This window comes from Pan troglodytes, chromosome 9, assembly GCF_028858775.2.
Source record: "Pan troglodytes isolate AG18354 chromosome 9, NHGRI_mPanTro3-v2.0_pri, whole genome shotgun sequence".
Lineage (NCBI taxonomy): Eukaryota > Metazoa > Chordata > Mammalia > Primates > Hominidae > Pan > Pan troglodytes.
Genome location: NC_072407.2, coordinates 48,723,853 through 49,010,031, shown reverse-complemented (window position 1 = coordinate 49,010,031; position 286,179 = coordinate 48,723,853). Strand labels below are relative to the sequence as shown.

General features: G+C 50.7%; 2 protein-coding genes, 3 long non-coding RNA genes and 1 pseudogene across 21 annotated transcripts; 5 read left to right on the top strand and 1 right to left on the bottom strand.

The window, feature by feature from the left end:
- Nucleotides 1–22,750: 22,750 nt before the first annotated feature.
- Nucleotides 22,751–23,695, top strand: LOC107967328 (uncharacterized). Its single transcript, XR_001707673.3, has 2 exons — nt 22,751–22,892; nt 23,112–23,695. It is a non-coding gene; the product is annotated as an uncharacterized LOC107967328 (long non-coding RNA).
- Nucleotides 23,696–45,445: 21,750 nt separating this feature from the next.
- On the top strand, nt 45,446–64,295 carry TP53I11 (tumor protein p53 inducible protein 11). Of its 12 annotated transcripts, XM_016920717.4 has the most exons (10): nt 53,747–53,933; nt 55,535–55,609; nt 55,891–56,098; nt 57,422–57,498; nt 58,246–58,405; nt 58,999–59,057; nt 59,258–59,306; nt 59,711–59,807; nt 60,950–61,051; nt 61,595–64,295. In XM_016920717.4, exons 5-10 carry the CDS (start codon nt 58,277–58,279, stop codon nt 61,726–61,728), a joined length of 570 nt encoding a protein of 189 aa, XP_016776206.1. In that variant the 5' UTR covers nt 53,747–53,933; nt 55,535–55,609; nt 55,891–56,098; nt 57,422–57,498; nt 58,246–58,276; the 3' UTR covers nt 61,729–64,295. The 12 variants fall into 12 exon arrangements, with proteins under 12 accessions (XP_016776209.1, XP_009458553.1, XP_009458551.1 ...); XM_063783996.1 differs by lacking the exons at nt 53,747–53,933; nt 55,891–56,098 and adding an exon at nt 45,625–45,809; XM_054662233.2 differs by lacking the exons at nt 53,747–53,933; nt 55,891–56,098 and adding an exon at nt 45,625–45,809 and having other exon boundaries at nt 57,331–57,498.
- On the top strand, nt 62,560–64,295 carry LOC104008486 (uncharacterized; annotated as a pseudogene).
- Nucleotides 64,216–269,863, bottom strand: TSPAN18 (tetraspanin 18). Of its 6 annotated transcripts, XM_016920716.4 has the most exons (12): nt 269,555–269,860; nt 232,081–232,167; nt 178,963–179,127; nt 136,080–136,220; nt 98,737–98,813; nt 90,093–90,165; nt 86,736–86,930; nt 78,633–78,707; nt 77,367–77,465; nt 76,680–76,862; nt 69,907–69,990; nt 64,216–67,513 (listed from the first exon to the last, which is right to left on the bottom strand). In XM_016920716.4, exons 5-12 carry the CDS (start codon nt 98,754–98,756, stop codon nt 67,466–67,468), a joined length of 777 nt encoding a protein of 258 aa, XP_016776205.1. In that variant the 5' UTR covers nt 98,757–98,813; nt 136,080–136,220; nt 178,963–179,127; nt 232,081–232,167; nt 269,555–269,860; the 3' UTR covers nt 64,216–67,465. The 6 variants fall into 6 exon arrangements, with proteins under 6 accessions (XP_016776205.1, XP_009458554.1, XP_001159889.2 ...); XM_009460279.5 differs by lacking the exon at nt 178,963–179,127; XM_001159889.7 differs by lacking the exons at nt 98,737–98,813; nt 178,963–179,127 and having other exon boundaries at nt 269,555–269,863.
- On the top strand, nt 91,942–95,349 carry LOC134807345 (uncharacterized). Its single transcript, XR_010147537.1, has 3 exons — nt 91,942–92,787; nt 92,908–93,211; nt 95,257–95,349. It is a non-coding gene; the product is annotated as an uncharacterized LOC134807345 (long non-coding RNA).
- LOC134807346 (uncharacterized) lies at nt 260,145–277,379 on the top strand. The gene is made up of 3 exons (XR_010147538.1): nt 260,145–260,433; nt 260,549–260,663; nt 277,155–277,379. It is a non-coding gene; the product is annotated as an uncharacterized LOC134807346 (long non-coding RNA).
- Nucleotides 277,380–286,179: the final 8,800 nt, after the last annotated feature.

Genomic DNA, 286,179 nt, shown 5'->3' with positions numbered 1-286,179 from the left:
GGGTTCATGTGATTCTTCTGCCTCAGCCTCCCGAGTAGCTGGGACCACAGCGGCCTGCCACCACGCCTGGCTAATTTTTGTAATTTTAGTAGAGATGGGGTTTCACCCTATTGGCCAGGTTGGTCTCGACCTCCTGACCTCATGATCCACCCACCTCGGCCTCCCAAAGTCCTGCTTGATTACAGGCATGAGCCACCGTGCCCAGCTGGATTTCACCATATTTTACATGCTCATTTGGAGAGAGAATATATATTTCTGTGAAGTGTAAGGATGGGCATAAGCAAAGAAACTTCCTTATGCTACCCTCCTCTTCCCCCGATAAATGAGTCTTTCATTGATCTAAGTGCCTCTCCCTCCATCAGTACCATGATGTCTTAATTAATGCAGTTATATAATTATAAAACTGTATTTTAATAGGAGTCCAAGCCTTAAGCCAAAAGGAAGAAGCCATGGTAGCAAATTTTTGTGAAACCTGGATTCTATGCTTGACTCTGTGTGACCTTGAACAAGTCACTTCAGAATTTTCAGTCTTAACTTTTTTATTAGTAAAGTGAGGATAATAATAATCTTTATGTTGCATAACTGAAAGGAGGATTCCAGGAAATTATAAATAAGAGTACTCTTTGACCTATAAAGTGCTATCAAGGTGTTAGTGTTGGTATTTTTGAAGGGGCTCAATGAACAACTCCTCTCTTCCCTAAATTCTGAACCAATTAAGAAATAAGACAAAACTGTTACTATTATTACTGATAAAACTGATAATCATATTGGAAAATTACCCATCAGATGTAATGTTCACTATTTGGGTAATGGGTACCCTAAAAGCTCAATCCCTACCAATATACAATATACCCATATAACAAATATGTGCATGTACCCCTTGAATCTAAAATAAAATGAAATTTTAAAAAAAACTGATAATAGAACATGCAGCTTATTCTTTTAAGAACACAGGCTTCCTTATGCTGGACTCTGGAATGAGGTGGAGATCCCCAGCTGGGGGCTCTGGGCACTATCCTGCCCTGGGATGGCTTGGGCTAAGTTCTCAGCAACCGAGATAGAGACATGGATCTCTGAGACAGTAATTGGTGATGGCACTGGCAAGGTTTGTTGATGAATTTGATGTGGATGCTGAAGGAAAGGGAGGAAACTCTAGGAAAATATCAATGTTTGCAGCCTAAGGAATTTGGGAGATGATAGTGTCATTTACAAAGAAGGAAAAAATGGGAGTTTGAACTGGTTACTGGTAAGGGAAAAAAATCACAGAGTGATAGCCCACGACTTCTTTGATAGGCCCCAGATGGGCACTGACTCCAATCACATGGATGCTTAGCCCTGGTCAGCGTCGAAGTCCTGTCTCCATGATATCCAGGAACTTGTGCCTACAGTGTCTATGACCAGGGATGAATGTCAGCTAGAGGGTGGGGCCATGGGAGCACCATCAGTGCCCTCTGAAAGGTCAACCGTCACATGGACTCCACTCTGCCCAGGCCCACGTGGCCCTCTGCCCTCAACCTTCTCAATGCTAGGGCACCTCCAGGACTTACACTGCACCCTAGTGGGCCTGGGGACACAAATAGGACACTGGTCTTTCCCTTCCCGAAAAGACAGCCTGGTGGGAGAAGCTCACCCGCCCTGCAGTTACCTCCTCTCCTAAGAGGCTAAGTGGCTCAAACCTGGGCTTCATGACTCCTCATCCAGTGGTCTTCCTACTCCATCTGCCTCCCCTTCAGAACAATCCCTCTCTTCCCAGCACAGCCCATTCTCCAGGGGCTGCCGTCTCTCCCATCGGAGGGGACGGTTGTGATGACAGCCCCAACAGCGACCTGCATGTGGTGCCCACAGTGCTCACAGGACACTGAGCATTTCACTGTGCTCTCTGCTTATTTCCTTGCAAACTGTCCCAAGGTCACCCCAGGGAGCTTTACCCCAGATCACATACAGATTGTGTTTGGGAAAATATTGTTCTCTCCCAGCTGGGAGCCCAGTGCGTGCCAGAAGGCTTAGGGTAGGTGGGGAGGGGAGTGGAAGGGAACTCCCCACTCTGTACTGAACTCAGCCCTGCAGGATAGGGAGTGCATCGTAAGCATGGAAGGACCCAAGGAAAAAATACAGTGCAGGACAGCGGCCCTTCCCCTACAGGATAAAGTTTGGACAGCTCTTGCTTGTCTAATCCTGGCTTCAGCAAGTCTGGCCTGTGAGGATGGCCAGGAGGCTGGTCTTCTGAACTGCGATCAGAAAGAACAACCACAGTGAACCCACAGAACCACCTGGAAGGTGAGCTGAGGGCAGAGGAAATGAATCCAAGTTCAATACGCAGATGTTCTACCTCCCATCTGCTCAGAGCTTGCCCAGCAAGGACTCAAATTGGGAAATGATGCCAAGATTTTATCAACCAATAACTGAAAAAATGCAACTGGCTTTTCCTTGGCCCATAAGCCAACTAACAATTTACTTATTTATTATTGTTTTTAGTGAATAAAATAATCATCTATTGAGAGTTTACCACAGGCACCATGCTAAGTGCCACTTATACTCCGGCTCGTTTAATTCCCTCATCAACTCCAGTACTGTTATAATATCCATTTCGCTGAACAGAACCTAGAGAAGTTACATAGGTTACTTGGGGTCTCACTGCTAGGAGCCGGGGAGGTGAGAATTGAACCAGACCCCTGCAAAACAGGGTTTACACTCTACCGAGCTGAGGCTCCACCATGCCCCACAGGAAGGTCGCATCACTGAATGTCTACGAATAATCCATTGAGTCCTAAGAGCAGGAATTCTCATGCAAAACCCACACAGTTTTAATGACTGTCATTTCATCCTATGTTTTGGTTAGCAAGTTAGGTAAGATCTCTTTATCACTACTTCATTATTATACTTGTCCCAAATTTTCTTCGCTATTCTTAAGCAAGGACTCTTCCAAATAAACTTCATGCTCCCACTGCTATTTTCCCTGGAATTACGTTATATGTATTAATTCTGTTAGGGAGAATTGACGTCTTTACAATTGGGACTTCCTTTCTAGAAACTGAATGTGTCTCTATTTATTCACATATTCTTTCCCCCTCCTGGAATGAAGTGTTAAAGATTTCTCCATATAGCACTTGCAACACTTCTTGTTAAGTATATTTCCTAGAGTTTTTCGGCTTGTTGCTGCTATTATGAGCGAGATCTTTTTTTTAAATAACATCTTGAAATTAAAAATAGTAACTAAATGGGAAAACAATTAATTTTTACCTAGTTCTTCTATCCAGTTATTTTACCAAACTTTCTTACTAGAGCCGCTCATGGTTCCCCAGCAGAGTTAGAATTTTTCAAGGTAGAAAATCGTACCATCAGCAAATTGTTATTATTTTTGCCTGCCTTTTCAATGTTGATCATTCCTATCTGTGTTTTCTCATCCTTGTCACCACCTGGAGTGATGCTTTCATGTGCTGAGGCTGGGCCATGTCATGGTGAGATAATAGCCTGATACTATTGTAGGTATCTTTTGCATTTCATATTTTGCTAAGTGCTTTCTCATTCCCCATCTCATTTGATCTTTGCAATAGTCACTTAATCAATCAAAAACTGTGTGCTGAACGGCATGACACGTGTGTTTCTAGTCCTCAGGCAATGTGCAGACCAGTGTGAACACAGGAAGTAAACAAGTGCACAATTAATTTGACAACCACAAGCGAAAAATACACAGACCAGCAAAAGTGTAAATTACCACCAACCCTATTTTACAGATGAGAAATCAAGGCCCCAGATGGGGAAGTGACACCCACAAGGTCCTGTAACAAGTAGGTGCCAAGGCTGAGATGCAAACCCTTCTTCGCATCTTGAGGCTGGGGACAGCCTCCTGGCTTGCCCCTACCTGTGAACATGCTTCTTCCTGGCCCCAGAGGGCCAGCTGTCTCCCAAAACAGTGCCAGTTTCCTTGGCAGTGCCCATTCCAGCTGGCTGAGGGCCGAGGATAGAGCTCTCTGGCTTTCCTTGACAGCCAGCCAGGGAAGAGAACATTACCATTGGCAGGGCCTCCGTGGAGGCCTGCAGCACAGGCTAAAGACCTTGAACCCCACAGCTGTTGCCACTCAGTAGGCACCGCTTGCCTTTGGGTTTGCTGTGTTGCTGGGTCCCACTTTCCTTGAGAAATAAGCTCTGGCCACAGGATGTGACCTAATTCTGGGTCATGTGGCTTAAGGCCCAGCTGAGAACCAAGGCCAATGCCAGACCTTCTAAAGTGGGAATGAGTATGGCCTTTGGAAATGAGGTCACATTTGTCTGCAGATGCCCAGTGGCTCCCATGGTGGCTTGGAATATGGTGGTTGGGGCTAGAGATTTCTATGGCTCTCACTTTCTATGGCTCTCACAAAACCAATCCTAAAGCTCCCAGCCTTGAGCCCTCTTTGACCTGGTCCAGCCATATTTCCTCCATTAGCAGCCTTTGTGTTCAAGGCCAAATGGTGGTATTCCCTACCATTTGGAGGCTCCCTCCAAGCTTGGTGTCAGGCAGACAGATATTCCAGTTGGGGAAACTGCTGGACCTCTCTGAGCCTCATTTTCTCTGTTTGCAAAATGAGAATGCTAATCCACCTGTCTCAGTGAATCATAGAGTCAGAGGATAAAAGAATCACAGTGGCTGATATTCACATAGTACTTGCTAGATGCCAAGTACTGTTTGAAGGGCTTTACAAACACCTAATCCTCACATCAACCCCATTAGGCTGGTGTTGTTATTTCCCATCTGTGAAGAGGGAACCAAGGTACAGGGAAGTGAAGGAACAGGCACAAGGACCTAATCAGTAGTCGAGATGGGACTGGGACTGTGTGGAGGGCAGCCTGGCTCCAGGTCCCTGCTTTTATTTCTTTTCTTTCTTTCTTTTTTTTTTTTTTTCACTTGAGACAGAGTCTCACTCTGTCATCCAGGCTGGAGTGTAGTGGCATAATCTCCCATCTTGGCTCACTGCAATCTCCACCTCCCGGGTTCAAGGGATTCTCCTGCCTCAGCCTCCCGAGTAGCTGGGATTGCAGGCGCCCACCAACACGCCCGGCTAATTTTTGTATTTTTAGTAGAGACGGGGTTTTGCCTTGTTGGCTAGGCTGATCTTAAACTCCCGACCTCAAGTGATCTGCCCACCTCGACTTCCCAAAGTGTTGGGAGACTTACAGATGTGAGCCACCGTGCCTGTGCCCCTGCTCTTAATCATTGTGTGATAAGTGTGTGTGTGTGTTGTGTGACAGCCATGTGTGTGTGTGTGTGCATTGTGTGCCTGTGTGAGACAGAGAGAGAAAGCTCACAGCACTGTGCCGGGCACCAAGTGGTCCAGTCACTCAGGGGACATCAAGTTTCCATAAATCTTATCTCTGTCCCTCCCTGACTTGGCACCTTCTGCGTTGTTTTATCAATTTTGTGTTCCTAACTTAATCTCCCTACTGCACTGTGCACTCCTATGGTTGGGGCCTGGGTCTCACCTGCATCTGAATCTCCGGTGCCTGACTCTGAGGCCCAGCCATCCCTCCGGCCCTCAGCATTTCCTCTACATCTGTCTTCAGTGCACCCATCTTGCCAGCTTGCACCATGTCTGTGTCTGAGTCCCTCGCTTGTTTGGGGGTGGCTGCTCAGTGCCCCTCCCAGGCTGTCAGCGCTCTTCCTCTGATTGTGAAGTGCTGGCCTCTCCTCTTCCCTCAGGCCTCAGTTCCAGTGTCACCAGCTCAGAGAGGCTTCCCCTGACCATTCTTCCTAAAACAGCACAGACCACCCCCAGTGCCTGACTCCTCGTGGCTCTGTTTTATCCCTTCATAGAACACGTTGCCCTCTGAGATGATCTCATATATTTGTTTCTGCCTCCCACACAGGTATGTAAGCCCCAGAAGTAACGGGTCCTTGTCCATGCGGTGGTTTAGAGTCAGCTTTGTAAGCTGTAGTGGGCTCACAAATTGCCTGGGATTTTGCTAAAATGTGAATTCTAATTGAATTCCAATTGAGTAGGACCAGGGTGGGGCCTGGGAGTCTGCATTTCCGACCAGCACTGGGTGCTGCAGCTCCCCACTCTCTGAGCAGTGAGGCCCCAGCCCTGTGAGTCTCAGCCCTACTGGATCCGAAGCACAGGGGGTGGGCCCCGCAGCTGGGGTTTTAACTGACAAATCCTATGAGACCTCTGATCTAGAGCAGTGTTGAGGGCCTCAACCCCCAGAGCCAGGGCTGCCTCAGTGCCAATCCTGAGGCCACTTCACTCCTCTGTGCCACTGTTTCTCTGGCCGTACAATAATGGGGATGATAACCGCCTTCCCCATGGGATCGCTGTGAGGACTGAGCGAGTTAACACATGCCAGCTGTCTACCGCTGCCCTGGCAATTTGTCCAATGAGCGATTAGGATGCCAGCCAGACGCTGTCAACAGGAGGTGATGGGAGTCAGAACCGAAGGTTGTGCCAGGCTGGGCGTCTTCCTGGCTGACGAGAAGCCATGTTTGCACCGACTCCCATACTCCAGCAAGATGACAGTGTTGACCTCAGCACCAGGCTGCTGCCGAGGCAACTGCAGTCAGCTTCACAGCCTTTGCTGAAGGCTGGGCCTCGCAGGAAAGGAGAGGCCCGGGGTTCCCGGCGATGACCTCTCACCTGGGTCTGCTGCTCCAGGGATGCGGGCTTGAGGGTTACCTGGGAACCAAAGGAGGGCAAGAGCCTGGGTACAGGCACTTCCCCTTCCTGTGTATCATGCTCTTTCCTAGAAGAACTCACTGGGTGCATAGGTCAGCCTGTGAGCTGGGCCTTATCCCATTTTACAGATGAGAAAACCAAGGCTCCGGAGAGCTCCTGGAAGGATCTATCAACAAAGCTACCTGTCCTTGGATGATGGGAGAAGTGAGGAGGGCTGGTCCTGACCTGGAAAGGAAGTTCAAGACCCCTGCCCTAGAGGTCATCATCCTTCATGCATTGATCTGAGGCTGAGGGAGGTCCCCTAAACAAACTCAGGGTCCCAAAGCTGACTGGTCACTTAGCACTGGGCCTCTGACCTGGGGTCCTGACAACTGGTTGCTGATAAGAATCAGTGCCATGCCCAGTCAGGCAGAAGGTGAGCCAGGTACTAACAGGAGGGTGGCAGGAGAGAGGGCTTTACCGGACACATTGCCTCTGACGATCTCATCCCTGCACCTCCCAGTTCAACCGCAGTGCTCAGAACCCATGCTCCACTCTACTCCTTTACCATCTTCTCATCAGAGTCTTAGCAGCCTTCGGGAAGGTCTGTTTGGGAAAAACGAGCCCATGAGGGGAGCCCACTCACAAGCCCACTCCTAGATTGCTTCTCCCCTGGATTTGCACAGGCTGCCCTCACTACCAAGGCTAATAAGCTAATGGCACACAGTGTGCGGGGGGTGGGGAGAGATGGCTACTGTTGATGGAGCCCCTGTGAGAGGCACCAGGCTCAGGGAAATCTGGAAGCATAATCGTAACTCACTGTGGGCAAGTTCTTGCTGTTTACAGGGAGCTCCTCCTCCTGCTTCCATTTAATCCTCACTACCTTCCTATAAGTGAGTACTACCATCTCCATTTTGCAGGTGAGGCTCAGAGAGCTGGAGCATTTGCCTAAGGTCACAAAGCCAGGAAGCAAAGTTGCCTCTGTAGCTTCTGTCCTTTGCTTGAGATCCCTGCTGCTTAGAGAAGTAGAAATGGGTCTCTGTCTTTAAAGTTGTGGCTGGCTGGCTGGGAAGCTGGAATTTGTATCTAGAATCTGCTTCCTTCCTTCTTTTCCCCTTCCTTTCCCTTCCCTTCCCTTCCCTTCCCTTCCCTCCTTCCTTCTTTTTTTCTTCCTTCTTTTCTTATCCGTCGTCCATCCATCCATCCATCCAACAAACATGTGCCAGGCATTCTGCTAAAGAACCCTGAGAAAGGCAGTAAAAAGCAGACATAATCCAGCCTCCGTGGAACTTATGGTCTGTGGAGGGGGCAGAAAGAGACAGCCGTGACTCAAATAATGACACGAATAAATAAAAATGGCCACAGTGACAAGTGCTCTCTCAGTGAAAATGTGTCTGGGACTCAGTGGAGGTCAGAGAGGGCCCCCTTCCCTGCCAAGCTGAAGTCTGAAGGGTGCATGGGACACAACAGGTGAAGAGAATGGGGAGCTATACCCATGAGGGTGTGGCTGTGCGAGATGGGGCCACCCATGCCAGCTCTGGGGTCAGGCTGGGATTCAAATCTTGGGGTTGCTGCTGACCAGTTAGGCAAATTTGATAAGCCCATCAAGCTTATAGCCTCCATTTCCCAAAAACCAGGCTTATAAGAATACCTACTTTATAGGAATGTCATGAAGATTTAATGGGATGAAGTGAGTAAGTCTCAGCGTGGCACCTGGCCCCAGGTAAATACTCTGATCAACATGTGGCCCCTTAGTAAGCGTGGACAATGAATAAACAAACCCATAAAAGCACTTCGCAGGAAGGTCTGACTGTGGTACAAACTGAGGGTGTGTGTGGAAAGTTCTCTTAGATCACCTAGCAGTGGTTCAACCTCGGCTGCATGTAAAGGCGCCCTCCAAGGTTGGAGATCTGGATACACAGAAAAGACCAAGAAGGGCGCTCCAGACTTGGGGAAGAGGCTGAACCCATTTTTGGAGATTGGGGTGGAGTATGGCATTTGAGAAGTGAGGCATGATGAAGACTGAACTGTGTGGGAAGGTGGCTTCCACAGCAGGCGGCTCCGACACAGGGAGCCAGGGGAAGGGGCTCAGGCGGTTTGAGGGCCGTGAGAGGCCTTTGGTCTGGTTGGACTGGAAACAACCCTGCAGGCGGGTGGGTTTGGAAACTCTCTCATCTGCAGGGCTGCCTCGGTGGAAGGAGCAGGATGGCAGGGGTGTCATCTTCCATGCCGATTCCCAGTGATTGGAGCAGCTCCTAGAGTGCTGTGTTGAGAAGACTCAGGCTGCATCTGAGTGTGATTAGCAACGGGAGCCAAGCGTTTGCAGGCCCAGAGAGTAGCACAATTGCCAGGTACTTCCCATCCTGGCTGGGTGGAGTTGGAGAGGACAGCTAGGGTGGGGGGTAGGGATTTGCTATTGGCTAAATATGTTTGTGTCCCCCCAGATTCCAATGTTGAAGCCCTCATCCTTAATGCGATGATATTTGGGGGTGGAACCTTTGGGAGGTGATTAGGTCATGAGGGTAGAGCCTCCAGGAATGGGACTAGTGCTGTTATAAGAAAGACAGAAAAGACAGAGAGAGAGAGAGAGAGAGAGAGAGAGAGAGAGAGAGGAAGAGAGAGATCATCCACCCTGTAAGGAGAGGCAGGAAGCAACAATTTGCAAACCAGGAAGAGGGCCCTCACCCAGATGCCAAATCACTGGCATCTTGATCTTGGCCTTCTGAGCCTCCTGAACTGGGAGCAACAAAAGTCTTGTGTTTAAGCCACTCAGTTGGTAGCATTTTGTTATGGAAACCTGAATTAAGCCAGAATCGCTCTTTACTTTGGTGGTGCTTTTCCTTCAGGAAAGAGGACCTTCCCCACACTGCAGCAATTATAAAGCCAGCCATTTCGATAGCAAAGTAGGGTGAGGACAGCTAATGAAGGTATTGGATATTTCAAAATAGTTAGAAGAGAGGACTTGAAATATTCCCAATACATAGAAGTGATAAACACTCGAGATAATGGATACCCCAAATTCCCTGACTTGATCATTACACACTCTATGCCTGTAACAAAATATCACATGCACCCCATAAATATGTACAAATATTATGTAGCAGTTAAAAAAATGTTAAATGAAAGGAAAATAAATACACCCACCAGAAGAAGAGAGCTAGGTCTGTACTGGATAAGGTACAAGGCAGGAAAAAGTATAATTAGAAAAAATAAAGGGGTTGGCAAAGAGATTCCTAAGATGTCTTCTAGTTCTGACATTTGGTGGCGAGAAATTCCCCTAAATGCCTTTGAAAGGGCATGAGATTCCTGTCACTGGAGGCATTCAAGGAAAAAAAGCTAGCAGAGCAGTGAACTGGACTGCACAGGGCCCATGTCTTAAAAAACAGCTAGGTGAGAGGACCTCTTGGGGTTCACAGTGCAATGATTCTGCAATTCGGCCAGCAGCTGCCCAGGAGGCTGAGAAATGACTTGCTCCTGAAGCAGGTGCAAGGACCGTGAGGGCTGGGTCTGTGCCTCAGAGGCCCAGAGATCAGAAATTAGGACCCAGAGGCATGAGTGTAGGAATTTTTACTGGACATCAAGTTCACCTGCCTGTCCCAGACAGATAACCTGATAACGACCAAAGTGCCTCTCCTGTTTTCCTTGCTGTACACCAGCTTTTACCTTGGAGTTATTTGGGGCCTGGGATGGTCTCCCTGGAGCCTCTCTTTTGAATGAGAGACTTGTAGATGTATGTCTTCTCTATCCTCTACTGTTCTGACAAACACATCCAGGAACAGCCAGTGCCTTCTGACCAGGGACAGAGGGCAGGAAAGGAAGTGCCATGCTTGGGTTCTGATGGGGTCGTGGTGACCTTCTAGGGTGCTTCTGTTCCACTATGCATTGGAGGCCAGGACCACAGGATAGGCATGGCTGCTCAATGCTGTGTGCATGCTTTGAACCACGGGCTCAGCCCTCCAGCCCCAAGTTCTCCCTGCACTGCATGGAGCAGCGGTGAAGCGGCAGCCTGTGTGCATGGATATAGAGCCATTTCAAGACAGATGCCGCTACCTGCAGGAAAAGGCAAGGGGCCATGCAAAGCTGCTGTTCTCCCATTTGCGTTAAATGTAAATTTCAAATACATGTATGTTTTTACACAGATTATCTCTGGAAGGACATTCCAACAAAAATACCTGTGGTGGATACTCCCTGGGAGAGAGACTAAATTTTCATTCCATTACTTTGTGTATCTTTTGAATTTTGTGCCGTATGCACAAATTAACTTTCAAAATTAGATCATTTTTAGAGCTCTACTCTGCAGTCAGACTCTGTGGGTTCACATGAATGGCCTTAGCCTCTCTGTACCTCAGTTTCCTCATCTATAAAAAAATAAAGGTGTGTTAGGAGAATGCATGAGGCTGGGCATGGCAGCTTATGCCTGTAATCCCAGCACTGTGGGAGACTGAGGCGGGCGGATCGCCCAAGGTCAGGAGTTCCAGACCAGCCTGACCAACATGGCAAAACCCCATTTCTACCAAAAATACAAAAATTAGCCGGGCATGGTGGTACCCTCCTGTAATCCTAGCTACTCTGGAGGCTGAAGAAGGAGAATTGCTTGAACGCATGGAAGGGGCCCTCAGTTCTTCCCAAGGAATGGGGAGGGCACCAAGGACAATAAGAGAGGGCGTGCTGCGGACTTGATGGATGGGAGGGCATTTGGCAAGGGGAGGGATGCATGTCAGGCGGAGGGCAAAGCTTGGGCAAAGGCTCAGAGTCAGTAAATGGCTGGCGGGGGAAGGGAAAGCTGGGGAGCACACCCATCCTCACACATACACGAGGCACACTGAGCCTCCATCCTTACCTCACCCAGGGTTCAAGAGACAGCCATCCATTTATACTGAAGCAAATACAAGGACATCAACACGTCAATAGATGAAACAACAAGGAGATGCTCAAAAACCAACGTCATCTTGTCTGCGAAGTTGCCCCGACCAATCTATGTAAAATCACAGCATCCCCCTCCTCCAGTGCCCTACCCTCCGCTTCTTACCATCCTCTGACCCACTCAATAATTTAGTTGGCCAGGCATGGTGGCTCATGCCTTTAATCCCAGCACTTTGGGAGGCTGAGCTGTGAGGATCACTTGAGCCCGCAAGTTCCAGACTAGCCTGAGCAACATAGTGAAACCTCATCACTATAAATAACTTTTCAAAAATTAGCTAGGTGTGGTGGCGCATGCCTGTAGTCCTAGCTATTTGGGAGGCCAAGGAAGGAGAATCACTTGAGCCTGGGAGATTGAGGCTACAGTGAGCTGTGATCAGGCCACTACACTCCAGCCTGGGCAACATAGTCTCCAAACAAAATGTAGTTATTTGTTTATTGTCTGTTTCAGGTCACCAAAATGAACATCTCATGAGGGTTGGAGTTTTGTCCATTTTATTCTCTGATTTATCCCCAGTACCTAGAACTGTGCTAGAGTTTTAGCATCTATGATAGATGCTAAAATAAGAGTGATCACCATTTATTGGGTAATTACCATGTGGTCATCATTCCTCATGTGTACTTTAATTTTCACAATGCCACCCTACAAGATGGGCATTTAAATTCCCATTTTGTGGAAGAGGAAACTGAGGGTTGAGAGTTATCAATTCAAATGCTGTTCCTTGGGTTCAGCTAAACCTTGAAAAGCACCTGGGTGTGTTTTTGAGTTCTCAGAAGCAAGAAGTGAAATGTTCATGCCCCTGAACAGCTGGGCTGCACTCGCCCCACCCAACTTGAGCCTGGGCCTGTGTCCTTTGGGGTTGGGGTGCGGGTGGTTCTCACTTTCATGAGGGCTCCTTCCCTTGCTATCGGCTTCTCCTTTAACGGTGACGAGCAGCAGCCTGCCGGGTTGTGACTCAGGTCCTGGAGCCAGAGGGTTGGATGCCACCTCTTACTATGGACTGTGGGACATAAGTCCCACCTTCCCCACCAGCAACATGGGCGATGAGAGATAAATAAAATAATTGACACCATTTCTGACACATATCAGTAGTTGTATGACTCAGGTCCTGGCAGGAAATACAAAACACATTTGAGGCTTTAACTGAAGATAATTTAATTAAGAAGGTATTTACAGAAGTGCAGCGTATTAATATCCCAGTCCTGCTGTAAAAAAATTACCCCAAATTTAGTGGCTTAAAACAACACAAACTTATTTCCTTACAGTTCTGGAAGTCACAAGTCCAAAATGCTAACATCAAGGTGTCAGCAGGGCTGGTTCCTTCTGGAGGCCCCGGGGAGAATTCATCGCTTGCCTCTCCTGGCTTACCTTGGTTCCTGGCCACATAACTGCCACCTCTGCTTCCATCATCAGATCACCTTGGCCCTCCTGCCTCCCTCTTATGAGGACCCTAATTACATCATCAGCCCCCTACTCCTTGGGTAATTCAGTATAATCTCTCCATCTAAAGATCAGTCAGTTAATCACATCTTTTTAAATCTTTTTTTTTTTTTTTTTGAGATGGAGTCTTGCTCTGCCACCCAGGCTGGAGTGCAGTGGCATGATGTCAGCTCACTGCAACCTCCGCCTCCCAGGTTCAAGCGATTCTCCTGCCTCAGCCTCCCAAGTAGCTGGGATTACAGGCGCCCACCCCCACACCCAGCTAATTTTTGTATTTTTTAGTAGAGCCGAGGTTTTGTCATGTTGGCCAGGCTGGTCTCAAAACTCCTGACCTCAAGTGATCCGCCTGCCTCAGCCTCCCAAAGTTCTGGGATTACAGGTGTGAGCCACTGCACCCGGCTAATTTAATCACATCTGCAAAGTCTCATTTGCTATATAAGGTGGCAGGTTCGCAGATCCCAGGGATTAGGACATGGACAACTTGAGGGCCATGACTGCCTATCACACATGAGAAGGGATGGAGAGGCAGTGGGGGATTAGCATCACTGGGAAACTGTGCCCATCCCTAGGCCTGAAAGGGCAAGGATCCGGGAGGAATAAACACCGGTCTCTCCTTCTGCCAGGGCCTTCCATTGGCTGCAGCCATCAGAGGCCAGAAGGCAGACAGCCCATGGTCCACAGATGCAACTGGGACCTGGAGCAGAGAAAGGAAGGGATGGAGTGGGGAGAGACCGAAAATCAGCAGCACAAGACTTGAGTTGTCTTAGCTCGGACCATTGCTGTGTTGTGGCCTGGGTCTTCTGAAGGGGGTTCAGGGCATGGGGTGGCCTGCCTCTGTCTCGGCCTCCCGCTCCAGGACTAGCAGACCCCTCTCACACCATCCCAGGCGACTGGATGAACAGTCTATTCTCAAGCCAAGCTGCCAGGATTTGGGGCAAAAGAGCTGCTGCGGAAATTCAAAGCAAAACAGCCAGAAGTCTCTTCAAAGGGCACTTCCTTAACAAAGGACTTAGAAGAGGTAGGAAGAAAAAGGCTCTGGACGGCAGGTAGCCAGCTCAGCAGCACCATGACAACCCTGAGAATGGTGAGCTATGTGGGCACTGGCTCTCTGATCTTCCCCAGACCCCCTCGCTGGCCCTTAGACAAACAGGAGGGATGGGGAGCCCAGAACTGAGAATTGAGAGACTGGGGTCCAGTCCTAGCTCTGCCATTGACTCTCTGTGTAACCTTGGGCAAGATATAATCATTCTCTCTGCACCTCAGCTTCCAGGTCGGTGAAATGGGGATAATGTTACAAAGTGACATGGTCAGGTTCTCCAGAAGCAGGGAGTCTTATGCAAGTAATTTATTGTTTGCAGGGGGTGTCTGGGGTGAAACCTATAGGGGTAAAAGAAACAAGAAAGTAAGGGAAGAAGCCAGGCAAAGATGTGGGTCCAGTTGAAGTCTAGTCTCAGCCCCATCCCACAGGGAGCTCTGGAGTAGAGCTGTCCCCTTGAGACAAAGGCAGGGCTGTGTATCCATCCTGGGGGAGGCTGAGGTCCCTGTCCTTTCCCTGCTATGGTTGACTGCATAGTGGCCCACAAAGGCGTCCACATCCTCATCCCCAGAACCTGTGAATATGTTACCTAACATGGTAGAATGGGCCTTTGCAGCTGTGATTCAGCTAAGGGTCTTGAGATGGGGAGGGTATCCTGTGCTATCAGAACAGGCCCAGTGTTATCACAAGGGGAAGGCCAGAAGATCCAGCAGGAGAGGTAATGCTGCAAGTGAAGGCTGGAGGGATGTGAGGAAGGGGCCCCAAGCCAAGGAATGCAGGCAGCTCCTAGAAACTGAAAAAGGCACGGAAACAGATTCTCCCGAGGCCTTCAGAAAGAGCTCACCCCTGCTGCCATCCTGATTTTCGACCTCTGACCTCCAGAACCATTAAGAGAATGCAATCCATGAATACCAGCTTAATCCACTGAGGGGAGTGGTCATTTGTTTCAGCAGCAACAGAAAACCGATACACCTGCCAAGGCTGAGTGGCCACACGATTTGACCCAGGCCCAAGGGTCCTTGTCCCAGCTCTGTGGGTGCCAGCAGTTACTGACCCTGTTTAATGAGCATCTGCTCTGTGTCAGGCACAGGCGACAGCATCTGTGCTGCACCCAAATCCCCTTGGATGCTGCTTACCAACTCTGAGTGCCCCGCCCCACCCCTGGCTTCTGTGTGCTTTGGCGTCTGATGGCCTTCAGGCTGCTGGAGCCACTTTGACCCTGAGTGCAGAGAACTGGAAGCCAGGGTGGGACGCTTGGCCAGTGGCAGAGGGCCTTGCTTTGAGTCTGACCAACACAGAGGCGTGATCTACATTGTGGGCACCCCTCCCCAGCCTCCTGCATGTACCCTGGCTGGGTGCCTCCCTCGCCCTCACCAGCTCCCCCGGGAGCACACCCTTGATGCATCCCTTGTACAGGAATCCTCATCTCAGACTTTACTCCTGGGGTCCGGCCAGAGCAGCACTGTACCCGGGGCCCTTTCTATCTGGTCCTCACAGTTCCGCCCCGAGGCGGGGAGGGTGACCATTCTTATCTGACAGGAAACTGAGGCTCTGATCAGCTCACAGACCGCAAAGGTTAAGCCAGAATTGGAACCCAGACCCTGGAGAGGATGCTTTTCCTTCCTGCATTTGGATTCTGCAGCCTTCCACACAGCCCCTTCCCCTGGACTCCTCCTGCAGCCCCAGGGAACGGGAATCGTCCTGGTCTGCATTTCCTGCAGCAGGAAGTGGCTGGGTGCAGTGACTTGGGCTCTGGAGGAGAAGGGTCTTTTTGGGACCCCGCCCATCTCACCCCCAGGCCTGGGGGGATTACTGGGGCCTGAAATGTGGGTGCTGTAGCTGTGGCTCCCTGAGGGAATGAGGATCCCTGAAAACTCCACAGACTTCATGCTGATTCTTCGATCAAATCTTGGCAAATGACTTATCCCTCCTTTCCCCGCCCCCTGTTTTCTCCTCTGTAACCTGGGGATCATAATCGCCACCTCACACAGCTGTGGCCAGAATGGAGGGAATAACATATGGGAACGTGATTAGCACGGAGCCTGGCACAATGAGAGCGCTCCTTCCCTGCTCAGTTAATCCCTCCGAGCCTCAGTTTCTTCGTCCGTAAAGTAGGGAGAATATCTACCGGGCAGTCATATCTGGAGAAGCTGTAGTTGGCAGGGGTCAGGGGGTCAGGAGTCCTGATCCTGGCTGACCTCTGACTAGCCACTTAACCTCTCTGTGGTCTGTTCCGCCCTCTGATTTGTGAGAGCCACGTGAGTGAGTGCAGTGACGTGCTCAGAACGTGCCCAGCGCCTAGCAAATGCCATTGTTGTCATGTGTGAAGGCCTGGCTATGCGCCCGGCATGCAGCAACGGCTCAGTAAACAATGGCTGTTTATTCGTCAGCATTTCCTGGCCCCTGTAATGAGGAAGCTCACCTCCACCTTCTCACTCAGCCCTATGGCTTCCATTCCCAAACTCCCAGGGCCCTGTGCTCAGGCTGGCTGGCTGCAGTTGCTGTTGTGAGGAGCACGTACCCTCCACGTCCCTCCACCTTTTCATGCCTCCAGCTCTCACCCCAAACATGCCTCTTCCACTCTTCTCTCCCAACTGGGGCCCCCATCCTGTACCTGCTCTTGTTCCGCAGCTGCCATCAGCTACTTGGTGATGACTCACACTAGAGCTGGGCTGATGCCGCGCAGGTGTGTTCTCCTTCCCCGAGCTCCTTAAGGCACCGGCCCCGCCGTCGTTGAGTGATGGCCAACCCCTGGCACCCCACAGGGGCGCTACCTGTCTCCTCTCCCCAAAGAAGAGTCTGACTTGGCAGCCCCTTCCAGGTGGACAACAAGTTCCCCGTGACGTCCCACAAATGACTCTCCTGCTCTCCTGGGGTCCCTTTGTGTAGAAGCAGCCACTCTGTATGTTCGTGTTGGTGCATCCTCACCCAGAGGGGAAAAGCAGCCCGAGTAGCTCAGCCTGATGCCTGTCGGACCGAAAGCAGCAGCCATGGGAGATTTTACCTTTCTTTTTCTGGACCACACAGGCCTGCACTGCAAGGCTCCTTTTGTTTTCTTTCCTAGGGCTCAGGATGGACAAGGTAGCCCAGAGCTGGACCAACTGCCAAGAGGAGTCCCTTCTGCCCTCTGCCCTCTCAACAATAAGACTGGCTCCGCCTCCCTCCCACTGGGCAGTCCCCATTGCTCCAACTGCCTCCTCTGTTGCACCCAGGAACTCATCTGGGCTCCAGCCTGAGGGAGTCAGGCCCATCTCATTCTCCAGGCAGGACTGAAACTGGGCAGGCAAGAATTTGGGTCTGACCCCAGGCTGCCTGCCTTGTTAAATAAGACCAACCTAGAAAACAAACAAAGAGTGAAAACCTCCAAACCCACCTGCTTGGAGCTCAGCCAGTTCAAACAATATTGATGAGTCCTGGCACTGGGCTAGGCCTGAGGCTCAGGGAGGAAGCCACACATTGCCTACCCCTGAGACAATCACAGTCTAGTGGGAAAGACAGACCAGTGGGTTCCAGTACCCAGTGAGGTCCAAGGCACTGCCAAGGATACCAAAGTCCAGGGGACACAGGCCGAGTCCTGCTGAAGATTTTCAAGGCCTCTGCTAAGAGGAGCACACCACACAGCCCATCTCCCTTCCCCTGCATGAACTCCAGCTGACATTTTCTTCTCTAGCTCCTCCTCTGACGGGCAAGCCTTTCTCTTTCTTTCCCTCTCTTCCTCCTTGAAGCAGCTCCCAGCCTCACTTGCTTCAATCTCTCTGCTCGATCTTGCACACCCTACACACACATGCATGCACACTCACACACTTTCTCACACACATACTCACACATACTGTCTCACACACATTCTCTCTCTCACATACACACACACTCACACACACACTCTCTCACATACACACACACTGTCACACACACACATTCTCTCTCACACACACACTTTCTCACACACATTCTCTCTCACATACACACAGTCACACACACACTCTCACACACACATTCTCTCATACCCACAGTCACACACACACATTCTCTCTCTCACATACACACACACTGTCTCTGTCTCACACACACTCACACACACACATTCTCTCTCACATACACACACACTGTCTCTGTCTCACACACTCTCACACACACACATTCTCTCTCTCCCATACACACACACTCTCATACACACACACACACATTCTCTCTCTCTCACATACACACACACTCTCCCCACCCCCAAACATACCCTCTTTCCTCCTCACTCCACATAATATGGAGCGATTTAGTATCACCTTTTCTCACTTAAATGTCCCCTTGGCATGCTCCCCCTACTCTCTGCCATCCCCACTGCCCCCTCTGCCACCATCAGCCTCCTCCCTACAACCAAGAGACTCAGCTAAGTGTTGTCTCTGAAGGGAATTCCGATGACTACAATTTTCTCAATCTCATTTCAAATTTTAAAAAGCCTGGCTTTATTAAGGGCTAAACTGCTCAGTAATTTTTAAGCACCAACATAAGACTTTAAAGACATTTCCTGCTAATGAGATTAAGTGAGATAACGTATGTGGCACGTGGCACACTTCCTGCACACCTGAGATTGCGCTCTGAGGCTATTGCTTCAGACCGAGCCTCAGACGGCCAGAGGGTCTTCTTCACTTTGGAAGGAAAGTTTGCAAAGCCTTGCAGTGTGGTGCGACGCTGGCAGCAATGGAGAGAGTGCCAGGAAGGAGTCCTGCAGAAACCTTCGGGCCAGAGTGTGTAAGGGGTGTGTGGGTGCATATGTGTGTGTGCATGTGTGTGATCTGGAGGTGAGGAAAACGAGATGTGTTGGGAGAGCTCCAACCACACACTGCCTGGCTCATCCCTCCCTTAGGGTCTCACTCAGCTGCTGTCTCTGGCTGCTACCACCATGCTGGCCTCAGGAGGTCACTGTGATCATCACAGTCCCTTCTGCTTTGGGCTGAACCCTTTTCCCCTAGTTCCCTGCAATAGAATGGAGGTTGGTTGTCATTTCCAAGAGAATTTTGCAGGAAGAACATGATGAAAACCTGATTATATTTATACTCACCTTTGCACTATAGTTATTTCTTAAAGCTCAGTTTCCAGCTCCCAGAGATCCCGTGGAAGCGGCAAAGACATCTACAAGCCTCTGATTCTCTACCCTAAGATAACCACAAAGACACAAGTGTCCACCTGGGCATTCGTCTGGGTGCGCTCTACTGACCAAGGGTCAGCCGCGGTGCCTGGGCATTGAGCAGAGAGGGGAAGGGAACCTCCATATCCTGAACACCTTCTGCCCTGTGCTGGACTGCGATAGGAACTTTATATTCCCATCCGCTAACTCACTCATGCCCCATAACAACCTCATGACACATGGTCCAGCAAGGTCAAGCTGCTTGCCTAAGGTCACAGAGTTGGAAATAAGAACCCCATTCATGGAATGTACTATTGATAAATGCAAGGATTTACAAGGGCTCAAGCTCAATCTAGGCAAGAAGCGTGGGGCTTTGGTGGTGACCCAGAGCCTAGCTCTGTGGCAGCTCAGCCCGGCCATGCTTCCTTCTCAGCTGGAGCAGGAATTTTGGATGCTAGGATCCTGGCTAGCCTCAGCCGCTACTCCTTTCTCTCCCTCCTCCACCAGCCACTGAGTCCTTGTGCCCCGACCCAGCCCCAGCCGGGGTCTGTGGGTGGGGCAGCACTCCCTTCTGGTTCTTAGTTGCCATGGACCTTACCCTCTGGCAGGACTCCTGCTGTCCTCTCCTGCAGGGTGGATGGCAAAATGGGACCAGCACAGCTCCTGATACAATGAACCCTGGGCTGTAATCCCAGCCCTGCCATGTATAAGCTGGGTGACCTCAAGTATGTGAACTCATCTCTCTGTGCCTGTTTACTCCCTAACATGCAACTAACAGTAGTACTCTATCCTAAGAGCTGTTGTGAGGCTTTCCTCACCTTTTTAAAAGAAAAGAAAAAAAAAGAAACACTATATAGCATTTACTTCGTGCCAGACATGACTTTAAGCACTTTATCCCTAATTTCTTCCTCATGACAACCTTATAAGGGAGGAATGGTTGCTATCTTATTTTACAGATAAGGACTCCAAGGCACAGAAAGATTAAATAATTTGCTCAAGGTCACACAGCTAGTAAGAGGCAGAGGCAGGATTCAAACCCAGGCAGGCTGGCTCCAGAGTTCAGGTGCTTAACTTCCTACTTTATAGTGAAATGATAGGTGTGAAGCATTTTAGCATAAAACTCAACAAAGAGAAAATGCTTGGTCAATGGTAGCTATAGTTGCCATGTGACCTCGGCAGGCCATTTTACTTTTTTTTTTTTTTTTCAGGCTGAGTCTCCCTCTGTCCTCTGTAGCCCAGGCTGGAGTGCAGTGGCGCGATCTTGGCTCACTGCAACCCCCGCCCCCCGGGTCCCCATTCAAGCAATTCTCCTGCCTCAGCCTCCCAAGTAGCTGGGATTACAAGGCATGTGCCACCATGCCCAGCTAATTTTTGTACTTTTAGTAGAGACGGGGTTTCACCATGTTGGCCAGGCTGGTCTTAAACTCCTGACCTCGTGATCCACCCACCTTGGCCTCCCAAAGTGCTTGGATTACAGGCATGAACCACCGCGCCCGGCAGGTCATTTTACTTCTGTCTCAATTTTTTCATCCCTAAAATGGGACTAGTGATCACTCTGTGCTGGGCTTGGGGTGAGAGTTCATTAGAATAATGGGTGTGAAATGTCCGACACAGATCCTAACACAGAGCAGGGCATAGGCTCTTGGTGGCTCTCCTTTCTAGAGGAGACCTACAGAACGGGGTCGGGACTGGTGGTATCTAGACACATCCACTGAGTCAGCAAAAGCAAGGTGTAAGGACACCACCAGCCTTGAGGGGCCTGGGCAGAGCAACACATGTGTGGTGAGGGCAGCCAGAGATGCAGAGCATGGATGCAGGGCCTCTGACGTGGGAGGTGGCATCTGGGGTCCAGATGCAGGATTGGGAAGAAAGGGGTGAACGCTTACGGGGCCATCTAATCCTCACAATGACCCTGAGAAAACAAGAGTCTCAGAGAGGGGACGTGACTTGCCCAAGGCCACGTCTCTAGAAAGGGGTGGCAATGAGGTTTGCCTCCCAGACGCCTCTGTGGTTCCTGTCTCCCTACACTGCCCATCAGCAGGATGAAGGGCCCAGATATGAGGTCAAGCTGTAGGTTAGGAGTAACTGTTTCTTAAGAAAGTCCAGGCGGGACGCAGTGGCTCACGCCTGTAATCCCAGCACTTTTGGAGGCCGAGGCAGGCAGATCACTTGAGGTCAGGAGTTTGAGACCAGCCTGGCCAACATGGTGAAACCCCATCTCTACTAAAAATACAAAATTAGCATGGTGTGGTGGTGGGCACCTGTAATCCTAGCTACTCGGGAGGCTGAGGCAGGAGAATAGCTCGAACCTGGGAGACAGAGATTGCAGGGAGCCGAGATTGCACCACTGCACTCCAGCCTGGGTGACAAGAGTGAAACTCTGTCTCAAAAAACAAAAAACAAATGAAAAAATTAGCCAGATATGGTGGACACACACCTGTAGTCTTAGCTACTAGGGAGGCTGAGGCAGGAGAATCGCTTGAACCTGGGAGGCGGAGCTTGCAATGAGCTGAGATTGTGCAATTGCACTCCAGCCTGGGCAACAGAGCAAGACTCTGTCTCAAAAAAATAAAAGTCCAGCAAAAGAAAGGCGACAGTCCCTCCTGCAAAAGTGTCCCAACTAGGCAGGTAGTACGGTGGGGCCTGGAGCCGGGGAATGCAGAAGGGCTTGGCTGAGGACAGCAGCAGGCAGGCAGGGGTGAACCGGAGGCACGGGTGGCTGGAGGCTGCCTGGAGTCTGGCTCAGCCCTGGGGAAGGGGGTGGTCAGTGCCTCTCCAGAGCATGGAGGGAGGATCCCCTGCGATCCAGAGAAGGGCATAGGGTGCTTCCCCCCACCTCTGCCAATCCCCCCAGAAGATTTTCCCCATACACAGTAAAAGGAAAGGCTCTCAAAGCAACCCACTGGGGGACTCACAGCAGGGGTGACAAGAGCGCTTTCTAGGGCAGTTGTGTGCTGTCTTCAGAGGCAGGAAGCCACTTCCTGTGGCCTCAATGGTGCCCTGTGAAAAACCAGGCCCTGGCCCAGCAGCCAAGAGGGCCGGGTAGGTTCACCCAGACCCATTGTCCTATGAGCAGATTTGTTTTTTCCAGAGCAACTCTTCACAGCTTCTCCTCTTCCCTTGGTGACAATGACAGCCAGCAATGGCTAGACAGCCTACTCCCAGCCTGGCCTGAGTCCGGTGGCCCCAGCGTGAGATCACCACAGTGAGGTCTGACCTCAGCATCGCCATGGGGATGCTCGGATGCCACGCTGACTGTAAAGCACCTTTTTCCCCCAGGAGAGTGGGAGGGGACCATGGCTGATGCTGACTATGTATGATGTGGCCTGCTCCTGGCTGCTGGGGCTGTTTGTCCCCAAACATATTTTGTCAGATCTCAGCTGAGTGGGGTGGGCCAGGGGGACTCACTCAGGACCTACGGGCTCTGTTGTGTGTCTATGTGTTTGGGGTGTGGCGAGAGGTGTTTATTAGACCTCACGGGGAGCCTCATTTTCTTGTCTCCCTGGGCTCGCCTGGGCTGCTGTTCACTGTGCTCCTAATGGGCCTCGGACTGACATTCACAGCAACCTGGTCTCCATAGCAACCAGCTGTGACATCACAAGGAACCCACGGACCCTGTAGCTGGAGCAGAAGAAGCTTGAATGCCTGTTTGGGGAAGAAAGCCTTTGCTGCCCGTCCTTAGGCCTCTCCTGTGATAGGGGAAGAGGACATAGAAACGCTGAGAGAGCCAGGGCCTCCGCTTCTCTGGAGGTTTGAGCGGGATCTACTCAAAATCCTTCCCTCCCTTTCTTTGTCCCCTTTCTCCTCATCCCTCAAAAAATATGTATCTCAGTTTCCTCAACTGTAAAATGGGAATATTAGAAGCCCCTCTTAATTGAGTATTTATTATGTGCCAGGCACTATTACAAGCATCTTGCATGAATTTTCTCATTTACTTCATAACAACCCTATAAAGTACTTTCTTCTTAGTATTCCCCCTTCTGTAAGTGGAAGGAAAGGAAGCGCAGCAGAAGGATTGGAATCAAGACAGCCTGGCTCCAGAGCCTGTTTTCATAACTACGAGAGAATGCACCAGATTCCTTCTGAACGCCGCCTGCCACGTGCACGGCTACAACTCTATTTCCAGCCATGCTGTGGCAAGCAGTTCCGGGCGGGCTTCAGCTCCCTTTGCACCACCAGCACCTCGCCTCCTGTCAGCATGAGGCAGTTTTCATTTTCTGCCCAGGGGCTTCCGCAGCGCCCCAACACAAGGTTGGCAGAAGCGGGCTCAGCGGGAGGACTTGTGGAGGGAAGTTGCTTCCACTGAGCCAGCCTCAATCTGGGGTGCACAGGCGCCACCAGGTAAATGCTTCTGCCAGGCCGTCATCTGACCCATAAGATCCCTCTGTGCACTGCTTGGAAGGTCCTGGCAGGGCTGAGCCCCAGCCACCCACGGCAGTGACCTAATAATGCACTGTTATCTTGGCTCTTCTGCTTTCTCTTGTTTCCCACTCCTGTTCGTCCCTCATTTCTGGTCCCTAGAATGACTTCCAAAATAAACTCCCTGTACACAAGCCTTGGCATCGGGTTCTACTTTGGGGGGATCTTAAGCTAAGAGAGTCGCAGCCCTGAGAACGCCACTACAGGAGGGCATTCTGGAGCTGGGTCACTTGGTGATGTGCAATGAGGGCCCTGTTGTCGTGGGACGTGTGATGGTGGCCACCCTGGTATTACGGTGATTAAGACTGTCCCTGTGCTGGGCTGGGAAGAGGTACAGGTGTTGGTGGGGTGGGGGATCAGATGAAAGCACTAGCATCTAAACAATCTAGGGGCGATGGGCCTTACAGGGATGGTGAGGCTGGCTGGCGGCTAACTGCTCTGGAAGCCTTAAAGGAAGAAAACAGCAGGCTCAGGTTGATCCACTGTTAACTCAGGCCATGCAGTGAAGAACAAAATCCCCATAGTGCTGTTGTAAGACACTCTCTCCTTCTGCAGCCAAAGGGTATCCTGTACTGAATATCAGGCTCGGCATGGAATTGGGGGCAGGAGGGTCACAGGGTTGTGAAGGAGAAGGAGGGCATAGCTTGGCCAGATCTCAGCCAAAGCCAAGAACCCTGCTGGGCAGAGAGTGGGATGCTGAGACCTCAGGTGGGGATAATTGGGCAGATGATTCTGAGAATCTTGGGGGCCCAGACTCCTCTGGAACTTTGAGCACTGAACCCCCATAACTCAGCAAAGCACTCCTTGGCCAGTTGGGCCAGGCCAAGGCTGGGCTTCCTCTAGGGAAAGCTACCATGTCCCCCCATCCCCACCCCATCTCCTGCTTGGCTCAGTCCCCCACTGAGAAACCCCAGTCAGTAATGGGTATTGTCCAAGCAGAATACGAGGTCCCGCAGCTTAATTCACATCCAGTGAGATTGGGATTAATTCAGTCTTGAGCAGAAATACGACTTGGGCAACTGGAGAGTAGACCTGGGCTTGGGTTCAGCTAGACCTGGGGACTCCTCCCATTCAGGGCCCAGGCAGAATGCCACCGTGTTGATTTCATGACTTGTTGGGATGCTTAAGGAAGTTCATGGATCCAAAATGCAGTATCGGTGACTGAACAGGTATTTACTGTACACCAGGCACTGTTCAATACGAGACAACAGCTGTAAAACAGCTCTTGTCTGTTTTCAAAGCACTCACATGAGGTAGTGAAGATAAAAGCATCTAAACAGACCATGCTACCAGTAGTAAAGCTGCTTTTGAGATGTGACTAAGTGCCTGGCTTTGTGCTGAACTCGCCGATACACGGTATCATAAGATTCTTAAAATGACCCTACAAGGGAGAGATTTTCACCCCCATTTTACCAACGAGAATGGGCAATAGAGCTGGGATTTGAACCCAGCCTTATCTCGCTCTTCCCTCTGCACACAGCCTGCTTATCTTGAGAGAGCGTGACAGCCTCAGCGGAATGGTGTCCAAGACGCAGGGAAGAGAAAGATAGATCTGGCCTGGTGGGACGGTCCAGCAAGGCTTCCCAGAGGGGTGATAAGGCAATGTGTGTATTTCAAAAGCTGAATAAATGTGAACCACGTTGGGTTATGATTAAGCAGCTATAGTGAGGGCTCCATCTGGGGATCAAGTTTTTAGAAATTGTTCCAATCAAAGCAAGCACAAGCTCCAGCCACTGCATAATACTTAAAGGTGGCTCCCCAGGTCACAGAGCCCACTTCTTCCCCCAGAACCTTGAGAGACCACCACTGCTGTGCTCAGCCCTTTCTCTCTCCCAGCCTTTCTGACAAATGAGCCCTGTAGGGTGGGGGGTTTCTCATCAGGGTGTTTTTTTGGACTGGAGGGAGGTAGGGCTGTACTGATTGGACTCTGGAATTTTGGATCAGAGGAAGTCACTCAAGCTGGGTTCAGCAAAAAAGGAGGACTTATTTATGAGGCCCAGGGGTGTCTTCGGCAGGAAGGGCCAGGTCTGAGGAGACTAAAGCATGGACTAAAGCACTTTCCTTCCACTCTGGTCACCTTTACTTGCTATTCCAAGTTAACTCAATTCAACAGATGCTAGGCTTTCACACTGCAGCCAACCTTTAGGTGGGTAAGAGGGCAGGCACCAGGTTCCAGTGCACCTCACTTCCAGCCGCACCCCCAGAACCCAGCATGCTACAGAGCAGTATGGCTACCTCCAGCATCCGTTGAATTGAATTGACTTGGAATAGCAAGTGAAGGTGACCAGAGTGGGAGGAAAGTGCTTAATGTTGCAATTTAAGAAGACGAAGTCCTCCCAGAGGTGTTGCATGTGTGTCTATACATGCGGTTTCTCTCTGGGTAGACCTTTACAAGCCAGTAATGTCGACAAGGGTCACTCTTCCTCATTTCCGGATGAAGAAACCAAATTGCCCAAGCAATTTGGTTTGAAGCAGGTTGCCCAAGGTCACACAGCAAGAGGAGGCTCCGGCTCAGTATTCCTTACTGCACGTTCTGAAATCCCAAGAGAAGGGGGTTTGCATCACACCTAGAGATAGGTTTCTAGGTTCTAAAATAAACCATACAATGTTAAGACACTATTTACAGATAGAAGGAAATGCTTTGGAGCCACAGGGGCCTGGGTTTTGAATTCTGCCTTTGTCATTTCCTAGGTGAACTTGGGCAAGCTATTTATCTTCTCTGTAAGGACAATGTAGCTTCAGAGTATTATTGGGATTGGAGGAGTCAGTCAATGCATTTTACCACTGCAGCGAGTAAACGCTCAATCAATGTATGCTCAATCAATGTTAACTATTGTTTATTACAGTCGTAAGTCACCTAACCTCTGAGCCTTAGTATTCTTGGCTACAAAATTGGGGTAATGATACTTCCTGAACAAAGCTGTTGGGAATGAGATAACATGAGATAAAATGAGATAACATGCCTAAGTCCTATCCTGGCACCTGGCTCCCCACATGTTCACTCCTTCCCCCTGCGATGCTCCCTCCTCTCAAATTTACGCTTCTAGCATAAATGACACGCCGGTCTAAGAAAAGCACCACTTGTGAACTTGAACGCTTATAGGCGTGAGCTGAGGAAGCATACAGCGATTTCCCTCTCCCACCTGGTGAGAGAGCCTCCACGGGCTCTAGGGTAAAATGGTCGAGTGCTGTGTGGGTGTTCTTGGTGCTGGAAGGATCCTGCTCGACTCAGTTCCAGGATTCTCTATGGGGCCTGGAGGTGGATTCTCCAGGGGGCCGGTTAGCTACCGGACAAAGGCAGCCAGACCTGGCTGTCAATCTGGGCGGGACAGGTGGGGCACTTCTACAGGGAGATGCTTTTGGCTGGGTTGACCAGAGGTAGAGCAGAATGTGCTGGGATGCAGGGCACGGACAACTTCTGAAGACTGAGCCAGACTTGAGCCTCCTTCCCTCAGTCTTTTTTAAACAAACCACATTTTTTGTTTGTTTGAGACAGAGTCTTGCTCTGTCACCCAGGCTGGAGTGCAGTGGTGCGATCTCGGCTCACTGGAACCTCCGACTCCTGGGTTCAAGCGATCTTCCTGCCACAGCCTCCTGAGTAGCTGGGATTACAGGTGCCTGCCACCACGCCCAGCTAAATTATTATTATTATTATTATTATTGAGACAGAGTCTTGCTCCGTCACTCAGGCTGGAGTGCTGTGGCACGATCTTGGCTCACTGCAACCTCTGCCTCCCGGGTTCAAGTAATTCTCCTGCCTCAGCCTCCCAAGTAGCTGGGATTACAGCCACGCGCCACCAGGCCCAGCTAATTTTTTTATTTTTATTATTTTTTTATTTTTAGTAGAGATGGGGTTTTGCCCTGTTGGCCAGCCTGGTTTCAAACTCCTGAGCTCAGGCAATTCGCCTGCCTCGGCCTCCAAAAGTGCTGGGATTACAGGTGTCAGCCACTGCGCTGGGCCAATTTTTGTATTTTTAGTAGAGACAGGGTTTCATCATGTTGGCCAAACTGATCTTGAACTCCTGACCTCAGGTGATCCACCCACTGGTCTTGAACTCTTGGTCTCAAGCAGTTCTCCCATTTCAGCCTCCCAAAACGCTGGCACTATAGGAATGAGCCACTATGTCTGGCCATTAAACAAGCCACAAATTAATGAGCACTTATTATGTTCCAGGCACTGTGCCAAGCAGTTTACATGGATTCCAGCCACTACCATCTGCGTAGCCAGCCTTAGGCAAATGCTTAATGTCTCTGAGCCTCAGTCTCCTCACTTGTGAAATGGGCTTCGGGATGGTGTCTACCTCATAGGGCTGTTATGAAAATTAAATGAGCTAATGCATTAGCAGTCATACTAAATGCTAGCTAAATTTTGGTATTATATATAGATATTCATCCATTTAAGCTTCACAACAATCTCCACTTTTTTAAATAAGAAAATAAAAATTTAGAGAGGTTAAATCAATGGTTCCTAGGTGCTGAACTGACCACATGCAAATGCACATGGAGAGCATGTGAGAAACCAGGGTCTCTGCAGAGGATGATTCCCTGAGTGAGCCTGGCACGGGCCCCAGTAATGCAGGTTTGTCATGCCTGCAGCATCCCAGGTGATTTGGAAGTGGGAAGCCCTGCTGAGTTAGGCGATTTGGCAAAGGCCCCCCTGCCGGTAGGGACAGAGGTAGGATTTGAATGTTGAGGCAGGACCCTAAATCACCATTATTTACTACGAAGAGCATGCCCCTGGTGGGCCTGCCCTGACCTGCTCTCTGCCACTCCCTAGGGCTGGAGGATTCTGGCCTGGCTCACTCTCTGAGGAGGAGGGCTGGGTGGAGCTCTCTTGAGCAGGGTCACTCAAGCAACCATTTGCAGGCCACCCTGTCCCCATCATGGGTTCCTTTTCCAAAAGCCACCTGAGCCGAGACAGTGGGTACTCATCAGCCCTTGTGGATTGTGGAATGCCTCACCAATGGTCAGAAGCACGTCTCCCCTGGTGGCTCCCCACAGCCGTCCTCCCAGGGCCCATCTCCACCCTCTGGTGCCACTGGGCATGCGGAGAGCCTCTGGCAAGCTGCAGGAGCTGCCAAAGCATTTGGTTATTTTGCTCATTTTATTAATAAATGTGCATCTATGCCAACCACATGGCGACTGCCGCCTGGGAACAAGAGTCGGAACATGCTCTGGGGAGATTTCTGGCTGGATTTTGGTGACAAAGGAAACAGACAGGGATCTATGGGGAGAAGGGAGTCAGGCAGCTGACAGACATTTGCGGGCTTGCAAGGACCTCTGCAGTTTGTGAAGGCCTTTTTGGGAAAAGAAGAGTTGGGTGGAACTGTATGGAAGGGGCTTGGGGCCCTGACCTTTCAGCCAGAGGGACTGTAAATCGCATGGAGCTTGGACACATAGCTTGGCCTGACTGCAGGCAGCTGGACACATCTTTCTCCCAGGGTCTGTTGGCTCGTGGGTTCCTGGTGAGGGCGGAGCTGATGGCAACAGTGCCGTACCTGCAAAGGACTTTGAAAACCCCAAAGCAAAGAGAAAGACCTTCCACCAGAGGGGCTGCCGGCCCAATGCCACGCTCCATGGAGGGAGTTGGCCATCATATGTGCGGTGCTGGGTCTGGGGGCTGTACACACAAAGCTGGCATTATTGGCACCTTTCCGGGATGCTGTACAGAGAAATACCCAGGAGTGATGTGCCCCATAAGGACAGGTTGGATGAGCGGGCCTTTGTGTAGAAGAAGCCAGCAGGCAAACCTCATAGGGGGCAAGCCCCAGGCCTCCAGGGCTCCAGACCCCTGTGCAGGCACCAGAATGGCCTCCTCCTCCAGCCAGGAAGTGCGTTCTATTCTATTAATGGCCAGCGAATAAATAATCTGAAAGCCTCGCCAGGATCTGCCGTTTACCATTTAAGGGAATGAACTTCTGTTCATTTGTAAAGGGGGAAAAAAAAGCCTTCCCAGATGAAAGTCTGGGCTGAGGGAAGAGTGAGCTAGGCAGACGGCATGGATGCCAGCAGGAAGCCCTTACAGCCAGCAGGCCGGGCCCAGGGGCCCTGGCATCCTGCTGGACAGTCAGTGCCTCCCACAGCAGCCCCGGTCCTGGGCTCCTCAAATCTTAGATCGGGCCTCTCTACTTAGTTTGCTCATGCCCTTCAAGCAGCAAAAAATGTCAATCACACATACTCAATCTAGTAATTCATTTACAAATAATAATCATGCATGACTATACCAACATGAACATTGTCAAACATGCACAAAAACACAAATTTAAAAAATAAAACCAAGATAAAATGATATTTTAAAATTCCTTAATTACTATGGATGATTTCTTTTTTACCACCATTACCTTTACTAACAAAGCAAAAATATACAGTATAGCTAGGTTCATTAGTAATAATAGTGGATATAAATTCTTATTTCAAATTGTCTTCTCATTCATAGTATAAATCTGGGGGCCACCTTCTTGTGGGATCCAACTGGATTGTCACCGTTTTTCCTTCCTCTGTTGGCCAGAGTGGCACCATCAGGAGTGACGTGTCCACGCCACGCCATGCTTTTGATCATCCAACATTTGAGTTAGGTTCAGCATTTTTCACTTTTTTCTTTGTTCCTCCTTTGTCTGGCTTCTTTCTAAGTCATGTATCCATTTGATAAATCTATGAATCTGCATAACTGGTCTCAAATGAATAGAAAAATTCTTCTAAATGCCAACAGCGAGAGTGAGGGCAGAGTGGCTGGCCTTTCTGTGTGGTCCAGCTCCCATTCTTTCCTCTAGTGACATTTCATATAAAGACCTAATATGGACATCAGCGTCAATCTATAAATACTAGTAATGCTGAATTCTTTTCTCTTTTTTGGATGAAATAGAAATAGAAATAAAAATAAAAAAATTAATATTCCTTTCTCCTTAAATAAGTCCCTTAAACACCTCCTGCAGTGCCTGCGTGCCCCCCACTTTGGAGACCCTTGTGTCTCCAGAACTCCTCACTGTCCCTCTCCCTTCCAATCCAATCCAACTGCAAACAGAAACCAGCATTAGCTTAGGAAATTGTGAACCTGACCAAATCACTGCCCTTCACTTGCTCCCCATGGCTCATCATAGGTCTTGGGGAAAAGTAAAACTTCTTACCAGCTCTGGCCCCCGCCACTCCTTCAGCATCACTCATGGCCCCCCATATGACACATGGCAGGTTCCCTCTCTCATCCTTCAGGTCCCAGCTCCAAGGTCACCCTTCAGAGAAGCTTGGATCGGCCCCTCATCTAAAGAATATTACTCTCCCCCCAGTGACTGTCTCAGGGCTTCCTTTATAACTTTTAAAGTGCCCATCACATGTTGTCACTATGTAAATCTGCTCATGGACTCTGACTACTGTCTCCCCAACTAGGCAATGTGCTTGGAGTTCATCAGAGAGGATCCATGTCTGCTGTTTTCATTGCTATATGCCCAGAGACCAGCATGGTCCCGGGATATTGTAGGTGCTCAATAAATGCATGAATAATGAGATGAACGAATCAGGTCTGAGAGGAACTACAAATGTTTCCTTGGACTGGGCTTGTCACAGCTGGAAGCTGCTAGCTATGGGGAAACTCCCACCTCCCTGGCCTCAGCCCTCCCCAGCCTCTCTCCTCATACCAGGGAGCTGGAAGCCCAGCTTCAAGGAACTCAGAGAAAGCCTGAAGTAGTTTTCCAGGAGTGGAAGAGGCTATTGAGAAAGTGGTGTCCACTTTCTGCCTAGAGGGCTGAGAACTTGGAGTGTCAGGAGGGCCAGGCTCATTCCTAAAGACACCCAGCAAGTCAGGGCACGAGCACTGCCCGGAACGCAGGTGAAGGGCAGAGTCAGGGACACTCTTGGCTAAGTGGACTGAGGAATCTTGAGACATGAGTGGTTGTTGCGATTGGTGGATTCTGTCCCTGGGCTGGGCCTCTGAGAGGGCAGGGGCTGAGGCCCAACTTCTCCCCTTTGGCTACCAAACCTTGTGCAAGACCTCCCCATAGCCTGGCCAGGGAGGCACAGAGGCAGCTCAAAGTCTTTTCCCAGGCAAGAGGCCTAGTAAATGTTGGATCAGTGATTCACACCTGGGTCTCTCCCCAAAAGGGGACGCCCTTGCTCTCCCCCTCCCACATTTCCCTCAAAGCTTCTCCCTTGAGGCCCTTTTGGTTCAGGCCCAGCAGCTGTGAGGCCCTTTGCAGAGCTGATCACCCCGCGATTATCTCCAAAGCCGAGGAGCAGGTGTCTGCAGGCGTGGCTCAGCTCCTACCTCTGAAAGAAAAGGAAATCCGACCCTCTTAGAAACCTTGGAGAGAAAGCAGAAAAAATATCCCCTTTCAAGAGAAGAACTAAAAGGGACCCTTGTTTTACCAGATTCCTTGACAGCCTCTCTGGAGTGAAGCTCTTTTTAATATATTTTTAAAGAAAAATGAAGCTCAGGAGAATGGCTGGGGGAAGCAGCGGTGCGGAACATTTCTAATAGTCTTTCCGTTTGACTCTCAGGTACTGATTCTCTATCATGAAGGCATTGGCCTCGACAATCCCAAGTGGACGGTGCAGGGGTCTCGCATTCTGGTTGCTTAGGTTCGGAAGATGGGTTGGAAGACTTCCTGGAGGAGGTGGGAACTTGCATTGAGGTTTGAAGACTCTGCAGCAGCTAAAGTGGGAGAGTATTTCAGGCCAGAGAAAGAGGGTGGTAGAGACACAGAGGTGGGGAGGCCTGGCCAGGCCTCAGGAGAGGGAGGCAGAGTGGAGGGGAGGGAGGAGGGAAAGGAGGACTGTCAGGAGGGAAGCTGGAGGAGGGACAGGAGGAGCCTCAAATAGGGCATCAGGATGTCTAGGTTCCACTCCCAGCTCTGCCACTGACTTGCGGCGTGATGTGGAGCGAGGGATCTGCGCCTTCCCGGGCCTCAGTTTTCCCATCAGAAAAACTGGTGGGAGGCCAGGTGCTGTGGCTCATGCCTGTAATCCCAGGATTTTGGGAGGCCGAGGCAGGCGGATCATCTGAAGTCAGGAGTTTGAGACCAGCTTAGCCAACATGGTGAAACCCCGTCTCTACTAAAATTATAAAAATTAGCCAGGAGTGGTGGTGGGCACCTGTAATCCCAGCTACTCAGGAGGCTGAGGCAGGAGAATCGCTTGAACCCAGGAGGCGGAGGTTGCAGTGAGCCGAGATCACACCACTACCACACTCCAGCCTGGGCGTCAGAATGAGACTCCATCTCAAAAAAAAAAAAAAAAGAAAAGAAAAGAAAAAGAGGTTGGGAGTGAGTGATGCCTAGGCTTTCCTTGGGCCTAAAGCTCTGCTGGCCCCTGCCCTCCCACACCAGGTATCCCCACTTCCCTTCTGGCTCCAGTGGAGGCTGCAGGTGCCAGGCGGCTTCCCAGCCTTCCCCCAGCAGCCTGCTGTGGGGACCTGCTAATCTCCCTTAAACTCACTTCTTCCTGGCTGCTGTCACCAAGGGTGACTTTTGAGGGCTTTCTCACTCAGGAAGAGAGATCTCTGTGACTTAGCCAGCAGGAGGGGGAGGCCTGGCCTCTGTCGCCCCCTCACCCACCAGTGCCAGCGGCCCTCAGGCCATCTGTTCTTCAGGCTGGGGCCCAACAGAGAGGCCATTCAGTACTGGGCGGTCTGTGTCTGCCCCCCTTCCCCAGCCCAGGCCTGAGCAGATGGCCCACCTGAGTCTCCGGAGCCTTGGGGCCCAGCAGGAAGCTGGGGTGGTGGGGTCCACCCTCCTCTTAGAGAAGTTGTCAGAACCAGACTTCAAGTCCTGGCCCTGCCTCACAGGGCCTCTGTCCTGGGTTGCCCTCTCCACCTCCCACTGGCCAGCCAGCCCCAGCCCAGGCCATTCAGAGAGGTACCACGAAGGCTGCACCTGCAGATGCCACCCAGGTCAGTCCCCTGATTTCACACAGGAGGCATCAGCCATTTGCCAGAGGTGGCAGCCCATTGGAGGAACCCGAATCTCTGGCTCCTGGTGAGTTCTGTCTGTGATGAGCATCAGATCACTTGAGTAGGGGAGAGAGGAGTGGCTACAAATGCAGATCTCTCAGCTCAAACCCCATGGATTTGGACCCCGGAGGTCTGGAGAGGGGCCTGTGAATCTGCATTTGTAATAAACTTTACAACTGAGTCCCTGAAGTTCTCCTGGGCACTCCCATCTGGCTGTCTCTGTTCATTTCTAGCCTGAATGACAATTAAAGGTCAGTGACATAGGTGGAGCAATAGTAACTATACCCATTTAATAGGTGAGGAAATCAAGGCCCCAAAATGCATACAGTTTCATAAAGTAAATTTGATGCTGTAAATTCATACCAGAGCTAGGCACGGTACCCAGTACTTCAGGCTCCTTAGTTAATGGCTTTTGGACACCAGTCCCCAGGGGAGATCAGGGATGGCCCTTAAACATGCCCCTCCATTCTGCCCCTGCACAGCTACAATATTTAAAGGCCCTAAGTCCTGAAAAGACTGTGGTGTCTCCCCTCATCCCCAATGAATTCTAAACAAAAATAACACTAAACTGTAACTGTAAGGAAATCCCATGATGACAACAGTACTTTAATAAATTTTTGTAAATAAAATTGTTTAAAAACATTTTTCCTTATCTTATGGGTGGCCCTGCTTCTGTGGTGCCCAATGCAATATCCTGGCTTCCTAGGAGATAGCTCCTTGTTTGCAATGCTCATTCCAGTGTGGAGTCTGGGTGAGGGGCAGGTTGGTCCCTCCCACCCCTGGACATTGTTCCCTCTCCACCTCCTTTAATCCCACCTGGTTTCCTCCCCCTGGAACTGGAATGCACTCACCAGGAGAGCCTAGCATTTCAAAGATGTGCCCTGGCAAGGCAGGCTCTTATTGATGGGGATTTTAAATGTATGCCTCCTGTCTCCTTGACAATCTGGCTTCCATTCCTGTGGGAGCTTCTTCCAGGGAAAGCCCAGGCTCCCTCCCCTCTAGGGAAGGGGCCCCTTTCCAACCCTCCTTAGAGAGGACAGAGACTAGAGGGAAGGGCAGCCCACCCACGGGTGCAGGCCAGAAGCCCCTCTCTCTGCTTAGACCCCTCCATGTTAGATCATGTTGGAGAATAGAGAAGCCAGGAGGGGCTGCAGGGCCAAGAAAGCCCTGCTATGTGTCCCTGAATAAGCCATTGAACCTCTGTGAACTTTACTAAGATATAACAGGACCTATATTCTAATCCTACCTTATAGGATTATTCCAAGAATGAAAGACAATGGTGCACATGCGCATAAGGCATTAGCACAGCGCTGGGCTCACGGTGAGCATTCCACACACTGTACTTACTGTTCCTATGAGCTAGGCTGGTATCATAAGAAAGAGCACTGGAGGCCAGGTGCGGTGGCTGACGCCTGTAATCCCAGCACTTTGGGAGGCTGAGGCGGGCAGATCAGGAGGTCAGGAGTTTGAGACCAGCCTGGCCAACATGGTGAAACCCCGTCTCTACTAAAAATACAAAAATTAGCCGGGTGTGGTGGTGGGCACCTGTAATCCCAGCTACTCGAGAGGCTGAGGCAGGAGAATCACTTGAACCCAGGAGGCAGAGACTGCAGTGAGCTGAGATCATGCCACTGCACTCCAGCCTGGGCAGCAGAGCAAGATTCCGTCTAAAAAAAGAAAGAAAGAAAGAAAGAGCACTAGAGCAGGAGTCAAGGCACCTGCTTTCTAATGTGGGCTCTGCCACTAATTTGGGCTCTGCCACTAATGACTTTGAGCAGTTCCTGAAGCCCTTCAGGCCTCAGTTTCTTCATCTGTAAAATGAGAGCATAGGGCAAGATGAGGTGTCTAGTCTCTTCCAGAGCTGACTTTCCATCACTCCGTCACTTCCCATAGCTCTCATTCACCCATTCATCCTTCCCAGCTCAGTTAAACACCACAATCTCTAGAAACCTTTCCCAGAGACCCTCGAAGCTGTGAGTCTCTCAGCACCTGCCAGGCACCACATTTCTCCCATGGGTCCTGTGGTAGGAAGAATGTGTCCCGTGGTGATTCCCAAGCCAACTGTGTGGACCACCTTAACCTCTGACTCCCAGCCCCAGGGAAAATCAGGAGATTAACAATCAGTTCCTTTGGGCTGATAATATTCCTTCCATTTTACAGATGGAGACACTGAGGTCCTGGATATTTAAAAAAAAAAAAAAAAAAAAAAAAAAAAACCCATATGACACGCTCAGGGAGCCTGGGAGTCCCAGAGCTTCAGTCCGATTTTCTGCAGTGACTCAGGGCTTAGACAATCATTACAGCAGCGATTACTCCTTAAATTGGTTATTTTTCACTGTTGAAGCTGTTATGTGGGCTTTTTTTTTTTTTTTTTTTTCAGTTTGGATTCACCAGGCTGGGGGAGGGAGAGATTGAATGTGAGGCAAAGCAGAAGGAAGAGAAAGAAAAAGGGGAGGCGGGAAAGCCGGGCAGCAGAGAAAGGCCCAGGAGTCTTTGGGATTTCTCACCATGGGGTAGGGGAGGGGGAGGCTGCCCCGGACCCCTGGGGAGGCGGGAGAGAGGGAAGTAGGAGTGGGGGCAGGGAGACGACAGCAGGTGGTGGGGCATAGTTCCGAGGTTAGCTGCAGCCATGGGCAGTTCTAATCAGCTTCTTAGACTCCTGGGATCAGTGCCTGGGCTGAGGGTGCTGTGTGTGAGGTTGGGGGTGGGAGCGTTGAGCCACCTCCACTCTCACAGTCTACCCCCCACCATCTCCCCTCCACCTTTTCTCTTCCCACACTGTTCAGATACCTGCCGTGTGCTTGGCACTGTGCTAGGCACAAAGGCATAGCGGGAAACGAGATACAGCCCTGCCCTCGAGTAGCTCACAGCCAGCCCTGGGAACCTGGAACCCAGCTGTCAAATTCACTACAGGGATTGGAGGGAGCTACTGGGGTCAGCTTGCGGGGGTCTATGGGGACCGAGGGATGTGGCCCAACTTCGGCATGAGGCTTGGGGGATGGGCGAATGGGGGAGAGTGGGTAGGGAAAAGCTGCCAGAGGAAACTTTGTTTGTTTTTTGTTTTTTGAGATGGAGTCTCGCTCTGTCGCTCAGACTGGAGTGCAATGGCAAGATCTTGGCTCACTGCAACCTCTGCCTCCCAGGTTCAAGTGATTCTCTCATCTCTGCCTCTCCAGTAGTTGGGACTACAGGCATGTGCCACCATGCCTGGCTAATTTTTGTATTTTTAGTATAGATGGGGTTTCACCATGTTGGTCAGGCTGGTCCAACTCCTGACCTCAAGTGATCCACCCGCCTTGGCCTCCCAAAGTGCTGGGATTACAGGCATGAGCCACCGCGCCTGGCCCGGAAACATTTTAGCTGAGATAAGAGAAGCATGGTGAAGAGCTGGCAGATGAAGACTGGGGTGTGATGGGTAAGAAAGGTCAAGCCGAAGGAACAGCAGGGACAAAGACAAGGTCCTAACCCGGGACAGAGCCCGGAACAAGAGGGGAGCTAGGAGTAGCAACTGCTCAGATGTCTGTCTCTTGCACTAGATTATGAGCTTCTCTGATTCATAACTGGGGTTGCATTCATCACTCGTTTTGTGGATGTATCTATGTCTGTACGCATGCATTCATTCCTTCATTTGTTTTAGCTGGAATAATTTAAAGCTTATTATGAATCTTGCAGGATGAAGCTGTAGATCTATGATGGCCTGTCCCCTTGGGCTGCCAAGTCCTGCCGCACAGGCTGTGCACTGCACCACTCCATCTGCCATAGGTGTAGCACCCTGCAGCCTTGCTCTACATGGTCATTGATAAGTAGTAATTATTCTCTCCCTCTCTGCATATATAATCCCCATTTTCTGTTGTGTACACTGAGAGAAGGGAGGAGTCCTGCTCGAGTTCTCATGGCCTGGGGGAGACCCACAGGAACTCTCCCTATCTCAGTATCCCCACTGACACCTACTTTCTCAGTAGGCCTAGATAGTTGATCTGAGAGCTTCTGGGTCAGATGCCCTTCCTCACTCCAGGACCATGGAACTGCCAGGCAGAGTGGGCTTCTGTTTACTGCCTTGGGCTGAAAACACATATCAACGATTGGCAAAACACAGGGAAGTTGCAGCTCAACCTGTTAGACTGGCAAATGCATGCTATGCCCTTCTCTTACTGTAAGGATATAAAACAATCACTTATTTATACTCAGGAACCAGAACACTTGGGTCCTCCTGCCTCCCCCTGCTCAGCCCCACCCTGAACAGAGGGGCTCCCAGAATGCCCTGGGGCCTGTGGCAATGGGGGAGAGAATGGAAGGGGAAAAGGAGAGCTGCCCTGGGACCTTTACGGTGGAGGGCAGAAACATTATTAAGTACCTGCTGCATGCTGATCCTTAACTGTTTTTCTTCTAATTATCAAAATAGTCCTGTGAAAGGGAGTCAGAAACCCAGGGGACAGAAGGAGCACGGTTTGAATCCAGGCTGTGTCTCTTATCAGCTGGAGACTTGGGAGAGTTACTTATCTTTTTTTTTTTTTTTTTTTTTTTGAGAGTTACTTATCTATAAAATGGAGATAATAACAGCAACTACCTCCACAGGGCTGGTGTGCAGAGTTCACGAAGCCACCCACTGCAGGTGCTTGGCACAGTGCCCAGCATATAGTAAGTGTTCAGTAAACACTAACTAGCATCATGAGATTCGGGGTTGCTGTGAGCCCTGTTGTACAATGGAGAAACAGAGGCCCAGGGAGGCTACAGAAGTTGCCAGAGGCCACACACTTAGGAGTTGGCATAGCCAGAGGTGAGTGTGTGGAGTTTTGAAGGGAAGGTCTGAAGACTGTCACTAAGCATTAAATCCACCTGAGGCTTCAAACCTTCACTTTAAATTCACCCAGTGCTGTGTGCCCAGCCTTGCACTGAGCGGTGAGATGGAGTGGCTGAGTGAAGAAGATGTGTTAGGCTCCTTGGAGCCACCATCCCAGAGCACGTGGCCTGATGGGGACAGACAGAAGATAGTAGTTCCCATGAAGCAGTGTGGCAGGTGCTGTCACCAGCTGCTCCCAGAGCTGGAAGAGGTAGCCTCCAAGGCTTCCTAGGATGTGTGGGGGGTGTGAGTGGGGGTCGGGGAGGGCTGTGAAGGACTTCTCAGAGATGCCTGGTAGAGGGCTCAGCGTTTGCAAAGGCCAGGAGGGTTGAAGTACCACAGCATCTGGAGAAACTGTGGCAAAAACCGATCCGTGGTGGTTATAAAGACCCCTTGTGGCATCCAAGGGAAAAAAATGTGGGCTTCGAAGCTGACAAATTTGGGGATTCAAAACCCGGGTACATGAAGCCAGCCCTTTCTGGGCTTCAGTTCTCCATTTTAAAAATGGACTGCCTCACAGAGGTTGCCCACAGAAGTCGCGCAAAAAGTTGGTCATTTCTCTCTCTCCCCCATCCCAGGGTGAGAGTGGGGCAAGGATGGGCGGTGGTGAGTGGCGGAGGGGAGGCCCTGGGTCAGCCCTGGGGTCCTCTGGGTCTGCAGATCTGCCTCCGGGGTCAATTCTCCCGGGTGGGCGGAGGTCTGCGCCCTGCCAAACCGGTGTTAACCCGCCCCTTGACCGCTGACCGGTGCGTGGGAGGAGGAGAGCACCAGGTGTAGGGCTGATGACTCTCCAGCAAGTGTTCCCTCCATCCGCCGCCGGCTCGGATCCCCAGAGACCCGGATCGCAGCTTCCCTGCTGGCCGAGCCCCCAGCACCCGCGGCGCGCCCCAGCCCTCTGCTCCTCCTCGGAGCAATTACATAACGATGCCTCCGGTGGGTGGCGGAGAGGCCGCCTTTGTTATTGCGATCCGCCTCGGCAGCGGCCCCGCTGTATTAATAAACCGATCACTCAAAACGCCAGCCTGGGCTTTATGTATGTAGATTTGGGTTGGGGCGCCTCCGAGGGAATTATCCACGCGGCCCGCTCCTCACCCAGGAGGGAAGGAGGTGGAATCCCTTACCTCCCCTCCCCTCTGGTCTTTCACCCTGCCCTTCAGCTCAGAGTCCCTCCCCCACCCACCTTGCTCAGCAGCCCGGTCCCAGGAGGGCAAACAAGAATATTCCAGAATCAAAAAGTGTGGGTTCCAGGCCCATCTTCACTTCCCTGATGGGTGATAGCTGGCAAATGGAAACTCATTAGCCTTACCTGTAAAATGAGCCGAATAATAGCAAAGTGCCCATTTAAATTAGATAATCTAGGAATCTGCTTTGCAAATTCTAAAGCAATGGTTCTCAATCTTTGGCTTGTATCAGAATCACGTGGGGGGCTGTTGGACGACAGATTGTTGCCCCTGCGACTTCCTTTCCCAGAGTTTCAGTTGTCTGAGGTGGAAATGAGAATTTGTGTTTCTAACATTTTCCTGCCCCCAAGTAGGCTTTGAGACTCATATACTCTAAAGAGATTTATAAACTAGAATCTATTTGGCAGATGTTCCTGTCGGTCCACAGGTGACTTACTGTCCCCAAACTGTACGGCTTCACTGGGGTGGGGGTGGTCCAGGAGTGGCAGGCCTTACAAGGGATCAGCAATGCCTGCCCTGGCCAGCGGCAGCACCAGAACCACCTGAGCTCTGGGCCAGACTGCCAGGGTTCCAGTCCCGCCTCCCTGCTTTCTAGGGTGTGATCTTGGGTAAGTTATGTAACTCAGTGGGCCTCCGTTTTGCCATCTGTAAAATGGGACTAGTAATGGTACCAACTTTATGAGATTTGTTAGGATTAATGACATGTAAGATTCTAGACCAGCGTCTGGTACATAGTACGGGCTCAGAATGCTATTTTTTGAAATAATGATAAAGCCCCTGGGGTTTTATCATTGGACAGGAGGCAAGTGAAGTGGTGGCCATTGGCCTAGCTGGCTGCCCAGGGTCCAAGACTATGATCCCACAGCCCAGAGTGGCTGCTCTGGGCACTCACTGTGAAGAGGTCCTGGGGGTCGCCCAAGATGAGGGTCCAAAATCTGCTACTCACTTCCCTGCATAGCAATTCTTTTCTTGGCCAGGGCTCAGCACTCAGAAAATCTGGACCCAGCCTGAGGTGCTTATGTCAGCTATGCTGACAAGGGGTACTCCATACTCCATCTGCCCTGAGTTTTGGAAGCCGTCCCTTCAGTACCAGCCCAGAGCAACAGTGTCCCAGGCCTGGGATACAAGGTCCACAGACATCTCCCCGACTCTCCCAGCTGGTGGAGGGTGGATTTCTTGCAGATGGCCACATGCACACAGCTCACCGCCATTTCCACATGTCCATTCATTCATTGAGTCAATGAACATTCATTGAGAACTGACTGTGAGCTCCGGACTCACATGTACTATCTCACGTAACCCCCCAAGTACCCTATGCATCATCATGATTTTCTTCTTTCCATTTGGCAGATGAACACGCTGAGGCTCAGAGACGCTGAGTTACTTGCCTAAGGCCACAGAACCGGTTAGAAGAGGACTAGGACCTTGAACCTAAATCCAGGATGGTTCTAGTGGCTAAATCCCACTCTCATACTGCCTCCTTGAGCCCTCCCCCACAGGAAGCAGGAAAGGGCTGGCCATGGTCTTCTGGTCCCCTAGCTGTCATACACTTTCTTTGGGGAGATCTGAGCCTCATTTCTTCCACCCCCATCCTGATCAGTTCTCTCTCCCACAGATAAGAAACTGCTTGACATTTCCTGGTCCTGGTGCAGCAACAGAGGTGGTGGGGATGAGTCACTGGAGGGAAGCAGCTGGCAGTTGTGTGGGGTGGGGGAAGGAGGGCTGGTCAGTGCTCACTCTGGAGGGGTGGGGGCAGGAAGCACTGGGGAGGCCTGCCTGGGAGTCCCTGAGCTCCCAGCTGCTCCTTCCAGTCCCCAAAGCTATGTGTAACAGAGTTCTCCTCACCAGGCGGGTTCACAGAGAACGAAGCTCTGGAGGAAATGAGAGGAAACCAGGAAGGGGAACCAGAAGCAGTTGTGAAAGCCCAGCTCTCTGCCTCAGTCCTTGTGTTGTGGGATGGAGGCTCCTTCTCTCTGGGTTTTGTGCCAGCTTCAATGAACCCTGGCTAGACAACTCTCACCCCAGAGCTCCCTGTTCCAGTTGAGAATGCACCAGCACTCCTGAGGCCCTCTCCCTCCGCTCCTCCCAGGCTGCCGCATAATAACACCAGTGGCACTGATTGATAACTGTCGATGTGCCTGCCCCATGTTAAGGGCTTCACGTGCAGCCTCTCTGCTAAACCTCCAATAACTCCCACCAGGTAGGCCCTGTTTTTATCACCATTTTACAGATGAGCAAACGGAGGCCTAGAGAAGTGAAATCACTGGCCCATGGTCCCATAACCAGGACTTGAACCCAGATCTGTCAGGTCCAAAATCCCTGGGCTCAACCACAACAGGTCTCTGACAACATCATGTTCCTCCACACGTGCCCATCAGTGCTGAAACCTTTCCCCTGGCCCCAACCCCAAAGACTAGGCCCAACCCCCGCTCCGCAGGCCTCTCTCCTGCAGTCCCAGGTGATAACAGTAGTCTCACTCCAAGCATCTTTGAAATCCAATTACATCCCCATTCTTCCTCGTCCATAGTGGTTTCTGGCTGCAGACACTGGCAATCCCTGTGCCCACCACACCTTCCTGCAGGGGCACAAACACAGACACACAGGCGCACTCTTAAGTGCTCACTCACACCTGGCCACCAAGGAGGTGTTGCTGCCCCTGCTTGTGGAGGGCGACCAGGGCAGATGGAGCCCCTGCTGCTCCCAGGTTCCTGTGGGAGTCTGGAGGAGTGACCCTCCCACCCCTGCAACAGCCGCTGGCTGCTTCCTGGCTCCATCCCCACCCCCACTCCCATCCCCACCCCCCTGGGCCCTTGAGAGGAACACTTCACCAAGGTAAGAATCACAATAATAATGTCAATAATAGGAATCAGCATTTCCAGTTTGCAAACCTTTTTCATTGAATCACCTCACTTGACTCTCACAAGTTCTATGAGGCAGATATTTTTATATCCGTGCAGGCGAGGGTCGTATAGCTACTTAGGAGCAGAGCCAAGGTCCTAGCCGACTTATCTCACCCTCACCTAGAATAATGATGACTCCTCATTGTTACTGTGCACCAAGCATCTATTCTTGCCTGGCGTTAGGGGCACACTTAATGAATGTCAATGTTACTCCTCACAGCAGCCCAGTGAGGTGAGTTTTTTTTTTATGCCCAGTGTAAAGATCAGGTAACTCAGAAGAGTTGAGGGCAGAATGGCTGCCGAAGGGATGTTTCTGAACTGGACACATCACTTTAGAAAAGTATATAGGGGCCGGGCGCGGTGGCTCACGCCTGTAATCCCAGCACTTTGGGAGGCCGAGGCGGGCGGATCATGAGGTCAGGAGATCGAGACTATCCTGACTAACATGGTGAAACCCCAACTCTACTGAAAATACAAAAAATTAGCCAGGTGTGGTCGTGGGTGCCTGTAGTCCCAGCTACTCGGGAGGCTGAGGCAGGAGAATGGCGTGGACCCGGGAGGCGGAGCTTGCAGTGAGCCGAGATCACGCCACTGCACTCCAGCCTGGGCGACAGAACGAGACTCCATCTCAAAATAAATAAATAAGTAAATAAATAAATGAAAAGTATATAGGGAGGAAGACAATAAAAGCATCTAATGGGTGCTTTCTGGAGAGCGGATGCAGGGGGTTATGGATAGAGCCAGCTGCTTCTCCCCTGGTCCCCCTCCAAGCACTTTGCCTGTTATCTTGAGCGGTTACTGTTGCTGCTGTTGACTATCTGTGCAGTCATCTACAAGGGGGCTGTGAACTCTCCAAGGACAGGGACACTGTCCTGTTCACCCCTGGGGCCCCAGCACATAGCACCTTGCCTGGCATACGGGTGAGGCACTGTCAGGATGGCCTCGTTCACAAAGGATGGGGGGGCAGCCTTGGCCCAGCCTGAGCTCCCAGCCTCCCCAGCTTCCCCGTTGATAAGCTCGGGAGACTGAGAGAATACAGACACCCAGAGGGCAAAGGTTATCCACTCCAAATACCACTTAAGGTGGGAATTCTTCCTCTGCTGTCCTCATCAACCCTGCCCTGGATTCTGCTTGCATGCTGCTGGTGACAGGGCACTCATTCATGACAACTAAGGCAGCCTCTTCCATGTTGGAAAACTTGGAGTGATTGTGACAAAGGCCTCCCACTGATGTATGATCAGGCTGGCTGGGATTACAAGCACAGACCCTGCTGCTAGTCTTTAGGGTTACACCAAGCAGAGCACTGGCAGGTGTCCCCAAGTCTGGGAGGACATTGCACATGAATGACGCTGGGGGCCCTCGCTTCAGCAACCCAGAGCCCTGAGTGCCGGAAAGGCAGAAGAGGGAGTGACAAATGAATTCATCAACCCAGCTTGGCCCAGCTCTGTAAAGGCAGTGAGGTGAGACTGAGTTGTTGCAGAAATTACTATAGAGCCTTGAGTCAGATGGCTCCACCCAACACACCTTAAAAATAATCCTCATCTAGAGTCACATACTTTGATTGATTGATTCATTCATTCATTATTGGCTATCACTGTCTAGGTGTTTGGCTGGGGGCAGTGTCAGTGGCACTGGGGCATCAGAGTTTATCTACCTTAGTAATCAGGACAGTTTATATTCACTGAGCACTTACTATGAACCAAGGACTGTTCTGTTTACTTCCTTGCCAAGGGCACAGACTCTCCTGCCCAATCCCAGCTCTGGTGAGGACAGTGGGAGCCTGCATGGCACAGAGTCCATGCTCAGTAAACATGAGCAGCTCCTATTAACTCTAAATCTCTACAGCAACCATAGCCGGTTCTTACTATTGGTTGCTCTAGGTGACTTACTTTGTCCAAGGCCACACAGGCACTAAAAGGCAGAGCCAGGATTTGAACCTAGGTGATCTGGCTCCAGAGCCTGCTCTATTAACTGTTAAGGAACTGGTGCAGACAGAACCGAGACCTGGAGTCAGAATGCCCACCTAGCTAGATGCCTGGGGCAGCCACTCACCTCTTTCTGTCTTATTTACTTGTGAAATGGAGCATGTCATCAGCCTTGCCTTCCTTTTCCTGCAGCCCCCCACCCCGGTTCCTGGCCCACTGTGACCATCAGATCAGATGAAAGAGATCCAGGCATTTCTCTAAGGAGAGCACAGGGTGGTGGGGGTTGGGGTGGGAGAGAGCACATTATTTTCCCACCATAAGGGGTCGAAGGAGCCCAGAATTTGGGGGTGGGGCCTTGTCTGTAGGAGCCTGGTTCTCTCAGGTTGACACGCCACCAGAGAGCCTCCATGACCCCCAACCCTCATCCTCACCCCAGCCCCCCATAGGATGTGTAGAGACAAAAGGTTTGACAACTGTAGCGCCAACAAGCGTACTAGAGCCCCAGATAAGATCCTAGTCTCCTGACAGCGCAACTGACAGCAGCATCTCTGGATTTTAGGGTGGAGTATGAAGAAGGTGGCCGTAGTGACAGTGGGGTCATGTTATTTGGCCAAGTCACACCAAGCAGGGAGAGAGAAGGGTGGGCCTAGGCTGGAAGCCTGAAGGCTGAGTGAACTCAAACTTTAACGACCATGGCCTGTAAAATGGGACTAAGCACAGCGCCCTTATGGGTTGCTGTGAAAATCAAATGAGTTAATACTTGTAACTCCTTTAGCATATGGTGCCTGGCATCAGAGAGTGCGCAGCAAACGGTGACTATTGTCGTGACTGTGTTATTACACACTTGGGTATCACCGCCAGCCAAAGCAGTCCCTTCCATTTCAGGCACCGGCCTGGGCCCGGGAGACACCGCAAGGCTATTTAAGATGGTGTGGTTTGCCCATCTACGTTGATCGTCCCAAGAAAAGGGCACCGTCTGCAGAACTTGCCAGGAAAGTCATCCTGGGCGGCGCGGGCCACGCCAGGGTCTCCCCGCGCGGCTTCCTCCCCCGGCGCCTTCTCTCGGGCGCGCGTGCGCCCCCTGCAGGCGGCCCCCGGGAGAGCCTCGCGGGGGAGCCGGGAGCCTGGTTTCCCCGCCAACCCCCATCCCGCCCGCCCCGGCGGCCACCCTGGGGGCGAGGCAGCCCGGCGCGTGGGAGGGGACGGCGCGCCATTGGCTTGTGCGCGGAACCGAGAGGAGGGACCAGCGCGGGCCGCCAGACTCGGTAAGCCCCGGCCGCGCAGGGCGCCGCGCGCAGTCCAGCCGGCCCGGCCCTGCCCTGCCCTGCCCTGCCCTGTCCTGCCCTGCCCGGCCCTGCCGTGCACTGCCCGGCCCCGCACGGGCGGCGCGATGTGAGGCGTCCGAGCCCAGAGCCTCCGCCTGGCATCAGCTCCACGCAGCCCAGCGCCGGCACGCGCGAGGCCCGTAAGTTCTGCTCCCCGCCGCCGCTTCCGAGCCGCGGACTTTCCCCTCCCGCCGCCCGCCGCCTGCGCAGCGCAACCCAGCGGGGCTCCTGCAGCCAACGGGACCGCAGAGGGGCGGCCGGGACCCCACGCGCGCTAACCGAGCGCCCCGGGACATCTCGGCACCCGCTGAGCCCGCTGGGACCCCAGGGGGTCGCCTCCCCAGCTCCCCAAGGCGCCGTCCCGCAGCCCCTTCCGTCTCCCCTGCGCGCTCTCCCCTCGCCGCCCCTCCCTCTGACTCGGTTTCCCCTCTCCCCCGGCTCCGCGGTCGCCCTCCTCCTGGACTGCTTATTTCGTCCTCGGCCACTGCCTCTCGGGCTCGAGCTTTCTGCTTCGGAGCAGGAGAGAAACGGAGCGAAAGCAGTTTCTGTCTCCCCGGGGTCTGACTCGGTCCCCCGCGCTCGGTTCTCTGTCCCCTCCCCCTCCCGCCATTGTTCCCGGCAGGAGGAGTGCGCGGCGCAAACTTGCGAGTTCCCCCAGTCTTTGCCCCCGCAGGGCCGCGGACGGAGGTGGTGGCGGAGTTCACGCTGCCCACAAGTCTGGCCCGACCTTCTGGGGTGGGGGCCTGGGGGCAGGGGCCCTGGGCCGGAGAACCCGGGGCCGCCTAACGGCTCGGAGCTCACCGCCGGGGGACACCGGCGCTGAGGCCTGGGTCTCAGAAAGTGGGTGAGTGTCTGGAGCGGGGACATCAGGGACAGATTGCAGGGGGAGGGGCGAGGCTGAGAGAGTCCCCCGTCCCCAGGCTGGAAAGGGGCGGGCAGAAACCCAGGCGGCGCCTTAGCCCAGTTAGGGGGTGGGTAGGGGACGCACAGGTGGAGACGCCCCCCACTCTCCCCAAAGTCGCGCGATCTGCAGGAAGGGTACAGTGTGGGGCCACTGGCCGGGCGCTGGGTGGGTTAGGGCCCCTGCCGTGGGCAGAACACTCGCACCTACCCGGGGGAGGCTGTGTGGAGGAAGGGCCAGAACGCCGCGCCCACCCCGGCGCGCCCCGCTGGGCGGGGCGGGGCGGGGCGCTCGCCTTGGGTCCCCTCGCTCTACCCTCCTTCACCCTGACCCAGTCTCGGGCTTCCGCCTCTTCCTGGAGCCCGGGGGGAGTGGGTTTCTCCGCCGGAGAGATGGAGGCTGGGGCAAGAGCAGCGCGGAGGCCAAGAACCCCCAGGCTCCTCCAAAGCCCAGAGCGGCTGGCCAAGGCCCCCTCACCGCCCCACTACCCCGCACTTCCTGATTGGTTTCTTTCAAACGAACTTCTTGACGGGGCAGGCCTGCGGGGAGAAGTCACCGGGGCTGCCCACCCCAACTATGTGGTCCCTTGGACCTCCACCCCTGACGGCCTGTGGAGAGGGGACCAGGACCTGCGGCCCGCAGATCCCAGGGACGCGGGGGTCGTTTTGTTGCAGAGCCAGGAGGGGGCACTGTCCGCTCCTTAGCCTCAGCCCCAGACTTCAAGAAAGGCGAGAAAAGATTTTTCTTGTTGGGTTGTTAGGAAATAAGACTATTCTCCAGGCTTCTGTTGTCCCATCTGTAAAATGGGTCGTCTTGTTCCTGAGGCCCCCTCTGTCCCCACCATCCCAGGAGGCCCCTGCCATGGCCGCTTCTTTCCCAGTCACATGTCGTCAACTTCCTCTGTGCTTCCAAATTTGGAGTGAAGGGCTAAGGCCGAAAGCCCCTTCATCCATGTCCAGCTGTCATGACCTGCCAGTTCTAGGACTGCGACCTATTTTCTGCACAGCTCTGCCTCCAGGCCCCTTGTGGCTTCTCCAGCTCACACCCAGCCTCCCAAGTTCTTTTGATAGCCCCACCTCTGTGGGAAGAAGGGCCTGCCCCTCTTGGGGTAAGGGGGAGGAGGGGGCTGGATTTAACAGGAATGCCCCATAGTCACACAGTTTGGGGCTGTTCTTTACTTTTGCTTATTGAACAAAATGTTTGTGAGCATTACACCAAAAATGGCTTATGGAGCAAAGTGCCAGGGACAGTTTCAGGCACTGGGGAGACAGCTGTGGACAAAATAAAAATTTTTGTCCTCATGGAGCTGATGCTTAAAAGCAGGGGGCAGGGGGAGGCAATTCCCTAATAAAAACAATAAGCAAATTATATAGTGTACTGAGACGTGAAGGGGAAAAGTTGTGTTGGGGGTATTGAGGCCAGGGACTGGGTTGTCATTTTAAATAGGGTGTCAGGGAGGTCTCCCTGAGGAGGTAACTTTTGAGCTACAGCCTTGAGGGAGATGAGGGAGTGAGCTGTGTAGACAGCTAGAGCACAGCCCATGCAAAGACCCTGAAGCTGGAATGTGACTGCCCTGCAGCTAGGGGGGAGTGAGGGGCTGAGGAAGAGTGAGTGACTGAGAAGGGATGAATTCCTCCCCTTTCACAGGTGAGGGAAGTGAGGCTCAGAGACGGTATATCAGTCACCCCAGGACACACAGGCCAGGAGAGGCAGCTGCAGGGCGGGGTGCCTGATGTTCTGACTCCTGGTCCACGATACCTCCCCGGCACCCTGCGTCTCACTGTTTATCCTGCTACACCGGCTGGACCCCTCCCAGGGCCAGCGCAGCATCGTCGTCCTGCCCCAAAGTGACCCTTGCTCTCTCTCATCCCACTTCCTTCCTATGACCACTCCCTTCTGAGCACCCAACTCTGACCTGGCACATGATCCCTAGAAGGGGACCTGCTCTGAGGCAGATTTGGTCAAGGGGCAACTGAGGCAAGGAAGTAGAGTCTTCTAGTCTAAAAATAATGAGCAGCATTATTATTGAACATTAACTACAAAACAGGCGCTGTTCTGGATTTTTTTGGTGCATCTTCTCACTGGTGAGAAGTTGGTGTCATTATTACACCCCATTTAACAGATGAGGAAACTGAGGCCCAGGGAGGCAGAGTCACTGGCCCAAAGGCATACAGCTCATAAGTGGTAGAGCCAGGATGAAGCACAAGCCTTTTAAGTCATGAGCTAGTCCTTTAACCACTAAGCCAGCACCCCAGGATTGGGGAGACACTCAGTCCTGAACTATGGTTGTGGCCCATCTTATCCTGCAAAAAGGGCAGGGACCCTTCCACCTGCCTCCCCCAACTCACCCAGAAGACAAATCACCATTTGCTTTTGAAGAAACGGGCTCAAAATGTGGAGCATCCCTTCGAGGAAGCTCCTGTCCTTTCCTCTCCCTTCCTCTCCCACCCTCTTCTCCCCTCTAAGTTCCTGAACAGCCACGGGGTGGGGGAGGGGCATGGGGAGAGTGGGGTCAGGTCGGAGAGGGAGGTGCCTGCTGCATTCTCACCAGACCCCTAGCCCCATAGGATCTGGAAGTCAGGCTGTCCTGATGACGACACCAGCTGCCCTTGAGGGCCCTGACATGGTCACTGGGCCAAGGGGCAGGCTGGCCTATTCTCAGAGTGGAAAAGGACAGGAATTCTTCATGTTCTGCCCATGTGAATGACCGTCGAGACAGGAAAAACCTCCCAGTGACTTCTGAGTGGTGATGGAGGCCATCAGAGGGCCTGATCCCCTTGCCTACAGCAGCAGCTTCAGACCCCCGGGGGAGGAGCCCAGGAATGCCTCCTTCTTGCCACCTGCTCTGCCCTGACCTCTCGCCCTCTTCAGCACAGTAGGGAATGTTCATATTTGTCCCTAAAGCTTTGGAAATGTTTCTGATGAAAGGTTGGGCTTCCCTCTGCCTTTCTGGAAATTGGGCCCCTTCAAAAAGAAAGAGTAGGAAGATAGGACCTGTGTGCCAGTCCAGGCTGAGGGGTGGCGGGACTTGGGGGTGAGGCAGCTTGAGCTGGGGCCCAGCAGGGACCTGGAGTGTGGCCGCTGTGAGGCAGGGCTGGGAGGGGCCCTAGAGACCACATTCTCATTTTCTTAGACAAAGAAACTGAGCCCCAAAGACAGGGCCTGGCTTACCAGTGATGGCAGAATCTGCCTGTGACCTCAGCTGTCCTGTCTCCGAGCCCAGTGATTCAGGACACATTGCCACCTTCCAGCTCCAGGACAAACCTTCCACTATCAGATCTCAGGGCACATGTTCCTGGAGGTTCTTGGAAATGGGGCGTGGAACCTTTCTCAACTGCAGAGCTGTGTCATGGAGACGGGGGTTGCCACTGCCATGGGACTCGCATCCTGCGCCTGCCTCTCCCGGCCAGTTCCGCTCTGTCCTCACTCTTTGCAGCAGGCTGGACACTGAGCCCAGTGGTGATGCTGAGATGATGAGGAAGACGGATGCTGCAGCATCGCCCTCCACTGGCTCAGGATCTGCTTGAGAGACAAGACTGACTAAGGCAGCCCCAGCCTTTGGAATAATGATGCTCTCGAGGGATGGCCTGATAGCAAGCCAGCTGGAGCCAGCCAAGGCCCATCCACCGGGTAGCCTCGCCTCGGCTTCCTCCTTAGCTGTGGGCCTCCGATGAAACCTACACCCCAGAGGCTGCTGTGAGGATGTCAGTAGTGCAGCCGCTTTCATAAAGCCTCTTTTGTGTCCCATGACTTCTAGATTAGCTGTCTAGCCCCCAGACAGCCTTGTGACTCAGGGACCACCGCCCCATTTACGGTGGAAGGAAGGGAGGCTCCTTCAAAGAGGAGTTTGTCTGCCCAAAGGCACGAGCCTAGTAGTGCAGAGCCAAGATCTGAACACAAGTCCCTTAGTCCCTAAGCCTCTCCAGTACAGCCATTGACAAGTGGATTCACTGCCTGATGGCCCAGGCAATAGATTCTGGGCTAGGGGATCTCTAGACCCCATCCTGCCCAGGGGCCGACGGCAGCCCTGGGAGGGACCGCAGCTGGAGTGGATGACGCAAGCTCTGGACCTTCTATTCCGTCCCGCCCTCCAGGGAGCAGAGATTCTTTCTCCTGCCTCCCCTTCTCTCTGGCCGGGGACCTGAGGCTCTGGCTCTCACTGCCAGCACCCCGCCCCCCAACTCTGTGTTGCCCTGTCCCAGACCCCATTTCCAGCTATTTTGTACTAAAGCGATAACAGAACAATGGGTCTCCCTGCATCCCTCCCCAAGTCCTGCTGGAGTCGCAGGGCTTTAACCCAAGGGAGGCTGGACCCCAGAGAGGAGTCCAGATGCTGGCGACCACCAGGGACTTTTCCGGGGGAGTTGCCATGGGGAAGATGGGTTAGAGCTCAGTTCACGTCCACCAAACACCCCCCCACCCCCACCACCGCACACATTGCACACACACATCAGCTTCTCTTAGGATGTCCAGTTAAAGAACAGTTACCTTGGCTTGAATTCCAGCTCTGCCACTTACCTCAAGGGACACTCGAATAAGTCACATGAGCCTTCGTTTTCTCATGTGTAAGATGGGGGTGATAATATGGCCATTCTCATAGGGTTGTGGTGGGGATAGCAGGGGATTCATGGTCTTGAAGTACTTGCCCCGCTCCTCCCAGCCCCGGGGTAGGCGGCCCTGGGGGCAGTCTTCCTTATGAGGGGAGGAGGAACAGGTGTGCTGCCTGCCCCTATCACAGAAGCTCTTGTTTGGAAAGGCAGTGGCTCCTTGGCTGAGGTGTGCAGCAGCAGTGACTCCCCCTTGACTCACAGGGAGGCTTGGCCACTGATGGATGTTCTGGGCCCCTTCCTCTTCCCTCCCTCATCTTCCCCACTCCCCCGGCCAGTCAGGTTTCCTAAGCCAGCCCTCACGGGCATAGTCTTCATGCTGGGGACAGCTCGGCAGTCCATCTGTTTCTATAGAAACCAGGCTTCCTGGGAAAGAGACAGGGGGTTGGGGAAGTCCTCCAGGATCTGCATGGGAATGATGCCTCAGTCCCATCTGATCTGGCCAGGGCAGAGCCTGGGCAGCCACCTTATTCATGTTATTAATTGCTGTCCTTTACAGAGTACACACCAGAGGCCAGGCTCCTCAGCTGCACTTTTTCATCATCACACATCACAAACCTGTGGGCTTTGTACAGAAGTAGTAGTCTGGTTTCACAGATGAGGACATAGAGGCTCAGAGAGGTTAAGTAACTTTCCTGAGGTCACAGAGCAATAAAGAGGAGCAGGGATTTGAGCCCAAGTTTTCCCAATCGTTACAAATATGCTTACCACCTCCCTGTCTGTCATCCTCTCCTGACTCTTGTACCCCCAAAAAGCCCCTCTCTTCCTGGCTGGTTTAGTCTTGGGGGCTTTGCTTGTTCCCGCCTCGCCCCTGGGAACTATGTGGAGGTGCTCTTCCCTGGCCTCAGATTCCACAGCAGATGGGGAGGTGGGAGGGACTGCAGGGAGTCAGATCTTGGCTGAAGAGGGCCTCTTAGCTCCTCCCGACTCATTCATTCAATCACAAATGCCTGTTGAACTCCTCCTGTGCCCGGAGTTGTCCCAGGCTCAGAGAACAAGACCCAAAGAAATCCTTGCCCTGGGGCACTCCCCTGCGAGTGATGCCACAGCTTTCTGAGGAGGTGGGGCAATGTCAGAGGCCAGTGTTCTCATCCAGTCCTCTAACCTTCACGGCTGCCCAGACCCCCCACTGCCAGGTCCTCTGCCAAGAGCATTTGCACCCCATCTCCTGGAGTCTTCAGCACCCCATGAGTAAGGCAAGTAAGGCGCTGTGGTGTGATCCCCATTGTATTGAGGGCTGAGACTGCTCGCTCAAGGCCACCTGACCAACAGAGAGTGGCCACTTTTGAATCCAGTTCTGCCTAATTGGAAAGCCCTTTCCTGCCCTATGCCACCAGCTTCCATGTGGCCTGGGGCACAGCCTCCCCTCAGCCCGCCACGTCTAACCTGTGGGCTTCTGAGTGTGCTGGTTGGGCTTAGCCTGACAGCTGCTCATTCCACCTGTGTTGACAAAGTGCCTGCTGTGCACCCCAGCCTCACGGGGAGATACACGGAGGAGCACAGTACAAGCCATACCTTCAGACTGGTTGGTCTTGGGGAGTCAAACTGCCATGAAATGACCAGGAGTAGAGGCTATAAGTGGCCAGTGGCTGTAGACACTGAGACCCGTGAGAGTCCAGAGGAGGATGAGGACCCAGTGCCCTGGGAGGGCCCTGGGAAGAGGGGCTGTGTGCAAAGATAGCCTGGAGGAACAAGGAGCACGGTGGGGGGACAGAGTGTCCCAGGGACCTTCTCACTTGGGTAAAGGGTCAAGCAATGAGAACCACTGTTGAAAGGTTTGCTGGCTGATCGGGAATGTGGGCGAGAGCAGCTGGCAGGGCAGAAGGGAAAGGTTCAGAATCCCAGGCCTGGGCCCTAGGAGCCATGTCCTCCCTTCTTGCCAGACAGGTGATGTGGGTGGAGGGGTGGCTGTCCTTGCTGCCCCTGCCCCCAGCCTCCTGCAGCCTGGCTCCTGGGGGAAACCCCTGGGGGCCCTTCAGAAGGCAGTGGGGCAGAGCAGGAAGCTTCACAGCACTGATGGCAGGCTTTTTCCACTGTGCACGGCTGAGTGGAGAAAGGGAAGTGGAAGGAGGGCCAGACTCCTCCCTGGGCAGGGCACTTCCCCCATGGGCGCCCACGTGCACTCCTTCTTTCTCTCTCCACCAGCACTTCTGCGAGGTGAGCGTTCTCACTACCCCCATTTCACAAGAGGGGAAACTGAGGCTAGGAGACCTGTAGTGACTTGCACAAAGCCATGCAGCTGGCAAGAGGGCAGAACCAAGACTCAAACCCAGGTCCCCTGCCCCCAAAGCCGGGGTTTGGCCATAGTGCATGGTGGAGTCTTCTGTCCTCACTTAGGCCTGAAATAAACACCTGGAGTGGCCCTGAAGGGGAGGAAAGGTCAAGGGGAGACCTCAGGGGTGTGTGCAGCTTGCCTCGCCAGTGGGGCAGGTGAGGGGCTGCTGGGTGGATCTGATCATTGCAGGGCCCAGTCCTGGGGGTGAAGTAGGGGTGGAGCGCAGTTCTCAGAGCAGTTATCTGTGCTGGAAGGTGGGTGTGGGGCCCTCCTCCCTGGAGGTCAAGATTCCATTTTCTCTGTGGGGCCACAAGGGCCCTTTGTGAGTGATGCCCTCCCTGCTAGGGTGGGCTTGGGAGGTGGGCACAGTGGTTCTCACCAGGTCAGATGTCTGATGGCAGTGCCCGTGGATGAAGATTGTCCTACCCATGAGTAATTCTGTCCAGGACACTGTAGTGCCCACTCTTCCCAGCCCCAGCAGGTGGGCACTGACACGTCCCACAGCCGTTGATTTGCAGCAGCTGTTGTTGACTCCGTCCTGGGGTGCAGAGGGGAATGCTCTGTGTGTGTGTGTGTGTGTGTATGGTGTGTGTGTGTGTGGTGTTTGTGTGGTGTGTGTGGTTTGTGTGGTGTGTGTGTATGGTTGTGTGTGGTGTGTTGTGGGGGTGTGTGTGTGTGGTGTCTATGGTGTGTAGTGTGTGGTGTGGGTGTGGTGTGTGGTATGTGGTGTGTGTGATGTGTGTGGTGGGTGTGTGTAGTGTGTGTGTGTTTGGTGTGTGGTAGGTGTGTGGTGGGTGTGTGTGCGTGGTGGGTGTGTGTGGTGTGTGTGTGTTTTGTGTGTGCATTGTGTATGGTGGGTGTGTGTGATGTATGTGTGGTGGGTTTGTGTGGCGTGTGTGTGCACGTATTGTGTGGTGTGTGTAGTTTGTATGGTGTGTGTGTGGTATGTATGTGTGTGGTGTGTGTGGTGTGTATGTGTGTGGTGTGTGGTGGGTGTGTGTTTGGTTGTGTGGTGCGTTTGTGTGGTGTGTGTGCATATGTGTGTGGTGTGTGTGGTGGTTTGTACGGTGTGTGTGTGGTGTGTGTGCGTATGTGTGTGGTGTGTGTGGTGGTTTGTGTCGTGTGTGTGTGGTGTGTGTGTGTCATGAGTATGGTGTGTATATGTGTGGTGTGTGTGTGTGTACTGTGTGTGTGCAGTGTGCATGTGTGTGCGTGTGTTGGTGGAGAGGGGTCAGCAGGCAGAGGAAAGCAATGCATCCAATGCCTGGAAGCTTCTGCCCCTCGGAGGTGGGCCGTGGACACAGCCTGGGCCTGGTGGGCAGTGGCTGAGCGCCAGCCTTGTGCCCGGGGACTGAGATCTGGGGCTTTGCCCAGTGGGGCGGAGAAGTTAAGAAGTGTTAGTTAGATCCATTTCCTACTCCTCCATGGCCTCCATCCCGGTGCCACTGCCACATGGGAGGCCTGGGGAGGGTGGCAGTGTCTGTGTCTGATAATTGCCTGTCTTCACTGGGGACTTGCTGTGGGCCAGGCACTTCCCCATGGCTTCATGGAGATTACATCTTTTGTTCTCACAATGTCTCTATAAGATAGGACACCTTATTTTCCCAACTACCCATGGGAAGACTGAGGCACGCAGAGGTTAAGTGACTGACCTGCCCACGGGCACACAGCCAGGCAGTGATGGATCTGGGATTCAAATCCAGGGAGCGTCCTCAGCAGTTAAGCACTTACCCATTAGGCCTTCTGGCTTGAGCAGTGAGCTGGCTCTTTCTAAAGCACTGTCTGTCCATTATTTTGTTTCTCCTGAGACCAGCTGTAGGGGAAAAGTGAGGTTGGCTGTTTTCGTTTCACAGATGAGGACCCCGGAACTCAGAGAGGAAAAGTAACTTGCTCTAATCAGTGGCTAGCAGATCAGCGCCCCCTCCCCCGGCCAAGGCTGGGAGCTCTTTCAGGATAGGGGGCCTGTCCCACCACCCATGTACCTTGCTCACAGTAGACCTCACTAAGTGCGGTTTCCTCAGGCAAATGTGCAGGTGTTTTGCTGAGTGCTCTGAGCTTTTCTTTTTGCCCCGGGCTCCCTAGGAAGTGGGAATGATGGCTCCATTTCACAGATGAGGAAACCGAGACTCAGAGCACAAGGCCACACAGCAGGAAGAGGTAAGGCAGGACTGAGGGAGGCAGCACATCTGGCCTGGGAGAGGGGTTAACCAGCCAGGAGGAGCTCGTAGAAGGGCTGAAATAAAGACCGACCTTACCGAGTGTTGGTGAGGATGTGGAGGAACTGGAACACTACTGCATTGCCAGGGACACGCAGTGGCATGGCTGCTCTGGGAAACAGTTTGATGCTTTCTCTGAAAGTCCAACAGGGATGTACCACACAGCTCAGCAATTCCACCCCTGGCATTTACATAGAGAAATGAAAACTTACGGTCCCACAGAAACGCGGGTTTGTAGCAGCTCTATTCGTAATCATCAACAACTGGAAACAACCCACATGGCCTTCAGTGACCGAATGGATAAACAAGCTGTTACACGTACCCCAGGGAATACTGCTCTCCAATAAAAAGGAGTGGACTCTTGATACACACAGTGACTTGGAGGAATCTCAAAGGCATTCTGCTCAATGACAGGAGCCAGCCTCAAAAGGTTCTACGCTTTATCATTCCACTTACATGGCATATTTGAAAACACAAAAGCCATAGTGTCAGAGAATAGATCAGTGGTTGCCAGGGTGGAGGAGTGAGGGGAGGGTGTGGCCAGCACCGGGGAGTTTTTGGGGTGATGGAACTGCTCGTTGTCTTGATCTGGAGCTGGTGGCTACAAAAATCTATACGTGTGCTAACATTCAAATAACTGCACAACTGAAGCCCGTCAATTTTGCTGTATGTATTAAAAGATAAAAGGCCATGGGGAGGCTGGAAGAGGAAGGGCGTGGGCCAGGCAACATCCTTGGCTGAGGAACAGGTGAAGGACCCGGTTCTCACCAGTGGCTTAGTGACTTTCAGGGCAGCCTCGCCTGGCCACGGGAGGGACGTGGCTAATTGTAGCTTCTATCTGGGTTCACCAGAAGGCAGTGGCTAGCAGCTGAGGTGTCAGGACGGCGTCCTGGGCCCTCCAGGAGCCGGGTGATGAAAGGTTAGGCCCTGGCTTCCCTGGCAGGGTAGGGTTGGCCTCCTGTCCTGATGGCTGGCACACACCGAAGCATTAACCGGGAGTCTCTTGTGTGCCGGGTGTGGGACTGCCGTCACAGTTACCACCCGCCGCTGTCTCCTTTCACCATGGGGCCTGTGTGTGGGGAGGAGAAAGGCGTATCCACTCCTTTTTGTGGGTGAGGAACTAAAGCCAGGGGGCGTAGGAGGGTAGTTTGGCCTGGAAATGACATCACACTCACTAAAGACCGCCAATAGCAACTTTTGCAGTTTTTTTTCCCAATGCGACATGGTATACTGCCAACCTAGTTGATCCGGTCTACAGCCACATTATTCACAGACCCCACAGTTTGAAACTGTGTTCTGATATTTGTTTGGGTGCTTTATTTTAAGACACCAGGAGGCTCAAAAATGGGAGGTGACCCGGGGACATCCCCGCACTCTGCCTCTGGCAGCCCTGGCTGGGGCAGGAGGGTGAGATTTGCCTGAGGCCACAGGGCACTGAGACAGCAGGGTCCCCTGCTAGAGGGCCTGGTGGCTTCTGACCCTGTCTGTAGATGGGGATGACTTTTCTGCCTTGCCAGAGGGTGGGTGCAAGTGGGAATGAGATTCTGGAAGTGGTCCAAGGTAGGAAGTGGCACGACCGTTATTCACCTTGGTTGGCATTGAAACCCCGGGAGCTTGGTTTCCTCATTTGCAGCGTGGCCATCAATAGCGCCCATCTTGCAGGGCAGCTGTGATTAAAGAAGCCAGGGCCACCCCGGAGCCAGCCTCTGAGGCTTCACCTCACCCCGTTTACACTGCTGTCTCCTCTGCATAGATTTGGCTGACTGAGGACGCGACGGGCACTCAGCTTCTCTCTGCATCTCAGTCGCCCTGCACAGGGGCTGGCACGCAGTAGGTGCTCCCAACCTGGCCCAAGATGTTGCTGGCGGTGGGGGAGTGGGGGGCTGGGGAGGATCATGGGCAGACCTGGGGTGCCAGGAGGGGCTGGTGGGGGGCTGATGGCCGGGAGGGCAAGGCCTGAGCAGGGAACCTAGACCACCTCAGCGTCCCCGTCAACACCCCTGGCAGCCTTCTCTGGCTCTGCTGGGTATGAGGGCACCCCCTCCCCTTCTTCGGTCTTGGCAGGTTTGAAGGGGGGTGGCAGGGAGACGGGAGAGGGGCTCACCGGCTTGCAGGATTGGGCAGAAGTTTGGTGGGGGCCCAGACCCCAGAACTCAGAAGCCCCTGCCCCAGGCTTGGACAGACCCTCCCCTCTTCTAAGCCTCATTTGCCCCATGAATCCAGGCTCTTTTCCTCCCCATCCCCCCAGGAAGCTTGGATGTGGCCGCCATCCAGGCCCAAATGCCCTCTCCTGGGCCCTATGCCTCCAGGGCTGGCTCTAAGGCACCATGCAACCTGTCAGATGGGGTGTGCTGTGTCCACCTACAGCAGACCAGCTCCCAGAGCCTCAGGGGCCTGGAGAGCATTTCCTCAACCCATTTGACAAGGAAGCCAGCTGTACTCCCCCTACTGCCCTGGGCTCGTGGGGAGGCCTCAGCAGGCCTGGTGTGGGGTGTGGCCTTCCGCTAGTCGGGCCCCTTCCCCTAGGGTCTGGAAGCTGGGTAGGAACTGTGGCCTGAGGCCGGTGTCTCCCCTCAGCCCTTCTGCAGAGGCCGGGCTGGAGGAGAAGATGGCGGCCAAGCAGCCCCCGCCTCTGATGAAGAAGCACAGCCAGACGGACCTCGTGAGCCGCCTGAAGACCCGCAAGATCCTCGGCGTGGGCGGGGAGGATGACGACGGGGAGGTGCATCGCTCCAAGGTGGGGCGCAGAGCAGGGGCCTCCGGCACCCGCTGGGGAGGCCAGGCTGACCCACCGTTAGGGGAGAAGGTTAGCCCAGGCCCAGGTAGCCGTAGGAGTTCTAGGACTTAGCTGATTTTCCTAGAAATGTAACAGCAATGCCAGGGGAATAACGAGATCATTAGAATTAAGTGCCTATTACATGCCCGGTTTTCCAGCAGTTGCTTTTTAAATCTTCTTGTTGGCACTAGAAGATGCAGATACTGTAAAATCATTAACCCATTTTATAGATGAGGAAACGAAGGCTCAGAGAGGTTAGGCAACTTGCCCAAGGCCACACCGGTAAGTGGCAGGACCAGGCTTCAAGTCTGCATTTGGCAGAGCCCTGAGCTTTCACACGTCACCATCATATTTTCAGCTTCTTTTAAATCCTAGTGTCAAGGGGAAGCAGGAGAGGGGGTGGCCGCATGTGACCCTCCCCACCTGGGGGACCCTTTGGCCAAGCTGAGGTGCCCAGGCTGGTCCCTGGGTGTGCAGGGCTCTGGGAGGATGAGCGAATGGGGGCGCTGAGAGCTGCCCTCACCCTGGTTGCCTCTGACCCCCTCTGTCCACAGATCAGCCAGGTCTTAGGCAATGAAATCAAGTTTACCATTCGGGAGCCTTTGGGGCTCAGGTGAGCATTTACCTGACTTTTTGGGGGAGGGGAAGGCTTGGGGGGGGCGCAGAATGCATAAGACTTCACCTCATTTGGCCTGGTCCCTGGATTTTATTTTGTCTCATTACCTTCCCCAAACCTGCCATCCCTGGGGATCTGGGCTGGAGAGGGGAGGGTCCCCTGGGGCAGGGCTGTGATCTTCTTTCCACGCCTCCCAGGGTCTGGCAGTTCGTCTCTGCTGTGCTCTTCTCCGGCATTGCCATCATGGTGAGCCCCTACCCCCAGCCCCTGAGATCTGGCCCTGTGTGGCTCCCTCAGCCCTTCTCTGGCTCACCAGAGGTGCCTCCTCCATCCTGGCCCCTCGTGCAGGGGCCCATCTCTCAGGCTCTGGGGCTGCCTCCGAGAACCTGACTCCTACACTGCCACGCCTGTGCCCTCTCCAGGAGCACACTAGATCCCATGGTTTGTGGCCTGACTCCTTGTCCCAGGAACCCTGGAGTTTTCTGTCCTGGCATGGGGGCGGGTGGGGACAATTGGGTCCAGACCCTGGACTGCCCCCAAGGATGCTGATCCTGCTCCTGGGGGGGAAGGAAGACGTCTGTGGGAAGCATCAGCTGTCACCCCCCACCCTCTCCCAAGCGGGACCTCTGAGCCCCTCTCGCTGCCCGCAGGCGCTTGCCTTCCCTGACCAGCTCTATGATGCGGTCTTTGATGGAGCCCAGGTGACCAGCAAGACCCCCATCCGCCTCTACGGCGGTGCCCTCCTCAGTGAGTACTGCTGGGGCGGGCCCTGGGGGAGGCGACAGGCAGCTGGGAGACCCAGCGGGGCTGAGGAGAGCACGGGGGTCCGTGCCCGGGCACCCCTTCCTTTCTTCGGCCAGATGCTGCAGCCCACACCCCAGCCTCTGATGAAGCTCTCTGCTGGGGATGTGCTGCCATCTTGTGGCCATTGGTGGAATACACCCAGTGGGTTGGAACTTGCAGTTGCCACCATCTGCAAGGAGCGCTCATAAGTGTGTGCACTGCCTCTGGGCGTTGTGGTACAGAGATGGAGGAAGCCCAGGCCCAGCCCTCTAGGACTTCACAGCCTAGAGGAGAGGCAGATCAATTCAGTGTCTGCAAAACCCCTCGGGCCCCCCTATTTTATCCCCAGAGCCACTTCTGTTTGAACCACTTCTGTTTCCTCTCTAACCTGAGATGCACACGTTAGGATTTGGAATTACAGTTTTTAAAGCTCAGCATAGGTAATATGCCTCTGTTTCTACGAAATATTCTATGGCTCCCTATTGCCTACAGAATAAAGGCTGGGCTCCTCTGGAGTTAGGGTTGCTGGAATAAAATAAATGCACACCCGGTGGCATGTCTGGTACCAGCAGACACTGGGTGGGCGGGGCCTGCTAGAGGCCAAGTCAGTGGTGGTTCTGCTAAAAAGTATGGTTCATCCCCCTCCCCCAGGGGACTTCCTTAAAGCGAGTCCTTACCGGCCTCAGGTTTTCTGTCTGGGAGTCCATGTAAAAGAAAACCCGATCATAGGACCAGGTAACCCATTAACTCATGAACTCCATCAACACAGCATCCTCCTGACAGAACCGGACATGGGCAGGGGCCAGGGGCTCAGTCCTCCCCCTTTATAAAGAGATCGAGTCTCAATGCAGGGAAGTGACTCGCCCAGTGTCACATAGGGCCTTGGAAGGACAGGAGCAGGCTGAAGCAGCAGCATTGAGTCTGGAGGGGACAGGATTGGGGACAGACAGCTTTGATTTGAGAAATGTGAATAGGGGCGGAGGCGTGGAGTCCAGGACCCCAGCTGTCTTGCAGCGGTGGCCAGAGGAAGCAGGAGCAGGCCTCCTGCCCTGCTGGGAGGGAGTCAGCTGTCCCACCCCCAGCCCCCTTTTCATCCCCCGCCCCAGGCATCTCCCTGATCATGTGGAACGCTCTCTACACGGCTGAGAAGGTCATCATTCGATGGACCCTGCTCACCGAAGCCTGCTATTTCGGGGTCCAGTTCTTGGGTGAGTCCTGAGGTGGGCAGTGAGGGAGGCTGATGGGCCGCTTCGCCCCTGACCTGCCTGCTCTAGCCACCTGGGTGTGTGGGAAGTGATGAAAACCTGTCTGTGGGGGGCTAGGGAGGGGATAGAGGGATAAGGACTCACCTGACTGTGTTTACTTGTATGCCTGCACACCTGTGCACACATGCCTAACACACATGCCTGTAGCTTCCCAAATCCACACACTTGTATCTATGGCCTTGCACACACATGTACCTGCAGCCCCCCCACACCCACTGCCCACTGTACCCAGCACGTATGTAATAACATGCATTCAATTTTGCCCACCTGCTGTGCCCCAGTTCCTGCCACATGGGAGACATCAGAGCAGAAACATCTGTGGGGTTGGCAGGGGCAGGGGGCAGGTCCTGTGCTTCCCACCTGGGAGGATCCTGGGCTCAGAGCGAAGTCAGGGAGACGGCCACACCAGCGCTCCGGGCTAGGGGGGCAGCGCTAGGACACATCCCCTCCTCTGACCCTGTGGCCTTGCTGGCCTCTCTCCCACAGTGGTCACTGCCACGCTAGCTGAGACGGGCCTCATGTCCCTGGGGATCCTGCTGCTCCTGGTCAGCCGCCTCCTTTTTGTCGTCATCAGCATTTACTACTATTACCAAGTCGGCCGAAGACCCAAGAAGGCCTAGTTGCCCACTGGGCCTGGGGCCCTGCCCATGCCTGGGCCAGAGTGGCGCTGGGGCCTCGGCTTCCCTTTGGCTCCTGGAAGGCAGGAGGGTCCCCTGCCCTGCCCCAGTCCTGCCCCAGGGAGGCAGGGGGTGGGGGGCCTTCCTTTCCTCCTGGGCACCCCGTGTGCTGTGATCTCCTGGGCTTTCAGGCTTGACATGCTGGTTTGGGGAGAGACAGGGCCTCTGCTGCCCTGTTCTTCACCCTCACAGTGATACCTCCTTTCCTTGGGTCTCTTGGCCTCCAGACCCCCTCAATAGACACTGACTAAAGTCAAGCTGGAGTCATGAGGGTAGTGGGCTAAGTCGAGGGTCCAGCCTCTTCTGCCAGGAAGCCCTTCTTGCTTTTGAGAGAGGCTGTGACCACCCCCCATCCTTCTCCCTACACTCCCAGCCAACCTAGTGCCCAAGCAGCTAAACTTGGCTTCCTTCTAATCCTGGAAAACCCTGTACCCCTCCTCCTCAATCTGGCCCTCTCCACATGCACACCCTGAAAACACACACAGACACACAACACACACACATACACACCCCTGAACACACACACAGACACACATACACCCATGATGTGAGCAAACACACACACGTGCGGCTTCATAGCCCAGCCAAGGGCATGCAGGCAGGGTGTGCTGTCTGAGATGGCACCTCCCTTTCAGCCATTCTTCAAGAATGGGACACACACAGCTAGAAGTCCTCTCCCAGCTAGAAGTCCTGTCCCCACTCTCCTGGCCTGACAAGATGAGCTCTCCTGGGACCTTGCTCTAGGGCACTCTGCCTCTACCCTAGGACACTGGAATGCCCTGGGAGCCCCCTCCCTGCAACCAGCCTGAGTTCAGAGGCAGCCAGCAGCTGCACCCACAGGCCCCACGGACAAAGGGACACACAGCCCCCAGTGGAGACCATTGTAAGTGGTGGGGCTGGGAGAGGAGGAACAGAAGGAAAGCCATAGCGCTCCCTTGCCCCTTGGCATGTACCCCAAGGCCTGATGGCCACTGGGCTCAGCCTGTCCCCCACTCCTGCCTGCTTCCCGGTGAGCTGCCCCCCACACGTGCAGCCCGGGCTGCCTCCAGGGTCTGGCTGAGTGGGATCAGGTGGCCCTCCAACTCAGCACAGGAAATAAGTAGAAACATTTCAGCAGGCCGCCTCCCCTCATCTCCCCCGCCCTGTCCAGCGCCCTGGCAAAGGCTGACAACTGGCTGTCTTGGGGCTGAACAGCCCCTGCCCTGCCTCTGAGGGCCCACCAGCCTGTGCTGCATACCCACCGCCCAGCTTCTCCCTGAGGGCCCACCAGCCTGTGCTGCATACCCACCGCCCAGCTTCTCCCTGAGGGCCCACCAGCCTGTGCTGTACACCCCGTTAGTCCCTGATCCCAACCCTCTCCCTCCTGCCAGCACACCGACACACACACCGGAAGTGGCGAGCCCAAGCCCTGGGGACAGGTGTAGGGAGAAAAGCAGCCCCAGGCCTCAGACTCGCTTCCCATCCTGGCATAGAGTGGGGGATGGCTGGAGGGTGTCTATAGGTACAGCCCGCTCTGGCTGCTGCCAGGTGGGCCCCTGCCAGGGGTCCTCACCCCTGTCCACCCTGTGCCTGGCTGTCCGTGCACCCAGATACAGCAACATGGCCTGTACCCAGCAGTGGTGGCACCACCATGGTTACAGCGGATGCCCCGAGACTCTGCTTGGTAAACGTGGCAGAGCAGAATGGGAGGCTGGACCCTGAGGAAGGGCCCCTCTCCTGGCATCTGTCTCTTGCTACCTAAGCCTGTGCCTCTCCCTAAAGAGCTGCCTCCCTGCTGCCGAGCCCTGGTCTGGCCATGAGCCACTACTGCCTCCCACAGGCACCACTGCCTCCCACTGCTGCCCACAGGTGGTGCCGCCAATGGGCAGGGCCCTCAGGCCGAAGCCTCAATCCCCCATCTGAGCCAGGCCTAATCCTAATAGTGATGGTTGGGTTGTCCTCCCATAACTGCAGGTGGATTCCACCTGGGGAATGAGGCTGCGTGTCGGGCGTCTGCTGGCCCTGAGACATCCAGTCTTCCACACTCAACTGTGGGATGGGAGGGTGGCGTGGCCTTACCCCATGAGGCTGTCCAGGCTCTGGCACACAGCTGTGCTCCCAAAATACTGGGTGGCTTGGTTAGACCTAATTGTAGTGGAGCCTGCAGGTGAGGGTGAGGGAGGGGGCTGCAGGTCAGGTAAGATCTGGAAGACAGACGTACAGCCTGGAGGGCAGGGGGACTCTAAGGCAAGGAGATTTACAGTTGGGAAGGAGGCAGTGGCAGAGGGGTGAGGGACAGGGGCCCTTAAGTCCAGCGAGGAAAGCTCGGTGTGGGCCCGCTCTCCGCTCCGTCTGGGGTGACCTGGAACGCCTCTTCTCCCAGCCATCAGCAGCCTCTTGTCAAGCTTCTGCCTCGCCCCAGTCTATCCCCAACCCCAAATCAAGACCACCTTTCTTCACGGTCACTATTTATTCTTTGTTCCTTTTTCTTTTTGTAAGAAACATTCACAAAAACCAGTGCAAAACCATCAGTGTGGGCGTCCTGTTTTATATTACAAAACTTCCTCTGGATATATCATATAAAAGGGGGTCTCACAGGAGAGAAACGTGATAAATTAGCTCTGCAATCTACGGCAAGGAACATAGACAGTTTTTAAAATAGACTTTCAACATATGACCCATGGGGGAAGGAGGAGGGGGCTTCTGGGGAGACGGAGGTGCTGGGGCCTCGGCTGGTTTGGGAAATCCTGTCCGGGCCCCTTAAGCATGGATACAGACATAGACAAGGGAGGCTGCGGACAGGCCTGAGCACCAAGGCCAGAAATTAACAGGGACCCTGGGGAGGGGGCCCTCACCCCCAGCCCATAAAGAGATATTCCCTTTCTCTAAGAGGCAGTAGCTTCAGAGCAGGAAAGTGGCTTTCGATACAGGCAGGGTTTGTGATGAGCGGTGTAGTCTTCTTGTTCCTTGCCCTGTTAGTGGGGTCCGAGGAAGTCTCTGTTATGGGCTGTTGTATTTCGGGGTGAAAAGAAACAAAGAGGTATCCCTGCCCACCCCTCCCCCCCAACCCCAGCCACCACCAGAACCTGCTGTGGGTTGTATCTGGACCAAGCCAGCTAAACCCTGTTTCTCCCTGTGCTCTGGAGGGAGGCTCAAGCCTGATTTGGGCTGAGCTTTCTTTGCCTTGCCTCCAAGGAATGGCCTCAGGCAGTCTTGCAAATAGCTAACAGCCTGAGCGAATGCCAACAGGAGCAGAAACTGCCTGTCTTCCCTTTCCAGCCTAACAGGGTGGCCAGTGGCTGGCTGGGGAGCTGAATCAGGGCTGATTGACGGTTCCTTGGCACATTTGTAGAAAGCTGCTGAGGGGCAGTCTTGTATCTGCCCTTGAACCCACCTTAGCCAGATTTCCCTTCATGACCAGCCCTTTCTCTTGGGTCCTCCCTCTGACTTCTGTGGGCCCCAGAAGCCTGGGATGCCCCTGGATTAGAGCCATAAAGCTGTGCAATTTGCCTCAGTCCTGCCCAGCATGGGTTTTTTGTTTTTTGTTTTTGTTTTTGTGTGTCATCCTCAGACCAGCCATTTGCCTCTTCCAAAAAGCTAGGGCTAAGCATGTGGGTGGTTCAAGAGGGGCAGCCCCCAGGCCCCAGGCTGGGCCGCGGTACCAGTGGCAGGTCCCCCTGGGTCTCAGGAGCTTAGCTTCTACGGAGCTCAGGTGTCATTTATGGGGTTGCCAGAGCAAGCTGTTAAAGGGCGAATTTGGTAAGACTGAGCTCAGAGACCTGGTGGGAGGGCAAGGACTGGCGGGCACAGCAGGAGGAGATTAGAGGAGGGTCCACCTGAATCTTTGCAGCAGGCACAGAGCTTCTGGCTGCATCTCAGAAGGGGGCAGACGCACAGGCCAGGGAACACTGGGCTCTAGGCTGTGGCTCCGAGTGTCCCTGGTGACTGGAAAGCCTGAGGGGAGGCTGGAAGCTGATACAGGATGCCGGTGGCTTGTGAGACAGAATGAGCTCTTTCTTCCTGAAGAGGGACAGGGGAGAGAAGAGAGTAGACATCACACTGCTCCTTCCATCCCTGCCCGTGGCAGACATCACTAATCAAACTTACGGTGCCTGGCAGACATCACTCATCAGGATTGCACTGCCGTCTCCCACTGAGCCCAGACCAAACCTCAGATCCCCAGCACAGCCTCCAGCAGCCACCCCTGATCTATCAGGGTAGGAGCATCTTGCAATCCAGTTGCCAACACTCGTCTAGAGTTTGAGAACTGAATACTTGTGGGTGTGCATCTGCGAGTCTCCCTGCCCAAGCCTGGAGGGAATACTAAGAAATGTGCGGACAGTGAAGAGACAGGAAACCTTGTTGCAGCAGAAATGGCCTCGATGCCTTCGGGATTCTTTAGCCTGGAGAGAAGAGGGCTCAGGGGAGTCAATGTGTGACCTCAACACTCCAGGAAGGAGAGTGGGCAAGTGGGATGCCATGGACAGAGCCACAGAAAAACAGAAACCTCTTCTGTGTATTAAGCTGATGCTAAAGTCAGAGCAGTCCAAAGGCAGGAGGCTGCCTTGGGAGGTAGTAAGCTCTCTGTCCCTGGAGGTATGCAAGAGGGTGGAGAAGTCTTGGCAAGGATGTTGAAGAAGATATCCAAGCCTCAGTTCTGGGTGTGGAGAGGGAGACCCAGATGATCTTGGGGATTTCTTCCACTCTTGGAGCTGGGGAGTTGGGGAAGGACAGGGAAGGGGGTGGCATGTGGGAGAGGCGGGCAGTGTGGACAAGGGAATGTGATGTGCACCTCTGTGTGTTCCTGGGGACTCAGAGAGAGGTGTGGGGAGGTAGGAGCGAGGGCGCGGTGGGAAGTCATGGAATGGTGTTTTCTTAGCTGTAGAGCAGGGAGGAGGCAGTTCCTGGCTGACTTGCCCTCTCTTGTCTGGGGGAACCGGGATGCTGAGGCCAGGGGTGCGTGTGGGCAGCAGAGCTAACAGAGTCCTGGATGCAGTGACAGCAGCCTGGAGACAACTCAGCTTCTTTTCAGAACTGTCACGCCTGTGCTGTGTGTCTGTGGATGGTCACTGTCCTCTCTGGGCCTTTGAGATTATTTGGTCCAACAGATGGGGAAAGCAAGGATCCTACCAGCTGGGCCATTCTTGGATGCCGTGTTAGCAGCTCACTCTTGGCCCCGGCCTGAAGGGGGGAACAGTCCATCCTCCAGTGGACCAGGGATTGCGCTGTGGGTTCCGAGTCCTCAAAGACATGGCAGCTGAATCTCCGTGCAGCCCCTGGGCTTTGATGACTTCTCTGAGATTTGCTTTTGCCTCCTTGTTGCCTAAATCCTCACTTTCTTGGCATCAGGTCCTGGTGCAGTGAGGAGAGAGGGCCCAGGGTCTGGCTGGACCAAGGAGGGTGCTGGGCCTGGTGTTCCTTTGGTCTCTAGAGCAGCCTGCATCCTGGGCCAGGTGCTGGGGTCTCTGGAGAACCCACGGCACCTGCCCTGAGTCCAGGCGAGGATACATCAGTCCATATTTTTGTCTTCATTTTGTTTTGTTAAAAAAATAGCTCTATTCCCCTGGCCCTTCTCCTGGCCATCTCTGATGGCCTCATCTTCTCCCCTGGGGCCAAGAGGACAGCGGGGAGGGGCACAGGAGGACATTGGGTGCTGGGCAGTGGTGGGTGGGGCGAGTCTTCAGGCTTCAGGCCATACCCTCTACTGGATGCCCCGGAAGAGGCACATGGCAAAGATCATGGCGAAAAGCTGCAAAAAAAGAAAAAAAGCAGGAACTGGCTTATCAGGCTGGGCCCTTTGTGGGCTGCCTGGCCCACTCCAGGGGAAGGGGTCATCTGCCTCCGGGGCCGAGTGAATGCCTGTCACTCTTAGCACACTCCTCCCCTAAGGATTCCTGACATTCCCCTGGGGCCAGCCCTTCTCACCAGCCCCTACCTGGCTTCCTTTATGTGGTGGAGTCATGGACCAGGAAGACTTTAGAAACGAGTGTTGGGTTCAAATCCAGCTCCCTGACATAGCAGGGGTGTCCTTAGGCAAAGCACTTCCCTACACTGGGCCTGAGTATGTATCCAGAGCTTGCCATGTGCCAGGCACAGTTTTTTTTTTCTTTTTTGAGACAGAGTCTCACTCTGTTGCCCAGGCTGGAGTGCAGTGGCACGATCTCAGCTCACTGCAACCTCTGCCTCCCAGGTTCAAGCAATTCTCCTGCCTCAGCCTCCTGAGTAGCTGGGACTACAGGCATGCGTCACCACGCCCAGCTGATTTTTATATTTTTAGTAGAGACAGGGTTTCACCATGTTGGCCAGGATGGTCTCCATCTCTTGACCTCGTGATCTGCCTGCCTCGGCCTCCCAAAGTGCTAGGATTTACAGGCGTGAGCCACAGCGCCCAGCCAAGGAACAGTTTTAAGTGCTTTATTGGGAGGTATGTAACCTACCTGAGGTCACAGAGCCACCAGCAGGGGAGCTTGGGTTTCAGTCCCAGGCATTGTGACCCCAGAGCCCATGCTTACAACCCCTGCAGGCTCCCCTCCAGCTCACAGGAAGGTGGTGAGATTTAAGTGTAATGCAATTACCTAATGATGTAATGTGCCTCTTATCTAGAAGATGCTCAGTAAAAGGTTACCAGGACTGCTATGAATAGGCAGGCAGCTGCAGCCCTTCCCCGGAGTTATGAGCTCCATCCCTGAACACCTGTCTGAGGGCCTGGGGTGGTGGGGCAGGGAGACCCTAGCTCAGGGACTCTGACCAGATTTGCTGATGTTCTCACGGCCAGAGCTCATTGCAAGTAGCTGAGGGAACAGTCCCCAGACCACAGGTCATGGCCAAATCACCAGGAGGCTCACTGGGGTGGGGAGGGGCTACCGGGACGGGGCCATGTAAAGGTCTCCATATTGAGCAGGATTCTGCCTCCCATGGGGCTGGCCAGCCAGGCTCATGGGCTGGGCTGGGAGTGAGGCAGCAGATCAAGTATATGAATGCTGCTTCCTGAGCCCCAGTAGCATGCTGTCCCCGTCATCTGTAATCCCTCTGTGCCCTGGGAGCAGGGTGATCAGCCCATTTTGCAGATGAAGAAACTGTGACTTAGACATCCTGCATTTGGAGAGAGGCACAGCTGGGAGCCGGACTCTAGGGCCCATGCTCTTCCTTCATGGGACACGTCCCTGAGATTTCCCTGGGCTTGCTGCGGATTTATCTTGTTCATTGTTGCCCGCCATGAGGGGACTTGTTCAACTATAACAGTGCTGGCGAAGAGTAGGGCTCAGTGTGTGCTTGTTGAATACATGAATGAATAATAAATGACCCCTCCCTCTCCGCCATCCGCAGTAGCCTCCACGAAACTGCACTCCATGGCGCTGCAGGCACAGTGGGAAACCAGGCAAGGCGAAGTTCATGGTGCCAGGTGCCCAGGCTGCTGGAGGGGGAAGCTAAGGATCGGGCTGCCTGACTTCCTTCCCCTGCAGGCCGAGGACTGACTGAGGCCCCAGAGTGCCCCTTCCTGGGTTTGGTCAGATGTGGGCAACGCTCTGTCCAGCCCCCAGGAGCAGCAAGTTGGAGATCCCAGAGGATGGAGATCCCAGAGGACAGAAACGGGAGGCGGCCGCTCCTCCCTTTGGCTGAGGCGCCACCTAGTGGTGATTGCAAACGGTCTGCAGGAGCTTACCTTTCAAGGGGACTCTGGGGCCCTCAGATAAAGGAGGCTAAGGCCACCGTTGTGGATGAATAAGGCCCTGTAGGCCCTGAACACCCCACAGAGAAAAGGCCTGATCTCAAACCACGGGCTACAGCCTGTCCTTCAAGGCAGCCGTGCTGATGCCTCTGCAAGCGTGAAATCTCTCTGGACCATGGAGCTGGGGCGGAGGTGGGGATGAGGATGGAAGAGTGAGAGGGAGTGGGGATGACACTCAGGGCCTGCCCATCCCCATTTCTGGGACACTGGCTCCCATGTTTCATCTCCAGAGTTCAAGAATGACTCTCAGGCAGCACAGACACAGCCGGGCTTACCACCCCATAGCACCCACAGTGGGGGCCCCTTGGGTCCCAGGTGAAGGAAATGAAGAGGAAAGGAGGCTGGGGGGATCTGCCTAGGCTCCACGTGAGGCTTCATCCTGGGGAGCGGCAGAAGTGGGGGCCTTTACTTACCTCGATGGCCAATACCCCGATGGCAAGGGCTCCGGCCAAGTAGACGTAGGTCTCGAAGGTGTTGAGGATCACCGTGTAACAGCCCTGGGAGGGAGGGATGAGAGGTCAAGCTATGGCCAGGGTTGAGAGTCCTGGAGTCAGAGTCCAGCATGTGGACTAGGGTTCATGGCAGGTGTCCCCAGAGCTCTCACCCTATCACACGGCTGCTGAGACAGGACAGTGGGGAGGGGGTGCAGGGCAGGAGACCCAGAAACAGCGACTTGGCAGCATGGCACCAAAGACCCTCTTTGCCACCCGGCCCCTAAGGTGGGACAGAGAACTGACAGCGTGCAGGCCATGTCTAATGTTGCTACTACAGTGATTGGAATATTGGGAAATTTCCCATAAATATCTGGACTTCCTGCTGCTCTGGAGAAATCAGAAGAACCAGCAAGGGGAGCTATTCCTTTTCACATCAGCAGCTGCTGCCTTCGGGTGCCAACAGGTGGTCCCTGGGGATCCACAGCACTCCACCCCTCTCCCCTGCACAATTCCCTATTGTTTCACACCCACTCGCTCTACTGTTCCTCGTGACCTGCCTGGCTGCAGAAGGTGTTTTGGTTTTCGGCCACTTCCCCAAGGAAACACAGCCCAGCCTTCAAATCCCTGCTCGCATGCCACCTCCTTCGGGCAGCTTTCTGAACCAGCCCAGTCCACAGGCCCTGGACTTAATTCCCATGATCTTACTGCTTTCTTAAGCAATCCTAGAGATACATAAACTGAGACAGAGACAGAGATCGAGATCAAGATCGAGATAGATAGATAGAGATAGGGAAAAGCAAGCTAGTGCCAAGCCAGGAGCTGCCAGTCCATGGCTGCTGCCCCCTCTGACCCTAAGCACCTCACACCTCTGTCATTTTCATGTTCATAACTCTCCCCTCCCCCATGCTGACCACAGAGACTGATGCATGGTACTTGCTTTGAATGACACGTATTTTCAAAGTGGGAGAACTTTCCTTCCTTTATAGGAGCCTGCATATTCTTTGGGCCCAGGCTGAGAACCTGCAAGGGAACAAATCCCCAGATGGGGGTGGAGAGATCATGCCCAGCCCTTTTTGGGTGACGGTTGCTATTTCTGGGCTCTGTTGAGACCGGGGATTCTTGGGTGCTGACATGCTCACTTCTCTTGTCCATCGTGCAGAAGCCCAGCCCCTTTGGCCAAAAGTAGGACTGAGGCTGCACCCAGGCAGGTGGACAGCAGGGCCTGATCTGGGACTAGTGGCCAGGTGGTGTCCTAGTACCTGCCTGGAGGCTGACCAGGAGCTGGGCAGGGAAGTCCCCCAGAAGCCCTCCCTGGAGCCCCATGGAGCAAACAGGACATACCCAGATAGAAACAGACCCCACCGGCACGACGATCTGGGTCCATGATACTCTCAGGACTGAGTGTGCATGGGAATAATCGGGGAAGTGGTTGGCAATGCAGATGCCAAGACCTCACCCCACAACAGTGGATCAGTGGGTCTGGCGTGGAGCCCAGGTATCAGCATTATAGGACGATACCCAAGGTAATTTCTAGTGACCAGGCTGTGGCCAGGCTTTGAAAGACCTCAAGCCCAGAGATGACAAGGAGAAAAGGTCTTAATTGAACCTTCAGGCCTTGTCTCTGCTGTGGCACTGGGAGCCCAGTTAAGGGCTGTATGACTGGGATGGAGCCCTAAGGGCAACCCAGGGGTTCCTACCCCAGGCCAGGCCAGGCCAGGACATCAGTGTGGCTGGGGGCCGTTCAGGGCTGGCCCTCCATTCAGTGAGGCCCAGGGTCCATCCTGGATCTGCCAGCAGACCCATGTTGGAGCCCCAAATCCTTTGTTAAGCGAGTTTTTTAAAAATTATACTTTAAGTTCTAGGGTACATGTGCACAACGTGCAGGTTTGTTACATATGTATCCATGTGCCATGTTGGTGTGCTGCACCCATTAACTCGTCATTTACATTAGGTATATCTCCTAATGCTATCCCTCCCCCCTCCCATGTGAAGCGATTTTGAAGCATTAGAACCCTAAAATGCAGAACTATAACAGCAGAAAAACTAACCTGCTCTGCGAGCAAGGAAAGAGAGGTGAGTTGTATAGTTTTGGGATCAGCCCTGGCAGGGGATGCCTCGGCCCTCCCATCATCCCCTCAGTGTTCCACATGCCTGCCAGCCACAGGGACATAATCCCACCTCCTGCAGCCCCAACACACACACTGGGTTTGTGAACTCTTCGAGGGGTTTCCCGGACAGGGAACAGCAATGGCCCAGGAGAGTGGTATCTGGCAATGGTCCTTAGGGCCTGGCTGCCTGGGGTCCCAGCCAGCGCTGCCACTGGCTTGCTGTGCGACCTTGGGCTATTTACTTCCTCTCCCTATGCCTCAGTTGCCCCATCTGTACAATGGGGCCATGTAGATTACCTCATGGGATTGCTGTGAGGATAAAATGAGATACTGAAGGTAAGGCACTAGGAAGAGTGTTGGCAAGTAGCAAGCTCTCAATCTCAATGCCTGTTAGGATTACCAAGGATTACCGTCTGTCTCTCTGTGGCGCTCTTAGCATATCCTGAGTGATGGAAAGTGTCTGAGCATAGAGTTGGGTGTCACTGCAATACAATCACACACACACACACACACACACACACACACACACACCCACCCAGAAGGGGACAGGAGAAGCAGCACATCTCTTCCAGAGCATGAAATTGACTTTGACATGCCTCACCCGGGGAAACTGGCAAGAAGCCGGGGACCTTGTCCAGCAGAGGGAAGCTGAGCCCTGCTGTGTGGCACCTGGGCCTTGACAGCTCATCTTCCCCTATCAGGCTTTGGCACCAAAGACCCTTCAGGCCCCTGGACTCAACCAAGCAGCCCAGGTTGCCCAATGGAAGCTTCCCAGGAACAGAGACACCCCTGGGGAGGTTGGGGCATGGACAGGATGCCACCACCCACTCTGAATGAGTGTCTGCTCTCTTGATAACTTTGCTAGGGCCTCGTGGGCTCTATCTCACTTGATCTCATTACAGCCCTCGGGGAGGAGGGGTCTTACCTGCATTTTACCCACAAGAAAAGGGAGGGAGGAGCAGTGGCTAACTTGTTTAAGATCACACACGAGGAAGGGAAGCCGGGATTTACACTGAGGATTCCAAATTCCCGGTCTTTCCTCTGTGCTTAAGGGAAGGGGGGCTGGCATGAGCGGCTGGGTTCTCCCTCCTGTGGGCCAGGCCCTGGCTGTAGCCCAGAGCTTACATCTACACACCTGGAGATTGCTTCACCACCACCCACCATCTCCACCCCGTGACGGTTTCCCCTGTCACCACCCGGTGAGACACATGGCGGGGAGCCTCTCCCCAGCCTGCCACCACAGACTATGAGTCTTCTAACCATGTGGGCTGTTGCTAGTGCCATCCTCCCTCTCTGCTGGGTGGTCACATCCCCCGCCCCCTGCTGCCACCCACAGTCACCACCCACCTAATCTGATGAGGGGCAGCCAGGCCTGGTTGCCACCACAATGGGTCACCCACACGCAATGCTTCCCACACGTACATCTCCAGCACCGACCCCTCCAGCTCCACCCCATACACCCAGCTGCCCACTGGACACCTCTGCTCAGCTGTTCCAAAGGCTTCTTTTTTTCTTTTTTTTGAGATGGAGTCTCACTGTGCCGCCCAGGCTGAAGCGCAGTGGCACGATCTCAGCTCACCGCAACCTCCGCCTCCCGGGTTCAAGTGATTCTCCTGCCTCAGCCTCCCAAGTAGCTGGGATTATAGGCACATGCCACCATGCCAGGCTAATTTTTGTATTTTTAGTAGAGACGGGGTTTCTCCGTGTTGGCTGGGCTGATCTCAAACTCCTGACATCAGGTGATCTGCCCGCCTCGGCCTCCCAAAGTGTTGGGATTACAGGCGTGAGCCACCGCGCCTGGCCTCCAAAGGTTTCTTAGACGCAACATGCCCCAGACTGAATGCAAGATCGTCCCCAAACCAGAAGCCAGTCACTCAGCACCTCCTCCTGCCCCTCCTCCAATGAGGACCCATCACGAAGGCTGGTAGATTTTGCCTCCTCAACATTTCTCAGATCCACACACCTCTCTGTCTTTACCGCCATCACCCTGGTCTTACCTGCTGTCCTTTCTCACTGGCACCAGTATAAAAGCCCCCTGTCTACCCAGGTCCACCACCAATGTGGACCAGGGGGCCACAGAGCAACTAGGATGTCCCTGTGGCCACGCCATGCATCCCTGCACACCTCACCCCCACCCCAACCCCCACAGTGAACTCAACTCTTCCCAGATCCTTGCCATGGGCCTGCCAGCAAAGTCAGAAATGTATCCTAGGGCCGGACATGGTGGTTCATGCCTGTAATCCCAGCACTTTGGGAGGCCAAGAGGGTGGATCATTTGAGGTCGGGAGTTTGAGACCAGCCTGGACAACATGGTGAAATGCCGGTCTCTACCAAAAAATACAAAAATTAGCTGAGTATGGTGGCACGTGCCTGTAGTCCCAGCTACTTGAGAGGTTGAGGTGGGAGAAACACTTGAACCCTGGAGGTGGAGGTTGCAGTGAGCCAGGATTGTGCCATTGCACTCCAGCCTGAGCGACAGAGCGAGACTCAGTCTCAAAAAAAAAAAAAAAAAAAAAAAAAAAAATGCATCCTGGGCTTTAAGCAACGGGGCTTTGGAGGAAAAGACAAATAGAGACAGTTCCACAGCAGCAGGTTTTTAACGGGAAGAAATGCCTAGGAGGGACATGAATGTCTCAGCAAAGAAACCCCAGGAGCCACTCTCAGACCCTCAGGAACAACAGAGTCACTGGAAAGAATGAATGTGGCTGTGCAGGGACCTCTCTGATGAGCTCCGATTTTAAAGACATGCCCAGGAGAGGAAAGGAGACATCCTAACGGAGGATGAGTCCAGAAATGGGAAGCACATCTGATGCGGGGAATGGGGCCCATGGGAAGCCTCCTGAAAACTTACAAGTAGCATTAAAAGGTTCTAAGTTTGGCTGTTGGCAACGGGCATCTCAAACGACAGCTCCTTCACCAAGTTAGAAATTCACTGGTCTTTCACATAAACCCCACGCTATGGTGGCCGCTGTATGCCATGGAACTGTACGTGGCCCGGGCTCCTTCTCTCTGGATGCTCTGCCATCCTAGGGGCCACCTCCCTCTGCCAAGTCCTAGCCAGAGAAAAAAGGAGGGGTGGGCACAGCACTTTCTCTTAAGGATGTGACTCAAGTTGCACAAATCACCTCTGCTCACCTCCCGTTAGCCAGAACTCGGTTACATGGTCTAGCTGCAAGGCAGGCTGGGAAGTGCAGCCTCTAGCTGGTGGTCATGGGGTGTGATAACCATTCCCTTCCCAAGAGAGTAGGGGTGAATGGATCGTGGGGGGCAGCCAGCAGCCTCTGCCAACATATGGAATCTGAGGTCCAGAGAGGGTGTCTTGGCGAAGGCAACGCAGCAGTTACCAGCCCACCCCTGCCTGCCATGGAAGCCTGAAACTCCCCTCCCCGCCCTGCAGCTGCTCCCCACGGCAGGTCTCTCTGCCCCACGTCCACAGTAGCCTCAACTCAGGGCCCTCATTTCTCTATTGAGCCTCTTTCCCCCAATGCAGGAAGGCAGGGTGATGAGGGACAGAGAGAATGTGGCCCTCAGGGCCTCAGGAATCCATGGGGAGGTGCCAGGGCCAGAGGGGCTGAGTTCCTGGGGCAGAGCTGAGGCTGGAAAGGGCCCGCCAGAGCCCCAGGACCCAGGCCTCTGCTCATTGTCACCTCCTCTGGGGCTTTGCAAGTTCTGCCTTGAGCCCCCACCCAAGGCCCATTCTAGCCCCTCATCTGGTTTTATTTCTTCGCAGTAATCATGACCATGTGAAATGATTACTTCTCGTTAGTTTGCTGCTTGTTCATCTTGCGCGTCCTCTAATGAGATCGTGAGCCTCGCAGGAACAGGGGCCTTGTCTCCTGTCCCCTGCTGTGTCTCTTGCATCTGGAACTCTCCATGAGACCCTCGTTAAAGTCCTACTCAAGCAAGGGGGCTGGGGCCCAGGCTTAGATCACCCTCGCCCTCTCCCTCCCTCTCCTCCTGCCTAGCCTGGTCACACGCCCACACTGGCAGAGTGGGGGCTGGTCAGTGGGAAGAAGGGGATTAAGAGCAAGGGCATTGTGAACTCATAAGGGTGTGTGGGCAGGAGGCACACAAAGCCAGGCGCTTGTCTTCCCTAGAAATGGCACGTGCAGGAAGGGAAAGGGTTTCTTCCAAGGCTGCGAGGAAGTCCTCAGGTTGCAAGAGAACCTGAAAAGTCTAGGAGCTTCTCTGACCTTGGAGAGTCAGGTCAAGGAGACCTTGCTCCCTTAGGGCGCCCCACATGGCAAATAAGAGCTTCCTCCAAAATACAGTGCATGGCTAAGAAGGGCCCCCCACTGTGCAATTCTGGTTCTGTCCCCCTCCCTCCCTTTGGACCTGCATTATCAGAAACTCAGGAAACATCGGGAAACTCCTACTCACCCCTTAGCCCCAGCCTGAATGCCCACTCCAGCGGCAGACCATCTGCCACTGTCATCCTTCCCCATTTTGGTTGGATCTCAGGGGCTTGGACAGAGAGCCTCCATCAGCCCCTGCTCAGGTGCAGGCATCCCATATCATGGCCAACACTTCCCTGGGATTCCTCAGGTAGCTTCGGACCCTCTGGGGTGATAGCGCCTCCCACCCAGCTCTGGCCACCCAAATCCCGATAGACCCACTCCCCTGTCTGGAGAACAGGGCCAGTACCTGCTTGTTTAGGAATAGGCTCCTTCCCAGGAGGCACTCCTCCCGGCTCAGCAGGACCCCGTCCCGACTTTGGGGTTCCCTCCGGCAGCAGGCCTCCGGCACCTCTTCACTATCCAGGGTCAGGAGCCGAAACACAGATGCAAACTTAAAGTCTTCAGGCCCGTTGACCCCGCAGCAACCAAACTAGGGGGAGATCCCAGAGAAGGTTCTGGTGGGCAGGAGGAGGACACAGGGGCGGGGACAGAGAAGGACATACAGCCTCTGCAAAGGAGTGGCATCAGAAGACTGGGTGTGGGCGGGCTCCACCTGTCACTACTGTGTGACCATGGGAAAGCCACTCAGCTTCTCTGGGCCTTCAGTGTCCTCATCTCTATAACAGAGGTGGCAGTAACAATTCCTACCTCACCAGGCGCTTAGCCATCCATAAACAGTTGCTGTGGTTATTATCATCATCATAATGACCATTGCTTGGGGACCCAAGACAGGGATAGCAAACAGGTTTCATCCCGAGTAGGGACTGTGATCAAGTGGCATGGCTGCCTGGAATGCTGCGTGGATGGTGATTCCAAGGCCAGGTCTGTGATCAATGGGAGAGTGCCTGGATTGATTACTGATGCCTGGCGTGGGCATGTGAACACTGGGCATCGTGGCTCTGAATGTTCATAGCATCTCTGGGGCGTCACTCACTGTGATCATGACCGAGTTCCAGGTGGCGGAGAAGACGTCTGTGTCGTTATTGCCCTGGTAGTGCTTGGTGAGCTCCTTGGTGAAGAATTCTCGGGTGAGCTGGGGGCAGAGGGAGAAGATGGGCTTAGGCCTGGCAGTTGGGTGCAGCCCCCACCCTCCATCGTCTCTCCATCCACCTGCTTGGGAGTTGGGGGAATGAGAGCTAGGGGCTCTGCATCCTGGTGCCAGGTCCCCTGGGATTCTCCTAAACCACCAACTTGGGGCAGTCTTCTTATCCCCAGTGGAGAAAGGAAGCCCATACACATGCACATCTCGGTGGAGCCGAGGTCAGGGCACGCTGAGGACCTCACTCCACCTGCAGCTCTGCCCAGAGGGAGGGCTTGTCTGGGTGGGGAGTTTGCACCTCACCCCACCCCTTCCACCTGAGCTGTTCCCCAGACAGAGCCAAGCAGATGCCCTGGGTCCCAGGGCCTGAAGAAGCTACAGGACCGGGCAGGAAGTCTTTGTACATCAGTTTCCAGAGGAGTACTCCACAGTTTCTCCTACTCCCAAAATATTCTCCTTCCCTCCTGCTGCAGTCAAAGGCTAGGGCCCTGGGTGGTGCCCAGCAGAGGAGACCATCTGGGCACCATTGTCTGCTCACAGGCTGTGGTGGCCTCCTCCACTGCTCCGTGCTGGCTACCCTCCCCGCCCGCCTCCTCTACCCCAGGGCCATTTTGTGTCTCCTGCCCCATTGCCCCTCCTCCCCTCCCATCTTTCTCCAACCCCCCGCCCCAGTCTCCCTTTGGCTATGGTGCCTGGCTCTGGTCAACTCAGGGGAGGCAGCTGGCACCCCAGCTGCCTGTAGCCTCTGGAACTTGGTGGCTTGTGGGGCCAAGGTACCCAGGAGGATACCAGCCAGGGCCTCCTCCGAGAGCAGTCTGCCCTGTGCTCCTACATTCCAGCCTCTCCGACTATTCTGACTGTCTTGCTATCACTGGGCCGTTACCAGGCAAGGTTTGGAAGGGATGTTTCCAGAATAAGGTATGGGGTTGTACCAGATGCTTTGGGAGCGGAGAAAAGCCCTTGCAGGAACAGGCTTACTGGGGTCTCTCCCTGGTCTGCGGGGCCTTGCCAGGCGGGTGGGGCCATGACTTGGGCTGGAAGTGCCAGATGAGAGGCTGCCCACTCTCTGAGACCCTTCAAGGAGGGGAGGAGCCAGACCTGAATGGCCACCAACCCCTTGCTGATAGCAGGAGGCAGGAAAGCTTGGGGCCTGATACGTACATTTTCCCTGAAGATGAAGGCCAGGATGGCTGCTGAGAGCTCTGCCAGGAAGATGATCAGGATGAACAGGAAGAACTGCAGGGAGAGGAACAGCCTTGTGAGCCCAGAGGGCAGGCAGGGGATGGGGTGGCCACTGGCCAATGCATCCGTCCATCTGTCACACCAGTGACGCAGTATACTCATTTTGTAAGATTAAGGCACTCCACTGCTATCAGACATTTTTCATAACAAACACACCAGTGATTCCTCCTTGGAGTCAACAGGATTGTGATCAAAATATGAAAAGAATAAACAAATATATACCTTCCATGCAAATGGTACCCTTAGAGAGGCCCCTTGTACAGTGTGCAACCTGAACAACCCTACTCAGCCACCCTGGAAGGAGATCGCTGATGAAACCCGTTTGAGCCCACTCTGGGTAAATTTCCTTCTGGGTAGGTTGTACGGGCTGCGAGAATCCTGAGTGCCTTGGGGATCCCCAGCTGGATTTCCCCACCCTGCCAGCCCCAGGGCCACCTCTCCCTGCCCCACTGCCTCTGGTTCCCATGGAAGTGGGGAGGTCACATTGACCTTCAGCCAAAACCCAAGGAATAAGATTGGAGGGAAGGTGGTATGACTACCAAATCTCAAAACCCATGGGCCAGGAGTTTGGTATCTAACACAGTCTTCTGCTCCACTCACTGAATTTGATGTTCCCTGAATGAACCACAGTGCCCCTCATTTCGGGGACCTCACAGGCTCTGTTACCTCTGCCAGGAAGGCACTGCCCTTCCTTGCCCACCAGTTCCTCATTTCTCCAGATCAGGTGAAGCCTCAGCCCCTCTCCTGGTGAGAAGCCTTTCCTGACTTCCCTAAGCAGGGAGAACCCTCCCTCTCCTGGGCTCCCCCGCACCACAGTGCCTAACAGAGGTGCCCGCACGGCCTTAGCACAGGGGCTGTCACTCAGCACGCTGCCTGCTTGGATGCCTGGGTCAGCACAGGTGTTGGTGCAGGACTCTTAGATGGATGAATGAGCCGGGGTGGAGCACTCGCCATGAAGGCCCTGTGATCTGCCACATCACCGGCCCTGGTCATTGTGTGGTTTCCTTTGGGCTGAGAGCTGTCAATAGAAGAAACTGGCTTTGCCTTCATTACTCAGCATAGCTGGTGCCCTTGACAAAGTCCGTTGTCACCCTATCTGGAAACCACCAGCAGAGGACTTTATCTCTGGCACACACAGAGACTGGTTCTTCCATGCCCTCCCAGGCACCCAGGCAGCAGCCAGACCTGCTCTCTGGGGTCCCAGTCATTAGGACTGCCTGCCTGCCTGCCTGCCCCCGATGTGCCAGGCTGGAAGGAGGCAAAGGGTGTTGGGCTTCAAGTCAGGACACCTCAGGGCCCGCCTTGTCTGTCCTCGTGTGTCATGGGACAACCACTCATACAAACCCCTTCCAGCCTCAGTTTTCTTGCCAGAGAAATGGGGATGTGGAGACCCACTTCTGGGGATTCCCCGTGGGGAATCACGAGGCATGTGAAAGCATTTCCCCTGTTGGAAATGAGCCAAGCAGAGCTTGGCATTGGGCTCTCATGTGCAGAAGGGGAGTGAATGTGGGCCACGAGCAGGATCCTCTGTGGCCTCCGAGGCCCGGCTCCTGGTGATGCACTGGCCTCCTCGCAGATGCTCTGTGGGTTGCTGACAATACCTTCAGGTGTCTCTCTCCTGGAATGTGCCTCTTGTGGTCAGAGGAAGATTTCTGTCACTTTATCCCCACCCCAGGGAGACCCCAGTCCAATTCCCTCCCTGATTCTTCAGCATCCACAGCGGCTGCCTTCTAGAGGTCCCGAGGCCTCTCCAAACTGTGTGGGCCAGGGTCCACCTTAGTGAGCGCCTCGGGAGGGGTATAGAATCTGTCCATTCAGCACACGGACATAAAACATCTCCGAGGCCTGGCAAGTGGGTTTTAGTTTTTTAAGTGTCCAAACCTAAAGAGAGCCCCTTGCTTCAGCAAAGCAGCCCAGCCCGTGGCGGGGATGTGTCACTCCTCAATCCTGCGTTTTGCTGGCTGGCTTCTGTCCCCAGCCTCAGATGCACCATGGGCTCCTGAGCCCCTGAGGTCTCACTGGGCTCCAGCTGCTCCGACACAGGCTTCTGCTCTCACAGGGGACCGCCGGGCACCGGACGCTGTTCTCACGGTCTCTTTTTTGTGTAGTTTCCCCTTTTCGAAGTTGAGGAAGCTGAAGCTGGAGAAGGGAAGTGACTACTCCACAGGTGCAGAGCTCTTTGGAGCTTTGCAGAAAGAACACTCCCCTCCTGGCCCAGCTGCCTTTTCAGAGCGCCAGGCTGTGTCTGCTCCCTGATGCAGGGCGAGGCTCAGGGATTGCTCTGTCACTCTCTTCTGAGCCCAGGAGTCTGTCTCCACAGGTCAGCAGGTTGCCTGGCTGAGGTTTGCTGGGTGGCCTGCTGGCACATCTGGATGAGGGACACCAGGCCAGATGCTCCTGTGCTTCCTGAAGAGGGGGCTGACCTCCAGCTGAGGTCAGGGAGCAGAGTTCCCCAACCAGTGCAGAGTATGATGAGGGTGGGGTGGGGGAAGCCTCCTGTGCCCCAGGTCACAATGCCCATGGTCCATTCTGCCACTCCTACAATTCTCATTTCCAGGAGGGTGGGGGGCTCTGGGCTCAGTGGCTGCTGAGTGATATGTTTTCTGCCTCTGCAGCCTCACCTCCCCTGTGACAGTGACGGAGGCCGCTGGCAGGGGTCTTGGCATTTCCATTTGGCTGGTGATGGATGGCCATCCGCTTCCATTACATGGGGCCTCTATGAAGAGCCCCTCCCCACCCTCTGCCCTCTCACTGGAGCCACTGGCAGGTCCCCAGGCTGAAAAGGAGCAGCCTCAGAAATGGTTTCCATCCACGGCAATGAGCTGGAGCTGGCGTGCCCACCAGCCTCGGCCTGGACAGTGATAAATAATGGACGAAGCAGATCACAGGCCTCGTGTACTCTGTGTGCCCGTCACTCTGGGATGTGTGTGTGCCATCCAGGATGACTGTGCATGGCTTCCACGAGGTAATGCAGGTGCGGTGCTTCTCTCAAGACCGGCATGACGTGAGAGCTGCTCAGATGGTTACTTAGAGCCCAGAGGAAGCACATCCTTCCCGAAGACAAGTGCTGGTGTGGGCGGCTCTGGAAAAATAGCAATAGCTACCTGCTGAGTCCTTGCTACCCAGACACTGCGGATCTTACATGGATCATCTCATCAAGCCCTCTCATCTAGTGAGACAGATGCTATTATCAGCAACACCCCCATTTTACTGACAGGGGATTGTGGCTGAGAGGAGCAGTACTCGGCCCAAGCTGGCATAGCTGGTGGGCAGTACCTCTGGGACTTCACCCCAAGAACTCTGATTGCAGAACACAGCCTCTCATCACCATGTTACCCTGGAAGCCACAGGAGCCCCGAGGTCTTATGGTTTCTACATGGCCTGCAAAGCCTCCTGAGGCTCAGCACCAATTCTTCTAGTTTCCCATTTATAGAGTGCTTAGGCATCCCACAAACACAGCCAAGCAAAACATGCATTTCCCACTGGATCATGAATGCAACACTATGGCTGGGAAGGAAGTATGATTATCCTCATTTTGTATATGAGGAATCTAAGGTTTAGAGTGGTTAAGTGACCAGCCCCAGGTCATACAGCCAGGAAATGACAGAGCAGGAGTTAGAGCCCGGGCTTTTCTGACTCCAAAGTCCATGCTCTTAGCCAAACCTCTGCTACCACCTCCTCTCTGTTCCTTGGCTCCGGGGCTGTTTACTGAGCACCTGCTCTGTGCCAGGCACTGTGCTAGGTATTGGCAAATAAATGCATACAAGGCAGACTCGGTCCCCATCTTCATGGAGTTTCCATTGAGCTGAAGCATCAGGAGATGAGATATAAGAATAAACCTGGGAAGCTGTGGACTGGAGGAAGTGGGCCTCCCCAAGCACAAGGCCTGGGCATGACTTGAGTATGTGGGACTGTGAATCCTGTGAACCGAAGTGCAAGGCTGAGGTGCCCATGGCAGTCACAATGCCACCTCTGCCAACTCGCCCTTCTCCAGCATGAAAATGTCCTCCTGCTTAAGACAGTTTACCAGTGTTAAAGTCCTTTGGGGAATTCCCCTGGACCCAGCCATTCCTGGGGCTCCCCTCATCAAGGCCTTTCCCAGGGTTTGCATCCCATTTGCCTAAGGACACATTTGTCAGCCATTCCTGATCCTCTAATTTGCATCACTTTCCTTAGGATGGAAAAATTAGCAAAGGGGAGGAAACTGCTATGTTGTCTAGTTGGGAACATTTCCAGGCTTTTCTAACCCATCTGCTTATAGGCAATGTCTGCTCACAGTTCCCATTTCTAATAAATATTTACCAAATTTACATACTGCATGTACAATTCAGCTCATTTATCTTTTTTGAATATACTCATCTCTTTTTGCTGTTCTTTTTTCCAGTTGAGCTTGCCTTCATTATAAAATATTTTTAAAATTAGAATTTTTAAATAAGTTGGCTTAAAAAAATCCTTGAAATACCCAAAGGTAAGCAAATGAGAAAAAGGGATGCCACAAATTTTCAATAGGAGGCTGAAATTGTCCTATTGCATGTGAGTGCTGTAATACTGATCAACACGAGTATTTGGGAAATGGACCTTTAGATAGATAAATTGATCATTAGGTGGTCTGGTCATTAGACTGATTGTCCCCAGGTCCTGTAGGACTTCAGTCTCAGAGCAGAGGGAAGGGGACAGTCAGCCCCATCTCAAGGCCTCCTTGCTTTGTGAACCTTTGAGCCAGGTTTCCTGGGCTGACTAAAGTCACTCTTTTGGCCCCTCTCAAGACAAGCCTTCTCTCCTTTCTGACAGGCTGAGAAAGCAGTGAAAGGCTTCTAGAAGGATCCCAGAAGCTGCCAGGGGTGAGGCTCCATGCCCTCTTCGGTTGGAACCACCACACAGTTAGGTCCAGGTTCAGCCGGGAAGGGAGAAGTGGTTTTTCTTATTTTTTAGGGCATAAACCTTTTTGAAAACCTTCCAGAAACTTTGGTGCCTTTCTCTGGAAACACTCACAGAACCCCCCCAACCCCCATGCACACAACACACATGCACACACAACACACATGTGCACACACAGGCACATGTCCACATGCACATATATGTGCACCCACGCACGCATGACACCCATGCACATGTAACGCCCATGCACGTGTAACACCCATGCATGCGTAACACCCATGCACATACAACACCCATGCACGTGTACATATGCACAAAGCCATGCACACATGTACACACAAACACACACGATAGAACACAACATACATGCACATACAACACACGTGCACATACACACTGTACCCATACACATGAGTATGCACACAATCCATGTATACACAATACACATACACAGGACCTGACATAACATAACATTTTGCATATAATTTTAGGTAAATTTCGGAGTCCATTCCAGGTTAGGAGCCTGTGGATAGCCCTGGTCTGGGAGCCAGAAGACCTTGATCCAAGCGTCCTTTGCCTCTGACCCACACTGTGACCTCAGACTTGTGTGGGCGGGGCCTTAGAGAGGGGAGGGCAAGCAGGGGAAGTGGAGAGAGAGACAGGGAAACGGGGAGGGAGAGATCAGGACAGGGACAAGGAAAGGGCGTAGGAATAAAAACAGAGATCAAGAGAAAGACAAGGCCAAGTGTGTGGTGCCCGCCTGGAATCCCAACACTCTGAGAGGCTGAGGCGGTGGATCATTTGAGCCCAGGAGTTCAAGACCAGCCCGAGCAACATGGCAAAACCCTATTTCTACAAAAAATACAAAAATTAGCTGGGCGTGACAGTACGTGCCTGTGTTCCCAGCTACTCGGGGGGCTGAGGTGGGAGGATCACTTGAGGCTAGGAGGTTGAGGCTGCAGTGAGCTGAGATCACACTGCTGCACACCAGCTTGGGCCACAGACTGAGACCCTGTCTCGAAAAAAAAAAAAGGACAGAGATGGGGAGGACAGAGGCAGAGAGGAAAGGGAGCTACACAGAGATAGGCAGAAAGAAGGGGGACAAAGGGAGAGAGGCGGGGGTGGGGAGGGGAGGGGAAGGATCTGCCATCGGGCCTTGTCGAAGGGCCCCCAGCCTGGCAGCCAGGATCACCTCTCTCGGGAGGATCGTGGACACATCTCCTACCCCTGGGCCTCAGTCCTGCCTCGCATAGCACGGGAGGGAGGACGTCCTGGGGCGGCTGGCAGGTTTGCAGGCAGCCACTTACTGGAGGAGACTAGAGCCGCTCCAGCCTGCTCCCAGCCAAGAACACCAGCCTGGCTTCCTGTCTTGGCTTCAGAGCCGAGCCCATTAACAATGAATGAGTCCCTGGGGGCCGAGGTGAGGAGGGGGAAAGGGAGGCTGGGTGTGTTCTGGGACCCATATCCCAGCTCCTTTTAAAGTCCCCTCGGGCTCCCCAGCCAAGACTTCTGCGAGCACCGTGACAAGCTGTAGAGAATTGTCCACCAGGGGGCGCTCAAAGTTTTTCTTTGTTTCTCTTCAAATGAAGTCTGCAGTGTTTGCGCTGTTGAAGGACAAATAGGCCCAAGGCTCCCTGTCACTTCATTTCGCAGCTGACTTCACTTCCTTTGGATGGGGAGCATCTCACCGGGACACAAATGGGGCCGTGCAGTGTGCTCTCGTCTGGGGAGGAGGTATGGTGCCAGGTCTCTCCTCCCAGCACTGCTGGTGCTGGCTTATCTACAGAACCTTGCAAGGGAGCCCCCCAGCCAACCAGCCCAGTTCTCCCTGTCATTTAACTCTGCCCACGAATTCGCCCATGAGGAGCATCCGCAAGCTGACCCAGACACACCCACGCTTCTCTAAACAGGGCTGTTTTTAACTTACCCTGTAGCGGGACTGGGCTCAGCCCAGAAGTTCTCCAAGTCCAGGACCTCTTAGAGAAGACCCATCCACCCAGCACAGGAAAGCAGGCGGAGGCCCCAAGCGCCACCACCCATGGGAATCCAGGAGACTCGAGAACGAGAAGGCCCACTGCTTGTCTGGTTTGGCTGTGATCTATAGCTGAGCTGGTCGGCCCCCTCGTTTAACAAGAAGACATGGCTGCTCTGGGAGGTTGGGGAACTAGATGGGAGGCGCACCCTTAGGGGATGGAGCAGGGAGTATGCTCAAACCAGGCCTGCCTGCTGCCCAGCTCATCCGCACGGCTCGGCTGCCTCCCCTGTGCCTGTCTGTGAGGGAAGGGACCATCACTCCTGGTCCCCGACATATCTTCAGCACCCAGTGAACTACATGCGCATGATAGGAGTTCAAGGGCTACTTACTTGATGAATAAGAAACCTTCAGAGGCCATATCATACCGTTTCAGAATTGCATATCTACAAGGGGAAGGCCTCATCCACTAGGCATCTTAGCGATGTTACTAAGGAGTTATATATTAGAGTTTTTAATAGCAAGCAAGTGGAAAAACATCAAGGTCAATGTCAGTGCTCTCAGCTGACCATGCCTTGGAGAAACCTGGTTGTTCAGACCTGGATGCCAAGGCCTCCTCCATCTGGGCCAGCTCACCCACTGCAAAAGCAGGCTCTGGAAGCTGGGGCCACCAAGGCAGATGGAAAAGGCTGGGGACCGCCCCACCCCTGGAGGTGGACCTATGTGGCACAAACCTTATTCTGAGTTTCCTGGCATGCGGACACAGACTAGGTGTTTGTTAAGCCAAGGGTCCTGGATTGACTGCAGGAAAGCAGCAAAGTGAAGTGGGAGAGAGGAAGGGCTGCCCCAGGGAGAAAACAGGTCCCAAAGGCACGGGAAGAGGCAGCCTGAGGCACTGCAGGGGCCCTGACCTAGCGTCTGTATCATCCCCTCTGCTGCCAACTCCATGGGACTCTGGGCAAGTTGCTGAATGTCTCAGGGTTTCAGGACCATTGACTACCAAATGAGTGGGGTCGGACGTGCTCATCTCCATGATCCCTTCTGCTTTGACAGCCCGCCCCAGTTTGGGAAGCACTGGTCTGAATGGAAGCCAGGCAGGGCCTGGAAGTCTGCAGCCAATCCCTGACACCCCTCAGAGCACCCATGGATGGGGTGGGGGCTGGGGTACTCACAAATAGCAGCAGACACTTGTTCTCACGGACGGCCCCGCAGCAGCCCAGGAAGCCGAGCAGAAAGAGCAGGCCCCCCATGGCCAGGAGGATGTAGGCGCCCGTGAGGAGCAGAGGATTGGCAGCCACGATCTCCCGGAAGCCGGTGGGGTCCACCATGACCCAGATGCCGATGGCCAGCAGGCAGGCCCCGCCCAGCTGCTCGGGCCAGTGGAGGAGTTGGGAGGAGAAACAGGCAGAAAGGGAGGTTAGGCACTTCTGACCCACCACTCCCCTGAGCCAGCCCCAGGGTCAGAGGCTTCAAGCACTAGGTGAGCCAGGCAGGAATTCACCTGTGGCGAGAGCCAGTGAGTCCCAGCCGCACCTTGAATTGCTTTTAATTTTTCTAGCTGCCGTGACCTTAAGTGCAACACGCATCCTCTAAATCCAATTTCCGACCCAAGCCCCACCTCGGGCTGTATCATATAAAGGCTATTTGCCAATTTTATCTTCTCTTGAAATGTCAGACCTGTAGGATTAGGAGGACATCTAGTCCAACCCTCTGATTCCATACAGAGGGAACCAACAACTTGCTGAAGGTCACACAGCAAGTTCATGGCAGAGTCAGAGCTTGGTCGCAGGCCCCCTGACTCCAGCCTCAACACCCTAAACAAAGGTCCATGAACATGCTCTGAGTCAGCCCTATGCTGTGTTTGCACCACCCATGCTAGGGGCTGGGAAAACACAGACCAAGTCATCGTCATTGTCTCCCATGGGACTCTCAGTGAGGTTCCAACTTGAGAGTGGGCTCCCCACTCTCAAATCCATAGCTCAAAAGACTTCTTATTTATGTCTCCGTCAACATGGGCTCTCTATGCCTTATTTATCTTTGGAAAGAGGCAGCGTAGTCTAGAGAGAGAGCTGTGCCACTTATTAGTTGTGTGACCCTAGGCAAGTGTCATAATCTGTCTGAGCCTTTTAGCTTCCTTGTGGTCAAAAGAAGACTCAAACACCCTCATCCTAAGGCAGCCCTAAGGAAGAAAGGATAGAAGGCGTTTAGCAGATTTCAATAAATATCTGCTCCATTTTTCTTTTCTTTCTTTCTTTCTTTTTTTTTTTTTGAGACAGAGTCTTGCTCTGCTACCCAGGCTGGAGTGCAGTGGTGGGATCACATCTCACTGCAGCCTTGACCTCCTGGGCCCAAATCATCCTCCTGCCTCAGCCTCCCAAGTAACTGGGACTACAGGCACATGCCACTACACCCGGCTAATTTTTGTATTTTTCTATAGAGACTGAATTTTGCCATGTTGCCCAGGCTGGTCTCAAACTCCTGGGCACAAGTGATCCTCCTGCCTTGGCCTCCCAAAATGTTGGGATTACAGGTGTGAGCCACTGTGCCCAGCCTATTCCATTTTTCTTGGGCACAGATAAGTATTAGAAGCAGATCTGTTGTGGGAAGAACCAAAGTTTGGCACCATGGGATTTGCGGGCTGTAAAGTATTTGAAATCCCTTTGTGTGGTGGGAGGACCGGAGGCCCAAGAGGCCTGTGTGAGGGTTGACAGCTGGGCGACAGGAAAACTGCTGGGCTTTGGCTTGGCTGAGCAGGACTGCAAGCTGAAGAGAGCTGATGGCTTTGGGCAAGGGGCATTTGTAGGCGACCTTAGGGCAGGAGTCCAGTGGAGAGGCCTGAAGGACCCAGCAGGGGAAAGAGAAGGAAAGACCTAACAGGCATGGCCAGCGACAGGGTTTCCATTTTTGCCATCTGCTGTGCAGTGTCTCTCTCCTTTTTTTTTTTTTTTTTCTGAGACGGAGTTTCACTCTGTTGCCCAGGCTGGAGTGCAGTGGCACGATCTCGGCTCACCGCAACCTCTGCCTCGCAGGTACAAACGATTCTCCTGCCTCAGCCTCCCGAGTAGCTGGGATTACAGGCACCCGCTACCATGCATGGCTACTTTTTGTATTTTTAGTAGAGATGGGGTTTCACCATGTTGGCCAGGTTGGTCTCAAACTCCTGACCTCAGGTGATCCACCCGCCTCTGCCTCCCAAAGTCCTGGGATTACAGACGTGAGCCACTGCACCCAGCCTGTGTCTCTCTCGTTGGTCTCCCGCACAACCTCCAGGAAAATCTGTGCCTCCTTATTGCTGTTGGAGATTTGGGGATTCAGCAACTGCATGCTAAGCACTTCAAGGAGGGCCCAGCTCCATTTCGGGTGGGAACACTGGGGCTGGAGGAAGGATGAGCTGGCTCAGGGTCACCCGGCTTGGAAGGTGGTGCCCTTGGGTCTAGAATTCAAGTCTGCAAGGCTTCAGGCTTTTTAGGATTATAAGGCAGGGAAGAGAAGCTAAGACAGTTGCTGAAGTGTATATTTTTTAAAAAGACACAAAGATATAGAGGTAGAGATAGAGAGGGAAAGACAGACACTGAGAGAGACAGACGGTCAGTCCTGGCCAGAAAGAGGACCCCTCTTTCAAGAGCCTGCCCTGAAGGACATGAATGGAGGTTTATTCACCCAGGTCTTGGCTGTACTAAGATCAAAGCCTGAGGCTGGACCAGGAAAGCCTGTGGGGGCCCAAGAATCCAGGGCCACAGCTCTACTCCTGGGAGGGGCCATGAGTCTGAGCAGAGCCTTCAGTGGGTCACCAGCAGGTGGGTGGGCTCAGCATGTGGGTGGGCCGCCAGCAGGTGGGCCGGCCACCTGAATGTCCGGGGCTCTGTCCCTTCATATACAGAATCCGTAGGCTGGATGGAAATGGAGCTAAGCTATTGAGGACTGCCCACATCCAGGGTACTTTGTAAACTAATCTTGCTTAATTTTCAAAAAGCCTGTTGAGGAAGGTCATTAAGAGATGAAGATACTGAGGTTCAGAGAGGTGAAATGTGTCTCAAATCACAAGCTGCTAAGATGCAGCACTGGAATTTGAATGCAGGTCTTCCATTCCCAGAGAGGTTTCTGATTATATCCGGTGGCTACATGGACTCGGCCCCTCCAGGTCTGAAGTCCGTCAACTGCTCAGGGAGATAAGGTTGGGTGGGGCTCCCTCTTGCTGCCCTCTGATCACCCCCATCCCCTCCTTTCCCACTCTCCACGAGGGGTCAGATCCCAAGACAGTGGCCGGACCTAGGTCCCCTCCACCTTTTCGAGAGGGGCTGACCCACCCCAGGGCCTATGTAAAATGTCTCTCCTAAGAAGGTGGGCTCTTCAGAGTGGGGTGGGCACTGCTGGGGGCCCCCTTTCATGAAAGCCTGGCTGGCAGGTACCCCTGCCTCTAGCGCCGGCCCCTGTGCTCGCCCCAGGGACTCAGCCCAGTGTGACTATTTCAAAGCAGCAGCCAGTTCTGCCCACCCAGCAGAGGCCTGGGAAGACCCAGGAATACTTACAAATATGAAGAAATTGAATACAAACATCAGATACTTCATGCAGCTCAGACAGTCGCCTTCCATGGTGCTCCACCTAGAAATACAAGGCCACCTCAGTCTTCCCGATGGGGGACCCCACCCAGGAAGAACCCCAGCCCCTCGCCAGGGGTTCCCCGCAGCCAGCCCCACCCTTGCAAAAGCTGGAAGAAGATGGAGGCCGATGATAGAGATGAGCATGCTGGAGCCAGCCTGCCTGGGTTTCAGCCTTGGCTCTAGCTTTCATTCGCTGTGTGACCTTGGGCAAATTACTCTACCTCTCTGAGTCTTGCTCTCTCCGACTTTAAAGCGGAGATTAGGAACAGAACCTTCCTCCTAGCAGTGTTGTGAAGATGAACTGAAATCCCACAGTAACATGCTTAGCACATCATCGGGCACGTGGTAAGTGCTCAGCAGTCCCGCTTCACGTTGTTGCTCTACTGCAGGTGTGAGCTGGCCATTTCATAGATGAGAAAACCAAGGCCTAGAGCCTGGACCAGAAGCCAGGCCTGACAAACTTCCCACCAACCCACACACCCTCCAGCCACAGAACAGACCAGGGCAGTTGCTTGGTGCCAGCGAGATGGGGTGTTGCAGGGAAAAGGAGAGCAGCCTACCTGGGGATCTAAAACCTGCTTCTGGGGCCAAAGCCTCCCTGAGCCTTGGCTACCTCTACTCTGAGACCTCCAGCATCCCACCTCCCTGGGAGCCCTCCCTGTCTTCACCTAAAAGTATACCCATGGCAGCAAGTCATTAAACACAATTCCATTCAGCCAACATTGATTGAGCGTCCGCTGCTTGCCAGGCACAGCCGGGGCTGCACTGAGATGCAAATGTCCCCCATCCCCCAGGGGAAGCTGACAGCATCTGCTCTCATGAGTCAGACCTCAAGGTGCACAAGACATGTTTACATTCCATATTCGTTATTTTCACATTTTCTTCATAACGGCTCTGAGGAGAGACTCAGGGCAGGGATTAGAGATCCATGAGACAGGTGGGGAAACCGAGACTCAGAATGAAAACGACATGTCCGATGTCCCACAGCTAGTAAGGGGAAGGGCCAGAATTCAAGCCAGTCCTGAGCTGCCGGCACTGCAGGTGCTTCCAGCAGGGGGTTTGTACCTCCATGACAGGACTCAGTGCAAAGTGTTCTGGGAATATGTGTTGGGGTGTGGATGGATGTAGGGGAGATGGTGTCTGATTACTTTCTGCAGCTCCCGCTTCCTCCCACAGGACATGGCTGTACTCTATCTTCTTCTTCCACAAAATAAGGTTGCTAAGTCTGACTCAAAGGGTTTCTGGGAGGCTTATTATTAATATTAATAATAGTAAAATGTGTATCAAAGCATCACATTGGACTCCATAAACATATACAATTATTATTCATCAATTTAAAATGAAGTCAGGAAAACAGTAATAATCGTAGCCACTGTTTGGGGATCCAGCACTGTGCCCAGGGTTTTGCACATATTATCTCGTTTAATCCTTGTAACCACCAAGGAGGTATGTACTCTGATGACCACACATCCTTCCATCAGCCCAGCCCTCAGAAGGGTTAAGGGATTTGTCCAAGGCCACACAGCTTATAGGAAGCACTGACAAGGCCCATGGCACATAATAGGCCTCAGCAACTCTGTCCCCTCCTCGCCCAAAACCACAATCCAACGCTCTCCTCAGCAGCCAGACCAGCACCCTCGTATCATAAGGAACAGATGGAGCAGAGCGGTGCCTGCCTCTCACCTGCTGGGCCACTCCACCCCTCTCCTAATCAGTGATGACAGCACCACTCCAAGCTGCATTTTGGTCTGAGCTAGAGGTGTTTTTGTTTGTTTGTTTGTTTGTTTTTAAGTGCATTTGAATCCATGGAGAGAGGAGCACAGACAGAGCCAGCTGGTGGGGAGTGGACACAGGAAAGGTTCCTGGTCTCAGGGGTGGTGCCTTGCGTCCCTCCTCTCGTTGTTTCCTGCCAAGGTGCCAGATGTCTGTCCACCAGCTGAGCTTGGCCAGGCAGACATGGCTAAGGTGCCTGGAGCCCATGAGGAAGGTCTGACAGGCACATCGGCTTTGGATTCGGCACTGGCCCTGGGGCCGGAGGGCTTTTCTCCCTAAAGGGACACCTCCTCCTTGCTGCTCTACTGGTCCCTATTGCAACTTGGAAAAATGCTGAGCAGGGGAGGCACAGGCGGGGCCACTCAGCATCAAAGTCAGGAGGGGAAGATACTCAGAGCCCACCTGGGACATCCTCCTTCTTATCTTACTAGGAGGGGGAAACTGAGGCACCAAGTTACCTGGTGAGGAATGCAAGGGAAAAAATCATGGGGTGAACCTGACCCAGGGACTCCAGGCTCCAAGCCTTTGTCCTTCCAACAGTGCCCCAAGGGTTTCTCTTAAATTGTGTTGGGGTAATGGGAAATCAGGGTTTTCCTGAGATCATCCACCCAAGTCTCCACCCCTACAAATAATACTATTTATTGAGCATTTACTATGTGCCAGCTCCATCCTGATACTTTACATTTACTAACTCATAACAACCCATGAGATTAATACTCTTATTATCCTTATTTTCCAGAGGTGGAAACTGAGTCAGACAGAGGCGAGGTGACTTGTCTGAGGTCACAGCTAGTGAGTGGTGAAGCCAAGATTGGAACCCAGGCAATCCAGCTTGGAAGGACAAAGGATGGTGTGTGTGTGATGGGGTGGGGGGCGGATTTGTCTTTACTTCAGTGAGCATGGCCTGAATTCAAGACATGCCATCTGCCTTTGGAGGTAAAATCGGATGACATCATCCTCTCTATCACAGGGGTCTCTGAAACATCTCCAGCCTCAGCCCTGCTCCTGGGCTTCTCTCTCATCCAGACATGGCTGCAGACTCTGGGCTGGGACTGGCCTCCCTACCTCCCCTTCAATCCAGTGCTTCCCTGCTGCCAGAAGGAGCTTTCCAGAAAGCACATGTCACCACAGCCCTCTCTTGCCGGAACCCAACCTCTACAGGAGACCAAGCTGCCTCCTACAGACCACAGGACCTCCAAGACTCACCATCGCCACCTCTTGTTATTCCTGCCGTGACTTTCCTATCACCACCATCAAAGGAGAGTCCCCCAGAGGTATGTCCCTGAGGCTTACTTGGTGCCTCTGTTCATGCTGATCCCTTCTGTTTGGATTGCCTTTCCAACTACGCCAGTCCCACTTAATTCCTATTCATCCTTTAAGACTCGTCACAGGCATCACCTCCGCCAGGAAGCCTTCCCTGATTGCCCCCTCCTGCCCCCATCAAGCCAAGCTCAGTGCCTTCCCCTAGTATAATATCCCACGGCTTCTGCTGACATCCACCACTGCCCCCACCAAAATATATACCATAACATCATCAGCCAGTGTTCCTGGTGAATCCCAGAGGAGCAGAGTCGTGGCTGTGCCCTCCTGGGACACAGTAGGGTTGCACATGGTTTGGACTGAGTAAAACCCTCCACATAGGGAGTGTTAATTCAGCAGTGTGAAGGAAGCCTGTTGCTGGGCTAAGGCATGCTTCCAGTCATTCGTATCCTCCTTGCCTCCAACAGCTAGAAAGTGGAGCAACAAGGATTCAAACCCACAGTCGTGTTCTCCTGTGCTCCGTTTCCTCTCTCTGTTGTACCCTCTCCTGGGTGAGGACAGCCCAGGACAGGCCCTCCTAATGCCCCGCTTGCTCACCCTTCTCTCCTCAGGTCTTCCTGAGGCCTGAAAGCCTAGAGCTGCCTGCTTTGGTGCCTGCCTGGGATGGGAGGCACCAGGACAACCTATCCCTTCCTTTTCTCCAGGCCCTGCCCTCCCAGAGGGCAGTGGGCAGGGCTGCCCTCCCAGAGGGCAGTGGGGACCCATAGGGATGGCTGTCCTGTTGTCTGGCCAGCATCTCTTCTGGTTGGTTCATGCCAGTGCATACTGGCTGTTAAGCATCTCAACCATCATCACTGACTGTGGGGCCTTTGGCTCTTCCTTCGTCACCAAGCCCAGGCTCTCTTCCTACAGAACGGTCCCCCAGGATACCATTTCCAGGCCAGCTTGCCAGCCACATCCCTCACATCATCCCTGACTTTCTAGAAGGAACATCTAACCTGCATCCAACCAGCATGATCCTAAGCATGGGCTCTGAAGTCAGACACAACTGGGTTCGAATCCCAGCCCATCACCTTTTCTACCTCTGTGTCTTTGGGCAAGTGACTTAGCCTCTTGGAACTTCAGTTTCTTCACCTATAAAAACATCCAGTGTAAAGGGCTCCCCGCTGTACCTGCACAGAGCAGGATGGACAGCTCTTATCACGTCTACACCTAACTCTGCCTTCATAGGTTACTCATAGGCCTGCTGTTCCCTGTTAGACCATAAACCCAGGACAATGCCTTGCACCCCAGAGCTTTCTATTCTGACCCGTCTCTCCTTTCAGCTCTTGGCCGACTTCAGCTCCATGCATCTTCAGTCACCCTGTGCCCTTTGGAAAGGGAAAAGAGGATAGGAAAGAACATTTATTGAGCACTGACTCATGGCCAGTCACATGCCAACTCCGCAGAACTGACTGCCTTTAATCTCTCAACAAGCCCCTAAAGCAGGACGTACTATGCCCATTTTACAGAAGAGGACACTGAAGCTCAGAGGGGTCAAGTAACCTGGCCAGTATCACACAGCTTGTATGCACAGACTGGGCTTCAAAAACACCACTCACCCAACTCCAGATCCTGTGCTCTACCTGATCCAGGAGCAGATGTTCAAGCAGAGAGTTGGGCACAAGGAGCACTGGCCTAGGAGTCTGGAGCCCAGGCTTCTGCTCTGTAAGTCACTGCTGTGTGACCTTGGGCAAATCACTTTCTGTCTCTGGCCTCAGTGCCTTCTTGTGTCAAATGGCAGAGCAGGAATCTGATGGCCTGACTGTTTCCTCTGCCAGGCCCTGACTTGGATGAATGGTCCTTTGGAGGCAGAACAGCCACAACAGCGAGAGGCTGAGTAGTCCTGTGCAGGAGGCCAGGCTCTGCCATCCCTCCCTCTGCCCACCCAGGCAGAGCTTCTCTCCAGGGTAGGATCCAGCTTCAGCCGGCTCTGGCTCTTTAGCAATTAAGGGGTGTAATAAATATGGCAGCTCATAAATGGACTACCTGTATTTATTGTGTACCACATTCATTGCAGATTACATCTCATGGCCCGGGCTTGCGGAGTGCTGGGCTCCCAGACAAATGCAATCAAAGGAGACATGTCTCCTGGGAAGAGCCTCCCACAACCTCAAAGGTGAGTCAGGTAGGAAAATAGATGATGTGAGCCTGGGGGCCGGTGAAGAATATGGAGGCCCGGGTTCCAGTTTCAGAGCAGGGTGGATGAGTAAAAAGAGGGCTTTGGTGCCCAACAGGGGATTGTGTCCCAGCTCTGCCAAGCTTAGCTGGTGGGGCAAGTTACTAAACTGCATACAACTGAATTCCTTCTCTGTAAAGTCAGGATAAAAACAATGCCTTCCTCGGCCGGGCGCGGTGGCTCACACTTGTAATCCCAGCACTTTGGGAGGCTGAGGCGGGCAGATCACCTGAGGTCAGGAGTTTGAGACCAGCTTGGCCAACATGGCGAAACCCTGTCTCTACTAAAAATAACAAAAATTAGCTGGGGGTGGTGGCAGGAACCTGTAATCCCAGCAACTCGGGAGGCTGAGGCAGGAGAATTGCTTGAACCCAGGAGGAAGAGGTGGCAGTGAGCCGAGATCATGCCATTGCACTCCAGCCTGGGCAACAAGAGTGAAATTCCATCTCAAAAAAAAAAAAAAAAAAAAGCCTTCCTCACGTTGTATGGAAAATACTGAGCACAGGGCTTGGCACATGGTAGCTAATAATAGTAACCACTGGCATACACTGAGTTCTTACTATGTGCCAGGGAACACACACAATTTCATTGAATCCTTGTAAAGCTCTGGGAAGTAGGTAATGTCATTCTATTTTTCAGAGGAGGGAACTGAGGCTCGGAGAGGTGGAATCACTTGTCTAAGGTCACACAGTACAGAAGTGCCTGAGCCAGAATTTGAACCCATGCCTGTCTTAATCTGGGGCCACAACTCCTAATCAGCATTCTCAATGAATGAGAATTCCCTTGCCCCATTCATCCATCCTCCTCCAAAGTGCAGACCTGTCTTCACACCACCTATGCCATTTGATCTCCCATTATTCTCCAGCAGGGACAGCCTCCCAGGCCATCACCCACCGCCAGGCTGAAGCCTAGAGACCAGGGCTTGCCTGCACCATCCCCTATAGAGACCTTCTGAATGTGGAGACACACCTCCATAGCCAATTGGTCAGACTAGAGTGACAGACACATGGGACCTCCAATCACTGCCTGGCTGTTAGCTCCACCCATCCATGGATGACTTCTAGAAGTTAACTTCACGGCACAGTTTCCTAACTTACTTCTAAAGGGAGGAGAACCATGGAGAATCTCTGGAGGGTGGGGCGAGAAGAAAATTGAGACTATGAGGTCCAAGAGCTTTGTTATTGCTCAAAAAAGCGGCACTTAGAAAGGAGATGGTGGGCCTGTCTGCTGTGGGACATGATGCCCTCCCTGGGGCCAGTGGTGGGAGGCCCATCAAAGTCTCCCCATTTCCCTGAGCTAAAGGGTCCCTGAAGGGAGAGTAGCAGTGTGGGTGGGGCCTGTAGGGTCAGGTGGGACCCGGCCTATCACTTTCTTGCCTCATGACTATGGGTGAACTACATAACCTTTCCAGGCCTTTGCTTTCATGCCTGCAAAATGGGGACAGGAATGCTGACTTCCTCTAGAAATTGTGCTGAGCATGAAATGGTATCATAGAGGTACAGTCCCTCATACAGCGCTTGACACATGGTGGCTCCATCCTGGCTCTGGGCTCTGTTCCTCCCTCCTGCCCCGCCACAAGGTGGCTCCTCCCAGCTGCTCTCCTAGACACCAGGCATATCAGCTTCAGCCTCAGGAGAGGGGAGGACTCTGGGGTGGAGGATTTTGAAGCAGGGAGAGTGACTGTGTTCAATGGTGCTCAAACTGGGTTCCTGAGACTAGCAACATCCTAAAGTTATTTTCAATATTTCAAATAACATCTCAGACATCAACCTCTCACCATGGGCTGACTCAAGGGGCAAGTGTCTTGGGTTTTGGAGCAATTAGACTACCCCCAGGTGGGGACCTTGTTTATTGGGTTGTTCAGAATATCTGGCCACCATGTCTGTATGACTTTGCAGAACAAAAACGAACATGCTATTTGGTGCATAAAATTCTTTAAATCCTGGGGCTCAGAGGGATGAAATGCAGGAGTCAGCATCAGAGGCAAGCTTGATTTAGTGGGAATTCCACTCCCTGTTTGTACCCGGAAAGCACTGGAGAGCAGTTTAGGTGCTGTGGTCTCCCTGTCCTTCCATGTGACGTCTGCCTCAGGATCTGCTCTGTGGATCCTGTGGTCTGAAGGTTGATGTGCCTGTCACAGCAACCCTCATCTGGCCATGGGAAGGTCCTGTGCTTACAGATGGGTGTCTAATACAACATGACCCTCAGATGCAGCCAACTGTTTCGTGTAAAACAAAACCAGGTGTTTAAGGATGCTATGGTTTGAATGTGACACACATTCAAAAGTCATATTGAAACTTAATACCAGATGTAACATGATGAAGAGGTGGGGCCTTTAAGAGGTGATCGGATCTCAAGGGTTCTGCCCTCATGACTGGATCAATCCACTCATGGATTAATGGGTTATCACAGGAGTGGGTTGGTCATCCTGAGAGTGGGTCTGTTATAAAAGCCACTTTGGCATGCTCAGCCCCCTCGCCATGTGATGCCCTGCACCGCCTTAGAACTCTGCAAAGAGTCCCCTGGCAGCAAGATGGCCTTCATCAGGTGCAGCTGCTTGACCTTGGACTTCTCAGCCTCCAGAACTGTAAGAAATAAATGCCTTTTCTTTATAAATTATCCAGTCTCAGGCGTTCAGTCATAGCAACAGAAAACACACTAAGACAAAGGATTTCAAGGGAACTTCAGGTAAACTTCTGACACTACTGTTTGTGTAAGTGCTGACTTAGACCCAGCTCTTTTGTAACTTACATCACCAGCATATCAATAAAAGAAGTTCTTAATCGTCAAAGGTTGGGAAGCACGATCTAGCCCAATACCCTCATTTTGGAAATGAGAAAATTGAGGCTGAGAGAGGGAAAAGGAGCTTGGCCAAGTTCCAAAACCAATTAATTAGTCATGGATATGAACTTGGAAGCCCAGCCCAGTGCCCTGTGGATACAGCACATACGCTATGTGCTACTTATTTATTTTGGGAGCATGCATCTGCCTTTATTAGAATGCATGTTTCATAAAGGCATGGACTTGTTTTGTTCACTGGCTTATTTCTAGTGTCTGGAGCAGTGCCTGGCACATAGTGGGTCCTCAATTATATATCTGGATGAATAAATGAATGAATGTATAGTGGGAAAAGAGCAAAAAGAGACAGTGGAGTCAGCAAATCAGAGAAATACACAAAGCCAAGTCAGAAAGAGAGGGAAAGACCGAAGGAGACACAGAGGCAAACAGGCAGATTGGAAAGGATCAGAGTGGAGATGGGACCGTGTCAGGTGATGGGGCAGAGGTACGCTGAGAAGGGAGAGGCAATTGCCAATGTGTCACCTGGGCAGTTCTTCGGACATCAGCAGGACAGACTCTCCCGTCAGCGAGGCTTGTGTATATTTCTTTTATCGGCCCAGCTTGTCCAATAAGAGAAAATATTCAATTACTACAGGAAGTCAATAAAGAGCAGCCCCATGAAAGGAGCTGTTTATGAAAACCCGCCCTCCAGATACACACACTCGGGGCAAGTGTCCTGCTAATCTGGGCCCATTAGAGCTCATGAAAAGCTCTCAGCACCTGAGGCCACTCCAGCGGGGGAGTGGCCTTCTGCCCAGATGGCAGCTCCTGGGTGCCTTTGCAGGTGCTGCCTTGGAAGGCACATCTTTAATAGACTTGCAGATTCTAGCATGGGCTTCATGTATGCTGACACGGCTGCACATGAGGCTGATGGCCTGGGAGGAGATGATGGGTGTGAGTAACCTGCATCCATGGATGCCACCCAGGCATCCACAATACCTCAGCAGAGAGAGTGCCAGCAGGGCCCTGTTCATCAACTTCCTCCCCCAAAACCCAGACTCCCAGGAGAGAGAGATTTGATGCTGGAAAGTGTTTCTTGGCTTTGCATAAGGATTTGTGAGAAGGTTCCTTCAGAGGGCCAGCTCCCAGCAGTGGAAATGAGGGTTCGATTTCAGAAGTCAAAACAGGCCCATATGCAGACTCCTGTTCTATCACTCCTGCGGGGAATTCCACAGCCAGCTCCTGCTCAAACTTTGGGTTAGAGGACAGTCCCAGGAAGACCTGGGACCTGGGGAAGCCTGGGCTGTGGGGGTGTTCCTAGGGAAGGAAGGGAGAGATATCCATGCCTATTCAAAATCCCTCCAAGTACGAGCCTGCCTGGGGTCAGTGAAGGGGTGGTGGGTGAAAGATTCCTCCCCATTTACCCATCCCTCCCTTCCTCCCTCAACCCACCCACTCACCCACCTACCATCCACTCAGTAGACATACACTGAGTTGCTACTATGTGCCAGGGGCTGTGCCAGGGAGTGTGAGGTGCAAATAAGCATGGACACACAAGTGAGTGGTGGTAGTGGTGGTGGTGGTGGTGGTGGTAGCGTGGAGGAGACAAGGAGGCAGATAACAGCAGGGCTGGGGAACCCACAGTGGGGAGGACTAACTCCCCCGGCATAACTCTGGGCAGAGGGGAGAGGAATTGTGGGGAAGGGGATGGTGAAGGCTAGTCTTGGGGGAGTGCAGAGGTAGAGATGGGAAGATGGAAAGGCAGGAGAAGAGGCCTCCCTCCTGAGACATGGCCACAGCCCTGGGAGCTGGCACCCCTATTTGGCCTAAACATACATATGTGACAGGCCCTTCAACTGCCTGCCCCATCTGTGTGCACCAGCTTCAGGTACTCCGTGCACTTGGGGTACAGTGCTGGCATGCGTGAGCCCATGAAATGCTCAGAACAACCCTATGAAGTAGGTATCACACCATCATCCCCACAGTACAATGGGGAAACTGAGTCCAATGGGAAAAGAGAGAGAATTGACTTGTCCAACATCACACTGTTGGTAAGTGATGGGGCTGGAATCCAAACTCAGGGGTCAGAGTCAAAAGTGGCTTTTATAGAAAGCGCTTTCTCTTCCTGTGTGATCACAATGAATCCTCATAATAGCCCACGAGGCAGGCTACCACAGGTTCACTGGGGTCAGTGAAGGGGTGGTGGGTGAAAGATTCCTCCCCATTTACCCATCCCTCCCTTCCTCCCTCAATCCACCCACTCAGCCATCTACGATCCACTGAGTAGATGTACATTGAGTTGCTACTATGTGCCGGGGAAGTGCCAGGGAGTGCAAGGTGCAAATAAGCATGGGCACACAGGTGAGTGGTTTTTACAGAATGAAACTGAGGCTTGGAGATGCCAGTGACAAGGCCGAGCATCCTCGGGAGATTTCAAGCTGTTTCCAGCTTTGTAGTTCAGGGCCTGCACCCCATGCCCAGCCCCAGGGCTCAGGGAAACAAGGACGGGGTGATGGGTTTCCTGCCGCTTCTCTTCTCCTGCTGCATCCCAGTCCTGGTCCCCTGTATCACCATTCCCTGCCTCATCTCCGTCTGGCCACTGAGGCTGAGATGAGAAACATGGATGACATAGGCCAACCCAGAGACAAGGAGGAGATGCTGAACTCTGGGGGAATGTCTGGCGGTTGCCTGCCTCCTCCCCACCAGGGAGCTCCAGCCCCTTTGAATGCTGTACCCTGGCTGGGAATGGGCTCACCCCTTGTGGTGTCCCAACTTCCCTGAACTAACTTCATTTCCCTTTTTTTCTTTGTCCTCTGTGAGCCCCCATCCTATTGACTGGCTCATTTGTCCTGGAAGAGGACAGCCCAGTGACACCTGCCATGCTCACCCCATCACTGATGCTTCTGCAGAGGCTGGGTTGGTTTCTGCCTTGGCCAGCTCCCTGGAGACCTTGGGAAAGTCACCCCCCTCTCCAAGGTGCTAGGTTCTCCTTGGAAAACTGTGATGATGAATTTGGAAGCCACAGGTGGTTGTAAGAATTCACAGTACCATGGGAGCTATTATTATCAGCAGCATCAGATATTGGAAATAAGTGGATGCCCAGCCCACATTCACCAGTTATGAATGGAGCAGGGTATAGGGGAGAACCATGGACACATGGCTTGGGTAGTGTGGATACAAACATCTTTCCCCTAAACAGACCCAAATTCTAACAAATTGCCACAATTTTGTGGTAACCGAGCCTAATAACTACTAGGATTGAGGTTTTACCATGTACCAGACTCCACTATACCTTTCTCCTACCTGTCCTCTTATTTAATCCTTACCTAGGAGGTGGGTATTATTATTATCCCATTTTACAGATGAGGAAACTGAAGCGTGGGCAGGGTAACTAACTCGTCTGAGTTCATTTACCTGGTTAGCAAAACATGGCTATGATTTAGCCCCAAGTCAGCTGGACCCCAAACCAGAGCTCCTGATACGACACCTATCCGTGGGGTGTGGCACCAGAGACAGGAAGCGCCGTGCCCCAGTCTCCGAAGTCTCCAGCCCAGTGCTGCTCTTCCCTGAACCAGGCAGCCAGGCACAGAGGCCCAGGAAGTTGGCTAAACTTCTTCCCTGAGCCAGCTGGAGGCCCTTGGGGATGGCCCAGGCCGGCCATCCCTTGACAGATGGGAGCCCTGAGGCCCAGAAAGGCACAGAGATGGGACCGAGGTCACGCAGTGCCTCGGGGCTTTCCTCGGCAGACCCCTGCCCGGGCCAGACAGCTTTATTAATCTCGCCCCTCCTGTCGCCCAGATGGCGGCTCAGCCCCATCTGCACGGAGCAGGGGCCCAGGAGGGGCTCTCTGATTAAGAAGAACAGCTCAGTTCATAAATCACTCCTTTTACTTTCACTCCCCCCAGCCCCCAGGCATGCTTTCTAGAGAGAAGGAAAGGAGGCGGCTGGACAAGAGAGATGGAGAAGCCCCCAATGGAGGAAGGTTTGGGCTGGTGCAGAGCCGAGAAAGGGCTTGCACGTGCCCTGGCCAGGAGAGGGCGCTGTGGCCAAGGGCAGAGCCTCAGAGGACCCTGTGTTCCCCTGCAACTGCGTTCCCACCAGTGGGGGATCTGCCTGTGCCAGCCATAAGCCTGAGCCAGACGCCTCACCTCCAGAGCCTCGCCTCCGCATCTGGGAGGTGGGGATGTTCAGAGCTAACTTCTAGGATCCTTTCCAGGAGGATGCAAGGGGATGATGAGGGTGAAAGGACTTGACAGGCTGCACACCCCGTTCCCTCCTTCCTGCGCTCCCGGCACCAACAGCGCCAGCCCTGGGCTTGGTCCAAGGCATAGGGACCAAGTGCTGCCCTTCCTCAAGGACTCACTCAAGTCTAGTGAGACTCAATCACCGCAGTCCCTACTTGGAGAGAAGTGTTAATGGCCACATTAACCCAGTGTCCTGGGCTTGCCAGGCAAGATACAGAAACGAAACCCTGACTGCCAGGGTGAGGCTGGGGTAGGGAGAGCCTAGAATCAGGGAGGCCATGTGGGGAGGACTGGGACAGGGTCAGCATTTACTAAGGCCTGATGTTAACGCAAGGCAATGTATTATGGGCGTTCACTTAAAATGATCTCACTTGATCCTCCAAAAAGCTCTACAAAGTAGACGATATTATCATCATTCCCTTTTAGGGATGAGGAAACTAAAGTTTCATGGGGCTAGAAAGGTCCCAGAGCTGGGAAGAGATGGAGCTGGGATTTGTAGCCAGGTTTTGCTGGACTGCAAACCCACATCTTTTCCTTGGTCAGGACGCCGGCCCGAGGCCTAGAAGACTAACAATGATTCTTGCCATCAGGTTCAAGGCTGATGGGGAGGACTTATTTGCTCACTGGCTGTGCCTGCTGGGCCTCATCCCAAGACAGACGGTCTCATAAACAAGCAATTGGCCTGAGATCCTGGCGTGCCTGGTGCTGGCACCAACATGGGGACATGGTCACAGCTGAGCGGGGGATAAAATCTAATTAGGCTCCTGAGGGGCGGGTGCCTTAAGGATTAACCAGGAGCACAGCCTGCTGTGGATGCAATTGGATCCTAAATGACAGCCTCCCCTGCCCCCGCCGGCTCATGGAGCTGTAAATGTCAAGGTGGCACAGAGCATCTGCAGGCTCTGGGAAGGACCCCTCTCTAGTCTGTGAGTTGAGCCAGGATGGGCACCCTGTCCCTGCCACCAGCCCTTTCCTCTGCCCCATGTAGAACACCCACAGGGCCATCAGAGAATCGTCAAAGAAGGAAGCATCTTAGTGAGGGTTGTCTCCAACTCCTCATTTCACACTGCGGGAGCTGAGGCCCAGAGAGGGACGGGCTCTTGCCCAGAGTCACACAGCACAGCTAGAACAAGGACCTCCTGACATGAAGCCCGCTGCTCTTCCCACCAATTGAGGCAGCCTCCCAGGACTTATTACACCTGCACGTAGGTAACTCCTGAAAGTGCTTTATACACTTTATGTCATCAGACCCTCTCAACTACCCTGCGAGGTGAGCAGTCATGTTTTACAGATGAGGAAACTGCGGCTCACTAGCCTGAAGTCACACAGTAGGTTGGAGGACCTGCTGGGACAAAATAAGGTTCCTGGCTCTTCTGCCCTGTTTGTCTTCCAGAGGACTCTGAGCCCCCAATCCCCAGGGTCACCCTCAAACAATCCATGCCTCCCATCCCCCATAGACCGGGGCTGGACTTAAGCCACAGAAGGTGCCAGTCCCAGACACAGGTCGGGGGTCCCTCTGCCTGTCTTAGGCACTAGACATTGCACTGAGACCACCTGTTTGCAAAGGCCTCTGCGGACAAAGCTCTTTGCCCTCTTTCAGGGACTGTTACTTTGCCACTTTGTCAGAAGGCAAGGCAACCTGGGAAACCCACGCAGTTTGAAATTGGGGGGAGCACAGAAGCACGGAGGTCACTCCATTAGGAAGAGTGTTTGGCCTGAGGACACTAGCGTCCACCTCCAACAGCCAAGTGTAGTTGAAGCAGGCCAAGCAACCAAGTCCAGGGGCCTGGGAGGAATGGCGCGGGTCAGAGTGAAGCCACCCTCTCTGCTCAGGATGCCTACCTACACCCTGTCATGTGAGCCCAGCAGAGCCCTCCAGGAAAGGTGCCTGGCAGCCAAACTGGTGATCTGGGGAAAGGCAGGTACCAGGAGGAGAGAAGCAGACATCCAGGTGTGGCAGGGAAACCCCAGTTCTGGGAGATGGTATAAGCACCAGGGGACAGGAAGGAAGGTTGACTCAGCCTGCTGTGGGGAGAGCAGACAGCCCCGCAGCCTCCCACAGCCTTGGGGAAGGGGCTGTAGGCACAAGGGGGCAGGTGGCCTGGCTGCTTCCCTGGGGTTCAGAGATCATCCACTCCGTGGCCTCCCTGAGTAGTCAAAGAACAAGCTTCCTCCAACCAACCACTATTCTTGTGGTAATTCACACCATAACACTCTTGATTCATTCACTCCTGCCTACATTCGTGCTTTTGTTCATTTCCCATTTAGTGAGCATCCTTGGCCTTTGCAGGAGCCTCACTGGCCAGAAAGAATGGAAGGAGTGACCCCTAGACCTGAGGTCTGGGGGATCAGCCAGCAGCAGCCTCTGAAGTTCCTCTGGTGATGGATAGCCCTGCTCTGGCTGCTCCAAAGCGTCCCTGTGTCCTAGTCCCTCAGGAACCCACTATACACACACATGGGCTGACGGCCACAGCAGTCCCACCAATCCTCACCGTGTCCGCTGCCCAGCCTTGCACAAGCCAGAGCTTCTGGCAACACCTGCTCTGGCTCACCTGGACTGAGTCTTGTTTCTTATCCTCCAGGTTGCCTCCCTGAAGGTTTTTGGAAATTTCATGCTAACCAGAGCCTGGGTTTCCACAGCTCTTTCTGTACACCTGGCCTTGAACTAAAGGCATACAGGTCCTTACAAGAATCTAGAGGGTGTGTCCACTCTCCGCTGACCTGTAATTGAACTGGGCTTAGAGATGGTGTGCAACCTACCTCACATTATTCAGTCAGGCTGCAAAAGCCATCTGGCCTGACTCCAAAGCCCAGCACCTAGCCCCTTAGCAAGGATCTCTCCCATCTACCCCCACCCTTCGGCAGTCTCGTGAGGCCTCTGGACCCCACTTAAATATAATACATAAGATTAAAAAGGAAACCAATTATATTGAAATAGAGCTATCAAGAACTTTATCTTGGGGGACAGGGTCTCGCCCTGTTGCCCAGGTTGGAATGCAGTGGCATGATCATGGCTCACTGCAGCCTCCAACTTCTGGACTCAAGGAATCCTCCCACTCCAGCCTCTCAAGTAGCTGGAACTCCAGATGCATGCCACCATGCGCAGCTAATTTTTTCCCTTTTTGTAGAGACAGAGTCTCCCTATGACACCCAGACTGGTCTCGAACTCTGGGGCTCAAGCAATCTCCTGCCTTGGCCTCCCAAAGTGCTGGGATTACAGACGTGAGCCACTGTGCACAACCAAAATACTTTTTTAAAAGCAAATTTGGAGTAGAATAATACAAGTGCTTTTTTAAAATAAACATGCAAAACTCAAGATCTAGTGATGGATCTAATAACTATCATCATTTTAAGAAATTCCCAGCAATTTTTTTTTTTTTTTGAGATGGAGTCTTGCTCTGTCGCCGAGGCTGGAGTGCAGTGGCGTGATCTCGGCTCACTCCTGGGTTCTGCCCGGGCTGGCAAGCTCCGCCTCCTGGGTTCACGCCATTCTCCTGCCTCAGCCTCCCGAGTAGCTGGGATTACAGGTGCCCGCCACCACGCCCGGCTAATTTTTTGTATTTTTAGCAGAGACAGGGTTTCACTGTGTTAGCCAGGATGGTCTCGATCTCCTGACCTCGTGATCCACCTGCCTTGGCCTACCAAAATGCTGGGATTACAGGCGTGAGCCATTGCTCCCGGCCAAGAAATTCCCAGCAATTTTTAGGTAATTTGAAAATATGTACTTAGATCTGTTGATGACAAAGTCACAAGTACTGCTGACAGTACTGTGGTTTGTTGCTTGTGTTCATAATGGAAGAAAATACCCATTTTCAGTGAAACGTTAAAGTGAAGTTATAATATGTTTCTCAAAGTTCACCAATCCCTTGAGTTCTATGGAATACATGGACCCCAGAATGAGAACTTCGTTTGGCCTTGAAGGTAATGGCTCACCTCATCTGTCTTAGCAGTCCAATCTGCCACTCAACAATTCCCATCCTTCCCCCAGATCATCCTTCTCCTTAGCCCCAGCTCTCAGCAGAGGGACAAAAAGTTTGCAGCAGGAGCAAATGGGACCATGTGCACAGGAAAGAGGCTGGGGATCAAAACCCTAAACTCCATGGAAAGAGCCTGTGGGGCAGGACCATCTTCCTGACTAGGGCAGGCCCAGCCATTCTGGGTCACAGGGAGAACAGGGAGCCAGTCAGCATCGGAAAAGCCCCTGGGAGCTTGCTAACCCTCAGACCTCTGGGACCTAGCCCTAAGATTTGGATTCTGCAGGCTCAATGAAGGGCCCAAGAGTCTCTGTTTTTCTCATATCCCTGGGAGGTCTACAAAGTTAGCTTCAGAGACCACAAGATGAGAAGGCCCCTGAGGTTTATCTGGGGTCCAGGGCTCCAAGCAAGCTGAAAATTATGGCCCCCAAATCTGGGGGACATCCAAGTCCCCCAGCAAGCTGAAAATTATGGCCCCCAAATCTGGGGGACATCCAAGTCATCAGCTAATGGCCCATCTGCCAGTCAAACCCACATGGAACCCTTCCAGGTCATTTCCAGCAGCCAGAGCCCAGGTTCTCTGACATCACCCCATGTGGGCTTTGGCTCTTGGCCTCTGCCCCCTCCTCTTCTAGGCAACCCAAACTGGATGGTTGATGCCACCGGCCTCCTGCTGGGGCCAGCCAGCATGTGTCTGGAATGGAGACTTTATTCTCTGGAAACCCTCCTGCCTCCAGAGAGAGCCTGGGGCTGGGGTGTGAGGTGGCCATGGCCTTTTCTGCTTACCCAGAGGTTTGTGGTGGGGAATGGAATGTAGGGAAAGAGGTGCTGTGAGCCCTGCTGGAGCCTATGGCTGGGGTGTGTCAGGGACTCTGAGATGTCCACCTCAGCCCTAAAATCATCTTCAAGGAGAGGGGTTTACATGGGGACCAGGAGGACCTTGCAGGACTGGCCTTATCCTCTTGGGTCCACTTCCTAAGGGGGTGCCCCCAGGACCAAGGGTGGGAGAAACAGGCCATCTGTATTAATCCGTTCTCACATTGCTGTAAAGAAATACCTGAAACTGGGTAATTTATAAAGAAAAGAGGTTTAATTGACTCACAGTTAGGCATGGCTAGGGAGGCCTCAGGCAACTTACAATCATGGCAGAAGGCACCTCTTCCCTGGGTGGCAGGAGAGAGAGGCCAGTGCGAGCACAGGAAAAACTACCATTTATAAAACCATCAGATCCCGTGAGAATTCACTCACTATCATGAGAACAACATGGCGGAAACTGCTCCCATAATCCAATTACTTTCCTCCCTCGACACGTGGCGATTACAATTCAAGATGAGATTTGGGTGGGGACACAGCCAAACTATATCACCATCCTCATGGTTTTCTGGTGCATCCATCCCACCTGGGTCTCAGAGCTGCCTTGGAATGCTGAGCCTGAAAGGAACTTAGAGGTTACCCCAATTCTACAGCTCAGGAGACTGTCCAGAGGGGAGGGGACTGGCCAAGAGGCTCATAGCAAAATCAGAGCTGAATGGTGTAGCCAAGCCTTCCAACCTGGGTACTCCTGGCCACACACCAGGCAACCTCCAAATGCAGCCCAAGCCAAGCCCAGCCCCAGGGAAAGGTGACTCTGGACTCGCTGCTGTTGAACCTTCTCTACCAGATTATAAACCCTTTGGTGATCAGGACTGTTTCTCCCACTTCCTCTGAGTCCCTTCAGAGAATACAGGGGGTACTAGATGGTGCCCCCCAATAAGGATTCAGTCATTATAATAATGTTGTCAGTGTCATAACTGCTCCTGCTTCACGTGTGCCAGGAACCATACTAAGCACTTTCCAACATCACCTGAAAAGTGGGTGAATTATTCCTGAGTTACCCAGGGGTAAACTGAGGCTCAGAGAAGGTGAGTAAGCTTCCCACGTGGCCCAATCGGTGAGAGAAGAACAGGGTCTCAGATGCCAGAAGGCACATGGCTGCTAAAGGCCAGGGCACCTGCCAGCTGATGGGCACTCACAAGGCAGAAGCAAGTGGTGAAGAGGAGGAGTTGGCAGCCCCGAGTCCTGGGTTAGAGTCAAGACCCTGAGAACTCGGGCAAAGCCTGCCCTCTCTCTGACTCAGTTTCTGCCGCTTCTCACAGCCAAGCCTCAGAGTGGGGCAGGAGCTCTCCCTTCCCACATTGCATCCCCACCAGGGCCTGGAGCTCTGAAAAAGACCCTTTGAAAGACAATAATCCATCCCAAAATATGCAGGGCTGTTGCTGGGACAACCTGGCCCACCACACTGCCCAGATTTAAATATTTAATGGCTTCACGGGTATTAAGGGGGCCTGGGAACTAGGAGGGAAAGGGCACAGTTCTGAGCCAGGGGAGCGCTGGGTACTCCTGCCAGCACAGCCTCATTCCCACCCCTACCCCAGCAGAAAAGGGTGCAGGGAGCTTCCAGCTTTCCTTGGTGCATTTAGTGTCAGACAGGATAAAGCAGGTGGTATTTGGAACCCAGGGAGAGGGTGAGACACAGAATTCCACACTGGGGCTATGCAAGGGTCAGGAGAGGGGAAAGGCGGGCCCCAGGGAGAGTTTCCCTTTTGCAGGTGAACACAGGAAACTTACTTTTACCTCCTAAATGCCTACTGTGCAGTGGACACTGTGCTAAGTTCTTACATTATCTCCTTTGAACCCCACTATAGTCTATGAGTCAGGCATATTATTATTCCCAGTTGACAGCTGAGAACACTGGGGTCAGAGAGATGAAGTGACTCCCCCAAGGCTATACCACTGCTGAGGAGCTCCAAAGCCAGTGCTCTTTGAGTACAGTCAGCATGTATGAAGCACTTTTTACAGGCCAGGCACTGTGTTAAGGACGTTGCATGTTCTAATTCACTTGGCCCTTGCAATGTCCCTATCAAGTAGGCATTGCCACCCCCATCTTACAGATGTGGAAACTGAGGCCCTGAGAGGGGAAGTAGGAGCCAAGATCAGAGGTTGGGGCATGGGGCAGGGGCCCTGGATTCAGGCCTCAGCAGTCGATTCCAGAGCTGAGGCTCTTCATCTAGCTCTTATTAGCCGAAATTTAGAAAGTCAGATAATAAAAAATAAAAATCAAATCTAAAATCCTTTTTCACTCTGGTACTTTGTCCAAGTCCTCCCCAGTTGGTTAGGACAGCAAGAGTAAATTCTTCCAACAACTCCATAATGAAGATGAGTCAGCTGGAGTTCTGGCTTCAGCCTCTTGCTCTACACACAGAGACACGTGCAAACAAACCCACACAGACAATATATACCCAGGCACGCAGACAAGCTGTGGATGCAGATCACACACACACACTTACGTGCACATATTGATATGGCCACTGATCACTTTCCTGCGTGAATGAACTAACTATAGTGTCATGAAAAAGACATCCAAAGTCATTTGGCCAATGCCTCTGTGAATATCAAGACTGTTTCTCAACAGCCAAACTGACCTTATTCTTACAGATCTTTAGGAAGGAAGGCAACCCCCACAACCTTATTCCCACGTCTCCTCCTTAAGTGGGGAAGTCCTTCCTGGCATCTAACCCAGATTCCTTCCTCCTTTACATGAATCACAAAACATCTCTTTGCATTGATTCTCTGCTTCACAGCCCCGAAAGCCCTCCGTGTTTATGTTCTTGCTTGATCCCCACAACCGTCCAGCAAAGCCAGCACAGCAGAGATGATTCTATTTCACCAGGAGTGGTGCCCAGAGAAGTTAAGCAGTTTGCCTGAGATGACACAGCCGTGTTGGAGCCGTGCTTGCTTGGGATGAACTAAGTGGCGTGCATTTGATTTTACTGCTGATTTCACAGCTCCTTCAGCTACCCCAAGCTGCCATCAATGTCCCATCAATTTCACTTTGTCTGCTCCTCTCTGCAATGAGCTTTCTCAGCTCTCAGCCTGTGTTCAGTAAAGAGACGTTGCTGGTCTTGTGTCACGTCTCCTCCTGCCTGAATAATGCTCGTGTGCAGCATGAAGGAGAGGTCTCTCAGAACTCAAGGGCCTGAAGCTCCCAGAAGCTTCCAGATCCAGAGGCAACAGGTGTCTTCCGGTCCCAGGGAGGGCAAGTTTCCTGAACCTCGAAGGCAGGCAGACAGTGGAGGCCTCCCTTCCTTCTCACAGCATCCTCCAGCTCCAAGGCAGGCTTCCCCCAACCCCCAGGGCCCAGGAACTGTCATCAGAGCAGAAATCAAGCCCAGTCCCAGGCCTCACCCCACAGGGCATCTGCCCCATTGATATTTGCTTGGTAATAAATACTGGAGACAGAGGGTCTTCTCAGGGCAACTGCAATTGATTCTAGTCACCTGGCCCGAATTAGGGGAGGCCACAACCCCTTCCCATAAGAGGAATGACTACAGGTACTCAGAGCTCAAATTATGGAGGGTGAACAACCGGAAGACAGAGAGACCATGACAGAAGCACCCTGCGTGGCTGAGAAAAGCCTGCGAGGAAATGAATCAAAGAGAGAACCTGGGGCTTGGGCCTGAGTAGATGGACAGGAGGGAGTCAGAGGGTCCTGTTTTCTTTCCTCCCCATAAAAAACATCCCAGCTGCTCCTTGGAGTCATAAAGAAAGATGTGCTGCAGGGGTTGGGGGAGGGAGAGGGCTGGGCTTGGAAAGAGACAGGCAGGGGGCTGAAACAAAGGGAAGCTGAGAAATGCCTCATCCTTCCACAGAGGACCGGTCACCAGCTCCACCAACCCATCAGGCTCTCCAGGCCCGGAAGGACGCTGGCAATCCCACCAGGAAGCCCAGGGATAAGCAAGGAGTCACCCTTTCAGAGCACCAGGACAATATTTCTACTTTTCTTTGGGGGAAAAAAAATAATAGTAACAATCATCATTATCTTCTCCAGGTCTTAGTTCCTCCATCTGTGGAATGGGGACAGAAATCCCCACCTGGCTCACCTCATGGGAGCTGGGCAGGATGGAAGGTAATAAATACCGGAGAAGGGCTTAGGGAAGGGACATCGATGTGATGGGGACAAGAGAGGATGTGCCAAACACTGGTCTAGAACGGTGTTGGTAACTTTTTCCATAAGGGGCCATATAATACCTATTTTAGGATTTGGTGCCATATTGTATCCATCACAGCTACCCAGATCTCCTTTGGGTTGACAAAACAGCCATAGAGAGCACGTGGACAACTGGGCGTGACTCTGGGACAACCCCACTTTAGTTACAAATTAACACTGGGCAGGATCTGGCCCACAGGTTATAGTTTGTGGATCCCTGACTTTAAGAACTATTGAGGGAGTGACTTTGGGCTAATGCAGAGGACTCTCAGTGAATGTTTTTCCCTCTGTTGTGTGGGGACAGAGAATGGAGAGAGAACAGAACTGCCTATCCAGAAAGCTGGGTTCAAGCCCCATGTGGCTGTGCAGCTTCTGGCAAGTCTCTGCACCTCTCTGAGCCTCAGCAGCCTCATCTGGAGCATAGGAATAAAGATGGCACCCACCTCCCAGTGTCGTCATGAGGGTCAAATGAGGCCCTCATGGGTCACAGGCAATGCCCTTAGCAATGAGAAACACTGGGCAAGTGGTGGCTGACTTACCTCTGCAGGGAGAGCTCTGGCCGTGACTCCTGGGAGCGGTGAGGTTTAGCCAAAGCCCTGAGTGGGGAATGTGAGGGGCTGAACCGCACAGGGGGGATCTTTCCAACAGAAGAGGCTAAAGGAACTGGAGGAAGTCGAGCTGATCGCCCATCGAGGCCAGGGGCCTGACGCTGCTGCCCTATTTGGAAACAGCAAGCCCCTCTACCCCCACCGCTGTACCACATGGGAACGGAGCTTTGCTGCATAAGGGTTGCCAGAGGACCAGGCAAGGAAGGCACGTGGAACGGTTGTGCTGAGATCTGTTTGGGCAGCTTCGGTCCGCCTGCCTGCTGTGGACCTTGGCCCCGTCTCTGGGGCCATAATGGATGACAAATGACCCATCCAGAGCATATGATAAGCCAAAGGTGTGCACTTTGATTAGCCTGCTGTGCCTGGGAAGGTCTCTTCCCTGCTCTGCTGAGGCCCAATAGCAATTAGAAGGGGCAGGGAGGCTGGAGGCAGTGTGGGCAGACCTGGGGCAGAGAGGAGGCTGGGCCCCTGGCAGAGATGAGCCAGTCATCTCCTGTGCATCCCTGGGGAAGAGACGATATGGCAGTAATGGTGATGATGGCAATAAGAGTTAATACAGAGTGCTTGCTAAGTGCCAGAAACGGTTGTAAATACCTTGCATCTGTTAACTCATTTAATTTTCACAACAACCTACGAAGTAGGTACAATTATTATGCTTATTTTACAAATGAGGAAACCAAGGCACAGAGATGTGAAGTCACTGGTCCTGAGTCACACAGTGATTAAGCTGGCATCCGAACCTAGGCAGTCTCTCCAGCATCCGGGCTCAGAGGTGTCCAAGTCCCAAAGCTGGTAGGGCAAAGCGTGGAGCAGAATCAGAAACTCCACTAGAAAGAGCGTTGTAGTGGGAGTCAGAGGACCCAGGGTCTGGCCCTTGCTCTGCCACTAGCCAGACTCTGATGTTGAGCAAGTTACTTGCCTGCCTTGGGTTTCTCTGGGCACACATCATGCAGAGTGGCTAAGGGACCCAGAGTGGCCTGGGTGGAGTTGTCTCTGCCACTTACTACCTGTGTGGCCTTGGCCATTCTGAGCCTCAGCACACCCTGTAACCTCACAGGTCATTGTGAATGTTGAATAAGACCACACTGCATGAAACACGGAAAAGAAGCACGCGCTGTTATGACTCATTTGGAAGCCACACCTTTTGCTATCTACCGAGGGCCACTGTGCCCTGGTTTCACAGTTCCCAGTGCCAATGTTGCAGAAACATCTAGGTGCCACTAGCTCCATTTCTGGGAGGAAAGGATTCAGGTACTGTCCTTTTAGAAATGGAAATGGTGGTCTGAATATTTGATGGGCCAGCCTCGTCATTTAAAAATGTACATATAGCCCAATCCGTGGCTTGCAGAGCTAAGAAACGTCACTAAAATGGAAGGATCCAGGTTTTAATGAAACAGAACTCTTGGGAGCAGAGGGAAGGTGGGTCTCATCCTGTAAGAGCACTAGATTTCAGGGGCTGTTGTTCCTGCCTCATGGTGCCCAGTGCCTGAGCTTGGCAGGGGAGGTCGCAGGTACAGTCGGGCACACTCATGCTGCCCTGCTAAACACAGACAGCAATGGTGCCTCCACCCAGGAAAGTGCCCTCTGTGTGTCTGAAGTAGGGGTGCTGAAAGCAGGACTCCGACGGGGCTTCAAGCCAGGCTCAAATCAGGCAAACTGGTACCTTTTCTGCAGTTCTTGAGGATGTAAGAACAAAAGGCAGCGCCCTTGGGTCTGGGGGTCTGGGGGTCTGGGTTTAAGTTCAGGCTTCACGGCCAGCCAGCTAGCTCGGTGTCGCAGCCACACCCCACTCTCTGGCCTTGAGTCCCATGTGCCAGGCTGTCCCTCTGTCTCTCTCCATCTCAGAGTCTTGTCTCTCTGTCTCTGCTCTCTCTTCCCTCTTGGAACACACACATGCATGCACGCACACGCTCTCTCTCTCTCTCTGTGTGTGTGTGTGTGTGTGTCTCTCTCTCTCTCTGACCATTTCCTGGTGAGGTGGAAGTCTACCTGCTAACATCAGCGGCAACACATCCTCTTAAAGCACACCGCACCTGGGAGCCTGGGCATAAATCCCCTAGCCCTGCCCTGGGACTGTGACCCCCAGAGGGAGGTGGCTGCCTTTAATTTAGAGGCTCTGCATGTGTGAACCACTGTACAAAGCCCTGCTTGCCCGAGGTAGCCTCAGGACTGTGGAGACCCGCTGGGAGCAGGGGCCTCAGGGAGCCTCCTCAATGGGAAAAGGAAGAACTGGTAGGTGTTTCATTTCCCCCCAGCTGCCCCTTAATTAAGGAAGAGGAAGTTCCAAGGGGCAGGGACAGGGTTTCCCAGGGACCACATGGATGCTGCGCTTCTAGGGGAATGGGAGGCGGCTTTAGAATGAGGCTGTCCAGGGTCTGATCTGACCCTATCCCTGGGTGCTGTGTGACCTTGGGCAAGTCACTTCATATCTGAGCCCTGGTTAGGTGACTCCAGGACCACCAGGGACCCTAACCACTTGGACAGAGCTGGGTCAGAGAGAGCCTAAGAAGATGGGCCACACTGTGAGAGTTGGGAAGATGATTCTGAATTTAGCCGGAAGTCATTCTTTCACCAATGACCCCTTCCAAGGTATAATTCCAAACAGCAAATGTTATTAGAGAAGAGATTCTATGGGAAACAGGTCCTTTATAGAAGGCATCATATCAGGCTTGCCAAGGTAAATGTTCTGAGAAGAGACAAACCTAAAGTAGAACCTGGATCCTATCTCCTGGGTGCCTGCAACTGGAGACAATGAGGACAGGGTCAAGAACAGTTGGCCCTGGTCTGAATTCACCGACCACCTCCTACCTGTGTGCCCTTGGGCAGGCAGTGCCTCCCTTGCCAGTTGGAAAGGATGAAGCAGGTGGAGCGTGTCTGAACAGTGCCTGGCATACAGCGGGCACTTGCATTGCTGGGCTACAGGTGGCGGAGATGTATTTTCCCATACAGTTCATTGCAGCCTTCCAACAACCTTTTGAGGGACTGATATCCTCAGTTCACAAATAGAAAACTAGGATGAAGACCCTTTTTAGGTCATGTTTCCCTCGGAAATAGGGATGTTGGAGTTCTTTGCTCAACTTCTTGAGTGATGCTCAAAGAAATCCTTCCTTCCCATGACCTGTTCTGGTCATGATATTACAGCTGCCTAGCTGCTCCTGGAGGGAACTGGTGTTCAGGGGCGGCGGCTGAGGTTCGAGGGGGCTGGGGTCTGGGAAGGACCTCCTCCATCAGCTGTGGAACTGGCTCACCAGGACAGGACCTGGCTGGGGACCTAGTTCCAGGAAAACAACCAATAACAAGAGGAGTTTGCACTTCTACAGATCTGCGAGTGCCAGACATGGTTATCCATTCCTGTAGCCCTGGGTGGTCATGCTATTATTGCCCCCATTTCTCAGTAGTGAAGACTGAGGCTCAGAGAGGTTAAGTCACTTGTTCAAGGTCACACACTAGAAAGTGGCAGAGCTGAGATTTGAACACAGGCAGTCAGGCTGCAGAGTCTGGGCTTATAACAACTGCCCAACATTACTGTTCTCCCAGGCAGGACAGCAGGAATCCCACGCCTGCTACAGGAGGACAGACAGCCAGTCCCTCCAGCCTGCAGGCCAGACCCTTTGCCCAGCAGCCCTCTGGAGCCACAAGGTGTCATGTTGCCCACCCCTGCAGTCTGCTGTCCTGCCCAGCATTGAGCGGTGCTGCCCTGGCAGGTGGGCTCTCACGGAGGAATGAGTCACTTTCCCATCATACACAATGTCAGGGCTGGAGGGGGCTCAGAGGTCCTTGAGTCCAACCACTTCATTATACAGAGGTCCTTGAGTCCAACCACTTCATGCACAGATGATCGCTCTGAGGACCTGGCCCTGGCCACATAACATGTTCTGAAGGTCTTTGGCAATATTACACGGTGGCTTGGTCTTAAGATTCATCTCTCAGTGGCCTACTTCTCAGCTGAGCTGTGATCAGGTCGTGTAGTTCAGAGGGGACTATCAGACCAGGCCTCTGTACCCAAGGGCTCACACTGGGTGAATATGCCTCATGTGCCAGGAGACCTTCTGTGTGCTTCACCCGCACTCTCATTTAATCCTAATAACATCACTATCATCCTCATTTTACAGATGAGGAGAGGGAGTCCCAGGGAGGTGACACCCCTTCACCAGGGTTATGCAGCTTGGGAGAGGCTAACAGAGCACAAGGGTCTCTCTATCCACAAGCACAGAACTGGCACAGCTTCCAGCCCTGCGTATGGGACCTGGCACCAAGGCTGCCTGGCTGTCCCACTCTCCAGCATTCCTGCCGTACATCTTGGAGTTCATCGGCGGGGCTACGGCTTGGAAAACCTCACTCAGTGGCCATCCTGGCGCTCTTCTGGCACAGGCACTGTCATAGGTGCCTTTTGGGTTGGTCTTTGACTGTGCAGTTTGTCCAAGATGTGGTAATGGAGGCCCAGGATGGATGACGGGCCAGGATTCCAGAAAGGCAGGCTACTCCTTCCTCCACCATCCAGCCTCCCCACAGCGTCACCTCCTTGGTGCGGTGAGGCTCAGCTGTCTGGGCTGAAACAGCTACTGTCCAGTTGGAGGAGAAAGAGCTGGGAGAGGAGCCATCTCTTGCCTACAGTGGAGGTCGCTGATGGCAGCTGGCGCTCATCCCTTGACCAAAGACAACTTGCCTTGAGTTTCCAGAGGACAATGGGACACGCTTCTTCGTCCCCTTTGCCATCTGGCCTCCAGACACTTATCCTGGGAGGCCACAGACATCCAGCTCTGGCTGAAGGAGTCCTCTACCCCCATGCTGTCATTTACTTACCCCTGCCACAAACTCACAACAGCTTACAAGGCCCTCAGTGACCTGGCCCTGCCTTGTTGGGCTTACCTCCGACCACCCTCCTCACCCTGTTCCAGCCAGCTCCAGCTGCTCTGGCCTTTTCCACCATGGCAAGCACATTCCCGCCTCAGGACCTTGGCACCTGCCAATCCTACTGCCTGGGGCTCTCTTCCCCCAGATATTCCACATGGCTCATTTATTCGATTGATTCAGGTCTCTGCTTGAAGACAGAGACCTTCCCTAAGCCCCTCTCACACAAAACCCCATGCACTCCGTCATTGTCTGTCCCCTCATTGTGGACAGGATCTCCAACAATGTTTTCTTTCTGTTATTCATCTTCTCTCCCCTTCTCTTGAATGTAAGAGGGCAGGGGCTATGGTTCATGGCTGAATCACAGCACCCAGTATACTGAATGCTCAATGGATGTTTAGGGAAAGAAGAAGGAGGAGGGAAGGGAGGGAGAGAGGGAGGGAGGGATAAATCTCCATGTGGGCTTCTTTCACACATTTCTGATTTAATCCTTGCTAAAACTCTGCTGAAAGGTGCAGGACCAGCTACATCATTTCTGGGGAGCAACTATATCATTTGCGGGGCTCAGTAAAAACAAGGGGGTCCCTTGTTCAAAAGTTATTAAGAATTTCAAGATGGCAAGAGCAGAGTATCGAACCAAGTGTGGGGCCCTTTGAAGTTCAGGGCTCTGTGGGATTGCGCAGGTCGCGTGGCTGTGAAGCCAGCCCTGGGGAGGTGCTATTAGCATTTCCATCGTGCTGCTGAGGGATGGGAGGCTCAGAGACGTATAGGGGTTGCCCAACATCACACAATGGGGAAGCTCTCCCTTCTCAGTTCCCGCAATGGCAATGGAAGACAACATGTTACCACCACATTTTTGGAGATTGGGAGACCCAGCCCAGACACAAGAGTGGGAGAGCACATTTGACTATAAATCTCCTGTTTTATTTCACATATTCATGCAATTATTTTGCATTTTACTCCAAAATATACCACATATTTTAAAAATATGATTTGTAAATAAAAAAGTAGTTGTGATCTTCCAAATCTTCAAGAATTAATGTTCTATTAGGATGCACAGGGTGAACCCTGAGACTTTGTATACCCTCTGGTTCAGGAAGAAGTACCCCAGGGCCCCGTGGGTACCCACCACTCAGTTTAAAAAGCACCATCCTATGCAACATTTCCTGGCACAGGCTCAACAGCCCATACTGCATAATAAATGTTAGTTTCACTCCCTGATTCTTTCCTTTCCTCCTGCTTGTTCCAAAGGAAACCTCCCCCGGGCTGGCCCCAGACCCACAGAGCAGGGAGCCTTCCTCAGGCCGGGATGGAGACGCTGGATCTCATTATCTCTACAGCGTCCAGAGGGGAGCCCAGCGTGGCTCGTTCCCTCCTGGGGCGGCGCCCCTCAGCCTGTTAGCGGGAAGAGGAGAGCGTTCTTACACGCCCGGCCAGCCAGGTCCACTGCCGCTCTAATTGGAACACGTAATGGTTTGTTAATACAGTCTAATCTGGGGAGGCCTGGGAAGGAGTCCCCTGGGGTGTCTGGGGTGGAGCTGGGGGAATGGGCGTTTAATGGTATTGTCAGCGGGGCCGGAAGCATGGCTGAAATGCTGTTTGGTTTTTGGTGTTTGCTTTGCCAGATGACGTCTTAATTCAGGATGGAAAGATGCAGTCTATTGTGCTTCTGTGTGTGCGTGTGTCTGTGTGTGTGCACGTGCACACACACAGGAGATACGGTGGTGAGTGGGTATGTGCAACTATGTGCCTGTCCACAGTGCAGGGTATTAGGCCAGGAGCAGTGGGGAGAGGGAGAGAAGAGAGCCAAGCTCTATTACACCTAAAGGTAGAAAGCCGTGGTCTCCTCTTGAGAATGCAAACAAAGACATCTATTTTCCCACGACTAGCTTACCCAGCCCCTATTCACACTAATTAGGAGGCCTGGGAATTTCTCCTAACTTCATAATTACCGTTAACAGACTTCACAGGGGCTGTGGGCGAAGTGGAACAACCCATCCTATTTTCGTAGCCAAGATGATGGTGGCTCAGGTGGTCACCATAACCTGGCTCTTTCTCCCCGTCCCCGCCCTTCCTGGCTTTCTGAGGCCCCAGATGCTTGGACACCCGGGGAGATGATCTAACAAAGGAGCAGAGGCGGGGGGTCCTCATGGGCTGCTTTCACTCCTTTATTTAGTTGAGCGGGTCCTGGCTGAGGCTTCTAGAAAACGTTCTCTGTGTTGGGGATGGGAGAACGGGGCCAGGAGCCCAAGGAATGGACCCTGAGATCCCTGCAGCCTGCACCTCTCCCCTCGAATGACCATGGACAGACCACTCCAGGTCACTCTTCCTGGGCCATACACTGCCCCTGCCCAACCCCACCCAATGTCCATTAGATGAACCACATTTTAAAGGCGGCCCTGGAGAACTGGCAAGATCACAGTAGTGACTTCACAATGTCATCGGGCTCCCGCCCCAGCCCGCCATACCCTGCAGACATCGTAGGAAACCACAGTGAAGCCATTATGGGGACCCCTCGTCTGTTTGGCAGCGGGATGGCCACTTTTGCCAGCTGACAGGCCCAGGGACTTCCAGAAGCGGCAGTGCATGGCCCTTCCCACAGGCTGCATTTGTGCACACAAAGATCCTCCCTCTGGGCCTCCTTTCCTCAGAGGCGGAGAAGTCCCTCCATCCTGGCATCCACTGCAGGCTCTGCAGGGGCCTGGGGGAGGAGGCACCAATGCTCCTGGTGGGCTCTTCCCAGTCCCAGCTCTGTGAAACCCTGTCTGTCTGTCTGGGACTTGTGGCCTGGCTCTGCTTCCAGAAGACAATTCTTTGTTCTTTGCTGCCTGCCCAGAAGCTGAGAGTCTCCATATATCAGGGAGCTTACAAGCCACTTTCTCAATCATGTTAAAAAAAGCTGAAGCAGTACCAAAGAGTAGCTGACTGTTGGTGATTTTTATCTTATTCTTCATACTCAAATGATTTCTATTTTTTACAACAAGGAACATGTATTATTTATGTAATTAAAACAAATCGTTGTAAAAGAGCCACCCACCACTTAAACCCCATACTCTGATGTTACCGTGTCTTTGATGGTGCTACAGCCTGGGCCTGGAATACCTTTTCTTCCTTGGTCAGCCTGGAAAACTCCTTCTCACACTCCAAGGCCCAGCTTGATGTCTCCTCAGCCATGAAGCCTTCCCTGATTTCTCCAGCCTAAGCAGTGGTCCCTTCTGTTTACTTCCAATGCCTTTACTTTGGAGATAAGAAAACAAAGACCAGAGAGGGACAGGGATCTCCTCAGGCCACACAGCAAGGTCACATGTGGCGAAGGTCACTAAAACTCAGAGGAGTGCCTTCTACAGTGTCCAGGCTGGGGACGCTGGCACACACCCTATTTGACACATAACACCCTCCTCCCTGGAGTCAGCCCCTGTCCTCTCAGAGACAGCATTGACCCACCTTTGTTCATCTGGGGAATGAGCCAGGGTGATCTTCTCCCAGTCCCCGGGGCACAGGTCACTGAGGTATGGGATAAGGAACAGAAAACAGAAAAACTTTTGTTCCACAAAAGGGGACTGGGGACAGCAAGCACAGGGGTCCTTCCTCTCCGGAGCTCCAGGCTGTGTCTGAGTGGTACCCCCAGCCCCATGCAGGCCAGGCTAGCTCTTGCCTGGGCCTTTTCCTGACCAGTTGGTTGGAGGCCTGGCTCCCACAGGGCCCACCACCTGGGGTCTGAATCTCAGCTTTGCCACTGAATAGCTCTGTGACTCCAGCCAGGTTGTTTCACATACCCGAGGCCTATTTTACCAGAAAGACTAAGATTTTATAATATCACCTACCATTCATTAAGTACTACTATGGCACCAGGGCACGGATGAGGCGTTTTATATAAATCCTAGCTCATCTTCCTAAGCACGCTTTAGAAAGCTATTATCACTCCCATTTTACAGGCAAAAAACTGAGGCTCACAGGAAATGAAGCCACTTCTCTGAGGTCAAGAGCTAGAAATGACTGAGCTGGGACTTGAGTCTGGATCAATGTGGGGGCAATAAGCTCGACTCCCAAGGTAGTTATAAGGATTTGATGAGATAATTTTGCACAGGGCAAGTGCTCTGCACATAATTACGTGCTGAATGCTGTAACATCTTCTCAATTCCATTTCGTAATGAGAGCAAGCACTGTGAACTGGGTTGTGCAACCAGCTAGGATGAGGGAAGGTTGGTAGGTAAGATTTCCTGGTGACCTGGAGGGAGGTGGCAAATCCCTTGGCAGCCCCTAGCCTCTGAAGCCCCAGGGCCCAGACTTGCTCCCAGCCAGAGAGTATTGTTTGAGGATAAATATTATTTTATGCTCTAGCTTAATCCAAACCAAGCTTATCTTTCCCACCGAAATGCCCACAACCCAGAGAAAGCTAAGCCCTCTGCTGCTTGCCTAATTGCAGGCTTAGAGGTCTGGTTGGGGACACCAGCTCTCTGGAAAAGCCTGGTAAATGGTCTGGTATTTGGCAGTGGCATCAGAGAAGCTGGCTATGAGTTGGGCTGTCTGGTGTTCTAGGCCCACATGGGCTGGGAGGGCCCCACGGGGGAGAATGTACCTCTGCAAGGGGCTGGTCCAAGGCCTCTCACTCTTGCATGGAGCTGCTGCTCCAGCCCTGGGGAAGATGTAACTACGGGGGAGCAGGGGAAGTGGGTCTTGCCCCCTCCGCCCCCCATTTAATGCTGATTCTCACTTGGTTGGAAAAGCAAAATGGGACTGTGGGCTGCGGGACCCCTCCTTCTCTCCGGTTATGTCTGTTTCCCTCCCTCCTCTTCCAGTGGAATTCTCTGAAAAAGGGTTGCTAAAGGGAGGAGCGTGGTCTCAGCAGGCTCCATGCTGTCGAGGGCTGGAAGATCCTCAAATGGATCAGGAGCCAGCCTGGGTGGAACCCAGCCCCAGCCTCTCCTCACAGCTTCCCCACTGGGAACTGCCAGGCCCGGCCAGCCATAGACCTGAGGGACAAAGATGTCCCCCTACCCAGGCACCAAGCATGCAATTAGTTCTCCGGCTGGTTCCCATCTCACCATTTTCCTCTTTCTCCCTGGGGTGTTTTTAGAAGGATACCAGGGAAGAGAGGTGATTAGTGCCAGGCTTTGCAATCAAGATAGACTCGGGCATGAATCCTTGCTCTGTGACTTGGGACAGCTGAGTTGCCTTCTCTGTGCCTCAGTTTGCTTGTCTGTAAAATGGGATTGCTATAGTACTATCTCACAGTGTTAGAGGGAGGGCTAAATGACATCGAGTGCCTGGCACAGGGAGTGATCATTCTGGCTCTTCCAAGGGTAGAAGAGGGAGGTTTTGCCCAGAGGCAAAGGCACAAAGACCATTGACTATTATGGGGCCAGATGGGCCCTCCTCTTGAGACCCACCCTTTTCCCCATGCCCAGGTCACCTGGCTGCCATCTCTGAATCAGGCGGAAGAGGTGGAGGTGAAACTAACATTGGTTACTGTATGTCCCATACCGTGCTAGGCCCATCTCCTTTTTACAGATGAGGAAATTGAAGCTCAGTGGTGTGAAGGAGTTTGCCCAGGAGTGCATGGCTCCATGGTGGAGCAGGAATGTGTCCTCATGCTTTTATACAGGGGTCTTTCCCACCCCACTCAACTCCTGAAGCCCTCTAAGAAACAGATGTAGGGCCATTCCCATGCTGCGGGTGCTGGGTCCAAGGTGGGGACAGGTGAAGCCACCCAGCTGGCCTGGAGAGGCAGAGCTGGAACAAACCTAGCTATGCCAGCCTGGGAGGGCCCAGATCATATAAGCCCCCTGAGGGGCCAATCCTCATGTCTGTAGGTCCAGGAATGCCAGCTCCCTTCGCAGATAACAGCTCCCTCTGGGCTCTGCCCCATGCTCTGCTCAGAGGGCTCTGAGGACCAGTGCCTCTGTATCCAGGCAACAGGCACATCCTAAGTCCTCTTCAAGTCACATGCCTACAAGTCAGGACAGCACTCCCCACAGACCTCCTCGAGGTGGCTCATTTTCAGCTTCCCAGAAGGAAATAAACCCTAAGGAGTGCAGACCCCTCAGCTTCCCCAGGCCTTGGAGGGACTGGGCTTTCAGCCACATCTCCTTAGACTTTCCTCCTTAGACTTAAGCCCTGTAAAATGCATCACTGGGTACAGTCCCTTCCATGCTGCTTTCTTTGTCCCCAGTCAAGGGGTTTGTCTGCTATGAGCTTGCATATTGTTCTTTCTGCAGCCACAAGAATAGGGCCACAGAACCCTGGAGCTGCCATGCAATCTCTGGGGTTGTCACAGAATCCCCAGGGTCCAAAATGTCTGCAACTTCCTAAAGCTGCTGTGGCATTCCTGGGATTATCCAGAATCTCTGGGCTGTCATGGTGTGCCCAGACCACATAGGTCCCTTGAGTGCTGGAAAAAAATCTGGGCCACCATGAAATTCCCTGAACTAACATGGAACCCCCAGGTTGCCACGAAGTGCTGGGCCACCCCAGGGTCTCTAGGCTATGCAGGGCCCCTGTGCTGCCAAGGGACCACTGGAATATCTTAGAATGGAAATTTTTGGCTGAGTCCTCCAACAATCCACAACCACATACTGTCACCTCCAGCCCCTTATCCAAGCATTTCTCCCATCTTCTTCCCGACTTCAGCTGAAACATTCCTACCTCCAGGAAGCCCTCCCTGGTGTCTCTCCAGGCCTGGCTAGGTGCCACAGCCCTAGGTATCCTGGGCTCCATGACAGTTCCCTGGGTCTGCCCTGTCAGAACACTCAGCATGCAGTCCTGCCACTGCCTGGTCATGGATCTATCTCCTCTGAAGCACAGGCACCCTGTGCCCAGGCTGGGCAGGTGGCACTTAATGAATATTACTTAATATTAACTATAATATTATTTAACTGTGTGCTATTAACTTACTAGGCACTTGATGGCTGTGTGACCTTGGGCAAGTTGCTTCACCTCTCTGTGCCTCAGTTCCCTTTTGTATAATAAGGATACTAAGAGTATAGATCTCATAAGGCTGCTGTGAAGCTTCAATAACTTATGTAAAGCGTTAAAGCAGAGTCTGGCATATAGTAAGCACAATATAGATACCTGCTATCATTAAATAACATGTGAACTGTATTCATTAGGCTTTCACAGGGTCTAGACTTGCAGCAAGGATGGAAATGGGATACTCCCATAATGCTCAGTGCTCTGATGATAGCGTACACTAGCACAGCACTGAGCATGTGCCGGGCACTGCACTTGATGTTTTACATGCATTCACTCAGTGAATCCTCGTGGCAACCCTATGAGGTTGGTGCATGCTATGGACTGAATTATGCCTCCATACACCCAAATTCATATGTTGATGCCCTAACCCCCAAAGTGACTTCATTGGAGATAGGACCTTTAGGGAGGTAACTGAAGTTCAGTCAGATCATAAGAATGGGGTCTTAATCTGATAGGATTGGTATCTTTATAAGAAGAGGAAGAGGCTGGGCACAGTGGCTCATGCCTGTAATCCTAGCACTTTGGGAGGTCGAGGCGGGTGGATCACCTGAGGTCAGGAGTTCGAGACCAGCCTGGACCACATGGCGAAACCCTGTCTCTACTAAAAATACAAAAAAAAAATTAGCCAGGCGTGGTGGTGGTGGGTGCCTGTAATCCCAGCTACTCGGGAGGCTGAGGCAGGAGAACCGCTTGAACCCAGGAGGCAGAGGTTGCAGTGAGCCGAGATTGTGTCACTGCACTCCAGCCTGGGTGACACAGCGAGACTCTGTCTCAAAAAAAAAAGAGGAAGAGAAACTACAGAGCTCCCTCTCTTGCTTTGTCTCTGTGCATGGAGAAAAGATTGCATGAGGGCATAGTGAGTGGCTTTTAACCACTACTCTGAACCTGCCTCCAAGTCCAAGGGTATGGGCTGGGCATCCCTGAGGCAGGTGTACAGGCATGAGCAGCATCTATAGCAAGCAATACACATTGGGAAGAATGGATGAAGAACAGGGCACATTTTGGCCAAGACTTTCAAGCTGCTTCTGGGACCCGCCTGCCAGGCCCAGCATCCTGAAGCCTGGTGGTATGAAGAGGGACTGGCTATGTCCTGCTGGTTGTGGCAGAATCAGAACTGCTCCACCATGGAACAGGTTCCCAGGTAAGGTGGTAAGCTCCCTGTCTTTGGAGGTAATCAAGCACTGCTGCTGGACCATCACTTACTGGTGATGTGTGGGGAAGAATAAATAGTACTGTGGATTGAATGTTCATATATTGAAATCCTCATCCCCAATGTGATGGTATTTGGAGGTGTGAGGTAATTAGGTCATGAGGATGGAGCCCTCATGAATAAGATTAGTGCCCTTATAAGAAAAGACAGGAGAGCTTGCTTCCTCTTTCTCTGCCACATGAAGATACAAGGTGAAGATGGCCTTCACCAAGAACCCTACCATGCTAGCACTCTGATCTTAGACTTCCAGCCTCTAGCATCTTGAGAAATAAATATTTGTTGTTTAATCCACCTAGTCTATGGTATTTTGTTATAATAGCCCAAACTGCAAATGACAGACAGCAAGAGTAAATACTCTAGACAGTTCCCTCCAGTCTCAAGCAGTTGTGAAATATTTAAGAGCTGGCAGTTAAGAGTCCCTGGAAACTCTTCCCTACACGCTCTGCCCATTAATTCCTGCTTATCTTTCAAGTCCCAACTCAGACATCACCTCCTCTAGGAAGTCCTCCTTGCTTCCTTCCTCCTCTCCAGTCCCTATGCCACTCCACTCTCGGGTTGGTGATCTGTGTGAGTCTAGTCAGCAAAACTAGAAACGATGAGTAGAAGTCATTAACATAAGACAGAGTGAACCCCAATACAAAGATGAGTAGTCCCCCAGCAGAATGGAGTGTAGTGACATCTTTAACAGCTGAAATGTGGTGCAGGTGTTAAACAATGTGTTTGAAATCAGAGAGACGTGGGGTTTAAATCCAGCCATCCTCTGTGTGACCGTGGGTAAGTGCCTCAACCTTTCTGAGCTACAATTTCCTGAGCTGTAAAATGATTCCATCTCAAAGGATGAAACCAAAGATCAAATGACACCAGCAGGCCTGGCACTCTATGTGATCAGGATCTGAGAATTTCCTGTAGTCTCTGGCAAGTAGTGAGCTGCTGACTAGGTGTATTCAAGCAGATGTCAGAGGGGTCTCAGTGTGGAGATTGGTACCGAGGATTTCTTTCTTGCACTGAAGTAAAAATTGCACTCAGGGGCCTCGATGAGCTCTTCCAACTCTTAAAAAGAAACCACACTTCTGCCTTGGCCTTAGCTGGCTGTGGGGAGACAGGCATATCATTGAGCAGACACTGCTCCACCCACGTCCACACATGATGTATGAGTACATTTACATGAAATGTCCAGAAAAGGCAAATCTATAGATACACAGAGTAGACTGGTGGTGGCCCGGGGCTGCGGTGGGAACAGGGACTGATGGCGAATGTATGCCACATTTCTTTGGGGGATGATGGAAATATTCTAAAATTAGATTGTAGTGATGGCTGCAAAACTTTGTAAATTTACTACAGACTACTGAATAATATCCTTAAAACAGGCAAATGTTAGGGTGTGTAAATTATACCTCTATAAAACTGTTTAAAAAATAAAATAGGAACAAGGGCAAAACAGGATTGCAGAAAGGTATGGTAGGGGGCAAGGCCCATGCCCTGTGGGAAGTGTGGCACTGCGGGCTGAGGCCTGAGGTCACAAGGTCAGAAGTGACTGCCAGTTTCAGGGACCACCTCTCCACCTGAGCTGTTATACTGGTGCTTTCTCGTTATTTCCTGTGGGAGTCGAGGCAATGCTGCCTGCCCACCCACCCCAACCTCATTAAAACCCTGACACAAAGCCTGATAATGTGAGGAGGGTGGGCCTGGGAGGGGACTGTGTGAGGGACGGAGGCCTCCAGAGAGACTGAGCCTCCTAGAAGCCTTTGAACACTGGGCCCATGTGACAGCTCAGGGCATCCTGTGGTCTGAGGCCTCTGAGTTAGGATAAAGTCATGGACGGGGCCTGGCTGTGTCTCTAAGGCACTGTGGTTCCATCAAAGGGAGGTGGGGGCAGCACCAATCACATCCTGGCATCAGCTACGTGCCAGGGAGAAGCTGACATTTATCCTGCTGATACTATTGGACGTGGGACATGTACATTTGCTGAGAAGACTGTCTGGGCCCAGTTTCTATGCACTGTGGAGAGATCCGACTTGTTCCTGGTTGTACAGTTAACTGGTTTTAACCTCTCCACGAGTGAGAAGCGGGTATTTACCAAACCCATTTTAGACTAAAGGAAACCAGAGCTCTAGAAGGTAAGTCACTTGTCTGAGGTCACACAGCAAGAGGCAGGGATAGGATTTCAACCCAAGGCCTTTGCACAGCATGGGAATGACTTTTTTCAAAGCAGTCTGAACACTCTCTTGGTTGGTAGTGAGCTCCCCATCGCTACAGGTATGTAAGCAGAAGCTGAATGAGCACCTCTCAAGGAGTCAAAAACGATCACCTTAAAATCCCTCCCGGCCCAGTCTGCAAGGCCACACATCCTTGCTGATCACTTTCTTCGAGAGTTAAATCTATATACTAAGAGTAAAGCAGAAAAAAGGGCCTAAGCCCTCCTAAGGCAACGCCTAGTGGGCAGAACCTGGCTGGCACCCCCTCAGCCAGAACCACAGCTCCTCCAAGTGCTCACCACAAATCAGCAGTGATTGTGGGTTGGGGCTAATGTGATCCTTAAGTACACACAGACCAGGGCCAGCATCACCTGGCTCCAAGCAACTGCTCTTTAAACTAGCACCAGCAGTGGATGCATTGGAAGCAGGAGCTGCCAAACTCAAAGCACATAGAGTCCCCATCTGGCCCTCCAGCCAGCGGCCTATTTCAGACCTGCCTCACTTTCTGCCCTGGTGTGGGCACTCCACCTTCCCCCTCTCCGGTTCTGCCTGCCCCAAGGACTCAGGACCCTGGTTGTGGTTTGCAAGTTTTCTCCTCCCGGCCAGTGGCTGGACTCACTGTAGGATGAGCTCATTGGAAGCTCCTTTCCAAGCAAGAGCCCTGATCCTGGGAGAGGCGAGTCCCCATTCCCTAAGCTGTGCCCGCCTGGCCCTAGGAAAGCAGCAAGGAAGGCTGGGGTCTCTGAGGAAGGGGCTGGGCTGGAGCTTCCTCTGCTTCCTCCTCTCCATGGGGCTCCCAACGCCAGTCCTGAGGTGGGGAGGCCAGGTGCCCTCCACACCCATACCCACAGCCCAGCTCCCACCTCGGGCCCCGACAGGATCCTCTCCTGGTCTCCTCCCAGCTCCACACTCAGCTCTTGCATGTCCTGGTGCCTCCATTCCAGGCCTAGCACCCAGATGTGCAGATGGTATTTTGTTTTTCTCTATCCCCAAAAAGATAAAGGGGAGCATGCAAAGATGAATTATAGTGCCTGGCAGCAACTGAAGGCTTCCAAGGCACTCAGACAGAGAGTGACGGCAGATGGCCACCTGGGTTCCAGCCTCCAACTGCGTCCCCTGAGGGAAGGATCTAGTAACAGGGCAGGGCTCCTGCATGACCAGGGTATCCACGCTGCACCCGGCCTCCTTTTTCTCCATCTCCCCACAGGCCCAACCCTGCCCTCAGAAGCCAGCCTGTCACCAGCTGGAAGCCTTGCAATGACTGCAACTGAGTCTGTTCACCCTCAACCATTATCCCACCTCCCTGCCATCTTCTCAGGGCATCACCTGTCCTCCTCCTCTGCATAAACCCTTTTATGGCTCCCCAGTGCTCCTGGGGAAAAGCCCAAACTCAGCACAAGCAGCCTATCTCATATCCCTTCCCCTCCTCTACTTCCTCTGCTCACTCCACCCAGTGGCACCATTTGTAGCTCCTTGAATGCTTCTGCTCTGTCATGCCCCAGGGACTTTGCATGTGCTGATCCCTCTGCCGGAATCTACTCTCTCTCAACTCACACACAGACTCCTTTGTCCCCTTTTAAAACATTCATAAACGAGCCGGGTGTGGTGGCTCGTACCTGTAATCCCAGCACTTTGGGAGGCTGAGGAGGGTGGATCACCTGAGGTCAGGAGTTTGAGACCACCCTGGTCAACATGGTGAAACCCCATCTCTACTAAAAATACACAAATTAGCTGGATGTGGTGGTGCATGCCTGTAGTCCCAGCTACTCAGGAGACTGGGGCAGGAGAATTACTTGAACTGGGGAGATGGAGGTTGCAGTGAGCCGAGATCGGGCCACTCCACTCCAGCCTGGGTGACAGAGCGAGACTGTCTGAAAAAAAAAAAAAAAAAAAAAAAAAGATTCATAAACCAAGCCTTCTCCAGTACCTCCCCCTTCCCCAGCGTGCATCACCTGGTCTATGGGCTGATGCATTGCAGTGTATTAGACAGACCACTGCCTGCTGTTGCCCTCAGGGACCCTCAAACTTGAGCTTCCATCAGAATCTCCTGGAGGGCTTGTCAAAACCCAGGGTGCCGGGCCTCACCACTCTCAAGTTTCTGATTCAGTGGGTCTGGGGTGGAGGTCTGAAAATCTGCATATCCAAGTTCCCAGGAGATGCTGGTGATGCTGGTCTGAGGATCATGTTTGAGAACCACTATTTAAACCCTGAGCAACTTGAGGTTGGTCTTTTATTATTTTTTACCTCCAGTCTCTGAAAGAATCTGCTTTAAGGTTGGTGCTCAATCAATACTTGAATGAAAGGTATTGATGCATTTGTTGCAGCCAATGAGAGTGACAGGATTATGTCTTGAGACTTTTTTTCCCCAATTTGTTCACTCTGCAGTGGGCATTCTTCTCTCTTCTTTCCCAGGATGGTGGCGAAGTCTTTGGGTCCTATGCCTTGGGGGTGGCTGGTTTCCCAGGCCAGTCAGAAAATGGCTGGGTCTAGGAAGACAGCTTAGGCTGAAGCCCATGAAGGTGGCTGCGGTGTGAGCCTGCAGAGGAGAGCAGCAGAGGCAGCAGGCTTGAGGGGAGGGGTGGAGAGTGTTTCTGGAGATCAGCCAGATTGGTAGGATCCAAAAGTTACAAGCTCAGGTGCCCTGTTCCCGGAACAGCTCTTCCAAGAGGTGATCAGACTTTAATGGAGTGATCCTGAGATGCCAGGGAATGGTTGGGAGACTGAACACCGAAGCTCATAGCTCAGAGTTGCAACCAAAGACCACAGCTGTGCCCTGGCTAGCACAGAAATAGCTGCTGCCCACCTGGCCTCATTAGACCCTGAGATTGGCAAAGAAGCCTGTCTGTGGGGCCCCTGTGTGGGCTCAAGTCCAGCAGCCTTTCCCAAATGTTTCGGATCACATAAGGCCACCAAGACTCCTATGTGATCCTAGGTGGCAAGAAATCCACTCCCCAACATAATTGGGATTGAATGTCTTTCAAATGCGTGGAGGGAGCTGAAGGCAGATTTAATCAGATTTAGAGAAGTAAAGGCAGACGGCACACCTTGTACCTGCTGCAAGTCCATTTAGCACCGATGATGTGCTGGGCCCCATGCCAGTCCTGCTGGAACCTAATGCCAATTGTGTTCACTTGGACCTGGGCCTCTGCCCAAGTATGGCAGCAGAGGGCACAGCTGGGAGTGCAGACTGTCAGAAGGTGAGCAGGAACAATCGATTGTGCTGCCGGGGGGGTCACAGAAGCTGGAGCTGGACTGAGCCCTGGGGCCCCCAGCAGGTGGCCATCCACATTGTTTGTGAGCCTGACACTCCAAGCCTGGACTGAATGTGGTTCGGCTCAGGCCACTCCCATCCCCAGGACTCTGAGACCCCATAGAGTGCTGGAGACCCCTGTGACTCAGAGCAAACAGTGCTGGGGAAGCCAGGCTGCCTAAGGGACCCGACTGCTCCTGCTCCTGTTCCTGCTCCACTGAGACCCCTTGGCACCAGCCTCAGGACTTTTAGCCTGGATGACAACTGGCTGCAATAGCCACCAGGCTACTGTCCCCTCCTGACTGCATACCTGTCCCCTGTCCTTAAGGAGAGAGAAAAAAGAAGAAAAGTTCTAGTCTTGAAGAACCCCACATTCAAAGAGAATGTTGCTAGGAAAAGGGACTGATGGGGTTGGCAGGTGGAGGGAAGAGGAATTTGCTTTTTAATTTAAATCCTTCCAGATCATTTGAATTTTTAAGAAGCCTATATTGCTTGTGTAATAATAACTTTTCAAAGTAACTTTTTTATCTTACAAATGCAAAGTAGTCTGGAAAAACCCGTGTGGGAGCAAGAAGATGCAACAAATAGCTTAAGGGTGTTCATTAAATACACCATCATCATCCTTTCTTGAGCATTTACCACGTGCCCAGAGCTCTGCAACATGTTTTAACACTCATTATTTAATTTAAAGCTCATCGCAGCCCTATGATGCCATTAGTGCTACCATTTTCTAGATGAGAGTTGAGAATTTGAGAGAGACTCAATAACATGCCCAAGGTCACCCAGCCTCAGAGCTGGCGTTTGCAAGCTCTGTCCTTAAATCAGGGTACACACCAGGCTGCCTCCCTGAAATCAAACTGAGAAACTTGATCAGCTCAAAAGCCATTTGTTTTGAGTCCATTCCACTACTTGAAAATTCCTTATATTCCACGGGAGCCAAAATCAAATTGTCACAGAAAAACAAGCCAAGAGATTGGTATCTCCAACCACCCCGGCTGAGGCTGGGACAACACCGATTCTAGTAAATCCACTGTGATCCTTTCACCCATCCATCCATTCACCAACCTCTGGCTGATGCCCCACATGGCAGGCTCTGCTGGCTGCCAGAGACCAGAGAGGGTGAGATACCCACAAGGAGACCGCCAGGCAAACACAGGGGCAGACTGGACCCCCAGCACCTTCCATGTACAGGCTTGGCGTCCTCCAGAAATAATCAAAACCCTTTGCAGTTCAGGATCCAAAGAAGCATCAAAGGGGGGTGAAAAATGAAATAGGACCTTGCCATTGGCACCCAGGGCAAGCCCATCTTCCCCGTGAAACACTTAGTTTTCCTGATGCTGAACTGGGACTTGGCAATCCACCCCATAAGGTCCATGTGCAACACTGGACCAGTCCATTTTAGTGGATGCTCTGGCATTTCACCCAGGCCTTAGGCCCAAGATGGCAAGGGAAGGTTGAACAAAGCTTCGGGTGCCATGGGAAGCTGGGGTGGGATTTTCCCCAAGGCCTCAGCCTGAAGACCTGAGCTGCCGAGAGCAGGGACCCTGAGCATCCTATCCAATAGGACCCCATGTGCCTCTCAGAGGCCCAGGCACACAGTAAGTGCTCAATGAAGTGTTGGTGAATGAATGAATAAATGTGATTCTGGGTAAGGCAGCCCCAACCCCAACACTTTTTGGAGATGGGAGGGGTGTGACACCCCACCCCATCACCAAGTTTTTTTTTTTTTTTTTTTTTGAGACGGAGTCTCACTCAGTCACCCAGGCTGGAGTGCAGTGGTGCGGTCTTGGCTCACTGCAACCTCCGCCTTCCAGGTTCAAGCAATTCTCCCACCTCAGCCTCCCAAGTAGCTGGGACTACAGGCGAATGCCACCACACCCGGCTAATTTTTGTATTTTTAGTAGAGATGGGGTTTCACTATGTTGGCCAGGCTGCTCTCGAACTCCTGACCTTGAGATCCGCCAGCCTCAGCCTCCCAAAATGCTGGGATTACAGGCATGAACCACCGTGCCCGGCCCCCATCACCAAGTTTTTTGGGACATGGACCAACAGGCACCTATACACTGAAGACTCCCACAGAGTTATATTAATATGATTGAAATATAAATAATAACAACACCAAATAGCATCAGTACTACACTGAATGCTGATCCCTGGCAGGTGCTCTGTTAAGCACTTTCTGTCATTCAAGTATTTCCTTCCATCTTCACACAGTCTTATGAGAAGTGTACTATTACTATCTCTAACTTACATATAAGAATACTGAGGCTGTACTGCTAGCAGAGCTCAGATCCGAACCCAGGTCTGACATGGAATACAATGTTTCAAGCAGAAGGAGCTTGACAAACTATAGGCCAGGAGGCTAAGGACATCAGTAGTGCAGCAGGGACCCAAGTCTCCCAACTTCCAGCCCAGGGTCTGCCACTAGGGCAGCTGCTTGCAATGCTCTAAGTGAAAATGAGCCCTAAGCTCTGTAAAGTATCTCAGGAATGAGAGGATTAAGAACTCTTGGTCTTTGTGCAGCACCATCTCTTTGAAAGGGCCCTCCAAAACTCCCTTTCCCAGGGAAGAAGAGGACAAAAGGAAAAGGGAGGCGCTATTAAACTCCGTACCCAAGCTGTAGTTGAAAGCAGCCTTGAAGACAAGATGGCCCCAGGCCCAGCACGGCCAAGCCTGGAGGCCTGCGGGAAAGAAGGCTGACCGAGTTCATCTGGCTTCCTGCCTGGCACAGTCTTTCAAGCCTCAGGGTCCCACTGTCAGGCCTTTGCTCTCACTGTGTCTTCCTCCCAAATGTCCTTTCTAACGTCCGAACCTGGCCTATATCTAGGCACAGCTCACAGGCCTTGCATCCCCTGATTTTACACCACCACTGTGCAGCAGTAACATCTCCTTCTGGCCTCTGAACCCCCAAGCCTTCCTTTATATTTCAGCTCTGGACCCTCCCATTCTTTACCTTGGATGTCTTGACTTTGATCGTCTCCCTTAAAAATCTGGCCTCTGAGGTGCCTGTTGAGTGCATCTGAATGAATGACGAATGCCTGGGAAGTAGAGCTTGTATGATTCGTTTTATTAACAGGTGCACACTCCAGGAGCAGGTCTGCATACAGATCTCTAACAGCTGCCCTTCCTCCTCCCCAGGGCCATGATAAGTGGCACCTTATACCCTAAGTCCTAAAGGCTGAGAACCAAGTCATTCTGCTATTTCTGCTGCATCAGGCACAGGTGGGGGCTTTACAAAATGGTGTGGAAAGTAACTGACCGACATATCTACCAAGCCAGCCCAGTTATGGTTTAGCACTGTCTGAGACATCAGGCAAGGGGTTGGGGGCAAGACACCCAGAGGAGGGTCCTGCCCTCAGGAGATCTCCCAGAGGAGAGGTCAGGGAACCCTGAGGACAGGGACCTTTGGGCTTTGCTCACCCTCAATCCCCAGCATCTAAAACAGCTCCTGGCGCATGGTAGGCACTCAACAGCCATTGGCTGAATAAATGAATTAACACTCATTGACCCAGAGGTGCTGAGCTCACCATATAAGGCAGGGTGGTGCTGAGCGCTGAGCTGGCTGCATGGTGAGTCAGAGCTTTGGAGCCCACAGGCGAGACACAGAGCGAGAGAGACTGGGGGAGGGCCAGGGGGTTTGTGGTTGACCAAAACCAAGCAAGGGGCAGCTGCCTGGGAGGCAGCATCACAAGCTGTGGTTTTCAGTATTTTTTCTGCAGAGGAATATTTGCTCAAATGAAACCACACATCGCACCCTAAATGTAGGACAGAGCTGCCGCGGTGGAGGGCAGCAGGGCTGCCAGGCTGGCCTGGCCACGTGTACCCTCGTGCCCCCAGAGACGGAGCTTCCACTCAACCAGTGCCCGTCCCCCTCTGCTCCCCTGTCCCTCTAAGGGGCTTCAGATAAGCAAGGCTGTGGTTGGTCTTCTGGGAAGGGGCCCATTTAGCGCAAAAAACCCTAAAGAGGCTCAAGAAACTCCCCCCAGCCATGAAGGAGTGGAGGTCGGGGGAAGAAGGAACAGGCCTTCCCGGCGAGTGGAGGTCTACTCAAGGCAGCCAGGCGCTGGGGTGGCTGAAATAGTGGGGCGGCCATCAGAGAGTGCAGGGACTCTTTATGAGAAAGACCTTCTGGAACAATCTTTTTGGAACGTGAAGTACCACTCTCAGATCCATCAGAGGTATGGGGGCTGTGTGTGTGTGTGTGTGTGTGTGTGTGTGTGTGTGTGTGTGTGAAATTTGGGCTTTCAGATACTAGATTCACTAAAAATGAGGCACTTAGAGAGAGGCCAACCCTGGTACCATAAATCACAGGAAGGATCCCAACTGGGACACATGCGACCACCTGGGTGCTTCATCGCCCCCAACTCCCAACATGACACCAGTAGGGAGAATCTGCTGCTTTGTCTGCCCAGCATTCCTTTCTCCTTTTTCTAAAAATAATGCTTGGATTTTCCCTTGCAAGTCCATCCCCTCTCATGCATTCAGGCTGACTTCCCCAACCCACGACACCTACCGACCTCACCACACCACCCCCAACCACCGACCCCCCGCCCAGCACCGACCACCCCCACCCCAGCACCGACCAGTCCCCACAGCACCGACCACCTCCCTCAGCACCACCCGCACCCCACCAACCCCCGCACCGACTGCTCCCCGACCAACTGACCCAGTCTGGCCAATCAGCATATCTTATCCTCCAGGTTTCAGTGATTGGGCAGAGGTGTCATGTGACCCAAGACCATCTAATAAGCCTTGACTTTGGGATTTTTGTTGGACCGCCTGGGAAAAAGAAGCTCTCCTTCCATTGGATTTGAAATGAGCAAGGCGTCAGTCTGGAGCTGCAGGTGCCTGCCCTGCGGCCACATGGAGAGTGGCTGCCGAGGACTGAAGCTCACAAGGAGGGAGGCAGAGGACACGGATGTGGTGAGATATGGTCCTAACAGCATCATTTGAGCCCTGGATTCAGCCCTGCCTGCCTTGAAACCAATAAATAGGCCCCAAATATATTATTTGGAATATATATATTTGGAATATATATTATTAGAAACCAATATATTAGAAACCAATTTTAAAAAGCTAATAAATGGCCTGTCTTGCTTAATCCAGTTTGAGTGTTGGCTCCCAAATGATGCAGCATCTGACCTCAGTTCAGCCTTTGCCCTCTCACCACCCACTGCAGCCAACCTTTACTTCTGACCCACCACTGGTTCTTGCTTACCTGGGCAACAGTTCCACCCTTCCCCAGTTGAGCTTGAGGGGCATGGGCCAGCAACCTGGTGGGCTAGCCTGCACCTCAGCCTTCTCAGCTGTCTGGCCCCTCCGAGGGTTATCTTCTTGGCTAATCTAGTGAGACCCCAGCAACCTTGGCTCAGATCCACTCACACTATCTGCACCCCTTACTATCCTGCCCACGGACCTTTGGTGTGATGGGAGAGACAGACACTAATGCATGAAAGAGAATGACAGGTGCCCTGCTGATGGTTACCCTTAGCAACAACAACAGCAACAACAAAAGTAGCAGAAATCCCCTTGCTGAACAAGCCTAACCTCTGTTACCTGGAGAGCCAGCGCTGAGATGTCTGCAAAAGGATTATGCTCGCGTCTCCAGAAATCAAATTCAAGGGGTTCCAGTTGCTTTGATGGTAGTGTTAGAAGCTCAGCTCACCTGAAGCTTGAGGGTGTCCAGGAGATGCTCACCTGTGAGAGGGAAGCAGAAGCAGCCGTGATTACCCGCCTGAGCTGCGGTCTCTTCTTTCTGTTTGAAAGGCTCTCCTGGCCCTGCAGGAGGCCAAGTGATGGAACCAAGACTGCAGGAGCCTGCAGGTGAGCATCAGGATTGGGGACTCAACATCTAGATCTGACTGAAGTAGCCTGGAAATAATTCTAAGACACAAAGGTATGCATGTGCCTGTGTTTGCATATGCTGAGTAAAAATACATAAGCGTCATAACCCCTGCATCTAGCACAGTGCCCCTTGCAGAAGGGAGAGGAGGTTCAGCAAATGTTTCATGATTTGCTTTGATGTAAAACATAATTTGTGTGTCTGAGTGCAAGGCAACTCCATGAGTCCAAGCAGATTGGAGAGAAGTTTCTTCCTCGTGTGAAAATGCATTCCTGGGATGCTCCATGCCGCCAGACCAATAGCCTCTTTTTACCAATAAGGAGACTGATACCCAGAGAGGGGCACTGACTTGCTCAAAGTCACACAGCAAGTTGGTGGCAGAGCAAGGCCTAAACTCTGGGTCTCTCCTGACTCATGCTGAGGCCTCTCTCCAGGGCCATACCCTCTTCTGTAGCTGTCAGACTGGAGCAGCCCCAGGAGCATAGCAGGAGCCTGTTGCATGCTGTGGTGGCGGACGGGGGAGGATGCTCACCACCTCTACCCAGTCTTGGGCCTCAGCAGACAAATGCTTCTTGGTTCTGCTCAAGCCCAGACAAAGAACATGAGGTTGCCCACAGTGGCCAAGAGCACGGGCTTTGGAGGCAGGTGGACCTTGGCCACAAGCTGGCGCAACCTCTTTCCAGAAGAGGCAAGTCAGGTGTCCTCTCAGAGCTTCAGACTCTTCATTTGTAAAATGGGAATAATAATAGCATCTTTTCCTGAGGATTGCCGGGAATTAAAATGACTTTCGTAAGTCTGTGAAGCCCACAGAGGAGCATTTGGCATCTAGAAATTGCTCAATAAATGTTAAGGAGGTGACGCAGAGGATAGTGCATGAGCATGTCAGGGGACCTGGAACACCAGACTTGGGGTTGCCTTGTGTTCTGGCAAGACTTTAGACAAACAGCATCTCTAAATTCTGCCAGACATTCGTCCCCTCTGCACCCACCTTCGCCCCCTTCTCTGCGTCTCAGAGACCTGCGTGAGCCCCCAGACCAGCAAGCCTGCCCCTCTTTCTAGGCTGGGAACCTCCCATTTGCCTAAGGATCTCCTTACCCCCCATCACCAAGCACAGCCCACATTTCACCAGCCAGCAAAATGCAAATGTCATTAGCGCTCTGCAAGCTGGTGAGCACGAATGTCACACCAGACGGTGTGAACTGGGGAGCAGGGGGAGGGTGCATTCCCCAGGAGGGGTGGCATTCCCAGCATTTTCCAAAAGGGCATGATAAAGAAATAAATAAACAGCTGCAGGAAAGAGGTGACAACAGAGATTGTTTCAATAGCAGCATACACAGCCATGCCATCCTTGCGGGCTCACCAGGGTCACCCATGGTTCCTGCTTCAGCCAACCCTGTCCCAGTCCCCACTCTTGGCCTCTCCTCCCCAGCATCTCCCACTCCTCTCTGTACCCCACCATCACACACAAGCTCATCTGGGGACCCCCTTGGCCTCCATCTATCTCCCCCAACTTCCATGCTCCCTCAAACTGGCTGAGAGAACCAGATCACCCACCTAACTAACAGATCCATGGATGGGGGAGTCTTCACTCTGAGAAGGAGGTGACAGCTGTGGACCCACAGGCAGGAGTCCTGGGTTCCAATCCCAACACCACACTAACTTGCTGTGAACACTCAGGCACACCCTCACCTGCGTGGGGCCTCAGTTTCTCCATCTGTGAAAGGGGATCACGGACCCTCTGTCAGTCTCTGCCATCTCTCAGGCCAGCTTTGAAGCCTGTGCTTGTAATAACTCAAAGGGAGAGGAGCTTCTCCTCCTGTAATTCCCCTGATAACACCCGCGAGCATGTGAAGGCTTCCTGGAGGAGGGGGCAGACATGGGTGTGTGGAGATGGTAGCAGGGTGCTGTGGACAATGGGCCCAGGGTGAGCATAGGCGTGGAGATACCCAGATGTGGGAGTGGGGGGCAGGCATTTGAGACCACAGGCTAAGACTGCCTGTGGGAGCTGAGTAGAAATGAGATAGAAAGGTCCCATGGTCAGTGCTTTACGTATGTCCACCCATTTCATTCTAACAGTGCTATCATCCCCGTTTTATTGATGAGAAACTGAAGACTGGAGAAGCTAGGTAACTTTCAGACACACGGCTGTGAAATAGACTGGATTTGAACCCCTATTTGCTTTATGAGCGGAAGCTCTCGATCACTGTGGGATGCTGCCACCTAGACTGTTTAAAATAGAGTGTGAACTAGAGACATTCAGGAGGGCGTGTGTCACCCATGTGTGCACATGACTGTTGGCAGCATGTGGGGGTGGCCATGCATCTGTGTGTATCGCGGGGAGGGATTCAGTGTGTGAATATGTGTCGTTGTAAATGCACGTGTGTGTCATCCTCAGATAAAGCTCCTTTCCCAAGTCCAGGCCCAGAAGTGCCAGTTGGGGAGGATATGGCTGAGTGGTGGATGGGGCTGGGAGTGGACAGTCACAAGGCCCTGGTCATCCCACAGCAGCTCAGGAAGCCCAGCTCTGAGGGCTGTGAGCCAGGCCTGGCCCACGTCACCTGTCTTCTGATCCCACACTCCTTGAGGCCAGATCCCTCTCGTGGAGGCCTGGCCTGGCATTTTCCCTGGTTCTGTCTCCTTCACTCTCTAGCTAGCTGCTCCAACCAGGAGAATACATCCTGTAGATCAAGTCTGGTGTAAACACAAGGCTGCTGCCAGCAGGTAGGGAAGCCAGTGAGCATTGGCATCCACGGGGGAGGCGGGGAGAGCACAGCTGTGGCACAGCCCGACTTGCATTCTACCCCTGGCTCCACTGCTAGACACTGGCTCTGTGGTTGACACAGCCAACCCACCTCTCTGAGCCTTGGTGAAAGCTCACAGAGCAGCTGAGATGCCTGTCGTAGGTCAAGTTCATGCAAACTGTAAAGTGCAGTGACCACCAACAGAGTGGTAGTTCTAATCCCAGTGATCAAGATAACCCAGGAAACAGCAGAGAGTTCCCCAGGGAGACTTGACTGAGGATTCAGCAGATTCCTTTACCTAAGTCCCTCTTTCCCCACCTCTGGGCCTCAGTTTCCTCATCTACAAAATCCTCAGGCTCAAAAACAAAGTGTTGTGCAGCCCCTGGGTATCTCGTTTTCTTCACCATTATCCACGATGAACATCACAGCTGGAATTAATTTGCCAGAAACCAGAAGGCCATTCACGCAGCAGTAAACCAAGTAAATGGCACCCAGGACAGGTAAGTTTTATGGAAGAAGAGAGGAAAACAGTTTTGTTTGAGTCACTGATCAAGAAGAAATGTGACAATTCTAGGAAGACAGAGGGAAGTGTGTAGGGAGGGAGGGAGGGAGGGAGGGAGGAAGAGCTGTTGAAAGCAGGTAGAACTTGGACAAGTATTTCCCGAAATTTGCGTGGGGCTGGTCTTGAATTCAACAGAGAAGACAGGGAGTTCTGTTTCCTGGAGACCATGAGGAACATGAACATTCACTCATTTGGAAAGCATTAATTGAACACTTGCTATATACCTGGGATTCCAGGGGCACCAAGGATGAGAGAGGCACAGATTACACCTTCAAAGGTGCTGTTCACTGTTATGGGCAACAGAAGATGATGCCTATGGCTCTGTAGTTCCAGGTGGCTAAGGAGGGGTTCATCATATCATTATGAATTCAGAGGAGTGAGAGGCCTCCAGGGAAGGCTTCCTGGAGGAAGGGGAAGATTGGAATGTATGAAGATGAGGAAGGCACTACAGGCAGAGAGACCAGGGCAAACAAAGGCACAGGGTACCTACATGTGGGCGGGTATTCAAGACCATGAGCCAAGACCATGAGCCAAGCCCGCCTGTTGGGGCAGAGTGGGAAGTGAGACAGAAACGGAAGGCAAGGGGTGGATGGTTAAGGTCCTTGAACGCCAGACCAAGGATGATGAAATTTATCCACAGGCAATGGGGAGCCACTGAAGATCAGAGGGCAGAAATGTGCTTCCAGGAGATTAAAAGCAGCAAGAAGGCTGGGCACGGTGGCTCATGCCTGTAATCCCAGTACTTTAGGAGGCTGAGGCGGGTAGATCATGAGGTTAGGAGATCAAGACCATCCTGGCTAACATGGTGAAACCCCATCTCTATTAAAAATACAAAAAATTAGCCAGGCGTGGTGGTACACACTTGGTAGTCCCAGCTACTCGGGAGGCTGAGGCAGAAGAATCACTTGAACCTGGGAGACGGAGGTTGCAGTGAGCCGAGATCACACCACTGCACTCCAGCCTGGGTGACAGAATGAGACTCTGTCTCAACAACGACAAAAAATTAAAATAAATAAATAAAAGCAGCAAGAAGCCCAGGCAATGGAAACAGAAAATGAGAGGATGGAAGGAGGATGGGCAGGGCATGGTGGGGGGTGGGGTGGATGGGGATAAGGAGATGTCGGGGGAAGGTGGGTGGGTGGTGTGGGGGGATACTGAGTCTGACAGGCTGAGGGTAGGAAGACAGATGTGGGAGGGAAACTGTTGGCTGATTTAGATACTGTGAGGGTTAATTTGAGGTGTCAGCTTGACTCATACAGACTTGTGTTTGCATCCCAGCTCTGCCACTGTCACCAACTGTGTGGCCTCAGGCAAGTCATTTAACCTCTCTGGGCCTCAGTTCCCTCCCCTATAAAGTGGAAAAAAAAAAATAAAGCCATTTCAGGAACGTGAGATTCAACCACCTTATATATCAGAACCACTTTGAATATAGTAAGTGATTGTCGAATGCTTGCTTTTTAAAATGTATTACTTTTATTAACTAGTGATACCTTTCCCCTATTACAAATAAAGACACTGAAGCTCAAGGTCAAATAACAGGCTAGAGTTGGCTGTGCTAGGCCTCAAATCACAGGAGAAGCAAGTTATGAGCAAATAAACCTGAGATGACTCAGAAAAGAGTCTTGATTTTAAAATATTGTTAAAGAAAAAGGGTATTTTATGACTTTTGCACAGTGTGCTTATTAAACCCAAGCTATAAATGTGAACTAATAAGTAAAATGAGTTAAGTTAATGAAAAAAAAAAACCTTCAGGATGAATCCATATTATCTAATGGCAGTCCATAAACATAAACATAAAATTTTAAAATACAACAATGAATTGCAATGCCCAGCAGTTCAAGGAATCTGCAATTTCTCTGTCTGAAAAATAAAAGCTATTGATTTTAGCTGGGTTCTCATTGCTCATGAGTGAGTCTTTGGGAAGTCATAAAGGAAGGAATTATTTCCAATTGTTTACTCACTAAGGATCATATGTATTGAATTTAAATTGTCTCCGATTCCTAATTAGTACAAACCAAATTAGAATCTGAGTACAGCAGCACTGGAAAGGCCCTTGGAGGCCTCCAAGCTCAGTTTTTCTTTGTTTTATAGACCAGGAAGCAGAGAGACAGAGAAGGGGAGTGACTTGCTCAAGATCACACAGCAAGGGTAGGATCCAGGTGAGAAACAGGGCTCCTGCACACAGGTCAGCATCCTGCTTTGGTCCCCACAGTGTCCAGGATCAGGTTATTAAATCCAGTCCTAATGGGTGTGCTGTGCTGGTACCGGGGCCTCAGCCCAAGTGGTTCCTACAATAAGTAAGAACTTTCTCCCAGCTGCTGGGGAAAGGAATCTGCCCAAGAAAGGACACTCAAAGCCGAACACAGTCTAAGAGGGTGCAGGAGGGGACTGGTGGCAAAGTTTGCAGTGAGTTCTAAGACATGACAGCACATTGCCACGTATGGAGCACTTGAGCCCCGTGCCAACCCGGCTTGGCCTGGCAGCCCTGCCAGACAGGAGACACCTGGGCCTCATGTTCTGTTCTGAGAGGGACTGCAGGGTGGCACAGCCCCAGTCCTAGGTCAGTTCCTCCCGGTGTTCCAGGTGAGGCTGGGGAACAAAGTGCTCATTGTATGGTGGGGGAGGGAGAGGTCTCTAACTCAGCCAGGCTCTGTCAAACACACCCACATCACACGCACACAACCCCCCCCCCCACCCCCTGCCCCAATGAGCAGAGACCAAGGAGCTCTGCATGTGGCACAGGCATGTGTGTATGTGTATAAATGTTCAGCCTCAGGCTGCACACGATTATCAAGCAGATGTTTAATTACTACCTGAGTGTAATTAATCAACACGATTAATACACAACCCATACCACATAATTACTTTGCAATTACACCAAAACGAAATATTTTATTGCCGAGGGTTTGCTAATTACCCGGCCTTGCCAAAGGACAGGTATAATGGGCAGCAATTTTTCTTCCTTCCTTTCCTTCCTTTCCTCCCTCCCCTGCCCTCTCATTAATCTTCTGGGCTGATGTCCCCACCACACAGAACTGGGAGGCCCAGAGGGCTGCGGCCTCCTCCCCGAGGTGCTGCTTCTGCACTCCGGTCAGTTTCCAAGTGAAGCCCTGGTCCTCTCCTCTCAGTGCTTCCTCTTGGAAATGCATGTCCACTCCAGAAATAAAGACAGGCTCCTGCAGGCCTGTGGATGGAGAGGTGCATGGGGCGGGGGTTACCAGCAGAAGCTCTGCAGGCAGCTGCCTGGAGTGGAATCCTGGCTCTACCAGTTATTGGCTGGGTAATCTCTGTCAAGGTAACTGTGCCTCAGTTTCCCCAAGTGTAAGATGGAGACGATGGCAGTTATCACCTGAGGGGATTCTTGTGAGTATTTAATACAGCAAAAGCCATAAAGCACAGTGCCTGACACAGAGGAAGGCCTATATAGCAATTACTGTTATTATTGTCCCAGAAATGGCCCCTCCAGGAATGCTTCCAGTCATTCAGTCTCCCAGACTTATGGGCCTTCGAATTCCACTCTCTCTCCCTTCCCAAAACAACTCAGTCCCATCTACCTGGAAACATCTCCTCAATGAGGCCCCTCCCTTCTCCCCACCCACTCCATGGACTCTACGTCCCTAACCCAAGCTTTCATCCCCTCTCACCCAGTCCCCAGCTATAACCTCCACAGTCTCTCTGCTGCCCCTCCATTCCATCCTCCACCAGGCAGGAAGACAGATCTTCAGGAATGAAGCTTGGACCATGTCCCTCTCCTGCTCAAAAACCTTCTATAGCTCACCATTGCCTCTTCACCAAGGTCTAACTTCCCCACCTGCTGTTTTAGGCCCTGGAAGACTACCAATGCCCAAGTCCCTCCTTCATTTCTTAGGGCGTTAGTATAGCACGAACATTTGAGCTTTTGATGAAACAGTGAGCAATTGATCACATGAATGGACGTTTTGGTAGATATTAGATGCATCTGTGCCTTCCAAGTTGGAATGGCCCGGAGCATTTTTATAAGCTTGCATATTTCCCAAGAGTCTCCTGGGAGGTGAGGTTTATCTGTCACAGTTCATTTGCAGACCATCTTGGTTCCTTTCCCCTTCCCCTGACAAACATCCTCCCTGCATTTAGGAACAATTGATCCTTTTGGGCATAGTAACCCCCATGTCTGGCTGAGCAAAGAGACTATATAAGGACCCTCAGATGCAGGGCCAGTGGATGGTCCACTTGAGAGGCAAGAATCAGGGACAGGACAATAGACTCCAGCACAGGTGGCACACACTGGAGAGAGAGCCAAGGGGGGCACACACATGTGCATGTATGCATGGTATGTACATGTTTGCACAAAGAAGGCCCCTGAGGCCACTCCTGAGTGTGAATTAACTCTTTCAGAAGCCAACATATCAAGTAGCAACATGAGTCATTCATTCAGTCACTCAATAAACATAAGAGGCTGAGTTCTGGAGTCAGAGTGCTGGTGTTGGAGTCCTGTCTCTACTTCTGACCAGCTGTGTGACTTGGGGAAAATGCCTTAACTTCTCTGGGCCTAAATTCTTATTTGTAAAATGGGGATAATCAGAGTTCCTACTGATAGTGTTGTTACTACGTGTAACATTGCACATGTAACATTGCCATTGCCTCTTCACCAAGGCCTCTTTAATCAGGGCCTGGCACAAAAGAAGGGCCAATGTTAGCTATTTTGTTGTTATTATAAACAAGAAGAATAAACCCTGGGAACACAGAAACTTGGTGCCTAGAGCTGAACATGGCATACAGTACTCGACCAATGGGTGGTGAAATCCCTGCAGAGACATTACAATAGAAGGCAGTACGTGATATTCATCATTCATTCATTCAGCCAGCAAACACTCATTAAGTGCCTACTGTATAACTCACTATGTCAGGCATTGGGGGAGGGCACAGAAATTCTGGCACTGTCTCTGCAGTGAGGCTGAGTTAGCGACGTGTTCCCAAATAGCTGAAAAGACAGAGGCTGGGGAATGTTCTGAACCACTGTTGTATTCCCAGGGTCTGGAATGGTATGTCATACCTGGGCACTGAATGAATGGATAACAGCGCTGTTGAAGATGGAGAAAGTAGCACCTGGATGGGTGGCTTAGCTGCAATGGGTGTTGGAGATGAGGAAGAAAGGTGCTCTAAGCAGAGGACACAGCCAAGGCAACAGCGCAGGGCCTCCATTTGCACGGCAGGTGTAGAAAGCAGCAGGCGGGCTGTGCTTTGGCAGACGTATGAGAAGAGAGAGGAGGGAGGTAGACAGGGACCCAGCCATTGGGGGGGGGGTGACAAGAGTACCTGGGCTAACGGGGACCCAGAGGAACTTCATGGCAGGGGCAACAGGGACCACTCTAGGTCCTGGGTTTTGTTTTTCCCCCTTGTCTGATGTTCAAACCTTGATCTTTGGAACTCTGAAGTCCACTCTCCAGAAGCTGATGGAGACATTTCCAGGGAGCATTGATCTATTTCTGTCTCCACGGATTTGTATAAAACCCCCTGTTCAGCCAGAGGCCAGACTACAAAGAAAGTACACAGGCCTTAGAGGGCAACCTCTGGGTGGTCAGGGGATGCCGGGCTAGCCCCGCTAGGAAGTGGGAAGTGTGACATCCAGGGAGCTGTAGGAAGGAGCAGGTGACACCAGAAGCAGCTTCCACTAAGAGCCGGCCAGTCCCCAGAGATTCCCCGCTGGCCCACTGCTCAGGCTGTGTGTGATGAACGTGACCAAGGAGAGGAGCTTCCCTCTTCTCTCCACGCACTCACATCCCCACACACACGTGCAGCATGGCCAAGTCTGGGGTTGGATTAAAGCAGAAAGGTCAACAGGTTAATAACGCTGACCAAGAGGGAGGAAACCCTTGTTCTAGCCACAGCCCTGGGATGGTGTTGCTGTGTGTCCTGGAGCAGATCAAGTGCCCTCTCTGGGCTTCTACATTCTCCTTTCTGTAAGGAGACAGAGGTATTCCACCATCTTCAACCCTGGAGTGGAAGGCAGAGGGCTAAGTGCCCACAGATGGGTAAAGGTGAGGTGAGGAGGAATCTAGGGAGCCTGAGCCAGGGGAGTGAAATGACCTGTACCTAGGATAAGGCCAGCTGGCACTGACTGGGACAAGCGTCAGGGTCTCCTGCACCCCACTTCCTGGGTGAGTGAGGCTGAATTTGAACCCTGGTCTCATCACTTACTATGTGACCTTAGATACCTTATGTGAACCTGAACCTCTGCCTTCTCATCTGTAAGATGGAGATATGTCTCATGTGCAGAGTTCAATGAGAAGATGCAAGGAGAAGACCCATTGCTATTATCTGGGGCAGAGTAAGGCTCAGTAAGTGGAAACTATTATTATTATTACAATGATCATTCCATCCACATTGAAGGGTTTTTCTGGAAAAACCCAAGCCAGGCAGCTTATGCACCCCTCTGTGCCATCCTCCGGCCAGCAGGGACCTTGGGAAGTGCCTGGCCTTCACCCTTGTCCTCACTGGGATCATGCGAGTCCCTCCCAAACCCTGGCAGCCTCACCCTAAAGGAGAACTTTCCTGACCACACCCCAACCACACAAGGACACGGAATTGTCATCGGTTCTCTTGGCAAATGGTGGCAGGAGGGGTTCTAACCCCACCTGAAATGTGTCCTTTTTTCTAAGCAGAATGTATCTACATATCACTCGATATGTAGGAATAACAATAGGAATAAATCAGCCATGTCGGGGACAAACACCCCTGGTGAAATTCCAGGACTTGGCGGGCCCTGGGGAGCAGGAGCGGCTTCAGCTGTGTTTCTCATTTCTGGAGGAAGGGAGCCGAGAACAATGGCCTTCTTCTCTGTTGGTCCTGGGGACAGGGGTTATTAGAGGTCATGTAGTCCATCTCTCACCCTTAAGGGAAGGCACTTGCTTGGGCCAGGCCAGTCAGGAGAGACCCTATCCTGGGACGGTCTCCCTATTTATGGGGAAAGCAACAAGTCGGATGCCCCCCACCCAACTGATGCTCATGGCCTACTGTGTGCTTGGCCAATGAGCTGTGGCATCTGATGTGTCCTCAAGCAAACCCTGTGGGCCCTATGTGGGAGGGGTCATTAAGCTGAGACCCAGGGAGGTCACTGATTCTGTGAAGTGGCAGAAGGGGCATCGCACCAAAGTCTGCCAGGTGCCATGGCCTGTGCTTTCCTCATCATCCTAGACTGAGGGCTTTCAGGGTGTGCAGGTGCTTTGGGTGCTGGGCCCTGGTCCCCTTTCCTGGACGGGACACCCATCCCAACTGCAGCAGTGCCACGGGCTGCAACCTTCTCCAGGGGAACTGCTGTTGGCTGTGAAGCCACCTTGCTCAGAGATCCCTGGGAGGCCACACCCCCATCTGCACCCCCAGGCCTAGCCCATAGCCACTGACAGGCTGACATGGGGCTATAACAGTCCAGCCCCCTTGCCTCTGTTGGGGGCAATGTCTGAGAGGCCATTCATGCCCCAGAGACCAGGCTGAGGCTAGCCTGCTCTTAAACCTCACCCTTGCTTAGCTACTTCTTCTGCCTTCTCCTGCTTCCCTTGCTGGTTTGCAGAGCTCTCCTGAGAATCCTCCTTCACTAGTTCACCTGGATAACCATCCTCGCTCAGGTCCTGCTTTTAGGGACCCCCACCTAAAACACAGGGAGCTCACAAAGGAGACAGACACAGTCCCTCCTGGCACGGGACTCAACGCCCAACAGGAGTCAAACCTGAGACAGGAATCAACAAAGATCACTTTGACTGTCACCACTGCCCCCCTGCCCCCTGCTGCCACCCGTAGCCTCTAACGTAAGAGCTTACCACAAGCAGGTGCTGTACAATGCACTTTCCCTCCTGATCTCAAAACCAACAACCCAGCTAAGAGATGTGTTCTCCCATTTTAAAGATGAAGAAACGGAGGCTCAGAGAGAGAATTTGCCCAAGGTCACTTGCAACGCCTACATGGCTGCACTTGGACTTGAACTCAGTTCTGCCTGACTGCTGGGCCCCAGCACCTGCCTCCTGATCACCAAAGGGACCTGAGTACAGCTGAAGAGACAGGGCCAGCGGGGGTGGGGGGAGCCCCACGGTTAGAGTCCTCCCCTAGGCAAAGCTCACTGCTGTCTTCCTTTGTCACCTTGTGCCACTCATGGGCCATGTGGCCTCAAGAGAACCACAGACTCCAGGAGGCAGCTCCGAAGAAAGAGGGGGAATGGGGGTACCCCAATGATTGCTTCCCTGGGTGCCGCTGGCCTCTTCCCACATCATGAGTCTGGGGCTCTCTCTTTCTCTCAATTGAGTCCTGTTGACACTGGCTCCCTTCCCCCGCCCCCTCCTCACTCCCAATTCCTGTTATGTTGCAGACTTTGCAGCTCAGCCAGGCGAGTAACAGGCAGAGAATGGGAATTTTACCTGTTAATTTGGTTTCTGAGCCCCTGCTGCTTGCCAAGCCTGAACAGCTCTGAAGAGAAGGAAAGAAGTAGAGAGACAGCAAACAGCAAATGCAGCATCAGTGGTCGCTAAGGGCGCACTCCTTGGGGGAAGGCAGCTCAGTGGAGCCAGCAGAGCCAGCCTCCCTGGCTCCAAGAGCAGGAAGGGGCCTGGTTCCTAGGGTACCAGCCATCTGCTCACTTTGCCCCATCTTTGGTGCGCAAAGGACTGAACGCCTCGAAGAGCCAAATGGATCAGGGCAGGGGCAAGGTCAGCCAGGCACAGGAGACCCCTGCCCCTCATCCTCCTTTCCCACAACCTGTCAGCCTTCCCTAACACAGCCTCTTCAAAAGGTACTTTGAGGCTGGGTGTGGTGGCTCATCTCTGTAATCCCAGCACTTTGGGAAGCCGAGATGGGCAAATCACCTGAGGTCAGGAGTTCAAGACTAGCCTGGCCAACATGGTGAAACCCCTATCTCTACTAAAAATACAGAAAAATTAGCCAGCCACGGTGGCATGTACCTGTAGTCCGGGCTACTTGGGAGGCTGAGGCAGGAGAATTGCTTGAACCCAGGAGGCAGAGGTTGCAGTGAGCTGAGATCACGCCATTGCACTCCAGCCTGGGCAACACAGTGAAACTCCATTGGGAAAAAAAAAAAAAGCAACAAAAGGTACTTTGAGCCCTCACTATCCTGGGCACTTCATTTAATCTTCAAACCCCTTCCCATCCTCCCTTCATTATGAGACAGCTATTGTTATTATCTCCATTCTGCAGGTGTAGAAGTTCAAAGTGATACTCTGTTCTCAAAAAGTTCAACCTAGAGGTACCATACAACCCAGCAACCATTCCCAGGTCTACACTCAAGAGGACTGAAGTCAGGGACTCAAACAAATACTGGTACACAAATGTTTATAGCAGCATTATTTATAGTATCCAAAAGGCCCATCAAGAGATGAATGGATAAGCAGATGAATGTGGTATATCCATGCCATGGAATAGTATTCAGCCATCAAAAGTAATGAAGTTCTGATAAGTGCTACAACGTGGATGAACCTCCCAAACATTATGCAAAGTGAATCGCACACTTTAAGATGGCTAATTTTATGTTATGTAAATTTTGCCTCAATTTTCTTAAAGAAGAGGTGATGTAACTCACAGGAGGTCAATGAGCTCATAAGTGAGGGAACCAGATTCACACTTGTGGCTTTCTGAGCCCAGGGCCTGTACCCTTGCCCACTGTCCTGTGCTTGTCCACCTCCAGGCCTTTGCCTCTGCTTGCTGCCCCCACCAGGAAAGCCCTTCCTTCCCATTTCCATTGTCAAAATCCTTCCCATCCTTCTAGAGCCTTGGTTAAAAGCCACTCCATCCCTGAAGCCTTCCTGTATTTCCTGGAAGTTCTCTTTGGCTTGGAGCTGCACAGCCCTGGGTCTCTCCCTCTCCCACAGCAAGCGGCTCCTCTGCTTCCTGCTGAAGTTAGTGCTTCGCGAAGCTTCCTACCAGCCTGAGGGAATACCGCAGGCGCAGGGCCCTTCCGAGAGTTAAACACTATGAATGCCCCTGGAGTTCTCCGCTCTGTGCATGGCATACAGTAGGCATTCAATAGATGATGGTTTTTAATAGGCTGGGTTCATTCCTGAAGAGCGGGGACCTGCCACTCCCAGGCACAAGTCCTGTGTTCAGCAGGATTCCTCAAATGGCTGCAAAGTAGAAGGTGGAGAAGAACTTCCCTGACAAAGGGGCACCTTCCTACCTGGAGAGAGCCTGTATTTCCCCTGGGCAAGAAACCTATCTTAGTTCACTGTTTATGTTATAATAAATGCAACTCCACTTCCTCTCAGCTAGGGTTGGCCCCAGCACAGGTGCATACGGACATACATAGACACACACACACACACACACACACACACACACACACACACACACACACAGCCTCTTGGAAGAGCCCAGCCCAGAGCAGACTGTTTCTGTTAAATATTCGGGGCTCCTTAGACTTGACGTTTGTCAAGTGTTCTGATCCCTGAGGTGTCCCCATGACCAGGTTTCACAGGTCAGGGGAAATCAGAAGCTCTGGCCTCAGGGGAGACAGGCCCCTGCCAAGCACTCTCCCCCATCACTGCACAGGCCTGCGCCCAACACTCCACAAGAAGGTACAGCCATGTTCATTAAACAGATATTCATTAAACATCAGAGATGTATGTTGAGGCAGTGGGAATGGAGTGTGAGCAGGAAGATCTCTTGGCTACAAGCCGGAATGCTAGAGTCACACAAAGCTGGTCTGGTTCGGATTCTGCCACTTCCTGGCTCTGTGAAATGCTGGACAAGTCATTTTACCCCTCTGAGCCTCAATGTCCTCACTATAAGATGGGAATAATGAGACCCACCGCTCACAGGGCTGTTGCATAGAAGAAAAGAGATGCCACCTGCAAAGTACTTGGCACAGTGCCTGGCACACAGTAAAGAAAGGTTCCATCAGCATGGCCATTATTGTCATTTTTATTCTTCCCATCTTACAGATGCAATAACAGTGGCCCAGGAGGGGAAGCAGGAGTCTGGGAGAGTCATAAGGTCCCCAAGCTGATGCTTTGCTCTCCACTGAAAGTCCATTTTTCCCTGCTGCCTTGGGAAATGCCGTAGGTCTGGCATTGGCGATGGCTCACCCTACCAGGTGGAAATAGCACAGGTGGTGCCTACCCACCCACTTCCATGTCAACTGTGTGCCCTGGAGAGTGTCAAGGAGACAGCACAGAGGGCAGACAGAACACAGGTCTGGGATCTGGGATCAGGCAACAGGCTCACCCATTTCTAGGCCAGGTAGCCTTGGATAAGTCCCAGCTTCAGGCTTCTGTCCATGCAGTTCTCTTGGTCTGGAATGTCATTCCTCTCTTTGCCCACCTGATGAACTCCTATTCATCCTTCAAGACCCAGTTCACATGTTGCCTCCTACGTGAAGGCTCCCATCTATCCCACGGCAAAGTGGCCACTATTGTGCTGTGCTCCCATTGTGTTTTCTTCATCTCTACAAGCTCCGTGAGGGCAGGGAGTGCTTCTGGTGTATTCCCTGCAGGGACCTCATCAACAAGCCTGGTATATACACACCATGTCAAAACTCAGTGAGGTACTCATGTGCCAGGTACTGTGCTAAGCACTTTGCATGCAGTATCACCTTTCATCGATGCAACAGCTCTATAAGTTGTAGGTCTCATTAAATCCATCTTGCAGATGAGGACACTGAGGCTCAGAGGGGCAAATCATGAATAAGCCTCTATGATTTCACCCCATATTGAATGTTGACTTGTATGTCTTACTCATTCGACTTTGAATGCCCAAATGCAGGACTAAATTCCACTGTGTCCCCCTGCTCTGGGTGAGTCTTCAGTAAAAGTCTATGGGACATTACCTCTCTAATAACTGTTGCCTGCCTACCTCACTGGCTTAAACTAATGATGGAATAAGACAGTCATCAGGGAAGCACTTCATAAACTAAAAGAATTACATACATCTAAAGTATTGGCATTAAGGATAATTCCAAACACCACATTCCAATCCTTTTGATACCCCTTTGGAGCCTCCTTTGAATCTGCAATGGTGATGATGACTCCTGCCTCAATGAGTGGTGATGAGCACCAGGCAAGGTGAGGTAGACGGACCAGGCCTGGTGCAAATGAAGTTCTCAATAAACATTCATTTTCTTTCTTCTCAAATGATTCCTGGGCACCGTAAGAAAGTAAGAAAGCAAAACACAGACTGGGAAAAGTATTTGCAACACTTATCTACAAGAAAAGACTTATATCCGAAATATATAAAGAACTCCTACAAATCCATAAGAAAAAAAGAGAAAACAACACAGTTTAAAATTGTGCCAAAGACTTAGGCACTTTCCAAAAGAAGCAATCCAAATAGCTGATAAGCATATAGAAAGGTGCTCAGCATCTTACTACCAGGGAAATGCAAATTAAAAGGCACAATGAGGTATCACTACAGACCCACCAGTTAGCTAAAACTGGGCAGATGATGCCAAGTGTGGATGAGGAGGTAGGGCAACTAGAACTGTTCCACACTGCTAGCAGGACTGTCCTATGACATGCCCACTTTATTTGACAGCATCTATTAAAGCTAAACACAAGACACAGCATTTCAACTCCCAGTTATACACCCAAGAGAAATGCCTGCCTAGACCCACTAAAAGACATGGACTAGATTATTAGTTGCATCTTTAATCATAAGCACCAAAAAAAAAGGAAACGATCCAATGTCCATCCACAGAAAAAATGATAAGTTGTCATATATTCCTGTTGCGGGAAGTCAGGGACCCCAAACAGAGGGACCGGCTGAAGCCATGACAGAAGAATGTGGATTATGAAGATTTTATGGACATTTATTAGTTCCCCAAATTAATACTTTTGTAATTTCTTATGCCTGTCTTTACTGCAATCTCTAAACATAAATTGTAAAGATTTCATGGACACTTATCACTTCCCCAATCAATACCCTTGTGATTTCCTATGCCTGTCTTTGCTTTAATCTCTTAATCCTGTCAGCTGAGAAGGATGTATAACGTCTCAGGACCCTGTAATAATTGCGTTAACTATATAAATTCTACAGCATGTGTGTTTGAGCAATATGAAACGTGGGCACCCTGAAAAAAGAACAGGATAACAGCAATTGTTCAGGGAATAAGAGAGATAACCTTAAACTCTGACTGCTGGTGAGCTGGGCAGAACAGAGCCATATTTCTCTTCTTTCAAAAGCAAATGGGAGAAATATCGCTGAATTCTTTTTCTCAGCATGGAACGTCCCTGAGAAAGAGAATGCGCACCTAGGGGTAGGTCTCTGAACTGGCCCCCCCTGGCGTGTACCTGTCTCTTATGGTGGAGATTGCAGAGGTGAAATAAACTCCAGTCTCCCATAGAGCTCCCAGGCTTATTAGGAAGAGGGAATTCCTGCCTAATAAATTTTGGTCAGACCGGTTGATCTCAAAACCCTGTCTTCTGATAAGATGGTATCAATGACAATGGTGCCCGAAACTTCATTAGCAATTTTAATTTCGCCTCGTTCCTGTGGTCCTGTGATCTCGCCCTGCCTCCACTTGCCTTGTGATATTCTATTACCCTGTTAAGTACTTGATGTCTGTGACCCACACCTATTCGTATACTCCCTTCCCTTTTGAAACTCCCTAATAAAAACTTGCTGGTTTTTGTGGCTTGTGGGGCATCACGGATCCCACCAACATGTGATGTCTCCCCCGGATGCCCAGCTTTAAAATTTCCCTCTTTTGTACTCTGTCCCTTTATTTCTCAAGCCAGCCGATGCTTAGGAAAATAGAAAAGAACCTAAGTGATTATTGGGGCAGGTCCCCCCATATATTCCTACAATGGAATATTACATAGAAATACAGAAGAACAAACTACTGCTATATGCTATATTAGATATATATGGAAGGATCATAAAATCATGTTGAGCTAAAGAAGGCAGAGTCAGAGGAATGCACACTGTATGATTCCATTTATATAAAGTTCAAGAATAGGCACAATTGCTTGAAGGCGACAGAAGCCAGAATGGTAGTCACCTGGTTGGGGGAAGGGTGGGGGAAGTGGGAGGGAAAAGGGAAGCACTGATTGGGATGGGGCATAGGAGAGCCTTCTGGGCTGGAGGGATGGGAACATTCTATACTTTAATCTGGATGATGGTAACTTGGTGCATAAAAATTCTTGAGCTGCACACTGAAGATTTATACATTTTACTGTTTATATGTGATTCCTAAATGGAATTTTAGGATGATGGATTGAATCATGCCATTGCTAAGGCCTACCAGCTCTATCATTTTATAATTCTCAGAGCCTGGAGAATGACTCTCAGGTTCTAATGCTGGAATTCAAGGACTTCATGCTCAGTTTCTTCTTTCTCTTCCCTTTCACTGCCCCTGGCTTGCCTAGGAGGCCCTCTCTCGCTTATTATCCCTCCCTGACTTCATGGAAGTCAATCAGCCATTCTTGGCCTCATCATCCCATCTGCACAAAGTGGGTCATGCTGCCTGGACTCTGCTCCAAAAGAGAAATACACGGTCATGCATAGAAAATGCTCTGTGCATCACAGAGCAAAAATGTTAAATGCATTCCCAGAATTGCTAGCAGATGTATCTTTACATGGGGTCAAACACGTTCAGGCAGAATTGCAGTTACTACAGTGAGCGTGTGGCTTAAAAATCCAAATTGGTCCATGTGTGTTTCTTTGGCATGAAGGGACCTAATAGTGGCCATGAAGCAAAAGTCATGGGCAAGGGGCAGCCACGGTTGGACCTGAGGAGGCCTGCTTGCTGGCATGGTTCCTCATCCTTGAAGGAGACTGAGGCTGTGCCCACCTTGGGGCTTCTGCCAGCCTCTCAAAGGAAGGACCACTAGAGCTGGAGTCTGAGGATCTGGGTTCAAGGGCTGCTTTTGCCCTGATGTGTTATGTGATGCTAACAACCTGTTTCCCACCTCTGGGGCTCAGTTTCCCCACTGCACAATGAAAAGGTGGGCTAGATCAGATTTAGAGATCCTTCCAATCATAACTGTTGATGAGCTTACAGACGGCTCACCTCTTAAAATTTAAATCATAGCATGTCCCTTCCTGTTTAAAGCCTTATCTATGACTTCATATTAGACTTAGAAGAAAAGACTAAACTTATCATTTGGACCTGATGGTGGGGTCACTGCCAACCTCTGCTGGAACCACTGCCCCATCTCTCACTGGGCCCCAGCCATATTGCTCTTCTCTCTACCCATGAACAACCCAAATCTATTCCTGTCCCAGGGCCTTTGCACATACTTCCCTCTCAGATGGAAACCTCCTCTTCCTAGCTCTGCGTGGTCAGCTTCACCTGCTTTAGGGCACCAGCCCAAGGGTCCCCTCCATAAAGGCCTTTCCTGACTACTGTAAGTAAGGCAGCCTTTCTTATTTTAAAAAAATATTTTCCCACCTTCATACTACTTATTACAACATGCAGTCTTTTTTTTTTTTTAGATGGAATTTCGTGCTCTTGCCCAGGCTGGAGTGCAGTGGTGCAATCTCAGCTCACTGCAGTCTCTGTCTCCTGGGTTCAAGTGATTTTCCCGCCTCAGCCTCCCGATAGCTTGGATTACAGGCACCCATCACCACTCTCGGCTAATTTTGTATTTTTAATAGAGACGGGGGTTTCACCATGTTGGCCAGGCTGGTCTTGAACTCCTGACCTCAAGTGATCCACCTGCCTCAGCTTCCCAAAGTGCTGGGATTAAAGGCATGAGCCACCACGCCTGGCCACATGCAGTCATTTGATGAATTCCTGGCTACCTTGTTTTCTGTCCACCTCCTATGCTGGAGTATTAAGCTCCATGTAGGCAGCCACTGTGTCTGTCACCACCAAACCCTCCGGCACATACGCAGTAGACACTCAATAAATCTTTGTGTATCTTTAATCCTGCCAGGCAATACTCCAGGGCTCCTGCTGCCCTGGGGGGTGCTGATGCAAGAGTTCCCCAAGGGATGAAAATGCTCAAGTATTGAGGTCCCAGCAGGTACTGTGATGATACCAGGCTCTTTGCATCCTTGTGTCATTTAATTCTCACTGCGCCCTTGGAGACAAGGAGGAAACTGAGGCTAAGAATAGTACAGTTGTACCCATGGTCATATAGCAGTAACCAGGAGCCCTGAGCTTGGAGGATGATGGCCCCATGCCACCTGCTGGCTACGGAAAACAGGGATGTGATTCAATCTCTCTAGATGGTGCTTTTCTGTCTGCAAAGTGAGGTTAAGGTTTCCTGCCTGAAATGCAAGCTGTGTCATGATCAAGCAGGATAATGAACGTGGTGTGTTTTGCGCACCATCAAGCAGCATGCCGCTGCGTTTCTGTTGAAACAGAAACAGAGTCTGGGGCTTGCTTTGCCCATGGGAATCTGTGCCTCACCTCTCTGGGAGGCAGCCTGGGGCTGGAATCCTGCTCCATCCCAGCTCTGAGCTGGGCACCCTCAGACACTGATGCTACTTCACTGCTTTGAACTTCAGTTTTCTCATTTCCAAAATGAGAAGAATAATTACCTCACCTTAGGGCTATTAGGAGTATTAAGCAAGATCACTTGCCAAAACAGCTTTATCCTTTACAAAGTGCTGTGAAAATGTTGCTTCCTCTTTTGATGTCTTATGACATCTAGTTATTATATCAACTCTCCCCAATGAGGGAGAGAGGCCAGCGGAAATGGGCAAAGACCCTCAAGGCTGCCTCCCCCACTCCCTGGCTGGTGAAAACAGGCCAGGCACTGTGCCATGCCCTCGCCAAACAGTCTCCTTAAGTGCTCAGCAGTTAGTCATGCATGATCAGCCCCATTTCATAGATTCACAAACTGAGCCCTCAAACAACGTTGCTCAAGGTTCCCTGGCCTCAGGAGTTTTCTCTCCGTGGAGGACTTGGCCGAGGTAGCACATTGGTTTTGCGCAGAGCAAAGCCCAGGTTGACTTAGGATGATGCTCACTCCTGACGTAGCCATGAGTTCTGGGGAGGTCCTTGGCCATGGGTCCCATCACAATCCTGTGAGGGACTGAGGACAGCCATCCACCCTGGGTGTGGCATCTAGGATTATTTCTGCAGAACAAGCCATGTGCTTGGGAGGACTGGGCCCCAGGAGAGCCATCCTGGGGAGCACCAGGGAATCAACAAGTCACACTCACCTCTGCCTCCCTAGGCCTACAGCCACTGGCCTTCCCTGTCCTCTGGTTGCCCCCTGGTCCCTAAATGGCCCCTGAGCTTCTGCCCCACAACACTTACCTCCCTCCCCCCCTTGCATGCTCAGTTCAGTGATGGTGCCTGTCTTAACTCCAGGAAGCAATTAGCCAAGATTAGAGGGGCAGAGAGAAGGCAGGTGGTGGTGGTGTTGGAGCAGTTGGTAGAGGAACCCCTGGGGCAGACAGGGGGAGGGCAGGAGAGACAGAGGTGGGCTAGATAAGAGGGAAAGAATGGCAGAGGAGTTTGCATCCCGAGAAGCTGTTGCAGGTGGGACAGAGGAAGACAGGAGGATATACTTTCTTTCCTTGTGGGAAGGAAAGTGATGAATGCAGAGATCCAAGGAAAAGGGAAAAGAGCCCAAGGGAGAAGCTCATTAGGGAAAAACAGACAGACACAGGCTCATTTATTTGGCCTAATCCCAGGAGTGTCTGAGAAATGGTTTCTCTTTTTGCAGGAGGCAAGGGAAACAGCCTGAGCAGACAGAGGACAGACTGGGGAGCCGGGGGGCCCAGAGTCCAAGCCCCTGACCCCTTCCACTGCATCAAGGTGAAATGAACAGAAACGTATTTGCATGTCCACCAAAATGTTCAGAGAGATGTACAGTCTGAAAACTGTAGGGTAAACAGTCGGGTTGGAAACTCAGGCAGGAGCTGATGCTGTAGGCTTGAGACAGAATTCCTTGTTTTGTGGGAAACCCCCATTTTTGCTCTTCTTGCCTTCCAATGGATTGGATAAGGCCCTCCTACATACCTAAAGTCAACTGACTGTAGATGTTAGCCACATTGACAAAAGACCTCTCTAGCAATACCTAGATGAGGATTTGATTAAATAGCTGGGTACTCTAGGTAGTCAAGTTGACACATAAAATTAAATGATCACACCACCTAAAAGGGTCTCCTTTGGCTGCTGCAATGAATGACCACAAAGTTAGTGGCTAAAAACAACACAAATATATTATCTTCTTAATTATTCTAGAAGTCCTTTTAAATGGTACACAGTGTCTGCAGAGTCACGTTCCTTTTGGAGGCTCCAAGGGAGAACACTTTTCCTTGCCTCTTCTAGATTCTAGAGGTTGCCATCTTCCTTGACTCATGGGTCTTTCCTTCTTCAGAGCCAGCAGCGGCCAGTCCAGTCTTTCACAGGTGGCGTCACTCCCACACTCCTCTTCTGAAGTCAAACTTCCCTTTGCCGCTTGTAAGGACCCATGTGATTTGATTGGCTGCACCTTGACATTCGAGGACAACCTCCCCACCTCAAAAACATTAACTCAATCACATCTACAAAGTTCCTTTAGCCATGTGATATGGTTTGGCTGTGTCCCCACCCAAATCTCATCTTGAATTTTAGCTCCCATAATTCCCATGTGTCGTGGGAGGGACCGGGTGGGAGATAATTGAATCATGGGGGTGGGTCTTTCCCGTGCTGTTCTCATTATAGTGATTAAGTCTCATGAGATCTGATTTATAAAGGGGAGTTCCTTTCCACAAGCTCTCTTGCCTGCTGCCATGTAAGACATGCCTTGCTTTCCCTTTGCCTTCTGCCATGATTGTGAGGCCTCCCCAGCCATGTGGAACTGTGAGTCAATTAAACTTCTTTCCTCTATAAATTACCCAGTCTCGGGCATATCTTTATTAGCAGCTTGAGAACAGACTAATACGCCATGTAAGAAAATGTGTTTACAAGTTCCAGCGATTAGGACATGGACATCTTTGTAAGGGATGTGGGGACATTATTCTTGTACCCCACCACCCAAATCTCATCAATATTTGGGTGGATACAAGCATATCTCAGTGATATTCAGGTTCAGTTCTAGCTCATCCCAATAAAGCAAATATCACAATAAAATGAGTCACACAAATTTTGTGGTTTCCCACTGAAAGTAAAAGTTATGTGTACACCATACTGTTATGAAGTGTGCAATAGCATTGTTTAAAAAAAATGTAAATACCTTAACTTAAAAATACTTCATTGCTAAAAAATGCTAAATATCGTCTGAGCCTTCAGCAAGTAGTAATCTTTTTGCTGGTGGATGGTCTTGCCTCCATGTTGATGGCTGCTGACTGGTCAGGGCAGTGGTTGCTGAAGGTCATAATGGCTGTGGCAATTTCTGAAAATAAGATGGTGAAGTTTGCCACACCGATCAACTCTGGTTTTCACAAAAGATTTCTCTGTAGCATATCATGCTGTTTGATAGAATTTCACCCACAGTAAAACTCCTTTCAAAATTGGAGTCCATCCTTTCAAACCCTGCCACTGCTTTAGCAACTAAGTTCATGTAATATTCTAAATCCTCTGTTGTTATTTTAACAATGTTTAAAGCAACTTTACCAGGAGTAGTTTCCATCTCTTTGCTTATCCGTAGGAAGTAACTCCTCATCCACTAAGGCTTTATCATGAGATTGCAGCAATTCAGTCACAGCTTCAGCCTCCGTTTCTAATTCTAGGTCCCTTGCCATTTCTACCACATCTGCAGTTACTTCCTCCACTGAAGTGAACTCCCCAAAGTCACTCATAAGGGTTGAGAATCAACTTCTTCCAAACTCCTGTTCATGTTGCTGTTTTGACTTCCTCTCATGAATCATGAATGTTTTTAATGGCATCTGGAATGGTGAATCCTTTCCAGTAAGTTTTCAATTTACTTTGCCCAGATCCATCAGAGGAATCACTATCTATGGCTGCTATAGCCTTACAAAATCTATTTCTTAAATAAGAAGACTTGAAAGTTGAAATGACTTCTTGATCCATGGGCTGCAGAATAGATGTGTCTTAGCAGGCATGAAAACAACATGAATCTCCCTGTACATCTCCATCAGAGCTCTTGGATGACCACGTGCACTGTCAATGAGTAGTCATATTTTGAAAAGGAATCTTTTTTTCTGAGCAGTGGGTCTCAATAATGGGCTTAAAATATTCAGTAAACCATGCTGTAAACAGACGTGCTGTCATCCAGGCTTTGTTCTTCCATTTACAGAGCACAAGCAGAGTGGATTTAGCCTCATTCTTAAGGGCCTTAGAATTTTCAAAATGGTAAATGAGCACTGGCATCAACTTAATGTGACCAATTGCATTAGCCCCTAACAAGAGTGTCAGCCTGTCCTTTGAAGCCTTGAAGCCAGACATTGACTTCTCTCTAGCTATGAAAGTCCTAGATGGTATCTTCTTCCAGTAGAAGGCTGTTTCATCTACATTGAAAATCTGTTGTTTTGTATCGCCGCCACCTGCATCCATGATCTTAGCTAGATCTTCTAGATAACTTGCTGCAGCTTCTCCATCAGCACTTCCTGCCTCACCGTGGGCTTTTATGTTATGGAAACAGCTTCTTTCTTTAAACCTCATGAACCAGACTTGGCTAGCTCCCAGTTTTCTTCTGCAGCTTCCTCACCTCTCTCAGCCTTCACAGAATTGAAGAGAGTTAGGACCTTTCTCTGGATTAGGCTTTGGCTTTACGAGAATTTTGTGGCTGGTTTAATCTTCTATCCAGACCACTAAAACTTTCTCCATATCAGCATCTGTGTGTTCACTGGAGTAGCACTTTTAATTTCCTTCAAGAACTTGGCATTCACAACTTAGTTAACTAGTGCAAGAAGCCTAGCTTTCGGCCTGTCTCATTTTTCAGCATGCCTTCCTTATGAAGTTTAATCATTTCTAGCTTTTGATTTAAAATGAGAGATGTGCGACTCCTCCTTTCACTTGAGCACTTAGAGGCCCTTGTAGGGTTATTCATTGGCCTCATTTCAATATTGTTATGTAGCTGGAAATAGGAAGCCCCAAGGAGAGGGAGAGAGACAGGGGAATGGCCGGTGGGTTCAGCAGTCAGAACACATATAGCATTTATTAATTAAATCCACCGTCATGTAAGGGTGCAGCTTGTGATGTCCCCAAACAATTACAACAGTAACATCAAAGATCAGTGATCACAGATCACAACAACAGACATATTAATAATGAAAAGTTTGAACATTACCAAAATGCAACAGAGATAGGAAGTGAGCACATGCTGTTGGAAAAATGGTGCTGATAGATTTGCTCTATGCACAGTTGCCACAAAGCTTCCATTTGCAAAAATAAACAAAAACACAATAAACTGAAGTGCAATAAAACCAGGTATGCCTGTAACATTTTGCTACCACCGCCCCCTGTCCCCCCGCCCCCCACAGTAAAATACAATGTGTTTGTGAGAAGAGACAAGTTGGGGAGGGGCTTGATCCAAGCTGGGTTGCAGATCGCTGTCTCAGCAAAATCAGGTCTGGTCCAGTAATGCCTCACCCAAGCCTTCCTCCTTCCCTGGGAGCAGTCCAAACCCCCAGGGAAGGCAGGAGAAGGATTCTCAGGAAATACGAAGAAGATCTCAGCTTGAAATTCCAAAGAACTATGTATGACATTAGGAGATCTAAGCCTGTCTGAGAAGGGACTTACTAACTCCAGTCCCTACATGGATATGCTGTGCCTCTGCAGGTTCATGTCCTAACCTTTCTGTGATTCTCATTTGCATGAATTGTCCAGTGACTGACCCAGGACCATGTACTGAACGCTCGCTGTATGCTAGGCTGGGGGCTGCCCATACTGCAGCAGTGCTGTCGGGGACCCTCCCCCCCGGCCCCCTCTTCTGTGTGTTTCTTCCTTAGAGGCCTGCCCAAGCCATTCTCATGGGAGGATGACCTTTGAGCTGCCGGAGCCCCCTGCTCCCATGTGCAGGCAGCCAGAGGTGCCCGGAAGATTCCATCCCTCCCCCACCCTCAGGGTGGCCCTTAGCCAATGTCTGAGGGTGTGGAGGATGAAAGCTCAGTTCTCTCCTCTCGAGTTAACAGAAACTTACAGGTTTCCCTGTGGGATCAGCAAGAGCAGCCCTCTGCAGGGCCTAACCTCGCCCCCTTGCTTTCCTCCCCTTCCCTGTCCTGTTCCCCCAACCCCCTTAGGCTTCTTCTGGGAAATCATCCTTAATATATCTTCTGTTCACAAATGCTTGCCTTGGTGTCTACTTCTAGGGCATCTGACAACCATGCAAATATTATCCCATTTAACAACAGTGCTTTGAGGTGAGTGTTGTGATTATTCTCATTTTTCAGATAAAGACATCGAGGTCAGAGAAGTTTAGCAACATGACCGGGTTACAGCTGAGCAGGATCTGAACCCACATCAGCCTGGTGCTGAGCCTGCCTGCCTAACCCCCTCTCTCTATGACTTCCCCAACTCCCTAGAGAAGCGAGAAAATGGAAGAAAGGGTGCTGGGGAAATGCATTTAGCAAAGGACAATGGTGAAAACTCCTTGTGAGGCCTTGGGTTACATCAAAGTGGAAAAAAAAATAGATTCATCATTTGCCAACTTCACAACCCAGGCACACACAGTGTGCTCTGAAACCCAACCACTCAGTCCTCTCCCTGGGGCTGTTTCTTCCTCCCTAGAAAGAACCCGTGTGGCTCTCTCCTTTTGGAGCCAACAAAAAGCCCCAGCTTAGGCAGGGATTTGTTTTCTAAGCAGAGGAGAGAGGCTCCAGGGGCCGAAAGGAACTGGCAGGTCTTTTTGCCAGAGGTGCCCGAGGTGCAGGCTGGAAAGAAGCTAATAACTCACTGTTCTGTGTCCCAAGCCCCCCACCTCGCCTCCATCTCCCTGAGGGTCCATTTGAAAGGAAAAAAAAAGAATCCTAAAAAGCCCCTTCTTTGCTCCTGGCCTCAGCAATCTCGTGGTTCCTGCCTGGGTTTAAGCCTTGGAAACAAAAGCTGATCGCTGGGACTGCCTGTAGCTGGGCAGAGTGAGCAGCAGTAATTAATTATCTAGGAAGCCGCCATTATAAATTCCTTTTCAAAGGGAAGCCACACCCAAGTGTTATTTACCTGCCCAGCAGGCTCTCTTTGGGCAGGCAGGTTAGGGACAAAGCAGGTTCCTCTACTGGGTGGGGGTGAGCATCTAATTGCAGGTGATTAGATGGGGAGGGTGTCTTTATCCCCAGCAAGTCCCAGATCCCAGAGACCCACCAGGTGACTTTTAAGAAAGAAGAATCAAGGCCCAGGTGGGGTGTCTATCAGACCTGGTGTCTACATACAGGCTGCAGTTGCCGGCATCTTCTCTGCTCGGTGGGGTGACCTGCCTGCTCCTGGGTCCCTCTCCCCTGTCCAGCCATCGTTCTGGGTTAACAGTGATCCATAGTGACATTTAGCCACCGCAGATGGACTCTTTGAGATAAAATTATGTCATTCATCCTTATAAGCCTTTTCTAGCACAGAAGATAAAAATCATTCAAATAACGATTCTAAGCAGGGAAAAGTGCTTATTAATGAAGTCATTTGGTGATAACAGGAAGGAGGAATGAAGCCTGGAAATCCAGGGAGGGCTTCCTGGAGGAGGTGGAAGGTAAAGCTCTTGCAAACAAGGCAACTAGAGTCAAATGAGAAATAATTACCTAAGAGTCACCATTTGCTGCACCATTTGCATAGAGGTAGGGGCTTTGTCTCTGATCATTAAACCAACCCAAGAAGGCAATTTTATTATTCCTCTTTACAGATGAAGGAATGGGGCTCAGAGAGGTTAAGCTACTTGCCCAAGGTTACTAAGCCAATAGGAAGGAAAGCTAGCATTTGAACCCAGGTTCACGTGTCCGTCCAGGATCCTGCCCTGTCCATTGTGTCCAGGACAGCCAGGCACCGAGATAAATGATAAGGGGCAGACCACAGGCTTTGGAGCCCAGAGTGAGGAGACAGTGTTTCTACTGGAGCAGTGAAGGGAGGGCTCCTGGAGGAGGTGTCTTCAAACATGGAAGCTTTAGGCAGGCAGAGAAGGGAAGAAGGGCCTTCCCAGCAGAGGACAGCGTGTGGGCAAAGGCACAGAGAAGGAGTGTAGCCTTATTTGATAGACATCCAGGGAGCATTGTTGGCAAGTAAAGTCCCAAAGATATCCTAGATATTCAGACCAAGCCACTCAAGAAGGAGACCAGCAGTGGAGAGCCACCGAGGTTTCCCTGGATAAGTGAACCTGGATAAGTGAAGTCAGTGGGTGGTGAGGCTGTCGTCTGAACAAGGAGAAGGCTGCAGGCTGTGGCAAAGCTAGGCAGGAGCAGGTGCAGCAAGGATCGAAGAAGGAGGAACAAGGAAGAAGGTCAGCTTCGGAAGCCCGACTACGACAGCTGTTCCCCAGGGTCCCCGGGACAATGAGGGTGCCGCAGAGAAACAGATCCCTCCAGGGCAGTGGCAGTTTGGGAGGAATATGATTGGCTTGTTCCGGGCTTCCGTTCCAGCTGTCAGCATGGGAAGAAGCAGCCCAGAGCTGGAAAAGCTCCTTGGCAGCTGAGGAAGGTGGAATTTGGGGGTCTAGGGTAGAGAATTGGAAACAGAAACTGGGCTGGGGAGGGATGAGAGAAGCACAGGAGAATGAAGGAAAAAGAGGGGGAGTTGAGGATGAAAATGAGGTTTACCCTCCATCAAGTGGAGCACGAACAAGCATCATTTATTCATTAATAGCATGGACTGTGCTAGGCATGGAGCTGGATGCCACAAACATAGGCCTTGGTAAGATGCAGAATGCATACTGATGGAAAGGAGGTGGCTCGGAGGTGGGCTGCCTGGCTTCACATCCCACACACTGCCCACCTAGCACGGGCAGCCACTGGGGTCGAGCGAGGTCGCCTCCTCTGATGAAGTGAGGATAATGACGCCTGGGTCATAGGTAGGGAACTGAAGGTCACTATGACATGAGTCAAGTGCTTGGACAGGTGGCCGCTATTTTCCAGTTAGGGGAGTGATGGTCTCCTTCACTCTCCTTCCCTCTCACCCTCTTTGATCAATGACCTTTTTACTGTTCCTTGAACTCTGAGCTGCTGCATTTCAGGGGCCATGGTGCTGGTTCTCCCTCTGCTTAGAACCTCTTATCCTGGATCTTAGCTCAGCTCCCTCCATTTCATTCAGGTCTCTGCTCAAATATCCCCTCCTCCAAGAAGGCTTCCTGGACCAGCTGTCCCAGACAGCTTCCCACCCCACCAGCCACACCCTGCCTTCTCGGCCTAACTACTGCATGACATCATGTTATGTATTCATCTCTTGACTTGTTACTCCCACTAGAAGCCAAGCTCCATGAAGGCAGAGACCTTGTTCCCTGTTTCCTCAGCATGTAGAATGCCAGTGCATACTGGACACTCAACCTAGATTTGTGAATAAATGAATGAGTAAGTGAGCGAGTAAATGAATGATCCAAATGCTCTGATAACCCAAGCTTCTCCAGTAGGACCTAGGAGTGGTCAAGGGGCCGTGTAAACAAGCACAGTGATGCCCAAGTTTGGATCCTTGGACATGCTTTTTCCAAAGCCAAGTTCTGGGTTCCCCTGGGGCTTGTGAGGGCCTAGGTGAGGGATCTTGAAAGCCAGGGACAAAGAAATGTAACCACACTTGTCAGCTCTAGTGCACTGCAACATCTTGACATCTTTTTTGGGGCCACATCTTTTGTCTGACTCTGTAGCTCTGAGCATACATAACCTCTTCATCGGTTCCTGAGGTAGGAGACAGCCTTTCAAAAGGTCTGAAAAGGTGGAACAGATGGGGGTCCTCAGAGAACCTCTCCTGCTTTTCTGCTCCCTGGACCCTAAACCAGAGTTGAAGAAAGTGGATCATACCTCCATTGGCATAACACAGCACTGGCATAGTGGCATTTTGTTTTGTTTGTTTTGTTGTTGTTGTTTTTGAGACAGAGTCTTGCTGTGTTGCCCAGGCTGGAATGCAGTGGTGTGATCTCAGCTCACTGCAACTTCCACCTCCCAGGTTCAAGCAATTCTCCTGCCTCAGCCTCCCGAGTAGCTGGGATTACAGGCACCTGCCATTGTGCCCGGCCGGCACAGTGGCATTTTTTTTTAAGTGTGAATTAGCTTGGTAATTTTCAACAATTGGAAAACATCTCTTTAAAAAGCTGAGTTTCCAGCTTATTTTTAAATACTTCAGAAGACCTGAAAATACTGGAGCTGGCTGAAAAGTAAGTCTCCATTTAGACAGGGTGTGTGCTGAAGTTTACTGCAGTCCCCACCACTCTCTGGTATCTTCCAGATCCTAAAGCCATAGTTTAAATGACTGAGCCTGAGCTGCTGATTTGCTTGTTTGTTTTTCACTGAATTTGCTTAATTATTTGTGTTAGGTGCCTGGCCCTGTGGGAATTTGAATGATCCCTGCCCTAAGCCCCCTTTGCTTCACTTTCGTCACCTGTAAAGTACAGATGATCTTCCCTCATAGGATCAAAGAAAATAACAAACGTGAATGTGGCCAGACTGTGGCTGGTGCCTAACCAATGCTCAATAAATATTTCCCTTTCCCTTGTCTGCCCAACTAAACTGGCCCAGCCATTCATTCTCCAGTCAGCAAATAAATATCAAGCCATACCTTTATGCCAAGTACCACGCAAGACACTGGGGTGTGATGGTGAGCAAACTGGCATGGCTTCTCCCTGCTATGGCACTTGCAAACTATAATCCAGCAAATAAATCTGTAAGTCCAGTTTGAAATATGTGCCATGAAGGCAATAGATAGAGTGGGATGAGAGAGAAGAGGAAGGTTTCTCCAAGGAGCTATATCTGCATTGAACACTGAAGAATAAGAGGGGCCAGCCAGGTGGAGAGGGCTGGACAAGAGCTCCAAGCAGAGGGAACACCCTGTGTGCCCCTGAGTTAAGAAAGAGATCGCATGGTTCTAGGAACTGAAATGAGGCCTATGTGGATGGTGTGGAGTGGGCTAGGGGAAGGAAGTGACGTAACCTCGTGAGGAGGGCAGGGGAGGATCATGCAGGCCCTTCAGACCACAGAAGGAGCGGGAATTTTATTCTCAGTGCAGTGGGAACCACAGAATGCTGGGAGAGACACAGTTGGTTCATATTGCATGTTTCAAAATGTCTGGGCTATGAAATAATCTTTTTCATACCATATGATACCACTATACACCTATTAAAATCACTGAAATCCAAAATCCTGATAATACCAAATGCTGGCATGGATGTGACTCTTATTCATTGCTGGGGGGAGTGCAAAATGGTGCAGCCACTTTGGAAGAGAGTTTAGCAGCTTCTTATAAAACTAAACATACTCTTATTGTATAATCCAAAAATTGTACTCCTTAATATTTAACTAAATGAGGTGAAAATTTGTATCCACACAAAAAACTGCACACTAATGTTTACAGCAGTATTTTTCATGATTGCCAAAAAATTGGAAGCAACCAAGATGTCCTTCAACAGGTAAATGGGTAAACAAATTGCATTTGTCCAATATAATATTATTCAGGGATAAAAAGAAATGAGCTATCGTACACAAAAAGACATGAGGGAACCTTAAATGCATATTGCTTAGTGAAAAAAGCCTGTCTAAAAAGGCTACATACTGTATAATTCCAATTATATGACATTCTGGAAAGGCAAAACTATGATGAGTGTAAAAAGACTAGTGGTTGTGGGAGGTTCAGGAGAAGGAAGGGAGGGAAGGTTAGATGGAGCACAGAGGATTTGGGGGATAGTGAAACTACTCTGTAGGACACAGTACCGGTAGACACATGTCATTATACAGGTATCAAAACCCATAGAATGTACAATGCAAAGAGGGACCCCTAATGGAAACTATGAACTTTAGTTAATCGCAATGTATTGGTTCAACTGTGACAAATGTATCACAATAATATTAGATGTAAATATCAGGGAAACCATGTGTGTGCCTGGGTAAGGGGAGTCTCTTTGGGAACTTTGTACTTTTCAAATTTTTTGTAAACCTAAATTTTTTCTAAAAATTGTCAATAAATTAAAAAATAAACATTCATTTTTAAAACTGCGTTATAGTAGAGAGATGGGATTGATGAGAGGGGCAAGAGTAGAGGTGGGGAGACCAGTTGTCCAGGCAGGAGATAGTGGTGGCTTCCACAAGGGTCGTGATGGAGAGAAGAGGGTAGATTCAAGAGCTATTTAGGAGGTAGAATGGAAAGGCCCTGGGGATGGGCTGGATATTGAGGGGGCTGGAGTGAAGCAGGGGGAGAGTCAGGGAGGATTCCCTGGTCGTGGCCTCGGGCCATGAGTGGACTGAGACTCCCCATTCACTGCAGCTGGGCTACAGAAGGGGGGAGGGAATGAAGGTCAGGGAAGCTGTTAAGTCAGTAAAGGACCCATGGGACATCCAGACACCAGGGGTCTGGAGTGTAGGAAAGAGGTCTAGCTAGAGATTCAGAAGCCTCCATCATACAATGGCAGATGAAGCCACACAAGTGGGCTCACCTTCATGCATTCAGCTCAGACCACCTTTCCGGGGCCCCTGCCGCAGTGCTTATGGCCTTGTGGACTTACCTGTGGCAATACCAGCCCTGCAAAGGCCCTGAGCACCCCTTCATCCTCCTATAGGTAAGGAAACTGTTCTAGACAAATCAGAATTGCCAAGATCCTCCAGCCAGCTCATGGAAGATCGAGGCTTCCATCTCTCTGCCAGCTTTTTTTGTTGTTGTTGTTTAATTAAAAAACCATTTTTAATGCAGCAATCAGTCAATAAGAGAACTGAACCGGATTTGGGATCAGAATGATGCAGTCCTCTATGAAGATTTCAAAGCTAGATTTTTCACCTCAACCTCCAGCCTTTCACATAGGTAAAGGCCATACGCATCTCCAAACCCTCATTCCCCCAGCCTCTACCTTGTGGCACTCTGCACAGCCACCTGTGCAAGACACCCAATGCTTACACACAGAAGACCCTCAACATAATAATAATGATAACAATAAGGTCCAAAGCCCATGAACTCCCAGGAACAGAGAAGTCTTCCCTGTGGGGAAACATGAGTAAGGTTGAAGCCAAGGCTCAAACCAAACAGCCAGGTGGGAGTCTGCAGCCTGCTTTCCTAAAACTCCTGCGCCCTGGACTCTCCCAGGAGGCCTGTCCCGGCCTGCAGAGGATGAAGGCAGCCAAGTTCTCCTGCTTCAGGACCCAGCCATCCCTGCTTCCCATGTCCCTCTCCTTTCTCTGCCAACATCTTTTGCACAATTCCAGACTGCCCTTTCCTCATGCATCTGTCTCCAAACCCCTCAGCATCCATTCTCGCAAATGCACACTGAGCTTCCCACGTGGAAAGCTATCTTTTGTGGGAACAGGTCTCTTGAGAGGTATTCAAAATCACAAGTGGTTTGGGTTTCCACATTTTGAAAGGGGGATAATTTTAACCTGAGTTCAGGCTAAGGCTTTATTCCAGCCAGGTCCCTGATGACCCCAGGGTGGGATATGTCCCCCTTCAGCATAAGGAAATCACCTACCTGGAGACACCCCCATCTTCCCTACCCACCCTGGCTATGCTGCCTCCCAGACTCCAGGCACTTCCCCAGTCTCCTTGCAGAATCACCTACCCTCCTCCAGGGCCTGGGCCTGGGCTTGGGTAGGGCACACCTGTCTGCACAGACATTCAGGGTCCAAGACTCAGCAGGGGCTGAGGGAGAAAGGGAAGCTATGGCGCAAGGTACCCAAGGCTTGCTGGTCTTGTTCTGTCTGCTGGCTTCCCATGCTGGGATCCCTGTTGTGTGGTAGGTAAGTAACATCAGGGACCTGGAAAAGCAACCCCGGGGCCTAGAGCTCCTGGGACAGGCTCAGAGGACAGATTATAGCAACCAGCCAGAAAACCATCAGGCCCCCGGAAGGGTCATGTGTAAGCAGTGACCTTGGAGGCGGGAAGGAGCGCGGTGGCAGAGTTGGCGGGATCCACCCAAGACTCCAGCCCAGCCCAGAGGGGCCAGACATCCAGTCAGGGCCCTCGTGAGCTAAAAGGCTCTTGGCCACAACAGGAAGGACCCAAGAGTCCAAATGCCTTCACATGTAGAAGACAGAGTCCCTCCTGCCCCCAATCACGTAAGACTATGGTAAGCTGGGCACAGGCGCCAACAGGTCAGGGAGGGCAAAAAGTGTATAAAGGAGAAATGACATTATACAGAAAGAGAGTAAAATCCTGCCCCTACCCCAGGCTCCCCAAGGCACTCCCCACACTACGGCTGACTCAGGCTCTGTGCAGAATCCAAACCCCTGTGTGTGTCTATCCACAAGGGCACACAAACATCCAGAGGCAAGGCCTGCAGCGTAAAGAGCTTTGGCTTTAGAGTCTGACATTTCTGGTTTCAAATCCTGGCTCTACCACCTATTAGCTGTGTGACTTTGGGCAAGTGACTTAAACATGCTGTGCATCAGTTTCTTTATCTCTAAACCCGGTGAGACAAGATGAGCCAGGTAAAACCCTGACAGCAGTGCCTGGCACACAGCAAGCTTAGGTGTTAATATCAGTGGTACCTGCCGGCAATAGACACATAGACGATGATCCAAAAATATCCACCCTTCATGTACAGGCAAATGCAAACTTTTTTCTTTTCTTTTTTGAGACAGAGTTTCTCGCTCTTGTTGCCCAGGCTGGAGTGCAATGGCGCCATCTCGACTCAGTGTAACCTCTGCCTCCTGGGTTCAAGTGATTCTCCTGCCTCAGCCTCCCAAGTAGCTGGGATTACAGGCATGCACCACAACGCCCAGCCTAATTTTTGTATTTTTAGTAGAGACGGGGTTTCTCCATGTTGGTCAGGCTGGTCTTGAACTCCTAATCTCAGGTGATCCGCCCACCTCAGCCTCCCAAAGTGCTGGGATTACAGGCGTAAGCCACCACGTCCGGCCCTTCTTTTAGCCTTGCCTGTTCCTGGAAAGCCTTCCTTTCTGCGATGGCCCCCTCACTTTGTGTATGGTGTAAGAGTGTCGCCCCTATCTCCCACTATCTTTCCTCCAGCCTTGTAAGGTAGATCTTATCCTTGTTTCATTGTAATGATGGGAAATGCAGGCTGAGAGAGGAGAAGCTCCCAGCCTGAGGCCCACAGTCAGAAAGAGGACAGAGTGGGGACCCACACCCTGGTTTTCGAGGCTGCCTTGCCTTGCATGTGCTGCAAGGCCTGTATACAGTAGACAGAGCGAGCATCCAACCCTAAACACACTCATGGAGAAACAAGCCCACCAGGGTCTCTGTTGTGAACTGGGGACGTCTGAGGATCCGTGAAATGGCCTTGTCTAAGAAAACAGGCCCTGGGTGTAAAAAACCCAGCCAACCCCCGCTTCAACATTTCCATCAGGTTCAAATGCTGAGACGGCAACATCCCTGAAACCTGTAAGGAGATAGCTGCATGGCCCCTGACTCCTGTTTCCAGCTGGAGTCTGTCAGGAGACTTCACACAGGAGGGGTCCCGCTGGGATGCATCAAGTCAGGCAAGACCAGCCTTGTTCTAGGAGAGGTTCAGCCTCTGCTGGTGCCTGAGAGCCCACCAGTGGATCGGGGCGCACACTGCAGAAGGTGGCAGGACCCAGGGAGAAGCTTGAGAGCACTGGAGTCAGACTGACCGGGGCTCCCACCCAGGCTGCCCATTTCCTAATAATGTGAACTGAGCCATTTACTCAACCTGGTGGGGCCTCAGTCTTCTCATTTGTGAAATGGGGAAAAAGTCAGCCCTCCCTTCTTGGCTGCGCTGAGGTGATCTGCAAAAGCTCTCACACAGTTTCTGACACATGGAAGGTGCTGGATAAACATCAGGCTCTACCATGTTGCCTTCTACGTGTCCTTCAGTTTGGAGTCAAGAGAAGAGATCAAAAGGGAGCTCTGCCCTCCTTTGATATTCAGGAGTCAGCAGGAGCACTCAGGTCAGAACTCCTCCCCGAGTTCGGGGTGGTGGGGGGTGGTGGGAGAGGGCTCTGACCTAGCACCCTATAAAAGGAAGGTAAAGCTCCAGCACTGGCACAGCTTCATGCCCCTATTGTTGTCTGACCACACTGAACTGGGAGGATGGGTTTAGTGTCTGTCTCTAGGACCAGAGAAGGGTGTAGGGAGGACAAGGATGAGCTGATGTTGATTTTTACATTCTCAGCCCCAAGCGAAGCCTTTGGCTGGTGCCAATCAACATCTGTAGCGTGAGTGAATGAATGAATGAGAGCATCATCCCCGCAGAAGCATCAGACACACAGTCTCTCCTTTCTCCGGCTTCTCCCGAAATTGAACAATTATCTCAACAATAACAGCCACAATTAAAACCCAGCACTGGCCCTGTGAGCCAGGAAGCCCAGTGTGTTTACTCTGAAGGCCTCCGCGGCTGGGATGTGAGGAGCCGGCCTCTGGAATCCCAGGCACAGGCCCGTGGGCCCCTGGCTTTATCTCCCTGCTTTCTCCTTCCTCCCATTGTCCTGTCTGGCTTCCCACAGCCCTAGACAAGGCCCCAGCTTTGTTTGGAGGTCACAGGGTGGCCCTGACTGCCCCAGAGGTATTCGGTTAGGGCAGAACGGCCAATGCCCCTCCTAGGGAAGCATTCCTTTCTGAACTTTCCCAGTGACCCTCCCCTACACAGCTTGGTTTCCTGAAAGACATCAAGGCCACCACATCCCCTATCCCTGCCCCCAGCCCCAGTTGGGGGTGGGTGATCAGAGGCCCCCCAAAGAGGCCAACTGATTAGCTAAGGTAGAGGGCAGGCGAAAAATTAACAAGACAAATGAATAGCCAGGACCAATAAATTAAAATACTACATAGTGACAGCTAGGAGGGGTGTGGGGTGAGGGCAGGGTGCCAATCCATCCTTCCCTAGCAGAGGGGAAATTCAAAAGCACCAGAGGTTTCTGAGGACTGAGCTCAAGAAACAAATGATCCCTCAAAGGCCTGAACTCCAAACCCTCAATGATGGTAGTGAGGCAGGCTTTATGTTGAGGGAAGACCTCGACAGCAGGAGGTGGAGCTGGGGGCGGTCATGACCAAGCCTTGCTTTTTAACCGATTCCCAGCGACTGGCTACAGCGCGGGACTCTAGTACCTCTTTTCAGAGACAGACAAGAAATAAGCTCCATAAATCCTGTTTTTCCGGTATGAGTGGTGCCCAGCTCCGAGAGGGGGGCCTCTTTCATATTCTCTTCCTCCCCTCCTCCAGCTACTTGACTCAAATGAGCTTCTCTGATTGTCTCAGAGGGTGATGGAAAATGCTGATGACAAAAACATGATGATATCAGTTCTATTCATTTTGCCTTAAACCTAAGCCAGGACCTTTACTTTTGATAGCAGCAGGAGACAAATAGGGGCAGGTCCTCGGTGAAACCTCACCTCCAAGCTGAAGACAGTTTAAAGCCTGAAAGCCAAGCTACAAGTCAAATCCATGGACCAGATTGAGAACCTGTCTTCCAGTCTGGCGTGCTTTCCTCTGATTGATCCCCACCCTTAACCTATTCTACACTTACCTACCCTTTCCTAATTGGTTTTCTACACTGTTGTGCCCACCTTTGAGTGGTGTCTTTACTTTAACCTTTTTTGCATACTCCTAAATCAATTGGCATGCACTCGCCATTATGAGTCCATAAAAAGCCCTGGACCCAGCCACACTAGGAGAGAAACCACCCGACTTCGGGGGAGGGAAAGCCCCCCACTGCATCGCCTCTCCACTAGAGCTGTTCCATTGTTCAATAAAATTCTTCTCCACCCATCCTCACCCTTTGAATTGTCAGCATATCCTCATTCTTCTTGGACACAGGACAAGAGTTCCAGAACCACCAAATGTGGGTACAAGCTATAACGCAAGCAGGCCGAGTGGGCAGGGTGCCTCTAGTGGTAGGCCTGGGGCTGAGCAAGGCCTGGGCAGTGGGGGGGCGTTGCCGGCCGTGGAGGTCCCTGATTGGCAAAGTGGCTGAGAAAAATTCTGCGTCACTTTCCAATGTTGTAATGAATGAAGTGATGACCTGGATAGTAACATCAGCAGCTCACATTCACTGGGGGCTGACTATAGGCCAGAAGTGTCTTGCTGATCCTCATTGCAAGTCAGGGAGAATTTGTACAAGGACTCAGAAAGTCTAAGAAACCTGCCCAATGTTACACAGCTGGTGGGAGAATCAACTCAGCTCCGCCTACATGTGAGACCCTCAGTCCCTTTAATTCCCTTAACTTGGTTTAGCAGGACTTATATTATACAATTGGAGAAAGTGAAGCCCAGGTCAATGATTTATGTCATTTGTCCTCAGAAGCAGGGTCCTGGTCTTCATTTGGGGTCTGACATTTTCCCAGAGTTAGCCTGTGTCTCCTCAGCCTTTGGGGAAGGACAGCTGAAGGGGGTTGTAATTCCAGAAGGGTGGCTGTCCTCCAAACACTGGGATGCTCCTTTTAGGGCTGTGGCTGGGAAGGGCTAGCCAGCCAGGAACTACATTTTGCAGCCTCCTTTGCACCTATGTGGTCATGTGACTCAATCTCACCAATGATAGTGGAAGTGACGCCTCACCAATGATAGTGGAAGTGACTTGGGCGTCACTTCCACTATCATTGGTGAGAATGTGATGAGAAAATAAGTGAGCCCTCTTTACTCCTTCCTTCTTCCATAATGACCTTGGAAGCCACATGTTGAAAATGGAAGAAACCTGGGACCCAAAATACTGTGTGGACAGCCACCCACCACTTTCACTGAATTGTTGCTGAGTGAGAAATTAATGTGTATTGTATTAAGCCACTGAGATTCTGGGTTTACCCCTTGCAGCATCTGGCACTGCCTTAACCCATTACTAGCAGTTTTGGTTCTCAGTTATTACCAATCATCTTACCCACAACCATTCTTGAAAGTGTTAAGAAAGACCCCCATATCAAAGTTCATTTAAATTGGGAACTATTTACTGAATGCCTCCTATCCCTGGCCCTGTCTCATCGACACACAGAAGTTCTCTAATGTCCCTATCCCTGTACCCCCACCCCACCTTTCCTGCCTGTCACAGCCAGGCCTCTCGAAGGAATTGGCTATACCTCCTGTTGCCATTTCTCTATCTTCTATTCACATCTCAACTCCTCCAGTCTGGCCTTCACCCCCAGCCATCCTCAGAAGCAGACCCAGCCAAGGTCACCCTTCCTCCACGACAGTCGAGATTGCAGTTCTGATATTCTGGAACCTCAGCTCTTGTACAAATGGCCCCACCTTTCAGGAGCACAGCCAAGCTGACCACACAACCTGTCCACAGACCTGATTCCTCGTGACTCTTTCTACTACCTTGAGGGATCATTTAGTTAGTTTCTGTAAATTTATGCAGAAACCCAGTGTGTGCTAGACAATGTTGTAGTCAGCCATATAGAAGAGGAAGAGGAGGTAAAGAAGAAACCATCCCTGACCTTGAATGGCTTTCAGTCCAAGTAGGGTCAAGTATATCCCCATTCTTCAGATGAGAAAACTCAGGCTCAGAAAAACTAAGTGTCTAAAATAACATAGCTGATGAGTGTCATCTCACCCACTGACCCCACAGAGAAATTATCTGAGAAAAATAATGAAGATGATGTACTTCAAGAGAGGCCAGAACCTTAATATGCACTTAACTAATCATCCCAATATGGGTACAAAGAAACAGAACAATCGCAGGTTCATCTTTTCTTCTTCCTGATTCTACTGTTTGTAATGTTCTAATTAAAAGTCAACCACTCTCAATAATCCCCAGTGAGACCCAAGGAAATGTCTTGGCCCTAATTTTAGCCCCGTGAGAAACAGTCCAATATCCTATTAGATAAAATTATTTGACCTTAAAAAGGACTACATCCCCTCTCTGTGCTTCAGTTTCCCATGTGTACACTGAGGAGTGTAGAGTTAAACTTGATGATCTCTCGGGCTTATTGCAATGTTCGATGTCTGTGATTTTAGCATGTTGCCACTTGTTAATCAGACACTGGCAGCCGCCTCATCTATCTTTCTGCACCCTAAAAGTTAACATTTTATTGAGTGCCTCTCTGGTGTATCACAAGAACCAACTCATTGTATTAGTCCATATGTATTGCTCTGGAGGAATACCTGAGACTGGGTAATTGATTTAAAAAAGAGGTTTACTTGGCTCATTGTTCTACAGGCTGTACAAGCATGGCACAGCATCTGCCTGGCTTCTGGTGAACCCCCAGGAAGATTTTACTCATGGCAGAAGGTGAAGGGGGAGCAGGCATGTCACATGGCAAGAGAGGGAGCAAGAGAGAAGCTATGCTCCTTTAAACACCTGCTCTTGCATGAACTAATAAAGCAATAATTTACTCATTATTGCAGGGAGGGCACTAAACCATTCATGACATAAAGGATCCACCCCCATGAGCCAAACACCTTCCACTCCACCCCACCTCCAACACTGGGGGTCAAATTTCAACACGAGATTGGGGGCGGGGGGACAAATATCCAAACCATATCACTCATGTATCTTTCATGACAACCTAGGAAAGTATCATTTTATGGATGAGGATCCCAAGGCTTAGGAAGTTTAAGGAACTTGCCCAAAAATGCACAGCAAGTGGCCAAAACAGGATTCAATCACAAACAGTCTAGCTCTCAAGTGCCACGTGGCACCTCCCACAGTCTCATCTATTGCAAAAAGCTCTGTCCATAGCTTCTGAGAAGTGGACAGTGCACCATATGACCCTGTCCATTTGCCACAGATGACTGGACCAGGGAGGACACCTGTGCCCAGAGCAGTCCACCCCTTGACCATTAGCAACAGAAGGCATGGCTGGGTGTGGAAGGCCCCACCTAACAGCAGGAGGCATTCAGGTTTGCATAGGGAGGCTCCTAGGGCTCTGGCCAGTTGGCTATGAGAAACTTAACTGAAACCCATGAGAATGTGTGGCGCAGGCACCAGTTGGGTCAAGGTTATCATGAGTGAGTAGAACACGCTAGTGAAAGCACAGAGAGCATGGGCCACCCTGAAGGAGCCTGGCCAGAGATAGAATTCTTCCATTTGCTGGTCGCAGGGGCTCAGAGGTGTCCCAGTTTTGCCCCTTGGATTTCCTTAAGCCCTGACTATACCTTGACAGCAACCCTCCTTGGCCGGTGCTAGTGCAGATGGTTCTCTGTGTCCTTAGTCCCAGGGAGCTTTCAGAAACCAAAACTTTTGAGCAAATCAACTCCCTTTCCCCTTGCCAGACACCTTTGCCTGGATCTGTCTGTACCTTTACAAAACCAACAGAAGGTAATAAGTAATAAGTAAGCCATTGGCTCAGGCTCTGGACTTTTCTGTAATATAGAGATTTTTGCTGTCACAATATTTATTGTAATAGGATTTGACAGAGCACTGGCATGAGAAACAGTATGCATAAAGAAAAAAAAAGGAAAGGAAAGAGGAAAAAAAAAAGCCTTCCAAGCTCAAGAAAATGGAAAAAGCAGAGTGCATAAGAGAGGGGAGAAAAGTCAATTAAATCATGATAATTACTTCCGCTGCCGTGCCCAAGAGCAGCATGAGCGTCTATTAATTAGGAGTTCCATGTTGACTGTGCCGTTTGACTTCAACGAGGCTGCCAGTGTGCACCATAATAACATTCTCCTGGAGAGCAAATGTGTGAAAATATTTTCACCCTGACAATTAGCAGTTTTAAAGAACCCGACACACACGCACATGCGCACAGTCCACCTCCCTTCCCAACATACACACAGAGCAAGTTCCCTGGGCGCCTGCGATTAGCCTGAAATGCAGCCGTTTCTGCTGTCCCCAATATCTATTCCCCAGAAGTCAAGTTTCCCAACTCCAGTCCCTATAATTACCAGCTCCTCTCATTAGCACTCAGCAGCTTGCGTGGGTGCAAATTCCCAGCCAGGGGCACAGAGCAGGAGCCTGGAGGCGGCAGCAATCCCTGGCCAAAGGCAAGATGGGGCCAAACCACTCCAGAGAAGAGCCCGCCTGAAGGCAGCCTTGACAGAAGGGGGCTCAGAGCAGCCTGACTCCTTCCCCAGATCCAGCTCCACATCCGCACACCAGGCGCGTCCGTGGCTTAGATTCCAGGGAATGTTCTAAACAATCCATGAAACTGGGACCTGGGGAGACAGGCAAATGGCCAGGCTGTTTACTCAGGAGGGTTCTGTCTGGCCCAACCCTGGACTACCAGGGTTGGGAGGGACGTAAGAGATCACCTAGGCCATTTGGCAAATGGGGAAATAGGTTCAGGGAAGTCAGGCCACGTGCTGTTAGTGGCAGGACCAGAACTCAGGCCTAGGCCCCTTGAGCCCCAGCCAGGACTCCCCCCTTCTATGACAGGCTCATCTAGGACATGTTATATCATATATTATTCTTTCAATATAATAACCATTGCTATGTAGGGCCTGGCACATGAGCGGTCAATACATAACTGTTCACTTCTTCCTCCCTTTCCTTGCAAGGATAACAGTCAGACATTGACTACTGTGTTTCCCAGCCCTGGGGGATTGGAGATGTGGGGATAGGGCAGGCAGGCAGAGGGGAATGGGGGATGCTCTAGCTCTTCCCGGAGTGAAGTGGGCACACAGGAGAGAAGCCAGGAGTCAGGTCTCTGACAAATGCAGGACGCTGGGCCACCTGTTCATCTGCCCTGATCAGCTGGAAACAGAGAACCCAGGCAAGGACACAGGATCGGGCCCCTGCTGATGCTCTCTGGACAGCTGGGGTGCTGAGCCAGGAAATCCTCTGGCCCTCTGGCCCCAGGCTCTCCATTGCTTCAGAGCTGGGGACAGAGGAAGGTGAGGGTCAGGGCCCTGGGAGGGCTGCGTCCTGGAGGATGTATAGAAATAGCATCCCCTGCCCAGGGAGGGCTGCACGGGCAGGGCCGTGGAGGGAAATGGGCTTTCCTGCCATTCACCGTCAGTTCTGCACCAGCCAAGTTAAACAACAGGGACTTGCCCACATCACCCACCTAGCCATTTGCAAAATTGGGATATCCTGACTTGCAGGCCAGTGCTCCCTGCTCTCCTAACTTAACACAGGCTTAAAGGCTAATGGGAACAGATATTAGCAATCAACATGGAAAAAATCAGAACTCTGCAGATCCCTACCCCAGCCCCATTTCCTGGATAGGTGATCTCAGCTACAGGCCTCTCCTCTCCAGCCTCAGACCTTCCATTTACAAAGCAGGAATAATTTCAGTTCCCACTGAGGACTGTTGTCCAGCTGGATGAAATGAAACCACACTGGCAGAAGTGCCTGGACCACAGTGGTCAGGTGACCTGGGTGACTTCAGCTCCTGGAGCCTCATTTCCTGTCTGTGAAGTAGATGGGTTGGATACCATGTATTGTATCAAAGCCCTTCTGCACTTCGGTGGCATGTTGAATTAGGGTTCCCAAGTCTTCCCTCCCCATAAAACAATGAGTCACCCACATTCTTGCTATAGCCTCACATGGGTGGAGTGACTGTCCACCCCTTGAATTTGGCCCTGTCCACATGACTTACTTTGACCAATGGGATGTCAGAGCAGAGGCATGACTGTGCCCAAGGCTGGGAGGGTCTTCTTGGCCTCTGGTCAATTGCTGTGAGAAGAAAATCTCAGTAGCCACTGCCCCTTCAGCCTAAGTCGCAGCATAAACACACGTAGAGCTGACCACAGGGTCCAGGCAGCTGCTGGCCCAAGGAGGAAGAGAGACACAGAGAGCAGACATCAATACAACCTGCAGCCAAGCCTGGAGCCGAAAGCCTAGGGCCAGGCCAGCCCAGCCATGTGGCAGCTAGCCTACAGCCCTTGAGCTGAGAGTAAACGTTGGTTTCAGCCACTGAGCTTTGGAATCTTTTGTTATGTGGCATTACTTTGGTGATAACCAATATAAATCCCATTTTACTCTGAGAAAGAGGTTGAGTGACTTGCTCAAGCTCACAGTGAGGGCAGGCAGCAAAGCCAGAGCTGGAACCCAGGATGGCCCACCGTGCATGCCATCAGCTGCCTCTTCCGTGTGCTGATCTTGTGGTGTTCACAAGGGCATCCCCAAAGGGAAGCTAAGCAGGCCCCCAACCCTGCTCCTCGCCTCCAGCCTCACACTTCCCTGAGAGGAAGCCTTCATTCAAGTGGCCCCACCTCGCTAGCTCCAGTAGCTCACTGCACATGTGGCACCAAAGCCCAATTGGCCACAGGATTCCCTGACCGGAAAGTTGCCTCACCAGGGCCTGGCACTCTCCTGTACTGCTCTTCCTTGGCAGGGACAGAACAGAAGTGCAATGGAGGAAGAGGAGAGGCAGACAGCAGCTTGGAAAAGAAAGCTGCCAGGCTCCTCCTGCTCAGGAGGCACCATGGCCCACCTCCTTCCTGCACCCAGACAGCAGCAGCTTGGGAGCAGGTTCCCACAGGAAGTCTACACTCACTTGCATTTGGAGGCAGAACTCACTGGAGTCAGGCAGGCTCGGGGAAAGCAGGAGGACACGGGAGAAGCTACCAGTCAGCACCAGCTTCTCATCAACTCATTCCCCAAGCAATTCTCAGGGTGCAGTCTCTGAACACGTGTGGGCCCTCACCTGCCTTCAATCCCCATGTATGGAGAGAGGAGTTAAGATCCTCTCCCAGGGTTGCTGGGAGGACTGCATGGGTTATGAGCACCAGGGTCTGGTGTCAACACAGAGGCAGCATCACACATCAGCTGCTATTATTCTCTGATGTTCATCTGTGCCAGAGCACACATAGCACTCGATTCTGATGAACCAGAGGGGAAAAGACACAGATGCTGAAGCTGGTACAAGCACATGCATATCCAATGCAGTCTCTGGACAATTTCAGTTGCGGGTGACCCAGGAATGGCAAATGTGTGGCACACATGCAACTGCCTCCTGGTTCTCACCCATGGCAGACATCACTAATCGATTACAGTACTCTTTGCTGATCCACCTGGAAGGGAGCTCCGTGCACCTTTTCAGTCCAGTGCCTTGGCAGCTGCTATCATCGGTCTACGTTGGCGCTAACAATAAAAGTGATTTATCATCCCTTCTCCAGTCCAGCAGTCTTGTTCACAGACAAGAAACTAAGGCCCAGAGTGGGCAATAAACTTGCCCCAGGTCACACAGGAAGGCACGATAAGAGCTCAGGTTTTTATATTCTGGCGCTTTCCCCACTGCATTTGTGCTGCACACGGACACTGATTTTGTTTTCTGGATATATTGGGGAGAAGGCTCCGTGAGACTCCATCATCTGCTCTGCTCCCTCTGCCCAGCCACCCAGCCTCCTCTTGTGCCCTCATTGCCTTTACTGGTCTCTCGGCCCGGCACACTTCTCCTGATGACACATGGCTGGTGGGCTGTCAAGCTTGCTCTCAACTGCCCGCTCCTCCAAGAGAAGCTGCCCCTGCCCAGTGAGCTGAAGTCTCCCGCACCCTCCCTACTCCTCCATCATGCTCCATGAGCTCCTTTTATTTTGTGGGCACTCACCATGGCCTGAGTTTATCTAAGGCATGTATGTATTTATCATTATCACCATGGTATCCCTGGGGCCATTCTAGAACAATCCCCAGCACAGGGTAGGTGCTCAATACATAATTGTTGAGCAAGTAACCAAATCCCATCAGCCCTCAACTCCCCAGACCCCCCTTCACACACCACACACTCCAGGGACAAAAGAACACACCTCGGCTGGGCAGACCTCCAGACCACACACCCTAACCCTGAGGCTGCCCCCATCCGGCCCACAGTCCAGCCACCCCTGAGGAAGGGCTGATCAGCAGCAGAGCTGAAGAAGTCAGCCTTTGGCCTCTCCATTCTTAGTCATCTTCTGGGCGTGCACATGGGCTCATTTTGGTCCCTTGTTTCGACACAAGATGGATTGAGAAATGAGGAGAGAAATGCATCCAGCCCATGGATCACTCTAGTCTGTGCCTGGATCCATATGTCAAGGTAGAAGGCAGGTCCCAGTGGGGCCTGGAAGCCCCCAGGAGTGCCTGCCCTACATTACAGGTGGGAGCCTAGCTGCCTGCCTGCTGAGCCCTTCCTAGGCCCACAGTGAAGCCTCTGACTGGCTTCACCATCTGCCACTCTAATCTTCCCACTGCCATGCTCCCACGCCAAGCACCTTTCTATCTTGCCGTTTCCTCTGCCTGGAATGCTCTTCTGCCAGCTCTCTGCATAGTGAGATTCTTCTCATGGTTCAGGTCTTCTTTGCACAATATTCTCCCATCAGAGGGACACACCCAAGCAGCCCCCATTGTCACCCTTCCATCTTATCATATTTCATCATCTTTGCGTCACTTTTTACTCTCTGAAATTATCTTATGTACTTGCTTTCTTTAGTTTTAGCAGCCTGCTCTATCAGACTTTAAACCCAGTAGGCAGTACCTTGTAGGCCCTGTTCATAGCTTGTACTCCTGGTTGGCTGGTCTATTGTAGTGGCCACGCCATTTACCATTGATGAATGAATGGGTGGGTGGGTGGATGGATGGATGGATGGATGGATTCTACCACCAACTCCCTCTGGGACCCTCCTAGATGGTGTTTCTCTCTGAAGCCCCAGTATTAACTCAGGCTTGGTGCATAGCATGGCACAGACACAAAGTGTTGCTGAGTGAGTGCACTGTATTATTTTCAGGATCTCAGTTTTCACATCTGCAAAATGAGGCACTGGGACTAGTCAATGCTTTTCAAACCATGTGGCTGGAAACCTTCTGGAAGGGGTTCACACATCCTGCTCTGCTGCTGTGATTTTCAAATAAGCAAGTGAGAAAACTCAAGACAAGACAGTGAGTTTTCATGGAGCCACGTGTCTTCATTGTAAAGCCCAGTCCTTCCTATCTGGGGGATGGGAAGAGGGGCAAATATTCTTTCTTCCAAGAAATAATGGTGATAAGGGATGATTGTTATCTTAAAAAAAAAAATCCTTATTCTGCAACAGGAAGAGATTGGCAACCAGATGCAGATGTCAGTCCTGACTTTTTTAAAAAAATTATTGGTAAAGGAAATGAAGTCTGGGAACCTCCATTCTGGTTCTCTGCAGAGATGCCACAAACAATGAGGCATTTTCCACCAAACAATGAAGAATTAAACTGCCTGAGGACTCCTTTCTTGCTTTTGTCTGTTTTCTATTTGGGCTTTCCTTTGAAAAAGTGGCTTTGCTGCTTTATAAAGTTTGACGATCCCTGAAGGATCTATCTCCAAGGCCCCGTTCCCAGGATCTCTGCACCCTTGATTTTTATTTTTACATCTTGGCCCCTGCATTATGCAGGCTTTTCTCCAGGTCTGGGCATAGTTGGATCCCAAGGGTGCAGAGGACCCAGGAGGGCTCTGCCCTGCTCAGCCCTCTGTGATAGTCTGCCCTCTGGTCTATGCACTTCTTCCTGGGCCTCTCCAGGCAAGGTTTTGTGCATCTTGCAAAATAACAGCCTCTGAAATGTATTTTTGTCATGCATGCAGCTGGGACCCTGGCATTGATAGTGGTTGTACAATTCCCGTTTCTAACCTCATTCAGAGAGTCCAAGTGTCTTATTCAAGGTCACACAGCAAGGAGGGGCACAAAGCCAGTTCATAGAGGTCTTACTCCCAGCAGCGCCTGCTGAGCGGAAATTTCAAGAGCCCTTTGGCAGCCACTCCTGGACATGAGAAAGGGTAAGACTGTCTCCAATTCACTCACACTGTGCTCATAACCACCGTGTGCTGAGCACTTGAACTGTGCCAGGCACTTTATATACATCATTTTAACCCCACAAATGCAAGAAGTATCATGATTCCCACTTTCCCCCTCTGGAAACCAAGACTCAGAGAGGTTCCCTGACTTGCCGTGATCACACAGTGAAAACTAAGCCAGGATTTGGCCCATATCCACTCAAAGCACACCCTCTCCTTTGTGTCTGTCCTCATGCCGTGGCCTGTGGCTTCCTGCGCACAGGGCATGCAGATGGTCTTCCCCTGCTCAGGGTCATCTCTCCAGAAGCAGCCTGACCGGGTGCCTGGCCTGCAGGAGACAGAAGCGCCAGGCCGCTGAGGCCAGGAATGGACTGACAGTACTGGGAGAAATCAAGGCAGCCCATTCCCTGGGAGAGTGAGGAAGCTGGGCACAGAGAGACGGCCAGTAGGCTGCTGCAAGGTGAGGGTTATGGGTGGCCCCAGAAAGAGCAGGCCTGGTGTCGGGGAGCCACACACAGACACAGGGCTTTGCTCCCTCATTCAACACATGAAGCATTAATTTTTCTCAGGGCAAATAAGCAATAGTGCTCTGTGTGTTTATGTGTGTGTGTGTGTGTGTGTGTGTGTGTGTGTGTGTGTGTGTATACACTGGTCTGTCTTAACATTCCTAGGAACCCTAGGGACCCCAATGGTGCCAAAGCAGCATCACAGCCTGAGGGCAGCCCGTGGCACCCCCTCTCCCTCCCTCAGATACCCGCTTTGGCTAAGAATCCTGCAGCCTCTCTTTGAGCCCAGTAAAGCTATTTCATGAACCTGGTCTGTGCCTTAATGATCCCTGGCACCCTTTGGCGGTGGGGTCAGTGGATGGGCAATAGGAATGTTAGCCCCACCTTTTCCACTATTCATTCTCTAGGAACCAGATTAGGGAGTCTGTGAAGATGGGCCCCCATCAGAGTTTGCGCCACCTCCCCTGGGTTCCAGCAGCACGTGGTGCCCCCTCTATGAGTCTGTTTATGCGTCATCCCCACTGGACTGCCCTCCATGACAGCAGAGGATTCTTTTAGTTTAACTGCAACATCAGTTACACATCAGACACAAGAAGGTCCTACATCGTACACACAGCAGGAAGGAAGGAGGGAAAGGGCATAGTAACGACAATCACAGATCTGAGCCCTAATACGCACCAAGCACCTCGCTGAGCACATTACAAGCTAGCACTCATGTCATCACTCCTGTAACCCTATCAGGGAACTGAGGCCCAGAGAGGCTAAGTCATTTGCCCAAGGTCACACAGCCAGGAAGTGGCCAGGCTGGGTTTGGAACCCAGGCCTGCAGATCTACAAAGTGCATGCTCTTTGCCTTGGTTAGACCTGCCTGGCTGTACAGGACGGAGGATGCCCCCAGCTTGCAGGCCCACCTGGCAGAGACCTGGGAGGTAAGCGTGTTTGATTACTCATTGAGAGTGATGAAAGAAGGAAACCACAGGGCCTGTTTCCACCGAAGTCGACCACTAGCAACATATGGCATTGCCAGCCCTGCCCACTCACAGGGCTAACTGGGACAGCTGTCATCCCGGGGAATGAGCTGACCCTTCTGTTCTCCCCCTGGGGGTTCCTAATTTTACCAATAGCAGCCATCTTCATTAAGGAACTTGTCAGCACATCAAAATAGTGTTGTGATTAACTCCTTGAACAAATATTTGCAGAGCCCTGACTTTACACTCAGGGCTAAATGTTCTTTAAAAAGCATAAAACATAGGCCGGGTGCAGTGGCTCATGCCTGTAATCTCAGCACCTTGGGAGGCCAAGGCAGGTGGATCACCTGAGGTCAGGAGTTCGTGACCAACCTGGCCAACATGGTGAAACCCTATCTCTATCAAAAATACAAAAAAATTAGCCAGGTGTGGTGGCGGGCGCCTGTAATCCCAGCTTCTTGGGAGGCTGAGGCAGGAGAATCACTTGAACCCAGGAAGTGGAGGTTGCAGTGAGCCGAGATTGTGCCATTGCACTCCAGCCTGGGCAACAAGAGCGAGACTCCATCTCAAAAAAAAAACAAACAAACAAACAAAAAACAAAAAACCTAAAATGTGGTACATGTCATCAAGGAGTTTATCACTAGGAGACTAATTGTGCTTACATTTCTGATTCCCTTTCCAAGGCTAATTGTAGAGTGTGCCTTTCCCTCCCTCTCTCTTCTCACGTCCAGTGAATGGTGCTGAGTATCTAATGAAGGCAGTTAAAAACAAAACGAAACAAAACAAAACATCAGATTATGTGAATAAACATCAACAGAGGTGCAATCTCCCAGTTGGACAACAACTAGTGGAAAAACTGTGGCTACAGTATGAGAAGGCACAGGCAGGGGTGTGTGTGTGTGTGTGTGTGTGTGTGTGTGTGTTAAAACTCCAGTTATTGACTAGGGATATAAAAGAGTTTCAACTGTGTTTGTAGAAAAGGAAGCCTGCTATTGTTTGGGGATGAGACGGATATCAGCCAATTCTTTAATTAGAAATGCCTACTGGTTACATCATATTACGAAATGACAGTGTAACATGCTTCTGCCTGTTCTTTTAAAATATGAGGAAATCACTATATACTCAAAAGAATTGAAAACAGGTTGGGCATGGTGGCTCACACCTGTAATCCTAGCACTTTGAGAGGCCACGGCGGGCAGATCACTTGAGCCCAGGAGTTCGAGACTAGCCTGGGCAACATGGCAAAACCCCCTTCCTGCAAAAAAATAACAAAAAATTAGCTTGGTGTGGTGGCATGTGCCTGCAGTCCCAGCTACTTGGGAGGCTGAGGTGGGAGGATGGCTCCAGCCCAGGAGGAGGTTACAGTGAGCCATAAGCTGAGATCGAGTCACAGCACTCCAGCTTGGGTGACACAGTGAGACCCTGTCTCAAAAAAAAAGAAAAAAAGAAAAAAAATTGAAAACAGGTGCTCAAACATAGCAGTGCTGTTCACAACAGCCAAAAGATAGAAATAAATATTCATTAACAGATGAATGAGTAAGCAAATTATGGTATATACATACTATGGAATATTATTCAGCCACAAAAGGGAATGGAGTTCTGATACCCACTGCAACAGAAATGAACCATGAAAGCATGCTAAGAAGCCAGACACAAAAGGCCACATAGTGTATGACTCCATTTATATGAACTACCCAGAAGAGGTAAATCCATAGAGAAGGAAGAGGAATTGGTGGTTGCGAAGGGCTGAGGAAAGAGGAGGGTGGGGAGAAACTGCTTGATGGATAAGGGGTGATGGAAATGTTTTGGAACTTGACGGAGGTGGTGGCTACAGGACACTATGAATGAGCTGAATGCCACTGAATTGCACACTTTAAAATGCTTAATTGTATGTTATGTGCATTTCACCTCAATAAATGGTTTTTGGAAAAAGAAAAAAGATGCAAGAAAAGCCTGAGTTTTCTCAATGATATGAAGGCAAAAGGGTGATACGGGATGAAGGCACTGGTTTTTGAGCCAGAGCTCCAGGTCCGCTCTTGCTCCATCACTTCCTAACCCTATGACCTATGGTAATCATTTTTGTGCCGTTTCCTCCTCCATCAAATGGGGCCTTGCAGGGCTGCGTGAGGACCCAGTGGGTGCTAGATAAGAAAGTAATTTTGACAATATAAGATGCATTAAGCTAACATTTACTGAGCACCTATGGCCCAATCGCTGTGCTGAACACATTTCACTGTGCATCTCACTTATTCCCCATAACAAACCCATTTTACAGAAGTGGAACCTGAGGTTTAAAGAAAATCAGTGGTAGAGCCAGATCAGAAGCGCATGCTGCTCTCAGCCATGGTGCCAGCCTGCCTTGCCCATGGCATACTCACTACCATCATTCAGAAGAGCTATCACACCTCTTGAGATACACACTCCAAGCACCCACCCCCTCAAGATTCAGCAATGCACCTCAGCTCTGTACTAATGTTCAGCATCAAGCGAGAAGCTGGGTTATTCGGGCCCATGTCCTGACAGCCAGACGCATCTATGGACCTGTGGCTCTCTGCTTCTCAAATGGCTCCTTCCCAATTCCTGGGGAGCCACTGATGTGAATTTCCCTGAAAGTGAATTTCAGATTTGCATCCTTTCGTGACAAGAACCTGATTGCATAGTCTCCATGTGCCAGGTGCCATGCCGGGTCCTGGGGATGCAGAATGAAGAAGCTTGTGCCCCAGCTTCAGAGACCTCTCGGTGGAGATAAATGGGAAAATATATGAGTGCTCCCCAGTGTTAGAAACTCAGCAATGGACATCTGCACAGTGCATGATGGGTGTGTGTAAAGGAACTCCTGGGGAACTCAGAATGGCACAGTGTTAAGAAGGCAGACTCTGGTTCTATTCCTGCTTCCACCACAGATGGGCTGTGTGGCCGTGGGAAGTCACCTAACCTCTCTGTGCCTCAGTTGTAAAACAGTGTTCATTGTACCTGCATCAGTGAACAGTGTGTGAAGATTAATAATTTAGGACATGAGAAGTGTTTAGAACAAGGTCTGTCCCATGGTAGTTGCTATAGAATCAGTGTTAGCTCTTACGATTACCATGATTTCTGAGGGGGTGTAAGCCTGGAAAGGAGTCAAGGCACAAAGTTCAAGGATGACACCTGAGAACCGCAATAGACCCAAGTGCCAAACTAACACAGGCCTGTTTTCAAGCAAAGAGTCCATGTGGAAATGCAAATCTTATACGAATATGGATAATCAGCAGTTATCACAAACCACGGTGAGGGAGACGGAACCGAGATCTGTCCACAAACCCAGATTCGTTGGGAAGTGAGAATATCAATTTCCAAGAAACGTTAAATTATATCGTTTTCTCCACACAGCTGCCAGGCCCCAGAGAGTAACTTCATGTTCAAATTGCTTTCTGATCTCCTGAGATTCCATCTCCCTGTTCCACGTCCTCACCTCCCTCCCCCAAGGTCTCTGGAGGATGTATTTGTACATGTCACTCACTCCTACGCTGCAGAGAAAAGTGAGAGCCACAGATCAGGTGATGATCCCGTGTTCCCGCTCTAGAAACACGGGGGAAATGAGCAGAGCCTATGGATGCCTTTACCTAGGGAATCCATACGCATAAATAGGCTGTTCTTTACACAGGCATAGGATTTTCTGGTCAATTTCCTGTCTCTCCCTCCTGTACTAGGTCTGTCCATCATCACAGCTGTGGTCTGAATCCAGGTTCAGAAACACCCACCCTCAAGATGCTGAAGGAAGATGGTAGAGGTTTCCAATCCTCGCACCACCTCTTCTAGCTGTGTGACCTTGGTCAAGTTACTTCACCTCTCTGAGCCTGAGTGCCTTCATCTGTAAAATGGGAATAATATCACTTTCCTGGGGGAAGTTGTTGCAGAAACAATGAATATTCATGTGAAGCTCCTGGCACATAATAGGGGTTTATACAAAAAAAATCAAACCAAAGCTTCCCAAATTACTAAAACAATATCTGCTCCTGGCCCTATTTCAGTCTTGGATCTTCAAGTGCTACCTCCTGAGACTGCACCCCAGGGTCCCACATTCTAGGGGAGATCCCCAGCTCAGAGCCTCGGAACTCAGCCACCCCCAAACGGTCCTCTACTTTGAGTAACCCTTGGGCAGCTGGGGTGTGCGTCTGTCTTCCTGTCCCACTGGAGGCCACATGCAGCCCATATCAGCTCTCCTTCTGAGCCCAGTGCTCCACAGGGACGTTCAGCTGGGCCACAGAGGTTTTCTTTACAGATGAGGAAACTGATGTCCAAAGGCATTAGGTGACTTGTCTGAGGGCTACCAGGCCAGCAGGCAGCGGAGGAGAGATTCAAACCCAGGTACCAATGCCAAAGTCTCTAATCCACTCAACCAGTGATTCCCAAACTTGAGTTCCCCCCAGGAATTTTGCAATACCCACACCCACTGAATACCACCTTCGTTCACTCATTTTACCTTCTCTGTATCCCACCTGTGCTATTCTTTTTTTTTTTTCTTTTCTTTTCTTTTTTGAGATGGAGTTTCACTCTTGTGCCTATGCTGGAGTGCAGTGGTGCGATCTCGGCTCACTGTAACCTCCGCCTCCCGGATTCAAGCAATTCTCCTGCCTCAGCCTCCCAAGTAGCTGGGACTACAGGCGCGCACCACCACACCTGGCTAATTTTGTATTTTTAGTAGAGACAGGGTTTCACCATGTCAGTCAGGCTGGTCTCGAACTCCTGACCTCAAGTGATCTACTCACCTTGGGCTCCCAAAGTGCTGAGATTATAGGCATGAGCCATGGTGCCCGGCCTCTTTCCTTCTTTTTTTTTTTTTTTAATAGACAGGGTCTCACTACTTAGCCAGGCTGGGTGCCAATTCCTGGCCTCAAGTGATCCTCCCACTTCGGTCTCCCAAGTAGCTGGGATTACAAGTGTGAGTGACTGTCCCTGGCTTGTACTGTCCTTTATTGAATCTGTTTCTTTCAAATGACTTAAACCCAACTCATTTTTTAAACTTTGTCTTAAGCAGCACTGTTCAGGAAACCATGGGTTTTATGTGCTAAATATACTTCATCAAATACTCACTCGGATAACTATATAACCATTGAAATAAAAAGCGTTCCAGTTCATCTGAGTGCCACCTAAAATTGTCTGACATACCACATGCCTCTTATTGCTAATACACTTCCTCCCTGCTCTGGAGGTGTTGAAGGAACCAGCTCGAAAAGTTATGTTTGATTTAGATCTGCCAAAGACTTCCCAGATTATTCAACCAACGTTCCAACAATTGTTGGAGAGAGTCTCTGGAATCAGAAAATGTTCTTTCAGCCCCAAGATGAGTTAGACAGATTTTTATAGTGGAACAAGTAAAACTGAAAAAAGGGCTTTCACAATTTCCTTTAAACATCCAAGCAAGTTTGAGGTTGTATCATACAAACACTACAGGTGTTGTCCTTAAGCAGTTATATTTCTGGGGCAAAGTTTGGCTTCTTGGACCTACCCCGCCCATTCTAACAGATCTAGTGCAAGTTGAGCTGAAGTTGGCTTGTTAGGAATGAGGCTGGCAAATCCGGAACAGTGTCGTCCTTATCTGTGTGCTTCTCCAGCACTAGGCACCCAACAGGCACCTAATAATTGTTTAGGAACTACATATGTTTGACTTCATACAGTATAACAATGCTTTAAATATTGGCCAGGCGCGGTGGCTCATGCCTGTAATCCCAGCACCTTGGGAGGCTGAGGCAGGTGGATCTCCTGAGGTCAGGAGTTTGAGAGCGGCCTGGCCAACATGGCAAAACCCTGTCTCTACTAAAAATACAAATATTAGCTGGGTATGGTGGCAGGTGCCTGTAATCCTAACTACTCGGGAGGCTGAGGCATGAGAATCACTTGAACCCGGGAGGCGGAGGTTGCAGTGAGCCAAGATTGCACCACTATACTCCAGCCTGGGGGATAGAGCGAGACTCCAAAAAAAAAAAAAAAAAAGGAAAAAATAGTGTTCCCTCAAAATGTGTGTCCACCCAAAACCACTGCATGCGACCTTATTTGGAAAGAATCTCTGCGGAGGTCATTAATGAGGTTGAGGTCATATTGGATTAGAGTAGGCACTAAATTCAATGACTGTGTCTTTTTAAGAGGAGAGGAGGCAGAGAGAGACAGACACAGAGAGAGGGAAGATGGCCATGTCATGAGAATGATGCGTCTACAAACCACGGAATGCCAAAGATTGCCAGCAACCCACAGAAGCTGGAAGAGGTGAGGAGAGATTCTTCCCTCGAGGCCTCAGAGGGAGCGCGACCCTGCCAGCACCTTGACTTTGAACTTCTAGCCTCCAGAACTGTGAGAGATTACATCTTTTGTTTTGAGCCACCCAGTTTGTGGGTGTTCATTGCAGCAGCCCTAGCAGATTAACACAGAAGGCAAACATGGATGACCAGGGAGACCGTGTGACTGAGCTGAGATCCCACTATTAGTAAAGCTCAGCACAGGACTCGAACTCAATCTCCCTGGCCCAGGGCCCCAATCTCATCTTGAGAGGAACACAGGCTTCCTGGAAACTGGAGCCAGAATATGAGGTTAGGCATCAAGACCCTTCCCACCAAACCTTCCCTGATTTACCAGCATCCAGAGAATGCCTCTGTGGCAGCAGCTTACATATGTATTTACTTCTGCATCACAAAGAGCTGTGAAATGTGGCCAGGAATGCCACCTGTCTTTAGCCACATCCCTCTGTACAGTTCTCCCTGGCTTTCCTGACAGATGCACACAGATGCACGCATCTGCCGCTCCCATTTAGAGCTGCCTTTCTTTCTGCCAAGGAGACTCACCCAGGCATTGATTAGTCTTTATGAAAATGACCAGTCTTTATGAAAAGCGATAACCAGCTCTGTTTCTGCTGGGCAGCGTCCAGTGCCGGCTGCTCCCGCCCATGGTTGGGAGGACCCCCTCCCACTAACAAGGTAGCCAGTCACTCCTGATTCCCCCAACCAAGGGCGGCCACAGCTGCCCTGCTAACAGCCGACCAGGAGAAGATCTATTATTTCTCCACAAACTGACTTCTTCTCTGCATCCTCCCCAAGCCCTCCCCAGGGGGCTGGGCTTCTTGCTTGTCCCACTTAAACAGCCTGTTCTGTTTTTCTAGCTCTACCTCTGTCGGAACTCATTATGGGGTGGGAAGTGGAGAGGTTCTCTTGCTTTCTCCTTCTTCTTCTCTCCCCACCCCCACCCTTCCTCCTCAGAAATGCAATCCAGTTGTTGTTTTAGGCTGGGGTTTGTAAAAGCCTTTGGACTTGAAAGAAAAATTTAGATCCAGACCTTAAAGATAAACACACCCCTGCAAGCACAGCAGCTACCAGAGGGGAGCTCTGAAAACCTCAGCTTGCCAGGAATCCCTCATCGCTGCTTGCGGGACCCCAAATGTTAGTTACAGAGCTTCTGAGGGCCAGGCTCTGTGCTGAACTGAGATGGATAAGGCATCCCTCCTTTCTTCCCTCCTTCCCTCCCTCCTTTCCTTCCTTCAGTCCACAAATATTTGTTGAACTCATCCATTGCCAGGTGCTGACTGTGCTGTATCCTGGGTCCACAGAAGTCAAAAAAGAACTGATGTGGCCTCTGCCTGTGGCCCTCAAGAAACTTACTGGCTGGGCGCGGTGGCTTACGCCTGTAATCCCAGCACTTTGGGAGACTGAGGTGGGCAGATCACAGGGTCAGGAGTTCGAGACCGGCCTGGCCAACATGGTGAAACTAAAAATACAAAAATTAGCTGGGTGTGGTGGCACATGCCTGTCATCCCAGCTACTCTGGAGACTGAGGCAGGAGAATCGCTTGAACCCGGGAGGTGGAGGTTGCAGTGAGCTGAGATCGCACCATTGCATTCCAGCTCTGGGCGACAGAGTGAGACTCTGTCTCTGGGGGAAAAAAAAAGAAAAAGAAAAAAAAGAAATTTACCATCCAGGAGCAGAAAGAGACGAAGCAGCAAAGTAATGATGAACAGCAATGTAGTCTGATAAACAGCACAGGCAGGCTCAGTGAGCTGGTGACATTTCATTCTTATTTTTCAGGTGTAATAAATGCTAGTCAAACTTCCATCCAAGTGCTGAGAGAATACTGCTGGAATGGGGTTTTCATGTTGGAAGGCTGATGGAGTAAGAATCATAACATTTTTGCCCTAAGCTGAGTTTATCATCTCTCTGGCCCCTCTCACTAGCTTTTCCTCTATCCTTTGAGTTCCCACCATTTTTCTTAGTAGCCTCAATAATCTAAGCATCTCAGCTCAAATACACAGAGACTCAGAGCATTTCTGTTCTTGCCCCATCCAATTCATTCCAAAGTCCTATAGAGTTGTCCTGCTACCTCCTGCATCAGCCCCTCGTCTCCACCCCAGTGTCCCCTGCTCCACTCCAGGGCGGCAGCTTCTATTCCTTGGATCCTTGCAGTAGACAACTTGTTCCAGTCTCTCACTTCTTCAATCCCTCCTCTACCCTCTCTCAGAGCCATATCTCCAGACCACTGGCCTGATCCCAAACCTTCAGACTCCTAACGACAGAACAATTAAATCCAAATTCAGCATTCAAGAACTTCTGTACTCTGGCCTCAACCTCCCTCTCTGATTTAATGTTTCCCTACTCCTGTACATGTTCCCAGAATCCCCACCCGAAGGGAGGATACCTTCTTTGCTGAAAAAATACCCCCCCACCCCATGCTTTCCCACATCTAAGCACTGGCAAATGCTGTCCCTCCACCCAAAATGTCATCTTCCCAGCCCCAGTCCTTCAAGGCCACCTCAGTAAATCCTTTCTTGTCTTCTCTGTCGACTTGTCTTCTGAAAAGCCTTATCTGCCTGTGTGAATTTTGCTCCTGCCCTGTTTACATCCACGAACACTCACTTGTGTTGTGGTCTGCATACACTCCCTTTTCTTACTAGGCTGAATTCCTAGAGGACAGAAACTTGGTTTCATAGACCAGTGAATAACTTTTAACACCTAGTAGGGACTGGAATGTGTCAGGCCCTCAATCAATGGGTAGTGAGTGAAAGACTCACTTGTGCCCCGTGCCTCCGCCATGACTCTCTCCAAACATGGGTCCCTCCACTGTCCCCACCATCTTGGAGCTGGTGCACCTGTTTATCAGAGCAGCTCAATGTTAAAATCAGAGCAATACTCTGAACAACAATAATAAAAGGAATGGGTCTGAGCAGACCCCAAGGAAGGCTTCTCTAGTAAAGCCCTTTGTATTATTTTGCTTTCACTATTTCCTCTTCCATTCCAGCATTTTGGGAACCAGTTTGGACAAACTGGACCTTTCATCTAGAGGCCCTGGAGTCCCCACCCACAGTCTTTACCACCTGCAGCCCCAGCCACCTCTCCCCCAGTTCTTGAGCCCACTCTGCCAGAGGCTGTGTGTGTGTGTGTGTGTGTGTGTGTGTGCAGTGCTTCCCAGCCCCCCACTCCCATCTGCTCCATCCAGTGGGGGCTGGGGAGGCAGCCCTGACTTCTATCTTCTCTGGTCTCTGGCTCCTACTTTTGCTCCAATAATCCATTCTCCATGCAGCAGCCAGAGGGATTTATTTAAAATGCAAATTAGAACCTGGAGCTTCTCTGCTTAAAACTCTCTGAAGGCTTCTCATTGCACTTAGAATAAAACCCAAACTCTTCAAGGCCCTGCAGCCCCCACCACTACCCCCTCACTTCATCTCCCACAGCTCTCCCCCCACCCACCTCAACCACTTTGTGCTTCGCTTCTCTGGGTCCCAGAACCCATCTCAGAGCCTTTGTGTCTGTCTGCTGTTTCCTCTCCTGCAGGGTTCCTGACCCGTCAAAGACCCCCAGAGGCTGCTGTATTCCACTGTCCTTTTCCCAAACTCCCCCTCTATTGCCTTTTCCAGCTTGAGGAGAGACTCTCCAGGTCCTAATGTGCTTCCCAGTGAGGTAGGTCTAAGACCTAGCAGGGAAGTGCATGGATGATGACATTCTTGAACACTGATGGCTAGAATCTTTTTATGTTCGAGACAAGGTCTCACTCTGTCACCCAGGCTGGAGTGCAGTGACTTGACCATGGCTCACTGCAGTCTTGACCTCCCAGGCTCAAGCAATCCTCCACCTCAGCCTTCCGAGTAGCTGGGACCACAGGTGGACACTACCACGCCCAGCTGATGTTTTTTATTTTTGTAGAGACAGGGTCTCACTATGTGGCCCAGGCTGGTCTCAAACTCCTGGGTTTAATTGATCCTCCCACCTCGGAGTCCCAAAGTGCTGCGATTACAGGCATGAGCCACTAAGCTGGCAGCTAGAACTATTATTGCCACCATTCTACAGGTGAAGAGATAAAGGCTTGAAAAGGCTAGTAACTCCTCCAAGGTCACTGGGAAAACGGAGCTGGGATTCAAATGAGGCAGTTTCCTTCTGTCTTTGGAGCTCTTAACCACCACCCTGAGGCACTGCTAACTTATGAAGATTTTTTTTTCATTTTTTCCCATGATTCCCCACCAACTCCTTGAAGCCAGTGTGGTTTCTCTGGATGCTATATGGATATTATTTCCTTCCACAGGTATGTACTGGGTACCTTCTGTATGCCCAGCTCTGTGCTGGCAGATAAGGAGATACCTATAAATGAAGCAAACATAGGAAGCTCCACTCCAGAGACAGAGACAGACAGGGACAGATGAGAAAAGAACCTCACGTTAGAGTAACTTCTATGGAGGAAGCAAAGCAGGGACTGTAGAGAAGTGCAATCTAAATTTTTGTTCTGCAAAAGTCTTTCTGAAGTGGTAACATTTAGTTTATCACGTGAACTCTAACTTTTGGCAGTTTTCAAGCACACACAGAGAGAATACTATAATGAACCCCTATGTACCAATTGCTCAGCCCCAACAATCCGATAATCCTGATTTGGAAGCTATTTAAACATAAATAAATAAGCAAATACTCTAAGGGCCTTGAGCACCTGCATATTTTAGCATCCATACAACCAGTCATCCATAGATATGGGGGGACAACTGTACAGTTTAAAAAGCTTCAGCCTAGGGGTCAGAAGATGTGAGGCTTGGTCCTGCTTCTGCCCTTGTCAGACTGTGCAGCTCTGGGCTGTGGGTCAGGCCCCCAGCCCCTCGCAGCCCAGGCAGGCCCCTACATGGTAAAGACTCATTGTGTCCTCTTGGCCTTTTCCCAGGAGACAGACTTTCTGGGCAGACACTGTGCCTCTGTGGAAGGAAGCTTTGCAATTAGCCCGATTTATGACCCCACTGACTGCCTGAGAAGTCCCTGCCCCCACCCGTCCCCAATCCTAGGAAGGCCCCTTCTCAGGAAGAGACTACGAGGGGGTTGGGCCAAATCTGTTCCAGGTAGGGAGACCAGAAACTTCTGCAAACAGGTGTCACCGGGCATCCTGCTGCACAGCCCAGAAAGGGGCTCTGGCAGAGAACAGCTGCAAATGAGCTTTGAGCGAAGCCTCCCATCACTGCGCAAATACAGGCCCTATGGAAGGTGAAGTTCATACAGCCAGGGAAAGCCCTGAACCAGGTGGCCCGTTCTTACCCAGACAGAGGGGCTCACCCAGCCCTGGTCTCTTGCAGGTAACCAGGCTTTCATTTACGGCACAGGTATTTAGTCCTGACACTGAGCTGAGGGCTCAGTTGAGATGTAAGTGAGGCAGAAGAGGCTCCAATCCCAGATCCGCCAGATCCACCAGCTCTGGGGCCTCTGGCAATATCATTCACTTCTTTGAACCTCAGTTTCTCCATCATCAAAATGGGTCCTCTAATACCTGCACAGTCATCCTGAAGACTGTGGTCTGAATGTATGTTGTGAATCTTAAAGCATGTGCCCTGGGGAGAGGCTGTTCTAGTGGCAGAGAGTACCTGGCTCAATAAGTACTTGCCAGGCTGGGCGCAGTGGCTCACATCTGTAATCCCAGAAGTTTGGGAGGCCGAGGCAGGTGGATTACCTGAGGTCAGAAGTTTGAGACCAGCCTGGCCAACATGGCGAAACCCTGTCTCTACTAAAAATACAAAAAAAAAAAAAAAACAAAACAACAACAACAAAAAAAAAACAAAAAAAATTAGCCAGGCGTGGTGGTGTGCACCTGTAATCACAGCTACTCGGGAGGCTGAGACACAAGAATCGCTTGAACCCAGGAGGCAGAGATTGCAGCGAGCCGAGATCGTGCCACTGCACTCCAGACTGGGTGACAGAACGAGACGCCGTCTCAATAAATAAATAAATACTTGCCAAGCATTCTAATAAATGCATGGGTTGTTAAGAGCAGCTCTGAAGGCAGTCTGCCTGGGTTCAAATCCTGGCTCTGCCACTTCCTGACTGTAACCCTGGGAATGGGTCATCATTCCTCATGCCTCAGTTTCCTCTTTCGTAGAAAGGGAAAATAGTAGCACCTACCTCATGGGTTGCTGTGACCACAGAGATCATCGCTGACACATAACAAACACCCAATCGATGTTGTGCCCCAGGCAATAGGCCTGGGAGGGTCACCCTTCTAGTCCCCCCACCACAGTGCCCTCTTCCAGCGGGAGCTACTGCCCGCTCACTGACGTTCTCCCTTACTTGGAGGGCTAACAGATGTTTGTGGAATTGAAATGCAGTTGAATGGGGGCTGGGAAGAGCTGAGTGAAGAATGAACTTGCTAATCTAATAAAACTTTTAAATCCGAGGTTGGCATGGTGTTGTGGGTGTGTCGTTTGGACCAAGGTATAGGGTGTGCAAGGGCAGTGGCTGCTCCGAAGTTGGGGTGGGGTGCAGGACAGGCTCCTTAGGCAGACAAAAACCCTCTCCCCATGAGACCAGTTTAGTCTGGTTTTCCAAGGGGACGAGGGTTCAAGAAGGTCTCGGGCAAGGCTGAGGAATGTTGGACAGGCCCCTGGGGAGGGGGCAGGAGAAGCCCACAGTTTCACAAGAGTTCCATTGTGTCCTCTCTGCACTGATGGCCCCCACAGTGGCCCACTCTCTGGGGAGCTCCCAGAGGAACAAAAAACGAGGGAGGGCAAGGGTGAGGAGGGGGCGGCACTGCCTGGGAGGGGGTGGGGTGCAGAGCATGACACAAAAAGTCACAAAGGCGGGGTAGGGATGGGGATAAGTCCCATGAGATGAAGCTTCACTGCCCTGGGTCCCCTAGTTGGCCTCAGTCTCACCAGATTCAATAAAGAGGGACTTGGGAGACAAGAAAAACAAAAGACAGTCAAGCCTGGACAGGGCTGAATACAACTCCTTTATCTATCTTCATATCCCTGAAATGCACAAACTGGAAACTCTAAATCCTCCCTCTCTATTTCTTTTGGATGTGGCTGTGCCTGGCAGAGCTTCCTCACTCTAGCCTGAGCTCCTGACCAAAATTATACCAGTTTCCTGTTTAAAACTCTCCAATTCCATGGGTTTCTAATATACTCAGCATCAGTTCCAGGAAGGCCAAGGGGAGGGCAGGGAGGGAGGACTGCCCAGGGGGGTCCAGACTGAAGCTAGCAATGCAAATACCAAATCTGGGGCCCCCGGAGTGGCTTAGCCATGGTCTGGGCCAGATGGGGGAGGCTACCAAGTCCCTCACAGGACAGGGCAGTGGTTAGGCTTGGGGGAAGGAATGCACTGGAGCTTTTCTGTGACTACATCTGGCTCTGCTACTTTCCAGCTGTGTGACCTTGGACAAGCGACTTAATCCTCCACGCCTTGCTCTCCCCGTCTTTCCCTGTCTGTGAAATGAGGATGGTGATGACAGTACCCACGTCACAGGGCTGCTGTGAGCCTTACATGAAAGACGCAGGAAAGCTGCTCACCACATTGCTCAGGAGTTTAAGGACTGAGTAAGTGAAGCAGCTATTATGATGCTAATGATGGTACCATCTTCAGAATAATCCTCAACAGCAGATAGTGATTTCCTAAGAGCTGAGTGTGGGAGGGCACGGGCCTCTCTGACCCTCTTCAGGGACGGCCAGCCACTGAGCACACAGGAGGGAGGCTGGCCTGAAGAGCCTTTCTAGAAGTGTGTTCAGATGTTAATAACCTCAGCAACAAAAAAAGGCACTGTGGTCCATGAAGTCTGGGAAATGCTGGCTTACCCCAAGTTAAACAGGCTCCTTTGTGCAGGACGTATCAGAGCCTTTATTTGACCCAACAAGCGTCTTGACTCTCTAGAAATGGAGGCAGAGTACACACTCGTTCCTAAACTTCTCTGCTGAGCAACTGTTTAGGGCCAAGCATTAGTGCTCTATGTCACCCACTTAGAGAAAGGCCAGAGGTCGCTTCACCTGAGGCAGGGGAGTGTTAATTCCTCCCGAATTTTTCACTTTCATGCCTTTAGGAGCTCCTTCCCCTCCCCCATTCACATGTGCTCTTGACAAACCAGTCCTGAGAATCTCATCCCATCAGTGCCTTTGCTAGACACAAGGATAACAAAATGATGAATGTGGCACAGAACTGGTCCTTAAGAATCTTTGAGTCTCACCAAGGAGGCGTTCGTTGCAGGTGTGTTTGCTCCCGTCCCCATTTTCATTAATGGCAGGACTTGGCTCCCAGGTGCTCAGGCACAGAATCCATTCATCAGTCTCCATACTCCTCCCCACCCCGCCATCATCCCTCACATCGCTCAGAAAGTCCCACCAGATCTATCCTATAAATAATAATGGTGGGTACCGTGGCCCCCACCAAAGCCTTTCCCCTCTCATTCCCTCACCCACTCACCTGGCCTCTCAGCCTCTTCTATTCCCTAACACCCACCTCATCAGGCTACAGCGGGGGCTCAAATGTCCAGAGTCTGGTTTGTGAACTCACTGGCCACGTGACTTTTAGGGGCATCAACTTCTTGGAACCTCTCGGTTCTCATCTGTAAAATGGGCAGAAAGAATCTTTGCTTTGTCTGCCTCCTGGGTTGTGAGAAATCAGACAAGCCAAGGGTCCAACCTACTCAACAGACATGAGGGGTTGTTACTACGGATTTCTTGTGGCATCAATGAGTCACTCCTCCTAGGAACATACAGAATATGGAAGATGATGCTTATCTCCAAAGGAAAAAATCTCCACAGGTAGGATTTCAGGTCCTGTAATACCTGAAGTTGGGTGAGGATGCTACTCAGAGTCAGGACAATGTTCTCAGAACCCTCAAAGCCAATACCATAGGAAACCCACCAGCCATGGCCTTCAAGAAGCCACAGTTCTGAACATACCCTCTAAGCCAGTGTCTCAACGTGGGTGATCATTTGCTTGAGAAAGTCCTTGCAGACTCAGGTCTTGGGGCTGGGAATATGCATGTGAACAGATACCTACACACCCTGCTCCAGCCAGGGCAGAAGCCTAGAGGACAGACAGAGGGTGGGTAGGCTCAGGCTGGCCCGGGCTCAGCAGGTCTGTATTTTGGTTGTTGCTGTGTGACTGAGGCTATCCTTGTCCTTCTCAGGTCGTTAGTTCCCTAGTACATAAAACAAGGATCGGGGGAGACCTGTAGTCACCAACATTCTCCCTACTTTGACATGCTGGGTTCCATTCTGGGTGCTATGTGCAGGCAAAACCCGGAGAGGTGTTGCCTCTCCAAGGAGAAGAAACCCAGCTGGAAACAGGGACGATGACTCCACCAGTCCCCATGACCGACCCTGAGCTCCAGGTTCTTGCTTTTATCTCCACCGTGTGAAGGGAGAATAATTCTTCAGTGGCAGTGGAGGAAGCCACAGGAGTGGGGCTAAGGCTGGGGCAGAGGACCCTGCCATCCATTTCCCATGAATCAGCAAAAACATCATAAAACTGAAAACCAATCTCCCACTGCCATGGCTTCTCCACTGCACAAAACATACACCTCAGGTCGCTTGCCAGTGAACTCTAAAGAATGATCATAAATAATTAAAATGAAATTACAGTTGTCAAAATAAATTAGCAAAGAACCAGGAGCCTCCATTTTCTCCTCCTCCTTGCCATTCTGTGACATCTCAGGTTGTTGTTCTGTAAAAGCAGATGTGGGCAAAGCATCTCCTGAACGCTGGGGCAAATGAGTGAGATGCAGTCATGATGTGGCATGGAAAGGGCAACGGAGGGACCACAGGGAGGCCAGAGGGCACAAAAAAGGAATAGAAAGTGCATTCACAGCCATGGCTCACCCCTGAGGTTCGGGAGAGGTAGTGACAGTGACAGGCTGTGTCTGCAGGCTACAGCTCCACATTTAGCAGGCCTGGGAGCAGGGAGCCCTGGCTAGTCCCAGATCACCCCAAAGCCTCCAAAGGTCCTTGATGCCAGCCGGCAGTGGGCTCAGGGCACAATGCATCTCATGCCTGTACACCCCAAGGTCCCAAACCACATGGAAGCCAGTCAGGTTCTGAGAGGTCAAGACTCCAGCGGGGTCTGGTGAATGAAATGTATCCTTTCTTCCGGCTCCTGGGGCAGAAAATGGGGTCTGGGCCCCAGAAGCTTAGACAATCAGAAGCGGCAGGAGTAAGGGTGTGGCAGTGAGTGGGTGTGAACTCATCCCTGGAAGTCCAGTGCATGCCTGATCCTCACACCTGTGTGTCAGGCTGGCCACCGCCAGAACTCGCTTGGACTATTGCAGTAGCCTCCCAGCTGGTTTCCTGCACCCCCACTGCCCTACTGCTTGGATGAGTGGAGGTAGGATACCATCATGGCCACTTTGCAGATGAGGAAGCTGAGCTTTAGAGAAATCATCTGGCTTACCATGACTGGCGCAGGCAGTGGGACCTTGGATCTGAACCCAGGCAGGGAAGCTCCAGGGCAGGCATCTTAAACATCGCCTGATGCCAACATCAGGACCAGGGGATGAGGCAGCAGCCCTTGGATGATGTCAAACCCTTCCATGCTGGAGTGGGCCAGTGAGGGAAGAGTGGTCCCAGGAAGAGAAGCAGCTGGCGTGAGGACAGGAACTGGCCCAGCTTGTTGAAGGAGCCCAGGTGGTGAGGATGAGGCTGGCAGGAGCCAGCTACGATAAGGAACTTAGATCTGACTCTAGGTATGATGGGAAGACCCTGGGCGTGGGGGTGGGGGTGGGGGTTCCAATGGCGGAAATGGCAGCAGGTCTTTGAGGTGGTCTTGGACAATGCCGATGTCTGCCTAAAGCCAGTGAGGACCCCCTCTTTATGCTTCAACCAAGCTGGCATCATTTTTCCCATTGATTCAGTTAATGAAAATGCATGTTAATAACTAGCATTTATTAAGCACCTACTACGGAGTAGGCACCGTGCTGAGCACCGTTAGCCACATACATTCATTCTCTCTTAAGTCCTCACACCCACTTCATCAGACAGGTGCTTTCATTATTATGCCCATTTATAGATGAAGAAGCTAAGGGCTCAGCAGGTTAAGTAGCTTATCCAATACCCCAGCGGCTGATAGGACCAGAATTTGAACTTACGTCTCAGAACAGAGCCTGAGTTCTCCCTTTTTTTTTCCTGAGACAGAGTCTTGCTCTGTTGCCCAGGCTGGAGTGCAGTGGTGAGATCTCAGCTTACTGCAGCCTCCACCTTCTGGGTTCAAATGATTCCCATGCCTCAGCCTCCCAAGAAGCTGGGATTACAGGCCTGTGCCACCACAACCACCTAATTTTTGTCTTTGTAGTAGAGACGAGATTTCTCCATGTTGCCCAGGCTGGTCTTGAACTCCTGACCTCAGGTGATCCACCTGCCTAGGGCTCCCAAAGTGCTGGGATTACAGGCATGAGCTACCACGCCTGGCCAGAGCCTGAGTTCTTAATACCAAAGACCCTGGGCTCTACACACACATGCATCCACATGTGCACACACACACACACACACACACACAACCACACATGTGTGAAGCTCCAGGTTCTTTTGGCCAGGTACTCTCTGGATACCAGGAAACACTTGGTAGGGGTGAACCTGGTAAAGGCTAGAGGGCTGCAGTTTCTCAGACAAAACTTGACCATGGTTCTTTCTCTGTCTTCCTCTTGCCAAGCGTCCAGAGGTAGCCCCTACTCTAGTTCATGAGACAGGATGCCAGGGGAAGGGGCCCTGCTTCTCCCTCCTCTAATGGCTGATTCCTGGATAACACAATCAGAGCTAAAGGATTAATGGACGTGGCTCTTGCTTTCAAGTCCCACCCGCTGACAGATCGCCTAACTCCCCCCACCCCCCTGTTCCTCAACCTTTCAGAAAAAAATACAGGCGGCTTGCTTATCTTAGAGTGGGGTTGCCGTGGAAACGGCATCCCTTGTGAGATGCACTGTCATAACATTTCAGTGCTGTTCGGAACACTTAAAGACACAGCCTCCTCCTCTCCAGGGCCTCAGCTCATGGGCAGTTGTCAAACGGCTGGGGAAGGGATGGGAAGGGAGGGCAGTGGAAGGTAAAGAACAGGAGGACGTTCCCCAGCTTTGGAAATGTCTGCTTTCATCATTCCAGGCCTTGGGGTCGCCCAGTGCCTGGCAAGTGGAGAGGAGGGCTTAGAGAACAAGCATTCCTGGCAATGCACCAGGGTAACATGTGGTGACTCTCACCAGCATCCCCACAAGGTTGGCTCTATTATGATCCCCATTTTACAGAAAAGAAAACTGAGGTTGAAAAAGGTGAGCTCCGTGTAGCAACACTGTTGCTGCTCTGGATGACCGACCATCCTGACTTCAGCACTCAGCATCCTACTTCCAGGAAACCCCTGGGTCACTGGCACACTGGGAGGGTTGGTCACCCTAGCTCAGCCATTTCCGTTCTGATGCCTGGTGCGTTTCTGAGTACATTTGCTCCTAACTCCTGCACCTAGGATTCTTCTTCAGCAGGTGGCCCTTGAGTCCCTGGAGTGGCTCTGCTCCACAAGCAAAAGTCAAAAGTGCTCTGAGCCTCCCCACCTCCTCAGCCAATGACCAGCAGGCATGGGGTAGGAAAGCACAGCTCCCTTGCCACAATGTGGTACAAATAGGTGGGCGTGGTGGCACACGCCTGTCAGCCCAGCTTCTTGGGAGACTGAAGCATGAGAATCACTTTAACCCAGGAGGTGGGGTACAAACTCTGAGGCACAACAGACACCCTAGACCCCGCAGGGCTTGGCCTAGGATCTCACCCTTGTTTCACTGTCTCCCTTCCCTTCCCATTTTCCCGGCTCCCTCCCCTTCCCCCTGGGAGCATATCACATCTCAGGGTCTGTTTCTGGGACAACTTGACTTTGAGTCACACGAGACGCCTTGCAGGAGCTGGACCACTCCCCAGCCTCAGCTCCTGTGGCTTCCCCATCCTCCTGCAAACCCTGGATTTCCAGCCACAGTCACTGCCAGCCCTTGCCCCACAAGCCACACTCTCTCCCACCTCTTGGCCTTGGCAGGTACTGTTTGTCCACTCTGTTCAGTACATCCTTCCCAGGCTACTTCCCCGGGGTGGAGGTCCACTCCTTCAAGAGCTAACTGAGGTGTCACCTCTTCCGGGAGGAACCCCACTGAGTGAGGATCAGAGGGGCACAGAAACCTCTTGGTTTCTACATCACTCCACACAGCTCCACCAAAGCCCATGATGGAGAGGCCCCGGCTCCTTTCTGAATTCCCACCGCCCTGCGCAAGGTCTGCCACTGAGAAAGCTCTAATGAAACAGTGGTTGAAGGGAAGCACACTTAGGTAGCACCTACTGTGTGCCAGGCAGTCAGCAAGACAGACACCACACTCAAGTGCCCGCAAGGCCCCTCATGACCTTCCCTGGCCACCCCCGCTCACCTCCTTCCACTCAGCCCCTGTGAACTTGGCTCCAGCCCTGGGACTCACCAGCCCCTGGTTGCTCCAGGCCGTGCGTGCCTGCGGTCCCCTCTGCCTGCGACTGCCCCCGCAGATGCTCCAAGCTGTTCCCTCACTTCCTCAACACTGTTTAAATGTCACCCCTCACAGAGGTGTCCCTGACCTGCACCAAAACCAGCTTCCCCCGGCATCACTCACTGAATTTCTCAGGACTATTATGTAGATATATATAATTAATATATGAGCCAATAAGAAATATAGATTTAATTATGCACATGAAATTATATAATATTTATATAACATACAAACAAATACTGTCTATAAATAAATTGACATTGAATACCTATTCAACTGTCTGCCTCTCCTACTAGAGTGTCAGCTCCCCAAAGGAGGGGCTTCTGTCCACTGCTGCACCCCCCTATCCAGGACATTGTCTGCAGCCCACTGTAGGTGCTCAATAAGTATTTTTGAATGAACAAATAAAATGCTAGCCCCAAATTTACTGCTGGCAAACCACCATCTGCTGTGAGTGCGGTGACAAACCGAAGCTCGCTGGGTGAAATGGCTTGTCGAGGTCACATAGCCAAGAAGTGAGGGTGCCTTGAGTGCTACAGCCAGGGAGCTTCACTGCTGCCCTTGGCCACGAGCCCTCCGTGAGCCCTCTCTGGCAACGCCACTGTCCACTGCACATTGCTCCCGGAGCCCATCCCCTCTTCCCAGAGCAGATGCCCAGACCTTAGAGACTGGTTCCCTGGAGCCTGGGGACACAGGGGGGACCAGGAGGAGGAGACAGTCCACAGAAGAAGTGACTAGGATGCCTCTGAGTGCCTCCCAGTGCCCAGGAGAAGGAGGCGGGGTGGGTGGCATCAGGGCGGTCATTATTCAGAATGGAAACAAATGCCCCACTCGCTCCAGAATCATTGCCAAGGCTTCCAGCCTTCACATGTGGGGGGACAGATGGATGCTCTCCAGCCTCTTCAGGGGACCTGGCGTATCCATTATTAATTAAACAGATGAGCCAATTAGTTCAAACTTGTGCATAAAGTTATTATAGATGCACTTCAGGCATATCTCCCCGGCTACCCCCCAAAGTGGGAGGAGCAGATTGGCTCCATGGCTCTCACCCTAGGTGTGTGCTGGAGTCTGCCAAGGGCTAGCACTACATCCAGGGCACTTCCCCACTGGTGATGCCCCTGCCCCCATTCAGTGGTGTGAGGGGAGACTGAGAAAGGGAGAAAACCACCCCCAGGCCCAGTTCCCCAAACTCAGAGGGAACGGGGTCTCTCGGGAGGCCACTACTCAAACCAGACTTGAGACAGCAGCAGACTGGACACCAGGCCATGGGAACCAGGCTAGCCTTCATTTCTTGAGGGTCTGGAGAGAAGTCTCAGGATAGACTCTGCACTGATGCCCCCAGGAGAAGAGGGGACCCAGGTAGAAGGAAACTCCAGCTTCAAACACAAAAATGACATCTCCTGAGGGGATCCACAAGAGGAAGCCAACTTTAGGATGACAGCCTCACCACGTCACCCTGTCCTGGCTATGATTTGTCCTCCTGGCCCTACATGGACCTGTTCTCCGACTCTGTGAATTAGCTACTAGCAGCCCCACTTTTCAGATGAGGAAGCTGAGGCTCAGAGGGAGATGGAGGATTCTAAGCCTCATGGCATCATCTTTTTGGGTATCTCACTCTGCCTGATAAGGTTCCAGGTTTACTTAAACATCTGGCATCCCATGTTCTTTTGTGTTCTCCTATAGTTCACAGCAAGTGTACACATGCACACACACACACGAACACATGCACACACGCACACACACGAACACATGCACACACATGCACACACACGAACACATGCACACACAAACATGCACACACATGCACACACCACAAACACATGCACACACGAACATATGCATACACACACATGCACACACACGAACACATGCATACACACATGCACACACGAACACATGTACACACACATGCACACGTACAAGCACGAGCACATGCACACACACGCACACACAAACATGCACACACGCACACACACCAACACATGCACATGTGTGCACAAGCATGCACAAACACATGCACACACATGCACATACACGAACACATGCACACATACACATAAACACATGCACGCACACAGGCACACACAAACACATGCACATACACAAACATGCACACACACAGACACATGCACACACACATATGCACACACACACATGCACACACGCGGGTGGAAACATGCAGCAGTCACACCCCTTAGAGCCTAGCAGTGAAGCTGCTGCCCCGACCCACCAGGGGCAGTAAGCCCATGATATCTGAGGTCTCAGACTCAGGGACAGTATGAGGACACCCCAGAAACCCTGACAGACCCAGCTACCCTGTGGACTCGCCAGATCATCCTTCATGCCCCTAACGCACTCAGAAAGGGGCACAGGCATTGCAGAAGAGCTCCAGGGGGCCTTCCAGCTCCTCTGAGCCTGGCACAGCCCCACAGAGACAAGAATTAGGAGGAGGGCAGGGCTGCCTTTTCCAAGGGCCCCTGGAGATACATTTTGAACAAGATTATTATTGTTTTTTCCTTTTCCAGTGCTTGTGGTGTCCTGTTGACAGTCAAGGAAAATAAAGAGTCATTTCCTACTGATCTGGGGTATTTTTTTTCTTCTCATTCCACAAATACCATCATTCTGGGTATCAGGCCCGCAATTCACCCCTGGCTTGCTCCCAGCTCAGAATCACCAATCTCGAAGCCTCCTCAAGAGCTCACCTCCCTCTGCACAATGTCATGGCTACTTTCAAGGATGAACAGAGCTTTGTTACTTGCCAAAGCCAGCCTCACTTTTTGTCTCATCAAATTTCTACAATCCCCCTTCAAGATAGGCCTTTGTCAGGTGTGGAAACTGGGGCTCAGAGACATTAAGGAACTTGTCCTAAGACACACAGCAAGTTCATAAAGGAACTGACAAATTGAAGAGCTTTTTTCTTGGCAGAAGGAAAAGCCAATAGAGCCATTTTTCTTCCAAAGGCTCCAAATTGGATAATTTAATCTCAGTTTTGGCTAAAGATGGGAAGATCCCTACAAGATTTGACGTTGGGTAGCTGTTTTATTCCCCTGCCTGTGACTTATTTCTGTTGGGAAATAAGAACCTCAGCTTCTCTGATGATCACGGCTCTGCGTCACGCAAACACTGGTAAGCTGTGAAAAGAATTCATTGATGAATTCATGCAACACTCTCTCCCTGGGTGAATGAAACCCAGAGACTGACACGAGGGTGTTATTGTCAGGTTAGCGCGAAGGGAAAATCCGCAAGTCTTCCTTCCCTTGCTGTTCCTTTTCCTGTCTGGACAACACACGTGCCTGCGTTGCTTTTTGTGGTTTTCTCCACATGCCGAGCCCAGGCACCCCACGTAGATGTGTTTGCAGAAAGGCAACACCAGCTGCATGCATGGATTCTTCCAGTCACTTGGCCCTCTCTTCTCTCCATGAAGTGGCAGGGAGGGAATCAGTGTAAAATCAGCTCTGACATATGACCTCCTCTTAATCTTCAGGTACAGGAGAAACAAAGCCACCAGCAAGGTGCCGCCAGCTCTCACAGATACTTCCCTTTGCAGAAAACCCCTCCTCCGGGCCGGGTGCGGTGGCTCAAGCCTGTAATCCCAGCACTCTGGGAGGCCGAGGCGGGCAGATCACAAGGTCAGGAGACAGAGACCATCCTGGCCAACATGGTGAAACCCCATCTCTACAAAAATTAGTTGGGCGTGGTGGCACATGCCTGTAATCCCAGCTACTCGGGAGGCTGGAACAGGAGAATTGCTTGAACCAGGGAGTCAGAGGTTGCAGTGAGCCAAGATCACGCCATTGCACTCAAGCCTGGGAGACATAGCAAGACTCTGGCTCAAAAAAAAAAAGAGAAAAAAAGAAAACCCATCCTCCAACCTGCACTGACCAATATAGTAGCCACTAGTCACGTGTGCCTCTTGACGTTTAAACTCATTAAAATTGAAAAGCTAGTCCCTCGGTTGCACTAGTCAGTTTGATGTGCAAGTGGCTCTCGTATTGGACAGCGCACGTAGACAGCATTTCAATCCACACAGAAAGTTCCATTGAGCAGTGCAGCCCAAGAGCTGCTGAGGTTCTGCAGTGACCAATCCCGCCCATCTGGGGACTGAGGGTCCTGGGATGAGGGCTGCTCCCTGAGTCCCTGGCCCTCCAAAGCTTCAACCACCAACTGTGTACCGAAGGTTCCTGGGCCCCTGCATGAACCATGGAGGAAAAGGCATGAGAAAAAGTTTGCCAGCCAGCTCCCATTTCCATGCTCAACCTTTTCTTCATCTGCAAAATGGGGATAATGATACTTGTCCCACCAGAGAGAATGCCTGGAATGTCCCTGGGCCTGGACCAGGCTCCTAGTAGGTCCACAGTGAACAGAAGCCAGTGTGACTGTCTGCCCTGTGTTGTAACGAGGGGCTTTAAGGCAAACACACAGGCTGGGAAGGGCGAGTTAAGTGAGCAGTAACATTGGGGTCTTCTGAGAACTCCAGAGAGCAGCCTCGCAAAAAAGGACTGCTACAGATCCCCTCAAAAGCATCCCCTGGCAGCTGGAGGACAGGTCAGCCGGATCCCTGGCTTTTGCCTGGGCACAGATGATCTTCACATCTGCCGATATCTATTCATTGCTTTGGGCCTGGCGAGTTTTAACGTTTTACATGCAGTCTCTCTTTAACCCTCATAAGAAGCCTATTAAGTCAGATTGTTATTATTTACACTATACAGATAAAGAAACAGAGGCACAGGGAAGCCAAGAGAGCCAGGCAGTGTGGCTCTTACCCTCTAAGCCTGCTGCCTTCCCACTCTGTCTAAGAGGATGAGAATCAACCTGCACAGCCAGCAATGCCAGCACACTGAGTTGTCCACTGCAGGAATTTTTCCAGCTCTGCACCACCCATGACTGTGGAAAGATCCGAATTGCAGGTGGGGATGGGATAAGTTCAGGTTCTGGAATCCACATGAGGTGACTTTGAATTGCAACTGTGTTCCTCACTAACTACATAAGAATTAATTCTCCTCTCTGAGCCTCAGTTTCCTTATCTGTAAAATGGGAATCCTAAAAGTACATACATCACAGGGTTGATGTGAGGATTAAGTGAGTTGATGGAAGTAATAGTGGCACATAGAAAGCACTCAAATATCGGCAGCTTAGATCACTGTTTTTCAAGAGTTGAAATTTTTGCCCCAAACAATTTGTATAGATTTAGAATCCATTCTATTTATATTGTGTCTCCGTCCAAATCTTGTCCCCAGCCCACAAGCATCATATGTATGCCTTCCTAATTAGGCCCTGCCCTGGCTAATAGTCAGAGCAGTTTGCCGTCCTAAGATCACCCTAAATGGTGGCAGAGGAAAATGGAGCAAGGGTTAAAAATGCTAACTGGACAGGCCAGGAGCGGTGGCTCATGCCTGTAATCCTAGCACTTTGGGAGGCCGAGGTGGGCAGATCACTTGAGGTCAGGAGTTCAAGACCAGCCTGGCCAACATGGAGAAACCCAGTCTCTACTAAAAATACACAACTTAGCAGGGCATGGTGGTGGGTGTCTGCAATCCCAGCTATTCAGGAGGCTGAGGCAGGAGAATCGCTTGAACCCAGGGGACAGAGGTTGCAGTGAGCCGAGATCGCACCTCTGCACTCCAGCCTGGGCAACAGAGTGAAACCCTGTCTTTAAAAAAAAAAAAAAAAAAAGTAAGTCGATAATCCTGTGCAGGTAGCAGGGAAGTGACCACATCACCCTACATCCTGGGCCAACTTCCACTCACCAGCAGGGTCCGGGGGAGGAGAGCCCTCATGCTTGCCCCCTAGGGGTAGCAGATGCCACAAAACTGGCAGGGAACCACACTGAGGACATCACCGAGTTTCAGTCTGAACCTACCCAACGCCAGCTTTCAAAGCCCAGACCCACAGAGTTTCTTTCCCTGCAGCCTCTTCTACCCTCTGTCCCCAGCCCCAGAAGCCCATCTGGCCCCTCCCCATGAGGAGGCCTGGGGCAGGCAGCCCACAGGACAGAAAGGAAGCTCCTGCTGTGCTCTGTCACTTACCAGCGGGGACCATCCTCTAAGTCTCAGTCTGCTCATCTGTCAAACAGAGATACAACCTACTGTGCCTACTGGGCACAGCATCGGGAGCCTGAATGATCATGGTGGGTGTGCCAAGCTTTTTAAATCCCAGACTGCCAAACACCACGGGGCCCTGTGGCATCACTTGGTGCCCTCATCTCACCTGTCCTACTGACAGCTAGCTGGGTGGGGCCCTCGCTGTGTATGAGGCACAGTGCTCAGCACTTCACAGGCTCTGCCTGCCTAACCCTCAACATGGCCCAGGTAGGCACGACTGCCGTATCCACCTTGTAGAAAGGGAAACAGGAAGAGTTAAGTGACTTGCCCTGGGTCACACAAATAGCAAGTAGCAAGTGTTTGCAACCCTCTGCCAGCAAGTTCGTGGGCACCTCCCACTCTTGCCCCTCGAACCCCAGCATCGAAGCTGCCCTGGCTCCACTGCTTGGCAAGGTGGCAAGAGTGAGAGACCCCAGGAGTGAAGTTATGCTAAGTCCAGTCCTGCTAAGTACAAAGTTCTACAAAGTCCCGCCAAAGACCCAAAATACATAGACTGAAAAGGAAAGGGGCAGGGGGAGGCCCCAGACAAAGGGAGCATTATCAACATTATAAAACCACCTTGCCAAAGCCACAAGTACTTTGTGGAAAAAACTCACAGGGGGCTGCGGTTTGGGCCAAAGCACAAATGAGGCATTTGAGGGGATAAAAGCCTGCTTCAGGGGGCGGTGGGGGGCAGGGGGCACGTACCATGAGGATAACTTTTTTTGTACGAGGGGGGAAAAACACCTCTATTTCTTCCTTTTCAACAACTGCACAGCTACAGGGGTGGGATTCGGAAGCTCTGTAACTCTATCCGTGGTTGCAGAGCTCAACAAGCATTTGCCGAACGAATATATAAATGAATAGAAAACATTAAAGTAACGGATGTGAAAAAGCTATTTAAAAAAATCAAGAGGGAATACATGGAAAATCTGGGATGGGAAAAAGGTGACTTCAGGCAGAGCATACAGGGTTTTCCATGTCTCTGGATCTGGTTGGTGGGTACTCATGTATTCAGTGTATTGTTATAATCCATCCCCTACATTTATTTTGTAAATATCCTTTTGCATCTCATCAACATTTAACAAAAGCATTCACAATGCAAAATATATCAGGCCCCTAGGAAACATCTGGATTTTAGCACTAGCCCTGCCCAGATTTAGAACCACGCTTTGTCTCATTACCGTGGTTAGGGATGATTAAAATCACCATAGATATTCTTAATGATACATTTTATTTATACAGCACTCCACATTTTTATAGCGTTCACCACTCACATTATTAGGTTTAAACTTAGTAGTGCAGTCGCCTTAGGGTAGAAATATTCAAAACCAGATCTGCTGTTCACTCACAACCCTGCCTTTTGCCAACTGTGAGACCCTGAACAAGCCATTTAACTCCCGGAGCCTTGATTTCCCAATTGGGAAAATGGAGAGAATGTACTTGTGCTGTCTACCCTGCCCGTGGTTGCTGGGTTATCATCACTGATTGACCAAGTCATGGAGTGATTCCTGTGTACCAAGCACAGCCCCAAGGGCTGGGGACGCAGCAGAGAACAAAGTGGGGGTGGCAGCTTCCTTCACAGAGTCTTCTGTCCCGGGATGGAGACGGACAGTGAACAAAGAACACTGCCACAGTATTGCATTACACTGTGATAAATAGGGGAAGTGATAGCACAGAGTCTCCAGAGCGATTAGAGCAAGGAGTCCAACCCAGTTTGCGGGGCTGACCTAGGGGCATTCATGCCTGAATACATTCTCAACATCTATGGCCTTCGTGGAGAGGTAATGGATGGACATGACTGTGGTAAAGACAAGAGTAAAAGCAAGACCATGAGCTGAAAACAGAGGCCCTGGGAGCAGGGCTGAGAGCCTGCCTGTACACACCAGAGAAAAATGCTGACATACGCTGGTACAGGTTGGTCCTCATATGTCACTGGGAGCCCCACAGTCTAACTACAGCCTCTTCGGTCCCTCTCCATTCCCTAGAAGCTAAGGCAGGAATGTCTGCCCCAGAAGGGGCCTCTGGATCTGGGACTATGGCCCCGTATCCTCTCCATTTTGTCAGTACCAGCGCCCCCTTATTAATGGCATGTTGCATTTTACCCCCAAGTCAAGGGATGACTTGCATTTTTACCCCCAAGTCAAGAATCCCAAGGGATGGGATTCTAAATTGTACTCCAATCTCTCCCTCAGCCAACAACGCAGGCTGTGCTCTGACCGCTCCCTGGCTGTGCCTCTGGGGTCCCAGGAGGTTTTCCTTTGGAAGAAACATTGAAACTGAGCCCTGAGACGAGAGGGGTGAGGGAGCTTTGTGAACAGCCAGGAAAAGTATGTTCCAGAAAATAGCCTCTGTGAAGGCAGCTGCCAGGGTGAAAGAGTTTAGAGCCTTGAGGGACTGACAGGCCATGACACACGACACTGGCACAGACATTGATGGGCAGAGGGGCGGGATTTGTAGGACCACACAAGGCCAGGCAAGTGCCTGGCATAAGCAAGTCCTCAGACATAGTCTTGGGAGGCCGGGCGCGGTGGCCACGCCTGTAATCCCAGCACTCTGGGAGGCTGAGGCAGGCGGACTGCGAGGTCAGGAGATTGAGACCAGCCTGGCCAACACGGTGAAACCCCGTCTCTACTAAAAATACAAAAATTAGCCGGGCGTGGTGGTACGTGTCTATAGTCCCAGCTACTCGGGAGGCTGAGGCAGGAGAATCGCTTGAACCCAGGAAGTGGAGGTTGCAGTGAGCCAAGATCACACCACTGCACTCCAGCCTGGGCGACAGAGCGAGACTCCGTCTCACCAAAAAAAAAAAAAAAAAAGAAAAGAAAGAGTCTTGGTATATCATATTGTTGTTGTGATTATTTTCTTCCAGTCTGTAGCTTTCCTATTCATTTTCCTAACAGTGTGTTTCGATGAACAGTGGTTTTTAATTTCAATGAAGTCAATTTATCAAGTTTCCCTTTTATGGTTAGGTATCTAAGAAATCTTTGCCTGCCTCAAGGTCATTAAAGATATTCCCCTGTGTTTTCTTCTAGAAATTAAAGAATTCCTTTAAAAAGGACAAATTATACAATAAAAATTGGGCAAAAGAGGCCGCATGTGATGGCTCACACCTGTAATCTCAGCACTTTGGGAGGCCAAGGCAGGCGGATCACTGGGGCCAGGAGTTCGAGACCAGCCTGGCCAACATGGTAAAACGCCATCTCTACTAAAAATACAAAAATTAGCCGGGCATGGTGGCACACACCTGTAATCCCAGCTACTTGGGAGGCTGAGGCACAGGAATTGCTTGAACCCAGGAGGCAGAGGCTATAGTGAGCCAAGATCTTATCACTGCACTCCAGCCTGGGAGACAGAGCAAGACTCTGTCTAAAAAAAAGAGCAAACGACTTGAACAGATATTTTACAAAAGAAAGTGTTCAAATGACAATAAGCCCATGAAAAGATGCTTAATATCAGTAGTTAAATAGGGAAGTACAAATTAAAACCAGAATGCGATCCCGTTACGCAACTATTAGAATGTCTAAAACCAAAAAGCTGACCATAGCAAGCATTGACTAGGATGTGGAGAAACTGGAACTCTAGTACACAGCTGATGGGAGTGGAAAACAATACAAGCATTTTGGAAAACAGCTTGGCAGTCAGTTTCTTTTCTTTTTTTTTTGAGACGGAGTCTCACTTTGTCACCCAAGCTGGAGTGCAGTGGCGTGATCTCTGCTCATTGCAACCTCTACCTCCTAGGTTCAAGTGATTCTCCTGCCTCAGCCTCCCGAGTAGCTGGGATTACAGGTGCCCACCACTATGCTCAGCTAATTTTTTGTATTTTTAGTAGAGACGGGGTTTCACCATGTTGGCCAGGCTGGTCTCGAACTCCTGACCTCATGATCCACCCTCGACCTCCCAAAGTGCTGGGATTACAGGTATGAGCCACTGCACCCAGCTGGCAGTTTCTTCTAAGTTATACATACACCTACCCTATGATGCACTCACTATATTCCAGGATACTTCCAAAAGACAAAGTAAGGCATGTGTTCACACAAAGACTTGGACTCAAATGTCCATAGCAGCTTGATTATGTAGTAGCCAAAAATTGACAACAATACTACATCCATCAAAGGGTGAATGGATACACAAATTATTATATATACATAAGATGGACTATTACTCAGCAATAAAAAGTAATAAACCACTAATACAGGCACCAATGTAAATGAATCTTAGAAACAGTAAGCTGAGTGAAGGGAGACTGACAGGAGAGTACCTACTGTAGGATTCCATTTATAGCAAGTTCCGGAACAGGCAAAGCTAATCTATAGTGATAGAAAGCAGACCAGTGGTTGCCCCTGGGAAAGGAACAGAGATTAACTGGGGAGGGCTAAGAGGGAACTTTCTGGGCCGATGGAAAATTTCTATCTTACGGGGACTGACATATACAAGGTCAAAATGGATGTTATTGTACACTTTATGTCTGTATATAAATGATAACCTCAGTAAAGTTTGTAGCTCTTTAGGGGGAAAAGGAAAAAAGTTGCTGGATAAGTGTGTATGAAGGTACTCAGGCTATGTTAAAAGACTCCAGAGTCCTGGGTTGTTACCAAATGTGCCCGGGGCTGTGGGAGAAGACAGATGCCCAGCGCAGGCTGCTGGAAGGTTCCAGTTATCCATCATCCAGCAAGGATGTGCTGTGTCCTACTATGTAATGCTACTGCAGCTTCTCCTGCAGCCTCTAGAGCAACACAGACACAATAGTGTCCCACAGTGTCCCAGCCATCGAGAAGGTAACAGTCCAGTTTTCCAATGACCAATTAAGGTTGTTATAACATTTTAACAAACAAAAGCAGCCACTTAGCCACCTCATGGTTTCCCCAGGCCCTGGGCAGCCCCGGCTTCTGGACCTGCATGGAAGAGCTCCCTCCCTCCCAACAAGAGCCTCATGCTGGACACTGGGTGACGGCAGGCAGCCACCCACCATGCTCAATATGCTGACATCAGCGAGATTTTCCCAGCCTTCACCAACAGGCTTCCTATCTCTACTCTACAGATGGGGAGAGACTGGCCAGGGCCCTCCAGCAAGGCTGCAGGCACATGATGAGTAAGCCACCGGTTCCTGGCTGTTCCTGGCTGCTCCTCAGGCCCTCTGCAGAAACCTCTAGGGCATCAGATTTCCTTAATGTTTGTGATAAGCCAGTCCTTTCGCAACCGCTTTCTCTTAAAGGGACAGAAAAAATAAGCTCACCGGCCGTGTCTGAAAAGCAGGTACTCCACAGATAGGCTCAAAGTCTCACCAGGAATTCAAAACTGTTTCCCAGGGTCCCCACCCTAGCCTTAGGAAGCTGGCAAGTTGTGGGGCCCTGTTTTAAGGAAGGTTTTGTTGATGAACACAGAAGTCCCCAAGTCTGTATTCACAGCTGCCATTCACAGGGCTCAAGCCCCTCCCCAGGAGTGAGGAACCATGATCCCTATTTTACAGATGGGGAAATAGACAGAGGCTTGGGGGTGACATGACATAGCCAAGGTCTAGCAAGCGGATTCCAGACACAGACTGGATTCCAGGACTGAATGTCTGGTTCCAAAAGCAAGTATCAAAGTCCGACGTCATTTTCTCCTCAACAAATATCAGAACCATGAAGGAAATGATGAAGTTGGTGGACTGTAAGAAGAAGGGAAGCTCTGTCAGGGCAAAGGCCATGTTTTTGTCTGGATCGCTGCTGTCAGTAAGTGTTGGAATGAACGGATCGTAGGTGAATGAATGAATGAATGAGCAGAGGAAGGTATGAAACAGGACTCAGAAAATGTACCCAGCCTCGGAGGGCACTTGTACTGGGCCCAGATTGTCCCTGTCTCAACCTTCCCATCCTCCCTGGAGCCCCTGCTGGGCTTGGCATCCAGGTAAATGGATAATCTGGAGTAAAGAGATAATCCTGAGTCCTGCAGGCCCAGAGCAGAGAAACAATCAATTTCATCTAATAGCTTGGTTGCAGCTTGTGAACATGTGTGTGCGTGTGTGTGTGTGTTGCATACAGTGGGGAGAGGCAGGGAGGACATATTTGAAGTGAATGAATCTGAAGGAAGATGTGTAGGGAAGGACGTGTGGGTGGGTGCGTAGGAGCTCGGGGGTGGTGTAGGAGAGGTGTGTGAAGACGTTTGCACAAATGGGTGTGTGCATGTGTAAGTGTGTACAGGTGTGTGCATAGATGCGCATAGGAATGCGGAGGCAGGTGTGTGCAGGTATGTGCATAGGCAGACAGGGATGCGGGTAGGTATGTGCATAGGTATACACAGGTATGTGCGTAGTTGTGCACAGGGATGTGGGCAGATGTGTGCATAAGTATACACAGGTATGTGTGTAGGTGACCACAGGGATGTGTGCATGTGTGTGCATAGGCAGACACAAGGATGTGGGTAGGTATGTGCAGGCACTTAGGAGTGTACATAGACATGCACAGGCATGTGGATAGGTGTGCACAGGTATGTGGGGGGTGTGCAGGTATATATGTAGATATGCACCGGTATGCAGGTATGTGTGCCAGTGTGTGTGTAAATATGCACAGGTATGTGGGTAGTTGTGTGCATGGAAGGCAGGCATTAAGGCATAGCATGCAGCAGTGTGTGTACCCATTAGCAGTAGAAGGCCATCCATGTCTTCACAAGGCCATGGTGGTATACTCCATTTTCTCCATGAGATTGATGAATTTCACCCACAACTCTAATCTCAAAGGCTCCCAGCCTAGGACGCTACTGATCCCATTAACCTTCTCCAGGGTCTAAAACCAGCTGACCATTCCTAGTCACTCCTGCCCAGAGCAGGTCAAGAAGGGGCCTTCACTGAACACAAAAAGGACACAGTGTTTTTATTGGCATCTGAGAGCATCTGGCCCCAGGGAGCGCCTAGACAGTTCAGAAATGCCTGGCCTTTCCCTGGCCCTATTTCAGAATCCCGAGGGTAAAGGGCTGATCTCACTTGACATGACCTGGGGTAAACTGAGAACACAGCCAGGGAGTGGGTGGGAAGGAATGGTTGAGGAGGAACATGCGCACCTAGAAGGAAACGGAGCACAATGGAGGCCTCTCCCCTGCCAAAAAGGGCTGTGGGGGTCAATCCTGGGGCAGGCTCCCAGGACAGATACATGTGGCCTGGGGCTCTTTCAGGATCCCCAGTGGCCACAGCTCCTCACTTGGCTCAGCAGGACCTGGGTCCTGGGCTGTGGCTCTTACTGCACAGACCAAGCCTAATGGCATCTAACCATCCTGGGAGGATGCCTGGTGTGTGGGCCCAGAGACCAAGACTAATGTCCCCAGAGATCCCCAGGACCTCCAGCCACTGGACAGCTGGCTGCACTGGGTGCCATCTATCTGGAAGAATCAAGACAGCCCTGCCCTTGGTGTCAGCTGACCTCAACACCTGAGGTTCTAAGAACCACAGACTGCCAGGACTGTCAGCTTCAGGAGGCCAGGTCTCAGCTGCCAGGATCACCTGTGTATCCCAGGGCCCCACCTGGCACCAGCCAGAGTAAGTGCACACACGCTTAATGGAAAGACTAAATAAATGCGGGTATTAACAAATGCTGGCTGGCTACCACCGGGAAAGTCCTCAGAGACCAAGTGAGCCATCCCTCTCCCCATTTTACAGGTAGAGAAACTGAGACACAAAGAGAAGAAATTTCCTCCATTGCAAATTCATTGATGGGGCTACCCTAAGGTCCAGCCACCCACCTACTAGAAGGCCCTTCACCTTCCTTCTAGAAGGCCAGCTGGAATCAGTAGATAGTGCCTGCCTAGCTTGTTTTCCAGAGGACTCTGGAACCAACAAAAGTGCTGCGATTGATTGGTGATGTCTGCGGGGAAAAAGAGAGGGAGGAGTGACAGACCGGAGACCTCCCATTTACGCCTCTTGGCCCCAAGGAAAGGGGAGATGAGGGAGAAACTCCCCTCTCCCCATAAGAGGCTACTATTTGCCAACTCAGGCCCTTAAACAAGAGGTGTGCTCCTTCTGGCTAGCTACACAAGTTGCACCATCCTGGGCAATCTCTCCTCTCTCCCCACCTTCCTTCCCCACCTCAGAACTAGAAAGAACCCAGCCCAGCCCCCATTTCTAGTCCTACCTCCTTCTTCCTCCCATGGGTGCTCTAACCACACCAGAAGACTAACTGCCCCACCCCCCACCTGGAGCATAATTCCCATCTGCTCAACCTCTCCAAGGGTTCTCCTGTGCTCTACCCCCTAGGGTATCCTTTCCGTTGGGGGGAAAAATCCTTTAAGTGGCACCTTCTCTCCTGAGCCAGCCTGCCCCAGAGCCCCGCAGACAGAACCCACACATGTGGTGCCTACCTGGGTACCCCTAGTCCCTGAACCAGGGCTTGGCATACAGTTAGCGCTCAATAACTGCATGGTAAATTAAATTGGCACGTCTACCCAGACACCCTCCTGGAGCTGGCATAAAGACTACAAGGAGTTGCAAGAAAGAAAAGGGGGGGGGGAGGTGGGAGGCAGGCTTCAGGGAACCACAGCGTGATCTATTAACAGTGGGAGAGGAGAGAGAATGAATTCATTTCCTCCCTGTAGTAATTTGCCTGTAAATATTCACAAACCATGCAATTTCTCTCAGCCTTCCCATTAAAGACAAATGCATAAATAAACCAGCCCTACCCAGGGGCTTTGCACACAGGCTGTTGTTCCTCTCCTAAAATAATAGGGTGACTATTCACTTAGCTGCAACCTCCCCATCCCCACAGAATTCCGGAGGGGTCCTGGGAAGTGGGTGAGCTGGAGAACGAGGCAGCAGCTTGGCATAAGTAGGTGCTGGTGACTGGGAGCTGAAGCAGAGTTGCTTGCAGGACCCAGGAGGTGGCTAAGCCAGCAGCCCAGAGGCCAGATGAGGTGGCCTCACCTTGGCAGGGTGTCCTCCCCACCCCCAACCCAATCCCCCAAAAAGGGTTCAGAGGTCACACATAGGTCTCTTCACTCCATGGATCTCTTGATATGGAAAAAACCAAACACCTCTTGAGATGCTAGAAATGTATGACATATGGGGGAGCACAGAAGTTCCCAAATAGGGAAGCTATTTGAGGGCCAGCATCCCCCAGGCAGGGTACCCTACTTCAGGGGCCATGGCAGGGCAGAAGTCTCCCATCTAGGTCTGCTCCTAAGCTACCCTCAGGTCTCTCTTAACATCTTTCTTTAGAACCAGGCCTGGGGAAACACCCAGGGAGGGGTAAAGTGCCAGACAGTGCAGGAAGCCAGCTTGTGAGAGGGGGTATCTTTCTCCTCCCCAGGCTGCCCATGCAGGCTCCTGGGGCACCAACAGGGAGCTTGGGTCCCAAACCCAATCCCTTTAAAACGCTCAGAATATAAGCCAAATCCAGAGAAGCATGGTGAAACTAGACTCACTCAACCGGGTCCTAGGATGACAATGGCCAGCCCTGACCCAGCACTTCCTCAGCTACCTTCCCTGGAATCCTCATGGCAGCCCTGGGAGGCAGGTTTCGATCATTATCCCCACTTTATAGACGGGGAACTGAGGCCCAGACTGTAGTCACACGGAGAGTCGGGGGCAGAGACAGGGCTCAAACCCAGACATTCCAGCTGCAAGTTCTGAGTGTAAAACCACCAACACTCAGAAGAAGGACGGCAGAGCAGAAAGAAGCTGGACACAGGGTCCCAGCACTGGTATGTTGATTTCTTCTTCAGGAGAGGTGCTATTTTCCCTTTAAATATGACGGCTGTGGTCTGCAGCCCACCCACATCCTCACCCTTAACCCCAGCAGTAGCTCTGCAGGGAAAGGTTATCGTACCCAATTCACAGATAAAGAAACCAAGGCTCGTGAAGCTTAATGGTCTCCCAGCCAGCAAGTGAGAGCCAGGATTTAAATCAGGGCCAATACCACAGCTGTCTCTGCTGGCTTCAGTCCCAGCCCCTCCACCAGCCAGATGTGACTCAGGCCAATCTTTCCCCAAGTGGACCTCAGTTTCTACATCTATACAGTGGTCTTACTAGTTCCTTTCCTGAGTCCCGGCCCAGGGTGGCTGGGCAGACAGAATGAGAAGACAGCGAATGTGAAGGCCACTGCAGAGCACACCAGCCTGCACTGCAGGCTGTAAAGCCCAATAACTGGGCCACTCGGTGAAGACTGACATTTACAACAGTGTGCCCAGACGCCCCACAGGATCCTCTGCCAGCAGAGAGATTCAATTATGGTCATTATGGTGCACTTAGGAAAACCAGGGAGCAGCTAATACATTTTAGAAAGATTGGCAACAACAGAGTTTGAATCAAAACGAGTTTTCTACTTAACCCTCAGTTAAACAGAAAATCCATTTAACCACAAGGCAACACCCTGTCTTCCCAGCCTCCAATCACTTTTTAAAAAAAACCGTCTGCCACTTAGCTTTATATTTTTATCACCCTGAAAGCTGCCTTGGAATGAAAAATAAATTCATTGATGGAGAGAAAGATGTCATCGACCTCTATAGGTTAGCAGCCTGGAGCAACATCCTCAAGCCCTTGCTCCCTCCAGCGTGGCAAGAACACAATCCTTGTTTCCATCCCTGCCAAAGATGCTGGCAGACGCTGGAGAAAGCAGCCCCAGAGGCCCAAGAGGAGTGCAAATGTACACCTCCCACCGCTCCCTCCCACCCCCGCCACTAGACGGAGCAAACCAAACCTTTGCAGTCACTGGAGGCTCCCAGAAGGAGGCTGGGAATGAAACGTGCCTGGAGAGGACCTATAGGGATTCGGTGACCTCCAAGTACGCTAAGCTGCAGAGCAGTCCAGAAGTGTGGGCAGGAACAGGAGCGATTCAAGTTAGGAAGAGTGTTCCCAACAAATGGGGAGAGGAACATATTAGCCAGAGAGTTCTCCCTATTATTAAGTAAAGCAGCATTGACTACACACGTGCAAAAAGATACTCCAGGTACGGGGTTCCCAGATAAAATACAGGATGCCCAGTGAAGTGTGAATTTCAGTTAAACAACAAATAATCTTTCAGTGATTCTTCCTAAATAGTACATGGAACAAATATTGCTTGGGGCAGACTTATGCTAAAAATTGAGTCATTGTCTATAGGAAGTCCAGATTTAGCTGGGCATCCTTTAATTTTATTTGCTGTACCTGGCGACCCCTCCCAGGAGGCATGCAGGTGACAGCGGACACTAGACACAGCTGAGTGTCCAACAGTAGGGGCCCTCCAGCCCTGTGATGCCCAGGAAGGAATCTCACAAACTGTAAGGCCAGGAGAGATGGGAAAAAAAAGCAGGAAGCCAAACTGAACAGACTTTCTGGTGTCAACTATTGAACACATGCCTGAGTGTGAACAAAAGCAGGAAACGAAGGAGGCTCTGGTCCTGAGAGAGGAAGTGAATGATTTCTTTTCCCTTCATTTTCCAAGCTCTGAATTGTTTTATTGTCTTAACAAGAACAGCCACACACACACAACCAAAGTGCTCAACTTTTCTTATCTTTTGAGATCAACCTGGTTGTTCTATCAGGTGGTGAGTCCTTCGAACTCAGGGAGTGGGAGTTTTTCATCTCTGAACCCCAGTGGATGCCTAGTGAATGGAGGAAAGAAAAAAAGAAGAAAGGGAGGGAAATAAGGAGGGAAGAAGGGAGGATGAAGGAGGCTCTGTCCATGCAAAAGCCAAGAGCTGGGAGGTCCCCAATTGCAAGGTGACTTCTGAGGACCACAGGGACCTCCAGGCAGAAGGAGCCAACTCTGTCACCCCAGGTCTCCTTGCTACCTCTCCTGAATAGAGAGGCTTTGAGGTCAGGAGCCTGGATGCTATCTGGACAGCAGTCAGCCCAAAGCCTGGCCCCAGGCCTGTGGGCCACCTGCCATCACGTCCTCTGCATTTACTAAGAGAAGCTGCCCAGCATGGGGACACACTGTGAGATGCAGGAATGAGCCTGTCTGAGGAGCTTCCCCCAGGGACAGAAAGCAGATACCACACCCCTGGGCTCTGCCCCCTCCTTCTCCCGTGGGACATGCCTGCCTGCCTCTTGGTTCAAGTTCAGTTTAAACAGATGTTCTGTTCCTAAGAAGCCCTGTCTTTGAAGTCCAGGAGAAAAATCTCAGCTCCAAAGGGACCTTTCCTACTGAAGAGACTCTCTGGGGAGTCTCGGCAGAAATAAAAAACAAAACCCCTGGATCCTTATCTCCTGGTATTTATGAGATTTTTAATTAGAACAGCTGCCTCCATGGGCTACACTGCTGAAAGGGAAAGGGAAGGAGAGAGAGGGGCTGAGGGTGGGAGTCCGACTGAGGAGCGCAGGACCGGGAGGGAGGCAGCCTCGCAGGCTCCAAACTGCCTCTGAGATGAAGCTTTTAGTGCCCAGCTCTCCATAACCCCAAGCACGGGTACACAAATGGTGCTCAGAACCCTGGCGGCTTTTACGAACTGCAACCAAATACTTATTGACCCAGGGTTCCCAGGACGCCAGGGGTTCCCAGGCTGGTCTTGTGTCCATCCATTCCACCTGGAGACTACCTGGTCCTATTGCAGGACTCAGCTACAGGGTCTCTCCAACCTTCTGACCACCGTTCCATCCCATCCCCCCACAGCAACCCTCTTGGAAGCATCTTGCTATGGGCATGACAAGAGCGGGGCAGTGGAAGCCGTCCTTCCAGGGAGCTGGCAACAAAGGGATGAACTGCCTGTAGGGAATTTTAAAACAAACCTAAAACCCACAAGAAGCTGACAGTTCTAAACAATGTCGGTGATAAAATGCTCTGCTTTGAGAAAAAAAAAATCTTCTGGTGATCTAAGTTCTAAACAATTGCTGCAGTCACTGGTGGGTTTGTTTTTTGTTTTTTGGGTTTTTTTTTTGAGATGGAGTTTCACTCTTGTTGCCCAGGCTGGAGTGCAATGGCGCAATCTCAGCTCATCACAACCTCCGCCTCCCAGGTTCAAGCAATTCTCCTGTCTCAGGCTCCCTAGTAGCTGGGATTACAGGCATGCGCCACCACACCCGGCTAATTTTATATTTTTAGTAGAGACGGGGTTTCTCCATGTTGGTCAGGCTGGTCTCGATCTCCCGACTTCAGGTGATCCACCCGCCTTGGCCTCCCAAAGTGCTGGGATTATAGGCATGAGCCACCGCGCCTGGCCAGTGAGTTTTAATAATGTGTATGTAAGCTTCAAATGAGCATATTTTTATTACTTAGGCTTTAAAACACATTGTGTTTGCATAGGTGTGAATTCAGAGAGCACCTACTTATTCAGTCAGAAGCCAACATGTGTGGATCCTGTGATACCTGTTCATTTGGAGAACAAGAACTCAAAATTGGGCCCAGTGCAGTGGCTCACGCCTGTAATCCCAGACTTTGGGAGGCTGAGGCAGGTGGATCACCTAGGTCAGGAGTTCGAGACCAGCCTGACCAACATGGAGAAACCCTGTCTCTACTAAAAATACAAAATTAGCTGGGCGTGGTGGCACATGTCTGTAATCCCAGCTACTAGGGAGGCTGAGGCAGGAGAATCGCTTGAACCCGGGAGGCGGAAGTTGCAGTGAGCCGAGATGGCGCCATTGCACTCCAGCCGGGCAACAATAGCGAAATTCCATCACAAAATAAATAAATAATCAATAAATAACAATGCAAAATAATACAGAAACTCCCAATACAGTGTATTACCTATCATGAATAAACTAGAGATTATTTAAAGTATACAGTATATAAGCAAATACTACTCCATTTTATATCAGGGACTTAAGCATTAATGCATTTTGCAAGTTTCTTCATGTATTGTTTTCTCTTTTGTCAAAATATCTATTAACGTAATTAAGAACTGTTGACCCGTTACCTTTTTACTTTTTCATGTCATAACGGTTGTTTACTGGCATGGTTATACATACAAAGTTCACAAAAATTTCAGTCTGTTTCTTTTCTGGCCATTATTCTAATTGATTTTATTTCATCATTATTATTGAAAATAATTTTGTTGTATAGAGGAAGCAAGTATACAAAAATCATGTGCTCTAGGTGTCATATATCCTAGAGTGATGGATAATTTGGGTCAAACATTATTCTGGGAGTGTCTTCCAGGCTGTTTCTGGATGAAATTGACATTTAAACAGGTAGATTGAGTAAAGCAAATGGCCCTCCCCAATGTAGCTGGATCTCATCCAATCAACTGGAGACCTAAATAGACCAAAAGGCTGAGTAAGAGGAAACTTCACCAGTCTGACTTCTTGAGCTGGAACACTGGACTTCTCCTGCCCTTGGACTGGAACTTACACCATCAACTCTCCTGAGTCACAAACTTAAAGTGCTGATCTCAGGATTTCTCGGCCTCTATAGTCACATGAGCCAATTCTTCATCATAAATCTCTTTATATAAACAGTCATCTCTTAGAATCCACGGAGGTATCCATCCCTTGCTTCTAGGACCATCTTTGATATCAAAATGTATTAATGCTCAAGTCCCTGATATAAAATGGAATAGTATTTGCTTATAACCTATGCACATCCTCCTGTACACATTAAATCATCTCTAGTTTACTCATGATAGCTAATACACTGTATTGGGAAGTTTTTGTATTATTTTGCATTTTTTTCTAGAATATTTTTGGTTCACAGTTGGTTGAATCCACAGATACAGAATCCATGGATACAGAGGGTTGTATATCCTATCGGATATATATCCTGATATCCTATCTGTATATCCAGCTGACTGTATATTCTATCAGTTGTTTCTCTGGAAAAGCTGATTAACACACCTAGGAATGCATCTGCTGCTCCTGTCACATTTTATGTCAGGCATCAACAGCTGAATGGTGGCCTCCTCCAGCTCAGGCACTACATGTCATTTACATCTGGGGCCCACAGGTAAATAGCTCTGTGCTTCCAGCACAGTTGACACTTGATAAGTGTTTTTGTTCATATGAATGAATGAATGAACGATCCGACAAAGACATTAGAAGATCCAGCCAGACCTTGCAGCAAGGCACAGAGCTTCATTTCTCCACTCATCCTCAAGCCTCTCACCTTTGCCCCTGCCTAAGGTGCACACTTCTGTTCAGCATATCCACCCTTGTCTGGGACCAGAATTTTCTCAAATAACACATGACTGCCCTTGACAGTGGCTCAGTCCTCTGTCATCTTTTGCATCTTCACTCACTACCTGAGTGATCTCATTATGGTCAAAGGTTTGAAATACTCTCTATAAGCTGATGGCTCTCAAATTTGGAGACCAGCCCCACCCTCACCCCTGAACCCCAGGTGCCTATCTCCATCCACTCCTCTCCACCTCCACTTTAGTGGCTAATAAGCATTTCAACTTAAAATGCCTGAGAAGAACTCAATATGCCCTCCCTCCACTCTCTACCAGAACCCACCCTAGGCTCTTCCATCTCAGGCCAGAAGCTGTGGTTGGCCTTGACTCCTCTTTCTCTCATCCCCATCCTATCAGCGAGTCCTATCAACTTTGCTCTCAAAATAGATCCTGAATGTTGTGGCTTCTCAGCACCTCCACCACATTCCACCTTCCAAGCCACCTTGCCTCTTCCATGGATTCCAACATCAGTGTTTGTACTGGTCTCTCTGCCCCCTGCAGACTGCCCTCCACCCGGCAGCCAGAGTGATCTTAGTAAAATATAAATTTCATCTTGTCTCTTTCTTGCTTACTGGCTTCCTGCCAAACTTAGAGTCTTAAGATTCAAAATCCAAAGTCTTCACCCTAGCTAGCAGCACTGTGCAGGCTGGGACTCCAATTCACTCCTGGCCTCCTCTCCATCCACACTACCCTGGGTGTAGCACCCCGGCATCCTCACTGGTCCTCCAACATGCCAGCCAGCCTAATGTGCCTTACCCTTGCTGTTCCCTCAAACAGGAAGGCTCTTCCCCGAGATTATGTCAAGGCTTGTTCCTCATTGCCTTTAGGTCTCTGCTCAAATTACATCTGATTAGGAAGGCCTTCCCTGTACCTCCTATCCATAATAGCAATCCTCCCCCAACCCACCACCCGAGTCATTCCCTGCCCCTTCCTGTCACTACTGAACTTCATAGCACCTAATAGCACCTGATATTCAATGTATTTGTTTGGTTTCTGTTTCCCTCAACCAGAAGGCAAGCTCCATAAGGGCAGAGACTCTGCTATTTCATTCAAAACGATATTCCCAGCATGTAGAGCAGTGCCAGGTACATGGTAGGGGCCCAACAAATATTTGCTGAATAAATGAATGTGTACTCACATTTGACCTTTGCCCTCAAGCCAACTCAGGGCTAGGCATTGTTATCGCCACACCCATTCTGCAGATGTAAAAACTGAGATGCAGAATCAATGAGATTTACCCCTAAGCCTCAGATACTTAGTGATAGAGCCACGATTAAAACATAGCCTTCAGAAAACAGGAAATCAATTCAACAAATCCAAATGCTGGTTCTTTGAAAAGATCTATAAAATCAATAGAACTCTGGCTAGGTTAACTAAGAAAAACCAGAAAAGACACCAATTACTAATATCAGAAATGAAAAAGGGGATATCACTACAGTTCCCATGGACATGGGAATGTCCCATAGACATGAAAGGATAAAAGAAATACACAACTCTATGCCCACAAATGTGCACAACTTTATGCCTACAAATTTGATAACTTAGATAAAATGTACCAATTCCTAGAAAGACACAATCTGCCAAAGCTCACACACAAAAAAGAAATTGACAATCTTAATATTAAAGAAATCTAATCAATAAACCTTGAAAAAAGAAAGTATCAGGCCCAGGTGAGTTCACTGGTGAAGTCTACCAAACACTTATGGGAGAAATTATACCAATTCTCAATAGTCTCTTCCAGAATATAGAAGTGGAGAGAATACTTCCTAACTCATTCTGTGAGGCCATCATTATGCTGATACCTAAACCAGAAAAAATCATTACAAGAAAAGAAAACTACAGACCAATATCTCTCATGAACGTAAATGCAAAAATCCTCAACAAATATTAACAAATTAAACTCAAGAATGTATTAAAGGACTTAGATACCATGATCAGGTGAGATTTATTCCAGGTACACAAGACTGGTTCAATATTAAAAAATCAAATAATAGGCCAGGTGCAGTGGCTCACGCCTGCAATCCCAGCACTTTGGGAGGCCGAGGCAGGTGGATCACGAGGTCAGGAGTTCAAGACTAGCCTGGCCAAAATGGTGAAACCTCATCTCTACTAAAAATACAAAAAAATTAGCTGGGCATGGTGGCATGTGCCTGTAATCTCAGCTATTTGGGAGGCTGAGGCAGAGAATTTCTTAACCTGAAAGGCGGAGGTTGCAGTGACCAGAAATCGCACCACTGCACTCCAGCCTGGGCGACAGAGTGAGACTCTGTTTCAAAAAAAAAAAAAAAATCAAATAATATAATCCATCATATCAACAATCTAATGAAGAAAAATTGCAGGATCATATCAATAAATGCAGAAAAAGCATTTGACAAAATCCAATATCTATTCATGATAAAAACTCTCAGCAAACTAGGAATTAAGGGGATCTTCCTCAAGTTGATAAAGAGCATCTACAGAACACCGATAGTTAATATCATACTCAATTATGAGAAATTTGAGGCTGTCCTGCTAAGATCAGGAATAAGGCAAGGATGTCCCTTCTCCCACATTATACTGGAAGTCCTAGCTACTGCAATAAGACAAGAAAAGAAAAGGCATACAGATTGAGAAGGAAGAAGTAAAACTGTCTTTTTTTGCAGAAGATATGATCATTTATGTAGAAAATCTGCAAGAAATTACAAAAAAAAATCCTGGAACAAATAAGCAATTATACTAAGGTTGTAGGATAGGAAGTTAATATAGAAAAGTCATTGCTTTCCTATCTACCAGCAATGAGCAAGTGGAATTTGAAATTTAAAAACACAAAACCATTTCTATTAACACCTAAAGAAATAAAATACTTGAGAATAAATCTAATAAAATATGTGTAAGATCTGTATGAGGAAAACTACAAAACTATATTGAAGAAATCAAAGAAGTAAATAAATGAAAACACTGATCAGTGTTCAAAAATAGGAAGACTCAATAATGTCAAGATGTCAGTTCTTCCCAACTTGATATATAGATTCAAGACGACCCCAATCAAAATCCTGCAAGTTGTTTTATGGATATCAACAAACTGATTCTAAGGTTTATTTGGAGAAGCAAAACACCCAGAATAGCCAATCAAAAATTGAAAGAGAAGAACAATGTTGGAAAACTTGACACTACCCAACTTTAAGAGTTACTATAAAGATACAGTAATAAAATGGTGTGGTATTTGTGAAAGTACAGACAAATAGATTATTGGCACAGAACTGAAAGCCCAGAAATAGAGCCACATATATATGTCAACTGATATATGACAAAGGAGCAATGGCAATACACTGGAGAAAAGATAGTCTCTTCAACAAATAGTACCAAGGACAAGTGGATGTCCACATACACTAGAATGACACTGAATCCCTACCTCACACCATATATGAAAATTAACTCAAAAAGAATCTATGACCTAAATATAGGAGCTAAATAAAACTCTTAGAATAAAGCACAGGAGTAAATCTCCATGATCTCGAATTTGGCAATGGATTCTTAGAATACCAAAAGCTTGAGCAATAATAACAAAAAAATAGATAAACTGAAACCTGGGGAATCTATAGAAATTACCTTCTCTCACTCAGCCTGCCTCAGGCCCTATGGGCAGGGGAGATAAAAACATCAGGAGACTTTCATTTCTGCCTGAGCTCCACACTCAGTGCAAGACTGGGTGGTGAATTGGAGAAGAGTGCCACCATGGGCACAGAGGGCACCTCTAGATGCAGAGAATGCCATGAGGAGCTCCCACAAACACTGTCCTTGGGCTAGGAACCCTGTGTTTGGGTCCTTACCTTGCTGCTTTTTAGACATGAAGCCTAGAGTCATTTAAATAGTTTATTAATGCCCGCCTTCTGGGGTGTGGGTAGGATTAACAATTATCTACAGAAAGACTCCAGTAAAGATGGCTGTGAGTGAAGTGTCAGCCATCAGCTAGAGGCTTGGGGTGAACTGCTCATACTTGAGGTAGCTCCAAGTGATAGCACATCAGGACAGGGAGCTGACACAACCCAGGTCCCTCTCACAGCCCTTTTTTAGACCTCACACAGAAGGAGTTATGTGTCTCCAGGGTAACCCCACTGTTTGGTTACAAACACCCAGCTCTTACATCCCAAGAGCCTGGCACTCTTCAAAGAGGTCACCTTGGGAGGCTACACTATTCCAAGGGGGCTGCCATTGTTCAAAGCAAACAGGGGCTTCCCATGGTAGTCACCTTGACCTTACAACCACCCAGTGGGGTGCATGCTCTTTGCCCATCTTACAGATGAGAAAACTGAGGCTATGGGGGATCAAGTCACTCACCCCCAAGCCAAACAGCTACTGAAGGGCAGAGCTGGGACTCAGCCCCCAACCTTCTGGCTCCAAAACCCCAGCAAATCTTTTCCATGACAGCGCATGCCTCTCTGCCTGTTGCTTTGTGGTCATCTTTATATTTTCCCTGTGATGCTATAATGTTTATCTGTTTCCTGGCTAACAAGAGGGGCAAGGCTAAATAGCTCTGCTCCCTGGGCTGTCCTCCTGAAAGTAAACCAAGAACAACAGCACCCCTGCTGCTTTGCTCTGCACTTAAAGAGATTTTTTACTCTTATACACTGAGGCTTGAGGCCCACGACTTCCCCTGATGGAGAAACGTCCCTGAGAAGAAAGGTCCTGGGGATGGGAAGGTTTTTCTGACTCACTTCAGCGCCTTCTCCAGATTAAGAATACTGGGCAGGATCCAGGCTCCGTGATAAGGCAACCGCTTCCTGTGGGGATCAGGGCAGCTGCTGCCAGGAGGTTTACAATTAAGATTATGGTCCTGGCAGCTGGCAGGGTGAGCCGTGGGACACAGACGCTATCAGTGAGGGACAGCCCGAGTAGGCCCCAGGCCTCACTTCTCCTCCCACACTGTCCACTAAGGCCTCAGCCTGGCCCTGTTTTTATCTGCCCCTGGGAGCCGGCCACCCTGTCTTGGATTCCAGCTTAAAATAATCTAGGGCAGCCAGTGGCACACTCCAGAAGGGTGAGTGAACTATCAGATTGGTGACTAAGAAAGTGGCCAAGTGCTTTCTGACTATGGGCACAGAGGCAGCCGAAATAGAAAATGCCATTAGGCAGTGGTGCAGCACTTTACAATCTGCACACCCCAAACACCTACCAGCAACCCAGGCAGGGAAGCAGGTGGAGCGGGTGTTGAGGGCACATGTACAAGAAACAGTGCGGGGAGCTTCCTAAGTCTTCCTCGTCTTCCCCAAAGCAACCTGTGAGTAGGTGTCACTGTCCCATTTTAGAGATCAGAAAATCAAGGCCTGCAGGGATTTCATGAGATGCCCAAAATTTAAAAAACAAAACAAAGTATAGGACAAGGAAACAAACCATTTTTATGTTTTTACAGGACATGGAACTTCAGAGAGATGATTTGGCTAATTATTTTTAATCTTAAGCTTCAAGTCACAGACTGAAGTAAGCAAAAGACACAAGAATTGTATGGCAGTTCAGGCAGTGGCTTCAAATCTCGATGACATTACTCAGTGCTGTGTGACCTTAGACAAGTCACTTAACTTCTCTGAGGCCTGGTTTTCTCTTCTGTAACGTGGAGGTGATCATAGTGGCAAGATGACATGACGGATGAGAGGACAGAATGGGATGGTGCAGTGAGTGAGCGTCACACTGTGCCTGGCGCATGAAGCCCTCCATCATATTGCTGGTTTCTCTTCTGATAGGCAGGGACTCAAACCCAGGTTCCTCTGCACCTCGGACCCTATGATTTACCACCAAGGGTCGGAGCCATCGTCCTTTGCCCAAGACAGGCAATCAGATCTCCTCAGAGTTTTCAGATCCCCTCTCCTCTCCATGGCCTTCCACAACCTCCCAACCCCTGACCTGTCACTTCTTCTATTTCAGCCCTGGTCTTGGAATCCCAGAAATGGAGGGCATGAGTGCTGGAACAGAGATTCAAGTTGCAGCTGCCTCATTTTACAATGAGAAAATGAGGACCAATGAGGGAAATGACTTATAAGTCACATTGGTGGCTGAGGCTGCTCAGAGGACAGACATCCTGGCTTTTCATCCAGAAAGCTTCCAGGAGGCCACCCAGCCCACCACCAGTCCCAGAATCATGGTCAGCTCAAGAAGGACTTCCCAGAGCCTCCGAAACAGACCAAGGCTTTTCTGTTCTCAGTTTCACCATGGAATGTGGTGATTGATCCTAGTACTTGTGGATTTAGACTTTGTCCAAAAGATTATCGAGGGCAGAGGGAAGGTAATCACCCTAGGAAGCGATCTCCTTCTCACGGTCCCAAGACTGTGGTGGGTATGGGGGAGGCTGAGGTCAGGGAGGGGTCCTTGATACAGATTCCATGAGCCCTCATGACCCTGCCTGGAGCCCCCAGGAGCTCTACTCTTCCTTGAAGGGCTCACTCCCTGCCATCCATCAACACTCACTTCCTGCACCAAGGTGGCCCCATTGCCCTCACCCATGAGTAAATGTCTAGGGTTGAGGACAAGAGTGAAGCCACCCTTCTCCTGCCCTGCACCCCTTGGGCAAGAGCTGAGAGCCCTCTCACATGGAAGTGGTGGTTTGGAGGGCAGGAAGAGAAGAAGAGAGAAGAGTAGACCCTCTTGTTCGAGTAAGTGAAGATGCCACCCTGCCATGTTGCCACATCATACCTCTTTCCACTGGTGTCTTTCCCTTTGGGCCCAGAGGTGCCAAGGTTCTCTTACAGTGTCCTCCTGACAGTAGCTTCTGTATACACTCTAGAGAAAGAAGAGAGAGAAACACATTTCAAAAAGGCAGGAGTCCTTGGGGACCACCTCAGTCCACATGTGGCTCCCACTCCCCAAGGTCTCCTTTCCCCACTTCCATTACTGCAAGCACAGAAGCCAGACAGGGCACCCATGACTGGTGATATGGTTTGAATGTGTCCCCATCAAATCTCAAATTGAATCATAATTCCCAGTGTTGGAGATGGGGCCTCAGATCTCCATCCAGGCAGGTGGGAGGTGATTAGATGATGGAGATAGTTTCTCATGAATGGGTTAGCACCATCCCCTCAGTGCTGTTCTCATGATAGTGAGTGAGATATCGTGAGATCTGGTTGTTTAAAAGTGTGTAGCACCTTCCCCTCTCTCTCTTTCTCCTGTCCCTATCTGTCACTATGCGTGCTTCCCCTTCCACCATGATTGTAAGTTTCCTGAGGCCTCTTCAGAAGCAGATGCTGTCATGCTTCCTGTACAGCCTATAGAACTGTGAGCCAATTAAATCTTTTTTTATATATAAATTACCCAGTCTCAGGTATTTCTTTATAGCAGTGCAAGAATGGACCAATACAGCTGGAAAGGCAGGACTAAGCACCAGCCCCACAAAGCTTCCCAGGATAGCGTCTCCAGAGCCTGTGAATGGGGGCATATTTTCAATCTTCCCAAGTCAGCCCGGAGCCTATACATCCATGTGACGGCATTGAACATGCTAATAAAAACATCACACTGTCTTTCTTTGCTTCTAGCTAGAATATTATCAACTTGGTGTGGGAACTCCAGTTTCCTCAGGCTGAAAAAAAGGCTTTCTGAGTCATTTTGAAACTAGGAAAAAGAATTAATCATTGCCTAATGAATACAGGCTCTTTGGGCAGACCCAACACTTTCAAGATCTGCTATCCATGAAGAGATAAGTAATAGTAAGGAAAGTCTCTGGTGGTAAAAAAAGAATTCAGTTCCAGAATGCCAGTGGGGTTAGAAGTCCAGCCTCTCCAACCCTTCCCTTCTGTCAGTTTGATGAAGCATCCCCAGGTCACCAGAGAAGGATCAAATTCACCATGTCCAGGCCACATACCTGCCAGCAGAGACAGGCCAGTCCCAAGAGATTGGCTTAGTCACATGCACAGCTGAGAAATAAGAGCAAAACTTACAGCCTCCAGAGCACAGGGGAGAAAGCGAAGTTCCCCAATCTCTCCTCTCCCAGGCTCCTCCTGCCCTCAGAGACTAGCTGCACAGTGGAAACCCTGATCAAGTTTCAGGTCTCTCGAATGATAATGATGATCAACCTGATGCCCCTTACAACCCCAGGAGAAAGTGTCACCACTTCAGGAACGAGGACTGTGAGCTCAGAGGAGTTAAATAACTTGCCCAAGGTTACACCACCGAAATGAGGCTGAGCTGGGACTAGAACTTTGGCCATGGGAAGTCAAGCCTGGTGCTAGTGCCATCTCCACAGTGGGAGGGATGTAAGCAGGAAGGTGATGAGTTCGAGGTCTACCCCACAGACCCCAGCATCAGGGCAGCTCATGCATGCAAGGGAGTCTCTGAACTCCCGTTAACTGATGGAAAACAGGGATTGGCTGGAGGATGGGACCTCATTTTATTTAGCTATCTGGGCCTCAAATGTCCATCCAGGCAGTGTCAGCGCAGGGGGACCTCATGCATCATGAACCAGACTAAGGCTACAGTCAGAGGAATTTGTTACATTTATAAACCCATAAACACACACACACACACATACACACACACATATATGTGTACACATAGGTATGACCTTTGGCAAGTTATTTATACATATATAAATTTTTCATTTTTAACTACAAAAGTATATGTGCTTCCTTACCAGCCATCCTGTTTAACAGAGAGGACCACTGCAAATGCTCTGGAGTCAGACCCTCTAGACTTTATTCTACCTAATCAAATACGTGTATGCATGTGTGTGTAAGCATGTACCTATGTGAGGACACATGCAGTGTGACTTTTTACAAAAGTGGGATCTTACCACATACATTCTGCAACATCATTTGTCAATGATATCATGTCCAAAATGGATCTTGAGTCCTTTTCATAGCTGCACAGTATCCCATAGTACATGTGGGCCATAATTTATTTACCATTTGTTTATTTCCCACCATGGCTCTGTCGAATATTTCCATTTCTGGCCTCTATAGCCTTGCTGCAATGACCCCTCGGGTGCCCATCTTGGTGTAGAAATGTTCATGCAATTCCAAAGCCCAGAAGCTTAGAAGTTGGCAGAGGAGAGGCTGGCCACATCCCGCCTTTGGGTAGTGCTGACAAACTGCCTTCCCAAAATGCTGGATTGAGTCACCTTACAGTGCAGGGCAGAAGGAACCCCTTTTCTTTGATGTCAATTTGAACCCAGGGTTCTGCCTATGGAATGGCTTTCCTAGGCACATTCCAGTGGCCTGGTAAGCCAAGGGCCCTGGACAAAGGGAGACGTGTGGGACTTGGCTGGCGCAGATGTCCCTGCTCTACTGTCTGCAGCATCGCAGAGGAACTCGGGCCTACCTGAGCCAGGAACTGCATTTATTGGCTCAGAACTGATAATGAGCTTTTATGAGCTCCAGGGACTGCACGGAACACGTATTAGTGTCAAGAGTGCCTGTCAGCCACACAGCCTGGGTGAATGTCACACATTAACGGAATTAAAAGCTGCAGCCATGCCGGGAAGGAGCTGCGGGCTGCATGTCAAGAGGTGTGGGCAGCGCCTGTCAATAACAAAATTACTTTCCAGGTTTTGCGCTCCAGAGCCTTAAGCTGTCTCCTGTCTTCGGTGGAATTTTGCCTTCCTGCAGCCTCAGAGGAGATTAGTTTATTACCAGCCTGCCAGAAGAGGCAAAACCCAGCACTAATCCTAATTCCCATTTAAGCAAATTTGCATTGTGTGAGGGAAACCAGCTGGGCTGAGAATGTTTTCCCCCTTGCCCATGAGATCTCATTGCAGTCCCCTCCTCTCTGCGGGGGAGGGGAGTCACTACAGATGTTAGAGCCAGAGCTGTCCTGGGAGATGGAGAAAAGAATCCCAAGGTTTAAGGCTAAGAGCAGGAACGGGTCCTGGGTGCAAGTGGCAGAGTGTAAGCCTGGTGGGCAGGCGACGGGGGTCACCCTTGACCTGATTAGTCTTGGGCTTTGGGAAGTCCCGACAACCCTCCCAACCCCAGACTTGATCTTGCTCTGTGCACAGTTCTCCCGAATGTTTGGGGTGGCACAGGTTGAAATCCTAAATCAAATTCTTACTAGCTGTGACCCAGAGCAAGCGACCTATCTACGTCGTGCCTGGACTCCTCAGCTATGACACAGGGCTAACAACAGCTGATGACTCACAGGCTGTTGTGAGATTCGATAAGAAATGTGTAGCAGGATTTAGCAGAGAGCCTGGCACACGATATCATGGCTCTTGAATGGAAGTCTCCATGGATTATAATGACACCATAATTTTAAGTACTTCTAAGAAACAGAAAACACTACCAATTAATTAAATTAACTATGATATCACTTTTTGCACAATGCATCCTGGTTTTAGAGACATTAAGATGTTTAAAAAAAGTGTGCCTTCGAATCTGCAAAATACCAGAGCTTAATAGGTGGCAGTAACTACGATGAGTATAAGCCAATTTCACCCATTTTGCAAGGCCTGGCTCAAAAGTTAGAGCTTCTTCCTCCTCTTCTTTCTTCCAAACTAGGGGTGGAGCTCTCAATTTACAAGAAAAATTTGGTCAGCCCACTTCAGTGTCCTGGATGAGGCCCAGATGAGAAACTTTAATATGTCTCCTGATGTTTCCTACTCTACTGTTACTGTTTTAATTGAAATACAACATACATACACAATAGCACACACACCATGAATATATACCCCACTGAATTTTCACAAACAGAGCATCCCTGTGCAACCAAAACCCAGATCAAAGACTGTTGTCTGTTTCCCAGCTACTGATTCTATTCACCTCATGTGTCCCAAAGCAGCCTTGACTCTCCATCCTCATAGAACCTGCCATTCCCTGGCTGGGCTCACCCTCCTTACTGTTGTCTGCTTGCTGCACACGGCTCCTGGCTGGTCTGCCAGCCTGCAGCCTTTGTTCCCTGCTCTGCCCTCTCCTTCATTGTCAGAGTGAGCCCATAAATGGAGAGCACTGTGTCTGTCTCCTGCTTTAGTGGGTTCCCTGGCCTCCCTTTGTCTAGACACAAGGCCTTTTATCATCTGATCCCCAATTCCTTTCCAGGCCCAACTTCAAGTTTTTGCCATATTCACAGACCCCACAGTAAAATTGAACTCACCTGGACTCAAAGTGTGCTCAGCCCAACTTCCCTGATGTTTGCTCTTCCTGGAATTCTTCTCTTCCTTTCCTAACCCTGAGTTTCACCCCTCCCCTCACTTGGCAAACTCCTAATCATCCTTCAAAACCTTCTTTCAGTTAACTCCTTTGTGAAACCTTCCCACTCTCTCAACAGGCATAAGTCATTGTTCTCCGGGCTCACATCACAAATTGTGTGTATAGGCAATAGTATATTTTTTGTTCATGTGATTTTTCCCACCTACCAGACTATGAGTTCCTCAAAGATATGGGTGGTATCTTACTCCCTCTGAGTCTCAGTTCCTGACTCTGCAAATAATTGCTGGATGGATAGACAGTTGCTAGGAGAAATGGATGGATGGGTAGTGAACGGATTTATAAAAGAACTTGAACGGTAGAAAGAAGGAACTAGGCTATAATTGGTTGAGGGATGGGAAAATGACTGGGTGGATGGAGAGATGGATGAACACAGGGATGAATAGAAGGACAGAGGGAAGACAAGTGGATCTATAAAACAATGAGTTAAATGAATGTGGGAAGGCAGAACTAGGTTAATGGTGAGAAAGAGAGAGAATGAATGACCCTCAACTATTTGTATAATTTTCTCTAGACCCTGAGAAACTGAGACTCTTAGGACTATGAAGAGCCTAGCTTTAGTCTTCCAGAGTCAGTAGGTCGGAGGAGAGACCACGTGGTCAAAACACCAGCACCCCCTAGCTCACCCCACTGTACCACCTGCTGTATCCATAGATCTACAGGTAAGGCCTTCGGGAAGGAGTGGTCAGAGCTGCCTCTTGTCTTGGCCTTTGCTGACCCAGGTGCTGAAGAATTCAACAGTGCCACAAGAAGACCAAAGCTTTCCTGTGTCTAAGCCAAGCTCCAGTATGCAGGGCAGTTGCTTTGCCAACTGTGTTCAATAAGCCAGCTTGTGAACAGGCATGGGATAGGCAAACTGCCTAATTTACAGCAGAAGGACAGCTGCTGATGGAAGCCCTGCAAAGATGCCATTTTGGGGGAACTATAAAATCGGTAAAGGGTCAGGATAACTGAACAGCATAGCACTGTTTGGATGGTTCCTGTGAATGGGCTTTGCATAGGGACTAATTCCCCAGTGTAGCCTGCTGCCTATCTGCAACAGGGGTAGGAAACACGGTAGGAGACGAGGAGCCCCCAGCATGAAATCAATGTAAAGCACTGTGGTTAAGAAGCCAGGCTTTTGTGCCCCCGCAAACCTGAGTTTAAATCTCAGTTCTGCCTCTTGCTACCAATGTGACCTCAGGAAAATTCTCTATCCCAGCAAACCTCTGGATATCCACCTGCAAAGTGTGGACAACCATAGTCCCACCTCACAGGCTTGAACTAGGGATTGGATGAGCTAATAGACTGCAAATGATTCCCACAGTACCCAGCCTATCATAAACACTCGATACACAGAAGCAGCAGGAATTTTGTAAAATATAATCTGCCTCTACTTTCTGTAAAAAGGGCACTGAGCCAAGCATTATTCTTATACCAAAACAGACAAAGACACTTACAAGAAAAGAAAACTACAGACCAATATCCCTTATGAGCACTAATGCAAAAATCCCCAACAAAATATTAGCAACCCGAATTTGGCAGCATATTAAAAGGATTATACACTATGACCAAGTGGGACTTATTTCTGGAATGCAAGGATGGTTAAGCATACAAAAATCAAGGTAATACTCCACATCAACAGAATGAAGAGGAAAATACCCCCACACAATTATATCAAATGGTGCATAAAGCATTTAACAAATTCAACACCCTTTTATAATGAAAACATTCAACTAAAAATATAAGAAAACTATCTCAAAACAGTAAAAGTCATATATGAAAAACCCACAGCAAACAGCAGACATCATATTCAATGGTGAAAGACTGAAAGCTTCTCTTCTAAGATCAAGAACAAGACAAGGATGCCCATATTTGCCACTTCTATTCAACACAGTATTAGAAGTTCTAGCCAGAGCAATTTGACATTGGATTTTGTAATGATTTCTTGGATATGACACTAAAAGCCCAGACAACAAAAGGAAAAATAGACAAACCAGACTTCATGAAAAAAATTTAAATTTGTGCATCAAAAGACAATACAAACAGAGCAAAAATGCAACCCATGGAATGGGAGAACATATTTGCAAATCATGTATCTCACAAAGAATTAATATCCAGAAAATATAGAAAACTCAAACTCAGCAACAACAAAAAAACCCAATTAAAAAATGGGCAGAAAAGATTAAAAGACATTTCTCCAAAGATGATATACAAATGGTCAATAAATATATGAAAATATGCTCAACATCACTAAACATTAGGAAATGCAAATCAAAACCTGCAATGAGGCCAGGCACAGTGGCTCACACTGCCTGTAATCCTAGCACTTTGGGAGGAAGACATGGGCAGATCTCTTGAGCCCAAGAGTCCAAGACCCACCTGGGCAACATAGCAAAACTCTGCCTCTACAAAAAATACAAAAAGTCAGCTGGGCATGGTGGCACATGCCTGTAGTCTCAGTTCCTTGGGTGGCTGAGGCAAGATGATCACTTAAGTATGAGAGGCAGAGGCTGCAGTGAGCCAAGATCACACCACTGCACTCCAACCTGGGCAACAGAATGAGACCCTGTCTCAAATAAATAAATAAATAAATAAATAATCATTTCTCAGCTTTCTGGCTAAGATCAAGTATAAACAAATAAATAAAACTGCAGTGAGATACAACTTCACACCCACTGGCATGGCTACTATAAAAAAAAAAAACAAAAAAACAGAAAATAACAAGTGTTGGCTAGGATGTGAAGGAACTTGAACCCTGTTCGCACTGTTGGTGGGAACGTAAAATGGTACAACCACTGTAGAAAACGGTATGACAGTTCCTCAAAAAATTAAAAATAGAATTACCATGTGATCCAGCAATTCCACTTCTGGGTATATACCCAAAAGAAAAAGCATTTGACAAATTCAACATCCTTTTATAATAAAAACATTCAACTAAAAATACAAGAAAATTATCTCAAAACTGTAAAAGTCATATATGAAAAACCCACAGCAAACAGCAAACATCACAGTCAATGGTGAAAGACCAAAAGCTTTTCTTCTAAGATCAGGAACAAGACAGTAGGAAAAGAAAGTAGGGTCTCAAAGAGATATTTGTACACTCATATTCAGAGTAGGATTATTCACAACAGCTAAAACATGCAAATAACCCAAGTGTCCATCGACAGATGAATGGATAAGCAAAATGTGGTCTATCTACACAATGGAGTATTAGTCAACCTTAAAAAAGAAGGAAATTCTGACATGCTGCAACATACATGAACCTTGAAAATGCTATGCAAAATTTTAGAAAGCCAGTCACAAAAGACAAATACTGCATGATTCCACTTACATGAAACATGTAGAATAGTTAAAATCACAGAGACCAGAAACAGAATGGAGGTTACCAGGGGCTGGGAGGAGAGGGAAATGGGAAGAATTATTGCTTAATGGATATAGATTTTCCATTTTACAAAATAAAAAGAGTTATGGAGATGGATGGCATGGACGGTTGCACAACATTATGAATGTATTTAAAATAACTGAACTGTGTACTTAAAAATGGCCGAGATGGTAAATTTTATGTTGTGTGTATTTTATGACAACTAAAAAAAAAATGGGGAAAAAAAGGGAGTAGCTACGATTCATGATTCCAAGTTATTCTCCTGGGAACCCTTCCCTCCTTCCCTCCCTCCCTCCCTCCTTTTTGTTCTCACAAAGAACAGATGGGGGCTACACCCCTCCACACACACACGACACACTTAATTCACAACAACTGGACTTCACAATAATTTATATATTAACTTTCCAGATAACATTGAAGACCACTGGTTTAGAGTCTCTTGTTGTCCTAGAATCCCAAGTCAGTCGGATTTCAGAGGAGGAAGAGAGCCAGGAAGACTTCCTGGAAGAGGCAGCAAGGAACAAAGGGGAGAGAGAGAGTTGACCAACCCAGTGATAAGCCTTTCCCTGGTTAGCTTCTGTTGGCAAACTCTCTCTCCATCTCCCTCTTCCCTCCTCCATCTCTCTCTCCATCTCTCTTTCCCTCTCTCTCCATTTCTCTCTCTGTCTCCCCTTCTCCCCACCCTGGCTCTGTACTCCCAACCCTAGTCACCCTACATCTCTTCCTGGCTCCTAGGAGAAATAGCCACCCTTCTGAGTCCCGAGGCCATAAGAATTTGGCCTTATGCCCCAAGAAGGGGCAGCGTCCTCAGGGAGACCCTGGATGCCAGCTCAGCCTCAGACCTCGTCTCCCACGCCGATGCCAGGCCACAGGATCCAGGCTGGGCCACTGCCAGCCTGATGCATTGCTTGTTGACAGATAAAAGCTCTGCAATTTATGGCTCCAAAGCAAAGCCAGGGCTTTGTTTTGCTTTGTTTTAAATTAGCTACGTAGGGGGTTGGTGTGGGGGCAGGGGAGAGGGAGGGGAGCCAAGGCCTGCTCAGGATGCCTGGGGGTTGTTGTGGGGGCAGGGGAGAGGGAGGGGAGCCAAGGCCTGCTCAGGATGCCTTGGGGCTGCGTCCCGGGCTCAGCAAACCCCAGGGCAGCCCTTAATGAAGCCACCTGAGCGCTGAGAACCTTGCAGTGTCTGCCGGGCTCTCCACCTGCACTTGTCTGGCTGGGGGAGGGAAGCGCTTCCCACCTGCTCGCCCTGTCACTGGGCCCAGCACCCTTTGTTCCCAGAATGAGTCCCAATCAGCCTGGCTAATTGTGCCTCAGGGTCTCAGTGGGGCTGGAGTGAAACCATGACATCCTCAGAAAGATGGGGATCTATTCCTGCTCAGAAAGAGGAGGCTGTTCCTCACAGTGCAGCAGGCTCTGGGCACTGCCAGCAAGGGGCCCCAAGGGTCTACCCAGAAGCATGGGCCTTCCAATCTGAGCCCATTAGCTCTTGGTGGGATGAGGAGGGTGGAAGGGCCAGGGAGGGAGGGAATGTCCCAATCCCCATAAATGATTGCCTGAGACTGTTTATTCTCAATGCAACTGCTGTTAAGAATCATTTCCCCTCACGCCTCCCATCTGGTCTGGGGCTTTTCTGCAGACAGCACATGCCAGCCAGGGTCTCTGGGTGCCCTCCTGTGTAGGACCTGCCATAGACAGACACAGCTGCACTGGTCAACTGAGTAGGAAAGAGCATGTGTAGCCTGTGGCAGCCCAAAACCTCTTGCCATCGGTGGGCATTGTCCCACATCTGCTCCCTCTTTGTGCTGTCTGAAAGCACTTTCTCATCACTTCAAGGAGGTAAGGACAAGGCCTATCCACTGGACCTCCCTTTTCATCTAAATTGCACTCTTCTTTCTCCTACACCGCACAGCTCAGAGGGGTCAGGCATCTTATCCACAGTCACAGAGCCAAAGCTGCCCAAGCCACGGCACTCATTAAGTCCAGCCTGCATTAGGGGCCAGGTGTGGCCAACACCATTTCATCGTCCCAAGGATACATCTGAGATCTTACATCTTGGGTCATTGGGCTGTTTGAGCAAAGATACCAGGCTTTCAAAGGTTACAAGCACAGCCAGTGCTTTGGCACATGGTTCAAGAAGAACAGAGACTGTCTCAGTGTTGAAGTTGGCTTTGGTATGAATTGTGTCTCAACATGTTCCAGACCTGAACTCCACGTGGATGCAATGTGCAGTATTAAACACACAGGAACGCATGTCCAAGGATAGTCTGCCTCGGAGAGAAGCAGTATTAAAAAGCCACACGCCAGTAATAGAGATGTTTCTAAACTGGCCACCCTGCAGCTAGCAAGGAAGCTGAAAGCTGAGAACTTTAAACTGGAATTGAGTGAGGAGCCCAGCTCCACAGCCAACCACAGCCTTTCTCTGCAACTGGGGCTATTAATTCAGACTTTATAACCCACAGGGCTGAGGCAGAATACTGGGAAAACTGCACCCCAACTCTTTGTAATGCTTCCCTGCTCAAGTCCATGTAAATATATTCTAATGCAGAAAAGGTCCGCAGGAGGCAAGACCGCAGAGTCATTAGCATTTTGATGGCTTTTCCCAACACATGGAACCAGAGAGCTTTAAAATTCATAGCGTGGAGATTAATCCTTCAAGTCACACTTGTCCCTCCTAAGCTTTAGGAGGCCAAGAACTTTTTACCCCTTTAAGACCTTGATTAGCAAAGAAAGTTAGAAAACCAGAGAGCTCGGTCAAGAGAGTCCTAGAGAAAAGAGGCATGACTGGTTTTCTAGACTGAGTGTGTTGCATCCAAATACAATTAAATGGCAGAATTAGAGATGGGAGTAGTGGATAGGCTGTCACCCTGCATGAGAGGTGGGAGCTGCTTTGACTCAAATACTCCAGAAGAGGAGTCCCTGCCGATCCCTAACAGCAAGCTCATCCTTTTGTAACTGACGAAAGCCAGGCTTCTTAAAATCCATGTGTATTCACTCAGCAAGCCACGCTGAAGTCGATCACTGTGTGCTCACATAATAGATGCTTGGGACAATGGGATCAGGAAGCCAGTTCAGCTCAGCAAATCCCTGATCTCAAAAAACTCAGTTCGAATGGAGAAAGAGACAGGGAAATTGGTGATTACAATAAAATGTGAGGGTGGCAGCGGTGAGTCCAGCTACCCTGGGACCCCCAGCAAGATGCTGGGGGCACCCACAGAGGGGGGGTCAAGCTGGGTTTATGAGCAGATCAAAGCTTTCTTTTGAAAATGGATGCGCTGGCTGAGTGCGGTGGCTCAAACGCCTGTAATCCCAGCGCTTTGGGAGGCTGAGGCGGGCAGATCATGAGGTCAGGAGATCAAGACCATCCTGGCCAACATGGTGAAACCCTGTCTCTACTAAAAATACAAAAATTAGCTGGGCGTGGTGGTGGCATATGCCTGTAATCCCAGCTACTCAGGAGGTTGAGGCAGGAGAATCGCTTGAACCAGGGAGTCGGAGGTTGCAGTGAGCCGAGATGGCACCACTGCACTCCAGCCTGAGTGATAGAGTGAGACTGTTTCTCAAAAAGAAAAGAAAATGGATGCGCTGTAATATCAAGTGAGAAAGGTGAGGTCCACAGTGTTTTCTAGCATGTGATCAAAAAGAATATATGGATACTGTTAAGAAAAATCATCTTTAATGTGGCAAAAGGCAAAGAGAGGTCTGTGTCATTTCAACCTCATATTGGAGTACTGTTTAGCAAGCCCACCCAAGAATCCTGTAATTACCCAGGGGATTCTAGAGGAATGTAACTTTGTATAAAGTTACACATGAACTTGTAGATTTTTTTGGCTAGTAAAACAGATAAACCCCAAGGTTATGGTTTTCTGCCTTATAGGGCATTAACCAGTTTTATATCCAATCCAGCCATCATATTCAGGCATTCTTTCTCCGATGCCTACATAATCACTGTTCCTTGAATTCTCCTGAGAGCTAGCTTTTCCATCTTGCTGGCCTCCTCATTAAATCAATCTTTGACTCATGTTCATTCTAGATTTATCAGAATCATGGCTTTATTGTTTAAATTATACTGACAATACATACTCATTTATATAGAGATATATGTATGCATACATGTGCACGTGAACACACACACACAAACTGTCAAAGAAACGAAATTTCAACAAATTGAGTTGTAAAGATCTCATTTGTTTTTATTGTGATTCATGAATTGGGCAGCATCCCATCTACAAAACAGAAAGGTGCTCTGTTGCCAAGATAGAGTCACTGCGCTTCAGCCTGGGCAACAGAGTGAGACCCTGTGTCAAAAAAAAAAGAAAGAAAGTTGTTCTGCTGAGCTGAATAGAAGGGATGGGCTTTATAGACAGGAAAAGGCTAAAGAAGGCAGAAACAAAGAACAAAATGTGGATTGGTCATTTAAAGTCACTTTCCTTGTATTGGTTAAAACAGAGAGGACTTCATCACATCAGCTAAAACTAGCCTGTTTTGGAGATTTAGCTATCATCTTCCTCCTGATTTCCTGGAAGGTCAGATCTTACAAGTAAACAATTTAGGTTTCAGTTTGATAATGTGATACTTCAGCATGAATGACTCCATTTTGGGTTGGTGTGTTGGGTCCTAGTGCTAGAGTTCAGTCCAAAACACTGGCTTCTCATATATTTTACTTAACAACATGCAAACATACACAACACACAGGGAAAAAACTGGGAAGAAACATACGCAAAATATTAGCTTTAGGTAGCTGAAATATGTATGACTTCTTTTTTTTTTTTGAGACGGAGTCCTGCTCTGTCACCCAGGCTAGAGTGCGGTGGTGTGATCTAGACTCATTGAAACCTCTGCCTCCCAGGTTCAAGGGATTCTCCTGCCTCAGCTTCCTGAGTAGCTGGGATTACAGGCACCTGCCATCATGTCCAAATAATTTTTGTATTTTTAGTAGAGATGGGGCTTTTACCACGTTGGCCAGGCTGGTCTTGAACTCCTGACCTCAAGTGACCTCAACTCCTGACCCACCTTGGCCTCCCAAAGTGCTGGGATTACAGGTGTGAGCCACTGCACCAGCCTTATATGTGACTTTTATAATCAGAGAAAGTGATAAACATTATTATTTAAACGCAGAAACAATCGCACTCCCTTCTAAGATGCCCTAAAGTAACAGGTAATGCAAACTGCCTGCTGACTCCATCAGGCACTTCCTAAGCATGTATGCTGTGGATTGTCACATTCGGACCTCACCACCACACTGTGAGAAAGGTACTGTTACTATCCCCATTCTACAAGCACAAGCAGTTAGCCAAAGACCACAGATTCATGCAGTAAGAGCCAGCATCTGAACCCCAGGCAGCCTGGCCCTGGAGCCTGTCTGCCTCCCAAGTAGAAAAGGAAGAAATGAAATCTGCCAGGCTGCCAGGGTCAGGCTTGGAGAAGACTGTGTTCTCCACCCACTCCCAGAACACAAAGTGTGCAGGGAGCCAAGCACGAGCCTCGCCAGCCTTGAATTGAATTCACATGTGTTTCTTCCACACTTGCTGGCAGGCACCAGGTCTTCTCTGTTCCTGAACCTCCCATCACTCAGGGACAGCCGGACACACCTTGGGTGATCTCTACCTGCTCTGATAGTATTGCCCATTTACGTGCCCTAAAAGTCATCCTCTAATTAACAGCTCACTCCCTCTCTCTCTTTGGCCACACTAAAGAATTGGTTTATTACCTCCATAATAAAGCAAAGGGCAGCCTGCTTTCAGCAAAGAAATGGTTCAGTGTGTTGGAAAGGGCCCCAGCCTAGGAACCCTAGAGGATGAGGGCACCGCCTGTAAGTCACTGTGTGACCTTGGGCAAGTCACCAAGCCTCTCTGAGTCACTTCACCTTGCCCTTAAACATCCAATGTCCCAGATGTCTTGCAAGCATCCGTCTTTCTTTCGCTGCTCCTCATCCTAGCTGGGATGTTTCACATGCAGCTGGCATAGAGCCCACTCCAGGGACCTCGCCTATTGATTCTCACTAAAGCTCTTCATGTAGCTGGTCACTGCTGGCTAAATCCATGTGGAAATTAGGTTTTGAAGGAAGAAGACCACGTGGTCTAGAACACCAAATTGATGTGGGGGCTGCAAAAGGGGGGATGTGGGAAGTGGAGGGAGATGTCGCATTCAAATAGGACTCTTAAGATCCCCTACATACCGCCTCATGTGGGGATTCACTCTGGTCACAATTTTTATTCATTTATTTTGTCAAATACATTTTCCCGGGTCTCCAAACACCTGCAGACTCAGGCAGGATTATTTGGGTAAATACAGTGTTTCAAAAGCTTCCAAATAAAAAGCCCCATTTTCCTTGCTTTAACAATAAATATCCATCCAGCCTTTATCTATGGCTATGAGGAAGGCAGGAGAGAGAATAATTCAGAAACGTCAGCTGCTAAGTAAGTGTCAATATTGAAAGACATATCTCTAGGTGATTAATTAAGATCGATGGCCAAAAGAAACACAGGAAAGCCCTCTCATAAAAAAGGAAAACGATGCTGCTAATGAAAATAATTCTAACTGAGTGCCTGCTTCAGGTTCCTGGGTGAGTTACTGCCCCTTTCTGGGTCTCAATTTCATCATCTGTCACCTGATGGCCTGTGGTTTTCAAAATGGGTTCCCCAGGGATTCCCTAGGAGATATCAAAGTGAGGAGGTGAGTTGGGGAGGGTGAAGCAGCCCCCATGCCTGCTTCAACAGGGCAGCTCCATTTTGAGCAATTTCACATTTGAAAGTTCCACATGGAGCCGGGTGTGGTGGCTCACGCCTGTAATCCCAGCACTTTGGGAGGCCGAGGCGGGCGGATCACGAGGTCAGGAGATCGAGGCCACCCTGGCTAACACGGTGAAACCCCGTCTCTACTAAAAATACAAAAAATTAGCCGGGCATGGCAGCGGGCACCTGTAGTCCCAGCTACTCAGGAGGCTGAGGCAGGAGAATGGCGTGAACCCGGGAGGTGGAGTTTGCAGTGAGCCGAGATCGTGCCACTGCACTCCAGCCTGGGCAACAGAGTGAGACTCCGTCTCAAAAAAAAAGAAAGTTCCACGTTCTGTGGCTACAAGTAAAGTTGAATACCACTGCACTAAATCATCCTTCATTCATTCCACTTTAGTGCTTGAAGTGCAATCCCCAAGACACTCTGGTGGCCAAATGGGTTTTATACAAAGGCATCATGATGACCCTTGCGCAATGTCACTTGGGAATGAATCCTTCTAACTCCAGGGTGGGGCCCTGTATGCCAGGTAGCAAGCCCACATGCCTAGCAAAAAAGTTTGCCAAGGCAAATCAGAAAACCACAAAAAGAGCTGACATATGGAAGCACTCACATTGTCCCAGGCAGTTTACCTCCCTCATGCCTCCCAGCAATCTTGAGCAACAGGTTTTAGTTTTCTCTCCATTTCGCAAATGGGGAACCTGAGCATCAGAGGATAAGAGACTCGCTCAAGGCTCATAATAAATTAATAGCAGAGCAAGATTAAAACTCAAGCCTTTCATCTTGAAATCCTGTGTCTTTCCACTCCACCTTGACATAGGGCCACTAAAGACTGCAGGGTGTAGTGGTCAAAAGCTTAGCTCAAGAACCAGAGCACCCAGGTGCAGATCCAGCTCTGCCAGACATGCAGTATGATGCTGGGCCAGGTACTTACCTAGCCTCACCATGCACCAATCTTACCATCCCAAAAATGGGAATGGATCCACACTTAACCTGTAGGGTTGTTTCAAGGATTCAACAGGGCGGTACACACAATGTGGTACGCTCTCAATACATTCTAGCTCTCTGTCCCTGGAAGTGGGTGGGAGGAGGGATACACACCAAAAGGAAGTGGATCCTTCTGGTGGATGTGGTGCAGGAAATGCAAAATCTTTGTCTTGATTTCCGCCGCCCCTCCCCCATTCACAGTGGCAACCTGACTGCTGCCTCTGTTTCCCTAAGTCATCTCTGCTGGTGCATGAGGAGGAAATGAGAAGAATAAAAGTGCGGTGCTATGACACTGTGGCTTCTCTAAAGTGAAGAGTAAATCACAATCTTGAACTTTCCATTTTCTCCCAACTTGTGTTAATTTCTAGCTTGAAATCAAGCAATGTCTCCTCAGCACCAGGAAAAGGCTAAAATACTGATATAATTCCAGGTTGGCACACGGTCTGCCTAATGAGATCCAGTCCACTCACTGGCAGAGTCATGGAATTTAAGATGTAGAAAGAATCTTATCTCAGATCATCTGAAATACTGTGGAAGAAAGTGATGGTCTCTTTTTTTTTTTTTTCTTTTGAGAAAGGGTCTCACTCTGTCACCCAGGCTGGAGTGCAGTGGTGCAATCTCAACTCATTGCAACCGCCGCCTCTGGGGTTCAGGAAATTCTTGTGCTTCAGCCTCCCAAGTAGCTGGGATTACAGGCGTGCCCAGCTAATTTCTGTATTTTTAGTAAAGATGGTGTTTCACCATGTTGGCCAGGCTGGCTTCGAACTCCTGGCCTCAAGTGATCTGCCTGCCTTGGCCTCTCAAAGTGCTGAGATTACAGGTGTAAGCCACCATGCCCGGCCAGAAAATGATGATCTCTCTAAACATAAACCAGTAGTTTGTCTCTTTTGAGAGAAAGGAAACCAGGGCCCAGAGAGGCTGAGTGACTTGGCCCATATCACACAGCCATAGAGCTGGCTAGTAAGAGACAGAGAGAGAACCGAAGTCTTCTGACCCTGCAGCTGTGCTGCAGGTGAGGGAGGGAACTGGGGGGATGAGAGACAGGGAGAGAAGTTTGAGTGTGAGAATGACCACACATACGTGTTTGTGTGTGTGTGTAGTGGAAACAGTGTGAGCCTTTGAGGCAGAAGGAAAAGTATTTGGGCCACTGGAAGTTCCACCTGCACTTTGAGTGTGGAAAGATGAGAGTGAGCAAGTGTGAAGGTAGCATGTGAGTGAGCAAGTGTGAAGGTAGTGTGTGAGTGTGCATGAGGAGATGAGTGCAGGAGTGAGGAAATCTGAGTGCAGAGAGAGAGGGGGAGGGGGGAGGAGAAACATTTGGGCCATTTTCAAATTCCCACAGTAGAATAAATCAAAACAGATTGTTCTGAGACACAGGCCATTTCAAACCACATCCTTTATACCAAAGTCGACCCAGATGGCTTCCCCTGATGCTGCCTCATAACCAGTCGTAATGGCAACCGTCATATTCACGATCATATTTAAGATTCCTGAGCAGCAACCAGGCTCAGTACAAACAGTCCCTCCTCGTAGCAGCCCTAAGAGGCCTCTATGATTCACGCCCATTTTCCAGATAAGCCTACTGAGTCTTAGAGGAGGGAAGTCCCTTGGTCCCCACATCTCCCTGCCCAAGGGATATCTGGGATTAAAAAAAAAGTCGAGAAGGCAGCTGAGATCCAAGCAGCGGGCTCCTTGCTGAAGTTCTGTGCCCCAGAGAGCTGCCTCTTTTAGGCAGGGCTGCTCCTCGCTGCTGCAGGCAGGATGGAGAAAAGATGCCAGGGAGCTGGCATGTTCCTAGGTGCCAGCTGCCCCACAAGGCAAAGCAGATGCTCGCCTGTGAGAGGGCCTGGTGCTGTGACCAGCAGAATTAGCTGCTGGGAGCTGCAGCCACCACCTCGCCTGGGCCTCTAGCCCTGACCAGTCAGAGAAAGGCCCCGTTTTTCAATGCCAGCTGGCTGGGGACACAGGGCTGGGCCAGGGAGGAGGGAACCGCCAGGGCCCCAAGAATGGGTTTCCCACATCTCACCCTGACATGAGCAACGGGAAGGCTGGGTCCAGGCGACTACTCCCTAAGAACTGAGTCTCCCTTCCTGACAGGCACAAGGGGTAGCACCAGGCAAGCAGTGGGGGAAGTGGCAAATGAAGCTCTGCTGAGCATCTCTGCTGCCCAGGCACACCGTGTATTTTCTAATCACAATCTTGTCCTAACCCCAAAATAATTATTTTTTGAGAGAGGGTCTCATTCTGTTGCCCAGGCTGGAGTGCAGTAGTACAATCATAGCTCACTGCAGCTTCTAACTCCTCGGCTCAAGCAATCCTCTCGCCTCAGCCTCCCAAGTAGCTGGGATTACAGGCATGCACCACCATCTGCAGCTAATTTTTATTTTTTTATTTTTTGTAGAGAGGGCCCCCAATGTTGTCCAGGCTGCTCTTGAACTCCTGGCCTCAAACAATCCTTCTGCCTCACCTCTCAAAGTGTTAGGATTACAGGCATGAGCTACTGCTTCTTGGCAAAACAATATTTTGGTGTGGGTACTACTCTCCTTGCTTTACAAGTGGGTAAATTGAGGCTCAGAGAGGCTGAATAACTCACCCCAAATCACCAAGATAGTAAATTTAGGTGGAGTCAGGATTGAACCCCAGCATGACCAGGAGACGTCTGTTCCCTTCTAACTCACCCAACACTCATCTGCAAAGACTCCCTGACAGAGGCTGGGAGTCCCAGAGAGAAGCATTTGTCTTGGGTCTCATACTCAAACCCCAACAGGAACTCTGAACCAAAACAGAAGAGAGCAACGTGCCCCACCCACAGGGGGCAGCTGCTGCTTATCCCCAGCCCATATTTGCCACCAGACCATGCCATGTGTCAAGGAAACCAGAAATCTGGAGTTTTATGCACCTTCTCTCACTTTTTCAACTGATTAGAATCAGCTTTGCTGTTTTTTGTTCTTTGTTTTTGAGACGGAGTCTCGCTCTGTCGCCCAGGCTGGAGTGCAGTGGCATGATCTGGGCTCACTGCAAGCTCTGCCTCCCGGGTTCAGGCCATTCTCCTGCCTCAGCCTCCTGAGTAGCTGGGACTACAGGCGCCTGCAACCACGCCCGGCTAATTTTTTGTATTTTTAGTAGAGATGGGGTTTCACCGTGTTAGCCAGGAGGGTCTCGATCTCCTGACCTCGTGATCCACCCGCCTCGGCCTCCCAAAGTGCTGGGATTACAGGCATGAGCCACCGCGCCCAGCCATGTTTTTTGTTTTTTAATAGAATTTTTTTCGTTGAAGTATAACAGAGAGGGAACAGTACACAGATCTGAAGTGTACTGCTCAATGAATATTCACAAACTGAGCATACCTATGTTCCCACCAGCCAGGATGAGAAGATGAACACACCAGCACCCAGAAGTACCTCGTGCCCCTCCTGGACACCCCCCAACTCATGCCCAAAGGTCATCACTGTTGTGACTTTGACTCCCTTAGATTCTCTTGCTGACTTTGAACTTTATATAAGTAGAATCATACATGCCATCATTTTGTATCCTTGGCCTGTGCACTTCATTTATTTTAGCCACTGGTCAGACCATCTTCTCTGTGAGCTCACTGGAGCCTCAGGGCTCCAATGCTGTGCAGTGAGGAAAACCCTACTCTCTACTGATGAGTGAATTGGAGCCTGAATAGGTTGTCAGTGGTTATACTTACTGTTTCTCCACCAGGATGAAATTATATTAAAATCACTTGAATGGCCTCTTCAAAATACACATGCTCAGCAATGCACTAGCTCAACTGTACAGTACCAACCAGACTTCCTGAAGAAGAAAGATGCCCACGCATGATTATTTTATGATTATTTTGAAATCCAGCCCCATATTGGACCCTCACCTTAGGTCATATAGCAACAAAGCCAGTGACAGGGCATTCAAGTGCCCCAGTCCCTATGCTCTATACCCAGCACCCCAAAGTTCCCCACATCTATTCCCCATCTATTCTTTGCTAGCATTCCACCCTCCTCCAACCATGACAGACATCAATAATTGATCTTGGCACTCCTTCCTGCTGAGCCTGGGTAAAACAGGCTCATCCGCCCTTCAGCTGCACTCAGGCAGGCCCTACAAATCGATCAGCGTTGGCATTTGAGATGAAAAGTGTCTGCCATCCAGGTACTACCACACCATGCTACCCCTGCTCTTTGGAAGTCCTTGCTACTTTCTTAAGCAGCCCAGCCTTCTCATACCCAGGGTGACTATAAGAGAAGCAGGGAAAGAACCAAATCCACTCCTGACCCCATTCTTCGGCTTATTTGATTCTATTTCCCACGCCAACCCTGCAAAGCTAGCTGTGAAGATAATTTATCCCAACCCTGGCTTGTTTCTGTTTGTGCATTAGGTTTGGGTTTTTTGCCCTGGTTTTTATAGATGGCAAACAGGCCCGGAGAGGAGTACTGCCTTGTCTAAGGTCACATGATGAGTCCTGGTCAAAGCTAGAACTTGAAGCTACCCCCCCATTTCTAAGCCAGAGCTCTCTCTCCCCACTCCATGGAGTTTCTTGCAACCAATTAGGAACCACTGGGAAGGCCAGAAATATGACGGTAACCTCATTCATCTGAAACCAATCACATCTGTTTCACTTCTTTCCAGCTAAGCAGTAAACAGTGGAGACAGAGCCCAGGCTGAGACAAGACTGCAGCCCAGAGCAGACGTTCCCCTGTTGATCTCTGGGCTAGAAGAAAGAGGTTTTCTCGAATGCAACTGAGATTGGTGATCTGACATCCCTGAAAATTGGCCTTTTCCGAAGCGATAATACACGCAAACCCAGGGAGGAGGCCCCACTGTGGAGGTGTTTCCAGCAGCAGCCCAGGAGGCCTCTGTTGTCTCACTGCTTTCTGTCTTTATTAACATTTGCAGAAAAACTCACAGTGCATTTTGCTGCAAATGAAAACCAAGCAATCTCATTTTCTCCCCTCAACCAGGCCAGATGGCTCCTTCTTGCTCTTTTCCCCTCACTCATACTGGAAATTAAAAAACAAAAATAACTAAAATAAAATATCTAAAAATTCCCTAACAGCTGCAAATCTGCCTTTCTGAGGGCATTTTCAGCAAAATGTACCCCAAACCGGGTACTCGGATGGTGTTACAATGCCATTTCCTCCATCAGGATCAGTTTTATCTTCATCTCTGAAGTCTTTTCCTTCTGTGGAGCTCTGGGCCCAAGGAAGGCACCTGGCATGCCCATCCACAACCAGGAAGTAAGGCAGGACTCCAGCAACACAGAAACTCCCGAAAGGGCTGCAAGCCTTGGGAGTCTGCGTGTTGCTCTCAGAGGTGGCAGAATAGGGGTGGCGGGAAATGCCCAAGGGCAACTCGAAAGCTGGGGATTTCCTAGCTTGGAGCACACATCTTCCCATGAGGCCTCAAACTTCCGAGGACTCAGCTGTTCCTGCAGAAGCCCCACCAGCGCCATTCTCGGCTTCTCCCCAATCACTTGCCTGCTGTTGTCCCATGTCACATGGAAGGACAAGGATGCCCCAAGACGTAATCAGCCCAAGGTCACACAAACCAGAGAGAGACAGGGCTGGAATGCATCCATGATGTCCTAAGCCCAGGCCTCGGCTCTAACCACTGCACCCCACGGCTCTTTCCATTGCCCACTGAACTGGCAGAAGCACTTGGTTTGATCCTGCTGCTCTTCACCCCAAAGACATTGTCATGCTCTGCCTTTAATGTCACACTTTTCCTGATGTAAACCTTGGTGATGGCTTAAGGCCATCACCAAGTTCAGGGCCTAACAGAACCCATCTGAGTGCATTCGTATGTGCCCAGATGCATCACTGGCTACTGCATTTTTAGGGGGAAGTGCTGCTTTTGTTGACAGCTTCCCCTAACCGACAGGAGAGGCAGGCAGGCAGAGGTGACTCAGGAAGATGGTCTGCCAGTCCCCGGGGGGGACTCTTAGAAGGATGTTTCCTAAGAAGCCTCCGTGTATTGATGCATAATTCAGTCCTGGGGAATCAGGCAGCATCCAGGAGTATGAGAGCAGATGCCAGCCCCCCCATGAAGCTGTCCCTCTGCAGATCCAAGACAAGGAGGCCCTGGCCTGGTGGGTCCATCCATGTCCTCAGCCAAGGCCCCAGCCAGGGCCCATAAGAAAGGGTCTCTGTCAATGGGAGAGTGGATGGCAGGAAAGGATGAGGAGTTGGATGCTGGAGAGGCCATCTCCTCCCACCCTCTTGCTCTCTTTGCATTAGCGGTACCAAGCCTGAGTCAGCACGCTGGGGGCAGGGGCTCCTCCAAGCGAGAACAGGGGAGCAGAAACACTCTGTGTCCTCAACTGGCCTCTGAGAGAGGGACAGAGCAGGCCTGAGACAAGGAAGAAGCTTGAGACACGAGAAGTGAACAAGAGGAGTCTTAGTCAGGGACCTGGGAGAGCTCCTATGGCGGGTATGGCTGAGCAGGTTCTAAGACAGACCAGTCCACTGTGCACTGCTGGGCTGGATGACGATGCCGCTACCTTCTGGATGGATGACCCTCAGCTTCAAACCTTCAGCAAAAGTCTAGTGCACACAATGGAAGGGAGGGAGGAAGAAAGGGAGGGAAGGAGGGAGGGAAGGAACGAAGAAAAGAAAAAATGAGGGAGGGAAAGAGGTAAGGAAGGAAGGAGGGAGGGAGGAAAGGAAGGAAGAAAGGAAGAAAGGAAAAAAGGGAGGGAGGGAGGGAGGGAAGGAAGGGAGGGAGGGAGGAAAGGAAGGAAGGAAAAAAGGGAAAAGGGAGGGAGGGAAGAAAGAAGGAAGGGAAAAAGGGAAGGGAAGGGAAGGAAAGGGAAAAGGGAAGGGAAGGGAAAAAGGGAAGGGAAGGGAAGGAAAAAGGAAAGAGAAAAAGGGAAGGGAAGGGAAAAAGGGGAGGGAGGGGAGGGGAGGGGTGAGGCAGGCTACAAGAAGCAACACCAAGGACCCTTTCTGCATTCCACATACCTCCCAGGCAAAAATTTCCATACAACGGAAAAGGCCAGGTCTTGCTATGCTTCAGACAAATATTTCCACTTTCTCATACCCCCTCCACCTGCTGGGTGATCTACCCGATTCCATAGCTGCAGCAGGTCTCCATTCTGTAAAATGGAGATAAAAATCCCACTCCAGTTGGATTGCTGGGCATTGAATGAGCTATAACGTATATGGGTCTGGGGTGTATATGGAAAAACTCTGCTGTTTCTGGAGAGGCAAAGGAAAAAAAGGGAAGGGAGTGGGGAGAGAGCAGAGAGAGGAGAGGAAGGAGAAGGGTGCAGAGGGGAGGGGAGGGGCCAACCTGGCAGGTCGCTCCCATGCCCAGCACCAGGCTAGGCACTTGATCTTGTTTTTGCTGTCCCTTTTTTCTAGATGAGGAAACTAAGGTTCAGAGGGAATAAATAACTTGCCAAAGGTCATGTGGCTGGTAGGGACCGACCCAGGATTTGAACCCAGATCCATGGGACTCCAAAACTAGAATTCACCTCTCTTGCTCACAGCACCCATTCAAATGCCAGGAGGACTCTACAGCTGCCTTCAGAACTTCCTTCTAGCAGCACGTTTCATGTTAATCCCGTATGTCTCACCAGCAGACACGCACGAACTCACACACACAACTTTAGCTACATTATCATCATCATTATTTTTTTTTCCAAAAAGATTCTATCAGTAAGGTCATTTTTCTTTACACACACACATACACGTCTGAGACAGGTTTGAATAGACCTTTGTGAGTGGCTAGACTACGAAGAAACAAAAATTGCCCATTATTTAAATTCGATTACATAGCAACCACCTTTTTAAAAGAATATTTTTATTTGAGCTCATTGTGCAGCCAATCTTCAGACACTTTTCTTTCATTAAACTGCTTTGAGAAGGAAAAATTATCAAATGAAAGGGAGGAAATGTTATGCATATCATCCCAGCTCTTGAAAAGAATGCCATGGATTGTCCTCTTTGGCTCTTAATTTATTTAAACAACATCCCCACTTCCATCAACAACCACACCTCGGCTTCCTGAGAGCTTTTCTCCAGGGGACACAAGGCTCCGAGGTCATGTTCCCCGTTCAAGACTCTCAGGGGAGACCCAGAGGCTCTGGAGTTAAAAGGAGAACAAGCAGCCCCACTCCCGTGATGTGGATGGGATATCAGAAATCCACAGGGATGGCAAAACCTCGTCTCTACTAAAAATACAAAAAAATTAGCCGGGTGTGGTGGTGCACGTTTATAGTCCCAGCTACTTGGGACAGGAGAATCGCTTGAACCTGGAAGGCAGAAGTTGCAGTGAGCCAAGATCTCGACACTGCCCTCCAGCCTAGGTGACAGAGAGAGACTCCATCTCAAAACAGAAGTCCAGAGGGAACATGAGAGTTTGTCAGAACCAAACCAAGACTGGACTTAAAGATCAGGCTTTCTGGACTCGCAGTCCAGTGCTCCCTCCATCACTCCATTTGAGGAACAATGGAAGACAGAAATTCACAGGCTAGGATGGGGTTGTGGGGGCAGCTCCCCCAATTCTTTGCTAATTCTCTGCATTTCCAGGTGTCCCTGTCTTGCTGAGGGCCCACAGCCTCTGAGCTCGGCCACTACGTCCCCATCAGCTTCTAGGTGCAGAGTCCCCCAGGGAAATCTCCCACCTGTGGCCCAGTCCCAGCCCCTCAGCAGCACCAGGTGCCCCACGCCCCTGGCTGGCCCTGCCCTCTCACAGGACACACAGGTGGCAGCTGTTCCCCTTGGTTGTACAGCCTGCTTTCCCAGCAAGAAGGCTCTGGAAAGGAAAATAAAACAACAAAAAGCCCTTTGATCTGCCAACCGACACCCTTATCACACAATGGAGGAAGGTAGAGATGCCCTCTGTCCTGACCCACGGGTCTCCCGGTCACACATCCTCCCCAAAGGGTCCCAAGGGCTCTTTCCCAAACCCCACCTAGCCCAGGCCCCTGCACCCCACAAGATGAAAAGGAAAAGATGACATTTGCGGGGACAAAGCAGAGATAGGCAAGGGGCGGGCAGAGATCGGAGAGGGCCAGGCAACCATGACAAAGAGAATAAGCCACTGACCCGGTAGCCACCCTACCAGAGGTGTCTCTGCAGATTGTCCATTTGGTGGGACAACAGGAAAGGGGCGTGCATGAAACAAGCAGCTCATTCCACTAGTCGGGAATGACTGCATCACGGCTGGCCGTGCAGTGGCACGCCAGGCACCCATCCCAAAAGGACGTGCCTCTCCCATGTCCCATGGTCCACCCAGGAGAACCTCCATGGCTTCGGTGAATAGCTGTTCCCTCCGGTTCCTCCAACCTCAAGCACCAGCTTCAAACTCTTGGCCTGAAGGCAGGCTGGAAACCCATAGGAGCAGCCCAGGGCTGTCTCTGGGCCCAGAGACTGGTGTAAGACTGAGAGTGACCTTCCATTGAATATGCTTTTGTTTTATTTCCATATTCTCTTGCTATGTTACTCTTTATTTTTTCCTAAGTCTTTCACCAGGAAGACATGATTACTTTCTTTTCTTTTCGAGACGGAGTCTCGCCTGGCTCTGTGGCCCAGGCTGGAATGCATTGGCGTAATTTCAGCTCACTACAACCTCTGCCTCCCGGGTTCAAGTGATTCTCCTGCCTCAGCCTCCTGAGTAGCTGGGATTACAGGCACCCGCCACCACACTCGGCTAATTTTTTCTATTTTTAGTAGAGACAGGGTTTCACAGTGTTAACCAGCATGGTCTCGAGCTCCTAACCTCAAGTGATCTGCCCGCCTCAGCCTCCCAAAGTGCTGGGATTAACAGGCATGAGCCACCGCACCCAGCCAGACGTGATTATTTTCAAAGAGCAGTTAACTCCTGGAAAATCCAAAAAAAAAGATACGGAGAGAGGGAAACCCTGGAATCAAGAAACCCCCCTCACTTCCTGGGATATTTGACTACCTTCCCACCCTGTTGCGGCCTCCACCTCCCTCACAGCCTAGGTGCAGAAGTAAAGGTCCCCATTCCCTTGTAGTTTTGGCAGCTGCCACCAAACGAGGGATTCAAGGCTGGATGGGAGCAAAGGGCCAGGAGAGAAGTCACCAAGACCCCTGGATCCTGATTTCCTCCCCACCCTGCTGTTAAGAAACAAACCAGCTCCAAAAGGGAAGACCATGAGGATCTGCAGAGGAGCAGAGCCAGGAAACAGACCATCTGGCGGTGGAGTGCAGGCTCCAGGTTCGGACTACCTGGGTTTTACACTCCTATACTTGTTCAGCAGCTAGGTGACCTTGGGCAAGTAACTTAACCTCTCTGTGCCCTGGTTTCCTCAACCATAAAATAGGGATAGAGTACTGAATTAGAAGATGTCTAATTAGCGGCTGAATTGTGCTTCCTGCACACTCATATTTAAGCCCTAACCCCTAGCACTTTGGAATGTGAATGTTTTGGCAATTAAGTTATAATGAGGCCTTAAAGGGTCCTAATCCAATCTGACTGGTATTCTTAGAAGAGGAGCTCTGGACACACAGGAGACACCAGGGAAAGGCTGTGTGAGGACACGGTGAGAAAGTGGCCATCCGCAAGCCAAGGAGAGAGACGTCAGAAGAAACCAAACCTGCCAACACCATGGTCATGGACTTCCAGCCTCTAAAACTGGAGAAACAAATATTACATGAATTAATTTATGTAATCCTCACAACTCATAAGTTATGTGTTATATTTAGTCCCATTTTATGATGGGAAAATGAGGCACAGAGAGGTTGAGGAGCTTGTCCAAGGCTGCAGAGCAGGTACGTGATAAAGCTGGGGCTCCAGCCGGGGGGGCTCCAGCCAGGTGGGCTCCAGCATTCCCACTGTAAAAAACTCTTCTATTGGTGGATGAAATCTGATTTGTGAGGGCCTGGCACCCTGCAAGTAATCAACACATATTAGCTGTGATCATCTACAAGCCAAAGAACACGGAGGATTACCAGTAACCACCAGAACAACCTAAAAAAGACTGGCTTGAAGAGGAGAAAATGGAGAGAAGGCAAGAGAATTTCTCAGGCACGAAGAGGAGAAAATGGAGAGAAGGCAAGAGAATTTCTCAGGCACCTTCTGAGACCCTACCAGGTGCCTGGGATACAAGGAGGAACAGACAGGCACTGCCGCTGCCTTCCTGGGCTTACACCAAAGTGGAGGAAATAAATGTTAAAAAAAAAATTACACAGAGAAGTGAACAATCATCCAAGAGTGACAAAACACCACTAAGGAGAGGACTGTGGAGCCATCTGAGCCTACAGATGGGAAATTTGGCCCATTAGGAAGTCAAGGAGGACTTCCTGGAGGAGGTAATGCAGGGGCTGGGATCCAAAGGATGAGGAGGAGTCAGGTAACTAAAGAGGGAGGAAAAAGCAGTCCAGGGGAGGAAGATCACAAAGATTCGTTCATGAAGGTAGGGGCGAGAGAAGAAAACAAGCGGCAGATGGGCTGGAGAAGAGGGAGTGAGGCTTGCGTGGGGAGGGGGCAGAGGTCACATGAAAGCCCTTTGAACACAACAGAGAATCCATCGAAGGGTTTTAAGCAAGGCGGCTAACATGACCACATTACACAACAGATGTTTTCCTAACTAAGTGTGTAAGCTGAACTTCTGTATTTCTTTTTAAGGCAGAAGGAAGCAGTGGGAACTTCAGAGTTAACTTGTCTATAAATTGAATGCAGACTTTCAAATCCAGCTGGCATTTTCATAGATCGGGCTCCCTAAAATGAGGTACGCCTATTGATTTATCACACTGGAGAAGGGTGGGCCTCTCTGGTGTGCTGGAGACGTCAGGGAGTGCCTCTGGTGGCTGTGTCATGGGAGAAACCTCACATTCTGAAAGTGATCTTCCCACTCAGCCACCACGACCTGCTTCCTGCGGTGACCACAATCTTCCCAGACCCCCTTCTCAGCTTCTCCTCATCCTCCAACCCAGCTTGTCCTTTGGGTCCATGAGGTGGCCTTTCTGTCCTGGATGCCCTGAGCATTTTCATGGCATTCTACGGCTCCCTTTGGGCTTTGGTGCTATGGCCTCCCCATGCCCCCACATAAGAGGGGCTTAGGGGCAGAGGCCTTGGTACATAGCAAGGAGGGATGGAATCCCAAAGAAGCTATAGCTAAGAATCTACCCATTCAATCATCCATTTCCTCATTCATTCAGCATGTGAGCATCTGTTCAACCCCAGGCACTGAGCTCCACGCTGCAGGCTCCATGGAAAACCAAACAGAAACATCTCCGCCCTCACTCTATGGAGGAAAACAGATGACAAATAAAATATTTAAAGTAATCCTAACATTCATTGAATACTTTTCATGTACCACATTCCATCCCAAGAGATACATTTATGCATTTTAATCAAACCCTATGAGTTCAAATGGAGTCAGAGAGAATTTAAGTGATTTGTCAAAGATCAAACAAAGGTCATAGTGTGAGGCTGAACTGGCATTTGAACCCAGGCGCTGTGTTCAGAATGTGTCCTAACCCTCCACAGCAGGTTGCCTCCCCTGCTTCCTTGCACCCAGATGAGGCTGCATATCAGAGTCCTCCAGCCTCCACAGCTAAACTCCCAGACCCTTCCGGGCCCGGAGGGAAGGGCTCTGGAGCTGAGAGTCATCTACTGAGCCTCCCAGGGACCCCCCCCCATTCAGATGCCCAGACACTCTCCTGGGGAGAGAAGCCCAAATTGCAAAAGTCACCACGACTTCTGATGCTAAAATGGAACCCAGGAAAAACATCAAGCAAGAAAAATCCATCTCAACTGATATTCTCAACTTGCGAGGAGACGGAGCTGGCAGGCAACTCCAGAAAGGCGAGTTGAAAGAATGCAAATGGTGCCTTTCATTCGGTCAACTCAAACAATTATTTCTAGAAAACATTGTAGCTCCAACTGGTTGTAATTTCTATATGCTGATGTTTCCTGGGAGACATCCCATCTAGGGAGCAAAGATGAATAACACAACTGGCAAACACTTAGCTGCGGACAGAGTGTGTTTTGACACAGACATTCACCTCCTTTGATGCTGAGGACTAGGCTATGAGGTAGGTATATAAACCTACTGTAATAGTAAGAGGAATGAAATGTATAGAGAGTAATTTACCAGTCACTTACTAGTTGTATAGGTGTATGAACTTGGGCAAATTACTTAACCTTTTTGTGCTGACTTCTTTGACAGTAAATAGAGCAATGATACTACCACCTCTATGGGTTGATCTGTGTACCCCAAAACGATATGTTGACAGCCTAACCCCTGGCTGTCAGGAACTTTGCAGATATAATCAGGTTAAGAGGAGGTCATGGCTGGGCGCTGGTGGCTCACGCCTGTAATCCCAGCACTTTGGGAGGCCGAGGCGGGCAGATCATGAGGTCAGGAGATCGAGACCATCCTGGCTAACACAGTGAAACCCGTCTCTACTAAAAAATACAAAAAAATTAGCCAGGCATGGTGGTGGGCACCTGTAGTCCCAACTACTCGGGAGGCTGAGGCAGGAGAATGGTGTGAACCCAGGAGGCGGAGCTTGCAGTGAGCAGAGATCGCCACTGCGCTCCAGCCTGGGTGACAGAGCGAGACTCCGTCTAAAAAAAAAAAAAAAAAGAGGAGGTCATTAGGGTGGACCCTAATCCAACATGACTGGTGTCCCTATAAGAAGAGGAGAGGCAGACACACAGGAAGAATGTCATGTGATGATGGAGGGAGGCATCTACCAGCCAAAGAACACAGAGGGTTGCCAGTAACCACCAGAAGCTAGGAAGAGGCAAAGAGGACCTTTCCCTAGAGCCCTCAGACAGAGCATGTTCCTGCCAACACCTTGTCTGCAGGCTTTTAGCTTCCAGAACTGTGAGAATAAGTTTCTGTTGTTTTAAGCCATCTAGTTTATGGTGCTGTCATGGCTGCCGCAGGAAACCAATAAGCCGCCTCAAAGGGCTAGGGAGCTGCCTCAGAGCTGCTGCCCTGCACCACAGAAGCTGAGGTCTGGATGCAGGAGGTGTCTGAGGGCCCCAAGGTGCCACAGTCACAGCCTTCCCTGGCCTCCGTGCCTGAGTCAGCATAAATCCAGCTGCAGGGGAAGGCTACACTCTTCAATGACCCCAGGAACAAGTGTTCACTATGCTCAGGAGAAGAATGCGCATCTCAGAACCCTGTCTTCAGAGACCATCCTCTTCCTAACCGCAGGCCCCTCCACTCCCCGTGTCCAGCCTGCCCAGCTCTTCTCCACAGGGACCATGGAGGGTGGTGTTTCTGTTTTGACTGGAGAAATGCCTCATTCCCCAAGGGCTAAGACACCAACCAATGAGCAAGTTCCCTGGGCCTGCCCTGCTGGGGGAGCCCTAAATGTCAGGCAGCAGGTGGCCCAGTGCACTTGGCCCACTAGAGCACGCTGCAATCTGTCCCCCCAGAAGGAGAGGCAGCAACACACGGTGGGGTGGGAGAGCCTCTCTCAGCAACACCCCCAGCCCTGAACCCACTGTGGGAGTTAGACATGAAAAGGTGGGCCTAAATCCAAGACCCAGGGCTCCAAATTCTTGTCCCGTTTCAAATGGAAGCCATATTAGTTCAACACAAGAGTCCAGCCCAAGGCTGATGGGAAGGGAAGTGGGTACCTCTCCTTCCAACGACCAGGAGTCCAAGCACGTGTGCCCACTTCTAGCATCTCCCCAGGCACTGTTCCCTTGCCAAGGGCAGCTCTTCCTCTTCCTCAAGGGGGAGAGAAGGGGTGCAAACACGACACCTACTATGTGCCAGGCACTTGACTCGCTTTTTAGCTTTCCTATATTCTTGCCATTTTGTAGAGGAGAAAACTGAGACAGGCTGAGAGAGATGAACAAGTGTTAAGTAGAGCAGTCAGGATTTGAACCTAGGTCTGGACATCTTACTATCCACAGAAAAGCAGACCTGGAAAGCCTCCTAGGGCCCCATCTTAGTCCGTGTGTGTTGCTACAAAGGAGAATACAAGGCTGGGTAATTTATAAAGGAAGAGGGTTTTTTTGGCTCATGGTTCTGCAGGTGCCAGCATGGTGCCAGCATGTGCTTCTGGAGAGGGCCTCAGGCTGCTTCCACTCAGGGCAGAAGGTGAAGGGGAGCTGGCATGTGCAGAGATCACGTGGTGAGAGGCAAAGCAAGAGAGAGGGGAGGGAGGAACCAGGCTTTTTAACAATCAGCTCTCCTGGGAACTGACAGCATGAGAATTCACTTGAAGAAGGGCACCAGGCCACTCATGAGGGATCCGCCCCCATGACCCAAACACCACCCCCACAACCTCCAACAGTGGAGATCAAATTTCAACATGAGATTTGGAGGGTCAAACAAACCAAACTATAGCAGGACCCTCCGCTTCCCTGCCCACTCTCACAAGGACACAATGGGCCAGCATGGGGGTACACAGGTGGATGGGAGCTGCAGGTAGCAGCACCAGGTGTGCCTTGGAGGGTTACCCCAAAGCTTGGCTGCATGGCAATTCCCAAAGCGGCCCAAATGTGGGTCCCAAATTCTTATGGCTCTCCCTATGAATACCTAAGACTCTGGCTTGTCTCACCTCAAGGCCAGACCCTTCTCCATTAGTTTCCAGATAGTTCCTGCAACCTCCCCTCCTCACCATCCATAAAATGAATACAGATACTCTACCCTATTGAGGAATGCAGGGAGGAGACAGGAGCAGAAGTGGGTTCTGAAAGATCCTGGGAGACATGCTGGAAAAAGTTCGCAGAGCAGTAAATTTCAGTAAGCCAAAGGAAGTCATGGGAGAACTGGGCTGAAGATCCAGGGCCTGGCTTATAGTGCCCTTGCCATGCGTGGACTCACCTCCCTCTGGTATGTTATAGGCACAATACGATCTGCCCAGAAATAATCTCAATAGACACAGTCTGTAATCTACAAAGAGCAATGTACATCGGGGATTATTAGGGAAAGGAAGCTTCTATGTGTTAACAACCAGCAACATACCAGCTCTATACTAGAAGCTTTAAATGCATCATCTCAATTGATCCTTAAAGCACTCTACTAGGGTAAATGTAAGTGCAGAGACTTAGTGCTCATCAAATATCCATGTACTTCCTTACATTCTCAGCTTCCCTGAGGGCTGGTTTGGGGCCAGATGACAGTTCTGACCAAGGTGCTGGAGGTGAAGTGATGCGTGTCACCTCCTGGCCAAAGCAGTTGAGTATTAGTGTGGTTTTCCCTTCTCCCTCTTCCCCATCTGCAGTAACTTTGGATGCCACATGCTTTAGAAGGGGCAGTTACAAAGATGGTGGAGTCATCATCTTTGGAGCCTGGGTCCCTGAGTGACCATGTGGAACAGAGACCCATATTAAACAAGTAATGTGATCAGGAGTTAATCATTTTGTTAAGCCACTGAGATTTTAGAGTCATCTGTGGTTGCTGTTATTCTGATTTTCACAGATAAGGAAGCCAAGGCCACACAGCCAGTAAATTGCAGAATCCGGATTCAAATTTCAGATCTGTGACTCCAATATGCATCCTCTTTCCATTACAACCTTTTGTTGTTTAATAAGATCATTCCCCCCTCTAACCCCTCCATAAGCAGCCATGTCCCAAAAAACTCTTACTCATCACTGTCCCCAAAATGCCTGAGTAATCCATGCAGGACAAAAACGGAATCTCATAAGGTGCCCTGAGCCTGCAAGATGATCAAAGGTGGGGAGGAGGGGGTTTGATTCAGTCTAAGAGATATCATTCCTGGGGCTTTTCGGCTCACAGGAGGTTTTGATACATGAGGAAATATAATACAGTGGTTTAGCACACAGGATAAGAGAATCAGATCAACCGAGGATCAAATCCCAATCCCACCACTTACTCTGAATTCTTCCTGAGCCTTCACTCTCTAATCTACAGAACGGGGGCAGTATCCAAACCATCCTTGTAGGCAGAGACAGGATGAAGTATTGTCAAGCACTTGGTGGACGGCAGCATTCCCCAAGTGTCTGCTCCATGATAATCATCTCTGGGTTATCTCAGAGCAGCAGCCTTGCTGGAACAAGATGAGGCAGAGGCCCAGCCTGGCCTGTCCCCTCCCAAGCCGCTGGAAGAGGCTGCCCCAGCCAGCATGGCCAATAAGGTCCAAAGCTTTAGACCACGGACCGGGCCCAGCCCACATCCTTGGAGCAGACCACGGGCAGAACACAAAAAGGGATTCAGGGCCAGCCAGACATAAAGCAACACAACAGAAGAACCAGATTATTTATCTTAAAGTCGAAAGTGTCTTCTAGGAAGAAGGCTTTTTATTTGGGTGACTCTGGGAGAGGCTGATCAGCTTAAACACATTATCTGCACATATGGTTTTCATACCACGGTGAAGGGTGGGAAACAAAGGGTGGAAGGGAAAGGACAGGCAAATGCTAGCTGATGAAATATCATCCCTCAACTGCCAGGAGCCAGGATATTGTCAGTGACGTCAAATTGGGCTTCTTGCCATGGGGACGGGGCTACCATGAGCCTAGTCACAAGATTCAGGAGTCCCTCAATGAGGCAGAGAAAGGAAGAAAAGAACCAAAAAAGCAACTTATTCACCCTTACCTTCTACCCCAAAGACAGATTCTCTCTCTCTCTCTCTCTCTCTCTCTCACACACACACACACACACATACAATCCAGAAAACTAGAAAGGACCAAAGTTAATCCCTCCCATTTTACAATAATAGTAATAATGATAATCATGACAATGATGATGATAGTGAACACTTAATGAGCACTTACTATATGCCAGGCATTATGCTAAATGTTTTACTAGTTTTATCTCAAAGACTATCCACAACAATCTGATGGGGTATTACTAGTTCCATTTTACAAATCAGGAAATGGAGGTACCAGGGGTTGAATGGTCTAAGGTCACACAACTGATATGAAGTTATGATAAAGCTAACAGGCAAATCCAGGCAGTTTAACCACCACGCACTGCTGCCTCTAAAGAAATAGAGAAACCGAGGCTCAGAGAGAGGCTGTGACTCACACAAGGCCACATCGCTCCATCTGTAACAGTATCAGGGCTGGAACACCAGTCTCCTAATGCCTGGTTCAGCTACCTTTCTGCTCCATCCTGTTGCCTTTTGTACACACTTGCCCACCACCAGTGAACATGTTTTTGCTCATCTCCAAGTTGTTGAATTCACTAATTAAGCCAGCAGTCTTGGGTGCAGACCAGGGGCAAGAGCTGGATCTTAAGACAACAAGTACCCAGATGAAAGACCAGCCCTGCCAGCTGCAAACACAGGCTCACCATCTTACTCTCCCATTCTTTATAAAAAGTGTTTCAAACGCCAAGGGCAGTGGCTCACGCCTGTAATCTCAGCACTTTGGGAGGCCAAGGCAGGTGAATCACGAGGTCAGGAGTTTGAGACCAGCCTGACCAACATGGTGAAACCCGTCTCTACTAAAAATTCAAAAAAAATTAGCCAGGCATGGTGGCACACACCTGTAATCCCAGCTACTTGGGAGGCTGAGGCAGGAGAATCTCTTGAACTCGGGAGGCAGAGGTTGCAGTGAGCCAAGATCGCACCACTGCACTCCAGCCTGGGCGACAGAGCAAGACTGTCTCTCAAAAAAAAAAAAAAAAAAAAAAGTGTTTCATGATCCACCCCCACTCCCTCAGATGGAGCGCTAATGCAGGTCCAGGGTGCCAGCCCGGGTGGCAGGAGGAGCCCAAGCTGGTACATTTGCTCAATGGCATCAGGTGGTAGAAACGCCTGATCAATGGGCATCATCTGCTCAGTGGGACCAGAGTGCTGGTTTCCAAGGCCCCCTCCCTGTGCTGCACCTCAGCTGAGCATGAACAAATGTTCCTGATTTTCCCTCTCAATGGCTGATGAAATAGACCAGAAAAGCAGCCCTCTGGAAAGGGAGAGGTCCCTAAAACCTGCACCCCAGGAACTGAAAGGGCTCTTCCCAAGAAGAGTGGGGAGCGAGCCTGCGGACTAACATGGGGCTCCCAGCAGGGACTGGTTACAGACATTCCCCTCTCTACCCAAAACTGCTGGGCACTTTGTCCTTCAGCTCTGATGGCAGGAGCTGGTTTCTGAATCTGCTGCATTCACTCAACGCAGGATTTTGCTGTGTACAGGCAGGCAGAGAAAGGCAAGCCAGCCCAGAGAGGCACCTTCCACTGAATGGAAGGCGGAAGGAATGGAGCAGGGCTGCCCAGCCCCCTAAAAGGTTAGACTCTCCTGCTCTAAGTTGCAAGATGGCTCAGAATCTCCTCAGCCAACATATTCATTTTACAGACTGAGGAAGCAGGCTCAAGAGGGGAAATAACCTGCCCAAGGCCACACGGATGACTCAGAAGAGCTAGATTTCAAATCTGCTATTTTCCCTCTTCCTGGCACCCCCTCCCACACATCCTTGAATTAATCCTGTGTCCCTACCCAGCACCCTGCCCTCCAACACACCCCTCAGACCATTAAAATCTCATTTTTTAAAGGGCAGATGGTTCCTTCCTGGATTCAGCCCAAGGTGTCCTAAACCCAACCCCAAGGTATCCTAAACCCAACTAACTTCGGCTTCTAGAAAGTGTCCTGGAGCTTTCAATGATGTGCTACCATTTCAGCCTGGGGTTGGGTAAAAGCACCACATATACTGGCTGTTTGAATGGGTTTGGGGACAAGGGAGACAAGGAAACAGAGTGCCCAAGACTTGAAATGTTGCTAAATCAGAGATCTTGGAGTTTGCCTGGGAGAAGACTGAGCCCACACAAGATACTTTAAGCCCAAACACAGACTTTAGTAGCCCTTGGGGACCTTCAATTCCCTCTCCAATTCAGGAAAAGTGGGGTGGGGGTAGGGAGAAGAGGGGAGGGACAGAACACGGGAAACGCTGGCCTTTTAGGGGCCCCATGCTCCCAGGCAGGTTCCAAGGCAGGGCTGGTCCATGCAGGCTTCCCTCCACAGAAAAACAAGAGTCACTAAAAGCAAAACACAACAAAAAAAACTTCTTTTGTTTTCCAGCCCCCTGGAATGTCTTAAAGACCTATCCAGAGACAGCAGGCTTCTCCACCCTTTCCTTTCTCTCCTCTCTCCTCCTCCTCTTCTATTCAAAATAAAAATCATGCTGATCTGTCTTTATGGCAACTTTGTCCTGGAGCATTTCAGTAGCATCCAACAAAAACATGTGGCAGACTACATTGAACAGAGGAACCTCATCTCTTTCAGGGACCCCCATTTCCCCCACCTTTGTAAGGGACATTAAGGACATGGGAGCAGGAGGGGGGCTGCCCAAGGAGCACAGGTTACCAGCTAAGAGAAAGATGAAAACTTCTACCAACCACAATGAGGCCACGGCACAATCTATGATTTGCTCCTTTGCACTCACTTGGAGTGATGGGAGGAGGGAGGGAACTGGAGAGAAAGATGAGGCAATAGTCCCTCCAATGTCCCTTCAATGTTAGCCCCGCACATGACAAAGATGACAGTCCTCACAGATGCCAGCAGCTGTCGACTTCCCAAGGCACAGACACACAGACTCAACATACAGGGACCCGGAGGCCAGATAACTGGGACCCAGGGCAGATTTCCACCAATAATTGTGAAATGACCAGAAGAATGTGGCCTAGAGACCACAGACCCAGGGGATGAGGGTGGGGGCCAGGGCTCCTTGACTGCTGAGAAATTTAACACTTCGCCTGGACTGCTGAAGTCTTTAAGGCCCCATCCCCCACCGCCCGCCCTGTGCCTCCCAGTTTACTTGTGCCCAGAGAGAGGATACCCCAAGACCCCCATCCTGCCTTCACCAGACAGGGATTCGACCAGATCCAGGAAACAAAGGTGCAACTTTTACAAAAAGGGTGCATGCATTTTGGGGTTTGGGTTTCTGCAACTCCAAAAACCGTCAAAAAGTTAATTCTCCAACCCACTCTCTCTGCACCAATTCGCAGTTGTAGTTTCTTACGTCTTTTTCTGGGGGTAAATTTCTTACTCATCCATTTGCCCTGCCAGCCTTCCCGAGAAAAATCACATCCTGACTCCCAGCCTTTCCAGCCCACGGCGCAGTTATAACTGTGGACCTTTCGCCTCACTCTTGGTCCCGCTCCCCCGTCTGGCTAGTGTAGGGCGGGCTCCTCGGGGCGAGACCCCGCGTAAGTTGGGTGTCTGTGGTCCCTGCGTCCTGGATGTCGGCGCAGTTGCCTCGCAGGAGCCAGAACGCGCTTCCTGCGGGCGAGGGCCGGGGCAGTGCGCCCCCTGGCGGGAGCCCAGTCACCTCACTCCAGCGGGAGCCCAGTCACCTCACTCCAGCAGGACCCGGAGCCGGCGCGATCCCACCCGAGCCGAGCACCCTCCCAACTGGCTCCCACTGCCCCCTAAATCTGGACGTGCCCGAGCCTCCCACCCACCCAGCACCCCATGGAGTCTCCACTTCCCCAAACCGCACACACCTAAGGAATAAGGGGGGTACTGGAGGAACGCGTGGCGCCTCCGCCCCGCCCCGCCCCGCTGCCAGGGACCCCAAAGGCAGCCCGCCCTCCATGCAGCTGCCGGGCCCCACGGCCCTCCCGGCCCCGATCGCCGCTCCCAGTCCCTGGTCCCTCACTGTCCTACCGGGTGGCGTGGCGAGCAGCCCCTTTCCGGGCGCAGCCCTGGCCGAAACCCCGAACCTTGTAACCACACCTGCCACCCCGCGCCGTTCTCCAGAAGCCCCCACTCCTCCACCTGGAGCATTGGGAGCCCACCGGCTCTGCACCTGTCCTGGGCGCAGCCCCCGGCCCTCAGCGGACTCCGGGCAGGCACCGGGTGGAGACCGTCCCCGGCCTCCCAGCCCCCGCGTGCTAGTTTGAGTGGAACTTGGTTGCCGGGCTTCCGTCCTGGGATCCCTACTCCACCCCAATTCCCCGCCGCGTCCAGCAGCACCCCCAGGGCGGCGCGCGGGGGGGTCCCCAGGTCCCCGGGGGCGCGGCGGCGGCGTGCGGAGGGCACGGAGGTGCGGAGCCCCATACCTTCCAGCGGCGGCGGCCGGACCCCGCGCCAACTCCCGCCGGCGGCCGGGGGGAAACTTTCCTGGTCGGAGGGGCGCGCTCGCAACTTGCCCGGCGCCGGCTGCCTTCCCGGCGGTGGCGGCGCGTCCGGGGACCCGCAGCGCGAGGCGGCGGCGCTCGCTCGGGGCTCGGGGCCGGGACCGGGGCCGGGGCCGGGGCTGGGGCCGGGGCTGGGGCTGGGGCTCGGGCGGCCTCGCGCGGCTCCGCGGTGGATCGCTCGGCGCTACGTCCGCCCCGCAGCCTGGAGCCCCGCGACGCCGGCGGCAGCTGCACGCCCGCCAGCCCGCCGGCCCCACCTCCGCCGCCGTCCGTCCCTCCCCTCCCCCGCCCTCCCTCCCCCTCCCCAAACCTCCGCCCCTCCCGGCTCCAGACGCCGTTGCTGCCGAGAAGCGCGTCTCCTCTGCGGGCTGCCCCTCGCCTCCCGCCAGCCTCCGCCTCCTCCTCCAGCCCCGCGTCCAGGCCTTGTCTGGGGGTCCCTGGGCCCACCCTCTGCCCATCTCCCCTTCCTCCGCCTCCGACCACCTCCCGCTCTGCCCGCGGGCCCTCTCTGCGTCTGAATTCGGAAGATCGTTGCGGGAGTGGGGAGAGGGGCATGCTGGACCCGAAGTGTTTATTCCAGGGGAACTTTCAGCTGACCCCGGGGCCCAAACGCAGGGGTTGGGGTGAGATCCTCGGTCCCGATCGGGCTCCTGGGCTTCCCGCTGCCGGGGGAAGTACCTGTTGAAAGCCTGGGGAACTCACCCTCCTCTGACTTGCAGATAAGAAAGGGGACTTCCAGCATGGAGGGGCCTGACCCCAGGTGGGATGCAAATGACTTGGTTGCAAGGGGCCAGATCGGTGTCTCCGGCCTCAGGGCTGAGGTTCTTGCGGGGCTGGGGAGCTTATCTTTTCTTCTCTGTACTGCTGCCACAGCAGCTCTGGCTCCCAACCCCTGACATGACTTGCCTGAGACTTTTAACCTCTGAGCCTCCTCTAAACAACTACCCGACCCTGCCCCAGACAAAACGGACAAGCAAGCAGATCAAAGCTGACAGCCCAAGTGAAAGTACTGATGACAGGGGCTCGGGTCGCCCACTCCTCTTCCCTTGGCAACTCTGTTTTGAGTCCCAGCTTGAAGCTTCCACACCCCATCCCCGTGGGCCCTAGGCATTCAAGCACACATCAGCTCTGCAGGAGGCCCCTTGGCCAGCTGATTCTCACTAAGGGGTGACTGATAGGAAGGAGTTGACCCTACTCCTGTCTTGTATATGGATGTTGGTAGTCAGGCCACTGGGCAGAGTTTGGGGGGAGGAGATCTTCTTGTTTTGTTTTTGTTTTGTTTTTGAGACAAGGTCTCGCTCTGCTGACCAGGCTGGACAAGCCTGGTCAACAAGCACAGCTCACTGTAGCCCGACCTCCTGCACGGCTTACTGTAGGCTCGACCTCCTGGGCTCAAGCAATCCAATCCTTCCAACCCAGCCCCCTCGAGTAGCTGGGACCAGAGGCATGCGCCATCATGCCTGGCTAATGTTTTCTGTTGTTTTTGGTGTGTGTGTGTGTGTGTGTGTGTGTGTGTGTGTTTTGTAGAGCTGGACTCTTACCATGTTGCCCAGGCTGGTCTCCAATTCCTGGCCTCAAGTGATCCTCCCACCTCAGTCTCCCAAAGTGCTGAGATGACAGACGTAGCCACTGCACCCAGCCACCAGCCAGAGTTTTGAGAGGCAGGAAGTGGCTGCCTTTCCTTGCCCACATTCCAGGAAATGGATTCATCCCTGTAAGGACTTCAGTGATGTCTGGTCCTTTCAAGAACTTCACCGCGTCACCGGGACTCTTAGAGTAGGCACGTGGCTGCAAGAAAAATCCCTGGATCCGCGGTTTCAAAGGGACCCAGAGTGAGCAAAGCTTCACCCAAGGGGAGGAAGTCCCTAATGGTGGAATTTCTATAAGAGGAGGACAAGGAGAAGGGCTCCACATTCACCCTTCAGCTGCCAAAACAGAATGGAGGGTGGAGGCTGAACACCCCGCAGGCCCTGCACTTGTGGAATGCTGCTGGGAGAGGCCCTGTGTGAGCCTCCTTGGACACCAGGCGCCACATACATTTCAAGAGGAAAAACGGGAAGCCCACAGCGAGGGTGCTGGAGCTCGGGAAGTGGAGACCAGAGACAGGCAGAGAGAGGGATAGAGTCTCTAAGGGTCTGGGGCTTGGCAGAACGGGGCAGGCGCAGGGGAAGAGAGTGCAGACCCGCTGCACAACTCAGACAACCAGCTCGGTCCCTGACTCCAGTTCCAAGTCAGTTTCCTGGACCTCAGCCTCTCTCCAGCCTCCATGGAGGACCTGGCCCTATCTGTGCATTAGCTAAGGACATCTGCTGAATAGGCTTCTCTAAATCAACTCTTATTTTTTCATTTTTTTAAAATTTACTTAAGTGAGCTTGTTTTTAAAAAGGTATGTTAAATTATTACCATAAATGGAAAGCCAGCATCACATTACTATAAATAGAAGGTAACCATTAAAATAAATACAATGAAAATAAGTGTTATTAAATTCTAACAATGTATCTTTAACCACAATAATAATAATACAGTCTAACAAGGTACTGCTGCCTGAGGAGGTGCTGAAGCTCAGGTCCCACTTTCTCTTTGAAAGGGAGGTTACCAAAGGCTAGAAAGGTGTTAAAGACACATTAGCAACAAACTCTTCATCAAGAGCATTGATGAAAAGAGAACTGGGAAGGGACCCCCTCCACTCCCACTCCTCACCAGGTCAGTTAGGGTATTGGAGGCCCTTGGATTACCTCCAATGACCTTAATTTCCTTGAACATCTCGGATGTCCTCTCAATTGGGAAACATAATTCTATGTATTGGTGCAAAAGTAATTGTGGGCTGGGTGCAGTGGCTCACGCCTGTAATCCCAACACTTTGGGAGGCCGAGGTGGGTGGATCACGAGGTCAGGAGATTGAAACCCTCCTGGCCAACATGGTGAAACCCCGTCTCTACTAAAAATACAAAAATTAGCTGGGCATGGCAGCACGTGCCTGTAATCCTAGCTATTCGGGAGGCTGAGGCAGGAGAATTGCTTGAACCCGAGAGGCAGAGGTTGCATTGAGCCGACATTGCGCCACTGAACTCCAGCCTGGCGACAGAGCTAGACTCTGTCTCAAAAAAAAAAAAAAAAAGTAATTGTGGTTCTCATCATTGAATGTAATGGCGAGAACCACAATTACTTTTGTACCAACCTTATATTAGGCCAAAAAAGTACTGTATTTTTTTAAAGTTAGGCGCCCGAAGAATTTAGTCCTGGACAAGATAAGGCCGACTCGGGTTACAGGAAGACCGCACCTCCCTCTCACAAGGTAATCTTGAGGAAATCCCTCCCTTCTCTGGCCTCAGTTCTTCCATCTGTAAAATGGAGGCTTGGGCAAATGGCCCATAGAATCCCTTTGGCTGTTTGATGAAAGCAAGTAAGACACCAAGATTGTGGCTTATCAGGAAACTTAGAGGGTGAAGTCTCCACCAAGGAGAGGGGCTAGAGAGGGGAGAAGCTGGGAAGGAACGAAAGAGCAGGTGGTGGGGCTGTGGATGGATGGGCAGTCCTCAGGAGGGAGAAGGAGCAGGGAAGGCCAGAGCCGACCCACTGGAGTCTAGGTTGGCAGAAACCCAGAAGTGGCCTGGCCTGAAAGTTCTAAAAAGATTCAGGAAGGAAACTTGTGGAGAATTCACTGTAATCCAACCACTTCATTTCACCAATAGGGAAACTGAGGAAGAAACATAGACTAGATTCTCATCATGGTTAAGAGCTGGGCATTGAACCCAGACCTCCTGACTCCCAGGCCAGGGTGCTTTCAATACCTCTGGAATTGGGGCATCTAGTGGAAGTGGTTCTTCTGAAAATACTCACCTTTCCCCTAGGAAGCTCTTAGGCTTCGCTTTCTCCAGCATCTGGAGAAAAAAGTTGAATTGGCCTAAAAGCCCCAAATTCACCGAAGTGTGTCTGGTGCTGCACCACCCAGGTTCTACGCCCCAATCACTGTACACAGTATTTACAGTGATTGGGGTGAGCATTTGCAGACCTAATGCCCAGCAAAGATCCCTGAACCAGGAATCCACAGGCCCACATTCCAGTCTTGGCCATCTGGGCGATTCCTTCCCCTCTCTGGGCCTCAGTGTTACCATCTGTGAAATGAGGCATCTGGACAAGATCAGCAGGTTTCAAGTTGGGTTGGTAGGTGCTGCTCCTGGGTATCTTAAGAATGAGAATATCTTAAGAATGAGAGTGGTGAGAGAGGAAGAGCAATCCCCCTCCCAGCTTTAGCCAGAAACAGGTTCCCTTTTCATCTGTTTTGCATGATGGTGTCTCACATGAGATTTCAAGGAGAAAGTGTCCTTTGCTTAAAAGGCATTTGAAATCACTAGAAGGGACGACCTCTGGCTTCTGACATTTATAACGTGATGGCTGATTAGGCTGCGCAATTCTCAAGGTCTGGGGCCCTGCTTTGTTCATCTCTGGGTCTCCAAGACCCAGTGCAGAGTTGGTACTCAGGGGAATTTTTTTTTTTTTTTTTTTTTTTTTTTGAGATGGAGTCTGGCTCTGTCGCCCAGGCTGGAGTGCAGTGGCGCGATCTCAGCTCACGGCAAGCTCCACCTCCCGAGTTCACACCATTCTCCTGCCTCAGCCTCCCAAGTAGCTGGGACTACAGGCGCCCACCACCACGCCTGGCTAATTTTTTGTATTTTTAGTAGAGACGGGGTTTCACCGTGTTAGCCAGGATGGTCCTGATCTCCTGACCTCGTGATCCGCCTGCCTCGGCCTCCCAAAGTGCTGGGATTACAGGCATGAGCCACCACGCCTAGCCACTCAGGGGAATTTTTTATGCCACCTCATAACTGTGCCACCTTGAGCCAGCCACCTAAACTCTCCCATGCATTTCTAAATGGGAATCGTAACTGCAACTCTAGCATGGGGTGGCTGTGAGGGTCTCATGGAAACTCCTTGGTATAGCTCCTGGCACATGATAAATACGCAATACAGGTGAGCCCAATGCTTGAATGGCTGTTTGGATAATACTAGACTTGGCAGATTCTTTCCCCAGAGGCATGCTGACCTTACAACCTAGCTTTGCCAAGGCAGTCTGCATTTTAAATGTTTAATCATTGCCTCCCTGATTTTTTTCTGAATTGTCTCCTTTTATATGTAATTTGCAATCATTTCCAAAACGTGACAGTTCATTAAATGTACAACTGAGTGATTAAATTTGTTTATCTTTGCAATGACTTTCATGGAAATAAATTCACAAATCTTAGGAACACCCTGTGGAGGTTAGAAGGTTGTGGTCTTGACACTTCTGGGCCTCGACTAGCTCAGGGATTCCTCCACTTTCTCTCTTTTTCTCCCTTCAACAAGCTACACACAGGCCAGGGCCAGCCTCTCTGAGTGTTTTTAGCACAAGGTCCAAGGGTCTGCCTGCTCCTTCACCCTCAGGAATGCTTGCAATTCCCAGGGACACACGCGTGCACACACACACACACACACATTATATACACCCCGCCACACACACACACACACACACACCCTGCAGGAAAAGAGGTAGAATCTGGATGGCTTTGCTGGGAGGGGTCCAGGGTCAAGCTTCCTCTGAATGCATTGTGGCTGAGCTTTCCAAAAAGTAACTCCCTGGGAATAGCAAGGGAAGGTTCTGCTGGATAAAGAGATTGCTGAAACTTCATCCTCTACCTTCACTTTTAAATTAACTGATAGTCAACAACACAATACCAATAACTGCCATTTATGGAGTGCTTACTTGGGTAGACGCTCGGGTTGCGAGGTTAGATAAACCCAAGTTCAAAGCCTGTCTCCTTTGTTCACCAGCTGTTTGGCTTTGGGGAAGTTACTTTGCCTCCCTGTGCTTTAGACTCCTAATATTTAACATGAGGCACTGTGATCAAGCCTTTAGAGGCCTGCAAGCCTACTTAAGCCTCCAAACAACTCCATGAGGCACAGATGGTCAGGAAGCTTGTTTTACAGAGAGGGAAGCTCAGAGACCTGCTCAAAGTCACCCAGCAGATAAAGAACTGGGATTCAAACCTTTCTCATTATATTTACATCCGGACCACATCTTCATGTGACAGGGAGAGAGGAGTGGGCAAGGGAGGTCAGGTGACCTGGGACCAGTCCTGGCCTGGAACCTCTGGCTGTGCAAGCTTGGACGAGTGGCCTAACTTCTCTAAGCCTGTCTTCTCATCTATAAAGGGAGATGTTAACACCTACACAACTGTTGTAAACACTGAAGGAGATGACTTCTACAAAGAGGCTTTGAAAACCAGCAAGCATGTAACAAATGTAAGACTTTTAAAATCACCATTGTCGTCTGTGTAGAGCTGCTGAGATTACAGGTTTAGCACTCAGAGTCTCACAGGGCACCTGGTACAATTCAGTCATGCAACAAATATTTGTGAAGGTTCAACTGTGAGCCAGGAACTGGCTGTGTACGTGGGCACTCACATTTGAGTAAGAACAAAGAATGCATGTGGTCCCTGGCATAATCAATGCAATCAGTGAATTTTTAAACTTCAACTAGGCTGGGCACGGTGGCTCACGCCTGTAATCCCAGTACTTTGGGAGGCTGAGGCGGGCAGATCACCAGAGGTCAGGAGTTCGAGGCCAGCCTGGCCAACATGGTGAAACCCCGTCTCTACTAAAAATATAAAAATTAGCCGGGTGTGGTGACGGTGGGTGCCTGTAACCCCAACTACTTGGGAGGCTGAGGCAGGAAAAGCACTTGAAGCCAGGAGGCGGAGGTTGCAGTGAGCCAAGATCGCACCAGTGCACTCTAGTCTGGGTGACAGAGCGAGACTCTGTCTCAAAAAACAAAAAACTTCAGACTCATCTCATGCAAGGGCTCTCCCATTTCACTGAAGATAACACTGACGTAAAGCTGGGGATGGGCAAGAGGGAGTTATCCAAATCTACCAGCACGTTGACTTCAGAGTTTAGGGAAGTTTGGATCCTGCCTCCCACATTACTGTTCTCTGCTTCATTTTCTGCTCTCCCAGACTCATCTGCTCACAGTTACCCTCTTCCTGCTGAACTATTAGTCCCCATGCCCCTGCTGCCTGCCTTCAGAGCCCCTATGTCTATCCACTACTCTGCACTTGGATGAAAAGAAAAGAAATGGGAAGGCAAACACATATCTGTCAACCAGGGATCTCGGGCAGTGTCCAGGAGTTCCCCTTGGAAAACTCTAGAGGTGGGTGCATGGCCCAGGGCTCTCTGGTACCTGAGCAGATACCACCTCTGAGTTGCTGAAAATCCCACCATGGAAGTAATGGTGATTCAGATCAACTTCCTTGAGGTGTCGGAATGACCCGGCTCTTGGACCCTGGAGGCAAGATTAGATGAGGGCTGAAATCCGTGACCCTGGGCAATTTACTTCCTTTCCCTGAAGCTCAGTTTTCTCCTCTGCAAAATGGAGAGGATAACAATCTTGGAGTTTGGGAAGGTTAACTGAAATAACACATGTAAAAGTGCTCACCACAGGGCACACAGTAATGACTAAAGACTGTGGTATCTATTTTCCTGGCAGACCAAGTCTAATTGATGCACAAAGGATGCATTGAAAGCCTACTGCATGCTTAGAGGAAGCCAAAACTGTGAAGACCACAAGCCAAGAACTTTATTGAGCTCTTACTGGGTACTAGACACTTCGCTTAACACTGTATCTCTATTTATTCCTCCAAACTTATCTCTCCCGTAAGATTGTGGGCTCCTTGAAGGCAATGTCTATTTTAGTCCTCTTTGTCCCTACCATAAACCTAATCTGAAAGGGGGGATGTATTAATATTATTGTCTCCATTTTACAGATGGGAAAATTGAGGCTCTGGAAGATTAAGTTACCTGCCCACGAGCTCCTAGCTAGTGAGTGGCAGAGCTGGAATTTGAACCCAGGCAGTTATATTCCACAGCCGGTGCTCTGTATCCTGACTCACACTACTTCATGCCTGTTATCTCTTCTGTTCTTTCCAAAAACCCTGTGGTCATTAGCATTACCCCATTTACAGATGAGTAAAGTGAGGTTCAGGGAGGTAGAGTGAGTCACCAAGAAGTGCAGTGGCCATGACTTTTGAGACAAAGGGCAGGTGGCTGGCCTACAAGTGTTCTTTAGCCAGTAAGAGCTGCCTGCTTTGGAGCCAACTGACCCCCAGCAGTTACACAAGGTGCTTGGGCCACTGGGGCATGTGCTGGGAGTGGTGATAAGGCCAGTTCACCTCCTGGTCATTGATTTTGATGTCTGCTTCATTTTCTGGGGTGCCAGTGGGCAGCAGACAGCAGAACTGAGGAAACTGGATTCCTACCGGGCCATCTCCAGGCTCAAGGACAGATCTACACCCAGTTGTCACAGTGACAGGCATGTCAGGACAGCCTGCCAGAGTGGGAAGGACCTCTCTCCTGCTCCTGTTACCTAGGCAGCACAGGCTGGCACCTGCTCCCTGCTCTCTCCAACTTTCCCTTCCTCCTTCCCCCTCCTTCCCTCTCCTTCTGTTATGAGTTGATTTGTGTCCCCTCAAAAGATGTTGAAGTCCTAACCCCCAGTCCCCCAAATGGGACTATTTGGAAAAATGATCTCTGCAGATGATCAAGTTAAGATGAGGCACTAACCCAACATGACCATGTCCTTATCAGAAGGGGAAATTTGGGCACAGAGGCCAACATAGTGAAGACACAGTGGAGGATGTCATGAGAAGATGGAGGTTGAAGGATGCGGCTGCAAGCCAAGGACTGCCAAGGACTGCTGGCCACCCCCAGAAGCCAGCAAGAGGCAAGGAAGGGCTTTTCCCAGAGTCTCAGAGGGAGCATGGCCCTGCTGACACCTGGATTCCAGACTTCTAGCCTCCAGAACAGAGAGGTGATCACTTTCTCTTCTCCCATACCATCCAGTTTGTGGCACTTTGACATGGCAGCCCTAGCAAACTCTTACACCCTCTCCCTTCACCACCCTACTTAGCTTCCATATTCCAAACATATGTGTGAAGGTGACAAGGCTCAAAAGAAATGACCCCATGCCAGGTCCACATTGACAAGCATGTGCTGCACCCACGGTCCCTGGAGCAGAGGCATGAAGGAGGACTCCAGAGGCTTCTCCAGCCCCTCAGAAATGGTTGACTTCATTAATATTACAGAGCACTTAGTATGGACTGGGTGTTCTTCTAAGTAATTTCTTAAATATTAAGTACTGTCGTTATCCATTTCATAGGTGGGGAGACTGAGGCATGGAAAGGCAAAGTAATTAGACAAATATTACCTGGCTAAATGGCAGAGCTGGGGTCCAGGCTCAGGCAATCTGGCTTTAGGACCTGGGCTCTTAGCCACTTTATCTTGCTGCCTCTAATAGCTTTATCCTGTTAGGTCAGCTTCTCCATCTGTTAAATGGAAACAACTTAGGCAGGAAGAAGATCAAGCCCTCTTCTGTGCCCTGGGATTCTAATTCCCATCCGGCCCACAGAGCCCCAGAGATGGAAGGAACCCTGGTGATGGCCCACCCCCTGCTTGAGCATGTGTGTGTGTTTGTGTGTGTGTGATGGCACATGCCTATGATGTCTGTGCTTGCGTATCTGTGTATATGTTTTGTTTTGTTTTGTTTTGTTTCTGAGACGGAGTCTTGCTCTGTCGCCCAGAGCTGGAGTGCAATGGCACAATCTCGGCTCACTGCAACCTCCACCTCCTGGGTTTAAGTGATTCTCCTGCCTCAGCCTCCCGAGTAGCTGGGATTACAGGCGCCCGCCACACACCTGGCTAATTTTTGTATTTTTAGTAGAGGCAAGGTTTCACCATGTTGGCCAGGCTGGTCTCGAACTCCTGACCTCCTGATCCGCCTGCCTTGGCCTCCCAAAGTGCTGGGATTACAGGTGTGAGCCACTGTGCTCAGCCATATATGTTATACATACATGTTACATATGCATGTATGCATCCATTCTACTTAATGATATTTTTTTCTTTTTCAGAGTGAGGCTGATTCACTTACTCAAATTAATGTTCACATCTTGCCTGACTCATTTAATGGGAACAGCGAGTTCATGTGCCAATATGTGAACTGACCCTGAAGACCTTTCACCAAAAAAATATGGAGAGTCTCTTGTTCTTGAGTTAACGAGCATTGGACAACAACCAGCTTCTCTTTGACTTTCTCTGTTTTTCACAGTGATGCCTGCTGATCTCCGTCTAGCATTCTGACAAAGGGATTGGCGAGAGCCTCTTCAGGAAGACAGGGAATAAGGAATCCTAGAAAGGAGGAAGAGAACACTTTACCATTTCTCAAAAGTGATTTTACCCAACCAACTTTGCAGATGAGGAGGCTAGCAGATCAGAGTGGGTAAATGGCTTGGCCAAGTTCGTCCAGGAATTTATTGCAGAACCAGGGCTGAGCCCCATTTGTCCAGATATCCACTTCTCTCCTTCTAATTTTTCTTCTTCCCAGGTTTTTCTCTGTCTCTGCTACTATCTGCCTGATTCTTTGCTTTTTATTCCAAATATGTAAACCTCCAATAAACCTAGAGACAGACTTATGCTTGATCTATCCCCAGTTACAGAGGAGCCAGGGACAATTACAAAGTGGATAAAAGTCCCCAGGTGCAGTTTTTAGAAATGCTTCCCCAGCATGAACAGCTTAACTCCATAAAGCGCCCCGAGAATGTTTGCTTAGTGGCTCTGATTTTTAAGAAGTTGACCTTTGCTGCAAGACCTTGGGTCTGTTCAGACCATTGCAACATAGCAGATCACAGCCGCTCACATCTGAGTGTGGCGAACCAGCCACCTTGGAGAGACCTTATCCAGAGTTTAATTCACAGTGCTTGGCACCTGGTAGGGGTTCAATAAACAGCTGGTGAATTAAAGACTGAATCAAATAATCAATAAATATTAGCTTTAGCATACAGAGTGAGGAGGTTAAATCCCCTAAAGGGAAAAAAATCAAGTAGCATATCCTGTCCACCAAAAAAAAAAAATCTTATGTTTTATCTGTGCCACTGAGCACCACACCAGGCCACATTCTGGGGCACAAGCCCTCAAATCTGAGGTTTCATTTAGACATTCAATATTTTAGAGTACTGTCCCTGTGCCTACAACGATCCTAGGTAAACACTGGGCATATAATGGCGAATACCACAGATGTCGTCCCTGGTTTGCAGAGCTCACAGATCATAGAGAAGACTCTCTGCTTTGGGATTTACTAGAAGGAGGCCAGTAATTCCCAAAGGAATCTCAGCTTTCACTCTTGGACTCAGAAACCAAAGGGCAAGGAAGCCAGTGCTTGTCATCCAGGGTTCCAGGGCACCTGGGCTTGGGTTTGGGTCACAGAAGTGGCCCCAGCCATTCCTCATGTTGCAAGCAGATAAAGACCCCTGTGGATGGCCTGTGGGAATAGTGGGTGGCTTCTCATCCTTCCTAAGAGGCCAAGCCAAGGAGACAAACGGCACTTTATTAGAGATAAAAGCCCACTGAACAATCCATACCCCATTTTTATAGGCTGGAACCACTGACCCCCCTCTCCCTGCCAAAACAAACTAATAACAATTCAAGGGAACAGTTGAGCTCTAAGAGGGCCTTGAGTACACCCAAGACCAGGAGGCTGTGAGGGGAGGGACCACCACACTGGATGTCAGTGATCAAGTATCCAGTGCCAGTTTTGCTGGTGATGTGCTGGTGGCCTGGACAAGTCTCGGCGCTTTCTGAGTTGTCCAGCTTAGGTGAGATGACCTGCGAGTTCCTTCCAGTGCCGACCTTCTGATATGGTTTGGCTATGTCCCCACCCAAAATCTCATCTTGAATTATAATCCTAATTGTGATTCCCACATATTGTGGGCAGGACCTCATGGGAGGTGATTAGATCATGGAGGCAGTTCTCCCATGCTGTTCTCATGATAGTGAGTGGGTTCTCATGAGATCTGATGGTTTTATATGGGGCTTTACTCCCCTTCGCTATGTACTTCTCTCTCCTGCTGCCATGTGAAGAAGGATGTGTTTGCTTCCCCTTCCGTCATGATTGTAAGTTTCCTAAGGCTTCCTCAGCCATGCTGAACTGCGAGTCAATTAAATCTCTTTTCTTTATAAATTACCCAGTCTCGGGTATGTCTTTATTAGCAGTGTGAGGATGGACTAATACACCCTCCATGTCTATTTCAATATTTCTCTTGTCCCTGTCTTTGACCCTCTGCCTGTCTCCCCACCCCTCCATAGGCTTCTGATTATGCCTGGATTGTGCTGTTGTAATTAGTAGCAGTGCCTTCTCATTCTCAAAGTGTCTTGGTTTGGATGACAAATTATATAGCTACCCTACCCATCTTCCCTTCTTTCCCTCTCTTTTTCTCTGTTTTCTTGTGGGTTCCTGGAGACCTGACCAGCCCAGTAGTGTTCTTCAAGGATGCAGAGATCCAAGACCACCTACCCTAGGCTGTGTCTCCTCCGTGGAGCTTCCACTTTCTCCTTATCCTTAAGCAGCTTGCCCTACCACAGGCCTAAGAAACAAGGACCTAAAACACCTCCCTCCAAGGTGGGAAAGAAGCCAGTTTTCCAGGGAACCACAGAACACTTAGCCACCCCAAAGTCTGGGAAGGAACCTCAGCTTTCACTTTGGACTCAGAAGTCAAAGGACAAACAAGCCAGTGCTGGTGGGCCCAGGGCCCAGGGAGCACCTGGGTTTACGTTTGGATGGCTAAAGAAGACACAGCTCAGGCAGACCCCTGCCTCACCACACCTAGCCATCCTGTGGCTTGCCAGAGACCTCCATCCAGGCCTTTTTTCTGTGTCATCCACAGGGGAGTTCACTTCTACTGGGCATTCCACACAGAGCACCTCCACCCCACACATACCTCTGAGAAGCAGAGTGAAATATTGATCGAGAGGACAGGCTTGCATTTGTCCCTGTTGCTTCTCAGAGTAAAAGCTGAAGTCTTGACAATGACCTACAAGGCTCAACATAATCTGTCTTCCCCTACCTCCCCGACCCCCTGCCTCAGGTCCCCTCCTTTCCTTCTCCCATCTGCTTATTCTGCTCCAGCCAGATGAGCCCCTGGCCATTCCTCTAACACCAACATGCCAGACACGTTCCCACCCCAGGGCCTTTGCACCTGCTGTTCCCTCTGCCTGGAATGTTCTTCCCCCAGATAGGTACGTGACTCACAGCCTACCTCACTCAGGGCTTCCTGTAAATGTCACCTTTGGAGCCAGGATTACCCTGACTGCCCCATTTAAAATTGCAATCCTAATACTACTTATTCGGTCCTATTTTTCATAGCACTTAGGATCTTCTAAGATTCTGCAGCATATAGTTCTTTATTGTTTTGTTTACTGCTGCACCTAGAATGAAGCCTGGTACAGTGGACACTGAATAGACAGGGAATGAATCCCTTGGGCTAGGACTCTTTGTGAGCAGAGGTCATGCTTTAATAGTTTTTGTTTCCATACAACAGGCCATGGCTGGGACCTCCCATGTGCCAGAAATAGTGCTAGGCACTGGGGACCCATCAGATCAATCAGTAGCACAGCTATTAACACAAGAGTTCACATTTATTCAGCACTCTAAACTGCCAGGCACTGTTCTAGGTGCCTTGTAGGTATTGACTCATTTAATCCCTGTAACTACCCTAAATTGTAGATATTATTATCAGCCCTACTTGCAGATGGAAAAACTGAGGCATAGAGCAATTAGATAACTTTCCCAAAGTCTGTGTTGGTAAGTGACAGAACTGGGACTTAGATTCAGGGGGCCTAGCCCCAGAGCCCATACTGCCCTCAGGGAGCTCACAGACTTGTAGAGGAGACAGACATGTAAGAAGCCATGCTGTGCCACATGACTTGGGGACAATAACAAAGGCAAGGCCCAAGCATGCTTAGGAAGCAAAGTGGAGACATTAATATTAAATACAACTAGGGAGGCTGAGAAAGGCTTGTCATGAGAAGTGATGTTTCACTGGGGTCTTGAAGGATGTATAGGAGTTCACCAGCTGAAGAAATGGGGAGGGTAGGAAGCAGTATGAGGGTTTCTGGGAATTATGAGGTGTCCATATGATTAAATCATGGAATGCATATGAGAGAGGGGTAAGCGGCAAGGCCAGATAAGTAGATAGGGAAGCTTACAAAATGCCAAACTGAAGAGTTTGGCCTTTATAAGGAGTTCTGGAGAGTGGGGTTTCAAGCAGGGTCGTGAATTCATTTGTTCATTCAAAGAGCAAACATTTTAAAAATGTTTACTATGGGCTAGGGAGAGTCCTGTGTTCTGGGATCTGTGTTTGGAGATCACTCCTGGCAGATAAGAAAGGTGCCTGGGTTAAATCCTGACTCCCAGTAGACTTTCTGTGGTTGTCTGTCAATGAAATGAATGAATGAATAAATTTTTTTAAATGGTTCTTATTGGTTTACCTAGCAATCTAGACATGAAACTTTGAAACATTGAATGGAAGCTCTGACCCCCATTCCTCTACAGACCCCCCACTGCATTTTTATCTGAGCTTCCTGGCAGCCAAGGGAAAAAAGGAGATAATGGGATCTATAGCTCTCATTTGTCTTCAGGAAAAAAAAATGTTAAGTTCTTTGAGAGAGAAATTCTACTTCCTGGCATCACCTTTCGGGAGGAATTTATCTCTTGGCGGCAAAGCAGTAGCTCTTATTTTTTCACTAAGCAGGAGCTGCAGGTTGCCTGGGAATCCCAGCCTGCCTAGATGGCAACACCACCTTGAAATGGAAAACATTGCCAGCTTCCTTTCCCAACAATAGGCCGTCACCTGCCCGGGTGTAAATACAGCTTATAGTTCAGAGGCAAGTTGCTAAGCATATGCGAGACCATATGGAGGGCCCTGGGAGGGCAGCCACCACTGATAAACACTTCCAGCAGCCAACCTGCCACTGCTGCTGCAGCCACTACTCCTCAGGGTCCCCACCGAATAGCCAGGGCCACCGCATCTGGGCCTCGGCTTGGGACAGGACACCCCACCTGGCTACTCTCCTGGGGAGACAAAGGGCCGAGTTCTGGTGACTTTCTAAGGCAGACTGGGATTTTCTCTGGGTCTTTTACATGGCAGAGGGCCCAAGGCTTGCCTGGAGTAGGGCTGGGAGCCGGTCTCTGTAGCTCAGCCCGTGCCGTCTGCCAATCTGATCATCTTTCGGCCTCAATCGCCTCCCTCTTCTTCTCCTGATTGTCTGTTTCTGACTTGTTTTCTTCCTCTCACATTTGCTCACACTCACTCTGGCCTCTCTCTGGCTGACGCCCTCTCTGTGTCCCCACTTGTTGATTCTGTTTCTATGCCCCGTTTTTCTCCAGCCCCTCCCCTTGCTCTTTGTTGCTGTTTCTCCCTCCACCTCTGCCCCATTTCTACTTCATCTTTCCCTGTGAGCTCTTCCCTTTCCCTCTGTCTCTCCACTCATCCTTGTGTGTCTCTCAGTCTCTGTGTTGCTGTTTTTCCTTCTGTCTTCTGCCAGTTCTCTTTTTCTATGTAGGTATCGCGTTCTCTCTCTCTCCCTCCCCATCTCTGTGGTTTCTCCATCAAACAGCCTCTCTTTCTCTCTTTCTCTCTCCCTCTCCCTCCCCTGCCCTCCCTGCTCAGCTCCTGGGCCTCTGCTGTCTTTTATCACTATCAGCCCCTTTCTCTATACCTCTCACTTGTTTTTCTTTCCTGATTCTCAGAGAAGGGGGCTGGAGCCCAGGGCCCCTGTGCTGTGGGAAACACAAGGACACTTCGTGAGCTCCGAGCTCTGAGTCTATGCCTTACAGATCCCCCTTTCCTGCAGCTGGTGCTCTCCTGGCCTCTGGGACACACACTCCCCACCTCTCCCATCCCCCACCCAATACATATACACATGGAGTGGTCCCAAAGCCCAGCCTGGCCTGCTGGCCTCTCTGTGGGCCTGGCTTCATTCCACTCGTTGCTCCTCCCACCCCCAGTGCCTGGTTTCCATGGTTACCCTGGCTCTCAGAGGCCATAGTGGATGTCTGGTGCTGGTGGCTTAGACTAACTGGGATCAGGAGCCTCCCTCCTCCTCTCTACCCTGGAGAACCCACCATAAGGCTCTAAGGGTCCACCTGGTTCTCAAAAGGATATTGCCAGTATTTGCCAGTATTTGTTTTCTAGAAAGGTTAGAATCGTGGCCAGCTCATCCCTGCTGAGGCCATGACCAAAAGGACATCGTTAGCCAAGTGTGGCTCAGACCAAGATCCAAGCTGCTGAATCCTTACTAACACTCATTCATTCAAGCAATCAAGCAAATATTGGGGGATAGAGGGCTGAATAAAGACAAGTCTCTGCCTTTGAGAAGCCCCCACAGATGATAGGAGCAGAGGGTGCTGGAAATATTGACCTCCTTGTGTCTGAGGCATCAAAAATGTCCCCCAGAGGACAGGGTAACAGTGAGCCTTAGAGGGTAAACAGGGAGAGGAGAAAGAGCTGGCTGGTATTTGAAGCAAATGACACAATTCGTGCAAAGGCACTAGGGTTGGGGACAGGGTGATGGGAAATGTGAGCTCCAAGAGGGTTGTAGCCCTGATGCCGAATTCCGTGTCTGGCAGAGTAGATGCTAAACAAATGCTGAGGGAGGGAGGGAATGAATGGATGAATGGTCTACAA

Bases quoted from the DNA above. Each gene is read 5' to 3' on its own strand.
- TP53I11 (XM_016920720.2), top strand. From the start codon at position 58,277: ATGGCGGCCAAGCAGCCCCCGCCTCTGATGAAGAAGCACAGCCAGACG. The intron at 59,058-59,257 runs GTGAGCATTTAC...CACGCCTCCCAG, and splicing joins CGGGAGCCTTTGGGGCTCAG to GGTCTGGCAGTTCGTCTCTG. The intron at 59,307-59,710 runs GTGAGCCCCTAC...CGCTGCCCGCAG, and splicing joins TCTCCGGCATTGCCATCATG to GCGCTTGCCTTCCCTGACCA.
- TSPAN18 (XM_016920716.4), bottom strand. From the start codon at position 98,756: ATGTCCGAAGAACTGCCCAG. The intron at 90,166-98,736 runs GTGACACATTGG...TTGTATTTCTAG, and splicing joins ATGTCCGAAGAACTGCCCAG to GTGGAGCACCATGGAAGGCG. The intron at 77,466-78,632 runs GTACGTATCAGG...CTCTGCCCCCAG, and splicing joins CCTTCATCTTCAGGGAAAAT to CTCACCCGAGAATTCTTCAC.